Source organism: Salarias fasciatus, chromosome 8 (genome assembly GCF_902148845.1).
Source record: "Salarias fasciatus chromosome 8, fSalaFa1.1, whole genome shotgun sequence".
NCBI classification, from domain to species: domain Eukaryota; kingdom Metazoa; phylum Chordata; class Actinopteri; order Blenniiformes; family Blenniidae; genus Salarias; species Salarias fasciatus.
In genome coordinates, this window is record NC_043752.1 from 12,973,046 (window position 1) to 13,255,055 (window position 282,010).

General features: G+C 43.9%; 16 protein-coding genes across 25 annotated transcripts in view; 7 read left to right on the forward strand and 9 right to left on the reverse strand.

Moving 5' to 3' along the window:
* Positions 1-5,776, reverse strand: part of LOC115393832 (myosin light chain kinase, smooth muscle-like) — a 7,909-nt gene extending 2,133 nt beyond the window's left edge. Inside the window, exons 1-13 of one of the 2 annotated variants that reach the window (XM_030098939.1) lie at positions 5,557-5,775; positions 4,973-5,139; positions 3,945-4,091; positions 2,975-3,127; positions 2,751-2,885; positions 2,364-2,420; positions 2,104-2,234; positions 1,846-2,002; positions 1,420-1,731; positions 1,223-1,319; positions 894-1,097; positions 578-795; positions 61-184 (exon numbers count right to left, since the gene is read on the reverse strand). In XM_030098939.1, coding sequence (XP_029954799.1) covers positions 61-184; positions 578-795; positions 894-1,097; positions 1,223-1,319; positions 1,420-1,731; positions 1,846-2,002; positions 2,104-2,234; positions 2,364-2,420; positions 2,751-2,885; positions 2,975-3,127; positions 3,945-4,091; positions 4,973-5,139; positions 5,557-5,579 — 1,925 coding nt within the window. In that variant the 5' untranslated portion in view covers positions 5,580-5,775. Of the gene's footprint in view, positions 1-60; positions 185-577; positions 796-893; positions 1,098-1,222; positions 1,320-1,419; positions 1,732-1,845; positions 2,003-2,103; positions 2,235-2,363; positions 2,421-2,750; positions 2,886-2,974; positions 3,128-3,944; positions 4,092-4,972; positions 5,140-5,556 lie in introns of both variants that reach the window. The other variant, XM_030098940.1, reaches the window with a different exon arrangement.
* A 1,351-nt stretch (positions 5,777-7,127) lies between these two features.
* Positions 7,128-12,637, forward strand: pus3 (pseudouridylate synthase 3). Of its 2 annotated transcripts, XM_030098244.1 has the most exons (8): positions 7,128-7,199; positions 7,286-7,373; positions 10,273-10,696; positions 10,797-11,074; positions 11,148-11,331; positions 11,557-11,666; positions 11,832-12,004; positions 12,381-12,637. In XM_030098244.1, the coding sequence occupies exons 3-8, from the start codon at positions 10,277-10,279 to the stop codon at positions 12,635-12,637; spliced, it is 1,422 nt and encodes a 473-aa protein (XP_029954104.1). In that variant the 5' UTR covers positions 7,128-7,199; positions 7,286-7,373; positions 10,273-10,276. The 2 variants fall into 2 exon arrangements, with proteins under 2 accessions (XP_029954104.1, XP_029954103.1); XM_030098243.1 differs by lacking the exons at positions 7,128-7,199; positions 7,286-7,373 and adding an exon at positions 9,876-9,970.
* A 1,516-nt stretch (positions 12,638-14,153) lies between these two features.
* dcakd (dephospho-CoA kinase domain containing) lies at positions 14,154-17,582 on the forward strand. Its single transcript, XM_030098245.1, has 5 exons — positions 14,154-14,465; positions 15,692-15,803; positions 16,700-16,903; positions 17,115-17,202; positions 17,280-17,582. Exons 2-5 carry the CDS (start codon positions 15,692-15,694, stop codon positions 17,563-17,565), a joined length of 690 nt encoding a protein of 229 aa, XP_029954105.1. The 5' UTR covers positions 14,154-14,465; the 3' UTR covers positions 17,566-17,582.
* A 9,944-nt stretch (positions 17,583-27,526) lies between these two features.
* Positions 27,527-31,608, reverse strand: LOC115393317 (C1q-related factor-like). Its single transcript, XM_030098246.1, has 2 exons — positions 30,743-31,608; positions 27,527-27,817 (listed from the first exon to the last, which is right to left on the reverse strand). Exons 1-2 carry the CDS (start codon positions 31,388-31,390, stop codon positions 27,638-27,640), a joined length of 828 nt encoding a protein of 275 aa, XP_029954106.1. The 5' UTR covers positions 31,391-31,608; the 3' UTR covers positions 27,527-27,637.
* Positions 31,609-39,057: 7,449 nt separating this feature from the next.
* Positions 39,058-63,606, forward strand: LOC115393220 (vinculin). The gene is made up of 21 exons (XM_030098084.1): positions 39,058-39,225; positions 49,878-49,948; positions 51,959-52,109; positions 52,958-53,066; positions 53,634-53,756; positions 53,920-54,080; positions 56,851-56,941; positions 57,036-57,183; positions 57,748-57,901; positions 57,986-58,161; positions 58,634-58,824; positions 59,196-59,395; positions 59,687-59,815; positions 59,919-60,068; positions 60,213-60,321; positions 60,405-60,707; positions 60,797-60,921; positions 61,002-61,187; positions 61,550-61,753; positions 61,830-61,934; positions 62,017-63,606. The coding sequence occupies exons 1-21, from the start codon at positions 39,058-39,060 to the stop codon at positions 62,161-62,163; spliced, it is 3,201 nt and encodes a 1,066-aa protein (XP_029953944.1). The 3' UTR covers positions 62,164-63,606.
* Positions 63,607-64,550: 944 nt separating this feature from the next.
* On the forward strand, positions 64,551-174,712 carry adkb (adenosine kinase b). 2 transcript variants are annotated; one of them, XM_030097622.1, is made up of 11 exons: positions 64,551-64,592; positions 67,684-67,758; positions 67,868-67,921; positions 80,651-80,729; positions 111,367-111,539; positions 114,039-114,147; positions 143,303-143,473; positions 160,487-160,522; positions 164,913-165,027; positions 173,048-173,134; positions 173,436-174,712. In XM_030097622.1, exons 2-11 carry the CDS (start codon positions 67,691-67,693, stop codon positions 173,558-173,560), a joined length of 1,017 nt encoding a protein of 338 aa, XP_029953482.1. In that variant the 5' UTR covers positions 64,551-64,592; positions 67,684-67,690; the 3' UTR covers positions 173,561-174,712. The 2 variants fall into 2 exon arrangements, with proteins under 2 accessions (XP_029953482.1, XP_029953481.1); XM_030097621.1 differs by lacking the exon at positions 64,551-64,592 and adding an exon at positions 66,941-67,091.
* Positions 174,713-178,063: 3,351 nt separating this feature from the next.
* On the forward strand, positions 178,064-201,632 carry kat6b (K(lysine) acetyltransferase 6B). Of its 4 annotated transcripts, none has more exons than XM_030098953.1 (17): positions 178,064-178,363; positions 180,426-181,284; positions 185,025-185,133; positions 187,149-187,264; positions 187,484-187,565; positions 188,105-188,234; positions 189,475-190,439; positions 191,634-191,755; positions 192,563-192,675; positions 192,806-192,947; positions 193,086-193,247; positions 193,793-193,886; positions 195,489-195,720; positions 196,019-196,178; positions 196,604-196,900; positions 197,708-197,999; positions 198,107-201,632. In XM_030098953.1, the coding sequence occupies exons 2-17, from the start codon at positions 180,667-180,669 to the stop codon at positions 200,935-200,937; spliced, it is 6,465 nt and encodes a 2,154-aa protein (XP_029954813.1). In that variant the 5' UTR covers positions 178,064-178,363; positions 180,426-180,666; the 3' UTR covers positions 200,938-201,632. The 4 variants fall into 4 exon arrangements, with proteins under 4 accessions (XP_029954813.1, XP_029954817.1, XP_029954816.1 ...); XM_030098957.1 differs by having other exon boundaries at positions 189,475-189,530; XM_030098956.1 differs by lacking the exon at positions 178,064-178,363 and adding an exon at positions 179,585-179,733.
* Positions 201,633-202,140: 508 nt separating this feature from the next.
* On the reverse strand, positions 202,141-204,083 carry dusp29 (dual specificity phosphatase 29). Its single transcript, XM_030098958.1, has 4 exons — positions 203,999-204,083; positions 203,624-203,843; positions 203,312-203,535; positions 202,141-203,236 (listed from the first exon to the last, which is right to left on the reverse strand). The coding sequence occupies exons 2-4, from the start codon at positions 203,803-203,805 to the stop codon at positions 203,022-203,024; spliced, it is 621 nt and encodes a 206-aa protein (XP_029954818.1). The 5' UTR covers positions 203,806-203,843; positions 203,999-204,083; the 3' UTR covers positions 202,141-203,021.
* A 1,980-nt stretch (positions 204,084-206,063) lies between these two features.
* LOC115393786 (dual specificity phosphatase DUPD1-like) lies at positions 206,064-207,511 on the reverse strand. The gene is made up of 4 exons (XM_030098895.1): positions 207,453-207,511; positions 207,143-207,295; positions 206,696-206,913; positions 206,064-206,263 (listed from the first exon to the last, which is right to left on the reverse strand). Exons 2-4 carry the CDS (start codon positions 207,268-207,270, stop codon positions 206,064-206,066), a joined length of 546 nt encoding a protein of 181 aa, XP_029954755.1. The 5' UTR covers positions 207,271-207,295; positions 207,453-207,511.
* Positions 207,512-208,919: 1,408 nt separating this feature from the next.
* Positions 208,920-211,925, reverse strand: LOC115393147 (dual specificity phosphatase DUPD1-like). The gene is made up of 4 exons (XM_030097999.1): positions 211,886-211,925; positions 210,510-210,695; positions 210,113-210,333; positions 208,920-209,376 (listed from the first exon to the last, which is right to left on the reverse strand). Exons 2-4 carry the CDS (start codon positions 210,662-210,664, stop codon positions 209,150-209,152), a joined length of 603 nt encoding a protein of 200 aa, XP_029953859.1. The 5' UTR covers positions 210,665-210,695; positions 211,886-211,925; the 3' UTR covers positions 208,920-209,149.
* A 2,443-nt stretch (positions 211,926-214,368) lies between these two features.
* LOC115393148 (dual specificity protein phosphatase 13-like) lies at positions 214,369-216,171 on the reverse strand. Its single transcript, XM_030098000.1, has 3 exons — positions 216,044-216,171; positions 215,628-215,845; positions 214,369-215,120 (listed from the first exon to the last, which is right to left on the reverse strand). The coding sequence occupies exons 1-3, from the start codon at positions 216,169-216,171 to the stop codon at positions 214,909-214,911; spliced, it is 558 nt and encodes a 185-aa protein (XP_029953860.1). The 3' UTR covers positions 214,369-214,908.
* Positions 216,172-217,242: 1,071 nt separating this feature from the next.
* On the reverse strand, positions 217,243-218,577 carry LOC115393787 (dual specificity protein phosphatase 13-like). Its single transcript, XM_030098896.1, has 3 exons — positions 218,441-218,577; positions 218,146-218,363; positions 217,243-218,048 (listed from the first exon to the last, which is right to left on the reverse strand). The coding sequence occupies exons 1-3, from the start codon at positions 218,575-218,577 to the stop codon at positions 217,843-217,845; spliced, it is 561 nt and encodes a 186-aa protein (XP_029954756.1). The 3' UTR covers positions 217,243-217,842.
* Positions 218,578-218,957: 380 nt separating this feature from the next.
* Positions 218,958-225,548, forward strand: samd8 (sterile alpha motif domain containing 8). Of its 3 annotated transcripts, XM_030097850.1 has the most exons (7): positions 218,958-219,138; positions 220,855-220,932; positions 221,016-221,591; positions 222,836-222,931; positions 223,015-223,132; positions 223,215-223,365; positions 223,960-224,264. In XM_030097850.1, exons 3-7 carry the CDS (start codon positions 221,035-221,037, stop codon positions 224,262-224,264), a joined length of 1,227 nt encoding a protein of 408 aa, XP_029953710.1. In that variant the 5' UTR covers positions 218,958-219,138; positions 220,855-220,932; positions 221,016-221,034. The 3 variants fall into 3 exon arrangements, with proteins under 3 accessions (XP_029953710.1, XP_029953709.1, XP_029953711.1); XM_030097849.1 differs by lacking the exon at positions 220,855-220,932; XM_030097851.1 differs by lacking the exons at positions 218,958-219,138; positions 220,855-220,932 and having other exon boundaries at positions 221,035-221,591; positions 223,960-225,548.
* A 1,287-nt stretch (positions 225,549-226,835) lies between these two features.
* Positions 226,836-230,777, forward strand: LOC115393062 (voltage-dependent anion-selective channel protein 2-like). The gene is made up of 9 exons (XM_030097852.1): positions 226,836-226,993; positions 228,299-228,370; positions 228,498-228,547; positions 228,798-228,950; positions 229,040-229,092; positions 229,173-229,400; positions 229,492-229,642; positions 229,789-229,846; positions 229,937-230,777. Exons 2-9 carry the CDS (start codon positions 228,304-228,306, stop codon positions 230,026-230,028), a joined length of 852 nt encoding a protein of 283 aa, XP_029953712.1. The 5' UTR covers positions 226,836-226,993; positions 228,299-228,303; the 3' UTR covers positions 230,029-230,777.
* A 113-nt stretch (positions 230,778-230,890) lies between these two features.
* On the reverse strand, positions 230,891-234,129 carry LOC115393063 (catechol O-methyltransferase domain-containing protein 1). 2 transcript variants are annotated; one of them, XM_030097853.1, is made up of 7 exons: positions 233,988-234,129; positions 232,453-232,577; positions 232,270-232,375; positions 231,698-231,816; positions 231,563-231,617; positions 231,357-231,490; positions 230,891-231,281 (listed from the first exon to the last, which is right to left on the reverse strand). In XM_030097853.1, exons 1-7 carry the CDS (start codon positions 234,082-234,084, stop codon positions 231,129-231,131), a joined length of 789 nt encoding a protein of 262 aa, XP_029953713.1. In that variant the 5' UTR covers positions 234,085-234,129; the 3' UTR covers positions 230,891-231,128. The 2 variants fall into 2 exon arrangements, with proteins under 2 accessions (XP_029953713.1, XP_029953714.1); XM_030097854.1 differs by lacking the exon at positions 233,988-234,129 and adding an exon at positions 233,669-233,828.
* Positions 234,130-260,938: 26,809 nt separating this feature from the next.
* On the reverse strand, positions 260,939-263,774 carry LOC115393656 (zinc finger protein 503-like). Its single transcript, XM_030098756.1, has 2 exons — positions 263,161-263,774; positions 260,939-262,562 (listed from the first exon to the last, which is right to left on the reverse strand). The coding sequence occupies exons 1-2, from the start codon at positions 263,413-263,415 to the stop codon at positions 261,117-261,119; spliced, it is 1,701 nt and encodes a 566-aa protein (XP_029954616.1). The 5' UTR covers positions 263,416-263,774; the 3' UTR covers positions 260,939-261,116.
* Between the last annotated feature and the right edge of the window lie 18,236 nt (positions 263,775-282,010).

The following is a 282,010-nucleotide window of genomic DNA, read 5'->3' on the forward strand; positions in this document are numbered from 1 at the left end:
CCTCACATAGTTTAGAAAAATGACATTTAAGCTCAGTTTAGTTCACACAGCTCAACATACAGGATGAAGCAGATGACTCCGATGCTCCACATGTCGGTCTCCAGGCCCACCGGCTCATAGTTTATCACCTCGGGGGCCACAAACTCCGGCGTGCCATGCATCACCATCAGAGGCTCTCCCTCCTCTGGAAAAATAAATCAAGAATAAAAATAAAACGTCTGCATTGTTTGCATTAACCTGTTCACAGTCGTGTGGAAATAGAGGTCTGGAGCTGCTGCGTGCAGAGCGTCACATTTTCTGCATGAGCTCCCTTCGCTGCCTTTATGGAGTCCAGGTAGTAGTGAGGTAGCGCTCTATTTAAAGAGCTGCCGTGATGAAACGGGGTTCAGAGCGCTCGAGGAATTTCGACACTCCCTGATGTTATCTTTGGCACGCAGCGAAGTGGGCTCCCCTGTGTTGACCCCATCCCAAGGGAAAACCATTCTGCCAGCTTAGAAAAATTCTTCACATTTGGGGTTTCCATTATAGACAGAGGGAAAAAAAAAAAAAAAAGCATCCACAAATCCAGCAGACTCACCCAGTTCGCTCGCCAGGCCAAAGTCGATGATCTTGATCCTCGTCCCCGTCGTGTCCACGCACACGATGTTCTCCGGCTTGAGGTCCAGGTGGACGATGTTCTGCTTGTGGACGTACTGCATGCCCTCCAGGATCTGCTGCATGTAGCGGGCGCTGGTCGGCTCCGTGTGCTCGAAGTTGTCGTCCACGATGCGTTCGAAGAGCTCGCCGCCTGCAATGCTGGGCCACACAGATTCCCCATTTGGTTCCCGAGAAACCGGATCCTCCCAGATACTGGATCAAACCAGAGATCCGACCATTAATCCAAAAATACTTACTACTCCATGACCATGACCAGCTCTGGGCGGGTATCGTAAGCCGCCACGCACTGGACGATTTTGGGGTGGTGAAGTTTGTTCATCAGCTCGATCTCTTTGCAAGCGGCGGCCTTCTCCTTGGAGCTCCGGGCTCGGTAGAACTTCCCAGCGTACTCCTGGCCGGTCTCTTTGTGGGTCAGCCGGAAAACCTCACCGAATTTTCCACTGGAGAGTTTAAAAACAAAAAGGAAGAATCTGACAGCTGACATCTAGTGTGAAGAGTGCATCATGGAGGCAGACAGGAAAGAAAAAGGGGGCTTTTAGATCACCGACGGCGTTTTCATGCTTACAATCCCAGCTTCTCGTGCACATTGTAGTGGTCCTTGCATTTATTTTTAGTGTCAATGGTCACTGTGACGTACGACTCGGGCTCTTCTTTCTTATCCTCTGCAGACACAAATAGACAGATGACAAATAAGAGGTTTTCACGCAACAAAACAAACAGCACTTGCTGATATGAGGTTTAAATATGGACATTATCACTCACTCGCAGTCGCCATCTTGATAATTTCGGACTCCTGACTCGGTTCGCTGGTCCCTGCCGAGTTGTAAGCTCTGACGCGGAAGCGGTACTGACCCAGAGGCTCCAGACCCGATCGGACGTGGTGGGACGTGTTTCTGCAGCGGCTTATGATTTCGGTCCAGCTCCCGGGCTTATCTGGGCCCTCCTGGATGACCTCCACAATGTAACCCAACACAGCCGTGCCCCCGTCGTAGCTGGGTCCGGTCCAGGACAGGACGAGGGATTGAGTGGACAGCTGGGAGACAACGGGATGGGATGCTGGGGGGTCAGGCCGGTCTGGGGAGGAAATCACAAACACCTGAACATGCAGCAACAGGTGGAGCTAAAATCCAAACTCTGCAAAAGTGCTTTTTGTTTGAATCCGTCTGATGATTACTGTCCACGCCTCACCTATGACGCTGAGAGACGCAGTGTGCTGCGCAGAGCCAGCTCTGTTTCTCACGACCACGGTGTACGAGCCGGTGTCCTCTGGAGAAGCCTGAGAGATCTCCACGACGCTCTGCGACTCCGTGCTCCTCACGGACGTCCGCGGCCTTCCCACGACCGCCTGGAGGAGAAAAAAACAGTGCAGCAAGTGAAAGAGGCTTTCAGAAGGAAATGAAAAAAAGGAAGAAATGGAGCCATGTTCACAGCAGTTGAGAGTCCTACTTTGTCTTTGTTGAATATCCAGCAGCAGGCCACAGGCACCGAGCTGCTCCTGAAATCACAGCGTATCCGGGCCCGCTCCCCCACCCGAACCTCCACCTGCTCCGGCGGATTGAGGAACTCCACAGGAGGCCCTGAGAGGAAGCAGAGTCAGTCTGATTGCAGGAAGAAAAGAAATTCTAATGAAAGCACGATCCTCTGGAGGAGCTTTTGTCATCGCTCGAGTGGTTTTCTTTTTTTTTTGTTGTTGTTTTTCTGCTCACCTTTGCTGGCGGAGTCTGGTTTTGTGCGAGCGTGGAGATCTCTGATATCTGAGGAGACTGAGGAGGGAGGTGGACTTACAGGTGTGCTCTGCTATAGGGGCTTTCAAAACGCAGCTAGCCAATCACGTGGCAGCACTCAGGCCCGGCTGCAGGTGCAAACACTGCATGTCCAATGCACTGTGCTTTTGAGGAAGTGGAAGTCATTGGTGGACAATAGAAAGTGCTACAAGTAATTTTGGACCACAAAAATTTGCAATTAGCCTGTGACCTTTTACTGCATTTCATAATGACTGCGTTTACTGATAACCTACTTCATTCTGATTTGCTGTCACGCAAAAATGAAAGGTGAATTGTATGTTAGTAAAAATCAACAGAACTGCAGCCAACCTTTGTCATGTTCTTTCCTCTCTTGCCTTCCTGCTTTAGAAGAAGAGGCCGGCTCACAGTTTTCGCGGGACGCCTTGTTGATCCTGACCTCGCAGTGCCGGTCGTGGTTGCTTGCTCTCGGGACTTCCTTTGTTGCTGTATCAGTGTAAACAGAGTCAGGTTTGATGCAAACAGATCGGCTGAGCGTTGTGTTTACACTGTGCTTGGTACTCCGGGGTTTCGACCTGTAATACGTAGCGTAGCGATGCTCGACTGTTGTCCCGCAGCGTTCTCGGCTTTGCAGGTGTATTTCCCGGCATTTCCAAGTGAACACTGAGTCAGCGTCAGAGTTGCGACGCCATTTTTGAATGATGTATGTTTTGAATGCAGCTTCTCACCTGAATGATGAACAATAAAACAACTGATTTGCATGTTTTTCCCAAAGTCCAAGGACCCAAAGTGTAGATTAAAAAGTAAATCATTCTAGTAAAGGAATGCCATACGAATAGTAGTTTTCTGTCTCTACTTTTAAAATTATTATAAAGCTATTTTAAATGGTCCTGTTGCTGCATTAAGAAAAAAACACGGTGCAAAAAAACTACAGCGTCAGAACCTGGAAATCTTTTTGGACACAGTTCACTGTGAAATCCACAAGACAAAAGTCTATTATGCAAAGCAGAACTCTGCATTGTTCTGGGGTGACACACATTCTAATCCTGCAAACTAAAGAGGAGATGAATCGTCCATCCTGTTGTGAGTTCACGGCTGAAAAGCCAGCAAAGCCTCTCTGACGGTTCAGGTTTGCATTGGAGCTGATACTGTGGGCAGCGTATTCTGCCGTGAAGGAAATATCAGTGACACTGCTGAAGAGGATGTTGGTTTGTTGTTGCTGCGATATTTATTCAGATCCAGATGGCATCCTTCTACACATAACAGGTCTCGACTAAAGTTTGTATCCATCACAACAACAGAGCTTCACAGCAGAGCAAACAGTCTGAAGTCCCGACATTTTCACTAATAGAAAAAACACTTCTGCCACCACGAAATGAGAAATGAAGCAAAGAAACTGTTGAGCAACGACAGAATCCTCAACAACACATGGATGGAACAACAGCAGGTTCCTTCAAGCCCCACATGAACTGGAGACTATGCTCTCGGTTTGTTCCTGCTTACAGTAAGAGTCTAACTTTTCAGGTGTCATAATCCATCACTTACCATTGTGTAGCCAGGAAACGCTCACAGGTCGGCTTCCTGTGATAACACCTTGAAAGGTGGCATCACTTCCTTCACACACGGCGCAGTCCCTCAGCGGCTCTTTGAAACGAGGGGCTTCCAGGCGCTGGGCTTCTGTCCGCCTGGTCCCTTAGCAGAGGACAAGTTGGAGTTTTTCAGACTGTAAACTAATGATTTCTCACTGACACGTTCAAGTAGGCCACATTATTCCAAACTGAGGTCATTTCCCAATCTGCTTGAGCAATTGTGCGGCAAAACCGACAAACATGTCGTCATCCTTCATTTGTTTTTATTTTTTTACAGAAACCTTTGAAGGTAGAACAACAGGAGCTCATCTGTTATCTGTCGTCCCCAGAAATCTGTTACAGTGTAACCGGGGAGAGATATTTACAAAGATGTTGACCAGATTCTCCACCAGATGTGTGTTTGCACATGTGGTGGGGGTTTGTCAGTGTGCACACACGTTGGAGGCGCTGGAATGTCCAGGGCCGGGTGGGCAGTGGGCGGCCGCAGGAGAGCGGCGCAGTATATCGCCGGTCTGTGTTTGTGAGTGCGTTGTGTTTACATTACAGGGACAAATGGAGTGGGGGAGGGTTGCGAGTCACACCCATACATTTGGCGAAAGAGACCACTGAGCACCACACTACCGCGGGTCCGATCACACGATCGATCGGTTCTCTATTTATTCAATGGAAGGCAGACCCGGACAAGGTGCAAGTCTGATCACAGGATCACACAGTCACTCATACGGAATTCAGACTCATGGGCAAGTTAATGTCATGCACAGGAAGAACATGCAACCTCTGCACAGAAAGGGTGACTTGCGACTGCAAGCAGCAGGTTCAATTGCTCCCCCTGCTGAAGTAACACCTTCTCGCTCATTCATTTTATTACTCTTATATGTATTCTTACAGATTCCAGGTCTCTTGGCTTCCTCGATGAGTATTTGCAATACAGTCATGTTGAAACTTGCTCAGGAGTCTTTAAGTAAACTTTCCAGCTGTGTTTACCTGTCGCAGATGAGGCTCCCAGTTTGTTGTTTCCCATGAGCGCCCTGCTCCCGGCATCCAGTCCGTTCTCCTTCTGCCTCTCCACACACACCGCCTGGGCTTGGGGCTTGAGGTCAAGCCGAAAGGTCGACACAAAGGTCTTGGGCTTCCCAACATCTTTGTCCATCCTTCAATTGGAATGATTAAAAAAAAAAAAAAAAAAAAAAAAAAAAAAAAAATCTGAGCAGCTCAGTCTCAGACTGTCACTCATCTGCATTCACACATCCCAGACTGTGACACCAACAGGAGGAGCCTGAGCTTTCGGACTGCCTCTCTAATCGCTGCCCCCTCACCGCCTCCGCCGTACACAGGAAACAGACAGCTTTATCAGCAGGCCAATTAAAAACACACATGTCCATCCCCCTCCGTCCCGGGAACAGAGGCAGAGATAGAAACACATGTGGCAGAAAACAAAAGAGACAGCGAGAGAGAATGGGAAATGTGTAGGAGAGAGAAAACATTCAAGCTGGAGATAAACAGAACAAAAAGATCAGGGGAGATTGAGGAAAGCCATAAGCAAATAAATAGTAAAAAAGGATATTTACCTGGATGGAGGCTGTTTTTCCATCCATAAAACAGTTACAAATCCATGCTGTCAGCTCCTTTTTTCCATTATATTTGTGTGGAAGCGCTCAGCCAAGTGTTGGGTGAGCCAGGCTCTCAGTCACCGCAGGAATCAGGTGGAGCCTGTAGGGCAGCTTTCTGCCTGCATCCAGCCTGCGATGTGGCCCACGGTGTTTTCGTCAAACTCACTCTGAAACCTCCAGCTTCCGGTGTCGAGACTCTGTGAATGAAAGCGAGAAGAGTCGAGACCATGTGACCACAAACACCGAGTCCCATTTGAAAATCAAGCACCTTTTGTGTGATGAAGCATTCCTGGCTGGGTGTGTCTCCCCGGAGTGTTTTCACAAACAATATGTTGTGAGATTGATCAGAGAGAGACTCCCTCTCTTCAGGCTGCACACGTTTGAGAGTGTTAGGCTATTTTCAGAGCAATTACAGCATCTTTTCAGATCATCTTCACATCTAAATCATGTGTAAGTGTTGGTTTTATCTCTGCAAGAGGCGTCCAGCCACAAATATCCTTGTTGTTTCTCGAAAGTCATGCATTCGTGGCTGATTAGCAGGGAAGAAAAAACAGCAAATTTGTCACTTGAAGACAAGATGACAACAAAAGCGGGGCTGCGGTTTGATATCTGGCGAAAGCCGCCGTCAAACAAACAAGATGTGGTTTTTAACAGGACACGTTTCACTCAGCTTTGGTCAGCGCAAGAATCCACAGGGCCTCTTAAGTAATACCACATGGCAGAGAGCGACATAATTTACTTTAGAGTACAAACATAAACCCCTGCGCTAAAAGCTCGCTGATGGATGGAGGAGGATTAGCCGTTCGCCGGCCCGGACGGAGCGCATCGAAGTTTCATCATAAAAACTTTAGTTTCTGTCCATTTTTAGCCTGATTGTAAATCAATGCCGTGCGTGTAAACTCTAAAAAAATGCAGATTCAGCAGTTCTGTGGAAAAATCCAAAGATCAGAGCAGGCAGAGCAGCATTGTGTGCTTTCTTTGAATCTTTATGAAACTTTCCGTCTGTATTTGAAATGTTTTATCTGAGTCCTTTTATTTTTTTTTTTCTTCATTTGAAGTGTTGTGGGGAAACATAGAGAATACATGAAACGCTTGGCGTTGTGATAAAACAGTATACGCTCCCATGTTGAGACAGTCGGGCATCTTCAGGCTACCTCAGGGGAATAAACAAAGAAGTTTGATACCGAGCAGTCACTGACTCATCTTTCTTTCTTTCTTTCAAAAGAATAATGTTAAAAATATATTAAAAAAGCAGCTGGAAGGGAATTCTCCCACGAAAAATGTGAAGTACCTCTGAGTGTCGACGGGCTCAGCTGCTGCCCATTTCGAAAACACCCATATAAGGTAGCAAGAACAAAATCTGATTTCATGCAATCGCTGTCCGCATTTCTCAATACAGAATAATATTATTGTCAGATATATGTCTATTTAAATATCCCATGCAGCCCCGGCTCGCGGCTCCACCTTTTCCCTCAATTACCCCTCTTATCAGACGGAAATCATTCAAGGTTTCGACCACCAATTTTCTGGAATTCAAAACAGGAAAAGCAAAGAGTGGGGAGGACGACATTCCCTCTGTGTGAGTGACTTCGCCAACTATGGTAATGATTTCACATCCTGTTCCCAAGAAATCTTTCAAAGGGGCTCAGACTGCATGTTAATCATTTGGCATCCTGTTCCCACAAAGCCCCTTCAAAGAGGTGCGGACCCCGTCGCTCCGTCAGAGCAACTGCTCCAGAAACAAGCTCCGGGACGCTTCTCCATGCTTTCGTAAGGTTAGTGGGGTTTAAACAGAGAGCAAATGGGGCCCTCCTGTGGCTGCACACCTTACTCTGCAAAAAAAAAAAAATGTCTGTCGTGTTTCACCTAAAGAACACTGATGTTAAAAAACGTTGAAAAACACAGATTTTAACAAGTCAAGAGACATTTTTCACTTTGAAAACTATTTTCTATGAGGCCGATTGACTGTAGCAATCTGTATAAACAGTCCGGTGCATTAAAACTGAACAGATACCATCAATAGAGTCCATCCATCCATCTGGAAAAAGGCCAAATCCAGTCCAGAGTGCTGAGTCCAGCTTGTGGGAGGATATTGCAAAATATGAAGAAAAAAAATAGACATTGACAATAAAATGAACAGCAGTTTCTGCAGGTTTTTTTACTGTCTTGCAGTGATTGCAAGAACAGTGGTCATACCTGAGATATGATATAACTGTTATCTATGTTATTACTTTGAAATAACATCAACGTCACACTAGGCGTTAATGTTAACAAGCGCCAAGCAACTTTAGCTTTGAATTTCTTGAGGAAATTTCATGGTTTTTGTCATTTATATTGTACAAATATGAACATCTTCAGGCTGAGCTTTAATTTCAAAGTCACTGCGTCCGTGTGTGCATCCACCTCACACCTTCAGCAAAGCGACACCATAATCATTGTAATTCAAGAAAAAAAAAAACTATTGATAAATCACTTCCAGGCTTTTTTCCTCCATCATTCTCAGAGAAATGTGAAACTCGGTTTGCTTTCTCTGCTTCCTGCTTCCTCCTCCCTGGAAACAGCCAGTAGACCAGCAGCAGAACGAGGCTCATTGGTTTTTAATGTTGCTATATAAAGCGCTGCATTAATGCCACGTTGTTAAAGTTGTTTTCCAGGCATCCGGGGTCGCCCCCATCACTATAGAAGCGCTGCGGTACTCGACTTATTCGCAGATGGGCTCCTCTGCAGCTTGTCCAAACTTTCTAAGGCCTTGATTGCAGTGGGTGTCTCTGTAGTCATCAAAGCCCTTTTGTGCCGTGTTGGGGTATTAATTAATATTTCCTTTTACGGGCTTGTGTTAGGAGCAAATAGAGTCTCTTCATAGATGTTGTCTGGGGGATGTTTGGTGTCAGTATTTTGATTCTGGAGTTTTGTGGTTGGTTGCACAACTCAGGAGATAATTAAATAGAGACTAAATGAATAAAAATGTGTATATTTGCCTTGTGTTTTCATTATAACCATAATGTTCAACGCTAATGAAATATTCAAATTCAAATTCCAGCTGAAGTTTGCTGCTGTCTGAACTGAGCACGTCCTTTTCACCCCGCACTCTTGAAGCATCTCCTATAAAGCATCTCAAAGGTCACGGCACGGTCACATGCATTCTCCAAGTCCTCAAAACAAACTCCTGTTTCCCCTCAATAATCTGTGAGAAGCCGGTCCGTTGATCCACAGCCAGGGAGGAATCAGCTCTGTTCCTTCTCAAATTCAAAGTGCAGCCATCGGTCAGAGTCTCCTTCCCAGAATTACAGCACAGACTTCTCCAGTGAGGCTGATGTCACATTTACGTCAAAAGTTCAAATATATTTTGTGAATAAATTCCAACTACTTTTCATGTCAAAAACATTTTTTTTATATACGTAAAGACATGTGAAAAGTAAAGTGGATGCCATGAATGATAATGCAGCTTATCTCATCCCGTTCGCCTGAGGTGGCGAAAGCCAGAATTAATTAAAAGATTTTGTAGTACAGACAAGAACCTTTCCAACATGTCTTTGAGCTCATTTCGCTGCCAGTAACTTCTAACCTTTTGCTGCATTTTTTGGATTAGTACTCAGAGAGTGTGCATGTCTGGATAGAAAAAGAGGGAGCTGCACAAGCTGATGCGTCATTGCTGCATAAAAACAAAAACACATGCAGCAGATGATCTGCTTTTAGAGAGACAATGAAAACTTCAGTTTAACATTTAAATTGTGTAAGTATAATGAATGAAGGTGTGATGGCTGTTGTGCTGTGTGTCACTATATGCAAGTGTACATGTGAGTGTGTATGGTTTCTTATTTTTGCGTATTTAGTGCACAAACCTGATGGATGGCAGTGATTCCACTTGTTGTTTTTCTCAGCAGACAGACTGCCAAAATTATTATGCCCTATTTTCCCATTTTACTAGGCAAGTAAAGTCAGAAAGGACGTTTTCCATATCTTAGATATAGCTCAGATTCACCAGGTGTGTGTGTGTGTGTGTGTGTGTGTGTGTGTGTGTGCGGCATCACCATGATTCATAATGTCCTCTTCCTCACTTTGTTGAAAAGTATGATAGGTAACTTTTCAAAAAAAGAAATTCAAAAGTCACAAATCAAAACGCATTAATTTATGGGCTACTTTTGGGCATTTAAAATCTAAAAATCGTCGTTGTCAAATGAGCACAGGAGCGGTGAGAGGACATTAAACCACATTACCCAGAAGTCGTGTACAGGAAATGGGTCCGTTCTTTAAATCGGTCCGACTACATACACACGCGTTCCTGGACCAAAAGTAGCACGCGTGTGTCTTTACGCCAAAAAAAAAGGGACTAAAAAGCAAAACTATCGCAACGTTGAGACTGGAAATAAAGGTAATATCATAACAGTGGCTATAGTATCGAGTTTGTATACATGTTTTGTTTGTAACTTCTCAGACGAGTATTGTAGTAGCGCTTAGCTTCAACACAGTAAATTCATAACATCAGCGAACATGTGGAAACCTCCAATCATATTTTTAATTTACTGATATTAGATAGCACAGGTGTTTGTGCGTATCTTGATCTGATATTATAAAGGGGATGATTAGATATATGTGTGTTTAATCTGTGGCAACAGTCATGTCTGTATTGAAGTTGCTCTCTGAACATTCTGCAAATCTGTTCCTTTTCTGCAGCAACATGTCAGATGTACTAATCCAAAGAATACAGGAGCTGGAGTCAGAGTTGGAGAGGCTCAGGTCTCAGCTGAAGCAGAGCAGTGGAGCTGCAGATGAAATGGAAACGACGTCCAGTCCGGCTCCTGATGAAAGCTGGGACTGTAAGGCTGATGTGAACCCCAGCAGCAGCAAGAAGGAGAGGAAGAAAGGCGGCAGAGACCGTCCCTTTGACTTCTCCCTGCACCCCCGGCGTCATGTGGCTCTGCGGCTGGCTTATCTCGGGTGGGCCTACCAGGGCTTTGCAGTCCAGGAGAACACAGACAACACCGTGGAGGCCAGACTCTTTGACGCTTTGTTAAAGACCAGGCTGATTCAGGACCGGCAGAGCTCCAATTACCACCGCTGTGGTCGCACTGATAAAGGAGTCAGTGCTTTTTCCCAAGTGAGTCCACACACAACCTCGTGTCTTGTTAAATGGAACCTAGATCAAACATTTACATCTTGCTTTATCACTCCAAAAAAACTTTCTCTCCCTTCCACAGGTTATAACCATTGACTTGCGCTCCACGCAGTTTTGTGGAGGCCTCGGCGTCACCCTCCCTGAAAACGTGGACGTCAGTAGCAGGTCAAAGGCCGCGGCCTCCGAACTTCCGTACGTGAAGATGCTGAACCGAGTCCTGCCGCAGGACATCAGGGTTTTGGACTGGGCGCCTGCCACGGAGGGCTTCAGCGCACGCTTCGACTGTCAGTCCCGCACCTACCGCTACTACTTCCCCCGGGGGTCTCTGGACGTGGCGTTGATGGCAGAAGCTGCAAAAAGGTGGGTGAAATTTAACAAAAAAAAACTAATTCTGAAGTTCTAGTTTTGACTTGAGGATCTCTCTTCCCCACAGATACGAAGGAACTCACGACTTTCGTAACCTTTGTAAGATGGACGTGGGAAACGGAGTCCTGCAGTTCGAGAGGACCATTCTCTCAGCCGCAGTCGAGCCCGTTCAGCCTCAGAGTCTCTCCAGCTCAAACCAATACGACCTTTTTATCTTTCAAATCAAGGGATTGGCCTTCCTTTATCACCAGGTACCAAATTGCTCTTTCTTCCCCCCCCCTAAAAAAAAATCATAATTTGAAGCCATTGTGATCTTCTTTTTTTCTCTCTCAGTATTTCTGAAATACTTAAAATGCAGAGGTTGAATAATTATGAGGCTCGTTTAGACCTTTATAATCCAGCCTCTTGTGGAGTTAATTTCTTTTAAAGTTTGATTAATGACATTTGCAGCCTCTCCTCCTGTTGTTCTGCTGCAGGTACGCTGCATGATGGCAGTGCTCCTCTTGATCGGGCAAAAGCTGGAAGCCCCAGAGATAATTAATCAGCTCCTGGATGTTGAGAATAACCCCAGGAAGCCCCAGTACAGGTAAAAAAAAAAAAAAAAAGAAACGAAAAAAGAGAAAAAAGACAGCAGTTGAAGTGTGACTTTGCCTCTTTTGAAGGTTTTATTTTCATTTAAAAAAAAAAATTAAAAATGGCGAGCAAACTGCAGCTGCATGGGTCCGTGTTGAGCGCTCCGTCTGCTCCCCAGCATGGCGGTGGACTTCCCTCTGGTGCTGTACGACTGCCACTTTGAAGGTCTGAGCTGGAAGCAAGAGCCCGAAGACGCGAACCACGTCGTGTCGGCGCTGCGGCAGCACTGGACGCTGAGCACCGTCAGAGCGCACGTCCTGCAGGGGATGATCCAGGGGCTGGAGGCCAGAGGTGAGGAGATCAATCACACACTGATATCATTCAGAGTCTTGAGATCCATTCAGACTTATTGTTTTGTGGTTTTAAAGACCAGAAATGTTTTGATGCAGCATTTTTTAAATTGGGCTTTCTGTGTTATGATTCATTCACTTCCTGGTTGAGAGGTGGGATATTGAACTGTAATAACATGATAATAACATTAATAGTTTTTTGTGATTTTATTTTATTATTTACCATCTCAAATCCAATGATTTGTTGTTTTCTATGAAATAGATCATGTTGTTATAGTATAGCTTTGACTGAAGCTGCTCCCAGGATTCCTGCGTGATCGGCAGTGGTAAACGCCTCGTGGCTCCTACATAAACTGCGCCCTGCTCTCCGTCCGCAGGAGCCTCGTCCTCCGGCCACTGCCTGTTGGTCGAAGGCAGCAGGCAGAGGAACTACCGCCCACTGCTGGAGCGTCCGTGCTGCGAGAGCCTGGAGTCCAGGATTGACCATTTTGTCAAAAGAGGGCGGCTGGAGCGAGAGGAAGGGGAGAACGGAGGCGAGACGGTCCACAGAGGGAAAAGGTCGAAACACTCGCACAGCGCCTCCAGCCTGCCTGCTGCTTCAGAACAAAGTCCTGATCACAAAGCAGAAGATTAACGTTTTCACCAGAGAATGGTTGGACTTTTTTACATTATGTGAATTTTAATTTTTACTGGCCTATACTTTTATTTTTATTTATGACTTTTTTGACTATATTTTCTGCAGGTATCTTTCCACCTAACTTCAGCGAAAATGAATGTTTGTACTGTCTCAAAGCAAACATGCTGGAATAAAATACAAGATTTTTCAAATGCACTCACCTAATTTCAACCTGTTATTTTATTCTGTGCATCAACCATTGAATCATAATTCTAAATTGTTTTGGACTATATATGACAGCATAAGATATTTCGGGCTATTGTTGATATATTTAATTTTGAAGGTACTCCGTGTATTGCGTTGGCCATTGCCTGTCTACTCTTGCAGTCCCATTTTGTACCACAAGAGGGTGTCACGAGTCTCCAACAGTGAAACATCTTGTTCGCCTCCTGGTGGCTATTTGCAGTATTGTCTCTTTGTGAGCACATGGGATATTTTACCCATATCTACCGGTAACTGAACGAAAAAAAAAGTCATTTTTGCATTTTTAGATAAGATAACAGCAAAAAAAAAACAAAAAAAAGAAATCTATTAAATCTAACAAGGAATAGAATGGAGATTTAATTTGGTGAAATTTTTATTATGATGTAAGTAATAAAATAAGTAAAAGTAATGGAAAGCTTGAGCAAATAATGCCAGGCCCGATTTACAGTTTTTTCCACCCCATTTGGCTCATTTCTCGAAACCGAAATTATATTCTCAAAACAACGGACGAATCTCCAAACTACTCTTCAATTGCTCAAAACAATGTCTCATTCATTTCATCACATTGGAAATGTCTTAGTCATGTCTCAGTGTCTCAAAACATTTTTGCAAATGATTCAGCACAGTAAAGCTAGATTTAGCACAACTTCCAATCAAATAGATCATGTTGATCTATTCTGACTGATTTATTCTCAGTTTAATAGTTGTTCTCTCAGATCTTTTATATGCCATCAATGGTCTGACCACAACTTTCTCTACTGAAGAGCAGATCCCTCGGCGACTACTTTCTACTTCACTTTATTTATAAAATGTAGTGTAGTAGAAAGTACTGATTACAGCAGCAAAATGTAATGAAGTTAGAGTAAAAGTATGCTTGATGTTTTTTTACTGAAGTAAAAAAAATTGATGGCACTGTCTATATGGGAAAGAAATTTAGTTTTTGTATATGAGTGAGCAGTTTTGAGGGAGATATGAGTTTTTGCAAGTGAACTATGGTTTTGTTCTGAACTGTAAGACTGTTTTGTCAAACGATCTTAGAGTTTTGAAAGTGTAATTTCTGTGCCAAACCAATGGCCGTCCTCAGGAGTTCAGGAAAGTTGTTCCACAGGTGAGAAGAGCAGTTTCGCCTTGTTTCTTCTGACTCTGAGAACCTCTGCCTAAAAACCTCGGAGGTTTGGATATTTCATATCCTATGAGTGAATCTGAAGTGTTTTTAGGCCCGAGATCATTCAAAGACCATTCATTTATAGACAGACGGGATCTTCCGGAACTTTTGTTGTTGCGCAGTTGTCGAGTCGGGAGGTTTTCGCGGTGGCACTCACAGAAGCTAAGATGCTAAGCTGGTATCAGTGATATAACAGAGATTCCGAGTGAAATATAGCTTAATTTGTCACTCAGACTGTCTCTGTCGGTTTTTACTGTTCACGCGTTTTGACTTGACGCCGTGAGAATGTCAACGTGGACGTTTTTCGGCGTGTTTGCGTCCGTTTTGACTTGATGTGTACTTTATGCTAACATTAGCCTGTTAGCGGCTGCGGACACTCTGTACTTTACTTTCCATCCAGACAGGATCCTCTGCAAGGTAACTCAAACTCAGAGTCCCAAACTTCAACTGCATACAGTTACTCGATTTTTTTTTATTGTTATTATTATTATTATTTGTTTGTTTGTTTCGTGTGTTATTCATAAATTATTCCTCACATCCAATAGTTATATGGTCCCAGTTAGTCCAAATATGATGGAGAAGTCACACCTCAGGAAAACAAGCTGTAACACCGTTTTAAGCAAAATCCAGACTAAAGAACAGCTTCTGACATTTCCTGGTACACTTTGATCAAATGCAGCCTGAATGTTACTAATAGTAACTTAATCCATAAAAATTATAGAAGTGTAGTGTTTACTTTTTCTTGAGACTGAGAGATATATTGCTGTTACCACTTTTTATTGAAATAATAGATTGTAGTCACATAGGGTTTGAAAGAAGGCTTTTAATATGAGAATTCTACACATAAACAAAGGTGTGGGCAGAATTTGAGGGGCACAACCTCATAATTATACATATATTACACTATTATAATGATTTTATCATCTTTCTATAATAAAAAAACACCTTTTTAGATGATGACTGTTGCAAAACATTACCCAATATTACACAAGAGTACTCAGTGAAGTAGCTTGTGTGCATATACTCATATTTTAAAAATGTATAAACATCTGAAAAAGTTTTAATACATCATGAAGTGATAATACTATAAATAGTTCAAACATACAGTTTGATATAGAGAGAAAAACTTGTAAGATCAGTGAGCCCTCAGTAAGAGAGCTTGAATAATTTCAGCATCAATTGTAATCTTTGCGTATGAGGTACTTTTTAATACAAAGATACTATGAAGTAATGTCCAGCTAAGTCGATAAAACTGACTTTTACACTACTATATTATTATTACAATACTAAATTAAGGTAACTTGTTGCAAACCTAATGAAGTCAAAGTTTATTACAAGAAAAGCTTTTCTAACAGATGCAAATTGCCTGTTCTTTTTACATTAATAATTTTCATGAGTCCCCATTAACAATGAATGAGGAGTCCTGCATAGAAATTTCTCTGAGTCAAAAATTGGACTCACACCGGTGATCTGTATCACTATGAAGCTAGGGTTTGTAGTTTTATCTTACATGCAACACGTCTGTGTAAAACATGGGAGGTTTTTGTTTTTGTTTTTTATTGTGTTACAAGAAATCAAGCTAAAAACAAAAACCACTATCGTAGCGTTCTTGACACTGGCTCTCTCCTTCGTCCTGCTGTCAGATGTACCTGGTGGGACTGACAGGAGGTATCGCCTCGGGGAAAAGCACAGTGTCTTCCATGCTGCGGGAGCTCGGGTGCCCCATCATCGACGCCGACGTGGTGGCCAGGAAAGGTAACGTGTTTATCTCCCTCCCCCTGCAAACTGTGTGCATTTTCTACGGCGACATCCTGGTCGGGAGTGTCACGCAGGCGAGGTCCTCTTCAGGCGACAGTCTCTCAGATAAACTAGGTTCATTAAGACGAACGCTGGGAGAGGGAGCGTGAGTCATGAAGGATGTCTCCGCTGACTGCAGGGAGGATGTTTCAGTCCTGTGGTGAAGATAAAAAGGTCACAAAAGTAGGGGAACAGCGCTCAGCTGCGTCTGGGAAAGAAAATGTGAGGTATTAGGCAAATGCTTGATTTCCATTCAGGTGAAACATGCATCAAACCCACGGTGCAGACGGCTTTCTTACTGGAGTTCCTCTCAAATTTTAGTTTTTTTGAGACAGATTTTATCATTTACAATACAATTTTTGACATTTATTGCAGGGAATTAATTAAAGCTACAGCTGCAGCACTAAAATGAGATAATATCAATGAAACTCATTGAATATAACAGTTTTGTTTACCGTACTGTTGTTTTTTGGATCTTGGGATGGATTTCTATTTATGTTATAAGTAGTTATCGGTGTTCAAAAAATAGTGCAAAATCTGAAGATGCTGTACTTTTATCAACTACCTTGTGATATATACATTTTTTGTTATTAGATGAAAACATTTCTCAATGCTGTAGTACTATCTGGTGCATTGAGATTGCATTTAAATGACAGTTTATTCACAATGACTCAGGTGTTCATTGCAGGAAAAACCCGTAAGAATTCAGAGAAATACTGCAGAGTTTGGTTAAATGTTCATTCACTGACACAGTGGTGCTTTTTGTCAGTCTCACTTTCACCTTGTTTCTGTGATATAAATGTTTTGTTTGGTCTATTCATTAGCCTAAGACTTTTCTTCTGATTCCATCCCAGTCGTGGAGCCGCACACGCCCGCCTATTCCCGCATCGTGTACCACTTCGGGCCCGAGATCCTGCTGGAGAACGGAGAGATCGACCGACAGAAGCTGGGACAGATCATCTTCGCCAATGAGGAGAAGAGGAAGCTGTTGAACTCCATCACTCATCCGGAGATCCATAAAGCCATGCTGAAAGAAATCGTGCTCTTCTTCCTCAGAGGTGAGCGAGCAACACTCAGCTCTTCACAGTCAAACTTGAATTAGAGCAAATCGGTTTACGGTCGCTGCAGCCCTCAGTAAGTTTTATTCATTATCTCGAGTGTCAAAGAAAACCGGTACTTGAAAGGTAACGGGTTTGATTGTGTTGCCGGTATTGTGTTGGGGTGTAAACAACGCTGGCGCCGATTTGCCGTGTTTCTCACTTTCCTCAGGCTATCGCTACGTGGTGCTGGACGTGCCCCTTCTCTTCGAAACCAGACGGCTCACTCAGTTCCTCAACCACACCGTGGTGGTTTACTGGTAAGACCCTCACCTGGCCCACTTGCTGCGCTCCTGAAATAGCCAGAAATAACCTCCACTGTCCGCTCCTTTCCCAGCGACCCCGCCACTCAGCTCTCGCGCCTGATGCAGAGGGACGGCCTGACCCAGGAGCAGGCCGAGCAGCGCGTGGCGGCGCAGATGCCGCTCAACGAGAAGCGCGGCCTGGCCAACCACGTCATCGAGAACTCGGGCGGCAGGGAGGACACCCACCGGCAGGTCCTGCGGCTCCACACCAAGCTGGAGGACTCCATGGACTTCCTTTTAGTCAGGGTCATCGCCATCGCCGCCACCGCCGGCCTGGGCGGGATCCTGCTGTACGCCGCCAAGATGCTCTTGTCCTAACAGAGGGAGGGGAGGGGAGGGGGGGTGGTGGCGAGCGGGGAGGGAACGGTTTCAGACACGAGGAGGTGAGGAGGATCAGGCAGGTCGGAGGTGCCGATGCAATTTACTGTGAAATTAGATTCGCAGCACTTAACCGCGACAGCGCAGCAGCGAGGCGCGCTCCATCAGCAGCACACACACACACACACACTCTCAATACGCTGAGGAAACTTGCACTGACAAACGTGGTTTAGTAGTGTGAAGACTTTCTATGTGCAATTTCTCTTTCAGAGACACTAAAACACGAAGGCGACACAAACGAGACGAAAGGTGACGGGGATCCTCTCTGCGGCGTAGAAACACAGGTTGGATCGACATTTCAGTCACTGAACGAGTCCGAATCTGAGCTGATCACTGGACATAAAAGAGATTTTTATTTTGCTACCTGTTGTTGCACCCTGCTCCGTGATCTAATGAGGCCATCTGGTTGTAAATAAGAAAAAAAAAAACAAAAACCTCACAGATTAACGAGAGCAATTAAACTACAAGAGAACTTTTAAAAGAGTGGAAATCCATTAAAGAACGTTCTTTAACCCTGCAGTTTCACTCATACTGTTAAACATCCTCGTTTTCTAAACACCCTTTTTTTTTTTCTTCACAATTTTTAACTGGAAAATCAAAAATACGGAATCTCAACATACTGCAATATTTCTCCAGAGATATCACAGTTAAAAAAAACAAGCTTGGAGCATTTTAGGTCATGTGTTGAAGTGTGAAAAACACAGAAGTTTTTATGGAGCTGCACCTGATTTACAAACACGAGTTACACGACTGGTCTGAGTGTGCACTAACTTTTCATTTAAATCGCATATTTGAAGTTGGAACATTCACGTCTCACGGTTGTGTCAGTTAATGATCGAAATCTGTGGTTTTAGGGCTTTGTAACAGCGGTAGAAATGCAGAGGTTTTTATTTCCATTTCATTTACAGGCATATTTAGTCTCCCACTCATGTAGAAATGTTTGATCCAAATGAATAGATTTGATTAAAATAGCTGCAGTCCGTTGCATTTAAAAAGCTGTAATGATTGTATAATGAATATATAAGACAGAATGTTTGTGACAATCCATTTTTAATGGGACCTGTGTGGATTTCATATGTATCACTGTATTTTCTTACACTTGAAGCTGTCCTCTGTAAATACGGAGCCCGAGACGTTTTCTTTCTTTGCACACTTGTAACTTACAACACGTTTGTAACCGCCTAACTTAAAAATAAACAACCCAGCACCTCTGTTTTAAAAGTGCCCTGTGTCAGATGTCGTTAGTGCCTCGGTTTGTGACTTGCCGGGATGTCTTTGACCCCAGATGGCTTTCTGGAAGTTGCTCTAAACGACATTTGGTTTGATTGTTTTTCAATTGAAAGAACATGCAAACTACACAGTGAAGCACAGAATCAAGAAATGCGTTTCCATGTGCTTCAAATTTCTTTTTTTTCCCCCTGTTTTAATGATTAAAGGTTTGTTTATTTTATTTGTTTAAAGTGAACCAGAGAAATCCATATGCCGCTGAGTAACTCCAGCTGAACTCTGATCTTCTGCGCCTTCGTCCCCTGCAGTGAGGTGAATGTAAATCCCACCGGCGACGCCGGAAAACGGCCTCGGCCTCCCCCCCCCTCGAATGGTCCCACGATGAGAGCGCGGACGTCCTCGGTGTAATTAAATCCTTACAGGAGGGGTTAGTGTCGCTGTCGGGACTCCGGGAGAGAAAATAATGAAGTCCGCGGACAGTCGCGGCGTCCTTGCTCCGGTTGGCGCCGCAGCCCGGGCATGAAAATTCAGGCCCACGGGCAGGTGAGCTGACATCATCCTGGCACCGAGGTCCCACGAGCCTTCGCGGCTCGCTTGGCGCCGCGCGGAGGCCCCACCGCTCTGCTCCTTGTTTTCATCAGGCGGCTGAAGGATTAATGCGAAGTGACTGGGGCAGCGGTGGGCGGGAAGCGAGGCAACCGCTCGGCATTTTGAATGCATATGGAAAAACACGGGATCGCGCATGCAAATTGTCCACGTTGGGCGAGTGGACGGTCCATCAAGCAGAGCTCTATTCTCAGGATTTTGATAAAACTTGGCTCAACTCTGATCCAGGGGGTAGCATGCTTTACTGGGCAGCCAGCTGCTCGGCAGAGATTTCCAAGTGTGCCTTTTCTCCGTCTCCTTCCCCAGACGCAGAGGCCAGATGCAGAGCATGGAGGGAGGACTATATCTGTACACAGCGAGTGTGAACGCTCCAGGCAGGGATGGGTGGCGAAGTCTCGGTCTGAATATAAATTGGGTTTAATTCTGAAGGTGTCAAGCTACGAGGTGAAAGTCTTAAGCTGCTTTGTTACACTTTGTGAAAGTGCACGCACGCCGCCGCCGCCGCCGCAACCCGCTGCTTTTTATTGTGTGTTGTGGGCCCTTTCCAGGAGCAGAGCAAATAATTTCCCGTTGGCAGGGGGTAAAGACTTCTATAATCTCAGCATCATGTTCAGAGAGTTGGCCTATGGCACCATAGTGTGTCGACATTTTGGAATCTCCTGTCTGAGTGGTTTTTCATCAGTCCCCCCCCGCCTATACTGCCGCCAGAGAAGGTAAAACAGCTCCGGCAAAGGCAAGCAGAAATATGGAGCTTCGCTGCAAACTCTCAAGTGTGTAGAATTAAAAGTCTGGACCAATATTTTGTTGTGTTCTTTTTTCTTTTTTTTTGTGTCAATTGTTTACTCAAGGGGCTCATTTTTAATCACCACACTGCGAGCGTGCAGACTGTCCTCTGGGCTCGCAGGCTTTTAATATTCACCCAGCATTTCAAAACAATTCAGCTGGACCATTTTAGTGAATAATCAATTTATACAATGCATCCACGCTTATTGCTTCCTTAAGAGACGCTGCCCGGTGTTTTTGTTAGAGCGAGTGTGAGAAAACATGCTCAGGATGTGTGTCATTTCCCAAACTCTTCTGTTAGTTTTACACACCTGTTAGAAACATGACTTCCGCTTAATTTCCTTGTTAACATCGGCTATTATATGTCGTCTGTGTTGAATGATCATCCAAGTAATTTTTATCATATTTTGTCATACAACTCACACAATTACAATTACTTCAAACTCATTAAGACCCATTAAAGCGCAGTCAGATCGCTTCATGCAAGGATAAATAATTAAAGATAATAAATTATTAAAGTAAAAAGACTTCCTTCCTGTGAACAATTAGCAGGTTCAGCCAAGTGTGGCGCTCAGATTGAGGCGTTATAAAGTCTGATGTTCACACACAGGCGCGGCGATGTGTCACAAGTACAACGGTGAAAATAGATTTCAAAATTCATTGATAATGTTCTTTTTTTTAATGTATCTTTTCACCTCTTCTTAAGGAAGAAGCTCAAGATTGCACATGTGTCCATTAAAGATGGCCGACTGTGAGTAACGGCCCACTGTCCTGCAGCATGCCACAAATGCAGCGGCTCCACCGACCCCCAGCGACCGGCACAGCAGCGGCGGCGTCCGCCGTCACGCTGAGGCGGGCGCCACACGCCGAGCGTCCGCAGCCCGTTGTCAGGCCTCATCCACGAGGCCGCGGTGAGGTGAAGAGACAGGCAACACGCCAGCGGAGCGTCTCTGGCCACATGACTCAACCTGTCCCTGCGCGTTAGCCCGGCTCAGTCAGGGCCATGAGGGAACAAGGCCGTCGGTATTGAGTCACTGACACACTGGACAGTCCCCCAGATCAAGCGTGACGAGGAGGGGCGAAGTGTGTGTCTGTGTATGCGTGTGTGCATATTGTCATGTTCTCCCAAGGAGGAGCGTGTGCACATATATTATCATGCATTACAGTACTTGAAATTCTGTTATTTGTCCTGCTTTGTGTGCATTTAAATGAACAAGAATATTTCAGGTGAAATGACAATGGAAAAAAAAAAATTAAAAAATGAAAATAAACCTATTAACTTTATCAATTTATATGATGAAACCTCCCAGTTGCTAAATCGACTCCATGTATTGTGAGATCATGAAAACTCCTCAAAGAAAGCTTTCAAGCTGGGGATTGACACAGTTCTGAGTCCTGTTGACCTTTAGAGTGGAGGATGGATCAACAAGTTCAACAAGTCTGCAGCTGTCTGGACCTCAGGTAAAGGTAACAGACACGTCTAATATCCTCACTTCACTTTATTATACATGGATTTGTTGTTGTTATTTTTTATATATATATGTAGTTTCAGAATTTTGGTGTATTTAGCTGCTTTAGCTAGTTTAACGTGTTAGCCGCTTTAGCTATTTAAACCACGTTAGCCACTTTAGCTGTATGTTATTTCATTCGGTTCAGCCACTTGAAAGGTTTTAAAGTGCTTCATTCCTTTTTCCAATTTTAAGCTTTTTCTCATTCCTTTTTAGATATTATACCAGTTTTAGCCATTATAGCTCCTTTATCCATTTTAGCCCGTTTTCACTAAAGTTTGTCCTTTTCACCTCTGTGACTGGTTCGAGCTGCCGTATTTTAGACATTTTAGCAGCTTTTCTGTGAATAAGTAACAGCCAGAGGAATTATAATGAAACTACAAAGAAAATATTTATTTACATGGAATTTTTTTAATGCAATGTCATGTAATCAGCAATGCCTCGTCAAGTTTAATTTATTGTTTTGTTTGCATTTGCTGAAAAACTAAAAGTTGGAGTTTGTGTGCCTGTCATAACACAAAGCTCTTAAATCCAGCTCATCCCGATGAGGTTGATTTCCACCCACACTTTGAGCTAAACAACACCAGAGGTCATTAAAGGGTTGAAGAGGACTAGAGTCCATGTGGCTGGAAGCTTTATGATACAGCTGCATCTTTTGCTCGGAATATAAGGGTTTTTTGTAGATTGTATGAAATAACGTATAATATTTAAACTTAACATGACTGTTATTGAAGATCTCTTTTCATAAACGCTTGTATTTTCTCTGCGTCCTCTTCCACTCTAACTCTGAGAAAACTAAAAGCAGCAGAAAGTGGTGAGAATATCGTTGTTGATGCAATACGAGCAAAACCTGATGCCTCACATATGTCAGTCTCTGCCCCCTGCCTCCCTGTGATCACACCTTTTTTTTTTTTTTCTTTTAATATTCTCTCTGATCTTCCATCAGTGATCTGTGGTTTCCATGCTGGAGCCCGTCAAGCGCCTCCAGTCATGTCGTGACTGTTGACATGATGCCGCATGAAGGCAACACTTTCGCCCATACGACACAGCGATGCGTTAACATGTTCACTTTCTGTCATGCAAGTCCGCATCCACGAATACACACTGTGACATGTTTGGAAACTGGGCGTTATTTCTGAAAGTCTACTTTATTTCAGTTTGCTGGCCGGAAGGCTCAGTTTAGTGTAACACTTCCTGCTTATTTTTAGTCTCCGAGGTGATGCATGGCGGGATGGCACAGCAGCTGGTTGATGTCAGGAGCTATTGACAGCTCTGCCGTGTGGAGCAGACACCGATCTTCAGATTTGCGCTCAGCATTTTGCGGTGGATGGGTTGAATTCAACAATCTGAATTAGTGTTTAATTATGTCTTCTTTCATATTTAATTTTTCCATCTCTGTTAGTGCATTTTATCTCTAAAATGTTTGTCACTAAATGAATTAGTCAGTGGTTAAAGTGGCGTGCACAGTGCTGACCGGTCAGCTAATGCGTCCCGCCAACATCACAATATTACGACAGCATTAGGAGGCGTAATTACCTCTTATCTGCAGTCAAATCTCAGACTCCCATCAAATAAACAAATTGTTAAATTTCCCAATATTTCTTGTTTTTTTTTGTTTTTTTTTTGGACTTTAGTCATCCAAAGAGGATTGAAGTAAAGCTGTTTGATTTAGCAGATTTTTCAGCTCAGCCCACAAATGCACGCTTCCTAACAAATACAGCGTCAGTCAAAATGGACAAACAGGCTTTTCTCTGTGCCAAGAAGCACTTTTATCACAGAAAATGTACTCTGTCCTTACTTTTTTGTGTAGAGTTTAGTAAAGCACCTGATACCTGCTGTCATGATTGATTTTCAATACTTTGCACTGTGATCTTCCAGAGATCTGTCTGTTTTGATGTCACCGTCTTTAGCAATGTAAAAATTAAGAATTTTTACTGGTTTGCGTAAACTTTAATGTGTACCTTATAACCCATAACTTGTACAAGTTATAAAACCTGTCAGCGCTAAAAAAATTATTGCACATGATGAATGCTATATTGCTTTTATTTTGAAGGTGGGAGATTTACTTTATGCTTGCTCACTCCTAGATTACAAATTCAATCACCGTTATCAAGCAGAACACATAGAAATGGAACAACTTGTACCAACTTTGTGAAATTACTTTTAATATTAATATTGATTAGGACACACGGCTCAGGACTCTGCAGTGCATTTATTCAAATTAATAGTCGTCACACTGAGGAGAAGTGGTTCTGCCAACCGGCAGGAAAGCGTGATTACTTTTGATTTTAAATACAAAGCACGCTTGTTGGAACTGTCAGCTGGATCTATGAGGTCTGTCCAGTGATCAGGATCATTGTCGATAGTTTGTTATGAATCTGTTAATCACAATCTGTTAATATGGTAAATGTTAGTATCATCATGATGAACATTAACACATTTAGCATGTGGTCCAACCCAAGGCTCAAATAACCAATTGCGGTGATAAAAATGGATTAACGAGCCTCACTTGTTGAACCCTGTGATGTCTGCAGGAGCTGGTTGTGGCGCTCTCGTGTCAGAGAAACCGGACTGCTGGGACGTGCTGAGATGTACTTTCCCTTTAAAGCTGAAGTCTTAATTCATACATGCTGCAACACACAGATGGAAAACAGGTACTTTTGTGTCCTGTATGTTAATCTAACGGCCTTCTTGTGTACATGCATCTACAATTAAAGCATCGGCGCCTGTGAACGTGGGCAGGTGGTTGTACATTTTGTGGGAGGAAGCCTGCGTCGAGCACGAAGGGCAATTTAACTCGACACTTAAAGCATCTATCTCTAATTTGGATCTCCCCTGGTGGGTTAAGTGGGGATGCTCAAGATAACAACACCAAGGGCTCATTAACATCACTTCAGACATTTCAGATGTTCGGATGAGACACCCTCTTCCGAGCCCACACTCCTCCCGTCTCGCCGACTATAAAGGCACGTGCGTGGGACGCACGCACCTCCACACATGGTCCTCGGAAAACGGGCACGAGCGAGCGGCTCTGCAGTCGCCTGATAAGCCTCACGCCTCATCAACTGACCCCCGCTAATGTCAGCCCGACGCTGTCTCAGTCTACCGACGGGGAGCGTGTGTGGGAGTGAATGAATCAAAATTTCCTTCAGTTACGTTTGCACATACAGGAGATTACCTAAATTAAAAACAAGTGTGCAGTAGAGGTTTAATCTGTAAAATCCCTCTACTTATACATGATGAAAAGAGGTACAGTAAGAAAAATAAATATATAAATTTAGAAACGGGAAAATATCCCCAAAGCTTACGTCAACAAAAAGCGGCTTACAGCTCTCCTCAGAGGAACACTTATCTCCAAACCCTGGACTCGCTTAGATTCAAGGGGAGGACACGAGACGAAACTTGAGTGGAGGGGTTCAAGCGGTGCGAGCAGTCCAGATGCTGCTTCATCACGGATTTAAAAAACACCGACCCCTGATCGTCCTGCTGGTCTGAGCGTTCAGCTGGAGTCACCGTCAAAGCTGAGCGCCCCCGAGGAGAGGCTGGAGATGCTTGCACAAGCACAATAGCCCGAGCGAGGATCGCCCGGCTCCGCGGGACGAGGCGAAGGCCGAGCCTGCCAACAGAATCCAGACTTTCACAGATGATTTTAAGCTCCCAGCCGCCTGTCTGATCTCAATACGCGCCTTTAAAAAGCAGGAAACTCTCTTTTTTTTCTGTGCAACATGATGTAATAATTCCACTTACTTTCCACGGTGATACTCTGACACAAAGATGTGTATTTCTGGAGAACAAAAGCGCTTCGTCTTGCTCTCTTTGCTTACCTTTCAGAACGCTAAACGCTGTCAGACCTGTGATCTTCTGTTTGTGGTTTCTTGAGCGTAAAGAAGCTTTTTTTTTTTTTTTAAAAACTTGAGGAAAAAGTGCAGATGTTGGGCGACGCTGGGCTCCGATGGTTTCGGCAGTGAGAGCTGTTTCTCGCGGACCGGGGGCGTTCGTCTTTGACATTGTGACATGAAGTCTCTAATTTGACGATGCGCTCATACACCCTGCAAGGAGAAAACAGCCTGCGCGAGTGTTCGGCTGCCCCGTGGCTCGGGTGACCTCTGCGTATGCATGGGCCCTCAGTCTTAATTGTGTCTGGAGGATTTGTGCTGTCTTAAGACATGCTGAAGTTTCGACTAGTGGGGGGGCTCCTGGCCAGCGCCACATACATTAAACAGAAAATGCTACACACTGTATTATCTCCTCCTCTCTCTCTTTTTTTTATCATTTTAATCAGCTGCATGCTATACAACCCATCAAAAAAAAACAGGTTTCAAATGAGCTGAAAGTCTAACTCAGCTGACTTTGACTGGTTGGAGCTTCTTCACATTTCTTTATCTCCCACCCTTCACATCCTCAGAAGTTCCGTTCTCCAGCTCTAAACTTTTGTGTTTCAGAGTTTTGCAGCCCATGTCAAAGGTGAACTATGTTCAAAGAAGTTTGTATTATCAAAGTGGCTCTCAAGAAAACAAGAGGATGTATTGGTTTTTGCAGTTCAGGCCCCGGAGCTATTTTGTTGTCTGTGACATTTATGTCACAGTCGCAGCGGAGCCCTAATTCGCCCTGGATTACCATCCGACGCTGATCTAAGCTTTGTCATGATATGTTCTAACACCCGTCCCCTGACTTTCTCCTGCCACATCTCGGCGTCTTCACACCCATTAGAGGAAAAAAAAACACATCTCTCCTTTGATTGTGAAACACAATCATCTCCCGCTTCATTTGGCATTTAACACAGCTGTGATTTCCCCTCTTTTTTTCTCTCTCTCCTCAGTGATCATCCTGGCGTTGATTGCCTCTCGCTGCGCTGGTGTGGCTCTCTTGTGCGTAACATTTGGAGGAGTAAAGGCTGGCATCGCTGGAAAATGAGAGATCAGAACAGCTGATCAAGACACAGATGAGGTGCGGTGACATTAACCACTTATTAAGTGAGTAAATGCAAAAAACAAACTTTTAATGAAAAATCATGGGGATTAAAAGTAAAAGCACCACCAATAAATGTTCTCTAATTCCACAATTGGCTCTTTAAAGTCGGTTTTTAAACAATATGTACCATTTGTTGAAACACAGTTCACCATGTGCTGCATGCATAAATGAAATCGTCTTTGCAAATGAGCACAATAATACATCATAAACCCTACAACTATCTACCAACAGCTATATTATTGAAGTGGACACTTAACAGGATGTACAACATGTGCATTAGTGGCTGTGTTCAGACATCAAGGTTCAAGATCAAATTTACACTTTATACACTAACAATATGCCAAAGATAATGGGCTGATATGACATTATTTTGAGAATCATCACACCGAGACGATACGTACTGCCTGTCAGACATCCCCAGTCTCATTCTGGCGTCACTCGACGACCGAGCGACAAGATCTCTCGGTCACTGATGACATCTTATCAAACAAACACCATCAGAAAGAAACAAAATCTCCACAGAAATCTGAATGGCACATTTACAAAAAAAAAAAAAACACAGTTTTTTTTTTTTTTTTTCCAGACTTGAATTTGTTAACAACAGCTCAGAAATGACGGCGAGGCGTTTTGCAGTGTCAGAGCTGTTGCTCCGCCTCGGCAGTCACTGCCACGTCGCTCGCGTCCGTCACAATAGCAGCATAGGCACCCTGTATACAATGAGATGTATGGATGAGGAGGTAGGCGGTCACCGACGGCCACAGACCCGCAGCCTGCCGCTCCCAAACACCCGTGAGAGCAGCGCGACTGTGGATCTGTGGCCGTGGGAAACGGTAACCTCACTGCAAGAGCCAAGTGAAAGTCGGAGAGTTGAACGTCCGCCGGCTTCGACCTTTCTCCTTCGAGCGCGCGTCCCGCCTTCAGTCCGCGTAGAGGATGAACCCTGAGAAGGTGCTGTATTTGTTGCTGTTGCCCCCGTGGGCTTTGCCCCCGTCCAGCTTGATGAAGACCTCGTCGCCCGCGTCCAAATGAAGGATGACGCTGTTGCTGGCGTAGTCGTAACTCTGGTCCTGATCCTGGGCGATGGCGCTGGCTCTGACCTGGAGCGGGACACGCAGACCGGGCCGAGAAGTGAAGAGATAGATGTTAGTCAGTTAAAGCTGACAGATGATCTGTTTATTTTACTATTATTGACTGAATGTGTGAGTTGAGGTATGTGAGAGTGGACAGTACTGGTTTGCCAAGTTGATAAAATAACTTTTTGTGATTTATTTTCAAGTAGTTTTATACACTATAAGTTGAGAGAAATCCCTTCTGCCATGAAAATAATACACCAAAAGGAAGGATACCTACACTGGAGGCATCAAATCTTACCATTGAAGTGAGTTAAGTTGATATTAACACTGTGATATGAGCTATATATATGAATTATAATTATACATTTTTAACGGAGGATGAGGTTTTTGGACTAGATTGAAGAGTTTGACTTTGTGTAAGTGCGTTCCCTGTGGGGAATATCTTGTTTTTTTTATCTCATGACTCAACTGAAAAGGGTCAGATTTGAGTCAGTGTGCCTCTGAGGAAGGATGGCGCTTCGTGTTCCACTCCTACATTCACCTTTTTTTTTTTTTTTTTTTTTTTTTTCTGGGTGCAGCACTGAAAATGTCATGTTTTCCCGAATATAAGTGTCACGGCGTCGACACGGGGGTAATTACTGGGGGTGTTAGATATGGAGCATCACAACCAAATCTCCTCGCTTTGCCAGTGACACTGGGTACAGTTAGTCACTGAGGGATATATATCCCCGCTAAGCTTCGGCTAATGTGGACTGTTCTTGGGTGCCAGGTTGGCTGTTCCGCTCCAACTTCACCATAAAAGTGTAATCCATCCATTCTCCGGTTTGTAGGGGACAAATTCGAAGCTGTGTTTGTACAAATAATAAGTTTATCTGGTAATTAGTGCCAGAGGATGAAAAGTTGAGCAACAGATGATGGATTTCTGAGACAGCAGTGCTTTGCAGTGGAAACTCTCCCCGCTCTGCACGATACTCACCACTGCGGCACCAACACTGTCTTCATCATTTAATTAAGAGTAATATGGTACCCCTCCTCCTCCTTTATATGCGGTAAAGTGGCCCAACATCGCTTTATCCTCTGTGGCTGACGTGCCGTCTTGTACCGGATCAACAGAACATAATTATGTTGTAAATGCAGCAGATGCTGCTGTTATTCCTCTAATAATAATAATGAGAAGGCCCATCATGCTTTAGTTGGTTAATTCTCCGTCCCTCTCTCCTCGTCGCCACTTTTCGCTTGTGATTAAGAACAAATTGAGCTTGTTAGGGGAATAGTGAGACTTTTGTCCTTCACTGGTTGCAGGTTTGTTTGCAGGTGTGTTGCATTGAGCCGAGTTCCTCATCAAACACGGTGCATCATATACCTGTGTTAATGGAGATTAATTACTTCCTTTTTTCCACTTAAATTCGAAATCTCTTTTCATTGCACCATTTGAAATAATCCACAATTCAACCTCAGTAAAAATAGTGTGAGAAAAACTCTTATGTGGCACTAATATACTACAAAATCTGTGTTGAAAAACATTCATCTGACCAGAATCACACATATTTGATCATTACCTTTAAAAAAACCCCACAAGTATTACAAATCTGTCTTTTTTTATATTTCCTTATGGGTACTTATTAAATCATCTCTTGTAGCAGTTTTATGGGCTCAGTGCTTGACTTCAGTTTCTCTAAGGGTTCAACTTACTTTATTATAGTTTATTACAAAAGTTGTGGAAAAAACAGAAACAAATGAAGAAGCTAAAAAATATGCTGCTTCGCCCAATGCAGGTTTAAAACAGCAAACTGGGGGATAACTGGGTTTCTAGAAAAGTCCAAAACTTTCTTTTCAGTTTCAGTGACAAATCCTACTCCAGAGAGCAAACTTCCTCATGGTGTCAAATTATGATCAAAAGAAAGACCTTTAATTTAAGTGGACTCAAGCAGAAAGGTTAAATATCCTGCTACAATTTCTGTTGTAGTGCAAAGTCTTTAAAAACCATTCCATCCTTTGTCGGGGAGAGTGAAGTGAATTTCCATTGATTGGAAGACGAGTGGAACTTTTTTTTTTTTATTATTTTCACCTTTTTTGGAACTTAACGTGTGATTCTGCGAGGACTGCTTTCAAATTCTGTGATGTGCTGAAAGACACAAGAGCGTGACTCATTTTACAAATGAAACCCGCTGACACAAAACTATTCCAATAACTTGCAATGTTCCGAAAAGAAAAAAAAATCACATCTCCATTTGCTCCGTAAATTGCACATCTGCCGTAATGAATTGCATTGTTGCGTCCAGGTGTGTGTGTGTGTGTGTGTGTGTGTGTGTTATTGTGCGCCCGGTTGCAGTCTGGCTGAGGTGTTTGCAGGAAAAGTGCTGAGATTCAGATTTACATGGTGTTTGATCAGTGTCGTCACCCCGGGGCCATGAAGACATTACAAAATCACCCATGAATATAGCAAACATCACGAGCCCGATGCCGAAACGCTCTGGCCTGACAGGCAGCCTGATAACACAGACTGGTGCATCGCGGTTGCATGAAGTTTGTTGTATTTTCAAAGGGCACCAGCTTTGAACTGTCCACAGCCCCGGGCTGTGTTCTGATGTGTGCAGAGTCGAGATAGCGCTGCACTCCTTCCACTCACTCCAACTTGTACATCATCGAACGTCTAATATGCACAGATACACAATCTGGCAGCGTGCCACTGTGCATTGTCATTACACCGGACTGCAACACCAGACCGTCAGAGCTGAAATCACTGCACACATGAATGCTTGACTACTCAATTTAGACTGCTGGCACGCCACTTACACTACTCTCAGAGAATATTGACGTGGGTTTTGTCTTAGTGTATAATTAACAAATCCACAAATCTATCATTCATATCAACTTGTATTGTGAGAAACTGTAATTTTACCTTTTTTATTTATTGGGTTAAAATCTGTGTAAAGAGTGTTTACCCACCAGAGTGTTTTTGATCAGATCAGCCCACATGCTGGTGCCATCTCCTCCCCTCATCAGCACATTGTAGATGAAAAAGTAGGTGCCAGGGATCTTACAGGTGAACTTGCCTGTGGAGCCCTCATAGTTACCCCCGATGTTAGTCACCACATCGTCAAACCGCAGTATATCGTAACCTTCCTGGGGGTTTCGGAGTCCCGCGTAAAACGCCACCCGAGGAGTGGTGTTGTAGGTCGTGGTGCTAACCGCTCCTTTACCCCCGAGGCCAAGGATCCCCGTCCGTACGACGTCCACGCCGTCTCCCGGCGGTCCCTTAGGTCCCGGCGGACCGGGCTCCCCTGGTGGCCCGGGGGGTCCGGGCTTGCCCGGACGTCCCGGCTTGCCCTGCGGGCCGTGGGCGCTGTAAGTGGGCAGCGGCGGGCCGATGCTGTGATCGCTCAGGTCTCCCTCGTTGTCCACCTGCAGGCCGGAGGTCGCCGTGTCCGTGCCGGCGTGCGCGCCCGCGCCCGTGGCGCCCGTGCCGGGGAAGGGGTCGCACACCATGCGGCAGGTGCCCAGCATCTCGTAGTGGCTGGAGCCGTCGTCCATCCCGCCCGCGCCGACCGAGCTCACCAGCACGGGGATGAGCACCACCAGGACCAGGACCAGCATGACCCCCACAGCAGCTGCCACCAGGGTCTTCCGCCCGATGCTCAGCCGGGGAAGGGGCTGCGCTGCCAGCGTGGAGCTCTCCGGGGCGGAAATGGTGACTGTGGGGGTGTGCGTCCACCTGGCAAAACGCAGATATGCCGAGGATCTGTGGTAGTGGAGATGGTGCCCAGGGAGAGCCGGTACGAGTGTGTGAGTGAGTGACAGAGCTGTGGAAGAAGTAAGGGAGAGAGAGAGAGAGAGAGAGAGAGAGTGAGAGAGAGAGTAGAAGAGAAGGAGGAGGAGGAGGGACAGAATAAGACAGCGTGAGACAAGAAGGGAAAAAAAAAGGCAATGGGAGGAGAGAGTGAGCAACATGCACTCGCTTACCATCTGAGTCAGGGCTGAGGAGGGCACTTTCCTGCCAGCACATGTGTGAAGACAGGAAAAAGTGGAGGGATGAGCACGGCGCGCAGAACGAGAGAAACATTCAAGTAGTTGGGGTTAATGTGACGATGAAGGTACAGATGGAAAGAGACGCATGTGGGAGGTTTACTTGGACAAAACTGAATTAATGTTCCAGTAATGATGGTGACTGCATTGTGTGTGTGTGTAGCCGTAAAAAATTAACACTTCAGTTGAACAAAAATATGGATGTTGCTTGATGTTGTTAGCTGAGCATGATTTTATTTGGGTCAGGATATTTGTGTGTGTGTGTGTGTGTGGAGAGAGAGATCAGTGGGTGCCCTCGTATACTGGAATGACTCCAGACATCTGTGGTCAGTCAAGCCTTGACCTTCACCAAACCAGCAAATTTTCTGAGAGGATGAATTCCACAATTTGAAAAATAACTTTTGCATCGCTATTATGTCTTCAAATGATTCACTGCGGTGGGGGTCTCTCTTTGGGGAGTTTGCTTGTTCTCCCTGAGCGTGGGCGAGTTTTTTTTTTTTTCCACACTCCAAAAAGCATGCATGAGGGACTGCTTGATGTCTCTGAGTACGTGTGTGAACGTGAATGTGACGTTGTGTGATTGTCTGGATCCTGTCAGTCAGCTGGGATTGGCTCCGGCGTCCCACAGAGTTCAATGAAGCGACATGGAAGATGGATGGATCATTCACAGAGACCTGCAGGACCACTGCAACGTCACCAAACTGAGCTGATTCTGGAGGAGTTTGACGTGAATGACGGTTACTTTAGATTGTTCTGGTATAATTCCCCTATTCACCGGTTTTGACCGCAGCAAAAAAACTCCTGATACATTTAAAGGAAGTGATCATTTGTGTTGTTTTGTGTTGTGTTGTGGAAAGCAAAGGGCAACAGATATGATAATTTTATACTGTATATAATGTTCTTGTTTAGGTTATTCTTTCTCTGGTAAACACAAACTGAGCTGTTTTCTATATTCACGTCCAGCAAACATGAGGGGGTGTTCTCGCTCATTTGGAGTGGAGCTTTAGTCCGCACAACAAACACAGCCCAGTCTCCACTCTCCCTTCATCTCTGTTCACTCCATCAACTCTTGTGGGAAATACCTGCTGAAATGCTGCACATATGTCCACCAGCAAAACCGCCATCTTTGTCCGTTTGCCATTTGTCATTTGACCCAGTGTTGCTGTGAAAATAGCTCCGAGTGAGCCTGCACACACACACACACACACACACACACACACACTCACACACGAGCAGGGTCCTGGAACCAGCACACCCCAACAGAATGCAGCTGCTATAAATATCATTAATTACACTTTTCCCGCCACAGTGTCAAACTGTGAACAGCTCTTATTAAAAATATCACCTGCGACAACTTAGCTGCAGTAGCAGGTGGCTTAACAAAATATGTAAGGTCGCATTATGCATAAATAATATTTTCACTTCGGTTTGGCTTGATCAAGTTGCAAGTATTTTTAGTGTGGTAGAACTCTCTTGTGTGTTTACACTGTCTATTATCAGGCTTCAGCATGCTGTGAATTAACCCCAGGATGTTCATGGATAGGGAAACATTTTTATAGCCTTATGTTTGACAACATGAGTGTCGTCTGTCACGTTCGAGTCTGCATGAGAAGATGCAAAAGACAGGTAGAAACTCAACTTATTAAACTTTTCTTCATTGCAGTGCATCAGGAAAAGCTGTGAAATGAGAGAACAGCCAGGCAGAAATGTCTCTTCTTGTCACATCCTTTAAATTGTTGCAGGGACCAATAAATATGTATTATAATGTTGGTCAAAATATAAAATCTAATGTGAAATTCTGATGTTGTCTTTCAGATTTATGCTCTCTGATTTACCCAGATCACAGCCCATAAACGCCCCCATATTTCAAACGAAAAGATACCTCGTAAAAACAGCTTGACAGAATTTTTTATTTCTGCGCAACACAGAGACAATAATATATGGTCTCTGTAGTGGTAAAATTATGCCACATTCACCACAGCCTACTAAGAGAAGGATTTACAGTCTGTCTCCGCTTGTTTTACTGCGCCTCGTATTAAAGGTTACACAAAAACTGCTTCTTTTTTTTTAATACTGAGTTAGGTGATGGCATCTGAAGCAACATGAAGTTTCCCTCCACGAGCGCTGGCTTCAGCCTCACTGAAGCATGAAACATTAGGTTCGCGTTAATCTCCATTAGCTCCACGCTCTCACTGCACGGCTCATCCAGACAGATCACCGCTCTCCCGACAATTTAACCACGAAACAACCCAAGTCACATTGTCGAAAGCCCCGCACACGTGGCCACAATAGGTCTGAAAATAGAAGAGTCATCAAGGGGGTATTGTATTTTCATACAAGCGGCGAGTAGTTTGGAGTTCTGGTAATTTGGATGCAGCTGTTGTCACATGAGATGACAATGCTCGTGAGTCAGACTCCTCCAGCAATGCTTTTCTTGCTGAGTCCGTCTCGCTGGATGACACAATAATGTAAATCATAGAGATGACCACATCCTCTCCATGATGGAAAAGGCATTTAATCATCTGTTTCCAGCAAAATAATTGCATTTGAGGTACTGAAAAATCACATTTTGGAAAGACGTGTCAAATTTAAAGAAGGTGTGGTCAAAAACAAAACAGCGACTTTAAAAAAAAGGCCTTCACAAATGCTAATAATAGTGCAGAAATGACAACTTTTTTCTTCAAGTTCCCCACAGCAACCCTGAAAATATGAGAAAAAAACAAGTCTGAATAGTAATATGTCTGTTATCTAAACGTTTGGCTTCATCAAAACTGAAACATTTAATAAGCTTCATGAATTTGTGGCCTTTTTTTTCTGGGGTGCTTTATTATGGCTTATCTATTTATATACATCAGTGCCCCCATGTGGTTTTCAGTCATACAACATATTTCACTCAGAATATTTATTTGCTTGTAATTTAGTTTTTTATTCATGACCTGAAAAACTTCACCCAGTTTAAAAATAGCATTGGCAAAAATAAAAAAAGATGACCTCTTGTTGCATGATGATTTGCTCTGCTTGTCTTTCCCACATAATCAGCACAGTCATAAATTAAATTATTTACTCATTTCAACCTCTTTATTTGTTTTTGACTGAACCGAACAGTCAACTCACTCTGATCTTTACAAATAGTATCAAAGCGCCACTGTCTCGCCGTGGAAAGCTGATGTTTGGATTTTATGACAAAGCCGGTATAGCTGCTTCACTCTGCTTTCAGTCTTTCTCCTCAGAGACGCGAAAAACACGTCAACTCAAAGTCCATCTTTCATGCCCACACTTCAAGTGTCATCTCACTCAGAAAGAAATCAGATCACAGCTTGGTTTTAAAAGTTGACTATTTTTTTTTATTTTTTTAAGCCTTGTCTTGTCCAATCTGACCGTGTAATGTCACCACATTGCTGGAATCACTTTGATGGTTACTCTTTCTGCTAAATTGATGACAATCAATAAAAAGATAACAAGTTGAGGTTGTATAAATCCTATTCAACAACTTTGATTAATAGTTGTAACAGAATCAAATTTTATTTGTGATTGCTCATAATCAGTTGGGAAAAGAAACTGGCCAAATTATGCTTCTCAACATATTTTACAACAAATGCTTTGAAGTATTTACTGTTGTACAGTTGTGACTTTTTTATGTGGAATGCAACTGTGCCTGCTAAAGTAGGAGAATCACATGCTGGGAAAAAAGACTGCATTATTATGGAGATGGTCTTATAAAGAGTTTTGTGGTTCCAGTGTGGTACAATAAAAATGATGATAAAAAGATCGAAGCGCTGTCTGTGAAACAGGCCTTGAATGAAAAGTTATTGACGAGTGGATCTGAAACACGTTTGTTTGGTGTAATAAACTTGAATTTAAGCTGGAAATAGCACTGAGTTAATAAGAGCACAGGTTTTTACTCAGCTCAGTCAACTCTTTCCGCTGTTTACTCTGAAAGGAATACGTCTGATGTGACGCTACACTGATTGCTGGGCGTGTAATGCTCTTGAACTCAAACTAAAATGGTTTGTAAATCTCTGCTTCCGCTCTGAAGTTACCAAAATTGTCATTGATCTTCTGATGCCAGAATGTATAGATGATCTAAGAGCCTTTTTGACACTTTCTTCTTTGAGTATTTAGTGCATTGGATGTGTTTATCGGTTCCACTTTAACATTTAGACAAAACAGAGAACAAAGAGGACTTCAGTGACCTTTCTTGGGGCACTCTGAGGAGGTTTCATTGAAAAAATGTTTGAAACCATTTAAAATGAATGAAATCAATCCCCCGGTTATGTGATTTCCTATTGCCTCAGTGTGTTACAATCCAAGAAACCTTCAAACAAAATTAATGCCGAGGAACGAAATGAGTCGATCTTCATATCATGACTTTTTATTACTTTTTATTCCACTTGTTGTAATTACTTCTTAGAACCACAGGATGGCGCCCAATGTTTGTGGAGATGAAAAGTGAAAACACACACACACACACACACACACACACACACACACACACACACACACACACACAAAGCACACACACACAGCAATGAAAATACCAGTTAGCAGTTTATACTTACAATAAATCATAATAATAAATCCATCTGACCATTTTACTAAAACTAGTCCATCAATTAAACTTGAGTGTGCTTTCAAATTTACAAAGTATACACAAATGAGGGATGCTGCCACTGAAACCCCTCATCCCTCCACCATGCAGCATGGCAGATGTCTCGTCGGCTGAGGAGTGGGACAGTAGGAGAAGGTGTGGACCACCCATCTGGAGCAGCTCCTCACATTCCAGCCTGGACGCAGGGGATGGCCCTGTCAGTAACTGGAGAAGTGAGCAAACAGCGGGTCATCTTTGATGTCTATATCCAGGGTGGACTCAGCTACACACTTATCTGAACTTACCTTTTCACAAATGCAGGCTGGAAATAAAATGTGATAGACAGTGTGATGCATTGAGAAAAAAGAGCTGAGTTACTGAGCAGGAAGTATCTAGAACACAAATCCAAGATATGAGGTTGGAATTCTGAGCTCTGCATTGACGTTTGGCATAATAACCCCTTCACATAAAAGGAAAAAGCATATCAACCCCTTGTATGTTTACACAAGGGTTCAAACGGAGTAACTTCCTTGATTCTTTCTTTTTGGACTCTTCCTTTTTAGGCAATGAACCGCTGCCTTGGAGCCCCTCTTGGGATTCTGTGGGAATTCCTGAGCTGGTTTGCTTGGCAGTTGGTTTGCAGTCCCTAAATATTATTTTTTTTTCAGGTTGTGAGATTGAGACAGAGGAGGAATTGAAAAAAAACGCAGCATATATATAAACCACCGACACAGCTGGGTTTGTAAACACTTGTCAGCGCACATGCTGTGTAATGAGTGTGAGGAGCACTGAGCCAATTATTTTAGGTCGCTGCAGTGATTGATTTTTAGCATGTGCATTTTTTTAAATATATCTTTGGAACCAAAGTGAGACAAGACAGATTGTTCAATAATGACAGGATTATAAAAATAGCTCAGAGAATACTCCTTGTTAATCATCGGTGGATTATGAGATGAAGGGCTGTGTGAGCACACACTCATTAAAATCTTACCCATTTTCCTCGAGAGACAGAAAACATATTTTTTTGTCAATGTAATTGTTTATGTTGTCATTTAGTTGTAATATTTGTTTTGTCTCCGTTCATGATTAAATTAAGGCTCTGTATGATTGCCTTGAGTCTACTTGTGGTTATTTTCTTTTTCCTTTGTGGTCACGCAGTGACTCTGTGGTTTTGTGTCCTCTTTGTAACTATAGCTGCACATATCTATCTTTTTGAGGCAGTTTTGAATGTCTTTATGTTATTTTTGTCTGGGGCTTTTTTGTATCTGTTTTGGTTTGTCCTTGTTTTATGTGTCTTTTGATCATTTTATCATTGTGGTAGTTTGAATTTCAGTTTTTTAGTTTGTTTCTCTTTGCAATTTTTTTTGCCTCCTTGTGGTTATTTTGTGGTTATTGCTTTGAGTGATCAACAAGGCGGTCCTTCAACTTATTTTTTTTCTGTGTTCATTTAATCCCATTCAGTTGTCATATTTTACCCCTGCATTGCTTATGTGTCTCTCTATGTTGGCATTTTATAGCTTCTCATCTTGGTTTGTGTTGCTGTGTGTTCATTCTGTGATTTCTGTGTGCATGTATTTGAAGTAGTTTTAAGATTGTGTGTGATCTCTGCTCCATATCTGTGCCTTTGTGTCTTATTTTACATCATTTCGTGTTTTTTTTTTTTTGTCTTTCGGTTGGAACATCCTACTGTAATTTTGTGTGTCTGTGGCATTTTTTTTTTTACTTTTAAGTGGTCATTTTGACTTTCTTTATAAGTTTGAATCTTTCAGTGGTCATTTTACATTTCTCTATTGCAGTTCTGTGTTCATTTGTGCTTTTACTTTCACATTGTGATCATGTGAGTCTTTTCTATGATCCTGTATTTTTTCTTTTTATATGATTTAGCAACATTTTTTCTGTGTGTGCTCAATTTGAGTGTTTTTGTAGTTACATTTGGTCTTTTCATGGTTATTTTACATCCCTGAGCTGCTAGTTTGTATCTCCTTGAGGATATTTTGTATCTTCTTATCATGGTTTATGCTGCTTTGTGGTCCCTCTGTGTTATTGAAGGTCTTTGAGGCAGTATTGTGTCTGCATGTGATCTTTTTGAGTTATTTGTTTTGTCCTGTAGTTTTGTTCTTATTCATGGTGTAACTTACTCTTTTCAGTGATTATGTTTGAAGTGCTTATATGTATAAGAAATAAGATTCTAGTCCATTTGTCTCTCGAGAGGTGAGGTCTCTGTGCGGTAGGATTCCAGGGCTGAGCGTGTCTGCCTTGCTAATCTACAGACTGGAATCCCTCTCCTCACAAACAGTAGACACATATTTCCCTTTTTAGGACATGAGGGCCTATTACGTAATTTAGGGAGCTCTAGCAAACTCGCCTGGGTGGAAGTGGGCGGTGCTAAGGCAGAGCGGCACCACCGCCGACCAATCAAAGATCGGGAAAATGATCCTGCCGCGCGCTGATTGGCGAGAGGGCGGAAACTGTTGGTTGAGCGTGTCGCGTTGACGGCAGTAGTTGTAGTCTTCAAACCGGAGGGAGCAACTGTCCTGGAAAGAAAAGAGGGTTGTCGGGACTGTTTCAGGCAACTGTAGCGGGATTTGGGGGAGAAAACTGCCTTCAGGTGGGAGAAGATTTCCTCGGATAGTGAACCAAAGTTGCCACCATGCCGGTGTTTCACACGAAGACGATAGAAAGTATCCTGGAGCCAGTGGCTCAGCAGATATCCCATCTGGTGATAATGCACGAAGAAGGTGAAGTTGACGGGAAAGGTATCCCGGATCTGTCGGCGCCGGTCGCCGCCGTGCAGGCGGCGGTCAGCAACCTGGTCCGGGTGAGTAAAACTCTCCCTCCCTCAGGGAAACTGTGCTGAAACTCTGCGGGTGGTGCGGGCTACCTGTCGCTTTGTCCCACCTCGTTTTTCTTTTTCTCTCTTTAAAAGCTTCAACTCCTCGCCCAGGAAGGCATAAATGTCTCTTTTCCGTGTGTAGTAACAAGGAATCGGTGCACATGCTATCAAACTTTCTTGAAGGTAATTCATTCGGGGCCAAAGGGCAGTGACGCCCTTTTCCCCTTGAAATCGTGCCCTGCCTCCTGTCTAGAGCTCACTCCCACTGCCTGACTGCAATCCTGAGTGAACCAGGTCCTGGAGCAGGAAACTGGCACTGGCTTCAGGGTTTCATTACATCACACAGCTGCTCATGCACTGGTTATCCCAGAAAACTCATCTCTATCCGTCTGTGTAACAACCACTGAGAGAGATATTTGATGTTATCATTGTTGAAGATGTCACTGAAGTCTGAAACAGTCCTCTTGAGTGAAACTGCCTGGCTGATGTGATAAAACAAGATATGAAAGAACATTAGTATCAATGTTGTGGTGCCCCGTTGAGAGAAGAGAGCTCATTGTTAGAAGTTTAACTGGTTTGAATTCCAGGGCTGACATTTTACCGAAGTGGATCCCTGAACAAGGCCCTTGACCCCGGCTGCTCCACTGTGGCACTCCCAATATGTGAAGTTAAGGTTAACTATGAATAGTTCTTGTCAAGTGCCAAGAAGAAATTTACTTAACAGGTCAATTAAGTATCTTAATCTCTCAAAAGGTTTTGTCAGTGCCCCCTGAGTTTGAAAATGTTAGTAATTTGGATGAAACTGCTTTTTTTTTTTTTTTTTGTGAATTTGTTTTCTGTAATAGAATTTGAGCTCTACACCATAAAAGTACAGGGGGATTGAAATAAACCCCAAAGGTATCTAACCCCGATACAGATATATACTTAACTTGAATGGACACAATGTGAAAAATCAAATGTCAGAGGTATTATCTCGTCTCAGATCACAGTGTCAGTATATCAGTGGCATTAGTTAAACAAAAGCTCAGCAATAAAGGTAATGCAAGGCCAGTTTATTTATATAACACCATTCAGACACAGGGCAATCACAGTTCTTAACAAGGAGACAGGGAATAAATGTGAAAGGGAATCTGGTGTGATCGACTCTGGATTTAGTCACCTGATCAACAGTATCACTCTCATTATTCCAGCACTAACTGGGTTGACATGGAACTGTGATTTATTTCCATAGCTGTCAATATTCATTGGGACAGTGCAACGGTTTGAATCCTATGATATGATTCATTTAATCAAGCTTTAAGGAGAGATGAACTTCTATTTTAATCATGCCGTAGTGCTTAGAGAATTTTAAATGAAATTGTGTGCAAGTTTTTACAGACAGCCAGAAATATAGGTTAATTTTATTCCACATTTAAATCACTCAGATTTTAATTGCTCTTTTCCCAATAATTACGAAAATTACCGGGTCTATTCAGTACTACACAAGGCAATTAAAATGTCCTCATACCTGCTTGTTATGTATTTTCAAACAGTCGTCTTAAACCCTTTGATAACATGCACACCCATGTCCACTTTAAGAAACTGAAAAACTGATCTGGCCACAGTGGCGCTCCACAGAACCACATTATAGCTTTCTTGACAGCAAGGGAGGACATCACTGTGTCATTTCCTCAAACTTTATCCAACAACGGGAAATTGGGGAGATGCAGGGAGCCTGTTAGATATTGCGTCTTGGGAAGGGAGGAACTGATAGAGGTTATATTCATTCAGGCAGGGTTCCTGTGTGCCGCTCACTCTCCTGATGCCCCATGAAAGAATCTTTCATTTCGTGAGTTTGCCTAACATTGGCAGCATTGCCCCCAGTTGATTAATGAGGGAATTTGTTGCGTAATCGTTTTGAAGTTGACTTCTTTTGTTGCCCGTGTTTTCTCTCTGTGCCCGCCGTGGAGCCGCAGCTCTGCAGCCATTGTGCTCATTATTTACGTGTTTACACCCGCCAGACTTCCTTCCTGTGTGAAGCAATGGTGAGGTGTTTAGGTGACGTGTGTTCCGTGTGTATTTGTCATCAGGGTTTGACAGACGGCACTCTGTACCAAACAGCTGGATCACAGCTTTATGTGCTGTCACATAGACAATTTTGCAAACACCTAATAAAACCTAAAACCTCAAACTAGTGTGAAAATTCCCCAGCTAATTATATTCTGAGTTGGTAATCAAATATACTGTTAAAGAGATGTGGGGGTGGGGGTGGGGGGGAATGGAGCTGTAAAGGATACCACGTGCTTTTAAAACATTCAATCATGTGCAAATTATATATGTTATTTTTTACATTTGGGCATCACCTGAATTCAAATTATGCTCTTACAAAAAAAAATCTGCTTTAAAAGTGGAACTGTGTTGCTATTGTGGCGAAAGTGTAAGAAAATGATTGCAAAATAACACTGTTATTCAACATGACAGAATCAAACGTGTATATTTAAATTTTTTCACATCACTCCAAAAAAAACACCTTATTGGGTGTTGTTTTGGCTGCTTCAGACTCAGAATTTGTCGGTCAAAGCAAGTAAACTAGCAAATAACGCTTTTTTAAAGTATGCTTTTTTTTCCATGGACTTTAAGATATTTATGGTTACCGTGACTTTCATGCAAAAAAAAATTCCAGGTTAGAATCTTTACTGATTGATATTATTTATCTAATCTGCTTGCAAAACAGGTCTTTCAAAGCCCAACTTGAGAATGAAAAACAGCCTCTTTTAAAGTCGCCCTATTGCACAGGAACATTAGCAAGCCTGGTCTTCATCACTTCTTTTAACCCCGGATCTAAGCTGACAATAACTATGACAATAGCTGATCTATTCAAGTTTGAATGGAAATAATAACTTCTACCACAATAAAATACATATTCAGCTGTCCCGCACTTGTGTGATTCAGGCTTTTTGCACATCTCTGGACTGTGATCGGATGTTTCCATCAGTGACATAATTGAATACATGAGTAATCTGTAATTATTTCCAGTTGCTGTAGTGACGTTACAACACCAGCAGTGTTATGAGATCACACAAGTTAAAGCTGGGATCCTCGGTCCCATGAGTCATACATTGTAAAGCTTCAACGACAAAAGAAACATTCTGTGTGGCTTGTATATTTGACTTCCAATCAGAACGTTTCCCTGCTCCTTTACAATCTTGCTTGTTCATCAAGTTCAGTTTTTTTGCACTCAGAATTTTTCCACCTGTTTAAAATTAGGTAATGTATCTTGAATCTGTTCAAGCATCGATTACCTTGAGCGTGAATCATTGCGTTTGAGAAAGGGATGTTTCTCGCCGTGGTGTCTGGGTGGGGTCGTGAATCTGTTTACACTCATTGTCTGCTTGCAGAGAAAACACATTACAGACTTCCTGTTCTGAGTCCTGTCTGTGGATGCTGCCAAAAGCCTAAATACAGCTAACAAGGTGGATTAGCCTAAAATCATGACAAAAAGTGGATTACAAGCCATTATATCTTCCAACCTGCTTATTGTGATGGTTATGCTGGTTTTTCCAAGTGAAAAAGAACAAAGTCCTGAAAACCTTCCCTTTCGCACTGCTTTCCTCAGCATGAAGTCAACTGGTTTTTTTGGTCAGCTGTCTTAATTATGGTCTTCCTTGAAGGCAGAATTTTATGTTTTATTCAATGATGTACATATCAATAAGAAAATAAAGTAATTAGTTGACACTTTGGGGCATTGAGGGGCACATTTTACCTTCATGCTAAACTCGACAGTGCCTATGCTTATGCAGTTTGTTCTCAGCCTAATATAAACCCTTTGTGACTGGCTGTTGTGTAAATCATAATACTACAAAGTTTGCCTTAAAATTTCCCTTACTCATTGACTAAAAAGTGCAGTTATCCCAAACACTCATGTTTCTCAGAACCAAACTGTTTATATTTACACTCTAACGACTTGAAGAATCTAAAGCGCCAAAGCTTATGTTAAATTTCCAGATGACTTAGATAAACAGATCACTCCCGCAGCACTTTTTCCAGGCAAAAATGGGAGCAGAGCTCTCTGGAAGCTCTTGGGTGATTACATTTGTCTTAGAGATCTGCTGCAGATGTGTAGCCCTTCATATTGTTAATTAGACAAGTCCTAATCTTATTATTCCAGATGCATGGACATAAAAGTGGCTCCTGCTCGTGCACCGTGAGCGCAGCACAACCACAGATGATTGCAGGTCATATATGTGCGTTTAACCAAGACCCTTCAGTAATGGTGAACATCTGACTTGTTATTTCACAACGAGACAATGAGCTAGACCTCAATTAAAGATGAATGTGAGGAATGTGAAGCTGGAATGTATCCCGGCTCTCGGGGGGGTGGGGGGGCTGGGCCGATCCTTTTCAATGTGCAACTTTACTCCGATATTGAATCGAATCAGTGAACTATGTTTCCCAGGGAGAAGCTGGAGTTCACGTGACCCGGAGGAAGGGCCTGCATTGTATCTGTCTTTGACCCATAAAGCCTTAACCGGTCTCTGCTGTACCAAACAGTGTGTGTGGAGTAGTTGGAGCGCAGTTGTGGTCAATGTTTGGGCAAGAAGCAGGACTTGTTTATTGCAGGCGTTTGTTGCAACAATGTCATAAAGTTCAAACTACCTTGAAAGGGAAAGAAAACGACTACAAAACCAGTCAATTCCTTCTCTTCAGTGCTCGGCTATCGCATTACTGATCTTTCCTGGTTTTGTTTGACATGTGTTTGGCTTCAGTTTGGAAATAAGGTCACGTTGTTATAGATATGAAACTATCTGAGGAAAACAATTTGTCTGTTGTTCGTCTGTCAGTTCGATGATATTGGATCTTAGATGTTTGTCCTGCACAAGCCAGTTAGTGTGAGTGGTCAGCCTTTAGTGTTGACTTTACAGGTCTGTTGTACTTCATTATTTTTGCAGCTGCTTTTTATAGGCACAGGATAAAAAAAGAATGCCAGCGATGCAGAGTCCTGGAACGGATGAAGTTGTTGGATTTCTTTTTTTTTTCTCTCTCTTCCTGTTTGCGCCTCATCTGACTTCTAGAGATACTACTATGTTCCTCCTCACACTCGGTTATGTGGAAATATGAAAGAAGCTCCCAACGAATGCAACATTGCTGTGGTTGCACAAAATGCCGCTGTCCTTTGTGCAACACCGAAGAGGAGTTGTGGTTCCTCACAGTTGCTCTCAGCAGTGGTGTGAAAAACATGAGAGCACATCCTTTACTCATTCTGCAAAGAACATCCGTTTCACAGTGCATTCCTGAAGGTTTTTTCTTACAGGTGAGAGAAGTATAACAGATGCAACAAAGGAAGCATTTAAGGACTATTAGTTTAATCAGTGCTTTAAAGTTATTTCAGTCTCCTGTTTCAGTTATGTTTTTCAAATAGGAAACAATTACTTTTGTTTTGCTAAAGTGCTTTAAAGTCATACAGAACAAAGCACTTCCTACTGCGATGTGCTTAATCTTCCTTTAATCTATTGAGGCAGTGAAAAGCATGAAATAAAATGAAATGCTCTTCACAATTACAATCTGCCATATTGGCAGCATGTATATGCATTGTCCCCAGTGGGTTGCGCTCATGCAGCACCTGCAGCACCTTTTCAGTCTCATTAAAGTTTGTCGGGATAAGAGTCATGGAATAATGTTGAGTTGAAGAGGAAGTGCAGGAAGCCAAGTCAGGAAGACCCGGCAGCTGTCAGCTCCACTCAGAGCACGAGTCCGAGCCAGGCGAGGGAAGCCCCTCTCCCTTTGTCAGTGTGGTGTTTATAGCTACAGGCCAGCACGAAGACACAATGGATCAGAGCTCCCGATAAACAACACGTGACTTAATGCTAATAACTGATATGCAGATAAAATAAAGCCCCCCCTTTCGCCATGGTATTAGTTAATGATGCCGATCCCTTGCTGAAATGTCCAACTGCGCCCTCATAATTGTGAATAGCACAAAAAGTAATTTATTGTTATTCCCGCTCGATAGTAAGAAGGTGTAATGTGCCCCTTAAGGCTCCTCGCCTGGAAACGACTGCTCACTTGTGACCTGCTTTACTGACTCACTCCTCTTTTCTTTTTAAAGCCGAGGATTCACTCTGACGAGTGCCGCTCCCCACTAACCCCTCACAAGCTGCTGGAGTCCTGCAACATGAGAGACGCCGTTGTGGAATATGCTCTCCTGTTTCCCCGCAGCCACGCAGGACATTTGATTTGTGACTCTCATCACCTCTGATGCCCCATGAGCAGCTCCAGCCCGGACTAAATTAAAAAAACGACGCCTCTTCCTGACAGATGCATCATATTGACGCTGACCTTCAGTGCAACCGCTCTGCTTCCCCTCTGAGTCACTATTAGTCAAAAGCCACTTGATATCTAAGAATGCAGGACTGGCCGGTCCTCAGACTTATCGATCAAAGCTAATGGAGTGCTGCCGCCATTAAATTCTCATCAGATTACAGTGTAAAGTCACTCAGTAGACTCATCTTATAGGATGAGGACATTAAACTCTGTTGAGATTAAAATACATTTTATTTTAAAGAACCTAACCCCAAACGGGACAGCAGCAAGCCACTACCCTTAGGCCTGGTTCTGCAAAGTCTTTTTTCCTTTGAAAAAGGAGCTTTTCTTTTCCACAGTTACTTATTCTTGCTCATGTTGGGCTATTCTCTTTAAAAAAAGCCTTGAAATGACTGTGTTGTACCTGGCGCTCCCCAAAAAAAAAAAAAAAAAAAAAAAAAAAGCTGAATTGAATTGAAAATTTAAAGTATTCTCTGCCGTTAAGGGCAGCTCCTGCCAGGATTTCACTGGCGGGAGATATTTACGTTCACCATGACCAACTCAGCATTGTGCTAAAACTGCCCCACATATGAAAGACGTGCTGTGTCTTGGCAGCTTTGAGGCCTTCAGAGTGGCCTTTCTTCTCCCGGCAGAGCGATGGCCCACTGTCGACAAAGACGAGTCTGTTCTGAACGAGCAGCCACTTTATCAAGCTCCTTCACAAAACAGGGTTCCTGCACAGCGCTCTCGGATGGAGAGAGGAGCGCCAGTGTTTCCACTCCAGACACAAACGGTCAATGAGACTGAAGAGTTGTTACAGCAGCTTGGACCAAGGTGACACACACTTGGTGAACGGTTTTAAAAAGAAGGGAACAAGCTCTTCCAGGACACTAGCAAGGTGGTTTACAAGTGTTCATTATTCTACACAAATTTGTGACCAATCTCAATCCCATCTGATTATGGATGAAAGCACTTAAACCTAAATGGAAGATTTTTTTCTGATGCATTTACAGGGGTGTTTTACAGTGCCTGCTTTATCTCACTACAAAGCTAACATCTTTGCCGTATTGCTCATACAAGACTCGAAAGCGTTATTTTGAACTGTGGGAACTTTCGCTTCCTTTTTGAGTGTCGTTATGGAGGCTTTTCTGCAAAACCAAAGAGACACAGATGAATTACGGGAAAAATGAAGTCAGTGGTGACATTCGGAGAAATCTCTTTGAAACTCATGACAGCGTCTCAGAATAGGAGGGAAGGCCAGGCATCACACGCTGCTTGACAACACCCGTAATAAACTTTGGTCACGGTTCTATTTTTACAGCAAACTGTTGGGGTCGCTGCGGTAGGCTGGTTTTGAACTTCAGACGACAGACGAGAGGCTCAATAAGAGAAGTGGGCAATATAGAAAGACAGCAATGACCTGTTGAATAGAGAACTGAGTCATGTTGGTCTCAGTTGCTGCCGGGAGATTATGACTCAGGATTTGTTGAGTGGCCTCCACATTGTTCTCCGTGTTGGATCATACTGTCTGCGCTCCTGTGTTCTGCTCCAGTCGTGTTTAAACTTGACTCCATCACAAATAAATCTCAGTCACGTCCAAAAAGGTTTGTAAGGTTTACACAAACAAGTTTAGCAGGTTTTTCAATCATCGTGCTTCATAAATCTCAGTCACATTTAATTTCATGACATTTTGTGCCTTTATTTTATTTCCCTGTCTTTAAACACCTTTAACTACTGCAGTGCAAACTGACTTTAAGTAGTTAAAGTTTGACATATTTATATGTCGGTAGCTGATAATCTCTGGTTCCTACTTGCACATTGGGAGTTATCTTACAATGCTGCTACCGTTTCCCGTGCAGCTGTTTGAACTAAACTTTCAATAGCTTGATGTAGATTTTTAGGAGCTTGTTGATAATGAGTATATTACACATCTCAAAATGATGTAGCTGAAAGTGAAGATACGGTCTGGGTTCTGAGGAAGGAAGTTGGCACTTGAACAGCTTCCTGATGAAGAAAAAAAAAAAGAAGTCATTCTACTAAACAAAGTGAAACTGATTTGAAACCAAAACTGGAACACAACGGGGCGGTTCCAGTTGTTGTTGTTGGCTCCTGTTCAGTCCAGTTTATTGCCGAGCAGTCAGTTCACTGCTGCCACCTCGCTCAGAGATGGACGGCCTCCTGTGCTAAGCTGTACTTTTAGTCTGGCACAACCTTTGGCCCTAATTTATAACCCCGCTGTAATTCAGAGTCCCTCAGGTCCGGTGAAAAGAGACCGGGGAGATGGATGTCTGCTGTGCTTCATTACTGCCTCCACGTCAACCTCCTGGAATGGCCCTGCTCCGGCCTGCAGTCGGACACGTTTACAAACTCCCTGGAAACACACACTGCAGCATCATGAAGCCAGATAGACCAAATAAAAGATGGATTTTTTTTTTTTTTTTTTTTTTTTGGGAGGTCTGCTTTGCTGTATTTAATCAACCTCAACATCAGTTTTGTTTGACATGATCTCAAAAGTCAAAATATATTTCTCAAATCTGTTTGTTTAATGACGTTGATAGAAACGGTAATCATCCAGCTTGCAGGTATAAGAGCTAAGATATTTGGCACAGTTCCAAAAGTTGAAAATCTGAGCCATTTGCTAAATTATGTTTGACAGAGAGGCAATAACGGTGAATGACATTTTCACCATATAAGTTGTAGTTGTCAAAATAATCACGTCACAGCCAGGTTTGATACTCTGCCGTTAAATGGCGAAGCTGCGGCTTTAACCCGGTCATTGTGGCTGCTCCCTCACTGTGAGTCGCCTCCAGTCCAGGGCTGTTGTCACGGTGGGGGAGGTGAGTCATTTTGGCATTTGAAGGAAAGGAGAGGCGTTCAGCTGCTTTACACATCATAACTGTTCAGAGGTCTGGTGTCCTCTCCCCCCCCCAACAGCAGCTGTCTCTTTCAAATAATGTTTCATGAGATAAATAGCACAGTTTTGTCAAAAAACTCAGCGAGCAAAGCTCCGTTGAGGGGAAGTTGTGGCCAGATAGTGACAACTCATGCATTTGACATGCTATTGATGTGTTACACGAGCTCAAATTGCTTGAACACTTCGGAGAAGAGCATAAGTGGCTGGTCGAGTCTGTCACAGTCTTGTGAAACTTGGTAGTGGAGCAATAAATGCTGACTGAGGCAAATACAGATGAGTGATGAACCAGGGCTGGGCCGGCGGGCGTGGCCCCAGCCTGGCTCGGTCCTCAATGTAACAGCGAGCTGGTGTGTATTTAACAGAGGAATAACTTGTGAATATATTATCTAATTATCTCCGATTTTAAGTACATTGTGGAAATGTATTCTTAGCTGTAAACCTCTGTCAGCAACTGCATGAATGGATCAACACCTTCTGAAAAATTCCGTGGTTCACGCTAAGCATCGCTGCACAAAAAAGCTAAAGTTGAGTTTCCACTTATATTTGTGCATCATATATTAACATAGTCTTTATTTATTGAGTATCTCACAAAGTGCAAAATTGCATTTATCAGAAATGAGAAAAGAGAACTCAGGGTATAAATAAAGGCGAACATATTGAAAACTAAAATAGCTTATGAACTGGAGATGGAAAAGATAACTTTAACACACACGCAGTGGAACTTGAGATTGAAAGCAGCAGGCAGTATTAAAAGTTAAATCATAAAAGTGCTCTAAAAGCTAAATGATTGACATTTGAGGTCAACTCAGTAATAACTGGCTTATTTTTAAAATAAGACTGAAGTTGGCCTTCTGCCAAAAACTTATTTTTTAGCCCATATTGATAGAATTTTTCATCATCAGTAAGAAGCCTTGTCCGCAAATTATGCTTCCACGTCTAATACAGTTTAATATTCAGCCAACAGATGAACAAATGGGACATTATAAAGTAAGCTCATTGGATATTATGCTGTGATGATCATGTGAATTGTATATAGGACATCAGTGAAGCACTGGCTCGGTTTTTAATTATAGCTGTTGTTATTCTCGCTGTGTTCACCCTGGTTGGCTTTAATGGTTTCCTGCCTCAGTCCTCCTGTGATTCTGGATATTGTAATATGACTCTGATTGTGCAGCCTCTGTGTCGACCAAAGGATGTTCCAATGAGCTGTGTTTTGTTTCCAGTGTGCATCGGGACAGGCTCTGGCCCCACATGACCCCGATATTAATAACAGAATAACAAATGACAAGAGCTGAAAGTGTGTTGTGAACCACTGGATATGTGAAGTTAATTAGGAGGACCAAGTATGGCAAATGTTTTATAAGAGAGAGACACTGTTTTCTGATATTTCTTTTGCAATGTAACATCTGAACCATGTCTGATGGAAGTTTGCTCTTTCTTTTAGGTGGGAAAGGAGACCGTGCAAACCACCGAGGACCAGATCATGAAAAGGGACATGCCACCGGCTTTCATCAAGTAAGCGCTCAAGGATCTATGGAACACTTCAAATTCTTACAGTGACATTCTGCTGTATAATGTCCAGCTGGAATACTGTATGTGGGACCCACTGGCCTCTCCCTGGCTCTCTTTCTCTCTTTATCTGTTGCAGTCGTGGCTGGTTGGGCCCAGGCAAAGGTCAGACATGGCATGTTAAGTGCCTCAGAGTCTTGCCCTGGTGTAACATAAATACTTTGTGATCTGAGAGGAGTTCCACTACCTTGAAGGAGCGGGGCCACAAAATTTTTATAAGACCTCATTAAAGTCACTGGCTGCTGCTTTCTGTTTGTGGCTACATAGAATATGTGGAATTGTATAGTTTAGAAATGTCAATGTTTTTCCACTGAGAATCGGCTGAATCCTTCATTTGTGCTGAGCTGCTGTGTTGCAGTCCTTCATTGATTTGTAATAGATGACAGGTTACAGTCTCAGGAGGGGGGAGGAGGGTAGCGGGAGCCCCCAAGGTCAGGGATGAAACACATTGGCTGGGTGCAGGTCGTCGTGGCTCAACACATTTGGCGCCTCAAAGTCACATCGTCACCCTGTCGTCATCCATCAGCACATGTGCTGGAATGCGCCTCCTCCACTAAATATAGTGTCAGTGGTGGTCCGGTTAATGCATGGCCGTTTTTTTCCCGCAGTGCTCACTGAAGGACACCGCTGGCTCGCCCCGCAAAGAAACGCACGTCAACCTGGATCTCATGCATTTACATTGGCCTATATAATTGATCCTCCACATGGATTAGAACTGAGCTCCCTTTGTCTGACCCCCCGCATCGCATCTAAAATGTGGAAAATAGGAGAAATGTTCCCCAGTTACTGAGGCAACAATTGGCCTGGAGGCGAGAGTAGGAAGTCGGCGCACTGTGGGAACTGGAACATGTGTCGTTCCTTGGCTTGCTGCCTGTTTCTATGTGCAGAATGGCTGTGGGGATAGTATGCAGGTGGCATGTATGACGCTGGATCAGATGGCTGAGCCCGTGGCTTTCGCTGCTCTGGAGTTCAGTTTAGCACATTACGCCCAGGAGTCAGGCACGGAAGCTTCTGGGGAAGTAGGGGTTAAATTGGGCCAGAGCTGACCTCTTAAAGCCAGCAAGGCATCCGGTTCAAACAAGCCAACCTCTCTGTCAGGAGATGAATAGTATAAATAGATTTCCTTTAAGTGGCCCACCATCACATCTTCACCTCATTACATCATCTGCACAGTATATGACATTATAAAACTGTTACTGAAGCTCCTCAACTAAAAATAACTTGACTAGACGTCTTCTTGAGAGTTCAGTTGCATTTTATGAGCGCCTTTGAAATATTTTCATGGCCAGTAAGAACTTTGTAACTCTGGAGAACAACTTGATGCTTCATCCGATTCTTGAGGGACATAAATCCCCTTTCGAATAGCAAAGTGTGTTTTTAAACAGAAAAGCATCTTTATGCTTTATTCACACTGTAGGTTTCCACTCATGGCATTGTGATTCAGAGAGGAAGCTGCCTGTTAGTGTTATGATCACAATCACAGTTTTACTTCACCATCCTTTCAGCAGGAATGTGCCCACACTCGACATGTATTCCTCACTGTCGAACGCAACCTGAACCAGCTATACATTGCTGTCAAATCATGGCTCATCATGCAAATATAAGATTTAAATATCTCAAGTTGAAGTCATTTCGAAGCATTAGTTTCCCCCAATTTAACCCCTGCATGTGACATGGTGTGGAACCGTTTCTTCTGGGTATCACACCTTATCGAGGTCTTTGCATAAACTGTGATGACAAGCTTTCAGCACTGAGAAAACAGTCACATTACAGCAGTGACTGTATTGTTATGGCGAGCTGTATCTCGAAGCTTCCATTCGCCTCTGCTGCAGGCAGTTTGCCGTTTCCACCCGTGATTGTCGACATGGCTTCTGGAAGGCTTTATGTCATCGGCATGACTGTTTTGTGCGTTTTCAAAATCTTGCTTTCAGCTCAGTCGTTTTCTGCTTCTCTCAGAGTGGAGAATGCGTGCACGAAGCTGGTGCAGGCTGCCTCCATGCTCAAAGCCGACCCATACTCCGTTCCTGCTCGGGATTATCTCATCGATGGCTCTCGGGGCATCCTTTCTGGAACCTCTGACCTGCTGCTGACCTTTGATGAGGCTGAGGTATTCATTCATTCATTCATCCTTCATCTCTCATTTTTATTGGTGAGCAGACATCTGCTGGAATGAAAAATCATCACATGACTCTGCCAGATGTATGTTGAATTTATTCCAGTGCACAACATTTGCATGACGGCTTCCTGCACTATACAGGATGTGTTTATGTTCCAGATGTGAGCTGTATGATACCTTAGTGACCACTCATTCCTACTCCTGTGCTCCAGAGTTGAGCTGAGATATAAACAAAAATCAGTTTGAACGACTTGTAAATGGACGTTTGAGTCCGGCAGAATACCGCTGACACAGACTGTTTTGACATAAGAGCAGCATCTTTTCCTGGAATTCTTTTGGGTGCTATAATAGCTGCGAAGAAGACAGAGGAAGATAAATGAACTGTATATGTCTGTGAAACTCCACATTTCCTCTAAAAACACCTCCTATATCTTAGACGGGCTGCGAGAATCGTCCATCCAGCACATCCCTCTTGTCCTCTCAGGGCCGGAGAGTTAAATACCAAAAGTTGCTGCTCAGCATTCTGGAGGCGGACGACGGGCATCCCGGCACTGTCTGCCACAGTCTGCAGGAGTCATCAGTCAGCGGTGCCGTCATGTTTTCCCAATGCAGCTCAGGGATTACTGTGTGTAGAGCAGTGGTGACCCCAGCGGTCCACATAAAGCTGGAGTGAGGCAGACAAAGAGGCTGGAATGTCAGCAGGCAGCGATGTCAGAGTGTAATTAGAGAGAATCTGAAAGGGAGGCGGTTGCTGCGTTTGCATAATTACTCTCCGCTGGGACTGCATCAACTCCCTCTGAATGATCTCTGGATGTTTGTTTATTGCACCATGATCCCAGGTCCGCAAAATAATCCGCGTGTGCAAAGGCATCCTGGAGTATCTGACGGTGGCCGAAGTGGTGGAGACCATGGAGGACTTGATCACGTACACAAAGAACCTGGGACCAGGTGAGTCTGCTGACAGAAGCTCATCATATCAGTTTATCAGTTAGCATTTTGCTTCCGCTGAGTTAGCGTTTGTGCTTGTGTCAGCTGTGAGGGAAGCGTTCAAATTCGCTCAAGTGAATTTTGGGATGTTTTGCTGCAAACGTGCCTCACTATAAATAGACACCTTATTTATAACTCATACAGGATGCAGCTTCTCACTGAGTCCCACAGATAAGATCATATTGCCTTGCTTCAGAGCAGCCAGCCTGAGGAAATATGACTTGCAGAGTCAATAACTTGTTTAAACGACTGTTGACTTTCATTTATGCAATGTTGTCAATTTAGTGTCTTGATGAAGTTGGTTTTCTCTGCAAGCAGATGCTGCTTTTGTCACAATCTGAGCCGTCTAAACTTATATGCTCTGTCCATTCCTGTTAGATGTTTTTTTTTTTATGCGTTCATAGTTGGCTAGGCATATTTTTGTGAGGTAAATATAAATATGTATCACCACATATGATTTCCTTTAAGGTTTTTTTTCTTGACTTGAGTTGTTTTCTTTTCGCACTTGTTTTTGCTGCTTCTGCTCAGGCATGACAAAGATGGCCAAAATGATCGATGAACGACAGCAGGAGCTCACACACCAGGAGCATCGTGTGATGCTGGTCAACTCCATGAACACAGTCAAAGAGCTGCTGCCCATCCTCATCTCAGGTACTCACACACACTACCTGTGCAGAGAGGGAAATCTGACATAAAGATGTATGACTTTTCCAGGGGTTCATTTTTGTAAGACAAAAAAAAAAAAAAAGGGAGAGTCGATGAATTTAAATCGGCATGTTTAGATTTTTATTGTCGCGTCTCTTATGAATATCAGGTATCAAGATTTTCGTTACAACCAAGACGTCTGGCAGCCAGGGTGTGGAAGAGGCCCTAAAGAACCGTAACTTCACCTTTGAGAAGATGAGCGCTGAGATAAATGAGATCATTAGAGTGCTGCAGCTCACATCCTGGGACGAGGACGCGTGGGCCAACAAGGTGGGTTTGTTTTTCCCCTCACTTTGTTTACGGCCGTAAAACCTGCCTACACACGCTTTTATTCTGCAGTTATTAACCGTGAGGGAGCTGGGACTTTGTTGGTCTTTAAGCTACTGAAAGGGCTCAAACTTTATTTTCGTTGAACCTGTCGAAAACCCCAAAGGAGTCTCAACTAAAAAATGTTTTATGTGGAGTTATGAAATTAGATTCACTTATACTAATGCAAATGAAAGATACACATTTTTTTTATTCTATTAAACTGTTGAACAATTTATTGTGTTGTGTTGACTCCAGTCAATTCTCATTTGTTTTTCATTGTATGTATTTTATATCAGCTTAATTTATTTCATCTACTGGTTACCTTATTTGTGTTTTGATCAGTGTGAACAATACTTTTTGGAATATAATGAACTGAACTGAAGCGCTAAACCAGATATGGTTCAGCTGTGACAGTTTCAGTTTACCAGATATTTTGAATTAATGCTTGTTCCATACAGTTGTTTAGTCATTTCTTTCAATGTGACCACCATTAGGAAGTCTGGCTTTCAGCAGAAAATGACCACATGTGAGAATGGCAGCGTTGAGCGGGGTGCCATGTTTGGGGTTCAGACTCTGTGCGATGGTGCTGCTCATCCTCTTTGACTTTGAAAACAGCTGTTTCATGTTTTTCATCTCTGCACGCTATTCCTTTCCTGCCACTCCAGAAAATGTCCCCCTCCCTGTGCAGCGTCGGTCGTCTGTCACAGGATCTTTCTGTTGCCCCCAGCTGGCATGTCTCGATGAATGTTTGTATTTATGTCATTCTTCCTTTTTCTTTTCACCGTTTCTTTCTCCCTTCACCCCCTGTAGAAGGTAAGCCTCCCTCTGTCGCCCCGGCAGCATGCCTGACAGATGAGTGTGCCGTCTTGTGCTTTGTGGTGCAGTTGTGTGTTTCTCAGTAGAGGGGGCAGCTCAGAGGTTCAGGTAGAAGGAATGATCAGTCATAGAGTTGTTTCATTCTGCTGATGAAGTGATGTTTTTGCGGGTCGGACTGTTGACTTGTTGACTTTTTGGATCTCGTTCTGCTTCATAACATGGTATCGTACCAGTTTCTGTGTGTCCTCCTTCCCACAACGTCGTCTCAACCTTGGCACATCCTTCAGCTGGCTGACTTATTGATTGGCCTGACTCGTGCTGTATGGATTTTGTTGTCATCAAGGAGAATTCCCTGAGCGTTCCTCTCTTGCCATGAATGTCAGGTTTCTCCTGCCGGAGGAGCACACACAGAAAATGTGATATGACAGTTTTCGTTTTGTGTTACTCCAGTTGAAATGCACCTTCCTTTTCATGACCATTCAGGATGCACTCTCATTTTTATCATACTAATATCTCAAACTGTGCCGCGTCTTATTTCCAACCATTCCCATCCACTATGTAGGTTATAATCTGTAATAAACGTGACATTATTTGATATCGGAACACAACACACACACTCAGACACACACTCATCTACACACACGGTAACTCTATAGCAGCAGCTGCATGTTGAGCATGTTTGAACAGTAAACTAATACTTCCACGACATCACTTAACACCTTGGTACTTCCTGTAAACCCTCCCGCCCTCCACTCTGTTAGCTCGACACTCCCAGCTATGCAAACATGTTTCTTCACTCTCGATTCAACAAGGCCGTTGTTATGAGTTTCACGATGAGTATCTCCAAGAGAAGCGGCAACGGTTTGATTTCAATCCTTTACTGGTTTCAAGCCCCCGGTTCATGAGTTTGTTCATAAAAACTGCTAATATCACCACTCATCTGGCCGTCATCCATCTGATATGCTGTCCTGCTTTGCCGTGTCCTACAGGAATGCTTTGTTTTCTAAAACTGCTGCAATGAGAGGGCTCATTGTCGAGTCAGTCACTGTCGGACAGATTGTTGTATTTCCATCCACTCTGATTGAGATACAATGAAGAATCGTTTGGCTTTCATAGCGTGACACGCTCTTTATTGACAACGAGACAAATGGATGGAGACCGCATGCTCTACGTTGTTGTGGCTGACAGATTTTTTGCCACAATGCATATGGATTCTGCCGAGTGTTTCTTTGATATAACAAAATAATGGATTTCAATCATGGAAATGACCACAGCCTGGATATTTTCCTGACTGAGGTATTGATGCAGGAAAAAAACTGTGAATGAGAACTAAGAGGCTTCATTCTCAGTTCTAATTATGATAGCTTAATTTCTGGATACAATGTTAACCATATTTTATCTGTCAACATCATACAGCTCATAGTATCTACATTATCTTCTCCAGATTAAAATTAAATGTCTCTAAATTGTTTAAAATGTTAAGATTTTCTATTTAGTCCTCTATAGGGCTTGTTATTGGATGTATTTGGTAGCTTCTAATGTGAATAATTTGTTATATTTTTGTGTGTAAGTGACATAAGTAGTAGGACAGAGGTATTCAAAATATATAGAAATTCACCAGTCCATTGAGGAATTTTCCAATTCATGAATTTGTCTTGCAGAGGTTGAGATTTTTAGAATTTTAATGCTGTTCAAACAACTGTATGTTACATAAAAGGCATTGAAATTGAGATGTCCTTTAATTAGACTTTGGGGTTTATATTCCAAGGATCTCAGTGAGTGCCCTATTAAGGGTTGATACAGAGAAAATGTGTTCATAGAATGATTAAAAGAATTGATCTAACCTCTAGTTTTCTTTATTTGAATGGATTTCCGTTAAGATATTCAGTGTCTCTGTTTTTTTTGAAACCCAAAGGACACTGAGGCCATGAAGAGGGCTCTGGGGCTGATCGATTCCAAGATGGCTCAGGCAAAGAACTGGCTGAGGGATCCAAATGCCCAGCCAGGTAATAAAACTCCGTCTCCACTAACTTTACACCTTCTGTGCACGTAGACCAGCTGATGACCTGATCGAATTGACCCACATGTTGATGTTTCAAGGCGATCCGGGCGAGCAGGCCATCCGGCAGATCCTCGACGAGGCCGGGAAAGTGGGTGAACTCTGCGCTGGGAAGGAGCGCCGAGACATCCTGGGCACATCCAAGACTCTGGGCCAGATGACCGACCAGGTTTCTGAGATGAGGGCCAGGTATTTCATACACTTGCAGTAAACATCGCTTTGTGTTTCTGCGCAGCATTTTGCACAATCCACATTCTTCAGATAGTCATACGTGTTATAATTCTGAGTCTCTTTAGATTCTGTACAGGACTTTTTTTGATGTTATATGAAAAAAAGCACCTCTCATGCAGTCGTTTTCCCTCTCCTAAAGGATAGCCTGCGTAAGTCAGTAAGCACATTCGGGGGGATTATGGTGTGTAAGAATGGAAGTGATATCCCTCTCATATGAAATCTGATTGTCACCAGAGACCCAGAGTCCCGCTAGATTAAAAGCAGCTGTCTGGTATTAATCCATAATCTACTTAAACACCTGGTACTGTTACTCCTCTGAAAACTGAGAAATGCCTCTGAGCCTTGTCTGAAAATAGAGGCTTTAAGTTAGGAAGCGCTATTCTTAAACAGGAGGGGACCATAAGGCCGGAGCTTTGGTGGAAATAAACATGTTCATTACAGAACCGGCGTGTGTGGCCTTGAAAGGAATAGCCCTGCAGCAGTTAATGGCATCCATGTGTTTGCTTTGTCCACCGCCCCCAGAGGTCAAGGAGCGTCCCCAGCTGCCATGCAGAAGGCACAGCAGGTTTCTCAGGGCCTGGATGTGCTCACAGGCAAGGTGGGAAATGCTGCTCGTAAACTGGAGGCCATGACAAACTCCAAACAGGTCATCGCCAAAAGGATTGATGCTGCGCAGGTGAGTATGCGGATGACTGAATAAAACCTTCCAGAACCCTGTGAGGTGACGTGATGATGTGATGCGGTTGTTTTTTTTCCACAGAACTGGCTGGCAGACCCCAACGGCGGCCCAGAGGGAGAGGAGAACATCAAGGCCCTGCTCACCGAGGCCAAAAAGATCGCAGACATGTGCGAGGATCCTAAAGAGAGAGATGACATATTGCGCTCCATTGGCGAGATCGCTGCCATGACGGCCAAGCTGTCCGATCTCAGAAGACAGTAAGTAATCGCCTCCTGAAATATGAAGCCCATTTATGCGGAAATTGTTCCCTCACTTCAAGAATGAGGTGGACCGTCTCCTGAACCCAGCTGCTTTTAATTCAATACTTGAATTATTACTCCTCAGCCGTCATCTAAGCCCCTTCGGTTGAGCTCTGTAGATGGAAAACTGTCTTGATGTTTTCTTCTGCGTATGCAGGAGGAATTGGAACAGATGTGTGTTTTCATTTAAGCATCAGAGTTATTCTGTGACCTCATCCTTCCGTTCATTCATTCATTCATCCATACAGGCACTGTTCACTGATGCTCGTTCTCTGGACAGACAATCACACACATTTATTCGCCATGTTGGAGAACCGCTTCAGGCTTGGACCAAACTGAGTGTGAATGTGCACTTAGTGAAATTGACTTAACCTTCATCTTCTAAATGTCTCTGTTGGATGAAGTTTGTTTTTTTTAAAAATCCTTTCAGGGGTAAAGGCGACACGCCTGAGGCCAGAGCTTTGGCCAAACAGATCGCCACAGCTCTGCAGAACCTGCAGTCCAAGACCAACAAGGCGGTGGCCAACAGCAGGCCTGCGAAGGCAGCCGTCCACCTGGAAGGAAAGATCGAACAGGCCCAGCGCTGGATTGACAATCCCACCGTGGATGACAGCGGTGTGGGTGAGTCCGGCTCCCACCCTCTCTCCCCTGCTCTATTGTCTTTTTGTGTGTTTGTCCCACACTCCTTCACATTCCTTCCACTGCTCCTGTGGTGTAATTGCAGACGATGCACTTTGTGGAAACGCTCCTCAGCAATGCAGTCCAACAGCCTTGTTGTGTTGGTTGTATGTTTTTTTAACAATGCAGCTGGAGCTGACAGCTTTACTATCAGTTCCCTTTGTAGCAAGAGTGAAAATTAAAACGTGAATGACACTTTTCCTCTTCTATTACGAATCTTTTTTTTTTTTTACTAATAATCACCGTTCCCATATTGCATATGGAGAAAAAGATCAGTGAATTGATGAAATGTGTCATCGTTGTTTGTCTTTCAGGCCAGGCCGCCATCCGTGGCCTGGTGGCCGAGGGCCGCCGGCTCGCCAACGCTCTGCCAGGCCCGGGCAGGCAGGAGCTGCTGGGGAAGTGCGAGCGGGTGGAGCAGCTCATGGCCCAGCTGGCCGACCTGGCAGCCCGCGGCGAGGGGGACTCCCCTCAGGCACGCGCTGTGGCTCAGCAGCTCCAGGAGGCCCTGAAAGTAAGACTGCTCGATGGTCCTCATTCACACTCCGAGCTTCGAAGTGGATGGTCACGCATCAGATGTAGAGAAACACCCCCCTCTGCTGGTTAGCTGTGGTACAACACATCCACGCTGCCTCCTACACAAAGTGACCTAAGTTCTCAACACTGAAATGCTGAGTGTAGTAAACATTTAAAAATCCATTTCTGCAGCTGTGATCATATTCTGCTCTGTATGTGAATGGGCATCAGATTTCAGTCACCTCAGTGCGACCGGGCCGGTTGTGACCTCTCTCTGTCCTCCTCCCAGGAGCTGAAGGGAAAGATGCAAGAAGCGATGACTCAGGAAGTGTCCGACATCTTCAGCGACACCACCACCCCCATCAAGTTACTGGCAGTGGCGGCCACCGCCCCGCTCGACGCCCCCAACCGAGACGAGGTCGGTGCTTCGCCTCCTACGCCGAAGATTCATCAATCGGGCACGCTGCTGAGATGCTTCCAGCGAGCCTCTCCGGATAATTGTTTGATTTGATCATGTGCAGGTCTTCGAGGATAGAGCTGCCAACTTCGAGAACCACGCCAATAAGCTTGGCACCACAGCAGAGAAGGCTGCCGCTGTTGGCACCGCTAACAAGAGCACAGTGGAGGGAATCCAGGCTGCCGTCAAGTCAACGAGAGACTTAACACCGCAAGTATGTCATGGCTGAGTGTTTGCATTTGTATGTGCCCTCCACTCTGCATTGTGAGAATATTACTTGTTCTTGAGCCAGAAGTTTAGTAATTGTTGGGGAACTTAAATTGATTGCTGTGATTCTTTCTTTTTTTTGTTTTTTTAGGTGGTATCAGCAGCTCGCATTCTGTTAAGAAACCCTGGAAACCAAGCTGCGTATGAGCATTTCGAAACGATGAAGAATCAGTGGATTGATAATGTGGAGAAGATGACGGGTAAGAAGATGTTGGAAAAGTTGTGATTGCAGATAAACAGTGGTTACTGCTTTAATTCCTAATATTGGCTCTGGTGTTTTAAGGTCTGGTAGATGAGGCCATAGATACCAAATCTCTGCTGGACGCCTCAGAGGAGGCGATAAAGAAGGACCTGGATAAGTGTCGGGTGGCTATGGACAATTACCAGCCTCAGATGCTGGTAGCCGGCGCCACCAGCATCGCCCGCAGAGCCAACCGCATCCTGCTGGTGGCAAAACGAGAGGTGGAAAATTCCGAGGACCCTAAATTCAGAGAGATGGTGAAGGCGGCGTCGGATGAGCTGAGCCAGACGATCTCGCCGATGGTGATGGACGCCAAGGCTGTGGCTGGGAACATCCACGATCAAAGTAGGTTCGCTCTGCCGGCAGCTCAGGAGATTAGTTAAATGTGTGTGGAGCCCGCTGATGAGTGAGGGCGTATTTGTTTTGATTTCCAGGTCGCCATAAAGGCTTTCTGGATTCTGGCTATAAGATCCTCAGTGCAGTTGCAAAAGTCAGGGAGGCCTTCCAGCCTCAAGAGCCAGACTTCCCTCCACCTCCTCCTGACCTGGACCAGCTGAATGTGAGAAATATGACTCTCCACCATGGTAGCGTTCCCAGAATGAGCTGTCAAACCATAACTGCTGCATCCTCTGCTTCCAGCTGAACGACGAGGCAGCACCTCCCAAGCCTCCCCTCCCGGAGGGTGAGGTTCCTCCCCCCAGGCCTCCCCCGCCGGAGGAGAAGGATGAGGAGTTCCCCGAGCAGAAGGCTGGTGACATGGTCAACGAGCCCATGATGGTGGCCGCCCGGCAGCTTCACGACGAAGCCCGCAAATGGTCCAGCAAAGTAAGAGCTTCCCAGTTTTTTATAGGTTTCTTTCTGAAACTTAGTTTAATTCACTTTTGGTTTTCTTTGCGATCGTCGGCCGGAGCAGTAGTGACTCACACATCAGAGATGTGAGTTTGTAACCAGACGTTGGCTGCATTCTTCTCGCATTGCATCAGAAAAGGCGATCAGTGTAAAACTTGTTCTAACTCAAACGTGGATCACATGATCTGCTGGAGAAGCCGAAACAAATAGAATATCTGTCAGTAAGAAAACCTCTTGTTTTCGAGGTCTTGATGCCCTTTTGCTCTCAAATAAATTGAGTGTTTTCCTGATGTAACGCTTGATGTGTCAAGCCATGATTCTGTTCTGGAACCTCGCAGGGAAACGATATTATCGGTGCTGCCAAGCGAATGGCCCTGCTCATGGCTGAGATGTCCCGTCTGGTGCGTGGAGGCAGCGGAAACAAGCGCGCCCTCATCCAGTGCGCCAAGGACATCGCCAAGGCCTCTGATGAAGTGACGCGGCTGGCCAAGGAGGTGGCCAAGCAGTGCACCGACAAACGTATCCGGACCAACCTGCTCCAGGTCGGCCCTTTTTCACCGTCGGCCCACTGTCTGGTGCACTCCATTCGTCTCCTGACTCCCCTTTGCTTCCTCTCAGGTGTGCGAGCGCATTCCCACCATCAGCACTCAGTTGAAGATTCTGTCCACCGTCAAAGCCACCATGTTGGGTCGCACCAACATCAGCGAGGAAGAGTCGGAGCAGGTAAACCCAGTTTCTTAATGCGTCTGGTCCTTCCCGTCGTTTCCGTCTCCCTCATCGCTGTTTTGCTCTCCTCCGGTGACAGGCCACTGAGATGTTGGTCCACAACGCTCAGAACCTGATGCAGTCTGTGAAGGAGACGGTCCGAGAGGCCGAGGCAGCTTCCATTAAGATCCGGACAGACGCGGGTTTCACCCTCCACTGGGTCAGAAAGACCCCCTGGTACCAGTAAGAGAGGGGTTCAGACGGGCCCTCCGCCTCATGCTGGTCCTGTCCGGCCGTCCAGGAGGACATCCGGTGGACAGATGCTTTATCAGTGCCCCTCATCCTAATCCGGGCAGCGTCCCTCTATTAGTCCCGTGTCCTGTCTGTAACAGTTGCTGTTCTGGTAGAATGTAAACGATGGGACTATCAGTGCGGTTTATGGTCGAGAGTATGACTGGGAACCATTTTCTTTTTCTAAAGTGTGTAAAAAATGTGTTTGAAACCCCAGGATTATATATATATTGCCATCAGGTATGACTATTGATTACTTTTGGGTTTTCTTCTCGACACGGTTAAGTTTAAGTGAAACTCCCCCCTCCCCCAAGATTTTTCTATCTTTATACTGATAACTTTATGATTCACTTTCATTAAGATAAAAAGCACATGAACTTGAGAAGGTGTTACAAGTACAGTATAGGCCTAAAACCTGCACACGCAACATATATTCAATGCTATTATGTCTGTTTACACTATTCTGTATTATAAGGAGTGAACGAGAATCTCTGCTCTTTATTTGACGCTGTAATTCAGCCGTAGGAGTCTTCATGTTTGTCAGAGTTCTGCCAAAGACTTTTAACCATGATCCTTAAAGTGTCTCTCCTTCCAGCAAGTTTCAGTTAAAGGGCTAGTTTCTAGTTGTGTAATTAAAAACCTACTGAAAGTTCTGTCTAAAGCCAGCAAAAGCCTTTCAGTTTGCATTTCACTCACTAGTTATGTCGAACATGTTGCGTTGAGATTATACCACCAGGCTCGTTCTACACTGACCTTTACAAGCCCATCACTAATTTTTTTCCCCCCGTAAGCGTCTGCTTATGAGGAGGCTCGTCCTGCCTGCTGTTATTTCTTCTTGTTATGACTGTTTTTTTTTCCTGTAACTGTTAGTAATATATGAATTGCACGCGTCCTATAAGTAGTCAAGGGAATGACCAGGGCTGAGAGGTGGAGCACAGTGTGTACGGCTGGTGAGTCGCCTTCATAGCCCCCCCATTCGTCTCCACTTGTCTCGATACACTAAAAATAAACAGCCGCCGTCGCGTGGCAGCTGCAGAAGTGGCTTTGAAATATCTGAAGTCTCTCGTTGTGAATGTTTCCGGATGCCAACTGGTGTGCCTTGTGAACTAAATTTTATTTGTAATCGAAAAAAGTCTTCTTTCAGGATGTTTTGTATCATTTCAATAAGACGTTTGCGCTGTTGGACTTCTTGGTGTACATGGTTCTTCTTTCACGCTACACCCCAGTCATGCCTTTTCCTTGTAGTCACATTCTGCTCTGTGCAAACTATTAAAAAGGATTTTTTTTTTTTTTATTATCTGAAAATTATGCAATTCCGTTGGGCTAAAGATGGGCCTGAACATCATTTTGCTTGGGCATTGTTCACAATTTTGTAATAAAGCATTTTATAGCACTTGGAGGTATGTCTGCTGTGTGTTTTCTACTCTCATACTTAAGTGCAGATCACTCTTCTTTTAACTCAGTTTGTGTGTTTATGATTGTTTTTTTTTTTTGTCCTTGTTGCCTGAAAGATTACTATCCATCCTCTAACAGAGAGCCGAGCCCAGGTGATGAGAGGTGAAGTCAGGATACAACCATGACAAACACTTGAGCACATCAGTCATCAATAGCGACCTTTCAGCTTAATTTACTTCCATGAACTACTTTGAAAGCACAATCCTTAGAAGAAAAAAACATGTTGCACAATGCCTGTTTGTTTTGAAGATTTATAGCTAAACTTTGTCTCTTGGGTGCAGAAATGCAGACAATGTTTGACTTCTATTTTAATTGGTAGATGTATTCATTAACCTTCTTTGGTGATTGTATTTTATGTATTGTATTCAAAGTAGTGCTGTGTTCTCAAATCTGTTTTCTGGTAAAGAATTTCCCTATGGAGATCATGAAAATATTTTCTTTTCTGCTCAAACCAGACTGTTGTCTCAAGTTTAGAAGGTATTTATTGGAGGTTATATGAGTTCAGTTTATGAAACATGCTGTGGACAGATAAGATTTTTACAATGTGTTGATTGTTTCCGTTCGATCATAGCTAAGTCTCTGCATTGTGGTCTTATACTCATGACCTGCTTTTTGCTGGAGATGACTGGAATGTGAGGATGATAACGCCAGATAATTATCTCTGGGCTCTTTACATCAGCCTGGTGCACATTGACTGGGCCGGGACAAAGTACTCCAGTGGATTGCTCTCCATCCCTGAACATAAATCGCTCGTTTCTCTCTGGGTGTGAATGCTGAGGACGGATCCCTCCACCGTCCCGAGTCTGAGGGGAAGGAAGCTGCCGCCTCTCTCCCCTTGAGAACGCTTCCCTGGATCCAGTGTGCCATCGCGGGGACGATGTCGTCCGACCAGGAAGCGAACGCGTCCGCCGTGAGGGGAACGGCGTTAAGGTAACGGACCTGTCACGTCTTGTGTTTACCGGCGGGTGATGCACGGAGCTCGGAGGAGCTAGCAGGCTAGCCGCGGATTCAGTGAACTGTCAGCGGAAGGAAGAGCGGGAGGAGGTGCTGCCCGATGCAGCCGCCCGGACCTTTTACCAAAGCTGCTTTTTTCGCTCCGTTTATCGCACCGATCGCCCGGTCACAACAACACGAACCGCCGCCAGCTGCAGACTGAAGGTCCATCACATGACTGGGTTACGAACACCTCCGTTACATCGCTCCAATTAGACATGCGGGAAAACGTGTTTTGAGGCGTTTAAATAGCAGGAAATGGTTGTTATCAACCATGATTTTATGCAAATTAACATGGCATTGTAGTTAATTCATAAATTAAACGTGCGCGCAGATTGCAGTTTTTTCGGATTTAATTACAGGTGTCATAACGTGAAAGGTTTTTAGATTGGACAGAAGACGAGCCGTGAAAATGCACCACTCCAAATGCACCACAAAAAGCTGCTAAAATATCTCGAGGAACATTTTTTTTATTCTTGCATTTTGTGTCTTCATCCGGGGCAAATCAGTATCATTTGTGGTAAGATTTGCAGCGATGTGCCGAGTCAAATCTGGGACTCTTGTTTACATTAACAACACAGCTTGAAACAGTGAGGCGTTCAAGTGACTCAAGTAAAACGCAAGACACCTGTAATGAAATCTCATAGCAACCCTCTGATCGTTACAAAAATGTTATGTATGATTAAAATATTTGACATAACTGCAAACAACAACATTAAACATGAACATAGACATGGATTAAAGATGTGTATTTGCCATCATAAAGATAGAGCTGGAAAACTGAAACAACCCTGTCTACAAGAAAGTTGAATTCTACAGGAATAGTTTAATGATGCATGAAAATTGCAACTTGTTTAACTAACTGAGCGGCTGTAAATTAAGTATCTTAAATCAAAATTCACGATTTTAATAATTTCTACCTCAACAGGAATTTTGTTTAACAGTACATAAAGAATAACTGCAATTGATATTGAGTCCAGAATGGATTTATTGACCTTCTTGCTGTCATGGCTGTCATTGGAAACTTCCTGAAGTCACGTGAGGCTGTCAGTTACCATGTCTGCCTGAGATTGCTCAAGTATCTGTAATGTGGCAGCTGATAAGTTCAACTGCTGGTCCAGCAGAGGAATACAATCTGATAAAGAAGATTTTTCCTTTTCATTTTTGCAATTTTGTAGAAATACAGTGCAGTCGATCTCTGCAGCTTTACAGTCTAGAATAAAAATATAACAAACAGACAGGTTAATTATGAGAAGATCAACTAATAATTTTAATCACGACATATAGAGACAGCAAATGGCTTTCAGAGAAAATACTGCTAACATCAAGCTCAATGGGACTATTAAGAAACCCCTTTTTGCTGCTTTGTTGACCAACTTTTCCTTCTGCACAATGACTAAGCAACATCTTAAAACCCAAAATGAATGCATTAAAACACTTTCATTTTCTTTAAAAACTGAAACACAAATTACACACAAAAAATGCACGTAGATCAGTAAAGCAGAGACTGAAGTATCCCAGCAGCTATAGAGTAACCTATATTCCCAAACTGATTTGGATAATGATTATATTAATGTGCACACTGCCTTTAAATGTGGTTGAGCTGAAATGATAACTTTTGACCTGTTAAAGATCTAGACAGGATCAAAACAGAGTATCCGTGTAAAATAAATATTGTCGCTAAGTTGTTGTTAAGTCAAAGTGAGCTTTACTGTCAAGTCTGATTTCCATAGACACACAATTGACATTGAAATTTCATCTCGCTATGTAAACATTTAAAAAAATCTAAAATATGCAACATGCAGTACAATATAGCCTTTAAGCTATATTTGAATGTTGCACATTTGAGGTTTTGCTAGCTTCCATTAAAAAACACACAACCAATAGCCATAAAACAACACATTTACTATATAATTAGAAACAAGTGGCTGTCATTAATCTTAATTTAACTTCAGTATATGTGCACATCTAAAATAAAGAAACAGTTTTTGGAGGGTTTCTTACAATTGAAAACGAAGCTGAATCAATAAACTCGTTTAGTGTTCATTAATTCTGTGGTGCTTTTAACATTGTTAGATAATTTTCAGATAAAACCACACAGAACAAAAATATATATTGTTTCTAATTATAATGTGTGGAACATGTGATGAATACACGTGGCTTCAGATCAGCTGGTTTGTTCCTGCGGCATTATTCCGATTGGCCTCAAACGCACCATGAAGTCCTTTACTGTAACTGGAGTTCGCACAGCCAATCAAATCTCGCGAACACGCCAAGTCCCGCCCTTTTCCTGCTCAGCCGTGCCGGGGTTGGTCAAAGGGCAGCGACACTTCCTGTAGTGAGAAACCACGTTGCTTTGACAGAAGGGAGGAAACCGAGGAGCTTTAAACTTTCCGTCTGAGCTGCTGAGTTTTCTGACAACATGCCAACTCCGAGGTGAGGTCCGGATCAAATATCCCGCGGCGAAGAATTCCGCTGTTGACTTTGTACGGTGTGTCCTCACGTTACAGACGGAGGAACGCTAGAAAGCAGTGTGTTGATATGTGACACCAAGCTGCCTGCTGCCCATGAAGGAAGTCATTGCTTTACTGTTATGTATTTCATCTTATGAAAGTTATTTAACATGTGACGCATGTCTGCAATAGACTTTGATTTATGTAATCTCATGTAATATTAAGCGAAGTTTAATGTCTGAATCAGAGACAGTCAAGTTGAAGAACATTTCTCTGGCTTATTTTTAATGGCAGGAGCCACATAAATCTATATATATCATAAAAGCAATAATTATCTGGTCATTTGAACGCACAGATTTATTTTCTGCACTCCTGTGGAGATAGGCTAAGGTAACAAATCTGAGTGTGGGATGTGGGTTAACCCCTAAACATCTCCAAACCATTCACTTCAGCAAATGGGAAACAGATGATTTCTTGTGTGTCACAACAGGCTGTCTGTTTCCTCTGTGCGAGCGGAGCTGGTCAGTGGGAGTTTGTGGCTGACATCAATACAATATATTTTTGTCTCACCACAGTGAAAACATGCTGTTTGGGATGGGAAATCCCTTGCTGGACATTTCAGCTGTTGTGGACAAAGATTTCCTTGACAAGTAAGCCCAAATGTCTCATTTGTTTTCACTCACATCATCTCTTCTGTCTTTCTTATATGTCCAAACACATTATCTGTTTATGTGAATATGTTTTATTCTTCCTGAACAGGTTTGGACTGAAGCCCAATGACCAGATCCTGGCTGAGGACAAACACAAAGCCTTGTGAGTGAAAAACTCACTGGCAAATCACACTTCAGTTGTTCAACATAAAGTGTTCAGCTTACATCAGACCAAATAAGGAATGCACCGGCCATTCATGCCACACTACTACCATCTTGATGTTGTATGCCGGGCTAAAAATAGCCTGATTGTAAATCAGGGAGAGTAAGTGGGGGGCTGCAGGGTGAAATACAACCACACTCAATCCTGAATCAGGGCCAAACCACAGCATGACACATTCTGTATTTACTACTGGATTGTCTGAATTACGCTTTATCCAGATGTTTTGATACTCAACACAGAATTATTATCATCAGCTGAACAAGCGGCTCCTCCAGTAATACTGCAGCTTTCCTCAAACTGTCCCTGAATATAACCCAAGGCTTTTTAGATTGAATAGTTAATTGGAGTACAAGGTAAACACAATAAGCAAACAGCACTGTTAATTAGAAAAAAATATTTTTAATTGCTGACTAACAATTATTAAACCACTTAGACTGAGAGGCAGTTTTAACCCGAGAGTATTCATTGGGTAGTATCTTAGAGCATTTTATTTGTTTGCTTTTGAGGCTTTTAAAGACGCAGTAAAAAATAATTAAATTAATTAAAAAAAGATTAATCTATCACAGAAATTTCACAATTTATTACCAAGCATTTCCTGTCCATGAGATTAATTTCTCTCTTGGTTTAGGTAATTACTTTACAATCCAGTTACATCATCTCATGCATTATACAATCTTTATTGGCCTCCAGTGTATATGAGCCTGTTCACACACAACTGACTGGAAATATAAAGTGTTTTGCCAAAGCAAAGGAGCAAAACACAACTGCATTCACTCTTTTAATACTTTCCACTAATAACAAAAATCTAATTTTTTAATTTATTCATCTATTTTAATGTACAAGCACCAAAAAAGTGGTCTATGTTGGTTGCTTACATATGTTTTTTTTGAAAGAAATGTGTGTTTTGGTAAGATCAAGCTCCTTGAAATTGTTTTTCCAGCTTCATTGTAGTTTTATATATAATTATGGTAAAGTTTATATGTTCATTAGCCTGTAGTCACAAACTGCTGTTCTACTTCAGATCCACTGTTTTCAACAGTTTAAGCTTTGGCTGAACTGCGGTCGGTTGTTTGAGCTGATTCTCTCTCGCCGGGGGTTTCATTGCTTCACACTTGGACACATCGGCACCTCGAAGCCGCCCGCTCATATCTGCCAGAGGTGATAACCGCGCTCTTATCGGCCGGCCCGTGAGCAGCTCCCCTCTAACGGTTCGGTGTTAAAAAGGAGCATCGGGGAGTATTTATGTCCACAAACACAACCGTTAACTGCTAATCTACACAAGTCAGGCTTTGCCTTTAGTTACCAGTCATCCTGGCTTGTTACTTTTTGAATCCCCCACACTGAAGGTTTGTTTTTGTGAGGGATTGTCTTGTGTATAAATTTGAAGAAAACACATTTTAAAATGACTGCATTCAACAAAAAAAAAAGGCGTGGATAGTGCATGTACAGTAAAGAGACAGATCAGTGCATTGGATCGTCTGTACCTTTACAATAGCCTACCTTGTCAGGTCTTGTTTCCTGACAAAAGGACACACGTGACCTTGGGCGGCAGCGGCGGCACAAAGCAGCATCATCAGCAGTGTTGTTCTCCTTCAGCACAAAGGCAGCGGTGTTATCTTTAGCCCCACAGACACTGTTCCCTCCACATTCTGCACAAGGTCAGGGCAGGATTAGCATGCCGCTTTGTTGGTTAATTCTCGCCACAATGCATTTCAATGCATGTCCCCTTCAATGCCACACACACACACACGTGTTCACCATGGCGTGGGTCAGTTAGTGTCTTGACAAATGCGTGCGGTTTTCACGGCGGGTTGGTAGGGAAGCGGCGGCCGCGGACGCGGTGATGTGAGCCGCAGGCTGCCTCTAAATGCCGTTCGGTGAGTGAAACTCAACAAGACACGGTGTAATGTGCGACAAAAAAAAAAAAAGGTCATTCACAAAGTCGCCGGTCTATAGAAAAGGATGAACAACTTGGCTGAGGTGTTGTGACAAATAACTTCATTACTACAAAGGCCTCAATAGACTTGGGAGTTCAGTCAACTAACACCGTTGTGCTGCTGAATCTACAGAGTGGAACGCAATTCATTTTTTTTTTCCTCCATCGTCCTGGTGGGAGAGAGATCATTGGATGCAGTGCACTGTGGCCATGCCTGAATTCAATTATCTAGTCACAGCAGAGCCCATATAATCCTGTTGTGGCTGAGAAATTGCCTGCCGTACAGTAGAAACCATCTACATCCCTGTTAGTGCTCTCCGGAGACTCCAGGTTTGTTTCTCCACACGATGAGTCACAGACTCAGGGATTTCTCATGACTCTTTTTAAATGCAGTCTGGAGCCGAAATGATCATTTGAAAGCGGCTCGGTGGGTGTAGTGGTTTACTCTTGCCTCACAGCAAGAAAATCCCCAGTTTGAGTCCATGACTCCATCACTCTTTCATATGCTTTTCCTTCCTGTGTTAGTATCCCATGATTCAGCTGGAAGGTAGTCATCATGTAGCTGGAAGGCAAACAAGAACATCAATCAGTTCTGTGAAACACACACACTACAAGGAAAGCTGTGTTATCACACAGGCTGGGGAAACGTGCAGAACTGAATAAAAAGATGTTGGATTAAATCATGTTAAGTCCTGACATCTAAAAACAATCATTGCAATTATAAATCAGATCCTGTTATTTTCCCTTCATATCAGGAATTGTCAGAAGTCTTAGTAGATGTTTAAGACATGTTAAAGTGATCATTTCCTGGCTGTGTTTTGGTTTTTGCAGTCGACGCAGGGGTCTTGTACTGTAGCTGCTTTAGGTCACATGATATTTCCACTGCGGTTTGATGAGCTGCAGTTGAAATCCGCCGTCTCCAGCGGTCCGCCGCTTTCTCCGGTGGAAAGCCTCTGGTCTGTTTCAGAACATAAGAGGAAACCAGCAAACCAGAGCGCGCTCTGTGATTTCCCCTTTAAGACTTGGTGAACTCTGCACGCCTCTCTTCTGGTTGCTGCTGCTGCCATCGTGTGGTTGGAACTTTGATCGCCGCAAGTGAGGAATCTTTGATGATGGTCTTTTTCCTGATGTGCACAGACCTGAAGAACACTCTCTTTATCACAGATGAACCGATGAGCAAATTTACGGTGCTTGTGCTTTTTTCACTTTTATTTATTTTCCATTATCTGACTTGTACTCCTTTTCCTTCATCTTGTTTCCAGCTGAAGTATTCGGTTCTGTTTCACCCTTTTCTCATTGGTTTTGTGCAGATAAAGGGGGCAGACGCCTTTCATGTCCAGCAGGGGGCAACAATGGCCTGCTGTTTCTCCCCCAAGAAGCCTCAGTAGGAAACAACATGTCAACATAATGAAAACACGCCTCTTTCTGCAGGAGATTAGAATGTGGGCAAATAGACATTTTATTTCTGGATAACTAGGCATTACAAGTAGTTCGGCTTTTTTCATAATTCACCATCCACCCTCCTCGAATTGTTAACCATGTCATATTAGAGGCGGTAATTATTAGTCAGTGTTACAGTGCTTTGTCACCTCAGAGGTGGGTAAAATAACATCAGCTGGGTCCCGAATATTAGTGTCGTTCAAACATTTGTTTTATGGCTCCCACTGTCCAATGATAATTAATTGTTTACTTTCTCATCTCGGGATGATGGCGTGACTCTTTTCAGAGGTTGTTTGCTCACAGCAATTAAGTTCATCAGCGCTCATCCCCTCTCCTCCTCCCTCTCTGTTCTCTCCCCCCCCCCCCACCTCGTCTCCCTCCTTTTCTCTGTTTCTCTGTGCTAAATGCAGATTAGCAGCGTCACAATCGCATCCAGAATGAGAGTAAACTCCTCATTATGCCGTGTGACCCTCTGCTGCATGAATAATTCAGGGCTGCAGCATTAGTGGCTGGCTGTTATTAGCATTCGAGAGAGAGAGAGAGAGAGAGAGAGAGAGAGTGAGGGTGGGAGGCTCATATCACTGACAGGGCTGACTCAGGGGGATCAGCGCTGGATTGAGACACACATCACACACACATCATCGCACGACACAGGAGATCAGTGGAGGTGCCTCTCCACTCACACACCCCGCTGTCTGTGTACATCTTACACACCCCTGCTGCTGCCATGCAGCTCAATCTGCTTACTTGGAAGAAAAACAACAAAGGCCTCTCTCGCTGAGTACATGCTAAACACTCCAGCCCCTGGGTTTGTGTGTGTGTGATGGATCCTGCTCCGTAAACACACTTGACTCTCCTCATTTTTTTTTTTATTTTCTGTCTACATCTTTTATTTTTTTTTTTTAAATAATTTAATTTTATAATGAAGCAAATTGTGAGTGCTAGAAAGCCCCAGTGGAGCTATCAAAGTATGTCATGAAGAGAAACACTCCTCGTGTGTGTGTGTGTGTGTGTGTGTGTGTGTGTGTGTGTGTGTGTGTGTGTGTGTGTGTGTGTGTGTGTGTGTGTGTGTGTGTGTGTGTGTGTGTGTGTGTGTGTGTGTGTGTGTGTGTGTGTGTGTGTGTGTGTGTGTGTGTGTGTGTGTGTTCACATGCAAGCATGCGTGCCGAAGCTGCATGTGCCTGCCATGGTGCCACTTCACTGGATGTACTCATGCTTGACTGAGTGTGTAGACACATTACACCCTCCCTCCCCTCCTTCCCTTTTATTTCCCAGCTCCCTTGTCTGTTGCTAAGGCTGAGTGCTGTACTACAGTACTTAAACTCACCTTTGCGGGCCGCTAGAGGAGGGAGGAGAGGAGGAGGAGGAGGAGGTGGTGGAGGTGGAGAAGGGCAGGAGGGGGGGGTCAGCACGTCCGGCTCCCTCCTGCTGCTGAGGACAAAGGTCACGGGCCTGCATCCATCAGCTAACCTCCCAGCCAAAGAGAGAGAGCAGAGATTAATGGCACTCAACTGGTAATTGAGACATCAGAAACATGTTCAGCCGCCAGCCGCGCTGCTCTTGATGTTTTATTGATAAGCGTGAATCTGACGATTTGGGGCGCCGGCATAAATCCGGCGTCGCTCGCCAGAGCCGGTACTCAGCTGTAAGAAATGCGGATCTAGACCTTGTGAATTATAAAACAAGAAAACTTTTCAAATCGTCGAACAGACGGCATCCGATCCTCCTTGTTCTGCTGCCTGTCCTTTTGATGGAGGAGGTGAATGCGCCCGCGGCGCGGGGCCGGTCTCGCCGCGTTTTTTTTTTTTTTTTTTTTGAGGCGCACATGCTGCATCATGAGAGATGGCTGATGCAATCATAATTAAGGCTCGTCCTCTCCGGAGCTGCAAATGCCTCCCTCTTGATGATGGCAGCTGCCAGCAGGTGGTGCCAGAAGGAAACATCACAAGTCAAAGAGGGTGTAACAAACATAATCTCCATCTCTGTATCTCTGAGGATGTGTATGCACCCCCTCCCTCTCTTCCTCCCCTCCTCTCTCTCCCTCCGACTCCCCCTTTTAAAGAGCGTTTTATAATTAAAATGTGGGCGTCTCAGCCAGTACATACAGCATGTTCAGTTCAGAAAAGCATGCTCTGGGCTATTTTTAGTCATCTTTGATCCCCAGCAGCCACACAGGAAAAAGCCACTGATGGCAGCAGCCCTTCTACATGCAGGCTAGTTAGTGTACTATCTGAGCTGATCATTTTTCTTACACCTTGCCTGTGCGGGGGTAGAGATGGGAGGCCCGACTGGTGAGTAGCAATGCTCCCCGTGTGTTTAAAGTTCACACTGGGCCATATGGTCCCCACAGTAGGGGGTGTTGGTGGAATTATTCACACGGAGCGCGCTGAATCGCCAAGATCCTGGTATCAACCTCCAAGATAAGGGGAATGTCTCAAAGGCTTTGTGCTCGGGCTTCAAATCTCAATCCTCAAGAGAACACCAGAAGCCCCATCCTTGCTTACACACTCCCTCTTCCCACTCCTCTCTCTCTCTCTTATATCCTCACACACACTCTCACACTCCCTTTTCCCACATCCACACAGTACAGTGTGACAAACAACGCCACCCTCAGCAGCGTGAAGCCAAAAACCTGTGACATTTTAGAGGGAAATAATATGAACTCATCCTCCATGACCAGATTTTGCCCCCACCACCTAATCCTTGAGTGCAGCCTAATTAAGTACAAACAGCAGTCCTCAGCCGACGCCAGCAAATGGGCTGCTGCTCCTGCGGTGGCTTCTGGATCGGCCGATTATTAAAGGGATGCACATTTGTTGTTTCTGCATTCTAATGCAATTACTCACCCATTATGACCATGTAATCGTGCAGTCGTTAATTGCGCATACGGTCTATAATGCGAAAGCAAAATGGGGCGGGGGGGTGGAGGGGTGGCGGGGTGGGGGCGTGAAATCGTGGCATTTTTTCACACGGGCAGTATTTCTCGGCTGCGCGGGGATTTGCCCAAATGGATTGAGATACCTGAACAGCGGCGATATCGTAATGCTTTTGAGCGAATCAACATTCATCCCTCACTGTAGTCTATTAGAAGATGTCAGAGGACGAGAACAAGGCCTCGCTCGCTGTTTGAATCATGACTCATTTGCGTTCAGTACTTTTATGCGCCTCATTCTTCGCCATCTATTCCCATCCTGCCCTAATGTTCCACTGATAAGAATGTCCTATTCATTCTGCGTTCCTCACCGGTTGCTACACAGAGGCAAAGCGAGAGAGAGAGAAAGAGAGAGAGAGCGACTCTACAGGCATTGAATGAAAAGCACATCTATTTCTGAGAGGGAGAGCAAGCATGGTAGAAGATAATTATTGATTTGAAATAAGAAAAGATAAGGCTCAACCTTGAGCAGCCCGGTGATAGCACACAGAACAGAATAATTAATGGGCCTGTCTTGTGTCGGGACAAGCTTTCACACCGAGACGAGCGTATTGATTTTAAACAGATAAACTGCGTAACCCTTTGTGAAGGGTTTGACAAACAATTTAATTGGGGGGAAAAACAACAATATTCCTCACCCTTTCCATCTCCCTTTCATCACGTCCCCGAGCTGTTTTTCCTCCGCCTGACCTATGGAAACAATTACTGTGCATCAGGCCTTGTACTGCCTCCAGACTACCAAGGCAGGCCGGTGTAGGATGCACACACTGATTGGGGAATCCAATCAATGGTGGAACCTGTCTCCCTTCCAGATGCCCGTGTTGAAAGCGGGATTACCGGAGCCTTTTAGCGGCGTCGCCCCATTCTCTGCTTCTGTCACACAAGAGAGGAAAGATGGATCTGCCTGTTTAAATGTACCTGCCCGCTAGAGTCGAAGCAGAGATAATTTACTGTTCCTGTACAGCCCTCCTCCTTCCTAATCCCCGAGGAGAGCGGCAAAGAAGCCCCAGTCCCCGCACTCCTTTCCCTTGCCCTCCCCTGATTAGCGATAGGGGCCGTTTGATCATGTTTCCCTGCCTGTCCTTGTGATTTGTAAGCTGTTTAAACGTGAACGAGGCAATTAAATAAGGACGAACGGCGCGTAGGAGAGTGGGTGCCGCGGTGATCATTAACGATGAATTACCCCGGTGTGCACTCAAACACTCGGGAGGACTTTCAGGCGGACCACTCCCGAGGATCCAGATCCAATCTAGCCATTGATTAACAGAGACTTGTTCTTCCTGTGAAATCACTCGACGGGGATTTTAGGGCACTCATCCGGTCTTATCGAGATAGGCTAACATCAAAGGCGAATGAAGAGGGATTGGGTAAATGGGCTCGCCTTGCCCTCCGTCTAAGAGACTTAGAGGAGCAAATCTTGAATTATTGCCTCATGTAAATAATCTCCTCGGCATGTTTTTTTGGGGAGGTGAGAGGGGAACTCATGAGTCACTTGGTGTGGAGAACACTCAAAGTACTTTTGGAGCTCTCATATTTCCCTTGATGGGAAACAACGGTGGGGGCTCCATCCCCAGGAATGTAAACAACACGACGTTCCCGACTTGTTTGATCTGCCCCAAACAGTTTGAACGTGCGAAGCCGGGAAGACGCGGAGGTATTGGTTTTCACGAAGGACTCTCATATTCTCCAAATGCAAATATTGTGTTCAGTGGCCTAATTTCCCTAATTTGAATACGATTTTGATTTAAGTTGTATAAATAAGTGCTGCTATTAGTCGCAGAATGGAAGGTATGAAATTGAAAGATTGCACGGTGCCTTTTTAGTTAAGAGCGGTATTTAACCAGAGTGTCAGCGCCTGCCTCGTATAAAGCGTGTGTTATATAACGCAGGCTGACCATACATTTGTGGAATGCATTGCATAGTTGGAATTGCTCTTCCATTGAACAACACCAGCGGATTTTAAAAGCAGAGGTTACTGGCTGAGGACATTTTGTTCAAAACAATTTCTTTTTCTCTGCTCCCTCCCATCGCAGAGTGAGCTCGGGCTGCAGTAGATGGGAAGGGATTTTCTCTCCCTAAATGGCCAAGGGGGCCGTTTACGGTGTCACTACTATGGGATCACATGATGTTTGAGGGTGTAAAGGTCTCGAGGCAGCTGCTCCTTTTCGGATGGGATTTTCGAGGCGTCCAAGAGCAGGGCCCCATGCTGTCTGCACTGAAAGGTGGAGCAAATACTTCTAGCATTGGGGGCGGGGGGGGGGGGGGGGGGGGGGGGGGAGAGAGAAAAAAAAAAACCCTGCTTGAAATCCTCAGAAGCTGTGTGTCTATTTGAAATGGGTTCTGGAGTCCCTCGGCTGCCTTCATGTTATAAACACCCACAGTGCTCAAATTCTTCTTTTGTCAAGGAGTCATAACAGGTGTCTCAGGAAGGATTTTTTTTTTCCCCCGGTTAGCATATTTTCCACTTGCATGGAAAGTTTTTTCCCTTTATTAGGAACATTCTGCCCTGGGTAGACCCCTCGCCTTGAGACATGATATGCAGACTTTCTTTGAAGCAGTAAAGGTTACTTTCACACTCGCTCAAAATTCGGCCATGCCTAGTTAAGCCAGGTTGTGCTCAAGTATTGAACACCTCTGGGAGACATATGTTGGTAAGCCATGATGTGCTTTGCATGCAGATGGCTTCTGTCTGTGGCGACTGGGCTGAACAGCATGAGGGGAACAGGCGATGTGCGATAAATACTGCAATAATGACATGATAGTGAAAAGGAAAACACTTATGCGGATGATGTCAATGTTTTTTGCTCTAAATAGAAATAACAGTGTTGTTTCTCTTGCCTCTGAAGTTTTTTAAAATGCTTTTCATATAAAAGTTTCCGTCATTTTGTGCATGGAAGCAACTTCTCACAGTTCAGTGTTTCCCAATATGTTTGTTGTGCGTGTTGATATCGCTGTATTGAAGTATCTGTGATATACTGTGCATCCCTAGCGGCGACTGCATACAATAGAGATGTAATCTTTCTAGGCTGAACCCCAAAATTCAAACTAGTTCCCCCCATAAAACATGCAGCCTTTGACTTCCCCCGAGTATTCTTGTTTCCAGCCTTAAAAAGAATTAAATCTGCATACCAGAGTCTTTACATAACAACCGTCTCTTGGGATTACTCCCAAGCTTTTTCTTTCCTCAGCAATTCCTCGTACTCAGTTAATTTGAGGTGAAATTACTCACATTAGTCAAAGTGGTATGGCGCACCTTGAACTATTTAGCATGTCATTGGATTTTTTCCCCTCCCTGATGTAAATACACTTGCAAATGGACAGTTTTCAATGTACGGCTGAGAGGGGGAACAAGCCAAAGACCTCTTAATATAGCGTATCATCTTGACTGCAGTTAGGTCAATTACCTTAGCGGGGTGGACACGTTTATATAGTCAGCCTCTTGGGAGGCTGTTTGTGTGAGCGATGTGGAGAATACACATTATTCATGTTCTCAGCTACCCAGATAAAGGCTCTATCTCGCAGCGAGGCCCGGCTTTGCATCACGTTACGCCTCAGCATCGAAGCTATTGATGTTTTGAAATGGCAATATGATGGAAAATACAGCAAAAAAAAAAAAATGATAGAACTGCTTTCAGTATATCGCTGTAGACCCAAGGGTGTTCCCGTGGTTTATGTTTGAAAATGCGGCGATTGTTTACTCCCCGCTCCCCAATGTAATGTCTGTTTTCTTGACTCATTGTGTTTAGTCTGTTCGAGCCGTTTCTAAACTTCGCTGTGCGATTCAGACATCAAACATTTAATCAGATGTGGTCTCTCCCTCAACAAGTTATGTGCGAATCGGGTTTTATACGCGGGGAAAATTGTAGAACTTGTTTTTCTAATTGCTCTGAAAACATCACCTATGAGAAAACAAAATCCTTGCCTATCTCTGCCAAGCATAAGATGAATAGTTTCTTTCATTGCATGCATCTCTTTGAGGAAGGAGTTCAAGTTCCTCAGAAATAACTCTCACTGCTCATCTTGCTTTAATACTGCGGAGCTAACTACAACCATCTGCGAACAATGTTCCTCTTTTGCTTTTATCAAGCTGACATTTAGACCCCAACTGCGTCTTTTCAACTCCAGCAACATTTGTGGTCAAGTATCCTACTTAACAAAATCCAGCATTGGCTTGATGTGTGCTTTTTTTTTCTTCTTTTTTTTTCATCCTCTTTTTCTTTTATGGCAGTTCAAATAAACAACTTGCACCTGGAGTGTCACAGCTGAAGGAGGGTAAAGATGGATGCCACATTTAAGTCGATCATGTTTCTGTGATTACGCACTGTTGTCTCATTTACTGCTGGGAAAGACGGAAAGAAAGTACTTTGTTGACAGGCATCCTAGACAAGCAATCAAACAAAACCTGTGGAAAAAAAATAGAATGAAGAAATGTATTTGTTTTGTTATTTTACAATCGAAACTGTGGGAAATTAGTTGCCTGGAGAGCAGAGAGGATTGTGCAGTTTTGCTTGAAGTGATGTATAAATGTGCGAAACAGATTGAAATAAGTGATAAAAAATACAGGTAAAATGTATGGAATAAATGGTTGGAAATGTTTTTTTTGTTAAAAAAGAAACAAGCTCCTATTCCTTCAAACAAATGGTGTGTTCATGAGTAACTAGGAGGTGGGAAAGAGTGTGTGAACACGGTCAAACTGGAAGCTTCCGACTGGGAAAGTGAGTGCATCGCCCAGCATGCCTGCAGTTTTGGTGAAAGCTTAGAAAAAGACTGGTTTCCACACGTAAATCAATCACTTCCATCTTATTTTTGCCTGCGCTTAAAAGCATCAATTAGGACAAGACGACCTGAGTGAAGTTTAATGTTTGTTCCTATAAAACTTGATGGTGGATATCTTAACAGCAGAAAACAGTCTAGTCTGTGCGCATAAATGTAGGATGATAATAAATAGCACATTGTGAGCTTTATTCCCTCCCGCTCTCGTCTGATTTATGCGATTACAAGCCTGTTTTTCTCTTTTCTCACAGCGGCAATAAAGCGGCGCCGCTGGAGGCGGCCATGTTGTTTGTTGTCACGTTGACGCTGGAAACCTGAAGTGGGACGTTCCCAAATGGGAACCAGTCCAGTTATTGGCTGCATGAAAGCAGCTTTAGTACGAACTGTTTGACCAAAATGACCTAACCGTTTCTGAAAGTTCTGTTTAGAGAAGGTAAAAGTAAAACTAGCTTACAATTAGCGTGAGTTCAAATGTTAGAAAACATAAAGGCACATTTACTCAGTTTTTTCCAGTGAAACTGAACCTTCTGAACCCCACCAGTTCTAACTTTGCCATATTGAATATTGTAAATATCCTGTTTTCACTGTCCTGTAAGAGCTTCTTTTAATGCAGTATGCTAATTCAGGTTGGCGCAGTTCGAATTCAACAGCCTCTTTTCCTTTGACATTGTTTTTATTTTTATGAGCAACAAAGATAATTGTTTGTATTTTCAGCTGCGAAGTGCCCGTTTGAGTTCACTGGTTAGTTCCTATATTTGTCTGTGATTTTAGTGCCTGATAGTGTCAGTCTTCCATTTTGTTTTTTTGTTTTTTTCCACTGAAGCTGAGAAAAGCAAACATAATTGATCTATAGACTGAATCACTTCATGACCTTAAATCCAAACCAAATTCAACAGCAAATTTTGGCGATTTTTTTTTTTTTTTTTTTTTTTTAATGGCTGCAATCCACATACCGTACATGTTGGAGTTTGCTTCAATAACATTATAAACAATAATGACAATAATAATTATTTAAAGTGAGCTACCTCATGCTGGGATCATGCTGAGTGTATTAAACCTATTTAAAAAGAGTGGGAAGACCTCCAAACGTATTCAGACTATTCTACCATTGAGAACAAACATTTAAAAATTATAATGTGCTTTTTTTGTTCTATTTTAATCTGATAATCTTACATAGTGGTGGTGTAACTTGTATATATAAGCATACACGTCGTAGCCAGAATGTTGTGAGGATAATCCAGTTTCGGGTCACCTGTTCAGAATGTATTTTGTCCTTGCAGTGGATGAAAAGTTCATGTATATTCTGTAAATCAGATATTTCTGTTCTAAACCTAACCAATAAGCACTCCTAGGAAGGGTAATGGATTGTTTATGAAGTTTCCTCCAAGAAGAAGCTGTTGTCTTCATGGTGTCTGGTATAGATCCGGATGCAGCAGTTTGTTGTGTGTATGCAGTATGTGTTAAGTTTATAGAGTCTCCTGCTAACGTTAACCTTTCGTACTATGTTATTTCAGTGAAAGTTATTGTGGAATTTTTTGAATCTCATTTTTCATCAAGTTTTTTTTTTTTCCCCACTTGTTTGTTTCAGGTTTGATGAAATCGTCAAGAGGACCAAAGTCGAATACCACGCCGGTGGCTCGACCCAGAACTCGGTGAAAATCGCTCAGGTTAGTCCTCTCTGGCCCTCCGCCGCCTGTCTGAGTGTGTTTTGAATATACAGTGGTTTGCTTGTAGCCTTAGATTTGTCAGAGTGGCAGCTCTGGGAATACGGAGCCGAGCCGCGCGGCACGTTGACGCATTACAGTTTGAGCTGTTGTGAATTCATCAGACCTGCCGTGGAGGAAGAGAAAGGCGGGGAGGATTAATAATATTTGCAGTGTTATCTAGTTGGCCTAATTTCCTGAGACATATCAAACATCAATTAGAGAGAATTACAAGTAGATGCAATTAATATGTCACAACAAATTATATCAAACAAATGCTGATCTTCTTCCCGACTGTTAGACAGATTCGAACATCTGAAAAAGAAAAAAAAAAAAAAATATGGTGATTGTCCAAATCTGAAATGGCAATCTGAACTTTAGAAGATTATTCACTGTTTTTTTAAGTGAGCGCAGTAAGACTGTGAATTTGACATGCAGTGATTAGCTGCTGATAAGGCTTTGGTCTGCTCACAATAAACAAAGAAAAAGCATCCAGCTGAAAAATAATTCTCTTCCAAGGAGGAGAAATGAGTGCAGAAGCTAATTGAGAGGCTGATGTCTGTGAAAGCGTACAGTCTTTCTTGTGTGTGTGTGTGTGTGTGTGTGTGTGTGTGGGGGTTTTTTGTTTGTATGTGTCAGCGCAGTGTGTGGAGCGCGCGTGTTTCTGCGTGTGCGTTTTCTGTGTGTTTAGCACAAGATAGATACCGAGGCGAGGGAAAAAGAAAGCAGGCAGGCCCTCGGGCTGCCACCATCTCCATGCTTTGGAGACAGTAAACATCCTTTAAAGGGAGACGCCGAGCTGTGCACCTCCATACAAACACTCTTTAATTATCCAGATCAGAAGCGTTTGCATAAACCTCAGTCACTCACAGACATTAACTGTCAACTTCATTTTATTTTATTTTATTTCCTGGCCAACATCTCCCCTCTTCTTCTTCTTCTTTTTTTTTATCTCCTATCTTTGGTGCATTTAAATCTAAAATGGAAAAAACTTCACCTGAGCTCACCTCCTCTTCAGCTAAAAAGCCCCAGCTTGATTTCAGTCTGCCCCAGTTAAGATCCAGCCCTTGACAATGATTTTTCATGTTTTATTTAAAAAGACACTGAAGGAATTGCCCCCGAGCTGCACATCAGCTCTCTTGTGAAATCAGATGGAGAAGGTGATTTTCATTGCAGGCCGTTGCAGGAGAAAGAGCCGTCATGGCCCGCGTTGCCCTCTGAGAGGCGTTCAGTCGACTAAATTGCTCCCATAATGGCTCGGAAGACCCCAGTCAAATGTTATTCTCCTCTGTTTATTTGGATATTTACCCCCTTCAGAGGGAAGATGTCGAGCTGATTCTGAAATGCTCAAGATAACAAGAGTATTTTCGTCCCACACCCAGAAGTCTCAGAAACAGTTTCTGTCAATATATACCTTGAAGCGCTGACTTTTTCCACATTTCACTTTCAGGTGATGGTGTTCTTTTATGAAAAATGTATAATGCATAACCGGCTCCCAGATTATCACATTGTAGCACCTGCAATATGTGAAACTTCAAACCCGGCTGTATTGTGGAAGCTGAACCTTCAAACACGAATGATATGCACCGCAGCACTGAATCCACATCAAAGGGGCCCGGTGACTAAATGAGATGCTCGATCCAGGGCAGGTTTGCTCAGGAGCACCATCGCCGCTGGAGGAGAGAGAGAGGAGCGTTCAGAGGCTTTTGCGCGGGAATCGCTGCGCACGCTGGGAAAACCCAGGGTGTGGGAGGATCAATGCTTTCGCCAGTAGAACTCGTACTTCCCTCCAAAACCCCGGCCGCCTCATCGGAGTCTCTAATAGGTTAAACGCCGCCGCTTCACGATTTCTGCACTATCAAGGAAAACCTAAACCTCGGCTTTAAGAAGATGCAGAATCGATGTTAATTGGATTTAGTCAAATGAGAATTGACTGAGCCGAAGCTTAGATGGATAAGTATTGTTTTCCTCTAACTGCCATCCCTGCCCCACCGTTTGATTGAAATCTCCCTTTTTAGCTTTTAGCATCAATACCTCGGCTGCAACACTGACGCCCGACTTAATTTTTTTTTTTCTCCACGCATTATAACTTCTGCCTCCGCTTATCCATATTCAAATCACACGTTGTGACAAACTGCAAGTCCCACAGTTGATGTATCGTCATATTTGTACTTCCTTAGCTTTGCACCAGCGCTTCTCAATAAGCCTCAGATCTTGTCTGGATCTCGTCAGCGAGGTTACAAGCTTGTATGCAGAGCTTTCTGGCTCTGATACTTGAGGAGGGGAGAAAAAAAAAAGAAGAAGAAAAAAAAAAAAAGAAATGCAACGATAGAAGTGGGTTGGAGGTTGTTGCCTTTGCCCGGGCTCTAACAAACACCATGCCCTGAAGGGGCATCCAGCATAAAGGCTTACCGACTGGATGTTGCAGGGCTGTAAGGTAACAAAAAACCTGCCCAGTGTTGCCTGCTCACATTCAGCCTTCACACATCAAAGGGCTGCTGCTGCTCAGATCGGGCATGGCGGGAAACAACTGTCATATTTTTCAGTTATTTACAAAGTTGAAGAATTCTGGGAAAGGAGGGGAGGGGGTGGGGGGGTGTTATGACTTTTTTCTGAACATGCGATTCAGAATCGGGCGCCACTGAGCATGCTCGGCGTTTATCACAGGTGACAGAATTGGTTAGGTGGGGGGAGTCGGCTGACTGCAGGGCTGTATCAAGAAGCACAGTCAATTCATTTAGACAGAACATCAAAGTCCTCCAACAGCTCCTTAGGGCCCCGAGATTGAAGTCTGAGCAGAGACAGGCTCATAGGGAGTTATTGCTGCTGCCAGGGAAGTAGATCCCACTCTGAGTGCCTCGTGTAAACCGCGCATTCTCATTATGATCCTCACAAATCAACACCATTGACATATTGTGTTTCTTTGCAGTGTAAGCAGGCTTTGTGCGCGCTCACCAAAGGGACAAATTGCTTCGTCTAAGTGCCTGAGCAGTAAATGCATCGCAAAAAGTTACGACCGACTGTGTTCTCCCTCCTTTTTATTTAGATTTTTTTTTTTCCCGCAATTTCTGCACTCCGCATCATCAGTTTCACCCGAGATGTCTGAGCTATTGTTTAGAAAGTTAAGCCTTTTGAAAAATCTGCTGTTCCTGTCATGGTTGTGATGCCTGTTTAACATTTCCTCAGACTTGGTCAATCGTGGAGGGGTTGAATGGGGCCCAGCCTCGGTTTGTTGGCCCGGAGCTCCTAATTGAAAACGCATGTGCGCCACACTGCTGAGAAGTTGTATTTAAAAAACAGAAAAAAAAAAAAAAAAAAAACTCCCACAGCACTACTTGAGCTTGAAAAAGGTCCTCACCAGCTCATATTTTGCAGGAGAACACTTAAACCGGGCTTGATGTCTCATTGAAGGCTGTGACTTATTTCTCAGGGCAGAAATATTCCATGACCTAATGTTTGGCTTTTGCAGCTCGTTTTGTTAAATAAATAAAGAATAGCAACTCGCCTCCATTTGAAAGGGCTAAATGAAGAAATGCCTACGTCTGGTACCACTTAGAGGAAAGAGGACAGTTAAGGAGAAATAGTGGAGCTTTTGTGTTGAAACTATGGAACTGAACGTTCAGAAAGATGTGCCTGTGCACTAAAGAAAGCCTCCATTTCTTTACTTTTTTTTCCTTCACACTGAGTGATCAGCATTAAAGCAAATCTCCTTCATGTGTGAGAATATTCTCAGAGCTTCTGAGACTTGAAATCTTTGTTGGTTGTCAAGCTACTGAGATTTATGTATGTTTTTTTTTTTTTTCCTCTTTTTTTTTTAATTATTTTTTGCCTTTTGATCACGCCGAGTGAACCCGTAGCCACAGATCGCGGCGCAGCTGTGCCGAAACGAGCACGCTAATGACCGATTAAAACCCGAACCCTGGTGGGCCTTTGAGTTTCACGCCACAGAAATCAACCCTCTCAAGTATGCGCCTGTTGTTAAAAGCAAAAAGCCTCTTGTTTGTTTTAAGACAGGTTAATTGCAAAACCACTGTTAGCGCCCGCTCCGAGCGGTTTTACGGCGCCGGGGTCTTGTCGTTTCCTTCCCATTACGAAGCAGCGAAAGGTCACAGTCTGTTAAGCTTCTTGTGAGAGATGCATGAAACCGAGTGGAATTATTATTATTTTTTTAACCCCCTTCCTCTTTTTCCTTCCCATCTCCGCTCATTCTAGACATTCCAGGTGTGCAAGTGTGCACTTGAGGGTAGGGGGGGGGGGGGGCGCGCCACCGCCGCCACCGCCATTGTTTTCCTCAGCATAAGCAGTGGAAGCGGCGAACGCCTCATTCGCTTTGATGAGCGATGTGTTCATGCGTGGGCTTCAATGTCACCCGCCATGAGGCAGCTGTGAAGTCGCAGCTCATGTCGGCGGTGCCATTTACTCAATGATGAAGTGGGGAGAGCTCCGTCGGTTTTTCGCGTTTCACCTCCCCGCTCCGCGCTCCGCGTACGTACGCCCTCCGCCCGAGCATGTGTTCCTCCCACCTCCGCCGTATTGTGACTGTGTGCCACCGCTAATACCAGCATGCATTAACTCTCGGGCTCTGTGATCACAATCATAAGGGCTGACTGGGTGATTATGCACGGCTCTGCCATCACAGGGATTTAACAGCTGATGGCCCTTTTCGCGCGGCGCCTTGCTTCTTGTGTCCCCCCCTCAAATTTGACTTTCACAGCAAAATAATGTGTTTGATTTAATTTTCCCCTCTCGGATGTGCAGGCAGCTTGTTGCTCGGGCAAGAAATGGCACAGATTGCCATATAGGTGACATATTACCAACCCCATTGAAGTTAATTTGCCGTCAAATTTGCGACTTAATTTAAGCTGCCAAAGGGAAGAAGACATGGGGAGTAGATTGTAACTCATAAGTATGCATTGGAAAGAGTGTTGATTAACATTGAGGGCTCGGGAGACAGGCGCACTCAATGTGTATCATCTGGCCTCAGAGGCTGGCAGTGGAATTGAATGTGATATCTTGCATAACGTGTCCTTGCTTTAAGTCCTTGGTTCCAGGCTCAGGAAGAAAGGCAGCACCATTGGCTTGCTCGCGTTCCGCCTGGCTGTTGTACAGTTGCCCGGGCTCGAGGCGAGCTCTGAGTGAAATCTGAAAGGACTTGTGAAACAGACAGTCGTCTACATATCTGGCAGCATCCCTTATGTCAAATTACAGAATGATATTTTGCACAGGACACTTGGTACGCCTGCCACGTCGCTCTGCTCGGCAGTTAAAGGCAGGCATTTGTGTGTTCGGGGCACAGGCAGAAGAGGGAGAGGGAGACGAGAAAAAAAAAGAAAGTGGTGCTCACATGGCTGTGGAGCAGGCTGAGAGCTTTTCAGACTGTAAACAATGGTTCATTAAACAAACTATTGTTGGAGTCGTCTGCTGACACAGGTCAAGTAACTGGTGAATGAAAGAATGATTGTGCATTTTACACAACTGTTCTAGATTTTCATATGACTCTTGAGCGATGCCCCTCGCTCATATTTCCCCACAGAGTGTCTGTGGCAGGAGTTTTTATTTGGCACATTCTCAGCGTGCTCCCACTCTTGCGGTTGAAGTGTTGCATAGCAACTGAGAAAAACAGCTTTAAATATTTTGGTTAAAAAGGTTTTAAGAAAATAAAGAACAGCCTGCAATTACTGTTCATTTCTCCCGAGTTCATAAGTTTAAGGAGCTGCACTATTGTGCCAAGTAATAAATGAAATACCAAATTAGGCTTTGTGTTGGCTTGGAAAAACTGACAAGCGGCGTGTCTGGGATACTTTGTCCTCTCGTGCCAATTCCGCTCTTCATCTATAGCCGTTTTGTTTATCGAGTAAATGCCGGCAGCTGCCTGCACCTTCGCTAATTCACAACTGTTTTGAAACAAAGCTCTCGCGGTAGTTTTCAGAGCGCAGCCCGGCTTCGCTTTTTTTTTTTTTTTTTTTTTCTAGCCAGCCGAGTGTATCTCTGACAGGATGGAAAATGTGTAGGTGAGTGCAAATTTGAAGTGATGTGCCTCAGGAAAACGGATGGGGATGGAGCGACGGGGATGGGGGTTGGGGGGTGGGGGGGTGGGGGGGTGCATGTGGAGAGAGAGAAGGCTGGATGACGCACAGCAGGTGACAGACAGACACTAATAGTAATGGCTCTTATCAGTGCTTCGCTCGCTCCCTCTTTTCACATGGGCTCTGACATCCTCCTCCTACTCCACCCCCTCCATCTAGCAGGGGGTGTTGGGAGCTCGCTGGGTTGTGCAGCCCGCTCAGACGGAAAGAGCCTGCCAAACACCGGTCCCCTCACATATAAATTGCATCATTAACATCGCCTAGATTATTCCAAGCTCTCCCACCGGGTTTATGGCAGCACCGGCTCAACTTAACTGTTTGACTCGCTGAAGACGTTCAGGTTTCCTCGGTGAGCCGTGCTCAGATCTGCTGTGGAAGAAAAAAAAAAAAAAAAAAAAAAAAACGCCCGTCCTATTCTCTCTGAAGGTTTTAAACAAATCCAAAGGAAATCTGCCTGTTTCTTTTCAGTCACAGCAGCTTAATATATAGTCTCCCGTGTCTTACTTTCTGTCTCGACTTGTCAGAACTTGAGCCGTCTGTTGTCAGCGAAAGAAAGGTGGTGGCGGTTGTGGAAATTAGTATTGCTGCATTAATCGCAGTGCAATATGCTCCTAAATTATAACAAACCTAGTAAATGTTAATAAATAATCCAGTGTCGTTTCAGTCTACGAGAAGTTTTTTTTTCTTTTACTTCAGTTATTCTTAAAAAAAAGTCGTTAAAACTTTTGGTGTGTGTGTTATTTTTTTGACAGCAGTGTGAAACGTTGGCTGTACACGAGGGCTGCTCGGTGCTGTTGAGGCGAGTACTTTTACCTCGTAGAGAGAAGGTCACGAATTCAAGTCCGAGTTGGTTGTGTGCGAGTTTTCTCGGGGTACTTGAAGCTGGACGAAGCTCAATAAAAGTCAATACGGCTAACCTCCAGTGAATATCACTCCACCGCTCCATTCTGTATCACAGCACAGCTCTATGATTTTATTTCTTCCCCTCTAAATACGACACCGATCAAAAACTTAACTGATGTCCCATTAAAGGAAAGCCTCTCAGTTCTTATTATTGAATATTCAGTCAGCTTGTCCATCTACACACACTGAGGACGCTATCTTGGGATTGAAAGCCGTATAATCTGCCAGCAGCTGAAGCTTTTTTTTTCCATCTACCAAATGTGGCTTGAGCCTTTCCTGTTAATTGCCCCAAGTGATATAAGACAATCTGTGATCCGCCGCACCTCAGAAAGTGGCCTCTAAGCTCGGTTGACATCAGCAGCAAAGCTGGATGAAGCGTCGTCCTCAGATCAGTTGGCAATTAACTCTGTAATTACTATCCGGGGTCGAGGTTAAGCTCAGAGTTAAAGGTTGGGGCAGCAAACATTTTTATATGATCCTCTTACTCTATTATCCTTTCTCCCTGCTACAAGGTTTTACCTCATGGGGAGAATACATTACACAAAGCCCCTTGGCAATTACTCCTCAATGAATATCTTCATGGTGTATAGTCCATATGATTAATCTGGAATCCCCTCTGCCCTCCTGTCCGACTGCAGGCCTGGCTCTGCTTACCATGCAAGTTTCATTTTCACCTGAACAAATGGCTCCTTTAGACAAAAAGTGCCAACCTTTTACTTTTACTGGCTGCTTGGGAAGTGAGGGGGAAAAAAAAAAAAAACAAGAGAAAGGGGAGGGCACAACCTAATGCTGCAATAACAGATATCCCAACAAGGAGAAATAGGAGGGATGGGGTCACAGTGGTTTGTGGTGGGCGGGGGTGAGTTTTTTGGATTGGAGACGCTTAATAGTGTTGAATAAAGGAACATTTATTTTTGTGCTTCGGCCTGTAACAGCCTCAGGAAATAGCTCAGTCTCTTGATCGGGAGCAAATCCTATTAACTTACAGTGCTCTCACTCAGGGTAATGGGCTCCACCTTGAGACTTGGGAGAACACTTTTCCCTCTGACACACTGATACCGGTGTCTGGAGGGCTCCGCGTTGGGTAGTCTAACACTCGGGCAGAGACTAATCAAGTCAAACAATCTGCCGGGGCTGGAGCAACACAGAGTGAGGATGTTGATATCCAGCGGGCTCATTCAACAGGCCCCTTCACACGTTCCTAACCCAATACCAAAGGATCAGTGCACGGGATCAGTTCAAGATCAGGTTATTCGAGCCCCTGAGAATTGTAAAGTGATCCCGGAGCAGCTTTTGCTTTCTCAGGAGTGATCAGAGCTGTCGGTTCGGTTATAGACTGCTAGGGCCAGGGCCAAAGGGAACTCCTGGGGTCTCCATTTATTTCTGTCCGGCGAGGGAAGGACTGCAAATCTGTGAAAGTGTTTGTGCTGTGTGTGTGTGTGTGTGTTTGGGGGAGAAAGTGAGAAAGCAGAAACTCAATTTACAGTATGTGGGTAACCGCCGTCCCAAAAGCCAACTGGGAGAGAAACTGCAATATCTTTTAGTGAAAACATGGGGTCCCTCTGGTTTATTATTTTCTGTCAGGAATCTGATGTTTCAGAAATGACTGTAGTTAGTTTAAAGCTGCCACATACTGTAATTACCTTACAGCGAGAACCTCCGGAGAAATGGGAGCTCTCTATCAAAGCATAACTACTCCAATTAAAAGACTGCGCTGGATTGAAAATCACCTTTGTGGGTGGCAACAGACTTTTCCTCCCGCTGAAAAGCGTCGAATGGCTCATTTCCGAACACATTCCACATGTTACTTTTTGAGCATTTCCACCTTTAAAGTCTCATTTAAACATGTCCAAAACGTGGCCATGTCTGATGCCATGTGACTCCGCTGATGGATCGCCGGAGCCTGAGCCTTCTCATAAATCCATGTTCAATGGCATGTTCTTCTCCTGTCACCATTACCCCTTGTGCCTGCTGTCATCCAGCTGTCTAATGTCTGCAGAGTTACAGTGTGCACCTGTCACGTGCAATTTATGGCATGCGGTTTGTTGTGTACCCTGGGAGTTCCAGTTTCTTAAGAACTTTTTTTTCTTTTTCTTGTGTTTAATGCAATTTATCCTAAGAATGTATGATTTTATTTTATTTTTTTTAACATATTACCTGGTATTTTTAACTTAACCTCCATCTTTTGACAGATAGCTAATGATATACCTGACAAATTCATTGTATGTCTTTATATTTCATTAAGATGAAAAAATGATACCATACTTATCAGGATGTATCTAAAAACAGATGTGCAAGGTTTTTTTTTGCAAAAAGTACACTTCGGTGTGTTATAGATCTTTAGAAACTAAAAGATGTCAAAGCAAAAATATCAAAAGTTTCAAGAATGAATTAAAAAAAATAACATTATTGTATTATTTGCAACTTATCCTGTACAAGATATGTTGTTATATTATAAACTACCCAGTTCCTGGAGTATATTGACAGTTTGTCATGTCACTCTGCAGGCGGCCATGTTTGTTATTGTCCCTCTACATGTCCCTGAGGACTATTTACTTCAGCCTTGGTGTGTTTCAGAAAAGTTGCATTTTCCCCTGTTTTCAAGGATACGGAGTTGGAGCATTTTCAAAAAGTTCCCCCTTGGAAGCCATTTTCAAAAGGTTGTATTTTGCAGGGTCAGAGGAACATTTTCAGTCAACTTTGATGGTAACATCCAGATCTTTGATTTATGAAACGACACCAGAGCTCCCAGAGTCTCTCCGTCCACAGGGATCATACATACATCTGAATTTGCTGAAATCATTTCCTCCACCTATCAAATTCTAAGCAAGACGTCTCAATGTTGGAAACAAAGCGATTTTTCTTCGCTCCTCAAGCGCCGACAGATTGGACGCACTTGGTTTTCTCTTCTGGACAATGGCATCAGTTGGCTTGCGAAGCGCCGTCACTGGCTTTGTTTGATACGATAAAAGGAAATGAATGCACAGCAATTAGATATTTGTTCTGCGTTATTGTTGCACGACTGCGCCGCTGCTGCTTGCGCTCTCAGCTAGGATTATCGCCCCTAAGAGGGGGAAGCATTACAAAATGACAGCCTCTCATGTCGAACAAGTCAAGCTGATTCAGTGAATATTGAAGAGGTTCCCACCACATGTTCTCCTGCATGTTAAGGGAGCTGTGTTAACCTTGTTTTGATTTGCATCTCCTTAGCAATTAAGATAATATGTCGTAATTAGAATTTTAATGTACCGCTGTGAGATTTTTGATAATTATACAGAATTCTCTGCGGTGATTTTCTCTTTGCCTGCTTGTCTTCACAGATGAATTCATGGCTGATTAGATCAGTGCTCTAATCAGATTTGAGCTACAATGTAAAATATCTTCCCACATGTTTCCGCCAGCCCGAGTTACTCAGTGTAACTGTGAAACTGCTCAACGTGGCGACACATATGTTCGACGGGTTTACAATTTCGACGAGCGACGCGTCGCTCCGCAACTCGGGATGGAAAGCCGAGGTGGAACTTCATCCTGCCGCTGCCATGCAATTAGGCTAAAGACTGGTTAGTAGAGTACAGGGTTTGCAGGGTTGTCTGAAATCAGTGCCTCTTTCACTCCTGCAGTTCTTCGCATAATGAAACGAACATGTGAGATTTTAGACGTATGCCGTGTCATGACAGCTGTGTGTGACGGCTTCCTTTAGGGCGCCAAAAAATTCTTTGTTTCAGGCAAACAGTCATGACAGTAATGAAGTGATTTTGAGCGAATCATTGATCTTTCGTTGTGTCTGAGGAACACATTTTTTTTTTCATCGCGGCATGTCTTTGTTTGAGCCACAGACAGAAGACGCGGTGACCTTTCGGCGATGCAGCAGTATAGATTTGGGAATAGTAATGACCCTCTGCCAGACTGGCTGGTCTGAAGCATCGAACGGATTGACCGACAATGATTAAGGTTGGGGAGCTTTTCGCCGAGCGGCAGGACTTCAGCTCGTACAAGAAGGAATGACAGACGTCAATTTCAAATAGTTAGACGCTGAGTCATTCGTTTCTATATCTAGAAGTATATCTATAGCTTGAATTTGATCAATATGTATTCATCAAGAGTGCAGAAACTTCAATAATGAGCGAAACATGACAGCTATGTGTGAAGAAACAGTGAGATCAGCGTAGAGTAAAGCCGCATGTTTTGAAAACACGAGTGACAAATACCAACAGAATCAAAGTGCCTTAGTTCCTCTGAGCCAGCGAGCTTGCGTGACTCCCATGTTAATACTGCATACATTTCGGCGGCGGTGGTGGTGGCGCCAGTCTAAACCCAAAACAGTCGGCTCACCTGTGTGGGAGTTTGGACGCCACAGGACTGAAAATGCCAGCGTACTGAAGGTCGGAAATCTTCTGAACATGTCCGGGGATTTCGCCACAGTGCAGAAACTGAGTTTTTGAATTTTGGAATAGTCCAATTATACTTGGTTAAAACCTGTCGGACACAGATGAACAAATTGGAAACAGCCAGTTTCTGTTGCTATTAGGATCAGATCATTATTGTATTATTTTTCGCCAACTATTGTGAGAGTCAAAGTAAAAAACTCGGATTAAAAACATGATTTAAAATTTTAGATAAGTGTTATATTCAGTTGGATATAAAGAACTGAGAGTACTCGACATGTTTGTTGTATTTATGAGAGGTGAAGAGGAGCTGCACCCTTGTTAGGGTGAGTTTAAGTGTCTGTTCTAATTCGGCTGTGTGATCGTGGCGGCCTCCTCATATTAGCATGAAATGTGTCCCTTCTGTGAACTTTCCATGGCTAATTGGGTTTAAGCCTCAGATTCTGTTCAGGCTGGCCGTAAAGTCAAAGCTGCCCGAGTCTTCTCAGGTGGAACACAAGTGAAAGAAGCCACGCATACGGTAAATCAAATGTTTGAAAAGTTACAAAACATTGTGACTGCAGAATAGCAGATGTGTGAGTAGGTGACATTTATTAGATAAAATTGGCGGCAATATAAAAGTATATCCAGAAATGAACAAAATGCCACAAAAATTGAATTTAAAAAACGTTAAAACAGATTTCACTGTGCAGAGCGGTTTGGTTGAATTATGTGCTTTTCCTCTGTGTGTTTGGACTCCTTTTATAAAACTGATATGTAATCGTAAGCCCGCAGGTGGTGAAAGCTACACCACATTAATCCCGTAAGCATATTTAGCTTGGAACAGCTTTTATGAGGAAGTTACGAAACTTTTGTCACCTCAGATGCTTTGTAAAGATGGTAAGTATTGTGCATGTTGGCATGTTTGTGTTTGCAGTGCTGAAAAAGACGACGTAAACTGAAAGGAAACCGGACTTAAATGCTATCCTTTTCTCATTGTACTCACTTGGATGTGGAAGAAACTGCAGCACAGGTCTGTTTACATCTACAGTTATCCATTCAAGACACCTGGCATGCAGCTATTCTCATTGTTTAGCTCCCAAAATATTCTAACTGCGAAATAAACATTTACAAAAATGGCAAAATTGAACTGCATGATGTCAATTTAAATGTATTGAATCAATGAGATGCCATTTTTTCTGGTCTTTTTGTTGAAGAAACAGGGGTTTAACAATTGAAATGATGTTTTCCCACTCAGATTAGTCCCTTCACCCCACAATGCAACACGAGGCTCACTCCACATGATGCATATTTCATCAGTATAGCCAACCTCGGTGCATTATACAACTATGCTTGTTTGTTGTGTGTCTGCCCGTGTTTTCACATTGCTGTTTCCTAGCTGCTTGTTTTTTTATTCAGCATGAGACGGCGGCCAATATTCCCCTTGGCCTTTTCACTACAACAGTACAAACCAGTCAATATTGGCAGGAGAATATTTTCCTGCCCCAAGTCGCCACAGTATCAATACTAGAGGACGATAACAGGGGCCAGGGTAAACGAACAGAGATCTGCAAAGAAAAACTAAACCTGAGACCTCTTTGTGGTGCGAAATTGGCCACCACAAAGGAATTAATGACGGATCCTTCCAGCATAATTGTCTAATTATGCCGGGCAGATGGGGCACTGCTTTAACTAGGACACATTGTGCTACCTCTCCAGACTCTCCACAACAAAAGGCAAACCAGTGTGACAGCCTCTTCAGCAGTGAGTGGGAGGGAGAGTGAAAGAAAGAAAATGGAGAGAGTAGAGGAGAGGAGAGGAGGGAGGGGGAGAGAGAGAGAGAGAGGAAAAAAAAAAAAACTGGGTCTGTCACCAAGCCATTCCTCCACTCGATATGTTACCACAGAAACAAATGTATGGTGTAAACACTGCGTGGATCACAGCTCCTGGGAGGTGAATCACTGCAGTGTAATGAGGTTGGTTTACATGCTGCTTCTCAGCTTCCCACCCAGGCTAACTCAATACTTAAACCCTCTAATTAAAGAGAATCGTCCACTCGATAATTGATCACATCGGCTGCCTCGGCGCACGCCTTCGCCGTAAGGGCTTCACGCCACTGTTTATTAGAGCTGTCTGCCTGCTTTGTCTCCGGGGGGAAAGGAAGGGAGAAGGGAAGCGTTGCAGGGGAAGAGGAGGTGGGGACGGAGCAAAGGTAAACACGTAACGAAATCAAATCTCCGTACTGCAGAATATCACGGCACACTTTCTGTCTCCAGGGCGCATGTCAAGAGACTGTCTCTCAATCGCAGTTTTCCTCACAGACGAACTCCTCATAGCTTAAATACACAGACCGTTTCTTTTTTTTTTTCTGCAAACTTATATTGCCTTTCATTGTTATTCCAAAGTTACAGATTTATCGACGCCTGTTGCTGCCAGTATTATTTCCTTTTGTTCCACAGAAGCGCATTAATTGGATGTATACAAAGCGCAAATACAGCAAATGATGCAAATTTATACAATTGTACTTACTGTGTTTTATTAATATGCAATTTAAAGCTGGCACGGTAACGAGTGCAGCAGTTGGTAGCTTATAATTAAGAGTCATAATTAGTTGCCACAAAACAGCCTATGCTGTAAAGTGTATTATGAGAGCCCACTGAGGAGTTTTTAATGGTGTGACCGAGAATGGAATAAAACACATATGAAAATGGCTTCATTGAGAGTTTATCTTTACATGTAAAGTTATTTATATACGTAAGGATAAATGGCCGAACTGAGTTCCTTGAATATGTGCGTGCATTAGATTGCAGTGCAACGTCCATAAGAAAGGTGTATGCATATTTTGTATCTTTGCACTCAGCTGCTATTGTGCACCAGTGCCTCGTCAGATGGGCGTTATTGACCCGTGTTATCTTCACCGCTGCGGTTTATCGCTTTGTTTTGAAGTCAGTCAGACAGGAAGTGACAGGACTGACTATTGAGCATCTTCAGCACCCCTGACTTATAGATTTCCTCTGACTCCCTGTGCTGTGGGGTAATTGCTGAGTTTCAGAAATTGATTTATGGAAAGTAAATGTGTCATCAAGGCTCAGACCTGAACCGCGGGGGTCGGCGGATTGACAGCGTTGAAGGGTGAGGTGACAGAAGAAGAAATAGAGGCTGCTGGAGGACCGAAAACCACCGCTAGTGTGTGTTTGTGGTTAATGGGTCTGGAGTAAATATGTGAAGAGCCCCTGCAGAGCAGATAGAGCAGGTTATTATGGTTTATGTGCGTCCAGAGCGCGGCCCGCGAGCCACAGTCAAGATGACTGTTTGCACAAGGAGTAAAAATTTGAAAGAAAACATTCATTTTGAATTAAAAAAAAAAAAACCCACTTTATTCACTACAGATCCCGCTATTTCAATAAAAGTAATCTAATACAATGCAGAGATCAGCAGGGGCAACTTCTGATAAAAGCAGAGGTCGCTATAGTCAAAGCACTCAATTTATGACTTTAATTTTCAAAATGAATGTACTAATCAGAATGAAATAGTTGGATTCATTGCTTAACTCAATGCCAACGATGACGATATATATTTTTTTGAAATCTGTTGAGCTAAAATGTACTTCTTGATGTGAGAGTGGAGTGAGTGAAAAGGTGGCACCTCGGCTTCGCTCAGATGTTCAAATACATGGAGCCTTTTTGATGTGTGTGTGTGTCGACCGGACGGAGTGTGTAAAAGCCCCATCCCTCCCAGCGCACCGCATCGTGGAGATCAGTGATGTAGAATCAAAAGGTTACTTTATTACCGACGAAGCAGCATTAGCATTAGACATGCATCCTGAGTCCTGCAGATATTTTGTGCATTAAGGATCTTTAGATAACCATAAAGCGAAACAGTGCGGCAGAAATCATTTCAGATTTATAGAACCAATCTGAAGCACCAATTTGTTGCGTTTATGGATGGATTTTTGGGGATTTTTCCACTGTATTTTGCACATGAAGGTGATGTCAAAGTCTCATGATGTTAAATTTGAAATTTTTTGAAATTCAGCTTTTTATGAGAAACACTTAAAATATGCCGCTGTTAGTATTTAATGGCTAACTTGTCATCAGTTATTAGTGGAGTCCACTTCAGGTCAAATGGGGCTGCATGTATTCAAACGAGTTCAACATCTCCTTTTAATATGAAGCAGTTTGGTGAAGATGTTCTATTAAAGTTGCTCTATTGATTTAATTGTTTCTGAGAGGTTTCCAGTTTGTTTGTTCACTTTTCAATTTTCTTTACCTGTCTTCATCCAAGCACAACACTTCATATCTGTCTCGTCCCGCAAACCTGAGCTAAAATAAGTGATTTTTCTCTTTAAATGAGAAGAAATTAATTGTAATATTGTCAAATATTTTCAGTTCCTAATGTCATTATTAAACGATCAAATCTTCTACTAAGTGTTTAAAAGAGGAACAAATTGCTATAATTAAAACTTATTCATCCGATTGACTTTTCGAGGGGCTCCAGTCGCCATTATTACATTTGCTCTGTAGCGTTACATCTCATTTGTATTTATGAGCTTCACAGTGACCTACCCTCGACCTCGGGCAAATAATTACAGTTTTCCTTGGCTTGATGTTTTCGCACAAAATGATCGGATCACACTGTCATGTCTACGTTGGCGGCGGCCCATTTGGCACCTCACCAAAGAGAAACGTATTATTACAAAGTGGGTGTAACTTCCTCATGCCAATCACAAAGTGCTGGTTTGGCATTTCTGAATTCCTGCGGCTGGCAGCCACTCGCTATTTCTCTTGACAGCCTTTTAAAGTAGACTGCTGGGGTTTTCCCACTATTAACAAGTATTTAAAAATGACTGTACAAAAATCATTTGAAACCGTGATCGAGTCAAGTACAACAGAACTCCGCGGGTTTTATTTGGGATTTTTGTTGGCACCGTGTCTTTTGACTGCAGGCAGGCTAAATATCAGGAATAATAAAGTCCAACGCGGAGGCACACGATACGTCAAGAAACACTTGAAAGCTGGAAAGCAGTCAGATCAGGCGGTGTGTGTAATCCTCTAATCCACAGAAGCATCATTGTTCGATATGATTTGAGTAATACGTGGTGAAATGTGTCTCACGTTAATAATAGAAATCTGCATCTGCGGGATCAGGATCAAAATAGACAAGGCAGTCGTGGCGTATCCACTACGTGTTCGATTTAATTCCACTGCAGCGGTCCATGAGAAAATGTCATCTGGAGTTATTAAAGAGTGCGTGGAGATGCTCCCTGTTTTTCTCTCTGTCAACAAATCCCACATAAAGAGCAAAATTAACAACAAATTCATCTTGTTAGCGGGCGTTGTTTGACTGATCTTTCTGTGTTTTACCTTTCCTGCTCCGAGTCGCACTTGATTGCAAGAACAAGAATCAGAAATACGAAGAAGAAAAAAAATTATGTAGTGAGGGAAAATTCACTTGTGTAAAAGTTTCCAAGCAGGATCAATTAGGTTGTATTTTTAAAATCTAACCTGGTCATCTTCTGAGTCTCATCCAAATGAAATATAGAAAACCTCTGGAGCGAGGATACAGTGGAGAGGAAAATATTTAGCAGGAAGGGACCTTCAGGCTCAGATGTGGCAGCCATCTGCTTCGGCTGGTCGGAGTTTGGGGATAGAAAAGAAAGAACTGAAAATAAGAAAAGGGAAAGTCAACAACAAACAGCGAGACCCGTGACCTTGTTTTCACAGCAACAGTTTTCCTAAAAGAATTGCTGATTGTATTTTAATCTATTGATCTGCAGCTTAAAGGAAAAATGGAGATCTGAATGGGTCGGATTCATAATATGAAAAAGGTTCAACACTCCAAATCTAATAACATAAAACAATTTAAAAAAAACACACTGAGATATTATTGGATGTTTAATTACTCCCGTTCCTCATGTTCCTCCCATTGAGCTTCAGAGATTCAAAGAGCTTGATGGAAGAAGTAGAAGCTTTTCAGCCAACCAGCAGGAAACAATTACCTGTTCAAAAACAACTACTGAACGATTGATATTTCAACAAATCGTCCAAAAACAGTCATCCGTGGTTTTGCCGGTTTGTGTATTTTCTTATCGAGCTGCGCCGCATTAATTTATGTTTCTTTTGAGGAAGTATAGTTAACAATCAGAGCTTAATGCTGGTTTAGTGGTCAGCTCTCTGAGAACAGAGTTTGCATATTCTCCTTGTGCCTGAGGTTTCTTGTGGTTTTCCGACCTCCTCCCACAGTCCTGACATGCGCAGGTTATTGGAGAACCTCAAAGCGTTCCACCTGATGTTCGATGGGATCGGCTCCAGCTCCCCCCGAACCTGGAAAGACGATTTTTGTTTCCTTCCGTTTCCTAGAAAGACCTTCATGGGATTTCAATTAGGGTCACAATAATAACGTCATCGTGGAAATAACAACTCGAATTAGCTCATGTTATAGGATAAAACTCTTGGTTTACAGATATAAATACACACAATAATTGCATGTATTTGGTTTATAGCTAAGGGAATGATTCCATTAGAAGAAGCGAAGTTATCTTTTTACGTATTTACTCTTTCTGCGGAGGTCACAGATTCGAGTTAAATTTATTGAACTTAGCATCATTCTGCGCTCATTGGTTTTATTTCAAGGGTGCGAGAGAGAGACGGAGCGCCCCCGCCCGCCCCCCCCGGCTCCGAGCGGATCCTGTGCGCCGTGTTATTGTAGTAGTGACCTTGGTTCTTCTCTAAAAGCCTTCTGTCAGTGCAGATTCTTACAGGCACACAGCCCTGTAGTGTTGGCGGAAAACTCATTGAATCTGCTCCGCCAAAGCCAACAGGGCAGAAGGGTGCAGGTGTTGCACTGAAATTGGTTTGCTTTTTGCTTAAAAAAGTAAAGTGTGCTTCACCCAGAACGGCTCCCTCTCCAAACAGGCTCTGCAACCAGAATCTGCTCGCTGCGCTTCGCTTTGGGGTTATGGTTTCCCTGGAATTAAGAAGTTGTTTACACTGCGCGAAACAAATATGTGAATTGGATTTTGATACTAGACTGTATATATTTGGGTTATGAAAACTGCTCAGACTGTGATATGTGGCCATTCCAGTAAATATGTGCGTGGGAGGAAAGTTAGGTGAATCAGGCTTGGCCGATGCTCAGTTTTTAAAGATTATTATGCGACTGTGATTTCAAGGAGAAAATAGCCTGAATGAGATCGAATTCTGTTTTCTTGGCAGAAGGGAAGGCTTGTTGGCACACAAGACAATATCTAAATAGAAATCACATTTTTCACTCAAGTTAGATTTAGCTGGAGTACACTGTCCTCCTTTCTGGCTCGGAAACTTTGCCGTCTAAAAATGTTGAAGCCGTCGCTGCTCAGTTTCATTATTTTAAAGTTATCGGCGCACCGGCTGTTATATCTGGCGAGGAAAATCCATTTCTGAGAGCGTTTGGTAATACTGTGTACCCAAAGCCAATCTGCCCCAGACCTTAGTTTCTTCTCCTAACCTGCAAAGCATTAAGTAGGTCAGTAATATTTCCCCTCTTCTTCTCTCTTTTTTTTCTTTTTCTTTTCTGTGGGGTTTGTAAAAGCGTGCAGGATACAGAACCAAATCATTAGCATGGATGGAATCCAGAGCATTAATGGTAACCAGGCAGAGTCGAATGACATTGTTATTGCAGCCGTTCCCGGGGAAAGTGAGGGGAGCCGAAAATTTATATTTGATTTATAGCAGGGTTTGAATTTATGTTCCAACTCTCAATAGGAAAGTAAGTGATCTTCGCCCGGCTTCTCGCAGGAGAGAGGCCCACAGCATCTGCAGCTGGAAACATCTCCGTATCAAACAGAGTTTCTTCTACTTTCTCTTTGCGCTGCTTAACCACCAAGAATTTACACCTGTAGGGGATATAGTATTACTGTGTTTATTGGACGGGATTCAAGTCTGAGCCTTGAGAAATTATCAGACGAGTGAAATAAGCTGCTCTTTGTGGGGGGAAAAACGTTGTGCAACAGGTTTTCTCGACACACTTTAGTTTTTTTGTTGTTGTTGTGCTCAAACTGATTACCTGCTATTTGCCGCCATGCCATTCACGATTGTGGCGATGGAGCTAAGTCATTATTTACCTCGGTTTATTGTGTTTCTGAATTGTATTTGATAGCTTGAGTGTCTGCTCAGCATTGCGAGTGCTATAGCATGGATATAAAGATCTTTGATTTGTTCAGCTCAAGTGCGGTTATTTATTGAGAGATCTTCCTCCAGCAGCACAGAAATATACTGCTGGCTGTCACTGTCGGCGTGCTTTTGAATCCTCGAAACATCGTATCTTTGCATTATTATCTGCTTGAAATGATGATACAAATACCATTCTTTATGGTTTGGTAATAACTGCCTTATTTTTCATGGGGACGCAGAGCATTATTTATCACTGGCAGTGTTCATGGGGATTAATGATGCATAACTCTGTTGGAGTTGTCTGGCGTACAGCACCAGCCGAAGGAATCTGGAAGGTTATCAGAGCAATAAATCCCAAGTTTTTCCCTCCGTTGTTTGTCACGATGCACTGCAGCAGCCAGTAGTTATGATGGTTCCAGCTCTCCCCCTCTCCGTAAGCCGTCAGAAAAATAACACAGCTTGTTTAAGCTGCCAGTTGATAAGGTGGAATTTGATCGCACAACCTCAGAGTTCAAAGCGGGCAACAGTGTGTGTTTTTTTTTTTTTTTCCTCCCTCCTTTCTAAATCTCATCCCTATTACTTTGACTGTGTCTGCTTCCAACCGGATGATGGGGTGCAGATAAGGAGCGCCGCCGCACACTCTCCACCTCTGATGTTGGTTCTTGGCAACGAGAACACGAGCGCAGGCTGTTCAGCCTGTGCATTTTAACTGTTTTGTCAATTGCCGTCATCCAATTCTGTTATGTCTATAAAGTGAAAATTAAATTAGGTGTGCAGATTGTTACACAAGTTCAATCCATACCCTCCCAGCAGCGCCGCCGCCGCCGTTCCTTTCATCATGGCTTATTTTCTCTGTTTAATTTATTGAATAAATTGCCCCTTTAACTTGTCTAGCAGGAGGAAGCCATCCATGCATTGTCCATGATCCGGGCAGAGAGGAAGATTCAGTCTATTAGTGCAATGATAGAGCCTTTACTGCGGCGAGCTCGCTGATTGAATGGCATCCTTCTCAAGGTCAGGCCCGAGCTAAGAGCTATTTTCTGCTTACCTGTGCAGCCAGCCGGCCACAGAATCTGCACACAAACTGCCTGTACGCCGGCGAGCTTAGTAAGCGGAGAAGCTCATCACAGATATTTCCAGCTGGTAACATAAAGAGAAACCTCTGTGCCTGCAGAAAAGGACACAAAGGCATGAGTAATATGATAAGTGGGATCTTGCTACGGCGCGTAAAAGACATTTGGAATGTTGTTTTTCGATCTTCGCCAGGGGCCGAATCGTATCCTCCCATTGTGTCCCTGTCAGAGTAAACCGCTGTGTTAAATGTGAATCGTTTTGCTACAAACGTGCAGACTGGGTCAGAGGTCAGGATGAGAGCACAGCTGTTTCGTCTGCTTTTTTCTTTTTTCTTTTTTTTTTTTTTTTATGATGAATGTGAAGCGTCAGCTGTCCGCAGCCTGACTTCCTTGAAAACACAGGCGGATGTAATGTAGCACGACCACCATTAAGAGAATTTTCTCTTTCTTTTAAGCCGCTTACGTTCACAGACCTTCATCAAATATGTTTAAATTACTCTTAAACCGTACTGATGCATGATCTAACTGTGCATCGTTTTTCAGGGTTGGGAATAACAATCACGACAATATCAGCGATGTGCTGCTTCATGATCCCTGCTCATCTCTCTGCAAATGATAAACTGTGGCACAAAATGCGGTCGTAGCGCTCATTAGAGCCCGCTCCCTCCCAGCAGCCGTGTTTTGAAGTGAATTTTCTGCACTGCCACATTGCATTTAGCCGGGCCTGACCTGTGCTAAGCCTTCAACCGGGGCTGTCGTTTGGCGTATGTTTGCAGGAATAAAAAAAAAAAAAAAAAAAAATCATCTCTTCAGGAACATGGATCACCCACACTGTCACTGTATCCGAGGGGGGCGCTGCCACCTCCGCGAGATCAAAGCACCGTGCAAAATCCACCACGCCGCGTGCAAGGGAGCGGTGGAAGCGGAGGCCAGAACCGAGGTTCACCTGTGCAGGGGCCGCGGCGCACAGCCGCCACCCCCCCCCCCCAGCAGCTGGAGCCCACGGGCCACAGACAGGATTAGAGGCTTTAGCCGCAAAGGTCCCTCATCATCTCCCTGCCCCAACCTTGTATGGCAACAACCCCTGCAAACACAAATGCCATTTTATGATCGCTTAATAACAGCCTCATCCTCGCTTCATGCGCGCTCACACTCCGTAAATCAGCCCGTGTGCTTTTATAGCCGCTATTGTCTCTGCAGATAAAGAGGACAACCCAGCAGTCTGGGACTCCCAGCCCATGAATCTGGTGTAGAGGCATTTATTTTTTCTTTCTCTTGCCCCCTCCTCCTCCCGTCCCCATCCTCAGATTAGTATCACTGAACAGCCCGCCATTGTGAAGCTGCTCCCCGGCTCCTGTATCCCAGCTCAGCCCCTCATGCCTGCCAGGTAAACCCGTCTGCCTCTCTGTTGCTGCGATAGGGGAGTTTGGCTCCGACTGACTGAAACAACATCACCTTGTTTATCCTGTAAATAATTCACCCCTTCCGGGCAACAGAAACAAAATCAAGGTTGTGTGTTTAACAAGGGAGGCGAGGAATGAGAAGAGCCAGGGAAAAAAAAAAAAAAAAAAAAAAAAAATCAGGTGTTTCCTTTTTAGATAAACTTGGCGCCTGGAGACAGCGACACATCCCTGATTCCTATGCAGCGCGAAGATGCTGCAGTGAGATGTGTTAGGTGTGTGTGTGTGTGTGTGTGTGTGTGTGTGGAGGGGGTTTATTTTGTGTGCTCACTGAACTTGCCCTTTGATAGCTCTCTGAAGAGGGTGCAGAGATACTGTTGGGGGACATTCTTGTCGCGTTTAGCATCAGAACCTATGGAGTGTGTCGGCGCGTCATCCGGCTTGATGCTTATCATCAGGGGCTGGTTCCTGGGAGCCGTCACCTCTCCTCTCCCCGACCCACACACACACACACACCGTGTGTGTGCGTGGACACGCGAGATGCCTCCGTTTGTTTGGGTGTTGTGTGTTGTCTAACATCACTCCCCCCACCCTCCCGGGGTAGTGTACCAGTGTCTACAGAGACAGACTGTTTGTTCCCCCCTCCCCGTCGCCGCACAGCGACTCTTTTAATCCATTTGTTATAATTCACTTTGTGCATAAAAGAAAATTAGACAATCACACTAGAAATGCTAGAAAACACCAGAAAATCACTTGGCTGAAGCAGGAGCGGTCGCAATCAAATATTAGAGAGCGGCAGAGAGAGGGAAAAAAAAATGCAAATAAATTTCTTTTGAAAAGTGTAATGACGTTGTTGCAGCTGTCTCTACTGCCGCTTTTCTTGGCAGCAGTTTGAAAATTTCGCATTACGGTTAATGTGGTTAAAATGATCAGCGCGATCATGGCAAAGTCAACTGTAAATGTTCTGAAATTAGACTGAATATTAAACTTTACACCCAGGAAGTACAACAGAAGTCCATTTTTTTTTTCATAATTCAAGCAAATTATGTTTTATTCTGCTTAAAACTAGAGTGTATTATTAAAAAAATGTATCTCAAAATGTTATTGAAGTAATATAGATTTGGTTTTGCTATATTATATTAGCCCAAGGACGTCATAGTCTTAGAATTATTGTCATGAGAATAAAAAGAAAATGCTTTAAACTTTTTAAGTTGACTGATTCACATATTTTGCAACATTGTTCCATGTTCTTGTTGCTATATATCCGTCTTATATCTCTAAGGAGTTTCTGGAGTACAAATAATCAGGAAATAAAGATTGAGGAGGAAGTCACTCAAAGTATGGGTGTTTTCTTCGGAGTTGACTGCAGCAGCTGTGAACTCTGGGAGCAGAAGTGTTGCTTTTTCAAAGCAATTTCCTTCGAGCTTGTTCAGCAGACAAGTAACAATCAAAGCCATTGTCAGACTTTCAACCTGTTTAAAAAAAAAAAAAAGAAGTTGTTTTTCTTGAAATTTTTAGTTTGTGCTTCTAGTTCTAATGAATTTACAAAAGACCAATTGTTTTGTATATCAGGACTTATTCAATATTGAACAATTAAAAAAGGTTAACAGTGTGAAACACCAGTTGAGATTGGCTTACGGGATCACCATCACAGTTGGTTTTATTTTCCAAAGCTTCATGAAGTTTGTTGTAGAAAAAATGTCTCCAAACATTGTTTGTTCCCCCACAGATTTTTTTTTTCTTTCACTTGAGTTGGAGAGGTCGGGGGTCACTGAACTTGGAACACAGGTGTGTGGTACAAATCTTGTTGCGAACAGTTAAAACTTTTCAAAATACAGTAGATGTAGGTGATTATGAACGGAGAACACGCGTAAATTGTGCCAACATTACACTGCATTACATTTTCAATTTAATTGGTGATTGAATTTTCAGTTCAATCTTCATCATCTTCATCTTCATCATTCACAGTTCTTTGTCTTGTGCCCTAAAAATACCACACGTGGCGTCTTAGGTGGGAATCAGCCATGAAATGACTGTTTCTTGATTAATTATGCAATCCTGTTGTGGCCTCCAGTGCATTTGGGTAACGGCGGCTGATGCAAATTGATTTGCATTCGCACAATATTTTAAAGCAAAGCCTCTAATGAGGAAAATGTTTCGCCGTTATGCTTTAGTTCCCGTAAAAACCGGTCGTTGTTTCAGGACTTAGCAGATTTAAAGATCACAGTGTGAATGAATAGGGGGTCAATACTGAGTTTTATAAATCAGCAGTAGGATTATCGATGCTTAATGTCTGATTAGTTCAACTTTTTTGAAAAGCGATGCAATCATCACTCTGGACGATTTATAGAGATAAACATAACTAAAGTCTGATTTCCTGAGGTTTTTTTTAAAGGTTGAGACAGAGTTCTGTAACCCTCTGTTGTTGTTAAATAGTGTCAAAACAATAGAAAGTGATTCATTGTCCAAACACTCACAGATTGCAAAGCACATTTGAGCATCAGCAGAACATCAGTCAGCTTTATGTTGTCCTGCAGCCAGAGCCGAGAGCCGCGTGACAACTGTGAAACATCCATTACAAAGGCAGACTTGAGTAGTGATACACAAGCCTCCCACCATGCTGGTGTGTCAGCGAGGGACAAGCCAGGCTACGAACAAAGACAAGCAGGATCTGGGTATTTGAAGCTGATATTGGGCCGGTTTCCCGTCGGGCGACATGCTATGCCTCCCCCCTTTGAGTGTTGATTGCAGACAGGAGAATGTGGTTGACTGATCTGAAAGGAAATTACTGGAGAGAGAGCTTATCCATGCCTTTGACTGATAATCAGCTCATTATCGTGTTGATCATTTACAGCTCTCCCTCTCGCCCGCTCTCTATTCTTTCAGCTGTGTCACTGAAGCAGAGCACAGAGACTTTTAATGGCTTGGCATGGCGCCCGCTGTGTTGAGGCAGAGTTAAAACAGCCACGCTAGCCCTGGCTACTCTCCACTTTTACACAAGCACAGGTCCCCACCCCACTTATCAACTCTCCCAGGGAAGGAGGGAGGGGGGGGGGGGAATTAAAGAAAAACAACAACAGCGACAACAACATATGCAACCCCGCGATGCCAGCGCTGCCCTAGCACCCCAAACACGGCTAACTGTGCATGAAATTGAACTGATTGGAGTTATTGACCAGAAGGCTCCAGCCCCTCGGAGGACAGGGGGGAGGGTGGGGGGGGGGGCGGGCCGCGTGTTACCTGATTGAGTGAAAAATCCTCGGCCGGTTGCTTTGATGCCAGGCACTTTACAGGAAAGAGTGATTTAATGGAAGCTGCCAGACCTCATCAGTGTCAGCGCCGGCGGTGAGGACCCTCGGCTCCAGCGGCGCTTCGTATAAAATCGCTTACTATGACAGGTCCTGATGGACACATGTTTGCCAGTGGTTTTAACTACACAGTAAGAAGAAACACCGACATCCGCCTCCACCTCTGACTCTGAAATAAAGGAGCGAGGAGAGGCTGTTACCGGACACGCCAGCGTGCAGCACCCTCGCCCTCTCCCATTTTCGCCGTCTATAAATAGCCCTATTGAGTTTTCGCTGAGGTTGATAAGCCTATAATTAATGTGACCATCATTAGGCATGGCCGTGTTCTCCTCCGGAGGAGTCCAGGAGACTCCTCCTCCGGTCCTGTTTTGAGGGAGCGGCGTGAGAAGTTGAAAGCAAGTGACGGCCGGCCGACCGGCTTCCCCTCCGCCGACGCGCGACGAGGCGCCACTTTGTTGTCGACCAGCAGGATAACGCACAGGCGTCATCCATCAGCCCGCCGCGAAAAGGCCCGCTGTGCCACGTCTTCAGTGGATCTGAATTGCATTGGAATTGCATCATTAATAGAGCAGAAATGATTCCCAGCAAACTCCGGGAGAATACATTGACCCCTGAGGGAGACTAGAAACAAGACAATGTTTTTACAGGAGGAATATCTAACTAGAGGTCCCATTACCACTTCATCAATATACAGCAGCGAGTGAGGGAGAAGATGGGAGGAGGAACGAGGAGGTGAGGGGAAAGAGAGGGAAAAAAAAAAAATAGAAGAAGACGGGGGAATGTAATAGCTTATAGTGCTAATGGCAGTCTGAGCACTCAAGTCCCAAACATTCAGCCGCCTCATCTCATCTGGGCTGTGTAATTGCCCTCCTGGAAGCTGCCACGCGGAGCGGCTGCCTCCGTAGTGAAGAGTGGCAGCTGCTGGATGCCGAGGAGCAGGCCGAGGTCAGCTCCCCGAGTGGGGCTCCTTGCAACCATGAGATGTCATAATTAATAGCTACCCGGGCGCCCCGGGGCTCCGTTTTTTAGGTGGGTAAGGCTAGATGGGATTATTTGGCTAAATGGAAGCCAGAACGCTAGATTTATTCTGCACTTAACATAATGTATACTTATCATCACTTTGCCTGTAGCGGGTAAGTGTAGCTTCTTACCCCCCCCACCCCCCCCCCCCCCACCCTCCTGCTTTTCAGGGATGTTTTCCTCTTGTTTGTATTCCGTTTCTCTGCCTGCATCTAAACGTACCTAGAGATATGATGCCGGTGTATCATGGGAACCTATTAATCTTTGGGGACTTGCGTTCTCCCTAGTTAAGTAAATATACATGAGCTGCTGTGAGAGATACAAGCTCCCAGCACCTTCATGAAATCTGTTACTTCAGCTTCCCTCTCTCTCTCTCTCTCTCTCTCTCTCTCTCTCCCTCTCCCTCGCTCTTTCTCTCTCTAACATGCCGCCTGGGGGCAAATCTCACTCTGTCTCATCTGCTGCTTAATTTCACTGGAGCGGCCCTCAGTAATGAAGCGCCTTGATGTACATTTGCCAATTTCTGCCTCTGCCACTGCGATATAATTGGGATGTGACTAAGCATGAATACCCGGCACAGGGTTGGTTGACCTCTCGGCGACCCCGTGAATCGCGCTTTTGTCATAATGGAGGTATTATCTCACATAATCTGGGAATGGAGAGGGATTGTCTGCAGGGTGCCGGGGATGGAAATGAATTGATATAACTCCTTGCTCCTGTGCAACCGCAGCGGAGGGGGGATAAAAAGTGCAAGATACATTTTTTTACATGATCATAATGAAGACATTTTCTCCTTATCTATTGCCGCTTTGTGTTTATAGGAGTAGGAGAGCAGCTTCTGGCAAATGCAGGGGTGTTTTTTTTTTTTTTTTTTTTTTTTAGGGAAGGGAGGGAGGTTTGATGCTGTCGCAGGAGAGAGGATTTCTCTGCGTGTGTGTGTGTGTGTCAGCCTTTTCCCTGTGTGGGTGCACTGTGTGCTCACATGTTAGTGTGTATGTGTGTCTGTTAATGACCCTGTAAAATGACAAGCTGAGCTGGCAGTGAGAGTACAGCCGACGGTCAGAGAGGGAGAGGGAGAGAGGAGGTGGAGGAGGAAGGAGAGTTCAGATGGAGGTGTGGGGAAGGAGGGGAATAAAAAAAAGGGGGGGGTTATGGTTGTGAGGTGGGTGGTTGCTGTGATTCACCATGCTGTCATCAGAGGGACCGAGGCCCCTGAGTGGCCCTCTGTATTCCCACCTGAGAAGCCTGCAAATGGAGGGGCCGCGCTGTCATTATTTACAGCCCGCAGCTCCTAACCTTGGATTCGGAGCTCATCACAGCGCAGGGAAAATCAGATTGGACTTGACGTGTACCCGAGCCAGTGACCTTGATAAGTGCGAGGTGCCTGCAGCAAGAGGTTGGGGAAGAAGAGCTGGGATTTGTGCGTACGCGTGTTGTTTGTGTGTTTGTGCTTTTCAACCAGGTTGGGAGGTGGGGGTAGTGTGTGTCTGTGTGTTTGTGGCATCGCTGAATGGCTGAACTATGACTCAAGACGACACGTGGTCGGCCAGGATACAGCAGGCAATACGAACCATTAGGACTGTTCATTTTACAGAGAGCGATGCTGATTATAATGGTCGATTAATTAATTTACATTTCAGCAGAGAATCAGCTGCTATGATATATTTTGACTGGAAATCAGCTCAAGAGGTACCTGTTGTTATAAAAGTGAACTCAAGGTGAGTCTGGATCGAAGTAAGCTCACTGAAAAAAACAAAAAAGACAAAGTTAGTGATCCGTAACCGAGAGTTGAGGGCAGCCGGCTTCACTGGTTTAAGTCCTCCTGTCGATAGGTCACCGCCGTGGCCCGGGTTTTGGTCACGAAGGGCGTCTAGTGTAAAACTGGTGTCAAATCAAACGTGCGGATCACATGATGGGCTGCGGCGACCCTGGAAAGGAGAAGCTTCCCCCTCAAAAACAAGCACAGGCTGAACTAAAGTAAATGGCATCAACTCAGAGAGGATGTTGTTGCTAAAGAGGATCTTAGAGAGCAGGCAGTGGAACAGTGGTACAGCACTGTTATCTCACATTGGAAAAAAACCCTGGTCTGATTCTGGACTCAATACTGTCCAGATTTGTTCTCTCTTTATGTGAGATTTTTTTTTTTCCTGCTTTCTATCACAACTGATTCATGCTCCCGACCTGAAGTAAAGTTTAAAAACAAGTAAGAATTTTAAGATATCACCAACTAGAAAAAAGGAAAAAAAAACACATTCTTTGACATATATTCTGCAATAAAACCTCCCACCAATACTTTGTGCTGGGTTAAAAGTAATTTCTGTGGTATCGTTTTACCAGCTCAGAAATCATCAACAGCTTGTGAAATGTGTAATCTGCAGCAGAAATTCTTCCATTTATGCACATCAGTTATGATAAACTGCCAGAATAGAGTGATTCCAAAGCCTGTTGCAGAATGTGTTTGCTATGCTTACATCTGTTTGCTCTGTGCTCCACTCACACTTCATTTTTGGACTTCAATTAAACCGCCCCGGCATTATTTCGCAAAGCAGCACCTCTATTTACTTTCTGAACAGATTTGGTCCACTTGTTTGGTGCACATCAGGGTGCAGATGGCTGGATGCACACTTCCAATTCAATTTTATTTATATGACAACATAGTCGTCTCAAACCACTTCCAGCAGAGAAAAATCCAGCTATTCCACATGAGCAAGCACAGATGATGGCGGGGAGCAGAAACTCTTCACAGGAGGGAACCTGCAGAACCAGGCTCAGGGGAGGCGGCTTTCTGCTGTTCCAGTTGGAGTTAGGGCATAGGAAGAAAGAAAAAGGTAGGATAGAGACAGAGAGCAACAAATATCAAACAGATTGTCATAATAAGTCAAGATAATCCACTTGTTGCAGAATTGAACAACTGAAACTAGGAACTGGTTCGTCATGAGAGGAGCCTGGTATCCTAAAACATTCTTACAGACTAATAAATAAACTAAACTGCAGTGACGCGATCTCTCCTGCTCCTGTCGGTACACTCGCTTCATCATTTCGAATCAGTTATTCAGACGCGCTGATAACAGGAAATTACTTTGTCAGCATCACTCTGAGTCAACATGTTCCTGATTTTAGAGACGTGACGCAGGTGGAAAGAAACAGTCCTGCAGACCTGGGTTGACGTGGGAGTATGACTGATGCATTGTGGTCGAAAATGACAATGACAATCCTCATAGTGAAACTCTGATATTCTTCTGTATTTTAATAGAAAGAGGAAGCAGTAATGCAGCAAGTTTTTTTTTTTTAAAGTGAGGACTGAGCTGTCAGCTGAATCCAGCCCATCGTGACCCCGAGACAGATAAGGCAGGTTTAGAACATGGATTGATGAATGAATGATTACAGAGAAGAAATAACTATGAGATGCATTTTACCCCTTCAACTAAAAGGACTGAAAACATGTCAAACTCTGGGTCAAATAATTAATCTTCTCCTGGATCGTGCATGTTTATTTCCGTTCCCCATATGAAGGTGCTGCCTTTAGACCGAAAGGGGGGGAATTGGTGGCAGGAGGGATGCAAAATAAACGGGGGGGGGGGGGGGGGGGGGGGGGGGGGGGGGGGGGAAGCATCTCCAGACTGGTGATGAAAATGCGTTTTTCTTCCCCTACCGAGATGCTATTTGGCCGCGTGAAATGATTAATTTCACACATATACAGGTCATCCCCAAAAGCAGCAACATCTCATTCACCAGGGGCCCCCGTCAGCAACAAAACAGGAGGCTGCAATAAAATGAGCAAACAGCAGCACGTAGTGTGCGTCAATAAATCTTTGGAGGTTAAACCTGAGCTCTGTAGAATTTGAGCAGCTCCATCTGCCCCCCCCCCCCATCAGGTAAAAGTCACTGAGTACATCAAGACTTGTCGAGACCGAAAAAAATGGCCGAGGAGCCGTGCGTTCGGGGGGAGTGTCCTGTGGTAGCGGCTACACACACTCTGTCACACATGCACACACAGTCTGTGTTTGCATAAGAAGGATGAAGCCTTGAATTATGGGGTTTGTGTAAATAAGGAGATGAGACTGTTTTTAGCACACAGGGAGGAAGGAGTGCTTGGATGAGAATAGTGCCTCTGTGTGGAGTGGAATTGGTCCTGGGTTGTTTACGACAGCTCACAGCCCTCATATATCACAGGCAGTATGTTTGCTGTGAAGCTACAGTTTGTATGCCATCTGCCTCGGCTGAACTTGACCCTTCAAACAGACTTATATTTTGTAAACTGAGCTCACAGTAACCGCTTTTATTTTCTCTCCCTCAGTGGATGATCCAGGAACCCCACAAGGTGGCCACCTTCTTCGGGTGCATCGGCTCCGACCGTTTCGGGGAGATCCTGAAGACGAAGGCCGAGGAGGCCCACGTCGACGCCCACTACTACGAGCAAAACGAGGAGCCCACCGGCACGTGCGCAGCCTGCATCACCGGAGACAATAGGTTAGCGACCTTTCAGTCACCCGGCCCTGAAGCTCAGGTCTGAAGGAGTCATTTCGGTTCACGTTTGCTTCCTCGGGCAAGGCGGCTTGAATTCTCTGGGCTGGAAGTCATAACAGGGAATCGTAGCTCAGCTCCCACATCAAAAGGGGAAAAAAAAAAAGAACAGCTTGATCGTGTTTTTCCAGGCCCCCACTCCGTCTCTGCCGCCCCAGTGGGTTGTCATCCATCTATAGGCTGACAGTAGCAATGTGTTAGGGAAGCCTGGGCTATCCCGGTTCTCACCTGTCAGCCTTTTTCCACTGTTAAAAGGGGCTTTAGCATCTCTGGCGACTCTCTCGCTGGCGTTATCGTCAGCACGCCCGAGACAGCAGAGGTCAAAACCCGTGCAGAGACACACAAATATCGCTAACAGGAAGGACTCCAGTCCATGATAGACCAGGTGTGGATCGATAAGCTGCCTCTCTAAACACTCCCCTCCTCCGCAACTACTGGAGTTGTCAGTCAGTCAACGACTGGACCCTGACCGCCCCGGGAGCCGGCCCCGCTGAATGGTCTTAGTGGGCTTGTTTGATGTGGGCTCTGACACCTGAAAAGGTCAGGTGCCGTGCTCAGAGAGACGAGCTCTGTAATATTTCTTACAGGTGTTTAACAGACAGCTCAGGAGGCCAAAGGAAAGGTCGCCGGCAGGGCCAGATTGGAGGGGTGATGGCTTTGAAGGATTTGGAGCCAGTATGTCACAGCCCCCAGGCTTTGATTAGTGCAACTCTTCAAAGAAGGAGAAAAATCCACCTCCCTGGCTCTCATCTGACAGTTCCAGCTCCACTCTGCCAAGATCCTATAGATTGAATAATCATACACATTTTTTCTTTAAATGTATTCACTCCTCAGATGTGTAATCTTGGTGAAAGTCAATAATACGTGGCCCCCTGTGCTTATATTGATTTTTGCTCATGTTTAGACATTTCAAATTGTTTAGTTTGATCTGTAGCAATTTCCAAATCCACTCCGTTTTCAGTATTCGCTGTACAAGATGGTTTTCCCAACACTTGCTTTTCCCAAGTATGTAAGATAATCCTAGCACTTCCCACCATGACATTTAGCACCATTTACCACAGTCAACTGGCTCCATGCACCAAATAGTTTAGGTGTTGAGGCTTTTACACTGCGAGTGTGATAAATATGACACAAAAATCTCAAGTGGGTTCTCATCGTCGAAACGCTCCGTACCAGCTGTGATGTGAAACTGAGTAATGTTCCAAAACGTTTAAACCTCTTTGCACCTGGTCATTCCTTCCCAAAAAAAAAAACCAAAGCAAAACATAGAATTTATTACATTGAAGAGATTGTAAGTGCATCATTTTTCACAAGGACAAAAAAAAGTAGGCACAAAGAAATATCTTTATGCACATGTAAATACTTAAACACGTAGAGAAATGAAAATAAAACACTCCGCATGCATACACAAGTCCTCTTGGTATTATTATCTATTATTTCTGTCTGAGACACACTGCCTATTGAAGACAAGTTCTTAGTTATTTCTACAAATTAGAATTTGGTAAAACTGAGAATCATTCTTCGAAAGATAACAGGTTCTCTGAAATAATTTGCAGCTCTTAGATACCGCAGAACTCATGAGTGCTTTGCTTTGGACTTGCTTACTGTGGCATTGTGGCTTTACCTCCTGAATGTATGCCATCATTAGGCCTATCTGTTGTCTGATCGCGCACTGCCGGGCTCATGTCTGCTGGACTTCCTCGGTAATGACACTCATTTTGTCTGTCATACTCGCTCCAACCTCCGAGTCCATTACCGCAGCTCAGGTCAAACACAGTCCCAATCCTGCTGTCACATCGGAGCCTTCGTCACTGCGCTCTGATCAAGTTAGCACACTGTTACTCTTTCCTTTGACACTAACCATGGTGAGCAGCTTTTTCTCGCCATGTGAGAACAGACCCCCTTCCTGCAGCAACACCCTCCTGTCATATGGTCGCCTAACAGTTTTCCCCTAAGTAGCGATGATGGTTGCACTCATTTTGATGGCCCGCTCATAAAGAGACAGCACACGAGGACTGGCTAATGAGCTATGTTAAGATAATGCCACCTGCTTCACTTTCCAGCTCCCGCCACTCAGTACTCGACTCGAGGGTTCATTTAGTAATGCATTTCTGTTGTTTTGCCACCCTTGTTAACAGTGGACCACTTTCCCAGGTGATATGATAACAGGAATAATTTTGAGTTGGCTCTTTCTGGCCTTAAAATCCCCTCATCTCATTTCCAATCTGTCCTTTCTGGGCGTGTTTTGAGATAACTGAAATATATATATTTGAATTAAGATGGCTTTTTTATACTCTGGCTCAGACATTCGAAGAAACTATTATCGTCCTTTTATATCAGGCAACAACAGAAGAAACTCTGGGAGTGTTTTTTAAGGATGTTTTTGAGATGAAATTAAGATGGATGATAAGCGAGGCGGAAGATTTATGGGGTCTGTCTCGGCAGGTCCCTCGTCGCTAACCTGGCAGCGGCGAACTGCTACAAAAAGGAAAAACACCTGGACTTGGACAGCAACTGGGAGCTGGTGGAGAAAGCCAAGGTCTATTATATTGCGGTAAGTGAGACCCTCTACATTCAAAATGACTGTTCCCCAACTCCACTGCCAGAGGAGGACAAAATGTTAAGAGGCTTTATTCAGGAAATGCCTCTGCACGCCTCCTGCATTGTCAATATATCCATTCATCCTTTGTGGAGCGAAATGAGCTATGTTACCTATTGAGACAATACAGCTCCATTTTCTCTATTTTTCCCCCTGGTCTTTGTGCACCAAGCTGCGGCGCGGTGTGAAATTGTTCTACATGTAACGCATTCATTCACTTCTTTAAACGTGAAGACAAGCCAACAGGTGCTGCGCCAGTGTGAAAATTGATTATGCAAGTTCGCTCGGCTTTACCCCCCTCCTCCCACACTATCTCCCCCTCGCAGACAAAAAAAAAAAAAAAAAACGCGCGCGCAGATTGAGGAGGACAGATGTGCAACTTAGACATTCACACACACTTCCAGCCCGCACCGCTGAGGTAATGTCTTCACTCGGCGGCTCCTGGAGCGGGATGGCCCGCCGTGCTCGTGTTTCACTGTTTGGGATTACATTTAATTCCGGGCAGATCAACATTTTCTCTGATCCCGAGTCAAGATGATAGCCCTGAAATTGCTGGGCATTCCTCGTCTTTAAGCAGTTCATTATCGGCATAAATCACCGTTGCAGTCTTCGCCGTCGACGTCGCTCCCTTGGCGTATCCCCCCCCCCCCCCCCCCCCCGGTGAAATCCACAACGCTCCCCCTGATGCCCACAAGCCCTCCAAACACGAGTGTACTGTAGTGCAATAATGACGGAGGTTTCATAATTAGCCGCCCAGTCGCAGAAACAAACACAGGGAGGGAAGGGGGGAAAAAAAACAAAAACGGAAGAATAGAAGCCGTTAGTGCTTGTGCCAGAAAGCAGATCAGTCAGTCCATCCTCCAGAGTTTGTGTGGTCTCATTTTTAGCCTCTGCTTTGCATTAGCAAACATGGCACATCCTCTGCAAATTGGCAGTTGGGTTTTGCCCACATCCGACAGTCTTGCGCGCAGGGAAAAGCTTCCGTGGGATTTGAGGGGGGATAGAAGGGCCACAAATGGGTGTTTGTCAGTGCTTGGAATCTAAAACGTGGTGTTCGGCATCCCTCCTGGGCCTCTTTGTCAAAACAGGGGGATCATTCGCTTTATTAGAGTCCCATTCGCACTTCTAAAGTACTTAGCCAGATACACTGCCACAGCTATTCCCACTTAATACTGTGTGGCGTGTCTAGACCGGTGTTCACTAAGGCCTCCTCTCTCCATTAACCTTGTCGAGAGCACTCAGATGTATTTACCCAATTTACAGCCAGATTGTACATTTTCTCCCTCTCGCGCTCACTGTACTAACCTTTAGCTGTGCATTAATGTGCTTTGTTGATTTTCATTAAACACACTGCTGGGCGGCGCGCGCGGCCTTGTACACTCTAATCTGTAAATTTAATTACCGAAAAGTGCACATGTGTGTACGTTAGCATGTTATTTGCTCGCAAATGCGTCCGTGTTTGCCGGAGCATGTGTGTTAAAGAGGTGATTGATGATTCTTGGCAGAGGCTCTCAAGGTGCCTGCAACTATGCGGTGTGATTGGATGAAAACAGAATTATTAGAGGGCTCTCGCAGCCAGTCTGGCTCATCCAGCAACAGCGGCGGCCGTGGCGGCAGCAGCAGGGCTGGTGGCAGACGCAAAGCAGGGAGGCAGCACTGCCATTTCTCACAAAGAGAGAGTGTTGAACTCCTGCCAAATGTTTGGTGGCAGGCTGTTGCTAGGAAATCTGGGTCCTTAGGCAAATCGTTGCACAAAGACCAATAACAAAGGCGTGAGGGGGAAGAAGGAATGGCTAAACGCATTTCAGGCAGGGGATATCTCTTCTTCTCCTTTTTTTTTGTGGGGGGGGGTGTTTGAATGCCGTCACCGCTGCAGTGATATGGACAGTTATTTCTTTCCCCGATGATCGTAAACATCAGAGATGGAGGGTGATGTTTTGTGGGAAGGCAAGATGAGTGACTCTAATTGGTGGGGGTGATGTGTGCATGTTGGCCCAGTTAGCCCCCCCTGCCCCCCCCCCCCCCTCCTTTTTTTTTTTTTTTTTTTTTGCTCCCCCTTTCCTTCCATCCCCATCCCCCCGTTGTCCCTGTATGGACACACACAGCCCCCCTCTTTCCTCCTCCTTTTGCTGTCTTATTTGCCTCCCCCCTTCCTCTTTTTCTCTGGTCTCTCTCTGTCTCTCTCTCTCACACACACACACACACACACACATACATTTGCTGTTAAGCACACACAGCTTGCACGCACACATTCTGCAGCATACCACTGGCTTGTTTTTCTTACCACTGAGCGCTTTGCCCTGTAATTTGATCTTCCCTGCTTGATGCGTCCTCCATGATGCCACTTTGAATTAACCTATGTCTGCACGGCTCTCCTTAGCCCCGGCTAATAATATGGCCTCTTCCTAAGTTATGCCATTTACATTCAGTGGGGGGAAAAAAAAAAAAAAAAGAGAGAAGTAGTGCTTGGTCCATCTTGTGGTGGTCATGCACTGTGAGACTTAACAAAAAAATGGAGAAGAGGGGAGACGAGCAAGACAATTGACTGTGAAAAGGCCTGTTAATGACTGGGCACAGATGGTCAGAAATAACCCAAGGATAGGCGGAGGAGACGCCCGCCTCTGCCAACTGGCCCGACACACAAAACTCACCCAACGAGACACAAGCTGCATCGCTGTCAGGTCACAAACCCGATCACAGCTGGGGAACGCTGTTAGTTTGCGCCCTGTGCTAGGGGCACAATCTCCCGAGGCTGCGAGGGGTTAGCCACGCCCGAGGAAAACAGCGAGCCCACCTTTTTTTTGTCAAACGGCGCGGCGAGTCGAAGTCGAAAGCCTCACACTGTTAACGCTGGCACGCCGCATATAGCATTAATTGGCGGTTGCATTCTTGCCCTCACTGCAGGGGAAAGCTGAGTTCAGCTTCAGTCACTGTAGCATAATATGCAAGAAAAGGAGGAGAAGGGAAAAAGAAGGAAGGAAAGGGAGAAAAAAAAAAAGCGCAGTACTGGCACCACAAGCAGCACGTCAGCCTGCTTACACCCCAGAGTGACACACACACACACACATGCACGCACAGTTACTCTGCCCAACCAGCCCCCTTCAATTTTCTGCCAAAAAAGCAAAGGGAAAGGTTTTACACACACACACACACACACACACACACACACACACGTCTAACTGACACCTCATCAGCTAGCCGAAGGGCTGATTAGCACAGAGGTGACTGCGGCTGTGTCTCTGTCCAACTCGGAGGACCACGCTGTCCTCACGCTGACCTTGAGATTCCTCTCCCTCTCCCGTCCTCTCTTCCATCCTCCTCCCTCTCACCGCCGCTCTTTATCTCTCCCTCTGTCTCCATCTCCTCCCTCCTTCCTCTCCCTCTCCTTTTTTTTTTTTTTTTTTTTTTCCCTCTGTCTCTTCCTCTCGTTCCTCCCCGCTCTGTACTGCACCACTCCGCACTGCCCCTGTCCTTTCCACATAGCCGGGGAGGGATCACGAGGCAAAATGCAGGCAGCGGAGGAAAGGAGGGAGGGAGGGAGAAAGAGAAGTGTAGGGGGGGAGAAGAAGAAAAAAAAAAAAAACTGGCAGGCTCCCCCTTTGTCTGCAGGCGATTAGTTACAGTCTTGGTTGCCGATGAAATTTAATCCCCACCGCATTTACATGCCAAGTTTGACTTCTGGCAAGCCTTATTAAATAGATTTGTAAATCATTTCATCTTGATTAGAATCTGTTCTCAAGGGATCAACATTTTTTTTTTTTCTCTTTTTTTTCGCCCTGCTTGTGTTTTGTTATGTGTACAATCTGTGCCCACTGGTGTTAAAAATCTGAAAGTCAACCCCTCGGTGGTGTTATTTCTCGGGACCGGGGGACTATAAGCAGTAGATTTGGGGGCGGGGGGGACAAAGAGCGACGGGTGCCAAGTCCCGTCCGTCAGCGGCCAAGCCGCCGTGTCAGCATGTCTCTCATCTCTGGAGGTCATGTCGGCGGCCAAGCCGCTGCTATGATGTCCGCTCTCTTTATTAGGCTGACACCACAGCGTCTCTAGCATGGAACAATGTCATTTCCAATCGCGCCTAATCAGATGGCATTTTGTAATTGCCAGCAAAACATCTTATGAATATGAATTCATAATTGTTCAATTACAAGTCGACTGCATCATATTTATTGGCTTATTTATTTTTTTTCTCCCGCTGGCCTGGGCCAATTATAGGATTTCAATCTTGAGGCAATCAAGTGATAAGGGTGAGGCGTTTAGTGTTTGCTGTCACTATATAATTCTCTCCAATGTTAAACATGCATCTGGGAGGGCTGTATTTGTCAGAAGGCTGTGTGTGGAGGTGCACCTGCCTAATTGAGTGGTAATGAGCTGTCAGGAGTGCGGGCTTGGTGATTGGCTCCTGGCGGGGCGTCCTGTGCCAGTGGGACGTATGGGCTGGCCCGGCCCTGCTGGAGGATCAGCCAGCTCCGCAGCCCCGCAGGCCTGAGTGGGCGGAGCGTAGTAAATTAGGGTGGAGAGGCCAAAGACGCTGGCTGCGGAGACATCCTGTGGCTTTCACTCAACTGTGGGATTTATTTAGGTTGTTTACAATTATCCGTCTTCTTGATTTACTTTTACGGCTTCATGTCAGAGTTGGGAGGACAAATTTAGATGTTCAGTAAAAGTAGCATTACCGACTGCTCCACAGAAGTGAAAAAGTTCTGCTTTTTTTTTCTTTTTTTTTTTTTTCTTCCCTTCTTATGGACACCATATGAAAATGTGATCAACTCAGCTTTCCAGTAATTCAGATTCACAAAGTTTATGGTTCCAGAAAAAATGAGACAATCCTGACCTGGGACTGTATGGCACTTATATTTATTACCAGTGGTAAAGAATCACACATTGTGTTGTGCAACAAAACCTGCAAAGTTGAACCATTAAAGTCTGAGATAGAGATTTTTCCGCAGCTGTTGCTTTGTAACAAAAATGATTTCGTAAACCCCGATGCTGAATTGTTGTCAAAAGAACAAAGCGGCTGTGTGAAAAAGCAGCTGCGTGACGGTGATGAATGCTGTCAGGAGTGACCGAGTGATCAAAGTTACATCAATAAAAGCCCAAATGTTTTCAACAGTTCACGTACAAAAGTGCTTGTTTCAAATTAAGTGATTTAAAACAAAGTTTCACAACAAAACAATGTGTTTCCTCGGTAGATCAGTCAGGAGTTTGACCCATCTTGGGGTTTTTGATGATCCCAAGAAAAAAAAAAAAAGATCCAATCGAAATGTTTGTTATCTGAAACATGTGTTTTGTGGTTTAAAGTAACTTTTTTTCTCCAGCTTATCAGAATAAAACATGGAGCCCACATTTCATGCACAAATTAAAGGTTTCGTAACTCTTGTCACCTGTCAAAGATGATCCACATGATGATGAATCATCCCTCAGTCTAATTTATGATGAAGTCTGTTTTCAGACACAATTCATGTGGTTTTGGTTTTCTCTATATTTATGGCGCCATCAGTCCAACACAAGTCTGTAAATCTTACACATGAGAGGATAATTCTCAAGTATCAGGATTTATTATGTGGTTTTGCATCAGGTCAAGTTTTCACCTTGATTGAGAGGAACCCTGGTTGTAGCAAAAGGATGTGTAGTTTGAGATCTGGTCAAGTTCTCTGATGAAGAGCAGCAGCAGAATCAACACTTAATATGCTCAATGGATGTCTGAAATAGTTGCTTTTATGAAGACATTGTCTTGTTTTTCATGTTGTTATTGAGCTGTTAAATGTGTGAACTGCGTCGACTTTCCATCTGTATTTCAAAACCGTAGTTTATCGTACGTGACTATAAATCTCTTCAATCTCCAGGCGTTTTGTGAGGGGCTGAAGCCAATTCCAGCCATAATCCAATAACTGAAAACAGATCATCGTGATAATGGGATCTGACGTGTTTCCATACAGTTCTGAAATGTGATAATCAGAACTCTAGTTTATATGTTTCAGTCCTTTTTCCCATCATTGCACATCTGGCGTTCTTTGCATTAACTGTCTATATGTGTTACTTAATGAATTTCGATGGAATTTTATTTCATTCAATTCAAATTTGTCGTATTTTTTCTAAAACTGGATAATTTGGTCAATAGTTTAGTTCTTCTGTGTGATGAATGTGTTGTGTAAGTGGAGGGAAGGGTGCGTCCTGGACAGGTGGTCAGTCTCTTGGGTTGAGACACATTCACAGTGCATGTCAGGAAGAACATGCAAACATCAGAGTCAGTGTTAATCACTGAATCCACTTCATCACGTCCTCCTGTTGAGTGCTCCATTTATTTACTTAATAAAAACACTGTTAGCTTGATGGAAAAAAGTGTGAGAAGTTTACATGAGTGGACCTCATGTCGTCGTTTTCACACTGAATGGTGTCTATTCTGGTTCAGATTTTTTATCAGTTGTGTATGGAAGCACTTCAAGGGCTGAGCCAGATTTATTTTTAGAGTCTTTATTTTTAATTAATATTTCCAGCAGCAGCGGAAATAAAAAGTTTAATCCCGTGTATCTTCAATAATTGCCTCATTCGGGGGGGGGGGGGTTTGTGCTGTTTGGAGGGAGGACAGCACGTTTATTTTTTGGGACTCAGTCGTCCAGGCTGCAGTTCACATTACTCTACCAGCGTGCAATGGTTTTCTCTTTCTCCACCCACGTTACCTTGTAAAAACCGTTTTTCTTCTGCAGCAGGAAAAGCGCCGTGTCCTTTCACCCCCCAGATTACTGTGTACATCTGCTCCACCGGCAGCAGGTCTGTTTTCCTCTGGATGAAATAGTTGGGACTTAATGATATTTCTGCTCGCCGTCACCTTCTCCCCTCGTTCCCTCTGCATCAAAGCACCTGGCATGCGTGCGCCTTTTTATTCATGAGACCCAAGTAGTAAAAAAAAAAAAAAAAAACGTAGGATAATGTTTCAGTGCTACACTGGGATGTTGTGGCCGTTTGTGTGAGTTCCACGGCTTAATTGAATAGACTGAGTAATTATTTGTCAAGTAATGCTGAGCAGAAAATAAATAGCCACTTTGCGGCTGTGAATTGTGCCTGATGGCCATGTGTTGATACTCTCACCAGGGAGAGTAAAAACCTGCTCTACTGGCTAAGTATCTGATTAAGATTCACATGATGGAACCGCAGACGCTTTAGGATAGCGTGTCTCCTGGGCAAAGATAGTGAGTAGAGTTAAGTGTCAGGCGGTGTTACATTATCACGCTGGAGCATAAAGCCTCGACTGAATAAATATTGCTGGAGTATTCTCTCCACCAACAAACCGTCGGCGGCTCTCGGGTCAGCCTGACAGTTTCTCCAACGGGGGAAAAAAAAAAATCACCACAGATGTGCATCTCTGTCAGGGAGACGCTGGACTCTGTTCTCGGAGAATTGTTTCCTTCTGCAAGGTTTCATTTTTCCCTTTTATGTTGCTGTAATTTGTTTATGGTCTGTAATAAGCCAGCACATAGCTTCCTTCTGCCAGTTTGGCCTTGGTCCATTGGAAACTGCCAGTAATTTTCTTCTCTCCCTTTTTCAAAGAAGAGTAATGATTTTTGAGCATAAATTATCTTTTTTTTTCTATCTCGGTATTCATTAATTTAACTTTTGAACCTCATATTTTTAAAAAATATTTCACACTATTTCTCTTATGTTGATTAGAAGACTTTTTCACAAATATGCCATTTGTATATTCCGGTGTTATTGTGTTACATTGTCTCTCAATCAATCCAACCTTCACAACAAACAGAGAAGATGCAAACTCCATACAGAGTGATTATCACGCTCTCATTTCCACCATTACAAAAACAGTTATATCAAGTCTACACCAGCTTCGAGGCTTGTTTAAGAACTCCTCTTATGTTTTGGTCAGCGTTTCATTATTGTGAGTATACATTTCACAGTTTTCAATTGATCTGACTTGGCCACAGACATACAAGCTGCTGATAGTGAATTTGGCATTCCGCTTTCAACATAATGGAGTTTTGCATTTCACAACATGCTTTATTGTGAGCTCAGTGCCGGTTTATTGGCAGTTCTTGTCAATATTGTCCACAGCTTTGTTCATGATGTTTGAAGTGGGTTGGATTTTCCCTCTGAACATTAGTTATAAAACACAGTGCGAGCAACATTACCTCTGTGCGTTGAGCTGTATGAGGGACTGTTTTTTGGTTGGAAGCGACTTGAGTCCATGAAGGTCATTCCTCACGTGCTCTGTAATGACACTTCCCAAGAAATTTTGAGTTTTTCCTCTCTTTGCTCCAACTTGAATCGACACTTTCTTTACCTATCATGACATCTGTTACTTTAAACCTAATCAAAAACGAATGATTGAACTACATGATTTGTCTTCACATCATTTCCTTTCATTCCGTAATGACAATTCAATCCCGAGCTGTTTTCCGTCTGACTCTTAACACCCCGACTCCGCTTCAGAACTGAGCAAATCACCAAATCGTTCTTTTTAATTTCCAAAGCTGGAATCAGCAGAGGCTAAATTTATTTGTTTTGTCTGAAATTATTTTAATTTCCGTAATTAATTTGATTACGATTGTGTACACAGTCAATCAGTTCGCAGTCTCGGCAGCTCCGGCACAAAAGTGCCTGTTTCCAGGGTTTCACTTAGCGTGCCCGGGGTTAGCGCACGCTCCGGAAGAGTGTTTATTTTTCATACATGGTCCCACTCAGACATAGGCTAGTACTCTGACCTTATCTATTGTTTCTCAAGTGTATATTGTAAGCAGCTTTGGAGGCTTTATAGAGACTTAGCCGGCAGGGCTGCCGTTGCTCTGGTGGAACATTTGGACCTCTGGCAAGTGTCAGATTTTCAGCAGCACATTAAATCTCTTAACCCAGTTCTTTTTTTTTTTTTTCTTTCCCTCCCCTTCCTCTCTCTGTCCCTCTCTTTCTTCCTCTCTCGCTGCCATGCTAACAAGCTGGCTGTGATTTATTTTTCATGTGTGGCATTGCTAGCGTCCGCCATGTTTTTTTTTTTGTTTTTTTTGTGTGTTTGTTTCTTCGGTATCTAAATTCTTGTGCCAGTGGTTCGCCTGGTGCCCAGACCCTGAGGAAGAGCGAGGGGGGGGGCAAGAGTGAAAAAGCCGCCAGAGCAGCTGCACGTCACCCCAGCCGGGCAAACTCCTCCGGTCGCGCAGTCACGGGGAGGCCAGCGACGCTTTGATTAGCATGTCTGTCGTTACTGGCCAGCTTGAATGTCACGCACCGCGAGCCCAGTTGTCTAATGCTCTGGCCGGCCAATGGGCCCGCTCCCTGCAATTACTGATAGGGGCCCGCTCGCTCCAGCGCCGAGGGCCGGCCAGCGAGAGCGCGCAAAGTGCCAAACGATTGTCCTCGGTAAATAAAAAGCAGACATCTCCCTTTTTTTTTTTTTTTTTTTCGATGCTCTATATGTGCGTGCATTATTTTCAGATGCCGTGGCGCAATCACATTTGAAAGCGTTTTGCGCTCCCAACATAACAAGGGGGGACCAATCAAAACAATAACCGCGGCTCCTTTTGACAAAGCCCTTGGCTCACAGTTGTCAGAAGATGTAAGCTGACTCATCCACACAAGAAGGGCACGTATCCCTGGGAGCGAGGGGCAAAAACTATGATGAATCTTCCCCTCCGCGCTCTCCTCTCTCCACCGAGCCTGCATGGATTAATTACATGACTAGTAGCTAGTTTAGTCCCATTATTTATTTTTTCTAATGAATAATTTCACTCTCCCTTCTCTGCCGAGATTTTATTCTGCTCAGGACTTTTTTTTCCCTTTTTTTTTTTTTTTTCCGGCTTCACCCTGTGGAAATAAGAATGCATTGATTATTTTCCATCTAGCAAATATCCCACCAACTGAGGAATAACATGCCTTCCCCCTAATTGGTTTGTTTATCTTGAGCAACAGACTCTGGGTTTGTTTGGACTCTGGCTGGCATCCACACACTGCAGCGCTCCTCAGCATGATTACTCACCTTGGGAGGAGGCTGCTGGAGCAAGGTTGATGTTCCCCACACAGACATCAGGCTGTCATTCTCCCCGCTTATGTGACATCATTTGCCAAGACAGATTTGTTACAGGAAAAATAAATTCAGGCCTAAAAAGGGATTGATTTAAGGACAGGCTGCGAGTGGGAAAAAAAGGCGACAGGAGGGATGGGGGCTCCCAGACACATTTCACCACTCACAGGGCTCGGGCCGGATCCAAACAAGCTGCCAACAGAAGATGGATTCTGGCTTCATGTATAATTGATAAACTGTATGTTCTAGGTGTCAGCTTTAAAGAGGGAGCTAGGACTATATCAGGAAGCTATTTTTCCTCTCTGAGGCGAGCATCATTTTTATTTTGTCCTCCCCCGTTCGCTGGCTTATCTTCTCAGTTCAGAAAGCCCCGTTGAAAATTATCGTTTTCTTTGAAGACGACGTTCGGGAAGTGCAGCATTAAAAGCACATCCTGTTCCCGTGCCTATTAGGAGTGCTGGCGCGGGGCAGATAGCCATCTGCAAAGTTGACTGTACATCCTGAGTTATCAGGATTAGCCATCTCACTCTTGACACCCGGCACATTAATATTAGCTATGGGAGAGTCTATCCTGCTGAAAGCAGCATAAAAGGATTAATGCAGCGCTTATCCTTTTGGAAATAATGCCCTTTATTGAGCGGATCTGACACTGTAAAGGCTAATGATGACATTGAATGGATCCAGAATAAGTAATGGCGCATCATCCCATGTCATGCAGCCAGAATAGTCGCAATTTGCATTCCGGCGGCTCAAATGGTATTGATTGTGCTGAAGGCGTTGGGTTGTTTTTCCTCCGCTGCAGTAAGAAAGTGTTACTCAATCATCAGCGTCCCGCGGCTAATGGCAGTCCTCTCCCCGCAGGCCCAATGACATGCTTCGCTCATCGCCGTACTGTAATGCTGCGATTTCACCTCCGAGCACTTTGAGCCGCGGCAATTACTGTACATGAAACACAATATGCCAGCGTGTCACCCTTCCTGTCCGTCACACCCAGACTGTGGGATTAATGTGGCTTCGCCCGCTCACTTTAATAGTGATAAATTTGTGTCCTGCCAGTCAGCTTTGTGAGCTTTGGCGGTACAGTTTGTACCACAAAGGCTACGACTATTCCACTGGACCAGAGGAGGCTGGAATACCAACTTTGTAACCTGTCATTTCCCTACGGCACAATGTAATAGCTGTGAAAAGTAGTTTTCTATTGTGAGCGTGTTTTTTCTTTCTTTCTTTCTTTTTTTTTTTTTTTACACACGACCCGAAGTGCAGAAAGTGGCATGATTCGTGATTTTATTCTTTTAAAATCCCTCCTGTACACTTGAGCTCTAAATGACTTGAATGAGGCTGGATGTAAACAGGAAGTGTGCCAGCATGGGGGCAACAGGACCCAGCCACACGGCGAGAATTTTAAATCAAGCCAAAATGATTGTAATTCTGTGGGAGAGCGTCTCCTTGAACCCCTAACATGATTTGATTATCAAGAGGTTAAACAACTGTAATAATAAATCTGTCAATTTTTTTTAATATGATGTGCTGTTTTGTCCCGGGCATTATAACACCGAGGGGGAGACAAGTGGCCATCAGGGCCACCTGAGAACATTCGCTCCGTTCTTTCTAGTAAATTGCTGCTTCTCTTCAGCTTTTTTTTTTCTCCTCTCCTTTTTCCTTCCTTTTTGTTAGCTGACAAGATAGTACCCTTATCAATCAAAGCGGCTTCCCTCTCTCAACCAAGGACTCGTGTTGATATGTTCTAAGTGCTTTCTCCTTTGGCGGTTTTAATGGGAATATTGCATGCTCATTTCACCAATGCCTCCCTGTTTCTTAATGAGCTGATAAAGCCCCAATTATCCAGGCAAATCCTGATTTCTGATTTGCATTACTCGACTCGTGTTTCGCCACACACGGCGGAAATGTACATGATTGAGGTGCTGAGATGCTGGCCTGCCTTGCCAGAGCCTTACACGCCCTGTGCATGTGTGTGTGTATGTGTGTGTGTGTGTGTTGATGTGCATGTGAAGGGACACAGGGGATGGACAGATTAGATTAGATACAGTAGATGCTGCACGGCCCCGGCCGTTTGTGCGTAGAATGTGATTTAGTTGTGAGGCTTGAGCCCACTCCGGGCCGTGTGATGGGTGAGGGGGCAGACTGACAGTGACAGTGGGGTGGTAATGGCCCTGAATGAGGAGGAATGGCCCCTGGAAGGCTCCCGCCCTTCCCGGCGGCGAAGCACAGCAGCTCTGTCCAAACACACTGCAAAAATGAATTCTCCTCTACACCTGTGTTAGGTTTCTTTCACCCCCCCCCCCCCCCCCCCCCCCCCCCCCCCCCCCCCCGCCCACCACCACACACCCGCTCTCTTCACAGAACTTGAAATCGAAGCTATTTATAGCTTCACCAATCTGAGGAGAAATGGTGAGAGAAAATGGAAAACGTTATCCTTAAGAAAGAAGAAGAAGAAGAAAAACCCCCAGCTTCTGCTCTGATTAAGTATCAGCAGCTGTAGTAACGCCACAGCCCATCATATGTTGAGACATCAGTGGAAGTAAAAAGATGAGAGGAGGGAGGGGGGTTGTTTCACATTTACAGTTTTTTCTTTTTTTTTTTTCTTCTTCCTGATCTGATTGCCAAAGAGGTTGAAACAAGCCCAATCAAAGTCAACCTCTGGACGCGTGATCAAAGTGGCGGACTTATCGGCGCTACCGCGATCGCATATGAAATGGCAGGTTTGTTTTCACAGCCGCTCGTTTGGCTCCGCTGCCCTTCGTGCCCTCGTTTTTCGTCTCTCAAACTGAAACATCATGTCTGGAACTTTGGCTGGGGAGCTCTGCAGTTCATGAAAAATGCATTCGCCCGGCTCTTTTTCTAACTCTTTGCCTCTGATACTCTTGTCATATCATATCCATGTCATGTCAGTGTGTGTATTAATTATGTAGCAGGCGCAGTTGAGGAGACAATATTGATGTTTCTCAACGAGACATCCTATGTATATCACTCGTCATCGGGAAATATAAACAAGACCTTAATTAAGTATGAGAAAAGACTTTAATGTTTGGCCTTGTGCGTAAATAATTCTTCATCTGTGTTTACAGGAAGCCGTCTTTGTATCTGCTTCTCCCCCTCGGGCTCCATTTTACTCGGAGTCTCACTCTATTCAACCGTCCTGGTCACTTTTTCCGGTTCAGCTGAGGTGTTCGACCCCGGTCATACCGCCTGGGTTTTAGCCTCTTTTTTTTTTTCTTCTTCTTTCTTTTTCTTTTTTCTCTTTTTTTTTTTTTTTTCTTGTCTGCCAGCTCGCAATCTCTCAGCATATTGCAGACAAATGGCACCCAGTAGCACCTTTGGAGGTGTCCCAAATTGCAGAGGTAATTTATTTCTTTGCGAGCAGAATTATACATGAGTAAGAGGTCATATTGTAATACGAAATTGCTCAGCCGTTGCACACATGCCAGATCCTGTTCGGGTTTTTAGTGTTTCTGTTTACGAGTCCTCACTGTGCAGTAATCTTATGGAACTGTGATAGCACTTGAATATATTTCCTCCCCAAATGAACATCAGGAGGGATGGCTCCTCTTGAAATACAGCTGTGTCCCTCCGGTCCTCCTCTTTCCCTCTGTAACAAACGCTCTCTCAGGATTGAAACCACTACAAACACTTCAGAGATATTAATCTTCTTCCACGACCCCCATTCGAAAAGTTGCGTTTAACGGGAGAAATACTCGCGCGCATTACTTTTAATGTTAAAGTGGGTATTCGCCGTGCCTTTTGTCTGCTTTAGATGAAGTACATCACACGATAAAAGCGTGCTCTGAGTTTGCAACCTTGTCGCTGCCAGCATGTGACTCACCATTGATCTCGCGTGTTTTGTAATGCTAGAATTATTGTTTTACAGCATGCTGATTGCTGCGGTTTGGCAGGAATAATTGGAAGTTCAAAGCGTCGATCCGTGAGTGTAGCCTGGGGATAGGTTTCTGGAGAAGCTGACACTTCAGACGTATTATGAAGCCATCACATCTAATTTGCACAGGCCTCTTTTGTAATTTACCCTCAATTCAGAGGAACAGTCTCCTGCTCGGCGGCACAATGCACACTCCGCTTGCATTGTTCACGCTCATTGGAAGAGACACTGAGTGAATGAGTCTTGGAGCTCAAATAATGTGCAGCACTGTTCCTGTCATATTTGTTGCTGTGTAATGGTTCCTGATTTGCAGTTTCCTGCAGCGGCTTTCTCGGTTTGGTGCAGAGCAGCCGCCGCCGCCGCCGCCGCACTGTACACAGCAAACCGTTCTCTGTGCATCCAGTCCAAGCAACTTGTTTACAACTCGCTGTTGAAGCGACTGCCTGACAGATAAAGGACCTCGGAACGCCGTATCGCCTTTGAGAGGGGGAGGAAACCTCTTCAGAGTAAGGGCTGGGGCTTTCCACATGCCGCCCAGACATTCTCACACATATTGAGTTTGGCTGTTTGCATCTTTGAAGATGCAAATGTGTCAACCACATGTAACCAACCACCCAGCGAGAAGCCGAGATGCTCAACTGCCTTTCTCACGGCTCTTAAATGGCTGCCAGTGATCTTCAGCAGCTCTGCGTGTCTGTGAAGCCTGCAGTTCTTCTTCTTCTTCTTCTTTTTTTTTTTTTCTTTTTTAACGGACAGATTAGTTTTTGTGGGAAATTGAATAATCCGCGCACATTCATCACCGAGCAAAAACGTCCCGTTTAAGCACAGTGGAGGACGGAGGAGAGTTTGGCCGTTAAAATTTTACAAGCTCTCCCGTTACGATAAGATACGTCCATGTTAAGTGTTAAAAAATGATATGGAAGTGATTAATTGGCTGCTAATGTGAACCATAAGTTGAGGGAGTCAGTAAATAGCTTTATGAGTGCAGGTTTTTATTGCGATATTTCACAACAATACAAATAAAATCCCACATATTTCACACATGTAGGTGTAGGTAGGTTCCTTCATCAGAGGAATTTCACGCTCTAAACTTTGCAGCCAGCCTTGACGTCTGGCCGTTAGGTAAAAAGGCAGCACATCATAAGCGTGGCGTATCCCGACAGAGCAGACAGTCGTAAATTATTAATGTTTTCTCTTGCACTGTCACCTATCGTTGCGCTGTCTTTCTGCCGCCGCATTTTTTTAAAATGCAAGAGTGGTAGTCCTGCAGCGCGGCGAGTCATGTTTCAGGCTCTCATTTCAATATCTGAAGCGAAAGGTCGGGATGATATATTCCGTCCTGTCGCCGTGCCAGTGACTTACATGCTACCAGTGCAAGATGGTACACTTTTACGAGGCCCACCCAGCCTGTCGAGCAAACTGATAATGAATCAATCTGGGTGAAACATTTATGGCGCCGCCGCCCTCCCTCCCTCCCTCCCCGTGTGCGCGCGAGGCCAATTAGAGCATCCTCAGTGGCCCCCGCTGTCTGAGTCAGGGAAGCCCACTTTGCATTGTCATATCAATATTCCTCTGTTGATCTCCAGCTGAGTCGAGTCCGGCTGCTCTTTCCACACATGCTAATTTGCATTCGCCAGCATGTGTGGGAGACGGCGTGCTGGCTGCCTCTCCACCTTGTTCCCAAACCTACTGTTGCCTCCCTCGCTCTGTCTTTTTCTACTTTTTTTTTTTTTTTTTTTTTGAGAGGGAAAGGTTTCTTGATTCCTGGCATGCCAGAGAAGGGTCCTCTGAGGATTACATTGGCTAAGCCCTTATCACTCCAGGAAATTCACTGCCTGCTTAAAAAAGTGGTAGGAGTAGAAAATCAAGGGGAAGTGTTATTCTTTTTAAGTTTCTCCCTATTCCCATGGAAAGTTATTACGGGTTTGAAGAAAAGTCCTTTTTTTGGCACTCAAGTTTTCTCGTAACTACATTTCATATTTCACCCCTTCCCTTTTTTTTTTTTTTTTTTTTTTTTTTCCAGGCGGCTGGTGGAATTTCAGAAGTGGAAAATGTGAAGGCAGGTGCTCGAGAGCGAGCGGTGGGGGGGGGGGGGGGGGGGGGGGGGGGTTTAGGGAGGGCTGTGCTCACTGGGAAGCGATGTTAAACATCCAGGGGAAATGTTTGTTATTCTAATGGGATACCACCATGGTAACAGCTTTTAGAGACTCCCAAGGCTTTGTGCGGAGTATATGCACGCATTCATCAATCTCGCCTAATTTCTTTGGGGATTAGCAAATATAATCAGTCCTTTCTCCAAGTCGTCACCTGTTTATCGACATGAATATTATGGGGGAAATTAGCAGAACGCGGCCCCGTTGGATGTGGAGAAAGCAATACACGGGCCATTAATATAAATCACAAATTGAAGTGAGTCACTGAATGGATTCAGAAGTCATTAGTATTCTTTTCTTGCATAATGACATCCCAGACAGAATAGCTCACACCGTGCACATACCTACCTGCTTTCATTTTCCCTCGCAGTCAGAACCAAGGTGTGTTTTTTTTTTTTTTTTTTGCTCACATTACGTCTTCAACTTAAACATGTTTCCCACCGAAGTAATGAATTATGTTATTTTCAGACTTAATACTTTTAGAGGGGTTTAAAAGCAGTGGAGTGAACTCATTTGCACGACTCGGATAGGGAAAAAAAAAAAAAAAAAAGACAGAAAGAAAGGAGGAAACCCTGTCTGGTGACGAGCCTGCGTGTTTAAAAGGCTCCAGCGGCTCGTAAGCTCCTCTCACTTCTATACCTTTTTTCTCTCCCTCTGCAGATTTCCTTAAGTGGCTTATGTGAATTGCAATTGCCACATTGAAGCCGGGAGTATAGAATACATTTCTCCCCGGCCGTGACCGGCTAACAGCGCGTTGAACTTGTGCGCGCGGTGATGGAGAGGTTTCACACGCGGCGCCGCAGCGCCACGGGAGTGTAGCCTGACCTAAAGCTAAGCCTCCAGCCGGAACAGCCTTCCATCACACTCACAACGCTGCTCCCTTATCTACTGGCATTGCTGTCTGATACAAATAGCCAAGACGCGATATAGTTGGCTACATGTCATATCTGGCATTGTACTACGCTCTATCTGCCCCCCCCCCCCCCCCCCCCCCCCCCCCCCCCCTCTCTGTTTCCCCTCCTCCTGTGAAATATAATGCTTTTAACTCACCAGCTTTTTGCCTTGGCTATTTTTTCCATCTGTAGCTCAGACAGAGACCAGTGTGTTTGCTCGTCTTGGCCAAAGGCCAAAGGCTCTTTCTGATATAATCCCCACCATCGATCAGACTTTGTTTACTCTAACATGGTTTCTCTCCCCTCCAGCAATTAGAAGGCAACCTTCCACCTCCTGCTCCTCAGACTGGCTTTATACGTTTATTTTTCCCTTAAGTGGTAATTTTTCATGTTGCAGCTAAGCTCTGAGAAGTGGGTGTATATTAAGTAATGGATATTCTTCAAACCGGACTGACATGTTAGATACCAAATTTTCCTTAATGTTTTCTTTGTCTTTGAAGAGAGGAAATCTCCAGCCGCCAAACACTGGCAGGTACGCCGCAGCATCAGTACATTACTGCGAGGCGATTCACACGTTTCCTGTATAGCGCCGCACCGTCTCTCCTGTTTTATTTAGGCTGCTCCACTTACCAATCTCAAGCACTCTGAAATTTCAGGAAAATGGATGCGGTGGTAGAAGCCGAGGCTCCTGTCCGTCTGAGAGGCTCTCGTCATAATGAATCAGGCAGCAGAGCGACGGGGCTTTTCTAAAGAGCTTCATAATAACACACATTTTACTGTACTGCTAATATTGTGATCACACAGGAGTGATTGTCAACTCAACGAATGGGAATTTACTGAAGAAGTTTATAATCATATAAACATTTGACCTTGGTGTTATTGTGATTGCACATTGGAGTTGTCGGTTCAGTAGTTTTAGTTGTTGCTTCTTCTTTTTCACTCATTATTAGACCATTCCTTTCAATAATAGGTCTTATGCTAAGTTCTGCTGAAACTCCTTCCCCCCCTTTTGCAGCAGCGCTCGCAGTGCAAAAATGCAAACTTTAATAATGACTCCTCGCTCAAACAGACCGAAATATTGTGTATGCAAAAAAAAAAAAAACTTTGACTTTTCCAAGTAACTGATGTAACTTGTACCGAACTAATGAGTGAATCAGTCATGAGAGCGACCCACACAGTGCTGACAGCTCGGCTAATGTGTCACAGCAACACAACTGCTCGCTCACACACACACACACATCACCAAGAAAAGTCATGCCGCCATTGTTTCTCACTAACAAGCAAAGTGACTCCACTGCTTCTGGAGGAATAACTAGCAGCGATCAAAAACTAATTTACCAGCATTTAAGAGGCGCAGTAGAAGAGAATTAATATGATGTGATATTAAAAATAAATAAGTACTGTGAAACAAAAGAAGTTGCAAAAAAAATGTCAATTCCATCCTACTTTTAACAAAATTGCCAGTTAATGTGTATAAATTTTGCAGCAGAGTGAGTAACACTGTGATTACTCACACTACATTAATGTCCTCAACTAAAAATTGAAACAAGATGCTCATAAAATTTCAGTCATTATCTCACTTTTAAATCAACAAATTCTGAACTTTACATCATTTTAAGGTCATTGATTTGCATCAAATGCACATTTCTGGGCTTCTTGAGGGAAACTGAATCGTCTGAGAAAACCCACATAACCTTGGTAAGAACATGCAAACTCAACAGAGAATTTAAACCAGTGATTTTTTTCACGATGTGGCGAGAGTGCTAACCACTGCACCAGTGTGACGAGAAAAAATAAATCAGCAAGCATGTCGACTCCAGCGTGCTTTTGTTAAACTTCACCAGCGTGTTTTGCTTTTAGATAAAAGTGTAAAATCCTGTTGAATATCCGCCGACAGTGATGGACCAGGGAGAAGCTCAGTAATTGAAAAATATCCAGAGTGAGAAAGTTTTCCATTTTGCGTGGAAAAGTGGAAAAGTTGGTGTATTAATAAAAAGCTCAAAAAAAAAAAAGTGAGAAAGGAACATGGAAGGCGACTCGGGGAATAAATTATCACATGAAACATGAGCGTTAGCATCCGCTGAAGCTGCCGCTCAGGTTGGAGAAATGAGAAATCGTGGCAGGTGAAAATCATCACATTTGTAGAAAAACCCCCTCAACCAAATTCAAACCGGATTTCCAGAAAGAAAACGTGAATAGTCGAGCATATCTGTCCACTACTTTTGAGTTTCTGCTTATTAGCATATAAAACAAACAAAAAAAAATACCACACTTTCATGGTTTTTCGTGCTCATTGTTTGTGTTCATTTGATGGTTGACAGACCGTCTTTTCGACACCTGTGCTTTCTTCTGCAGCGATTTAACGACATCCGGCTGGAAACTTGGTGCCACTTTGAGACTCCATGACAATAATGCACAGACATGTGCTTTGTTTTTTGCCAATTTTTGAAAGATTTGCGTTAAAAATTCAAATTCAGTCACTGATTAGCCTCATAAATCTGTCAGTTTAGAACTTTAACCATAGTGTGTTGTTAAAGGATATTTCAGTAATGTCGTTATTTGAAATATGTATGAAAAAACGCACAACTTTACACTATTACCAGACAGTTCTATGCTCTCATCAAAGTGGCGTAACGCTGACCAAAATCAAACTTGCATGAGCATTTCTACATAAAATATTCTTTAAATTTTCAGATCACAGATGCATTATTGAGTGCTACTGTTCCAATGTGATGTATTATTGATGAAACACGAGGTTTACTTATCTCATTGGATGTATGTTTTTCAAATGATCTCCAGCAGTGCTACACTTCTCTTTTTTTCCACATTATTTTATTGGTAATTTGCTAAAATAAATTGACCAAGCGCCGCTTTTATGCTTTTATAAGAAATTCTACAAAAGAAGACACCAATCAGAATAATTAGCACTGCTGTGTTTTTCTATATTTTAGAGTTCCCCTTTAATTTAGCCTTGTTAGTGTGGAAGAAAACATAAATAATGTAGTAATTTCAATATTCAAATGGAGAAAAAGAGAGAAATTTAACATAAAAATGACTATTTTACACCATTCCCGCGGCATTGAAAACCATGGAAACACGTCTCATTGTCCTCACTGGCCTCAAGCTCAGGCAGCTACCTTTTAAACTTAAATCAGCGGGTCTGAGTTTACGTGGAACCGACTACAGACACATCCAAGGTTGAAATAGGACCGGTATAATACATCTTCATGAAAACAAGTCCCTGATCCTGCGGAGAGGTAATATTGCACACACACACACTGCAGCTAATAAGTCTTGCAGTCAGTATTATCAAAGGCGAGCAGCATGCGAATGCCTCTGGACAATTTTAATTTAACATCTAACACGTTTCCTCACCCCGTTACTGTTGGCAGACAACTCCGACGCCTACCAGCAGCATCTGAAATTTTGGGATTTTGTTTGAGGCTTAAGAAAGACTCATTTTTCCGTCCGTCATTATATCCATCTCAGCCTGAGATGATATTCTTATGTTTGGGGGGGGGGGGGGAGGATGCACTTAGTGCACCACTCTGCTAATATTTCAGCGCTCTAAGGGAGGAAAGTGTCTGCTTGGGTCAGTGGAAAGCAGCAACTTTCACAATAATCACGGAACACGGGAACGGCAGCCAACTTCTAATGGCATTATCATGCATTTACTTAAAAAAAAATATTGGAAAGCTCCTTCACTGTCTTTCCGTCTTTCTTTTTTGATTTTTTTTTCGGTTCCGCCGTCTGTGATTAGGCGCGCAGAGGTAGCGAAGTGCTCCCCTGTTCGGTTTCCAGCAGGCGCTGACCCAGTCTCTTAACAATCAAAACACCGCGGCAGCCAGACACTTTAAAGAACCTATTCTTGCATTTCCGAGCGCGGGTAAACTTTCTGCCCTGTTTCTTCTCTTCCTTCCCTGGATGTTGACATTACCGGCGAGCGCTCGATATTTCTGCCTCTCGGCCCGGATAAAAAACAATCGCGGTTGGCTCGCAGCGTCGTCACAGAACCTGGCAGGTAAAAGCATGTGGAATGAATAAACAAGCTCAGAAGTTTCTCAGCCTTGGCAGTATTTCTCAGCGCTTGTCGTTTTATATAGCTGTGTCATTTTTTGCATAATTCCATGGTGCATTGGCCGGGCTTGATTTGATTTAGGACCTCCACTTTCAAGGAAATTGGGCTCAGGGTATGAAAGTTCACACTTCTTGCCTCCAGGCAATTGATTTCTCCTGAGCTTGATTTTTGGTTCTGTAGCAGGACCTGTACCGAGTGTTAGCGCGGTGTTGTGTCACGGAGGTCTAAAGATGCCCGAAACCCTGATGTGAGGTGGGATGATTCAGTGCAGAGAAAATAAACGTGTGACCTGCACACTTTAAATCAGATCCATCGAAATTTCAATACTATGTCTTCATACTTGAATACATTTATTTATCTATTTATTTGATGTGCAATAGTGGAAAGTCCACCAAATACTTCAGGTGTTAAGAAAATTAGAGGAAATCAAAAGTTTTATTTCAAAATATTAGTCATAAATGATTAAAAGTTCCTTTCTCCGCCACGTGTTCGCCCATTTTGCGCACCCAGTCAGAAGTTATTATTAGCCCGGATTGAAGCGGCCCTGTGTCCTCAGCTCTGAGCAGTGGGCACCGAGCTCCTGCATTGAGTTTGACAGCCTTCACACAATATTGTGCAAGGGCGCTCCCTGAGCTTCTCATGCTGGTTAAATGTAATATGGCAGATGGATAGTATTTGCAGGGAGAGCGGGGGTCTCACCCTCCCTCCCGCTCGGGTTTTTTTTTTTTTTTCTCTCTCTCTCTCTCTCATCGTCTCTTGCCAGCACCTCAGACATTTGAAGGGGGAGAAATATGTATCAAATTAACTCTTAGCAACGGGGCCTCCGAGCTCCCTGCCCTTGTCTTTTCAGCAATCAGAGCTTTGTTATTTTAGTCTTTCAACCAAAACCCAAACTGGATCCAATGGCTTCAGCAATTACCTGTAATTTTCCAACCTGGTGCACCAGCTTTCACCGGAGCAAGCTCCGAACAGTGAAAGATTGTCTCCCCGGTCCCTCGTTTTCAGTGTTAAGCGCTATAATTCATTTACATCCATGGAGTGGCACGTTTGGAAACGTTCACTTTCCCAGCAGCAGGGAAGTCTGTGCAGATTTGGTTTCTGTCTGCGCACCAGCCTCCAAGTCCCTGAAACTGGAAACCCGCTCCGACGCTGAACCTCTGCTTTCTACATCTGACCCATATATTAATATGTTCTTTCAAAGACACGACTCCGAAAACCCCAACATCTGTTTTCACATGGAGGACTTTCATCCCGTTTTTCCATCGACCCCCACAAACTCCTCTTTTCCATTCCCCATCCTTTGCTTGAACCATGTACAAAACAACAGGAGCTCAACTTTAGAAGTGTGTGTGTGTGTGTGTGTGTTTGTATGAGCCAGAGTGATGTTTCCCCTTCAGAGGTACTGAAGGAGAGAGAACTGCTCGCACTAAAATGCTAATTAAGTGCAGTGTGGCAGACAAGGACACTTGAGAGCGTATGCATTAGTAAATTTTAACTCCCTGCAAACCAAACAGTTTGTTCTGGGCTAATCTCCCAATGATGGAGGCAAGAACCACTGTGGGAACCAGCGAGAGGAGAAATATAGACCCGCCTTAGAACTTGTAGCGAGCGATAAAGGGAGAGCGTGGTTTTCTTTTTCATTACCAAGATAACACAGTTTTAGGAGAAGAAAGCATCTCTTCTGGCTTGATTTTTTTTTTTTTTTTTTTGCTTTTTCTTCTTTCATTTCATCTCTTCACAGAGGTAACATATGGTATCTGTAAGGGAGAGTCAGTTGGTGCTGCGCAGTGAATTATTTTGCGGATTAGTATTGGCATTTAAATGCTCTTGGCTTTAAATCTTGTCTGTTTTAGATCTTAAGTACATTCCTTGGCATCTCCCGCTCTCCAGCTCGGGCTGGCCTCTTCCCCCGGCCAACACATTTTTTGAAACTGTAGAGCTTAACAAGGGCGCAAAAGGCAGCCATTTGAAAAGACCCTGAAGCTGATCTTGAATTACTTTTACTGAGGTACCACTCAAAAGAAAAAAAAAAGAAAAAAGAAATCCCAGTTCGTTCAGTGTTGTGATGCCAGCAAAATCTTACCCTCAAAGCGGGGTCAGAACCTTGTTTTCTCCTCCCTTTTTGAAGTGGCGTCCTCCTTTACTTTGCAGCGTGGAGGCGTCTGAAGTTAATGTAATTACGGTCTCCGATGGTGGTACAAATTGCAGGCTGGCAGTGTGACACACCCTCCCCTCCAGCGTCGCCGCAGCTCTTTCCAACGTCTTGTTTTATCCACGCTGATTAACTTCAGCCAGGTGTATTTGGGTTTCGCCGTGCTTCACACGCGCCACAGTTCACCTTTTACAACACGAGGGAACAATATTCTTGATAAAAAAAAAAAAAAAATCGGGTAGTTTTTAATCCAGGGAAAATGTTTTATGAATAAATACTGCAGCAGTAAGTCAGTGATGTCTCTGCCCAGTTGTTAAAACCAGTGTTCGTGGCACATTTATGTTGCCCCAGAGATTCCCGCCGACATGATAGCCCCCTTTTCCTCATCTCCGAGCGGCTTTTTAAAAGCACGGCCCTCCCTTCTGTTTCCAGTACGGCTGGAATCCTTCCAGCCGGCTCAGAAGAAGTGGATGAATTCCTAGATGTCTGATAAGCTCCACCAGAACATGATTCTTAATGGAAGAGAGAAGAAGAAGAGGCAGATGCTATCGGCGTGCTCGAATTGCCTCGCAGCCAGATCAAACATCCGAAAAAGTGCAGCGAATGCTGAATCATGTCGCGAGGTTGTAACACATTTATCTTCCGTGTTGGTTTAATTGAACTTGTTTCCAAACGGAACCAACTGGCCGTTTCAATGCAAACAAAGCATCATTAGCTTTGTGAAAATCCCAGTTGCTTTGCAGCTTTCCCCCCCGCCCCCCAACCAGTTTCCCTTTGAAATGAAAAGCCTTAAATGAGTTCTTTTCATCCTTGTAATTTTTTTCCCTCCACTCAAGGCACTTTGTGACACCATTAATCACTTACCTCTGTTTGTTTGTCTCTTTCTTTCTCCTGTTTATCGAGCCAGAGACTAACACAGGTCCCCCCCCTCGCCCCCCCCCCCCCCTCGCCCCCCCCCCCCCCCCCCCCCCCGTCATGGCGAAGGTCTTGTTTGTCCCCGTGTGTTTGTGTGTAAAACAGCAGGACCTTCAGGATCACAGAGTAAAATATACCTCGCAACAACCGGCGTAGCATGCCAGAGGTGTCTTGATGGAGATGGAGTCACACTGAGCTAATGAAGCTCCAAACCTCGGCTATCGATCCGCCTCGCAACGGTGCTTCACAGAGATAACTGAGGAGCGGAGCAGTGTGTGGCATCACGCGCGCTCTGATCTGTGTGACATCTAATTCTGTGTAATGAACCCTGTGCACCGGAGAGCATGATGGGGGGGCCGTCTATGGTAATGACAGGGATGGCATGGCCGGGGCGGCGTTTGGGGGGGGAAAAAAAAGCTCTGAAACACTGCCGGGCGGCTCGCAGGGCTTCCCCGACAAAAAAGAAAAAAAAAATACAAGTTCTCCACCAGAACAAATGCTAAAGCTGTAAAAATATTAAAATCCTGTGACTCGCTCTAATACAATGCACCTCTTTGTTGAATGCTGTGTGTTCTTGACTCTTTTTTTTTTCTTTTTCTTTTACTGCTCTGTAGCTTTTCCACTCGGTGCTGTTTTTGGCTGGAGTCTGTATTCCCACTTCTCTACATTGTAACTGTGCTATTGCTACTCTCGTCTGCTCCTTACAATTGGCAACTCTTCTCTGCCTCTTCGTCTTCATGAAGGAATCCTTTTGTCATCGCTCTACTTGACTTTTTTTTTCTTTCTTTCTTTTTGCACCTCGGTAGTCATTTTTGTGCAATTGAAGCTTTTCCCTTCACCTGAATCGACGACCTCAAGCTGCATTAGCCTTCCCTTCATCGAACCTCCATGAAAACAAATGCGCGCCGCCGCCGCCGCTCCGGTTCGGGTAATAGATGAATATTGAGCTGCGAGATCACAAACTGTGAGCAGTGAATCAGAGCGATGATGTGGTTTGTGGTCTGCTAGCGTGACATTGTGCTAAACAGGATGAAGGCACACAGCTAGAATAATGATTCCTGTTTTCAAACAGCGCACAAGTGCTTCTATTGGCCGGTGGGATCGTAATAGAAACCATATTGATAAGAGTTGACATGGCGAGCATGTTAGCAAAACAAGTGGCTGCGTGCGCTCAATGGTCACTTGATTCGCTGCAGCTGCACAATCTATTATGATTCAGCGCAACAGTAATGGCAATAAATTCTGCCTCCACAAAGGTAATAATGATAATCCATCTGGGAGTTTAAATTTAGCTCTGCGGCATGTATTATGTTGATCCAGCTCTCAGCATAATGCAGCCCAGCTTGACATGCCTGCACACCTGAAAATAAACACCGAGTTCAAGGGTGGACAACTTTGATTATTGCTTAAAATGCCGGCCTTACTAGAGTTGAAGCAGGAAAAATGGCCAAATGAAAGGATTTTAAGTTTGACGGAGGTCAAGATGACTTTGTCAGAGTATGTCAAAGCTGCAGTTTTTTTTGTGGGATGTTCATGGTCTGTAATGGTCAGGATCTATCAAAGTGGCCAGAGGAGTGAGAAAGGGTGAAGCGGTGACGGGGTCGTAAGCGGCCGCGGCTCATTGACGCATGTCGTCCCGCGGAGGTCCCGCTGCATCACCTGCACGACTCAAAAGATCTGCTGCTCACATCCACCAGATCACAGCAGATACCAGCGCACGCCTGCAGAGGGCTGATGGAGGCAAGGCCTCTCGGGGTCGGGGCAGTTTCAGCTGGAAGAGAAAGCATGATACAGCATAATGTGTGACCAGTGTGTGGTCTGGCTAATTTAAAAGCTTGAATTGCAAGAAATTGTGCAAGTGCATCGACTGAAGTGTACATCGGTTGCTCAAAGTTAGATTTTCTACAATAGTCACCTTCCCTTTGTTTTAATCCAGCAGCTCTCCAGGGAAATATGTGGCTCTTCGGCTGCTAATTGCTCCACTGTGATGAGCAGCGAGTCGCCCAGTCTGTTTGCTGTCAGGTGATTTTAACATCTGCCTGCATAAAACATAGATTAACGCTCAAATTTAACTGTTGAGATGAGATTAAAAACAAAAAATAAACCCCACTTTGGATCATGAAGGGAGCTCTCTGTGTGCCACGTCTTTAGCATAAAGTTTAGTCATTTCATCTGTTATTAATATCAAAAGCGTTGATAAACCCGCCGAGAGAAACCTGTGATTTGTAGTTGCATAAATAAACCAGGAGTAAAATCTAGGGATTTGATTAAATGTAGCGCAGTGGACATAATTACTCTTTTCACTAAGGTGGTGATGGTTTAAATTCCCTCCATCATTCCTGAGTAATAGGAAGTGTCAAATAAAACCTTCATGACACAGTGCTTTGAACACTCCCTCTTATCCCTGCTGAATTAAAATAGACCTGGGAGGGAGTGGAGGTGGGGGGGGAGGAGAGAAAGCTTTTCCTTTTCCATGACCACCTCTGCTGCCGGTGCAAATGAAAATGCCCTTCCCAAAATAGATCATTTTTACCCTTCAGATGTCCACTTTTATTTTAAGCGCGGTGACACCATGCCATCCATCACACCCAGCGTTTCAGATGTGAGCAGCCCCGGGGAAAACACTGATACAATGCAGGCGAAGTGTGATGGCGTGCCGCCGCCGCCGCCGCCGCCGCCGCGCAGTTCTGACTTCTCTGGTTAGATTACCACTAATTTCATCTCAGAGTAGCATTTAGACATTTTCTTTGTCTGAGTAAAGTGGAAGTCATTCCTCTTTTTTCAGGGTAAACATTGAAAATGGATGCCCTGCCTTTCCAACTCTTCCCTCAAATTACCACTTGACACAGCCAAAACATCGCTGCGCATTATTGTCTGCCAGGAAAAAAAGCATCTCTGAACGCTTTATTGAATGTTTTGGCTGGGTGGAAATTGTACGAAGTGTACCCAGCACTTTGATCGTCTTGACCTGGAAATGTGATAGTCCCCCCACTTCACAGCGCTCCCTGACACCTGGGAAACCGGAGCCGGCATTCTTGATACGTGATCTGCGCCACAGGACTAAAAGACTTAACTTCTCCTGTTTCGTAGTCAGCGGAGACCACTGACGCTAACTGGAATTTCACGTGGCTCAGACTTTTGGCTCTTTCTCTCCCACAAGCCACCGAAGTCACGGCTTTCCGAGCCTGGCTGGTGGAAAAGAGCGGCCCGTGTGATTTTTATGAACGGGATTCCTGCAGCATTACTGGGACTTTCAAACCCAGAAATGCACAACAAACTTTATAAGAATGGATTTTTTATTTTTTGTAGCTGATCGTTTTAGACAGACGTTGCCCTAAAAGAAATATATACACCGAAAAAAGCAATGTGCACGTTTTCCAGGAAGCAAATGAATGACAAAGATCATGGTTTAATATACCAGCTTGCCTTGTTTCACTTTGGTATTTTGAAACCATTCTCCCTAAAACGTGCCATCCTTTGGACTGGCTTACAGACACCTAAAAAGCGCTTAAAAGGAATTAAACCTGTAAGATTTGGTATTGCGGGGATATAATCCTTTTCGAAATCGGTTATGTGTTCAGAGCGATTTAGTGTGATGGCATTGGCAGTGGTACTGAGGTTAGAAGTAAATTACACAGAGCCAGCGTGTGATTAGAGAAGCTGTGGCACGGCTTTTAAAGTTCACCACCCCTCGGGATATTTGATCGAGCCACCAGCCTTTGATCAGCGTTAACATTACGGTAACCATGACAGTTTATTTTCAACAAGCAAAAAAGCCCATTTGTGTCAGAAAACAATCTTCCCTTCCTCCGACGCGTTGGCACGCCGCAAAAGAAAAATGTCAGGGTCAGTGATGGGCCATTAGCCCAGAGTGAGCTCCTTTTGTGCTCCCAGACCCATTGAAAACACCTTTTTAGGCTCGAACAGATGGCGCCGTGACACAGCAGCCGCAGGTCGACCCGGGGTTTAACTTAAAGACACTTCCAAAAAAGCCATAGGACGCACGAGCCCACCGGAGGAAGGAGAATGTCTGCCCAGAGAATGAATGACACCATAAATGTGTAATAAAGAATTCACCTGCTTGGCGCGGCCGTATTGTAATGCCTTGTACTTTTGATTGACTACACAGTCACCCTCTATTCATTGGTATTATACCCTTTTCTTTCTCATGGAGGTCGCTCCGCCGTTGCCGCAAATGTCATAGCGCTTTAATGAGGCCCGCACTGTAGTCCACAATGAAAGCTTTTCAGCCAGATTAAATGTATCACTGTGCTGAAACTTTCCTTTCCTTTCCTCCTCCCCTTTGCCCCTATTGTGACACAGTGGTTTTACAGAGCAGCTTGTTGCTGAAAAACAAGGTTAAGAAGATCAGTATCAAAGGAGGAGTGTTTTTGTGTGGCTTGCAGGAGAGTCTCGCTTCAGGTTTCCACCTGAAACACAAAGGTGTTTTCTTACCTGATTTGTATTCATTCACACAATGAGTGGGCCTGCCTCTCTTGTTTCCAAGTAAGGAGAGTCCAGACAAGACTTTTGTTCGCCCTATCATCGGATACGTGCATGTTGCTTCCTCCAGTACGAGCTCTGGAGCCTCGCCACAGGCTTTGTCCTGGATGGATTTTTTTTTTTTTTTCCCTGCCCTTTTTCCTCTTCTTTGTTGCTCCGTGTATGTTCTAAGGAATCGCTTCAGATAAACGTTTTGAGCGCTGCCATTGCTTTTCTTCCCCCCCCCCCAACCGCTCCTGGCTCCCCTGTTTTCTCAATAATATCAAGCCACGATTTCCCTAAAAGTGCTTTGGCAGAATTCAGAAACCCACAAATTAGCAGTTAAAGTGTTTCAGTTCATATGAGCCGGTTATACTTGAGTGTATTCTGGCCCTGCTTTTTTGCTGTCAAAACACAGATAATGCTGCCTGTTGCAGATGAAATGCGTTCGATTCAGTTCAAGTCAGTCACACAGCTGAAAACACAACCGCAGTAAATATGATTGTCTCCTGACTTTTTCGTTTCAGGGCTTTTTCCTGACTGTGTCCCCGGAGTCCATCCTGAAAGTGGCAAAGCACGCCTCAGATAAGAACAAGCTCTTCTGCTTGAACCTCTCGGCGCCGTTCATCAGCCAGTTCTTCAAAGAGCCTCTGATGAAGGTTATGCCTTACGTCGACATCTTGTTCGGCAATGAGACGGTAAGCGACGTTCAGATAACCTCAGTCTGAGGACACTGTTCAAATACAGATGTGTTTTCGTGTGTCTTCTCGTGTTTACCCACCCGTAACTATGTAACAGCCGTGATTACGGTGTGTTCTGTTGTTGATATGTGACGGTGCATCACTGAGGGAGTGTGTTTTCTCTCCAGCAGCGTCGAAGTGCTTCAAACAATTCACACACATTTAGCTTTTTTTTTTTTTTAGCATTTTGACTGATAAGATATATCAGAAACAGGTCGTATTTTATCATTATGATGGTCGTCTGAGGTAGAAACTTTTTAAATCTGAAATATTTCAGTACCTGTTCAACAGATTGACATAATTGTTTTTCATCCATGCTTCTCAGAAGGATGAATTTGTATTGATTCATGGGTTTTTAGGCGCCATCAAGAGGTTCACTCTCAGCAAATATTGGATGTGGTGCAATAGAATTTTTGAATGGATGTACAGCTTCAAAATTAAATACTTCTTTTTCATAAAAAAAAATTAAACAGAGTGCCTATACTTGGCAGAAGTATCAGCTCTTTAAGTGCTTTATACAGTCAGCTAACACTTAATTCTCTCACCTTGTTTCAGACTGAATCCTAATGCCCCGTCCGCTGTTTGATTCAGCTCTTTGTTCTGCTCAGTATTCATTAAACTTCTCACTTATCACTGCCTCATAAAGAGATGAATAAAAATTAGCCCGCTAATCATTCATCTCAGCCGTGTCCCCGCTTCACGCTGGTTGATCTATTGATTTTTCCCAGCTTTGTGGAAGTGAGTGGCTGGTTGGAGGTCAAGCTGTGGTCACAGACAGCGGCGCAGCTCGTCCTCCGGCGGGCCGGACGAGCCCGACGCCGAGGCAGCAGCCCGGACAAACGGCACCTTCGGAGGAGGAAGCGGTTCGCTGGACTTGAACTGGCCTCCCCGCTGCTAAAGCTACTAAACAGAGCCCTGTCTCCAGGTTAGAGATGGGGTCCGCAGAACTGGAAGAAACCGCTCGGCATCTGAGGATTTATTGCCGTTGCTGACTTCAGCTTTTCCCTTTTTTTTTCCTGTTCGTTTCCACTCCCGACACAAGACCTCCCTTTTACGCATGCACCTCTCGCTCTTGCTCCCTAATTGCTGTGAGGAATGATTCTGTCTCCTAAACCTTGGCGTACGTTTTGCCAGCGTTATGTATTTTCAGGTGGGTGGTACTGTAACTGTTTGCTTAAGAAGTTTGCTCGCACCTCCAGTCATTACAGTTTAATGACTCTGGATAATTGCAATGTATGTTTGTTGAAGGAGATTATCTTTTAGAGTCTCTGTCTGAGCTTGCTCTCAGGAACCGAACCAGGAATGCCAAACTGAGAGTTTGGGTAGAAGTAAAAAAAAAAAAAAACAAACCTAAACACAGAGCAGATATTCACTGCTCAGCTGCCTCAAGCAGTGAGGTCTTCAAAGGTCTATATAGAACTAATGTCTGTCCAGAGTGTGTTGACTCCTTTTGGCCTTCCTCTCTTGTCGGCTGCTGGGAGGGGCGGGGGGGAATGACTGCTCATACAGTCGGGCCCCAGACCTCCCATTGTGCACAAGCCAGACAAGGTTGGCGGTCATGCAGCGGTGCATGGTGAGTGACGGGCAACAGCGCTACCTCGCCCACGCTCGCCCCCGCCCCCGCCCTCCCCCGGCCGTCCTCTCACCTCCACATCCACCCCCCGACGTGATGGATAAGCCTCAGCCCCCGACGCTTTCATAACAAGTCAGTGACAGTGGGGATCATGTGGACTGACTCCTATAGCCTGGCAGAACGCGCCACGAGGGAAGGCTAATGTGTCTGCCTGTCTCTGGCTTCCTCTCCCACACTTACTGAGTCACGATACAGAGCTGCCCTCAGTTGGGGGGAAATATGTTTAAAGCAGCTGCGAGCTTTCATGGTTTCAAAGTGACTGGAGCTAAATTTGAGCAGTTTTTTTTTTTTTTTTTTTTGGAGAAGCAAGGCTTATATGACATGACTGGGAACTTATTTCCACCAGGTTACAGCTCGCTTTTGATGGCTTGAAATTCCGAAACAAGTCGTGCAACAACCAGAGACGTCAAGAAAAATGTCAATAGCCCCCGTTTCTTCTCCCGTACTCCAGCTCTTGTGATGTTGAAATGTGTCTGTGTTTCTGATGGAGTCTACCCTCGGTAATTCTGCTATAACTCGATCCTGCTGGTACTTGTTTGAAACCTGGCATCGGCAGGCCCTGCCTGGCCTACCGGCAGCCCCGTGCTTATATAATAGTCTCCCATCCATCCTGTAATTACTGCCTTTTTGGGGCATAGTGTAGTGTCTGTTCCTTGGCTGGGAGGTGGGTGGGGGTGTGTAGAGGAGTGCCGTTCCTGCGTTGCCAGGGCCTCGGAGACGGTGCCGACGGAGCCGCACAGACATCAGACGCTACTTCACTTAATTGGCAAACATGTCGTGTGATAACCTGGGAACAGCGCAGGCCTAATTGAGTCCTCCTGCGCTGTCCTCCTCTGACTACCTGACATGGAACCCAGGGCATTACATTTCCCTCCATTTAATGGCCGCAGTTAATTAGGCCCGAATGAGGGAATCATTACCGCTGGAAAAACCACATGCCAGTGGATTCGACGATAAAATTAGCCACAATTTGCTTTTGCTATTTGAGCATAAGAGATAAACCACACAATAGAGGAGGGGGTAGGATTGGATCATTACTGGTGGATTTGTATTGTGGAATTTTAGACATATCATAGACAAATGGAACGATTAATCAAGACTGGATTAATCACCCTGACTGATGATTTTCTTAAGCCAGGATTCACGGTTTTCTCAATTTAGATAATTTCCAGGGTTTGGGCTTCTTTCTTATCTTGGGAAAAACGCTTAAAAATCCACTTCCTTCCACCGCACTGCAGATGAGAGCTTGGTTTTTTGCCCCACAACCGATACCCAACAACCTCCACACTCCGTGGCCATTAACATTATATGCCGCCCCCATACAGGGGCTCCGCATGCTTTCCTTTGCTGTCCAATGCATTGTGCAGCTCCACACTCAGAGGGAGCTTATTTATATGGGTCCCAGCCCCGTCTTCCCAACCAGAGACAGCCATTGTAATTGAATACTCAATAGGTGAGCCATTTAACAAAAGTGGAAATGGCATTCGGCTATGTATTAATGTGCTTTGCCGAGGCGAAAGGAGCCATCATCATTTCAATGTTCAAGCTGTTTTAAAACAGCATTTAGTCTGCCATCTCTCCAGGCCATGAGAGCAAAGCGACACGGGTTCCGTCTTCCTCTGCGCTTTGTGCGAATGTTCCCCCCGTCTTATATTTTGTACGGTTATCTTGCTTATTCTCCCATCCATCCCTGGGCACCTCTCCGTGATCTAGGTGGAGGGATACAAGCAGCTCTACAGAAGGTTATTGTCATGAAAAGCCCCTCAGGCCTTTTGGCTCTCAGCCCTATTTTTCTCCCATCTGCATGCAGCGTATGTGTGCGCGTGTGTGTGTTGGGGGGGGTTGGTGGTGTTGGTGGGGGCTCTAATGATTTTTCCAGGACAGGCTGAAGTGGGTGTACAAGTGTATATATACGTGTGTGTGTGTGTGTGTGTCTGTGTAGATACGAGGGGGAGAAAAAAAAAAGAGAAAGGCAGGCAGAGGAGATACAATATGGCGTCATTTCTTAACATCTCACCAGATTCGTCATCTGGCTTTGTTTGTTTGATAGACTGCTTGGAAGCCTTATCTCTGTGGCGGGGCCCGTGGCTGTTTATCGCCTCAGTGACGTGTGCGGGACTGTGGAAATACGCGCTCTCTGCTGTCAGTATGTGTGGGTGATGGCAAGTTCACTAAAGACCCCTTAGGGTGAGAGGGGTGTTCTTGGGGAAGAATAAGAAAAAAAAAAGAATAGGAGTCAGAATTTCCCCTTGACAGCTCACCCACAGCGGACTGGAGATGTGCTTCTCAGCGGTAGCTTGGGGAAAATATCCCGTCTCACCGCCTAAAACAAAGAGATGCGAGAGCCAGATTAGCGTATTACTGAAACAGCTTTCCTTTTAGGCGCTTCTCTCTCCTCCTGTCAGAGCTGTCTGCTGAGAACAGGGGAGAACATGAGACATTAACCTCTGCGTGTTTATTCACGAGGCCCCACAGGCCAACTGGGAGGGCGAACACAGAACCGTCTCTAAAGCCGGCGAGGCGGAACAATCACAATGTGTCATTGGAGGAAAAGACATGAAGTATTAGCCGCCGCTCTCCTTTTGTGTCTCTCACAACTGAATTTTAATTGAACGTGCTATTTCTGTGATGAGTCACATGCCTGCAGTTCGGTGCCAGAGTACGCTGACCTTCAGTGTGACGTACAGCCACCGAGTTGTGTGATGAGTCACAGCGCGCGTTCGCTGTGATGATTTGCTGAGTGGAAAAGCCGCTTTCTTTTTATTCTCGTCCTTTTTTTCTTTCTTTGTTGAAAATGAGATGCACAGTTTTTGTTTTGTTTTTTTTTTCTTTTTCAAAATGTGATCAGAGCCCTACCAAAGACGAGTGACGAGCGATACTGAAAACGTCCTAATTGCTTTCTAATCACTTTTGTCATACAGCTAGTTCCAAGAAAATCTATTAAAGATTTTCAGCATTAACTGAAGACGAATCAATTAGCCGAATTTTCAAATTTTTGTTTTAATTATTTGCTTTAGTTGCACCAGTGATTCTCAGTTGGTCAAACATCAGGTTTTCTGAATGTATAAACTCAACCATGTCTGTCAGTTGAATAATGTTCCAGACCTCGCCAGTCTGTCAGTTATAATTTCACTAAATCCAAACTATTATGACAGAAGCATAGATAAGATTTGAACTTGTTAATATAAGAAACACTTTTTACTCTCACTGGAGTACAGTTTCCTGCATTGCTTTTTAATTCAATTCTTGCAGAAGTGACCCACAGCGTCTGGTCTGATTCATAATGGACGAGTGGTTCGCTTTTGGCGCATCAGTTCGGAGCCACTTCTATGTAATCATCATCGTGAAGCACTTGTTAGCAGAGCCAGTGGTAAATGGTAAATGGATTTCACTTATATAGTGCTTCCCCCACTGCTTCAGCACCTCCAAAGTGCTTTACATTGTTAATCACATCCAGCCATATACTCACACGTAGAACAGAGGCAGCTGCCACAAAAGGCAATCTGTCCATCGGGAGCAATTTGGAGTTCAGTGTCTTGCTCAAGAGTGCTTCAATGTATAGCCAGAGGGAGTTTGGGAGTTTGAACCTGCAACCTTATAAATGAGAGACAAGCCACTGTATACTACACTGTTTACTTAACTGGAATTTATATTGATGTAAAATACACGGGTGCATATATATATATACTGACAGCTCATTGGCTGCATCAGCAGTGCATGTTGGAGGAAAACAGAGTTCCACACACGCAAAGGAAGGACATGCAAACTGCACAGAAAAGGCCCTTCCAAGGACAGCACTGAGGACAGTTTATTTTTTCCTCTACACAACCGTGCATGTCACATGTAATCATAGTATTAGAGGTTGTGTAACCAGCGGTATCTGGAAAATCACCACAGCAACATCCTGTTGAATTCAGCCGTGAGTTGAGTTTTCAGACATCATTACATGAAGTTTGATGTATTTGCTCACATTGGCGTACTGCAGGCTGCTCGCGGTCCCTGTAGGTGAGGCTGAAGTGGAAAAAGTGTGTCAAACAGAGCACAAGTACATCTAACTTCCTTTATTTTCACCATAATGGAAGTAATGCATTTGGAGCCTTTGGTTTATGTGGTTTTTTAGCAGGATGAGAGTAAAAGAACTGGTCCAGTTTGGTTAAAACATGGTGGAACTCTAATGCCACAGTAGGGCTGTCAAACATATGGCTCATGGGCCAGAACCAGGCCTCGAGAGCTTATTCAGGCCCATCGAATGATTTTTCAAGGAAAACATTAATTTTCAGTTAAAAAAAAGTGTAAAAGTAACTTCCTAACTTGTTCATGGGGGTCATGTTATGCTAGTTTGAGTTAGTTTGAGACCCTGAACTGAACAGGAGATGGTAGCAATGCTTATAGTGAGAGATTAGTGAAAACTAGCTATGTAATCTATCGGGAAATAGCATTAACTTTCACATTATGTGGTTAGTTTGTGAAAACACGCATGCTGAAAGCTTGTGTTTTGAGAAGCAACATGCTTTTCAAAAAAAATTTAATCCGTCATCAGATGTAAAATTTGAGTTTACTCTTCAGGCTGTTTGTAATGCATTTTGTGAAAAGCACATTCAGTTTGACCATTTTATGTCTACTTTTACTAATCTGCACTGAAGCAGAGGGAAATATGCCATTGGTAATTATAGGTTATTGTTTTATTTTCCTGGTCTGACCCAGTCGTGACCCAGTCAGGCTGCGTTTAGCCCCTGAGGTGAAATGAGTTTGACAACTGATCCAACTCATGGGCTCTAATAAATACATTTCTTTTGGTTACATCAATATTGCAGCATAGGAAATCTATCCTACTAATTCCCATACACATCTGATAATCTCATTTCTTTGTAGTTTACATTTTCTGTGCTGCAAATATAGACGGTTGTAGCAGAATCCACTTTTTTGGACTACTTTCACTGGGTACGCAAAGATCTAAGTGAGACTCTTGACAGTTTTGGAAGGAAACTGGACATACTATACTGTATCGTGGTTGCAGCTGCAAATTAGCACATCATAGAAAAACCGTCTCTCAGTTCGCCAAGTGGTTTTCCAGTTGCTTATGAGTTTAGTTTGTCAGAGGAAGAGAGTGCAACTGTACTTCTTTCACAAAGACTCTCAGCCAAAAAGGTTGGGAACTACTTAACTTGATCACATCAAGCGTGGATACAATTAACCCATCAGTCTTTTGATATGTGTATACGGCCCGGCGGAGGATTCGGGGCAGGCGAGTGGTCTCTCTGACATTCCTCTGTTTTTCCTGGCTGTCTGTTTGCGAGTCATGGTACTTTGGGAGCCAGCATGGCTCCACCAGAGGAGTCCGACTAACCACTGTAATTGTGCCGCGCCGAAGCCGCCTTCCCCAACCCCGGGACTGAACCATGAAATATTCGAAAATGCCGGGGTTAAGAGGGGGGGGGGGGGGGGGGGGGGGGGGGGGGGGGGGGGGGGGGGGGGGGGGGGTCGTCGGCGGAGCGATGTGAAATGTGAGACCACAGAGCATCTTTAACAAGGAGGCAGATCGAGAGCGGGCCGGGCAGCCGGGGCACGCAGTGGAGTCCTCTGAAGGAGAATAATTATGGATGTAAGAGGAGATATTGCGCTGGGAGCAGATCAATAGTGCCCACGTTCAGCCGGTGCTGAGGCCAGTGTATTTCTATCACCGCAGGATATCAGCTTGTTGCTGCAGGGTCTCCAAGAAGTTTGAATACCAGCGGGTTTCCCAGATGCCCTCGCAGGCCTGATGAGCGTCCCCCTCCCAAGTCACTGCCGCGTTCCCCCCTTTCCTCAATCTTCTTATCCACAGAAAAGTTGGCGGGAGCGTCGGCCTTTGTCTTCTGGTGATTGTATTCCCACAGTGCAGCCTCCACAGTCATGTTTTCCAGCGTCACGTGAAGGACTTCCCCTCTGTCCTTTTGATTCGGAAAACCTCTTGATAAGAGGACGACAGAGACGAAATCAGCATTTATAATCTACCCAAACCTCATGAGCAGTTTGTGATTGTTCCATGCATCATGGAACCTGTGGGATTATTTTAGAAATGTCACGTAGTTCAAACTGCATGCTCCTCCTTCAACTAAAAAAAAAGAATTTTTTTTCCCTAATTTATTGTCGTCATAGTGCCAAGAAACCCCTTCCAATAGATCCTTGAGTTTGTGTTGCTCTCCCTGCGACATTAATCACGTTGTTCTGCGCGTACATGCGAAATGTCGTCGCCTCCTCGCCGAAAGGCGCCTTCCCTTCACGCAGGTTTTCGTCTGGCGCTCTGCCATCTCCGGCCACATCAACAGACGACACGCCGAACATCATCTCAGTTTTTGTTTGGCCAATTTATTCTGACAAAGCTCTCATGTCCTCTGCGCACGCAAATGGTTTGAATTATAAATTTTTTTTTTTTTTTTTTTTCCCCCTCCCTGGGTTTTCATTGTCTGAGGCATGCGAGTCCCTCAGAGCAGATCTTTGTTTCTCATTAGGAGGTAAATAGAGCAGGCCAAATGCTCACATGTTTATTATACACAGGAGGGTATGGTCACTGTTCTCAACAGTTCCCTACAAAGTAGAGGGGAAAAAAAAATCTGTTTGCTTTTTTGACCTTTGTCTGCAGTGCCTGCAACCAAATGCCTGTTGAATTTACTGGAAAATAAGCTACAAAAAAAACAAAAAAACAAAAAACAAAAACTGACAGACTTGGAGGAAGTTTGCATCAACCTCATCAGACGTTTTTAAGCACACATGAACAAAGGTTGATTTTAGCCAGACTGAAAAACTAAATGTTGGGATTTAATCACTGTTGAAGAGTTTATAGCTAAAAGAGAAGAATGTACAGAACAAAACAAAACTATTAAGAAAACAACTGGAGTAAAGTAAGAATAAACAAGCTGAATTACACAAACAAGCTGGCACATTTGCAACATGGCAGAGGCAGTCAATGGAGCTCAAAAGTAAAATGCAAAACACTGTAATTTAAGTTTTTGTTAACAAAATAATCGCATGAACCACAGTCTAGAAATGTGAACTTGAATTTAAAAACAAAGTATTGGAAAGATAATTTGTAGATTTAAGTGGACGACTAACAATAACTGTGGGAGCTTGGGTTTCGTTTTCGTTCACTCGCCGCATAAACAAACAGCCTGTCAGATTTGTACATTTCTACATTCTGATCGCTGCAAGGAAAAACACACACACATCACCTTTATGCACACTTCGAATTTGAGAGATGTGAAGCACATTAATCTCTCATTGAACCATCGGTATTGTTTCAGCTTTGTAAAACGTGTATTTATGTAGGATCTCATCGCTATGAAAATACGCTCTCAAGGCCTCCAGCTGCTGCTTTTTGCACTCGAAGGCTTGCAGGAAACTTCAGCTCAACAAATGCTAATCACTTCCACGCCGACTTGTTGCTTCCACAACAGTTTATTTTTGGGACTTAAACAGCAGGATAAATTCATGTAATGGCCTTGAAAATATGCCCCAAAGAGGTTGAATTAATATTATATTTGAGTTTCCTTTTAATATACATGAGCCCGGGTTGGCATTACACTAGCTGGAGACGCTCCGGATGCTGAAGAATTCAATCAATTAGACCTTAACCAAAGAAACTTCCAGATATTGATTGCAACTTGCTTAAGTGAAAGTAAAACTTCGTATCAAAAAAACCCCAAAAAAAACTGAATGTGTTCTGGGTTTATTAGGATGATCAAACTTTTTAAAAGTTATATTGGCAAGTGCAGGTTCAATTTGTTTGCTTGTTTTGCATAACTCAATATGACAGTTCTGGAGTTTTAGATGTTTTCTAATGTAAACCAGTGGTTGTCATTGGTTGACATGCTGCGAGGTAATTTTAAAAAAAGAACAGTGCCGAGATATTCAAGTTATTAATCATATTTTTTTGTATGCTTTTGAAGATTTTGACTCATTTCGACTGAAGTAACACTGGCAGGCGGGTTCACAACAACACAAAAAATGTAATGTGTTTAACAACTTTCTAGCTCCTTGTGCCTAACAGATGTTTTGTTCACGCAAACTCAACAATCAACCCTCAGCTTCCTGACAATTCACGAGGTACAAACAGAATTGTGTACACGACATGTTTTTCACACGTATCTAACATCTGCTGGAAATTTCAGCAAAAAGTGAGGAAAGTCGGTCGACCTCTGTGGGACAAGAGAACCGGTATATTAACTGTGGATACAGAACAACGGCTTTGTCACTGCGTCAACCGTTCTACCGCACAGCGAGTTCTGCAACTGCGGATACCACACACACAGGTAGAACATGCAAACTCCACAAAAAAAAGATCCCCAAGCCCAACCTGGACTTGAACCAGGTATGTTCTCAAGATGAGCCAACAGTACAGCCCTGTAGATGATCAGTGTAATAAAATTAGACAGGTTTTTTTTCATGTTTGAAAGAACAATCTGAGAAGATAATCGAGAATTTGTAAGTTTTGCCAAATAACTAAGACAACGCTCCACTACAAAGTCCCGCAAACAAAAGCTACAAAAAAACAAAACAAAACCAAAAAAAAAAAACACAGGAGGCAAAACTGGAGCTCATAAAGGCTTATGGCCAAAGTAATACTAATACTCAGAGGGAAAGAAAAACATGGGCTTGAACAGGCAGGGGGAAAGCCGGACAAAAGAGGCAGAGAATTACTGAGGGAAAAGATCCCGATCCAAAACATCTGGAATAAGTCTTCATGAAAGAGGGAGAAGTCACGGGATGGCCGACGGTCCAGCGCTAAAGAACCTTCAGAGTAAAAGAAGAATAAACGATCTGATAATCTGATCAGATTAGAGAAATGACAGCTATGAGAACTGTCCTAAATCTGCTCTATTAGTGGCGCTTGTCGAGTAAACCGGCTCATCCACTGTTCTCCCTTCATCCACTTCCTTGAGAGATAGCGGGTTAGCGCTGGTGTGACGCCGCGGGCTGACCCCTTGTTAGAGCCCAGAGGTGAGATGTGTGATAGAGCCCCCTCAGTGCTGATAAGGCCATCAGTCTGATAACTAACTCCCCCTCTGCCACCGCTTCCATTAGCCCCGGCGGACTGAGCGAGTGGCCGCCCGGTCCCTCCTGCTCTATCGGAGGTTACATCCTCTGTCCGGAGCCCCTTATGCAAAGCCCGCTTTCACACGCCGAGATTGCTATCAGCAAGGATATTTATGTACCGCGCATGTTTCCGATTGTTTAACCTCTGGACCTGCGCTGTAGGTGCCGCCGCCGTCCCCGCAGGCGTGCAGAGAGACCTCTCCGCCGCCCTTGCAGGCAGACGGAGACAGATATGAGAAGCTGTTACTCCAGGTGTGTAATGGACTGGCAGGCGAGGGCACTGCTGAAATTCGTCACATGAAAGCTCAGGTCAAACTCGCACTTCCCTCTGAACACGATTTTCTGTCGTAAAATTTTTATTTTTAGATGTTTTGCTAAAAAGCTATGCTGCTTTTTTTTTTTTTGCACGATGTCAGTCATTTTCTTACATTGCAATCGACAGCAGCAAAAGTCTCAAACAGTGAGGTCGACCGCATGATTAATTCATGTGGTCTCGGCTTCACACTACTGTGAATGGTGAGCGTACACACGCTCGCCACGGCGTCAAATTACAAGGACTTGATGCTTTGCCTCGGGTCTCTCAACCTGAGACTTCTGTGAGACAAGCACGTGTTGCACTCATCATATATACATACATTTATTACATTTAGACTTTTTTTTCCCCTGTTTTTGCTACTCGTCTTGATCAGAACTTGCTAACAAATTATGTTTTTCTTAAGCCGTCTTTTCGGTTTCAGTAAAAATTCACTGAAGAATGTTTTTTTTTTAAACTGAATCATAAAAACCAACCCAGTGGATCTGTTGAATGGAGAGAAAAAAGAACCTGTTTAAAGAAGGTTTACTGTAATGAGGATTTGTCCTTCTGCGACAAAATAAAGTCTCAAAAGGCAGCATCGGAATAACTGAAATTTAGTGGACACAAATATTTGCAATCAGCACAGCGCTATTTCTCAGCAGATGTGACATTTCAGTGAACGTAGCCGGAGGCGAGCAGGAGAGATTTGACAGTTGTTGCAAATTAATATCTTTTTATGTACTGCAGAAGGTGATGCAAATGTAAATGGATCGTCTCCCGGTAACAGCTCCGACATCTGCTGAACTGTGGACAGAGTTCTATTAAATAAATGGGAAAATAAGTTATTAACAGGAGTTTTTTTTTATTTTTATTCCACAAAAATTTCCTTCAAAGACATTGGACCAAAAAAAAACAGTTTGAGCTCAGTACATACCGGAGTTTGAGAAATGCTCCGGTATGTATTCTGATTGAAGTGGTGGATGTAAACCTGTCACCGCACAAAAAAAAAAAAAAAAAACCGACTACCTGTGAGATGCTATTGAAATGCAGGCGAAATAACTAGGTGGAAATGAAACATGCCTCTTAATGGCCCACTAAAACCCAAAGTGAAATACCATCAGCTGTTGTTGAGTAAATTCCCAGAGGCAGTAAAAGCGACTCCTGCCTCTCCGGAGTGTGTCGTTCCCGGCGTGTGTTTACCCCCGTGTTTGTGGCATGTCATGCTTCAGCGGGATTGCTGCATTCTCCAGGGAGTCTCAGGAGGGCTCAGTACAGGTGATTTATTCCTCCTAATCTGTCCCGCGCAGTAGCAGGCGGCCGCCTCCCTTCCACCCAGCGTGAGCGAGGCGCTATCAGCCCGCGAGATGATATTAATAATCACCCGCCGTCGTTATCGGCCCGCATATCTCTGAGCTTCCCGTTCGGCGGCACCTGGACTCACGCCGGGCCTGACACCCGGGAGGAGTCGTGACGGCGACCCCGAGGCCACGTCAAGGGCACCGGCGAGCCCGTCGGACGCTCCGGTGTTCATTAGCGAGTCGTTCTTCAGCCCCCACCCCCCCCCCTCCTCCTCCCATCACCACTGCCAGCCTGCAGTATGCGCCGTAACAACCTGAACGGAAACACTTGAGTTGAATGCCAGATGTTGTTTTTACTGGGCGTTTATGAAAACTGTCTGACTCGCTCCAGTGGAGTCTTATGCCTGCACGCAGAGAAGGAGGAAAACGTGTCACTATTTCATTTTTAAATATATATATATAATTTCCGCGATTCGTGATAATTGGCTGAATTATTTGATAAGCCGTGACCCCGTCACGCTCCATTTGCTTTAAAAGGTTTCTGCATTAAGTGATTTGTCATTTTCATTTGATTTGTCGAAATCGGAACATTCTTTTCTGCTCCGATTTCCCCAGTTTCCGTGGCGTACAGTAGCTTCTACAATAGCAGTTATCAGTCCCCCCCCTATAATGTCTTCATTGAAATACCCGGAAAGGAAGAAGTAAACATGGGTATTGTTGTGAATCAGGACTATACCCTCCTCAGTGTCGCTCCCTCTCCACATACAATGTCAAATACAATTCAATTTCTGCCTCTGCATCAGCACAGGCTAACACGGTCAAGCAAATGCTTATTTTCTGAATGGCCTGAGGGAGTTACGCTTTTCAGCTTATCAAGTTTTATTAACCTTAGCACTAAGGTTTGCTCTTTGATTTAGATTCTTTGGGAAACACTGAAATTGGATTTTTTTTCTCTCTCTCTGACTCTCTCCTGCTGTGACATATGCTCAACAACTTGTTACACAGAGGAGGAAAAAACTAAATGCTTGCTTTAGTTTGTTTCTGGGAATATGTTATCCTTCAAGCCAATAACGTCTCCAGTCTCCTTATTTCTTTTCTGTGATATCCAGCAAATGCATGAATCTATATGGACATGTATCAAGAGAAGGAAAAAGAACAGAGACGTTTGAAAAGCAAACATAAGCGTAAGATTTTCAGAAACTGGAACATACTATGTGATTACTTAAACCTCATTGTGTTTTTGTTATCTTAGACTAAACCGCTCATCGCTGCTCAGAGAACAGCCTGTCCTCTATTAAGCGCACCATGTGGCTCAGAACACCAACTAAACAGACTCCAAAGAAGGAATTAACATTTTTACTAGTTGCTTGGCTTCCATTGATGCTTGGAAAAGGAAGCTTTAGAGACGTCTTTTGATAATGAGAGAAAGCTGCCGCACCTGAAGGATAAGCCCGTGCAGGCCCGGGGACAACACGCAAAACCCACACAGGCGACGGTGCGAGCCACTTCACCAATGCATGCTGGAACATCTTACGCACCAGAAATGTCTCTCAGAGCGACGACAGTTTTTTTTGCTTTGTGGAACAGTTAATGCGTTTTGCATCTGCCCATCGAACTGTCACGTGACTGAACGCAAAATTGGGAACTCGGCTTAATTAAAAGGATAGGAAATGTTTCCACAGAAATAAAAGCCCAGAGAGCAATCAATATGCAGCCTCTGCAGACTCCCGTCACTTAACGGTGTCAAAGAAGACAAAGCGTGACGCTTTGAAAACTGGCCTTTGCATGAAGTGTGTATTTCCTCTTTCATTTTGCTTGGCAAGAAATTGTAGACTCCCACCCCCCCGACTGGGCTCTGGATTATTAGCTTAAGCTCTCTAAAAATATCCCTTTGACTGTTTAAGCCTCTGACAGCAGCAACATCTCACACATTCTGATAGCTTTATACTAACTATGGCTGCAGAGGGCTCATGCACTCAGCCCGCCTTGTTATCTTTTACCTTGTTTGCCCGAAGAGGAGGAGGAGGAGGAGAACTTAGAGGCCCCTGAAATCCGTCACAGTTCTCCCTCCTCTGGAATCCAGCTCCGGAGCAGATCATCAAAAGACGAGCATGCAATCACAGCAATCTCCCAACAAAATGAGATGCTTTTTTGAGCACAAGAGGATTTTTGCCCAGATGTCACTCGAAGCACTTGTCATTGTGGCAACAGCTGTAGGAGCACATGGGCCGCCGTTTGAAAAGCGGAATACCACAACATACCAAAACAGCACACGTCAAATGTGAAGCGCACGCAGCCCGAGACACAAGATTTTTGAATATTAACACTATAAGCCCCTTAAGGAATCGTGACTTTAATTGCAAACCGTTTCAGTTTTATTGGCTTGCATGTATAGGCTCAGTAATTGCATATTTACAGCCATACAATATTTATCCCAGCAATATATTAGGTTTAGCCGAGCTTATAGTACAAAATATTTTTGATGTCGGCATTCATAACAACTCAAAGAAATTAATAAATTCCGAGAAGGGATTACACTGTACACATGTGGCTCATAGACATTGCTTCAATTATCTTTTCTTCTAACACCCACTCTCTCTCGAAAGGCTTTTCTCACAAATATTATAGCTGCTAACTAGAAAGAGACGGAGGGTGAGGCAGAGCCGCGTGCCGCTCAGCAGCACCACCGTTATTCCAGCCTTCATTCATGTGTCTCTTTTAAATCCTTTGATATGAAATATTGCTGTTTTGACAAGACGTTTTTTTTTTTTTTCCCGAGCTGCTCTTGTCCCTGCGAGATGCCTCATTCTCATCGGTGATTGAGCGTTCCTGAGGAGAAAAGTCAATACGCGGTTGTAAATAAAGGGAAACAAATGTGAGACCTAAGCCCTCAATAGATTGAAAAGGCGAAGGGAGGTGAAAAGAGACAACTACTCTACCTTTACGGATTATAAAACTGCTTCTTGACTGCAACAGCTAATTATCTGGCCCGTTGCTGTGTGTGTGTGTGTGTGTGGGTGCGGCGGGCGTAGGGTGATGAATTGACATATTGCTGTTGCTGTGATGTTGATCCAACACAGAGAGCCATGAGGCGTCCCTCCAGGGACCAGTAACCTTATTGTTCCATGTCATCTCCTCCCCTCCTGTTTGAGGACCAGGTTGTCAAGCTCTCCCCAAGGTCAGGCAAACGCCAGCCCTCCTCCTGCACGTAATTGGATTATTTAGAATCAGAGCATCAACTTACGGCCCCGTCTGGGGTCAGAAGTGAATTTAGGTGCACAAGGTTGTCTTGGACAATTTGCCACATCGTTCTGGGCTGACAAGCAATAGCTTCTGTCATCGGCCGAAGGATCACATCATTGCCTATTTATTACACTTCACATATTGGACGTCGCAGCTGCCTACCTTCTGAATAATGAGCTTGTCATTTGGTTGCATTGTGAAAGTTTTTTTTCCCACACAGTATTCAACATTATTTCTGCAGCCCATTCCCCCAAAACATTGCCAATGTTGGTGCAAATGTAATTAGCATGAATAAATACATAAATGTATAGTATTTGTTTTGCTGCCGTACTCCGTGTTGGATGGATTCCACTCGTTTCCATTCATGTATGTACATTGCGAAAACTACAATAGTCAGAAGAGAAAGGTGCGGACACTCGCTGGCTTCCATTGAAATCAATTAGAAGTGTAAATCCTCTTATCCACAAATCACATTCATGATTCTGCTGCCAAATTTCACTTGCATCCTGGACAATTTTTAGATTTTTCAGATGGATTTTTTTTTTTATTATTATTATTATTTTAACACCTTCTCTGGCAGGAATAAGAATCAAGTGACAGACTCTTTTAAAAACTGAGTTGTTGCAACATCAAATTAGTGTGAATTGTTTTATTTTTTAAGCTCCACTATAGGATATGCTCATGTTTCAGAGTTGATGAACATATTTATTTTATACCATCTCTTGAGTTTCTTGAGGAGTGAGTGTTTGTAATTTGACACCAGCCTCACTGCCCTGCCTGCTGCTGTGCCTGAAACTGATGAATACATGAAGAAATTGACACTAAAATTCTAAATATTGTGATTTTTGAGCTAAATATGAATATATAATTGAAACAGCTAAAGAAAAATCTCCAATACTGTTGAAATTCACGTTAAACTCTTTGTCCTGCTGCCCTTTCATCAATCTAGTACTTGATAGATGTACAAAATCTAAAGATATGGCATATAAATGCCAGCATCATTGTGGAGTTCACATGATTAAAAAGCAACGGCTTGGTATGGGTGTATAGAGTGCACCTGTTATGAGATCATATCAGTGTATCGCAGGCTGTAAATGCCTGCAGTGTGGGGGATTCCCGCATACCAGCACATATTCACGGTTTCAGTGCTAGTTTCAAGGCTGGAGGCTGATGTGGTGTTATCTCATGCTGCTGTGGTAAGACGAGCCGATCGCGGCCAATAGTTTAAATGGGTGGGCTGCATGCCTATTAAATCAGGAGCTGGCAAAGCAACACTAACTCAGGTTACTTATTCTCAAGTGACACCGGCGCACATGCGAGGAGCGGAGGGAAAGCGAGATGTCTTTACTTCACGTCTGGAGTGTGACACTCTGCTCTTATTTGTGCCTCCGTAATTAACTGCTCATTTGTGTGTGCTTTATCTTTTCCAGGAGGCGGCCACGTTCGCTAAAGAGCTGGGCTTTGAGGTGAGTTGACCAGCAATTGCACAGTAAAAAGATCCTAAAGGTTTATTTTTGCTGATAATGAAGTTCTTTTTGGACAGTGATTGATGTGCTATTATACTCTCCAGGCCTTGCAGCAGTTGCTATGGAAACCTGGCAGTCGTCATGGTTTCTTTGTTCAGCCAGCTCTCTGTTATGACGCACTCTGCTAGGTCTGCACCCAACATCGCCTACAGATGTTATTTATTGAATTTTGAAAAGCCTCTTGGGAAGCTGAGAAGTTGGGCATGGTTTCAAGCCTTTCTCTGCAGGCTTGGGGCTCATCAGGTTGCCTGGTTAAAAAGCCTCCTCATTATCTTCTTTGCACTCGGGGATGATACTGTATGTCTTCCTCCTCGCTGCTATAGCATTACAGCACACTGTAGTCTTTTAATAACCAAATTACAGCCACCTGTGGTTTAAGATTATGGAAATGAAGATTACAGAGCTTGTTACCCCATAGATTTTACACTGTGTGTTTTAAAGTGGGACTGTAAGTATAAAATGAATGTTCCTTTAGTCTATTTTCTCTCCCCTGGTATTTTGCATATTTCTTGCATTGCTTTTTAAATGAAAAATACCAAATAAATAAATAAATAAAAAAACACACATACACACACAAATAGCCAGCCTGTGAGTTTTTTTTTGTTTTTTTTTTTCCACATGGGCTCAGGTATTTTAAGTGCCTTCTCTCTTTCAGAGGTAGAGCTGCCTTGAATATGGCTCTGCTCTGTGTGAATAATTGTCATCCAGAATCACTAACGGTGTGATCAACGTGACTGGAATAGAAATGCAATCCTGATGGCAGTGACAGGTTTAAGAGAGGAGAAGGGATGAAGGCAAGAGTGGCGGGGGAGGAGGTGGCGGCGGCGGCAGCGGCGGCGGCGCCGGAGCGGGAGGGGTGTGTGTGTGTGTGTGTGTGTGTGCGTGGGGGTGGAGGGGTGCTGGTGGTAATGGAGGGGCCTCGCATGAGGGGAAAAAAAAAAAAAAAAAAAAAAGAAGAAGAAGAAACACAAAGGGCAAAGTGAAGACTCTTCTAGTAGTTACAATTCTTTGACATTTTCCGTGTCAACCTGATTTGGCAGAACACTCTGCGAAATTGCATTGAATGAATGTGATTTCTCAGATAACATCAGTGGTGTGTACTGTACTCGCCGCATTTCTTGACGCTTGTAGTTCAAAGATGTTTTCTTCACAGTTGTCTTTTTATTTTTTTTTCACTCCCCCCCCCCCTTCTTGTCACTTTCTGATGGCAATTTTACTTTCCTTACACAAGCCGGCCCCCTTTACTGCGGTTATACACTGACAAGTCTTCAAAAAAAAAAAAAATCAATATGCACAGTATATTGTTGCCTCAGGAGATTTGATTACAGCAGGAAATGGCCGCTACGTCGTCACAGCGGCGTTACAGAGAGTTGGCCACTCATACTCAATGCATTTTGAATTCAATAACAATAATCACACTTTAATTTTATTTTGTAGCGCTGGTAAAATGTATAATAGAGAACCCATATAGTTTCAGAAGAGCATACACACAACGAGGAATGAATGAGCTGCATGATTGGTTCTTATTCTAATCCATCTTCTGGTTCTTATTAAAAAAAAAAAAAAAATCTTCTCAAAGAAATTATTTGATTTCTTTCAAATCAAATTTCCTCCTTTTCCTATGAAAAAAAAAAAACTTTGAAATCACTGGTGACTCATCGTTCACTCGAAGGCAATTCCTAATTCTGCATGTCGCAGACGCGCACATTCAGCTTCATGTGCGTCTCCTCTGCACCAACAGACCGTCTCCTGGACTCTGAAATGTTTTCCTAACAGAAATACATGGAAGACGTGCCTGAATACTTAAAGCTTCACTAAAGACTGAAACATATGTGGCGCGATTACTCTTTCCCTCATGCTTTATATATTGATCTTGGAAATGCTAGTTAGCATTTAACACCCCTATTCCCTCCTGAATTAAATGAATTTACACATGAATTACGCCTGGAACATAGACTCAGCATAAACGTTATGTGGTCGTGCAGCAATATGACGAGAATCCGATGCTTGAATTGGCAGTTCGACAAAACAGTTGGGGAATCTGTAATATCAGCACAACAAAGCTGATACAGTTGCATCCTTGTAAACATGGCATGGAAAACACAAACAAATGAAAACTAGAGTTTTTTTATGTTTCAATAAGATTTCAAGTGCTCATAACATTTTACACCTGTTGGATTGAGGTTATTTAATGTCAGTTTCTTGTGTCATTCACAGCCCCCTGCTTTGACAACTGTTGAAAACTCCTCACTCTTAGGGATTTTCCTTTCACCAAATTCATAAATAATTCATTCATCATTCATTAAATGCAATGATCTGTGTTCCGCTGGTATGCATTCCGTCAAGCAGAAGCAGATTTGGCAAGCGTTCAAATTCTTTTTGACAAAGTAATTCATATTCAGATATTAAGACAGTTTAATCATATCAAAATATTGACTCCATTGTTGTCTAATAAAGCCTAATTTTAGAAGTATTCTGACATGTTTAACTAAAAGTGTGATAAAACATCAAAAAGTACTAATTGCTCTGAGAAAATGTTGTACATAAGTGAATCTCCATATGCAGTTTGAGTCTTTTCAGGCCAGCGAGGTTAATTTAAGTTCAGCAACCGTCCACTTAATTGGCCCGCGTGGCTCTTTTGAGGGAAGCTGTAATTGCATATTGTCAGTATCTGACCCCAAAGCACTTTAAGAAGTACTTTTAATGTATTCCGAAACAGTGTTATCGTGGCATTACGGATGACTAACAAACCTGACAGCGGCGCTTCTTCAGTCTAAATACAAGATAAAAGACTCGTCCTCTCCAAAACAGCAATCAGTAGATCTGAACACAGTCGCCTGATTGTGATCTGTTTCCTTTAAATGCTCAAAGAACTGTCTGCATCGCGGCTTTAATTGAATCTCTCCCTTGCAGTGTTTGAAAGAGCAGCCTGCAGTGGAGACAATCAGCTTCTCACTGGCTGCAACACAGAAACACAATTTGCCGCCCTTGTAAAGCTTTCATATTTCACGCTTTGTTGATCTATGTCTGATCAATTGCCTCGCAATCATAAATATTGCCATTTGTCAGCAGTAAACCAAATTGGCCATATTATTTGTCAATTCATTTGTTTTGCACTCACGCTGAACGTTATTTTTCCGCATCCTTTTGCCCCAGGATTTTATCAGGTGAGTGTTCCTGCCAGGCGACGATGGCCAAGTTGTCTCAGTGTGTGATAAGCTGTGTGTGTGTGTGTTCAATAGCCATGATGCTTACCCTACCACCTCTGGCCCTTAGAACCTTTTAGCTCCTAAACCTGAGTAGCGCGGCTGTTTTTATGTGGACGGACATAAAACCTGGGGGTGACAATGTGCCGGAGCCTCGTGTGGTTTTTGCATTCAGTTTCTGGAGGAGTGCTTGTGGTTACATCCAGTCACAGTGACAAATTGCTCTTTTTTTCTCCATCGCCTGCTAACAGCCTCTGTATTAACCTCACCATTAGCACTTACTTAGAATGTTACACCCATTTTTTCCCCGGCCCTGGGTCTCCCCGGACCTCTCAGGGCTGATTAAAGGACGTTTGGGAAACATTTAGAGGTGTAAAAGCTCATTGGATGGAGCGAGCCGGCGCGGCTGCTGGTATTGGGCCGGAGCCTATCTCTCTGATTACTCCCATAATCACAGTATTTGCTCACCCCGAAGGTGCTCAAGTGTTAGCTTTGATGCAGATGCTGGAGGCATCCTCGATCCCTAATGCCGGCTCCTCAGCGCGCCGTATTACGGAAAAGCAGTCCACCCCACTGCGAGACGGCGATAAAGACATTCTACCTGCTCATAGTACATCATGATGAGTTAATAATAAAGTAGCACTGACAGGTGTGGGTTTTTTTATCCCTCTCATGATCAAAGGCAAGCACTCCGGAGAGTTCTGTCGTCTCCAGGCGAGAATATCCATTCTGTGCAGATGCTGAGGAGAGATGGCCTGTTTCGGGAAGAGAATGATACAGTACACGCACCACCTCTCCCTTCAGCAATGAGGAGTAGCTTTATCTGACAACAGCATATCTTCACACGCTTATTTTCATCTCACTTAGGGAATATGACATTCTAATATTTTCCAGCTCCCCTGTAACTGCATGGAAGCATCATTGAGCGCTCCTATTGATCTATTTCGAAACGGTTCCATACCCCATCTGGCTTCATTATCACTTGATCTGTCTGCCAGGATTGGAAAAATCTGACCCCACTCAGACACACTTGTGATCTCAGAAATTGCTCTTCATGATGCCTTTACTCTGCTTAACACTGTGGTGGGTTTTTTTTTTTCTTCTTCTTCTTTTTTTCCAAACAGACGGATGACATTGCAGAGATTGCGAAGAAGACCCAAAACCTCCCCAAGGTGAACACGAAGAGGCAGCGAGTGGTGGTCTTCACCCAGGGCAAGGACGACACCGTCGCCACCGTCGGTAGGCCCCTCCTTCAGCCCCCTCCTCCTGCTTATCTACACATATTTTCCAAGTCTCATCTTTGACCCCCCCGACCTTTTGGACATTTTTGCCCCTCATTTAAGCCTCGTATCTCAAAACCGCAGCGAGCGGCGCATTAAATAGATGCTTGATCGCTGACCGAAGAGAGCAGAATGCTATCAGTAATTTCTTTGAAGTTAAGCTCCAATATTGACACCAGATGTTCCAAAAAAAAGAAAAAAAAAAGAATGCTTGCACTACATTCTGTCATTTCAGAGCATAAAAGAAGTGTGGGGGCTGCAGAGAGCAGGCATTGATTTGTGAAGTACTTCTAACTTTGTCTTGGACAGACTCCAGGCCAGTCCTCAGCAATTTTTAATGCTTCAACTCTTTACATCCTGCCCCCCACCTCTTCTTTTTTTCTGTTCCTCTTTTGCAAAAAAGCTTGCCGTGTGACCTTGGGGAGAGGTTGGCAGAGCTGCCCCCCTCCCCGGAAATCAATCCGGTTCCCTTTGATTCGGGGCATATTTGTTAGTGGGACATTAAAAGGCGGCGGCGGCGGCGTCACCGCCGAGCAGGGGTTGCAGGTTGGGAGCAGAGACGATAGTTTCCGATTACTGCTGCGAGCCGCCGCCTTTTGTTTGGAGCCACGGGGCGTCTCTCCTCATTGCCCTTGCAGTTCAGCTCGGACGAGTCGCGCATGTGGAGAGACGGCCTCGGGTAAAGACTCCCAACGTATCGCTCATCACCAGGGACTGCAGAGAAGCGCCGCAGCAGCGGGACCGCGAACGCTGCAGGACACCGTCTCCACGTGTGTCCACTGTCCTCAACGTCACGCCACCGCCATGAGTACAAATGAGCCGATATTTTTTTTTTTATTGATTGTGTGTAAAGTGTGGGGCCATTTGGGCTGACACGCTCTCTTATTGCAATAAAGGTTAAAGATGCAGCAATCGATATTTTTATATTAACAGTAGATAAATTAACTATCTTTTATTAGAACAGGCTCGTTCATGGTGAAGACTTTAATGCCTCTTAACTCACTGTTACGATTGTATGATCTGCAACTTTATTGGTTTTTGGCTCAATAGTCCAAAGTCTTACCGAGCACGTGCGTCTGATTACCACGTATGTTCATCAAACCACGATAACTTCTTTCTTTGAAAGCTCAAAACTGTCTAATAACAAGATATTAACGTGAAATATGAGAAAGTGTTTTAGTGGAAACCTGCAGTGGCCATATTGTTGGCTGTATCATTCAGTAGCACCACACACACACACACACACACACACACACAGTGAAGAAGTCACAGTGTACTTGGTGGAATATGCAAAGCGAGAAGAAAGTCGGCGGTGTATGTTGATGCTCAAACACTCGTCAGCTGTCTGGAGGCCGCCGGCGCCGAGACTCAGAATGAAAACAATAGGTACAGGCGTGGACTTTAAATATGCTCCCGGTGTGTGAGGGCTTATAAATAAGTGATGAAAACTAACCAAACTTTTTCAGGAGCGATACCGGCTGAATGCTAATGGCGTCACAAGTCCGTGGTCATTTCCCAGAGTTCCTTGCTAGATGTGACTTGGCATTTCATTGCACGAATGGAGGAGAAACCGTCACTGCCTGCAGAACATCCGTCGAATAATTTATCAGTGTTTTTACCGCTTTATCCAGCGCGGTTTGCACGGGGACTGGTGTCAGTCCCAGTTTTATGAGGGGGAAACTAATTCTTCAAATAAAACAGAAGCCACATTTCTTTCAGTTGTCACTTTAATTGATGTATTTGAATGATTTTTATTTGAAGTCGGTCTTGATGCCGGCAGATTTCCCGTCACATTTTATGATCTCCTCAACGCCGTCTCCGTCTTTGCATCAGACAGACCCTTGAAGCTCCTAAAACAAAGACTTCAGTACTGACTTGACGTTATTAATTTGTTTTAATCACATAGCTTCTCGAATTAACAGCGCGATGTGACAATATTATCACAAATACGACTGCAATTCAAGGCAGCGAGAGATAATGCTGAGTTATTCCCTTTCCTTAATTAATAGCATATATTTAAATTGAAGCAGCTCATTTAAATTTCTGTTATTGAAGCAGAAAATTCCTGGAAGTGAGTTTCCCCTTTTATGAGAATTTGAAAAGAAATCCTTTTTTAAGGAGCAGCCCGACTGTTAAAAAAGAGGAAGTCGAATCCATCCATTGTGCCGGAGGTGATGGATAATTCCCGCCCGCTCCTCTCATTGCTCCGGCGCGAAGACACCGCCGCGCGCCGCTGTGAACTTTATATAAAATACATGATGAATGCCGGCTGGATGAAAGACAATGTGTTTCAGATGTCATCTACAAAGGCAAACATGATAAATGTCATTGACTGTGCTATCATTGCACTGGAGCAGTTACAGTAGTAGGTGCAGCAGAGCTGGTGTGTGTGTCTGTGTGTGTGAGAACATAGCTATTCATGCCAGCCAAATAAATGTCAATGTAAAAAGAGAATTAAAGATTTTCATTTCCCAGAGGCGGAGCTCTAATAAACTTGATCTCTCATTTTGTTTGCAATTTGTCCTCCTGTCAGGATTTGATCATTCGCCAGCCTCTGCATGTCACGTTAAACCATTTTATAGTGATTAAGGATGGGAGAATGCCTTCCCCCGTGGTATAATTCTCCAAAAAGAGATGTCAATTTGTTATTGTTCTTTTTTTTTTTTCTTTTTTCTTTTTCCCCTGCCCTTCATTCGGAGCCTTTCATCACAACCGCCGCTTCAATCGCGCCTTTTAAAAGCTGGGAGCACAGGGGAAATGGCCCTTTATTTAGCTGCCACTGACACTGCTGAACTACACTGGGCTTTTGCTTATACGCCCATTATAGCAGTAATTAAGATCATTGTGCCCTGAACCTTAACGGTGAGGAGATCTAATAAACGATCATTCAGCAGGGGCTGCCGCTCTAATCGCTGATAAGGACTTGATAAAGCCTGACTCGACTCCTCTGCGAGTTTTAGAGCTCTCTCGGGGGCAAAGCAGGCAGATTTCAAGTTGGGTGGGGGGGAAGAAAAAGAAGCTAATCTATACATGTTAATCACATGAAGTAGAGGAGGAAGGTAATCCAAGCTGCTGAGGGGGGAAAAGGGTCTTTTCATTTAGTTCATTTGGTTAAAGAGGGGTAATTTGTCATTGTCACCAACGTCTCCAAATAAAACTTCGAAAAATGATTTCAAGCTTTACTTGGATACGTCTCTGCACTGGGTTTGAGAAGCAGGATGTTTATGCCGCATGCTTCATAAGAGGAAAAATCAATTATGAGCAATGAGAAAGACCTCCATTTTTTATTTTTTTTTTGGCATCATGCATTCAAGTGTTTTCTTTCATGATTCCCTGAAAGGGTATTGGTTGGCGATGATCTTTTGCCTGCGGTTACAGTAATTACAGGCATATGTACTTTTTTTTTTTTTTTTTCTTTCTCATAACTCAATTGTGAGCGAAGATGCTGGTTTTGATAGGGAAACAGATTGAATGTCAACTCGCTCCTAACCTGTCACATTTGCCAAGAAAGCGGTAACGTTGTTTTCCTCTCCGAGGCTCGGATTTTGGCCGAAGCGCAGCAGGAATAGTTCCAGGAGAGAAGCGTTCTCTGGGAAGTTTCTCACTTAAAGATGCTGCACTTAAACTCCGCCGAGCGCTTCAGCTCATGAATTTCAGCTAAATATTCATGCTTAATCCCCCCGCCGGTCCCCCGGCAGCTCCAGATTTAAAATGATGTATTAATTGTTTCACGTGTGCAGATGATGAAGTGCGACAGGATCAGAGTTAATTTTTATGACCTGTCGACTAATTGATCTACCTGCTTTCCGTCAAAGGAGCAGCATTGAGCGCTGGAGCATTACCAAGCATAGCATGTAATAATTTCAGAGTCAAAACAACGCGCCATATGCTCGTTTTTCCCACTAAACCCAAGGTCGTCTTATTTGCATGTACAGTCAGTCACTTTCAAGCATTTCCTCAGTCACTGTTGTGCTGCGAGTTGTCATTGTTATTAAAAGAATAGCCAATAATAAAAGACTTAATTGATACTCATTTCAAAGAGATGTCTGTTGAAAGAATTCCTCAAGTTTAATCACCACCATTCAAGAGTTGTAATGAGGGAATTATGAGTGAATTAACAAAAGAGCACAATTATAGCATACTGAAATGAAGTATTTGAAATCCTTTGAGTTTTTTTTTTTCCTTTGGTTCGTTCTCTCTCTCTCTCTTTCTCTGTCTCTCGCTCTTTCTCCAGTGCAAGTTACCTGTTAAAGTACAGCTATACTGCACTCCCACGTATTCACCATCAAACTGCTGCTTCACTCATTTACTCAAAGCACACTCTGGGAAACAAGGATATGTTCACGTGTAAAAATAGGTCCTATCAGTTTTTATTGATTGAAAAATAAAAGTTCCCGATCTCATTACAGCAGAATGTGAAATGAGTTCAGCAAAGTGATGTGTTCAAATGTCCAACAAGCCAGAAACAACACCGTATTTTGGCAGGAGTCCTTTTTTTTTTTTTTCCCCTCCTTTTTCTATTCCTTTTATTGCCATTTCCATGACGGATTTCAGCCAATGAGATCTCTGTTACAGACGGCTGGGGAGTTCCTGGACTGTAACTTGAGTTAACATGTCAGTCAAATTTAATAATTTGCATCAATGGGGTGATGTGAACTTTCCCCCAGCAGCAGAATACAAACCCCGGCCATGAATAAAGAGGAATGTTGGATGTCTAATGTGCCATGTGTCTAGAAAGAGTGCTCAGAAAGACTTCTGGAAATGTCATCAGCGACGGCGCTCTGCCCTCACTGACCTGATCAGTCGGAGATGTGAACGGCTCCACTTCTAGGCGCTGAAATCGAAATCCACGTGTTCGCATTCATATGGTTTACTGTGCCTGAAGATTTCTGTTAACAGCGCCACTATTTGTTACATTAAAAAATGTTGGAATAAGAGAAAAACGGAATCACAAAACACAAATCCATGTTCCCTTTTATTATCTTAGTTTTCTTTCTTTGAGATTTTGCATTAGGATTTTAGATATAGCAGTTTCTTGAGATAAATTTGTGAATTCGAGATGCTTGTGAATGTACTAAATGTTACAACCATGTTTTTTGTGTGACTGTCAACTCCAAAGCTTTTTAAAAGTTGGTTTATTTTTTCTGACAACAGTCGTCCATGGTGAGAGCAGCAGTTTGTTTTGTTCTCTCTGTTTTGTGAGGGGAAAAAAAAGGAGCTTGGCAACTAGCGATCAGATATTGCGTGACGGCTTCAATTTGCTTTCACGTCTTGATTGCCTGATAAATAATTTCTGGAGGGTTAAGTTAAATAGGGGAAAGAAGCAACAACGTAAAAGGAGCTAATAGGACAATACAAATAAAACATCAGGCGAACGTATATGGCAGAGAGCCGTGGAAGACTAGAATCCAATTCCTCCAGTTTAATAAGAACCCAGAAGCTGAAGCTGTTAATTGCTACACGAGTCTGTTTAATGAATTCTGACACCTCTGGATGCAGCGTTATCACAAACATGAGCTTGACTTCACGGTGGGAGGTTCCCTGGTCCTGGATCCTCCCGTAATGCCCTCACCGCTTGTTTTAACGTCAGTCGACAGATTTACACACACTTGTTTCTGATCTCGTGAACACCGGCAGAACAAATGCAGCAGCTTCAGGTCTCCGAGCATCCACTTCCTAAACTATGGAGAAACTGGCAAACTGCAATTTATTATTAGCACTTTTTTTTTTATGTACAGTTAATCATTTCAAGAGGGAGGCGGATTCTCCAACTTCGTCTGTGGCATTAATTAAGCGGAGTCGTTATGCTCCTAATTGGCTGGTCCTGAAAGGATTCCTGTCTCATTGTGATTTATCTTCAATCAGCTGCTTTCTTCTGAGAAAAAAAAAATACTCCGCTGTTGTGAAAAGTCCTAATTTGACACATGTTTTGCTACCTGACCTGTAACGCAGCCCCGCTCTGCTCTTTAAAGATGTCGGCCCTAACCACAACCTGATGGAGCTTTTCTCGCACAGTCGGCGTGACGCTGGTGATTTCCTCGACATCAGGTGTGGAGCATATGCTCCGCTGCAGGTTGTGTGTCTTTTGCCCCGCAGCAAGAGGACAGAAATGTATTCAAAGATTGATAAGGTGGGGAGTCTTATCTGCAGTTCAGATATTCACAGAGCCCTTGTTGGATTAGCAGGGAGCCTCATTAAACAAGTTTTTGTAGTTTTTTTTTTTTTTTTTTCTCCCCCACCCCCCCACCCCCCTCGTGTTCTCCTTAAACTCCCAACCTTTTTTCCCCTCAATGAGAGGTCTGTCAGCCCCCTCGTGTTCCTTTTATCCACATGTCAGTCTTTTGTCTCCTGCACCTTTTTGAAGGTTCGCGTCGGCTCCAGAGCCCTCGGCCCCGTTTGAAGCTCGCGTGTGTGGTTTAGATTGTTCTGACATAAGTTGCTGATTTAATGTCACTCTACACCTCAAGACTTTGTCATCTGGCAGATTTTTGTTTCTTCCCTTCCCTCTCCTTTTAAACTGGAACGCTCTTTGAAGCACACATGCTACTGATAATTGAACCAATATAATCTGCTGAAGATAATAAAGAGGCCCTCATTTAAATGGATTCTTGTTTTTGAAGTCAAACCACTGACACTAACCATTCTTGCATTGTTTTTTTTTTTTCCTGGCACCCACCTGAAGTGTGCAGGGAATGTTTCATTGGGTTATTTTACCTCTGGGAGCGTTAATTCACAGCTACAGCAGATGATCGCTTCAGCGGAACATCTCAAACTGTATAATTATCTGTGATGCAGGTTTAGATTATTTAATATACTCATTGAAAAATGATAATTTTTTCATAATATTGTCATTTATCAAGCTAAAATGTTTTTTATAGGTTTTGAAAAATGAAATGTACATAAATACACCAGTTTGAAGTGATATCCTTGCGATGAGAAGCATCACTATTGTCATTAAGATTCATTGTATTATGATTGTTACTAATGTATTCAATGAGTCTGTGCAGCTACACTCAGAAAAAGCAAATAATGGCAGCGAAAACATGACACGAGACACTGTTTTAGTGTATTTCCTGGCTTTTTTTCAAACAAACAATACAGAAGTACATAATATGTAGTATAAGACGTTTAAAGCAATTAAGTAAAGGTAAATATTCAAAAAGAAATGTGGAGTAAATAAAACAACGCTGCACTGCCTTATGAGACAGTAATTGAAACATGCAGAGCGAAAGCACAAACATAAAAGGCGCGCAGTGTGTAAAGCAGTAACCGCCTGCCTGGGAGTGAGACAGCAACAGCCGACAACGGGAATAAAGCTGTGCTGCAGTAAAACCCATCCTGAGAGAGACGGGAATGTCTGGATCAGGTTTCCGTGCCACATTTTAAAGTCAATATTGTGATTTTTTTTTAGGAAGCATAAACTTGCAGGTGGTGCTACAAATAATGAAACGTCAGCATGATCAGTGCAATGTCCGGGGATGTGATTCGATATCATCTGATGCTGCTGTTTGAAACAGTACGGTATATTTTACTATGTAGTCTCAACTGGAAAAATCCCTCGTAGTGTTTCATAGTATAGATGAGATAAAAATGCACTCTTGAACCACTTTTAGCCTCAAGGCCAGGTGTTTAACAGCCCTGCCTAACGTGGTCCGGAAACTCTCAAACTTCAAGTGTCTTGTTAACCATAATTATATTAGGTAAAAGATTTCCTGCCTTATTACCGCAAAGCATTTCACTGTACATAATCTTATGTATACTAATAATTAGCCAAAAATCATCCATGCTCAAGTGCTAAATTCAAAGGGCCAATTATCTTCAATTAGGACAAAACCCTGTGGTGTGAAATGACCCTTGAATAATGTAATATCAAGTTGGAGTCAAAAGAAATAATAAGCTACAACTTGGAACACAAAGGGAGTAGCTGCAAACACTGCCGGTGAACTTTAATTAACGGCGGTCTTGTGTCCTGGCCGCAGGTGAGAGGGTGACCATGTTCCCCGTTGTGGACATCGACCAGAACGATATTGTGGACACGAACGGGGCGGGAGACGCCTTCGTCGGAGGTGAGGCCCATTACCGCGCCGCACAGCTTGCCTTCTGTGTACGTTCCCAATTAACCTTTGATACTGGAAAGCCAACGTAAGGCAGTAATGTCTCCAGATTATATGAGCGTGACATTTCGCCTGCTGTTTTTACTCCGTACGACCTGATCAGAGCAGCGCATAAAACAGTCATCGTTCGGACCCTGTTGAGGATGAAACCGCCTTTCCTGGAAGCAATTAGTACCCGCCTCATTTCCATGCCAGCTGCCCCCCAAACGTATTTGATGGAGGTTGACCTCTGGCCTTTTTCTTGCCTGCGCAGGATTCCTGTCCGCCCTGGTCCAGGAGCAAGCGTTGGAGGAGTGCATCCGGGCCGGCCACTACGCCGCCAACGTCATCATCCGGCGGGTCGGCTGCACCTTCCCAGACAAACCGGACTACCACTGATTGCAACCCAGCACCGAAGCACAACTGTCTTTTTTCCACAAGATACCTGTATATTGTCTTCTTCAGGATATTATGTACATTTTTTTTTCTATTCACAGTTCGACAGACTGCATGGGACTAATTGCTGCAGCTTGATTATTTCATCAAGCCTGTTTAAGCAACACAGATGGTTTATTACAGTTTACTACAAATAACTAATATTAAGTGAAAGAATCTGCTTTGTTTAAAAGAGTACTTCACTTCAGTCTTTCTTTTTAATATCACAAACTGGCTCCCCGATGCCCTGGAAAGATGGTGGAGAAGTCTCATCATGTGTCAACACATGTAAATACCCTTTCCGAATCTTAACTTCTCTCCAATTCATCCATATTTTCTCCCACGTGAAAACGATCACAGTCTCTCCGCTGAGCGCCGGAGTTTTGTGTCCCAGTTTCACCTCCTCGCTGCATCGCTGGAGGTCGTGCATTTAGTGATTTATTTGGAAAATACCACAGAAACTGATCAATGGTCGAGGAGTGCATTATCCTGCAGGACTGGTTTGAAAAGTTTCTCCGGATACATGTGGCTCTGAAAAGTTTGATTCATGGAAGAGCTGCAATCGATTCTGCTGTTGACCCAGAGTCCTCTCCAAATATATAAATATATATTTTTAAATGTTTGTAGAGTTCTCCGTAAGTTCTCAAACTGCTCCTGCTGCGTAGTCCACTTTCCTATTGTTGATTGCTGCGTACAAAACACTCCGTTCGGTGAATTACTTATTGCACTTCTTCTTGTGGAGCTTCTTATAGTTATGAGGACACAGTAACCGCTCAGAAGTTAAGTCTGCAGAACTTTAAGTGGAAGCTATGAGCTCCAGACCTTGTGCAGCCATCTTTCCAGCCTGCGGGGAGCGAGTGCTGTGATACAAGGCATCCTGAATGTGGTGTCATGAAAAATGGCCTTTTCCCTTTCTAAAAGTTTCTTTTTGTTTTTGGTACACGAATAAACAAATATCAAACCCATCTTATTATGATGCTGCTACGCAAACGCAACGCAAGTCGGAAATGACAATATGGTGAATTCATGCTACTCAGAACTCTGAAATTTACCAGTTGAGAAAGTTACATTTCCCAGTTGGGAATATTGCACCACGAGAAAAAATAAAATCTGGAGTTAAATATCAACAGAATGTCATGCATGTGGCGTCAATATGATTGGGAGCTTTTGCGGCTTTTTCTATGCAAGCTAGACTTCTGGAGTTTAGCTTTTTAAAACTAAGGGAATGTTTCGGGGTTTGTTTGCATTTTATTTTTTCCTCCACAAGTGCCTGAAAATATGATATTCCATTGTAGAAGCACAATGTTTAATGGTTCATTAACACCAAATTGCCATCTTAGAGCTTTCTAGAACTTCCCAATTCCCTTCCTGGTATTATGCTATTTTCTTTAGTTGTCTCAAGTTTTGGAATTCCGAACTTTTATTTGGAAAAACTTGGTTTTTAATGTTCCGTAAATCACAGCAGTGTAGAAGAAACGGTGTGAACGTGCTCACTCCTCACGAGGAGAATGTGCTCCACTGTAGCAGCGTTTACAGATTGACGTGCAGGTTTATATGCACCCGGGAATGTCATCTCAATCAGTGGATCAATCCCATAATGCTTTGCACTGTGGCCCTGGCAGTTTATGACACACACGATCCCACATCAAGCAACCAGGCTAATCAAAGTTGCTGCTTTCCTTTTGAAACGGTAACACCAAACGTTCTTGTTCAGAATATATCGACCAGTCGTGCTTTGATACTTTCTTTTTTTTTTTTTTTAACAGCCTATGAAGCATCACGTGGTGAATCATGACAAACATGTTTCGGCCGTGGGAAGCAATGTAATCAATCTAATCAGATGGCGGTGTTTACATGATGTGACATTAATTGGATCTGTGTTTATTTTGATCACTTAGGGTTCATGTATATTTATGCTGACAGAGCATACTGCGCAGCCATTTTTAAAACAAACAAACCGACGTACGGAAGACTGCTGTTAATTCAACAGGTGACGTTTGTTTGAGGTACATCCCAGAGGAGAGTAGGTGAACTTCCCCGTTATTGGATGAGCCCGAGGCGGCCGCGTTCTAATTAGCTTTGGACCGCTCAGCAACTATCCATGATGGGCCTGGTGTCCTGGCTCCACTTAGACACCCGCCCCCCCGCCCTCCACCACCCCACCCCCGGGTCTCTAACCGGACTCTCGGGGTGCGGAGCCGCGCCGCGGGGTTACAGGAGATCATTTTTCTCAGTTTAAGGGATTAGCGGTTGCTCTTCGCCGCCATCATTAGAAGGACTTGAAAATTAGGCTGATCCTTCGTACCCAGCTGTGCTGTCGCTGAGGGTTGGAGAGGAGGAGGAGGAGGAGGAGGGGGGTGTGGATCAGAAGAAAGCCCCTCCCACCCTCCCCCCCCCCACACCCACTGTGGACCAGCAGACATGTTGGACGGCGTCTCAAGTGTTTAGTGGAAAATAATACAACCCTCGTCTGTTCTTCAAGGAAGTGTGATTAAGAATAACATTTCCATTGTTCTCTTCTAACAACCTGTTACATCATATTGTCTTTTATTTTTCTTTGAGCTTATCAGTGGGAATCCAGTATTTACACTTCTCAACACAAGAGCTGCGTTTCCTCTAATGAGGCATAGTTTATGCATTTATGCTAATTGGGGCCATCTAGGTGAAAACATTCTCCAGCCAAAATGTTATTAACAACTTTGAGACACTTTTTTTTTTTTTTTTTTTTTTTCATCAGCATTTTTTAAGGTTTCACACAGATGCGCTTTGAAAAGGACCACATTTCTGATTGGGCAAGATCACACTCCATGGCAGCTGGTTCATTTGCTTCTCAAGATGACAGATGGCAAAACACAAACACAAAAAGAGGGAGCCATGATTAAGTAATGAGAAAGCCTGCCACAATAAGGAAACTACTAAACATACTTTTCTCACTTTTCCTCTGTAAACTTTTGCCTTGCTCAATGAATGCGAAAGGTGGAAAACAAACATAAAAGCTTTGCATTTAATTTACATTTTACAATACGACGTTGTCTGTTTTGTGAACGAGCGAGTCGTTTGCATTTTTAAAAAACTGTTTAATGCTGGTTTTTCACTGTGTGGCGGCAATCAGCAAAATGTCTTTTTCCTTTGCAGGTTTGAGCTAAACACACTGTAAACAACTTTGCAAGCAGCGAGAGGGAAAAACTTGACTTTGTGACGTTTTGCCTCTTAAAGTGGGTTCATGGATATAATCTTTTTTTTTTTTTTTTTTTTTTTTCATAAATCCAGCCAAAGGAGTAACTGGGGCCCTGGCCAGTGTTTTGCCCCGCAGATGGGCAGCAGTGTTTGTGAACACCAGTGTGGCAGTTGGCAGGGATTGGGGAGGGGGGATGGGCAGATTGCAATGGCACATGCTCCAATTCAAATTATCCCTGGACCCATGCAGCAGTGGAGGACCTGCTGGGGCCCAGGGTGGCATTCATTATAACCAGACACAGACAGGTTTTGGTCAGTGCCTTCATCCTGACACCGGCGCTAACAGCCACCCAGTCTCAGAGCTCTTTATTCACGTCTCACCTGCTTCAGCACATTTTTTCTTTCACCCGCACTTGAATAACATTTTACTTTCACATATTTAGCACTAATCATCAGTAAGTAGATTAGAATAAATAGCGAGGGCTGAAAAGGCAGGAAGATGTTGAATGATATTAATCGTACAAATGGGGCAAACGCATGCAGGTCAATAGAAAACATCAAGGTCATCAAGGTAATGAGAAGAGTGTTTGATGAAGAAGCGACATAATGGCAAAATGACAAGACTATTAACACGTGTATTAAATGAATCCAAATCAAATTACCCATTCAACGTGTCTTTTTATAAGGGTTAAATGTTTTCGTTTGAGATCTTTTAAAAGCCGGCTTGTACAGTACTGTATGTGTTTATAATCTGATGGGAAGTTACCAATTATCTCTCTAATTACATCCGTGTTACTGCATGAAAAATGAGCTTTCTGGCATTTCTAATGCTGCTAAAGAGTTGGTGAATGAGCGAGGGGAGTGCAAATCTAAAAACTGAAAATTTAATGATCTACATTATTGCTAACAACTATTGCTTTTCCTTGGGCTTGGGGAAGTTAATTAACAGATTAGGGTGTTAGTGTAGAATATCCCTTATGGCTGCCGGTAATATTGGCCAAAAGAGCTTATTTAAAAAAAAAAAAAAAATTATAATATAAAAGTGTGGATTTATGTGTCAGAATCAATCATATTTGAGGATGGCACTCCATATAAATGAAGTTTAAAATGCCCATAGGGTATTGATGTTAATAGGGTGTTACGACATAAAAATGTTATGTAGCCTGTCGAGGCTGATCCACTGGAAACATGAAGTGTAAAAAAAAAAAAAGAAAAAAGAGAGAGAAAAAAAGAAAAGAAAACTGTTCCTCCAGGCTCATCACTGGATGTGTTGATGGAGGGGGGAAAAGTGAAATTGACAATATCATTGTAGGAGCGCACTAAAGGGGCGACGGTCCGCTCCACTACACTGAAGTAGGATGTCTACAGTGGAAGAAGAAGAAGGGGGAGGGTACCACTTTGTCACAGGCTGCTATGTAGATTAACCTTTCAATTAGTTGTTATCAGGTCCTCTCCATGTCTCGGCGCGAGCTTTTCAGCCTTCGTTTAAAGAGATCAAATCCCACCAAATCGCTCGGATATGTCGCTTTATCCATCGACGTCTCCCCGCTAATGAAGAGGAGTATCCGAGGGGGGGGAAAACTTGAAGAGGTAAACTACCCAGCAAATATTTACGGTAGCCTGTGCCCCCTTTTTTTCTTCCCCTCTCCTGACTAGTTATATGTTCATCCTTGCATGAAACTTAATTTGTTGTGCCTCCTCGGCGGACGAGATCGGCGCGTTAACATCTGACTGAACGGTGCAAAGAGGTGATAAATACGGCTGTGTCGTTTCCTAATATAACGTGGAAAATGAGAGCGGAGCCGGAGAAAGCAGCGATACGTGATGAAGGGGGCTCCTCTCTCCCAGCTGCCGTGTTAACTTGTATTCCCCCCCGGACGTCTTTTAGTCCTCCAGGGCTCACTATTTGTCCTCATTGGAAATATTTGATAGTTAATGGTGATAAAAGAGGTCATGCCATCATTGCGCGGCGCAACACGGGACGTTCACTGTTTCTCTGTCGGACTCGAAGCAGGAGAGAGAGAAAAAAAAACACTTTTTATTTTTTTATTTATTCCTTGAGCATTTTAACGTAACGAGGGTTTATCGGTGTCTGTTTCACGGAGTTTGAATGTTGAATATCAGGAGGATTGCGGATCCTCTCTCGGGGAAAATAATGAAAAGGAGGCAGATAAAGAGGGAGAGGAAAAAGGCGACAGCTCTCTCTTTTCTTTTTTTTTTTTTTTTTTGCCTTGCAGGAGTCTTGAATATGCCACCTGGAATTATTAAAATAATATTTAAAAACGACAACATTAACGATAACGCTGCGTGTTCCACTTTAAAACGAACGAGCGAGCCTTTGCGGGTTTTATGCAAACAAATGATAGATTTAACAAACAGCCAATTAAAGTCTAAAATGATCCAAATCACTTTCAAGTGTAACCAACTGTTTCAAGGAGGAATGCGAGTAAAGGTGGGCCGGTGTTAAGCGCCTGCGAACGGGGTTAAATATTCACGTCGTTTTAATCGCCCCGCGGCCGTTTTCACGCGCGTTATCGTGTGTTTATACCCCGATAATGTCCCGTCGCCCGGTTTCGGGCTGTAAGCGGAGATATTAGGAGCGCTGGAGGTGAATGATATCGGCTGATCAGCGGAGGCACCTTAAGAGGCGGGTCAATGGAGGGAAGTGACAGATCACGCAGCCAGTGCCGTGCCGCTCACACTCCGCTCATACATAAAGATTGACATGTGCTTTATCAAACCAGAAATCGGATCTTGTCTTTACAGCCAATATTGAAGTTGCTGGGGAGGGCACATTAGTGTAGGTGAGGTTTAATGAGACTCCATTGGATTGTAATCAGCGTCATGTCGGATTCATGTAAACTACAACATTGTAACAAAATGGCGACTGTTTAGGTGACATCAGTAATGCTGGCAGCGCTGTCATTTATCCGCTCAACTCCGGCGGAGCGTCGCTCCAGGTTCGTCACGCGCTCCTCCACCGGCGCGCTCCTCCGGTTCTCGCGGCTCGGCGGCGGGCGAGGCGGGCGAGGCGGACGCGGCTCGGACGTCTTCGCGGCAGCTGTCAGGAAGTGAAGGTTCTGGACTGTACGTGTGACAACTAACGGTTAAAAACTTTACGTGCGGTTCTCTCCCCCCTCATTTCTGTCTCCTTCTCCCGGGTTAGATAACGAGACGCTTCACCGAGGTGTTCAGGAACACGGCGTGCCGCAGGGAATAAATGTCAACTTGTAATATAATCTTTTTTAAAATATATATTTATATTCTTTTAATGTCGAGAATGATTCCTGAGATTGCTTCCACTCTCCCCTCCAGAAGTTTCTAGCTACCTGTCATAGCCTGAAAACTCCCCAGTTTCTTCTGAAATGGACATCTGCTCTGCTGTGTGGATTATGGTGTCAGACTATGGATTAAGTCACTCTGATTTCTTTAGCAGCCATGACAGCGCCTGCATCTGTTTTGATCCATCTGTTTCTCATGTTTTAGCACATCTTAAAAGTCCTGCATTCCTCTGGCTCAGTCTTTTACATGCAATGTGCCCATGACATGTTTATATGATGTGAAAAAGATGAAATAGTTGCATGCAACTTTTGCAACGCCATATGATGTTGACCAATTTGTTGTTTTCCTTTTTTTTATGCTTCCTTTTTAGATTTGCTCTGGGATCTCAATAAATCCAGCTCAAGGTCAGCTGGTAAACACCATTGTGGAATTTACTAGTGCCAACTTTTCCTCAAGTTCACAGTCAGACTCCCAGGATTTGAGGAAATGTGTGGATGCTGTTGTGGAACATAACTTTTTGACCTTATTAAGGATGTGGATGTACCGATTTTTCAGCAACAGAAGAGGGGAATCTTTATGGATCACGTTTTTGTGAGGCTAATTGTTCAACCATGGTAAAACTTGCAAACCCTCTGTACACGGAGTGGATTCTTGAAGCAATACAGAAAATCAAAAGGCAGAAGCAGAGGCCCTCCGAGGAGAGAATTTGTCATGCGGTGGCCACGTCACATGGACTGGACAAGAAAACAGTCCTTGAGCAGTTGGAATTAAGTGTTCATGATGGCTCTATCCTCAAGGTTACTAATAAGGGGAGTGCTTCCTACAAGGACCCCGGACATCCCGGAAGAGTTGGATCAATCTTGCCTGCAAACACATCTGTGCCATCAAAGGAATCTATATGGAATTCAACTGATCTGCGCCATATTGATTGGAATAAAATACTTAGGAGGGCCATCGAAGGCCTGGATGATACCCATGGCTCCTCACTGAAGAACATCGAGAGGTACCTGAGGAACCAGAATGACCTCTCAAACATTATCGACAACCCCGCCTTCCGGCAGAGGTTGCGGCTGGCCGCCAAGCGGTCGGTCAACAACGGCAGGCTGTTAAAGAACGGCCCGCGCTACAAGCTCAGCCACGGCGGCGTGGAGGGAAGGAGCTCCAGGTGTCCAAACGCTTCCCACTTGGTCCTGTCATCGGTGACTCTCCTCCCTCATGAGCGAGACCAGGTATTCCCGACTTGGCCCTTACACTGTCGCACCTTCACCTCTACTCCATGCAGTCTGATTTTTCTGTCTGTTACCACCCAAAAAGTAACAACCCCATGACCCTTGCATCAGAAATATTGATGGTGCTGGTAATGTGTAATCCAATCTCCAACTCAGACCACAGTTTTGTTTTTGGTGAAGTTTGAGCCTCTTGGAACTTTAATGATAGCATTTATATGATCTCACCACGAAGCAGGAAGGGTGAAATTTTGGCCTCCATCGAGGGGAATTTGCTCAATAGAAATTTTACGATTGCGGTCTTAATCTTTGAGACTCGGGCTTGGCAGGTCAGAAACACCGCCATCTAGAGTGTGTCCCTTTGGGGGTTGTGTTTCTCTTGGTCTCCATAATAAGAGAGCTTGGATAATCAGAAAGTCATGCTGACAGTGTGTGGTAGGCAGTCTGCTGTAGGCTTCCCACAGGTTATGTAACCCTATCCTAATGACCTTAAAGGATGTGGCTGGCTGTCTTTTGAGTTTCAGAGCATTAGCGGAGAGAATTGTGATATTTTGTCGGTAATTTGCAAAGGGGGTTAAAGAAAATTGAACAGAATGGAGAAGAGAATGTGCCGCTGTTATGACCTTTGTGCCGAGTGGGAAGGTCCAGAGAGGAAATAAAGGCATATAAACAAACTTCCAGGTTGCATTGTTTCCACTGCTTTTTTGGCACCTTAGGGTGGTTTAGAGTTTGCGGAGATTGCATCTCTTTTACTGGTGCTTAGAACTAATGCATGCTGCAGACAAATGTCTGTAAAATGATGGCAATTTTGCACTTGCTTTGCAATTTTAAGACACTGCGAAGTGCAGTGGAGAGCCCGATGGAAAACAGCTCTCATTGTGTAGCCTAAAGTGCAGCACGTAGTCGTCTAAAGAGTTTGTTGTGAAGACTTCTTTGAATATGGCTTGCTGAGGCTCCCGCAGACAAAGTGCGGTCTGCACAAAATGTGCAGCTGAAGCGGCGAGCGGCGTCGGGCTACAGAGACGCCACCTCTCCCTCCTCGCCAGTTTCACAGTGAATAATCAGGAAGCGACACCTTGATACTGCAGCCACAACTGTGACTGTGTCTGTGGTCAGGCCAAAAGTGAAACCGAGAAGTGTTTAGAGACACGGTGTCCTGCGATGGTTCTCATCGCCGAGGAAGGCCTGCTGTTTTCCATTTGGAACATTTCAACCTATTGCTCCCGGCCTGATGACATCACCTCGCCAAGTCCAGGTTTACCGTTCACTTCAAAGGATGAGACGTCTCTGTCTGCTCGAGCGGGAGAGTGTGTGTGTGTGTGCGCACGCGCTTGTACGTGCGTGCGCGCCGAGAAAAAGAGATACTTTGAGGTAAAAAAGAGCAGTCTTGGTTTAGAGTTTATTAGATTCTGAAGAGACTCTGGCAGGAACAAAGGCAAGGAATGAGAGTTTTTTTTTTTTTTCCTGCTGTGTTATGCAACCACTTGAGCTCTCTCTCTCTCTTCTCTCTCTCTTTCCTTCTCTCTCTCTCTAGCAGCAGTGTTCTAATAGGACCCCACCCCCTCACTCAGGACAGCCTGCTCTTTTGAAGCAGCATAATTTCCTGTAATGTACTTAATTTAGAATCCCCAAGTAAATCATCAGCATCTCTTCAGCTGTGTTTGTTTCTCCATTTTCACATCTCTTTGTGCCGCGCAGATTGCAGATTGCTATTGGTTTTAATCACCAGGCCCAAGAATATTCCTAATGGAAATTAATCCATTTCCTGGATCAGACTTTACTGCTCAGTCAATAGAGAATGCATCATGGAGCCTTATTAAGACTTATACATCACGAAAAAAAGAGCATCGCTCTGCTCTGAGCATTTCATCAGGAGGATACACAAGCTGCACATTAACGCTGATGAACATTTTCAAGCTTTACATTAGCTTCACATGTATCTAAGGCGCTCGTCAAGAGATCTAACTTTTTTCTTTACCCATGAAAAAAAAGAAAGCCTTCTGCATTTCTGCATAAACAGGAAGTAATAACTGAAGTGTTCACAGCACTTGGGTGTTTTTGTCAGATGCCTCTTCTAGTAGTAAGAAAGTAGCGCAGCTTTTAATCAACAACTTTTTTCTAATATCAAAAGAGTTTACCTCTCTAACTTAGTGCAATCTGGGATAGAAAATAGTGAGTTTGCATATAGAACTGCTGCTGATAAAGATCAACATTTTCAGATCGGATTAAAACATTAAATTGTCACAGAATGTCTCAATATGCTCCTGTCATTGACGTCCACATATATTCAAGTCAAATTGCAAAAAACAGGCTGTAGACTTTATATAACTTACCTGTGAGCCAGTGTCAAATCCTACTTGTAGCCTCACTACTTACTAGCTTTTCGCATGTTTTTATGTCCATAATCACATCAGTGTCGGCTGCAGTCGGCTTCTAATGCCAGCGCCCACTTTCAAATATTGACCTGGCAGGTTGGAAAATAGAGTAATCATTGATGTGGCAGTAAACCGCCTCCCCTCACCGTAACGACTAATTGATACAGCCAGGAACAGCCAGAAACAAAGACCAAACCGCCGCTGAGTCCTTGCCGCTCTGATCCCTGGGGCTCAGTTTTGGATGGTGTGACGGGTTGAAAGGACGCTCCTGTCTGGTGCGGCTTGATGAATGGAAACCAAAGCAACAAGAAGCATCTCGTTAAATTCAGATACAGGTCAGGATGAGGTCAGAACTGGGGCAGATTTAGACGATGCAAATTTCAAGTCGAGGTTGTGATGCTGTTGTGTTTAACAGGAACCAGGAAGTAAATGTTTGCATCCCTGAGAGGCCTTTAAAGAAGGAGTCGATCAGCGAGGCTTTAGTGTGTAAACCCATGATGAGGTGGCTCATTTATTGTCAGCCTCTCAGTGTTTTTTTTTTCTTCAATAAGAACTGATGAAGCAGAAAAGGAAGCGATGTTCTTCTATTGACTTTTTGAATATGATCTCATATTTAAAGGGGACAACTTTATTAAAGCCATATTGCATCTGTCTTGAGTTTTGTCTGGCCTCGATTTCAGCCTCAGATTCTCCATCGCTTTTGACCGGCTGCTGCACATAAATGATGCCGCTGACTCCTCCTCTGCTCTGCCTGTGGAGTCGGCCTCTCTTCGTTCTGAGTGATCAATGTGGAAATCCTCTTAAACCTTGAGCTCATATTTTACTTCTTCTGAACTTAACCGTAAGCCTTTAAATGAGTGTTTGTTCTGAGACTTGCAACATTTACAGTGGATCATGGCAGTAACAATGAGAGGATGTTTTATTATTCTGGTAATTTGATTACATGCTGGTTAATCCTTTCAGACTGGAGTGCAAGCTTTAAGAATTGGATTAAGCCCTTAAACTACGATTACTAAGATCACTTACTCATTCAGATGTAATGGATAAAGGAGGTGGATCTCAAATGCAGCATATCTCTGAGGATGAGATTCATTTATTATTCATTTCTAGTCTGTGAGAACTCATTCTCCGAGCTTTTACTTCCAGCTGATATTTTTGTGGCTGTTTCATTAAATCCACACGCTAGTTTTTTTTTGTTTTTTTTTTTAAATGTCCTCGCCTCAACCAGCAGTGCAACTACAGTGATCTCAAGAAATCCCCACAAGATTAAATGACCAAAAACAAACAGGCTTCCAGGCAGTAACATACGCAGCCTGTGCCCATTTTCTGTTTCTTAAACAGTTTGTCTCTGTTTGTGTTCCCACCCAGCTCCGGGTCGACCCCATCCCAATATGCAGTTTCTGTCTTGGAACGAAAGAGTCAAATCGGGACAAACGGCCAGAAGAGCTTCTGTCCTGTGCAGACTGCGGGAGCAGTGGTAAGTTGCCGGACATTTTCACAGGCCGTAACATTCTGTAAACAAGACCGCACGGCCGGTTAGAATGTCACGCAAAAAGCTCAGAAACAACCAATGTACGTGGAGAATATTGGCTTTCTAAAATTATTATGGAAGCATTGTAAAAATTATATTTTTTCATGATTTGTCATCCATTTATCCATTTATCAGTTTGTCTTGAACTCAATTCCAACTCATCAGACAAATGCACAAAACATAATCACAATATTTTAAGATGTGGTTGTAATTTTTACAGTCGTACACACAACTCGTAGTTATTTTTGTGCCTTGTTTTTTTTTTTTTTTAAGTCACAGACTAGTCTGTCTTTTGTGCAGCAGAGATTACAATTTAAACTGCCAAAGCATAAAATGTAAATATTCAGCTGTATCTGTTTGGTGAGATTGTTGCTGCAGCAGTGAATTCATTCAGTTGTGTAAACAATAATATGCTTTAATCATTCTGAAGACACTGAACCTGAAGTGTTTGTGTAGTTTATCTCAAGCTAAATATTGCGACTTGTTGATTTACGCCTTCAGCCTGATTTGGTAACCTCTGTTTGGAGGAAAGTCTTGATTAAAACATGAACCGTGAGTCATTTTAAAGGTTAACCCTGTTTGTGGCTTCTACCTGATATACAACAACTGGTGCAGGGTCAGAAAGTTCTGGGTGGTACTCGTGCTCTAGAATTTCTGTACCAGGAGTGCAGGGATATAAATAGATTGTGCTCTCTGTTGCTGCTTAGATCAGGGTGGTGTGGGGGTGGTGTGGAGGGGTGGGGGGGCGTACTCTGATCAGAGGAAGCTTTGACATAAACAGTTTGTGCTGAAATCTCACGTCCGTCACATAGAAATTCAGATATTTAAGAATTTCCCATTAGATCAGAGGATAACATTACAAAACAGGAAAAAATAACTCAAGAAGATTAACAAGTAGCTGAACAGTCTTGAGCAGTATCTACCTTTTGGTTATTTGTCAAGATTACTAAAAAGCTGTTCTTCTGTTTCATTTCCTGGAATCGCATCGCAGGAAATGCTAATGCTATAGCAGAGTACAAGTTAAAGGAATGTTGGGAGAAAAAAAAGAAAAACCTTCCTTCTCACAATGTACCGCATATTATCAACTCCTCCAGCCTGGGAACCAGCAGCTCTCCACGTTGGTTAGGCAGATGTCACATCCTGCCTTTATATTTTCACTTCCCTTTTAGAGACCCATTTGAAGCACGAACGCTCAAATTGAGTGACTGAGGCGATACAAATTGCCGGACAACCTTCGGAGGTGCGGACGCGTCGAGTGACCATTAGAATCTGAAAGCAAGCCATTTCTGCTCTCCCCGGGTTCGGTTTATAGAGCACTCCACTTATAGCAGATCAGAGATCAACCCTTTCCCCGCCGCAGATTGTTGGCATTTCTTTTAGTGTTCTTTTGTTCCACAAGAAAACTGCGAACCCCCCATTAATAAAAAAAAAAAAAAAAAATCACCCCTGCCAAGGAGTCATTTATGTTTGAACAATTATTTTAAATGCCGTAAGGAATTGTTCTCCCGGTGACATTTTTATAGCGCAAATTTGACTAAGTAGCGTCGAGGTGGTTTTCATTAACCACTCGTAGTGTACACAAATTGTGCTCTCACTGTAAAACAGCTGTTTTACAACCATGAGAGGGTGCCGGGTGAGAGAGACGGCAAGCTTTTACATGACTTTCATGGATCGGCCTCCATTAGAATGAGTGCTGCTTCTGTTTCTGCCTCATTAAGATCAAATTATCTGTAATTAGCGGCTCAGATGTTTGATCATACTGTTTTTAGACATGACTTGTGGCGGCTGAGAGGGGAGTGTCGCGGACGTACAGGCCCGCCATTGTTTTTAATGATGTAATATGTTAATATTTAACTGGGCTGTCTCAGATAATGGTAAACCTTGTCTGTAGCTCAGTCAACAGATGGGGGAAAAAAAAAAGAAAAGATGGATGCTAATTTTTGTTTTTGATTATTTTGTAGGCCATCCATCGTGTCTGAAGTTTTCCCCCGAATTAACCTCAAATGTGAAGAGATTACGGTGGCAGTGTATTGAATGCAAAACCTGCAGCTCCTGTCGAATACAGGGGAAAAACGCTGTGAGTATAAAGCACACATCTTAACAACACACCATTTTGAGTGCCGGTTGGCTTGAAGGTAGATCCCATTTTGTACATCCCAGAGGATTAGTCGAGATTTGTTAAGCCTCTCCTGTGTACAATCGGGCTTATTTTTCTTAAAGACTTTCATTGATGGTTGGGGGGGTTACATGCATGCAGCTGGGACATCCCTCACACATGCCTGCTGTTCCCTTTCAGGATGAGATGCTATTCTGTGATTCATGTGATCGGGGTTTTCACATGGAATGCTGCGATCCGCCGCTTTCAAGAATGCCAAAAGGTGAGGTGTTTACACTGTCTGGCTCCTCTGTTTCCCCCCCCCCCACCACCCTCCGCTGTCAATTCAAAGCCTTTTCTTTCCGCAGACGGCCGTTTGGGGCTGTCACTCAGCACGCTGCGAAGCAGCGGTGGCTTATTAGGAGCTTTGCATGCATATCAAATTATTCCAGCATCCCCGGGGAGATCCGCTATCTCTGGATTACAGTACTGACCCTACAGCAAGGCTTGTAATGATGGTGCACGTACTGTAGGAGGATATTTGGCAGGCAATTCATACAAGTCACATAGCTTAGCTCAACAAGCTGACACCAAGTCTATTTCGCCGGACTGAGAATTGACCCAATGTTTTTCTTATGGATTTTCGCTTTGTGCTGAGTAATTGATTGTCATTGTGAGCTGGAGGGATTCTGGCCAGCTCTCCGTATTAAAGGAAATGTTTCAAATGAATGTACTGTATGTCCTCTGAATTGATGAACCCGCCCAAACGCCGCTCTCTCTCTCTCTCTCTCTCTCTCTCTCCATTTTTTGGACGCCCTCCAGGAACCTGGATCTGCCAAGTCTGCAGGCCAAAGGAGAACGGGAAGAAACTGCTGCACAAGAAAGCCGATCAGATCAAACGTCGATATGCAAAGCCAATCGGAAGGCCCAGAAATAAGCTCAAACAAAGAATGTAAGCGCGCTTTCATCTGCGCTGTCTCGTTTTTTTTTTATTAAAGTTTACTTGGTTTGCTGTAAAGACTCGACAACACAGGAGCAACGCTGACACGCTGTTTGCACTTTTATCCAAACAGTTAAAATGATGTTTGCAGCTTTGTTGGTCAATGCAAAATATCCATCACAGCAAACAGAGGCTGCTTGTCTTCCTCAACACTGACTTGCTGTTGTTTCAGACTCCATGCAGCACCTGAGCGTTAGTCCCATGATCTGCAGAAGAATGAGTCTTGAAAACATACAGTTCACTGGTATAGAGGACCTGCTTCTTTTTCCACTATTTATTTCACAAGAATACATCAGAACGTTTTGTAATTTTGTTGAAGACTTCCTGGAAAGTCACATGACCGGCCTCAGCCAACCGATACACAAATGGTTTCCTAACTTCACTTGCATTGTTCTTTTTTCCATAGTTTGAGCAGCTTCAAAGCATTTTACCTTGCCAAGTCTCTCTCTCACACACACACACACACACACACACACACGCACACACACACGGTACGGCTGCCATAGAAGGAGCTCAGCCTCCATTGAGAGCAATTTAGAGTTCAGTGTGTTGCTCAAGAACTTTACCATGTCTGCAGTGTGAGACCGGGGATCAAACCCCCAACGGAGCCACAGCCTCATGACCAACCAAACAATTGAAAGTGTGATTCATAGTCTGGAAAATCCAGCAGTTATAAAAGTAATGAATGCAGCCTTTACAGAAAAAAAAAAAATACAGTGAGCACAAACTGAATAAATGTAAGAAACTTATTTACGTTTTCATGATTTATACATTTTGCTCTTAAGCCTTACAGCGAGCCGAGCTAACACAATATATGCAGCTTTATTTACTTTTTTGTACATATTTTCCTGTGTTTTCAGTGTGTCTTGTGAATATATTTCTGAAATAATAAATACCGAGTGAATTCATGGCTGCAGGAGCGAGTCCTCAAACCCAAAAACAACTTTGCATTTTTGGACTTGTGGTTCTCTCATCCTGGAGTTTATGTGGTCATTTGAATTGTTTTCTGTTTTATTGTTATTATTAGATGCCTGAAGTAACACCTGTATTGATTTATTAAGGTCTCACTAAGAGGAAAACAATTGTTGAGAAGCAAAATAATCGAAATATAAAATTCCTGATCGTCTATTGTCGTCAGATTCGACGAAAGCTGACGTTTCTGCGCCTGACTCTGCTCTTCTCGCCCCGGCAGGTCTGTAACCAGTGGTGACGGCTCCATGGTAGCACTTGGAGGAAGGGGGTCACCTGGTAGGGGTCAAAAGATTACCGTCTGTTCCACACCTTCATCTGGTCATGCTGCATCTGTGAAGGACCCCAGAGACAGATTGGCCGTGGCGGGCCCGTGTCGCGCGGCCGACGCCACCCAATTCACCACTTCCACTCCCACCACCACTCCCCCCCTCACGCCCACCTCCACCCCAGCCACACTCACTGTTAACAAGAAAACCAAAGGGCTTATCGACGGGCTTTCCAAATTCTTTACTCCTTCCCCCGTGGGCCGCCGCTCGCGAGCTGTATCCGTCGAGTTGCCCGCCAAAGCGCTAAGCTCTAGGGACGAGGGTCCGCCCATAGTTTCCAAGCCACCAGAGCCGTTTGCCTCCGCTGCTGCTGACACTTCTGAAAAGATAACCCCCCCGCCCTCTGCACCGCCTCCCGCTCCCACCCTGCCGGGACTTAGCCCCCCCTCGCAGGTGTCCAGCAGCTCCACCTCTGCTAACTCGCCCCAGAGCTCTTCCAGCCAGTCGAGTGTCCCCTCCCTGGGTAGCCTCTGCAGTCGCAGCCAACTTAAGGGACTTTTTGACGGACTCTCCCACATTTTTACCACTCAGGGACAGTCGCGGAAAAAGAGACTACCTTGCTACGCCCCGCCTCAGCGTATGCCCCATAAGCAGGATTCTCCCCACGCGTCCAAATCGGGACCCCGGCGACTGGGAAAGAATGAGTTTCATAAAAATAGGTTACACTCCACATCTGCCGGGCCAGGCCGGCCCAGGGGACACCCGTTTAAGATGGTCAGTCATTTCAAACGCAACCCTTTCCTTAAAAAGCACAGGACACTAGGCAGGCTGAGGTATAAAGTGAGCCCTCAGAAGGGAGCCCCCTCACCAGGAAAGGGAGACTTGACAGACGGAAGAATTAAGCCTGAGAATAATCATGGTAAGCAAGGCTCGAAATTCCAGCCAAGACCTGCGTCTCCACACCTATAAGCTTCTTTTTCTTGTTCTTCTTCTTCTTCTTCTTTTTTTTTTTTCAAGCTTGACTTTCGCAAGTTCTGTTTTTCTCTCTTTTTTTTTTTATTTCCTCCAGACTACAGCTAATCTTTTCTTTGAGACGACAGCCTCAGCATTCTAACAGACTACTAATCTTCTTCCTTAATTTGAATCCTTTGAGTTGTGTTAACACAGTTTTCGTTGCGTTTTTTTTTTTTTTTTTTTTCGACCTGGCTGCGGAATTTCACGTGGCTTCCATCCTCTCTCGCTCTTGTCATAGTGCATGGCCCACTAACCCCCCCCACCCACCCACCCATGTCGCTCCCCTGCTCTGTCCTTGACCCTCTGCAGTCGTCGTACACGTTGTGATGGCTACACCTCGTTAGAAAACTGTAGTCGCATTGCACTCTTCCTCATCCCACCCTCACATCTCCAAACCACTGTCTCCACTCAGCCTCACTTCCAGCGGTCATTAGACACACACAAACCCAGTGATTCACCCACCCAAGTTGACTCAGAGCTGACATGATGATTATAGCCAGGAGTGCAGTAACCCTTACATTTCACTGTCTTTCAGGAGTGAAGTCAGTTTGAAAAAAAAAAAAAAAAAATCACATGTTGTACAAACAGAGGGATATATGTTTCAAGAAGTTCCAAACAATATCCTGCACAAACACCACGGCACATTCCCATAAATATGTTAATGACACATCACTTCCACTTGTAATGGGTTTTTGTTTTGGTGGTTAAAGTCGTGGTGTTGATGCCTTTCATGAAATTACTGCCTGCTTTCCAGCATCAGTCGCTTTTCATGTCGACACTCGCTCCCCTCACTGCATCTGCTTCTTAATTCATGGGAAACTGTCTTGGTGGATGACTAAGCACATGAAAGCGGTTACGCAATTAGAGTGATTTAGTTTCACTTCATTACATTAGGGATTTTCATATAAACATGCAAAGATGATACATTATGAAATTCCTCAGAGACACAGCCTCAAACAGGCTCAGCAGCAGTACTCACAGCATAAGCACATTTGCATAGAATGCATTTATGAGATTATTCAGCCGCGGCTGAGTGAAACAGGCCGGTGTTGATGGGCTTGTCTGATGTGTTGATGTTGTGTTATTGTGCTTGTAACAGACCACAGCGGCGCGCTGCGTGTGAAGCAGGAGGCCCACACCAACTTTGTGGCCATGTGTCGAGATCACGTCTCGGAGGAGGACGTTGAGACGTTCGCACGGGTTCAGGAAATCGCAGCCCAGGTGAAAACGACAGAGACAGACGCCGTTTCAGACAGCTTCGAGTCCAAACACCCTCAGTATCGAACTGCTCGACATGATAAAAAATTAAAGAACCAGTCCAGTAAATATGAAAAAGCCTGCTTTGTTTATACTAAATAAATCACAGGATCTCCAGTATTTATTTATTTTCCTGAGGACTTTATCATAAAATTTTAATCTCGGGAGCCTCGCATTATCATACTATGTCCTTCCTTCCAGCACAGCGCTGACCAGCAGGGCCACGAATTTGTTGTTTTAGTCTGACATTCCAAGATATTATTCTGGTTTCTCCTCATCGTCTGTTACCGTCACTTATCTCCAGGCCTGATTTGCCATCCACAAGTAGACATTGTAGTCATTTTTAGGTTTTTAAGACCGAATATTTTAAGAAAATATTGGTCCAGGAGAAGTCTTCCTCTTCTTGAAAATGTCTTCTGTTTTAATTTTTAGATTTTGTATTCCCCCACATGGGATTTCTTTTATCAAAATCCGAACTGACGTTGATCTCAGACTTTTTAAACAGTGCAGTCTTTTAAAACAGCTACAATACAAATCAATGCTTTCTCTCAGAGTTATAAAGTCACAGACTACTGAAAGCCAGACAGTTATCCTCGTCTCGGGAGAAACTCGGTTATGTTAATTATGTGATCTGTTTTGAGACATGTGAAGCTCGATTTTCTTATGAATTGTACAAATACAATTATTCAGGCTTGTGATGAGAGGCACAGTCACATTGAATTATCTGGGTCACTGTATTTATCAATTTGCCTTTGTTCAATCTTTACCCAGAGAACCGGATCTCTGAGGAACACAGACTCCGTTCGGTGCCCCGCTGTCATTGAATTTGGGAAGTATGAGATCCAGACCTGGTACTCGTCACCTTACCCGCCTGAATATTCAAGGTAACGCTGATTTATCCTGACTAGCAACACTGGCGTCTTTGTTAACGGCGCCGCATTTATTTCAGCGTCCCATTATGAAGCCTTTCATGCTGAAGCGCAAACGGCGGCTCTCCCCTTTTGTCTTCATCAGATTACAAAAGCTTTATCTGTGCGAGTTCTGTCTGAAGTACATGAGAAGCAAAAACATTCTCCAGAGACACACAAAGAAGTGTGGCTGGTTCCACCCGCCAGCCAATGAAATCTACAGAAAGGACAACCTTTCCGTATTTGAGGTCAGCTTCCCTTTACAGCAATAAAGCAATAACTCTCCGCTGCATGAGATCCCGCTGAATGGGCCCGGGTGGGAGGGGAGCGAGAAAAATGAGAACTGTTTGAACAGTGTCCTCTTGCTCTTTTTATTCCGTGTTTAGGTTGATGGAAATGTCAGCAAACTATTCTGCCAAAACCTCTGCCTGTTAGCCAAGCTTTTCCTGGATCACAAGACCCTGTATTATGATGTGGAGCCTTTCCTCTTCTACATACTTACAAAGAATGATGAGAAAGGCTGTCATCTTGTGGGCTATTTCTCCAAGGTAAGAATTACAGAGTGATTTTATGGGAAATGAAAGAATACCACAAATCATTTCTGAACGGTGATACCGATACAGAAAGTTCATGCCGTAATTTGTCCGTTTTCGTCGTCATGTATTAGCTTATTCGCGGTAGTCCTCAAATTCCGAGCTGATTACTCCGATTAGTTACAGAAATGCCAAACATTTGTTTGTTTCAGATTTTTAAATGTGGGGAAATTTTTTTTTTTTTTTTCCCTGCTCTGAACTGAGATCATCTCTGGGGTTTAGGAAACAGTTTTCAGACAAACTAAACAACAGCGGGAATTATCAGACGCAATAACGGAGAGATTAACTGGTAATGAAAGTAATCTGTAGTTGCGGCGTCGAATTCTCACAGTGATACTTTGCATTGTGAGTTATTACCCGGTGTGTGTGTGTGTGTGTGTGTGTGTGTGTGTGGCGTGCGTGTGCACGTGCACGCCTTTAGACAAGGACAATGGCAGGTGCAGTAAATTGCCAGCTTCAGCAGAGCTCTGACATACTTGATCTGTTTCTCCTTCCCTCAGGAAAAGCTTTGCCAGCAGAAGTACAATGTCTCCTGCATAATGATCATGCCTCAGTACCAAAGGCAAGGATTTGGAAGGTTCCTTATTGATTTCAGTAAGTTCCTTAATGCCTTTTCAGACCACCTAACTCTGTTTTTTTTTTTCTTCCTTTTTTTTTTTTTTTTTCCTTTTTGTCGGTCTTTACACACAATTTCAGATTAAAGGGTGAATTTGCTGCTCGTGGCAAGGTGCTGTTATTTTGTTAAGGCTTTGAAGGGGCCTAATCAAGAGCATTCATGTACAGTGCTTAGGCAATCACACAAGATTAGGAGCGAGAAACATAGCATTGTGGCTGCCTACATTATTAGATGGCCAGTGGTATTTTCACCCAGGCTCCGGCTTAAGGAGCTTTTTCCATGTGAAAATACCTCAATCCTCTCTTTTTGACTTGAGAGAAGCACTGATGCTACTTTCATGTTTTTTTTTTTTGTCTTGTAAATGCAACACATACAATATTTAAAGCCTTGTGGTCCACTTATGAAAACAGTTGCTGCCTAGAGTGGATTTCTGTGTTTAGGCAGGCAGTTTTTTTTTTTGTCATTATACGCATTTTTATTATTTCCAAGAGTTGTCTCTTTGCCGAGTCTGTGTGCGAGGAGGAGAAGGAGGAGAACCGAGTGCAGGGAGGCGGGCGGTAATGGAGCATTTGATTTCCTGTTCACTTTGGGAACCATTGAGACACAGAGATGCGAGAGGATCTGTGATATTGAGAGTGTGCTGATAACAAAGACGGGGATTAAGGGAGATTGAACACAGCTGAGTTGTGAGCTCTTTGAAGGCTTTATTGGAAAATGTAGCTTTGGAGCTGGAAGTTGTTTAGATTAAGATTTTCTGTTATATTGGATTGTATTAGAGGAACACTTTGTCTCAGGTAGCTCCGAGAGCACAGCGGTTTGCGTCTGTGTGTGAAGAATGTTCTCCTCCAGATCGCCGATTGTCGCTGCTCTGTTTTGTTCTATTAATGATGATGTACTTGTAAAGTGACACCGAGTGGAAAAATTACATTTCCAATTAATTTGTTTGAATTTTCATCCCTCAGTGTTTGTTATCACAGACCCCCTTTTCTTAGCTTTAGTAATGAATATTGTTGTGATTACTGGAATATTATGTGTTCACTGTTTGGTGATTAGATTTGCTTGTTTGGTTCTCGGTTGTGGGTGCACATTAAAAGACATTAATTAATTTCGTGCCGCTCATAATGGATGACCCTTGACAGGGCTGCTATAAAACTAATTACACACAGATACATATTAGTATTAATTTTTTTTTCTTTTTTTTTTGTGCGTTATCTCTGCTAAGTGCAGTCTCCTGTGAGCAATGACATCCAGCTGCTTCTCTGTTTCGCTCTGTCGCTTTGTTTCGTCTTTACTCCTCTTTCAACCCCCCTCTGTCGCCCTTGCCAGCGTGTATCATAGCTTCTGACAGAGGTTGAAGGAGTGGAAAGCTGATTGCCTTTTTTCCTCCCTTTATGCTATTTGAAGGTGAATCCCAGCCACGGTTCGGTGTCACATCCTTACATGAATATATAATCCATACGGGAGGGGATTGAATTGGAATCTAAAATAACCCACCAGCAGCCTCTGGCTTGACTGAAGTGTTTTGTTTTTTTTATATTTATTTATTTTTTTCCTGTTTTGTTTGAATTGTGTCTTTTTAGGTTACCTTCTCACCAGGCAAGAAGGACAAGCCGGCTCCCCGGAGAAGCCTCTGTCAGATCTGGGTCGCTTATCCTACCTGGCATATTGGAAAAGTGTCATACTGGAGCACCTTTATAAGCACCCAGATAAACACATCAGTGTTAAAGGAATAAGCAGGGCCACTGGGATGTGTCCGCACGACATCGCCGCTACTCTCCAGCAGCTCGGCATGATTGACAGACAGGATGGCAGGTCAGTCTCCGAGCCGCGGTCCCCTTCAGCCCGCGCCGCCGCTTCTCGTGTGCCGTCTGACTTATCCAGGCCAGCGGGTATTTTTAACAGCATATCCATTAATGCCGCTGAATATTGACAGAAGTAAGTCAGGTTAAGCACCCCCAAGGACATGGAGCACCTGCTGTCCCGAAGAGCTCGTCTTTGTGCTCATATTCAACCGCCCGTCACCTCCTGTCTGCACAGTGTACTGCTTCAAATCTCAAGTGGCGTGCTTTTTTTTAAAAAGATTTATTTTATTTTTTTCACTTTGACTCAGGATTGTGCTGATCAGAAGAGAGCGATTGATTCAGCGGCACATAGAGAGACTGAGGGCGAACCCCCGTCGGAACGAGGTGGACCCAGACGCGCTGCGCTGGACGCCGTCCACCACCCTGAACGCCGTCCTGTCCGAGGAGGAGAGAGAGGCAGAGATGGATGTGGGTTTCTTCCTTCAAGACACATGGGTTGTTTGTTTACACTCGCCTGCGATGCTGTTAGTGAATATCTGTTTGATTAGCCGGGGAGTTCAAATAGATGCCATTAATGGGAAACGCACTCTCACTGTCAGCAGGCATCTAATGTTGTGCAAAATTGCCCTAAATCAGTTCACTACATAATTGATAGTGCTGAATATTCCATGAAATGCAATCCTTCCACGGTCGCTTAACAGGAATGTTTTCTTCATGACAAGCAGACATCCAGTCAGGATGGTGCTTTTATTATCGGGAGAAACCTGCGGTGATTCATTTGTCATGATGTTAATTCCGATCTCTTGTTTTCCCATTAGCCTCATTGCTCAGATGCTGAATCCGAGCGCGCCGCCTTTCCCAGAGATAATGCGTCTTGTCTGTTTAATTACCAGGCTGAGCGGCTGAAGGAGCAGGCCAGTTGCTGGGAGAAGGAGGAGAGAGAGGGCTACATGATGACTCACGGCAGCCGGCAGCCCCTCACCAAGGTCCACTGCAAAGTTCCCTACAGGACCTACGAGCGCCGACACGCGCCTTCCTGGACCAGGCGCATCCAGCAGCTGGAGGAAGCCAGCGATGACGAAGCCGATGACGACGACGACGACGACGATGACTCCGACGCCTCTGACGCCTCCGATGGCTCTCCACCAATCCTGACGAAAGCCCACGCGATGCTCGCAGCCAAGAGAAAGGTGACTTTTAGTCTTGGATAATGTGAATCCTCTTCGCTTCCTCTGCGCGAGTCTCTGGTGTGGAGTTTTATTTTAGAACCGAGTGGAGTTGAGTCTATATCGAGATGTTTTCCTTCATTAAGGGCCGTGTTGTGTACATGGATGAGATGGAGAGGTTTGATAAATATGCATGAGTTCTGTTGTAGGTTTCTGTGGTTTGCTCCTGTCATCTGGAGCCTCCCCGTGCGCCTGCAGCTGGAGATAATAGATTGTGTTTTCTCTGTTGGTGTCGAGACAGTGCAGGCTAAACCTTGTACTATTGTCAGTGGTCATGGTTAATTTACTGCCCTCTCCGCGCCTCTCACATCTGTTCTGTCTATATGGCACTGCCCCCTTGTGCTGGAGATAATATTACAGCTGGCAACATCATGTCATGGAGACCTACTTCAATGAAAACAGGCTGGAAACCAGAAAAAAGAGTGACAGTGGCTGCTGGAGTTGATTCAGTGCATTAGTTGTAGTATTGATTTCACATTCTTCTGATGAAGGATTTTTGGAGAGGAGAGCGGCTCAGTCGCAGGCAGCCAGTGGGAAATGACTGGAGAATGTAAAATATAGACTGTGGTTTATGCTTACTCTGCTTTTCTCATTTGTGGTTTTCCACACTAGGCTGCATTGCTCAAACATTTAGTTTTCCAGTGTGGTTTAAGCATTTTTCGCTCCGAGCAGAAGCGTCACGGAGGTCATCCACCTAGTGGCCTAGTTTTTCACTTCGGACAAAACTACTCCACCCCAAAGGCATTAAGACCTGTTTCCATTGGCTTTCAGAGAAATATCGTTCTCAAGAAGAGAGGCCGCAAAAGAAAACGGATCAACAGCAGCGTGACAACGGAAACCATCTCCGAGACGACGGAGGTGCTGAACGAGCCGTTCGACAACTCGGAGGACGAGCGTCCAATGCCCCTACTCGAGCGCACCTGCAGAGTGGGTGAGCTGGAGGAAGAAGAAGAGGGGGAGGCACACAAGGACAAAACACCTACTCCACCGGTGAAGCGGCGGCGAGGTCGCCCAAGGCTGGAGAAAAATGCACAGAAAGGCACTCTTGAACGCTGGAATGAAGGTACTTCCGTCGTTGCCGGTGTCAATGCACTACACATCCTCTTTATACACATTATTCCTCACGAGATGACTTACCGCTGTTTTCTAAATCAATCTTTTGAATTGCAGGAGCGGACATTCTCTCAAAGAGACCCAGCAAACCTCGTCCAGTAAAACGGAAGAAAGGCTGGCCCAAGGGCGTGAAGCGTGGCCCTCCTAAGTGGAGGCTAAAGAACGAGCGGAAGATGGGCTTCAAGCTGAACCTCTACACGCCGCCCGAAACGCCCATGGAGGCAGAGCAGCATCACATCCAGACCGAGGAGGCTAAAGAGGAACCAGACGAGGACATCGTCAGCGCGGACGAGTGCGACAAGGCGGACAGGGGCTCGGCCAGTCCGGATACGCCGGTGCGGCTCCCCTCGGAGCCCCCGAGTCCCGCCGACCCCGGCTCGCAGAAATCAAGCTCCCCCGAAGCCTCGCCGGTGTGCTCACCCGCCGCCTCACCCGGCGTGGCATCCCCTCAGCCGGCGGACAGAGAGGACTCACCAGAACCGCCGGAGGACGACGCGCAGGAGAGCGAACGCGAAGAGGACTCCCCGGCCAAAGACGTGGAGCACAGCACCGAGGGGGCCGCATCGCTGGAGCACGATAATGAAGAGGAGGACGAGGACGAGCAGAGGGCACAGCTGGAGGATCAGGACGCAGATGATGAAGACGACAGTCACAACAAGCCGGTGTGTCCCGAAAGCAGCACGGAGGAGTTCGAGCAGGCCTGCAAAGACGCACCAAAAGCCCCGCCACCTTTTTTAGATCCGCAAGAAGACAATGACTCCGAGCTGAGTCAGCAGGTTTCTACAGCGTTGGGCCGTGAAGAAGAACCGGCTGCCGCAGAGGGCATCCAGGACGCCGTTCCAAAAACGACAGCGATCACGGCCCAACCCGAGGAGGCGGCCGTGGCCTCGATAGCAGCTGTAGATTCTGATAATCCCGCAGACTCCGACTCAGAAGAAGAAACCCCGAGCAGCCCGTGTCCAGATCAGCTGCCGCCTCCGCCTGCAGAGAGGCCGGCGCTCAGTCCCGTGCTGAGGGAGGATCCCCCAGTCTGCGCGGAGATTGACTCAGAGACGGCCCAAGCTGTTCAGTCGCTGACACAGGAGACGGAGCGAGAGAGTGTTTACCAGGACTGCGTGGAGAGCCAGGAGCCCTGCAGGAGCCTGCAGACCTTCGCCCACGTGGCCCAGAGTCCCCAGCTCACTTCGCTGGACGACTGCCCCCAGTCAGACCACAGCAGTCCCCTCTCCTCCGCGCAGTCCCACCCCAGCCAGTCGGTGCGGTCCGTCAGCAGCCCGGCGGTCTCCATCCTGGACAGCGGTTACACTCAGATCAGCCCCGACCACAGTGCCATCTCCGTGCCCTCGCTCCACAACATGGAGACCAGCCCCATGATGGACGTGCCGTCGGTGTCCGACCACTCCCAGCAGGTCGTGGACAGCGGCTTCAGCGACCTGGGCAGCATCGAGAGCACCACGGAGAACTACGAGAACCCAAGCAGCTACGACTCGACCATGGGGGGCAGCATCTGCGGGGCGGGCCCCTCCCAGAACAGCTGCTCCTACGGCAGCATCCCCTCCAGCGGTTTGCCCCAGAGCAGCTGCGCCGTCAGCCAGCAAATGGCCGCCGTGAACCCCGGCAGCTGCGGGATGATTCAGCAGAACAGCCTGAGCTCCCCGCCGCACTGCAACGTCAAGTCGCCGCAGGGCTGCGTGGTGGTGGAGCGGCCCCCCAGCAACAGCCAGCACAACCAGCACAGTCAACACAGCCAGCGCAGCCAGCACAGCCAACACAGCCAACACAGTCAACACGGCGCCCACAGCAGGCACGGCCCCCACAATCAGCACAGCCAACACAATCAGCACGGCCATCACAATCAGCTTACCCAGCACAGTCAACACAATCCCCACAACCAGCATAGTCACCATCACAATCACCACCTGCAGCACAATCAGCTCAGCCAGCACAATCAGCACGCCCAGCATAGCCTCCACAATCAACACGGTCAGCACGGCCAGCAGCAGCCCATGGCCCAGTGCGCCATCCCCACCAACTTCACCACCACCATGCAGCTGGCCGACATCCCCGAGTCGGGCAACCCCAACTTCGCCCTCTACGAGAGGATCAACCACCAGGGGGAGTACGGGAGCGGGCACTACTCCCAGTCGTCCGGCCTCAGCCTGGCCAAGCTGCAGCAGTTCACCAACACGTTCATCGACCACCCTCACTCGCTGCCTTTCAACCACTCGGCCTCTCACCCCATCACGTCATACGCAAACACCCCGTCGCTCTCGTCGCAGCACTCCGGCCTGGTGTCCCTGTCCCAGACTCCTCACCGGGTCCCCAACCCGCAGGTGCAGGCCACCATGACCCCGCCCCCGAATCTCAGCTCGCCGCCGCCCATGATGCTGCAGCGCAACATGGGCATCCCGCCGTCGCAGCGGATCCAGCCCCAAATGGCCTCCAAGAATCACATCTCGGCGCGCTCCAAGTCGGCCCCGCTGTCGCACCACCAGCAGCAGATGTACGCCCGGCCGCCGCAGACTGTCGCCATGCAGGCGCCGTCCAGGACGCTGGCCGCCATGCCGCGCATGAACATGAGCATGAACATCATGCCGGCGCCGGGCTACAACGTCAACTCCATGAACATGCCCTCCCTCAACGCCATGAACGGCTACAGCATGAGCCAGCCCATGATGAACAGCAGCTACCATGGCAACCATGCCTATATGAACCAGTCACCCCAGTACTCTATGCAGATGGGCATGATGGGAACACAGCCATACCCCCAGCAGCCCATGCAGGCTCCACCACATGGCAACATGGTGTACACTCCAGCTGGTCACCATGGTTACATGAACACAGGCATGTCCAAGCAGTCCCTGAAGGGGCCTTTTATCAGACGGTAACTCTCCGCAGGACTGAGCTGGTTCTTCTCATGTGCATTTTTGCTGTTTAAAGATGCACTGATCGGGCCTTGTCTTCTTTTCTTTTCTTTCTTTTTTTTTTTTTTTTTTTTTCTTATTGTTTATTACCTAAAAACCAGCAGCAGCACTTGGAAAGAATGCAAAAATTTTCATCAGTGAGTAAACTTTAAAGCTAATGTTTCAAAAAAAATAAAAAAATAAAAAAAAGAAGTATTTTTGTTCCTCCAGATGGGAAGCCTTACATCGTTATGATGAAAATCTATTTAATTAGTGTTAGTGTCTCTGATGTGTCTTTAGGCCAGGTGGGTTCAGAGCTCAGAGGTAGAGATTTCATCGGTGGTCTTGCAGTCGTGTAGCAGCCTCAAATGAAGCCATTTAATGTGCCTGCTACAAGTGGAAAATAGTGGCTGTTTGAACCTGTTCAGTGTACCTGTCTAACAGTGCTGACAATTAGTTTGTACTATACTCATGCCTTTGTATATTTAAATTATTGTACTTATTTTGTAAAGTGACAACTAGCATGCTTCAGTCTCTGTTAGTGACAGTGCATTGAGTAGTACTGTACAAGTGTTGTGCTTAATAGCAAGCCATTTTAAAAATATCTGGCCTTTATTAGGTTTCCCTTCCCAGGGAGAAAGATGAAACTATATTTTGTTAATTCTAATAATGTAAAAAAATGTAAACTTAGTCCTGTTTTCTGTTTGGTTTGAGAGGTTTTATTGCTATGTATGTATAATTCTGAAGTCTTTTGTAACAGATCTCCTTGAGGCAGCTTTCTGTTTAATAAAGCAGACTGATTTCTGTCAAAAATAACAAAGCATATCTCAGTGTTTGTACCCTGAAAAATTCTAAAACATTTCAGAATGTCCAGAAGTGTGGAAGAATTTAAAAAGAACTAAATGATTATAATGATAAATAACAATAAAGAAAATATAAATTTAGTCCAAAGTTGATATTTTACATAATGCCTTTAAAGCTACGTTTTCATTCCATCTGTAGATTTGTTTTCTATCTTTATAAAATGTTGGATTTATATTTTACCGAAGTGTAGAAGAATAGAGCCTGTGAATAGACCAAACTAAGCTAATGGATTGCATGTAAAACGCAACTTGTACTTGTGTTTTTGTTTATATTGCTCTTTTGTAGCCTTTGTACTTGTACAGAGTTGCTGGTAAGAACAGGGGGGGAAATACCTGGCTATGTGCACACAAATCGGACAGAATGACATTCTTGTATTTATGACTTTTCTCCTTTTGTCAGTCACTTAAAATGCTGTACATTTTAGCATAAGAATAAATTATGATTGACCATGTACTTGATTGTTCTCCTTTAATTTGAAACATTCGCTCGTCGAAGAACGCCGCGCTCGATTACGAAAGCTTGTGGTGAACTGTGTAGCTATTTTCTCTGCAGAAGGAAAGTATTTTTCAAATAAAAAAAAAACAATACACCAAAAGGAAACTTTACTTCTATTTGGTTGTTCTGAAACTACGCTGAGGTTTCACCCAACGAAAACTCGACTTGATCCAAAACCTCAAATCAAAGGAACAAACACGCTGTTAAAAACCCCAAAACAGCAAATCTTGAATTTGACATTGATGGATCGGCCTTTCATTGCCATGCATATTCAATAATTAGTCACATTGACGTGTTCAAATGTTGCTGGACACTTGTATCTTGACTTAAAAGCAATGTTTAATTCCCACATTATAATTGAATCGTGGTCTTCGGTGACGAGGGTGGAGTTCTCAGTCACACGTTCGCTGCTATGAGTCAAAGTGACCGCCTTGCATGGAAGCCTCCATCACTGAGTGTGTGCTTGAATGTGTGTCTGATCCTGTGAAGCACTTTGAGACTGTTGAGGCGGTGAAAATGTGCGGTATTGGAGAAGAACTCCATTCATCAGTCGCTGCTTTGGCAGACGGATAGCTTGACTCAACACCTGGTGCTGGGATAGACTCGTGTTCACTGACTCCAGGCTTGTTTTGCCTTTACTCCAATGAGTTGACTCATTCGGTTCTGAACAACTGGACACTTCGCTTAAGTGTTTCCTGAAAACAGTCCCATCAGCTCTCCGTGGCACCACCCTTCCTTTTCTCCTGGAGCTCCTGGTCCAGTTCTCTCAGCTGTTTGAGGAAGCCCCAGTTGGGGATGATCCGCCGGCGTGTCTTTACTTGCTCAATGGCCTCGACCACCGTCATGTCCTCGTAGATCATGAGGTATGCCAGGAAAAGTGTGGCCGATCTGCTCCTTCCCATCACGCAGTGCACCAGCAGTTTATCTGGAAGTATATTGAGAAAACTGATCAAGACTGAAGCAGAATGCCGTTAAACCTTATTTTTCTCGAGCGTCTTACTCTGAGGGTTGCTGAGCGTCTTCTGAATGAATTCACCGGCGGAGTAGAAATGCTGCCTGAGGTTAAAACTCGGAACGTCCTCTGCGACCACGCCGTGGTAGACGACGTCCATGTCGCTGTAGTAATCGGCTCCGGTGTCCACGTTGTTCCACGTCCCCTCTGCAGCGTTCAGGATGTGTGTGATCCCCATCCTCTGCAGGTTGTACCTGTCCTTTGCAGTGTCCCTGCAAGGAACCAGCGTGAATATCTTAATCCTCCCATTTTTTCACTCTGTTTAGTAATTTGATACTTTTTTTTTTTTTTTTTACTTACTCGTCCCCAATGTAGACATTAGGCCAGACCTCGTTGACGTGAGTGTAAGCCACACTCCCACGGTTGAGGATTTTCTCCAGCTCATAGCCCCCAGGTGTGACATAATCATCCACTGGACTGGATTCCTCTGCTGCCTTTGTAACATTTATCTTGTTGCCAGTCTTCGACTTGCGAGAAGCCATTTTCTCACCGTGGCTTCCTTTCACACATGATTTATTTGCTTAAGGAGAAAAAGAAAAACCACACTTGCCTTTTTTTTCCCCCCCTTTCTTCCATTTTTTTTCTCCCTCTGCAGTCATGAAAAGGTACTGTTTTTAGCTTTTTGGGTTTCTTTTTTCCTTCCTTTCCTTTACATGCATCTCCAGCAACACTCACCAAGAGATTGAAGTCCTTCGCTTTCCTACTCGAGAATTTGGTTTTTCATCGTCCTGGCAGCTTGTTGTGAAGCAGCACTTAAAGGCAGAACATGGTAAGGTTTAGTTCTGGCAGGCTGAAGTCGGGGCACAGATTGTATAACCGCTCTGTGACGGGCATCAAATGCGGAGGATATTTTTAGGGCTGTGATGTGGCGGGCCTCCTGACCTTAGCTGCCACGTTCTGCGCCTGTGGGGGAAAAACTTCCACCCAGCCAGTCCCTGCCATTCCACTTCTAAACGCACAACTTTAATCTCCGCTGCTGGCAGGAAGCTGTGCTTATCCAAACTTTGCACTTGCCAAAGGATACCCATATTCACTGGAGTGAACGGGGCACTCTGAGCTTTTTTGCTCAAGCCGTTCGAGCGACTCCTTGAAATTGTGTCAGTCTCTCTTAGCCTTTCTGCATATCTTCAGACGCCGGGAAGAAATCGTGTAAGCGCAGCCTCACAACACCCGTTAAGGATGTTCTGCATCTTCTGGAGCCTCCCGAGGCCAAAAGAGAGCTGAAATGTGTCAGACTGTTAGACAGATGAGGTTTTTCACAGGATGGCGCGTGTCTTTGATTCGCCATTATATGATATGCACGGTCCATTCAGCGATCTAAAAGCAAGGCCCCAAAGTGAGAGTGTGATGATGACTGTATTGCAGAATGGCTGGATGAAGCTGCTAACATGTCAGATGGAGTTTTCACACCATCAGCCTCCTTTATTTTTCCCTCATATCTTCATACTCTGCCATCATTCATTCTGACAGTGAAATCATTAAACCTGTGATATCCAATTCCTTTTATTTTGACAGCATCTCTCTCCCAGCGAGCTCTGGAGAGCATCTCTTATTAAGATGGCTTCAGTGTTTCATCTCTTTTCAAAGTCTGACCTGAATCTGTATACACTCTCAGAACCATGCTGGCATATTTTTGTCATCTTGTATCAAGCCTCTTTAGACACATCACAGTTTTAACCGTTCGCGTCTGGATTGCAGCAGTTAAGGCAGAGTATTTTGAGAAATGTGAATACGTAAGTGGAGCATTGTTTATTTATAGGCATACGAGTCTTTGTGTTGTTCAAGTACAGCAGGGGTCTTGGCAGTTGATACAGATTTGGATGTGTTATCTACATGAATTTAGAGGACGGCTGCAGTGTTGTGGGATGTTTTAGCTCTTTACATACATCGCACTCATATCTTTTTAGTTTTTGCTGACTGTTTTAAATTTTTTTGGGTGCATATCTTGTCAGGAAGAAAAGTCCAAATCAGGTCTGAAGATGTTTAATCCACAGGAGTAAAGACTCTTTTCAAGAAGGAGTACATGTTCAAGCTGTGTGGATGTTTTAACAGCCTCAGGTCTGTTTACCCTCTTCAGGTTTTCACTGGAGGAAAGAAAAAGAAACAAACTATGAATGTTCTTACATTGGGTGAATTTTTCATCTTAGGCTTTGTGTATTTGAATAATGCCAGGCTAAATTATTGGTAACCCCTGTTTTACAATCTAGGGCAATGAAAACCTGGATTTTGTCCCAAGCAGTGCAGTTTAGTTCTTGGATAGCTCTCTTAACTCATGCAAACAGTCACATTTACAGCCAATTTAGAGTTACTATTGGACCTTACTGGCGTGTTTTTACAATGCAGGTGAAGAGAACCAACACTGGCTCAGGGAGAACATGCAGACTACACATGGAAAAGTTCCCTTGGGCAACCCTTTCACCATTAGGCAACAGTACTGCTCATCGATTCATAATTATGTAAGATAAATACTTAATAGCACTGAAGATGAAAAATTAATGACAAGTGGTCTCGTAAAATAGGACAGAAGCAACAAAAGGAGGCAGGAGTCAAAGTGCAAGATTTACTGATGTGCTAACTCTGATTTTCACATAAATCTCTTATCAAGTGATAAGTGGCCTCACACTGCTGGTTCTGCTTCTGATCGAGACCTCTTTCTCTATATCCTGGACAAAAGCACACTAAGCTGACCTGTGGATGGAGGTGAGTTCCTGCCTCAGTACATAATAGTGTAATATGAGCATCATGTCCTCCTCTGCAGGGCTAAGTTTGAGTCCAGATGGCAGAGCTGTCTGAGGAATCCCGCGTTGGGAAGGATGTTTCTGTGCCTGCGAACCGCCTCCAGAGCCTCCACCAGGGTGAGTCCCTCTTTAATCATGAGGAAGGCCAGGACGAGCGTGGCTGAGCGGCTGATGCCTCGAGCACAGTGAACCAGAACCTTACCTGCAATAAGAAAAATGAATGGCAATAACTGTGAAATGTTTTGACGACGATGCAAAGTGGTCGAAGAAAAAAGGACAACACAGGAATATAAACACAGCTTTAATTTGCTTCAAATTACATTAAAAACTGAAAATGCTTAAATTAGAATATGAATTCACCTGAAGCCTCCAAACCCCAGCCGTCAGCAGAGGCCCTTGACAGTTTAGTTTTAGTGGATAATATTTCCTCTCTTTTGCACCTGCTATATGCAGACGGAGCAGAAACGCTCTCTTTTGGGGTGGTGATGTTATGATTTATTTGACTGTGCTTTCAATTTCCCTGCTTCTGCAGGCTTCAGGTTTCTGCTTCATGATGTTTTCGACAGAGACGCTGCTCCGCGCCTCGGCTCGTGATGTGTTTCTTTCATTATGCGCGCCCGTGATGGACTCGTACCTCTCTGGCTCAGAGCCGAAGCGATGAAGTCGGCTGTCTCGGTGAAGAACGGGCTCAAGTCAAAGTCTTTGCAGTCTGCTGCCTCGACTCCGTGGTACAGTATGTCAGTGTCTTTGTAGAAACATGGCCCAGTGTCAATATGCTGGGGGCCATCTGCAGCATTCACCACATGTGTTATTTCCAGACTCACTAACAGGGCTTTATCCCGGGCTGTAGCCCTGCAAATGACACGAGAGGAGATGACAAGGAGTGCGCTTTTCGGCGATTTCTCCCGCCTGCAGACCACTCCGGGAGGCATATGCTCGCCAGTGCATCAGCGGTGACTCAAATGTACAGATTTTTATATTCCCGTCAGTTGGCCAAATACACCACGACTTGTTTGCAGCAACAGTTTCACAATCAGATCACCATATTGCAGCGGGGCCCCAAAGTGAGAATGCCACTTACGCGTCTCCAACGTAGAGGTTGGGCCAAACCTCATTGACAGCTCCGGTGGGGTGTCTGTTCCTCAGCAGAAGGCCGAGCAGATCGCAGGTGGGCGGTGTCTGATACTTCGACTCCTCCTCTGAGCTCATATCTGCAGCTCTCACCTCACTGTTTCTGTATAATTAACACCATTTATATTCATCTCGGTACGTCACCAACAGCTAAGTTCCCCCAAACACTTGATACTGCACAAAAGGGGAAAAAATCAGAGCATCTATCTCTGCTGGTTTTCTTGCTGGCAGGCGTTTGGAAAAGGACAGTAGACCCTAACCTTTGCGGTGCGGCTCCCTCTGTTTTCCATCTGAGCTGGATACGAGTGTTGGTAGGAGGCCGAACCCCTCTGGAACGAGACAGCTGAACATACCAGAGACTGGGCAGAAGCAATGTGGACTATTTATTGCTCAGATGACTGTGATGGAAGCCAGGCTGCTTCTGTTGTGACAAACCCAAACGCGGAGTCACTGCAGTTTTAACAGTAGTAATAGAGCAAGAGGCAGAAAATATGGAGAGGCAGGGTGAGTTCAAGCAGGTCACTTTGTCCAGAATGGAGATTGGGGCAATTTCATTAGTTCGCTTCCAAAAAAAACAGATCATTTTAATCTCATTTCTTCATTTAAATTAGATAATGTACAACAATTCCCAAAATATAGAAAAGCAATGACTGATTACAACACTGTCAAATGTCTTGAAATGGAACCAGTGATCTTTTCTGCTGTGACAGAAAAACAAAGACAGATAATTTGTCAGATTATCGCTTTTACATAGTTTGCTTTGTGTAAGATTTTAAATGATGTTATTTAAATATGTTTAAATCATTATTCTGCCCTCACTTCTGCCCAAAAATATAAAATCAATCAACCAGAACGTGAAGACTTCCTCTCCTCACGTCCTTCCAGCTCTGAAAATTATAGCCAAAGCAATAATAACTGTGTGGCCGTGACTTATTATCTGATTCCTACGGTGTGTTAAACCATGGAGTGACTGATCACAAAGCCATGCCACTGATCATGAAGCCGTGCATTGCTTCCTGGTGGCCGGGATTGGTGGAGATGTTTTTCATCCTGTTGCCTTGGTAACTCGCGGCCACATTTTTTGTTCAACATGCAATCACATGTTAAAAAGTCACGGCCATGTATGAACACAATCATGCCCTCACAATAATGTTTTTTATCACACATGACTTTAAGGTTGAAACTGATAACAATGTTTCAGCAACAGTGTGGCCTCTTATGGTTTTCATAAAAAGCATCTTTTGATGGTATATTTTTAAAGAAATTGATGCTGTTTACTTCATGAATAACATTACCGAGCATTCGGAAAACCCACAAAAACAATTCCTGTTCTTGTCCTACTTTTCAGTTTCCATGCACAAACCAAATACAAGGAGTCCATTGTTTTCCTGTTGCATGATATCTGCAGTTTCCCTTAACAAACTCTTTAATCCAAAGCAAAACTGTGCAACGTGTGAATAAAGCGTGGTGAAGTATTTCGCTCAAGGACACAACTCAGAGAATCTCATAAACACAGTGAGAGTTGATCTCTGCTAGTGCAGTAAAAAGTTTATATTTTCGGCCAATGCTCATGTTCCTGTCAGATTAGCTTTTTTGTGGATGTTATGATGTTTCACGCAGTTTAATTAGATTTCCTAAAAGTCGTCACTGTACAATTCAGGCCAGAAAATGTCAACTTTACTGGTTAACCGAGGGAAACGAGTTTGGAGCAGCGGTTCTAGCTGAGGAGTAGTTTATGGAAAAACACTTCATTTAAAGTTAATATTTGTGTTTTAACTGCAGCTGGGGGGCAATTAGCTCTGCCTAAACACTGGGAGTACAGTGAAGTGAGCTGGCTCTGTCCAGCGGCAGTCATCGCTTCGGGCCAAGAAATAAGTCACATATTGGCCTTGCTCGCTTTAGGAAGTGACTCAAAGTCGCACTGAAATGAAAACATCTGTGCTGATGGATTTTATTTTCAGGTCCGTCCGTTGACGCCCCGGCTGGACGACGGTCCTTGGTAATGCAGCTTCTTGTCCAGCTCTCTGAGCTGCTCCAGGAAGCCGTTGTTTGGCGAAATGTTCCTGTTGGCGCTGACGGCTTTGATGGCCGCCGGCAGGGTCATGTTCTCGTGGATCATCAGGTAGGCCAGAACCAGGGTGGACGAGCGGCTGAGGCCCATCGCGCAGTGCACAAACACTTTACCTGCAGAGTCAAAGAGACACAGAAACTCCTGCCGTCTCCGCGTCTGAACTCACAGCCATGCAATCAGTGGATTATTGTGGTAAACTTGATTCCAAACGTCTAATTTGTTACCCCTCTGTGGATTAAAATCCATACACATCACAGAGGGCTGTTCTTCTTACTTCCCACTAAAAGTTTCCAACAATATTGCAACAAATGTTTCTACACACGGTAATCCCCGGTTCCTTATCGGGCCCGAGGATTAGGGCGCAGAGGAGCGCGTAATTGAACTGTCTTGGCTTCTGTGTATTTCTGCTGGGGATTACTGTAGGCCCCGCCACACACTGGAGCCCCCGATCAGCCAGCATGTGAAGAAGGAGGCCTCATCTTATTACTGTCATGTCAGATACCGACTTCACTTTGCATAACAGGCCAGGCAGGCACAGGCCACAAACATAATTGTGTAATTTCCATGTCCAATAAAAGTGTTGCTTACAAATTACCAGGGCAATCCATTTAAAACCAATTTTCCCGGCTGAGGTCTGAGCTTATGAGAAGATTACCGTAGGGAGAGATATTAGCTTGATATTATGTTTAGTGTTTGATTTGCATTTTAATGACTAATACAACTGGGGGCTGCTGTAATGGGAATTGACTGACAAATGTTCCTGTACCTCGCCTTGTCTTCCACACGTCAGCGTGTAAGAAAAAAAAAATAAGACGAGGGATACGGTGAGTAGAGGGAGTCGCGGCTCACCTGTGGGCGAGCTCAGAGCCGTCTTGATGAAATTGGCCGCCGAGTAAAAGAAGGGACTCAAGTTAAAGGATGGCATGTCGAACGCTTCCACGCCGTGATAAGTGATTTTGGTGTCCCGGTAGAAGGCGGGCCCCGTGTTGACGTTGAACTTGCCGTCAGCGGCGTTGAGCACATGCGTGATGAGGTGAGCCTGGAGCGTCCGCTTGTCTTTGGCTGCATACCTAAAGGAGCACAACATACAGTTGAGACGTCATTGCTCACTTAAACACTCAATATTTACAGTTTTACTCACGTTTCAAGTACCTGGATGAAATATACAGTTGAGTGTATTTAAATCATCCTCCATAATGTTCGTGCAGCTAACTTTATTATTAAAAAGAGAAAGTTCCGGCCTCACATGTCTCCAATGTAGATCCTGGGCTGAACTTCATCCAGATGGTTACTGCTCCCCGCCTTTGTCCACATCAGCCTCTGGAGCTCTGAGGCTGGAGGGGTCTCATACCTGCCGTCTGCCCCCTCGGGCGACGCCAAGCAGCTGAGGCCTCTGGGCATGTCTGGATTCTCCACTTCTGCTCGTCGCAACCTGTGGCCAAGATTAGCGTCGGTCATTGTGGAGAAAAAACTCTGGACCACAATGATTCTGAGAAGTTGCTCTAAGTCATTTACAGTTGAGGAGAGAACGTGTCGTTTCTGTCGCCATATGCTAAATAATGCAGCCGAAAACGGCTAATAAACATAATTGGTCTTTGGTAAAGCTGAGAGATAAATGCAGAGAGGGATTACAGGGAGGATCGCCAATTAGAACATCCAGTATACAGGCTCTAGCCTTTATATATAGACCATAATTATGCCAATAAATGCACTCCGCAGTGGTGAAGAGCCACAAGATCACATAATTGTAAGCTGACCTTTTGATGCTCTCATTATTTTATTTCCAGCTCTGTAGCGCTTGCCGGATGTATTTATCTCCAGAGATACACAAAATTGATATTCAAGGACTGTAAACAGCTATAAACAGCTTTTCATTTCCGGCAGGCAAGTCTAACCTGTGCATTTACAATTTACACACTGGGCTTTAGAGAGCTCCATTCTGTGCATTCTGTATACATTAGCATCCATTTAGGCAGGTGTGTGATTGTGCTGCAGGCGGAGGATGTTACGAGCGGCGTGTGTGTCGCTATGGCGAAGAAACCGACGGCAGCTCGGCGTCTTATTTGCATTCTCCGCGTTGCGGAGGCACAATGTGGCTCTCAGGGTTCGGAGACTGATTGTCGTGTCCGCGGGGATGACTCATTGAGACCAAATCTGTTTCAGTGACCTTTTGTTAAGCTGCCGCGGCATATGGAGGTGCACTCAAACATCATGACGGCTTTATCCGTCTCTGCATGGGCATTGTTAAACGCGCCCCACTCAGAGCATGTGGATCGCAACAAAAGGCTGTGCCTGAACCCGCTGTATGCTACATGACTGTATGCATCTTAAAGGCAGAGTAATGTGTGTCTATTTTGCAGCAGTACAACATGTGCCCGGAGTACCTGGAGGCTCTTCTTTCTCCTCATTGATCTATAAGTACAACCCTTCCCTCCCTCCCACAGTGAGGGGCAGAGAACTGATTTCCCTGGTGCACATGTTGAGCTGCAGCGCTGCTTTCATAGCCTTCCCCCCCTCAGGCTAACCTGTCCTTCCTGCTCCACTTCTGTGTAATTAAAGATGCTATGTATGGGAAAGTGCCCACGGTTAACATGGAGGGCAAATAAAAATGGCTTTTTTTACCTCCTCCGGGCCTCTTCTTGGTGGTTTTATGAATTACAGCCTCCCCTCTTTAGGTTTTCACATGCGGTTCATCTGGATTTGAGGGCAAATTAATAAAAGAAGAAAGCAACGTAATCAATCAGGCATTGCAGTATCATCACAAATATACACACTCAATTAAAAAAGTGCTTTGTAAACATGTTTACCTTGCACATAAAGTAATACGGCATAATAAATCCACACGCGCTAGATTATTTATACTGTGCAAACAATTAAATTTTCCCCAACATGGAAAATGTGTAATAAATTTGTCAGAACACAGTGTTAGTAGACACTTGCCTGGAAACGCTGCTTTTCATGGTCTCTCAGTGCAAGAGCTCACATGTAGGTCGACAGCACAACTGTCTGCGTTCTCCTTGGTAATCTACCCTGCAACCTTTTTTGCTATTTTAACATCTGAATCTCAGCCCAAAATAATTCTGGCATCGTCTCCTGCATTCCTTAAAGGTTACCCGAGCTGCCAGCACAGGAGGGAGGATAGCAGACAGCTTTTTCAGGAGCAAGAAAATTAGATCAGTGCTGCTGTAGTTGAGCTTGAATTTAACGCAGTCTTTCCTCAGATGGGTTTAAATCAACACCTTAGTTTGGATTATTCCTCAGTTTTATAAGAAAAGCCGCTTTCCCTAAAAGTAAACAATACATGCGACATTTTTTTTGCAAAAAGTACAAAATTTATTGTATTTTTGTCGCCGTTACATTCATGCATTTCGTCTTTCACACACTGCTGACTCATCATATTTCAGACATTTCCAGGCCTGTTGCTGGCCAGCTCTTGGCGTGTGTCCGACACTTCTGATTGTTTCTACGAATGAACTCTCTGACAGTGAAAAGACGTGAAACCCTGCGATGCACAGCAGTGATTGATTCCTTTGTTTGGACAAAAACACCAGAAGGAGTTTCTGGCTGTGATCTGTGATGTGTCATACTGATGGTGTAGATTGATTCCCATTTATTTCTGAGACATCTCAAGAGTTTAATGTAATGTGGCATTTTGGAAAAAAAAAAAAAAGAAGTTCCATTTGACATTTTTGGTCCGCTGTGAAGCAATAAAATGTGATAAACGGTAATAAAGTCATGATGAGTAGTTTTCATTGCTCAGCTCTTCTTTCACTTCACATTTCTTTCAGTGAGAATTTGTTCTGACTTGAAACAAAAACAAACAAAAAAAGAACAACTAAAATAGTCTAAATGGTTAAAGCAGCTAGAAGGACTGAAACAAATGAAGCAGTGTTCACAGCAACGGTGTTCAGGGCCACTGAAAATGCAGCTTTACAAAAACAAAAATGGCCGCCTCCATATGAGTGTTGACTGTAGTCCGTATTCTCCTGGGACCTGCTAGCTTTAAGTGAACATCCTTCTCAAAATGTTTCTGTGTAAATGCAAAACTTTTCTGAAACAAAAACATACAAACGATGCGTTTTCACCTGAATCATTGAGTTAAAGGTGCTGTAGGCAGGATTCCGCATCTCCGGCAACTTGCTTAGGGTTACCTAAGCAAGATGGCGATTTGACCCATCTAAGATGGCGATTTGAAACCCAGCACAGCCAATCCTGTCCTGTTTTCTCTGACATCACGCCCTTACACAAGTTAAGGCCCTCCCACAAGAACGTGTGATGAACGCCCCTCGACCAATCACGGTTAGAGCCTCATGGGCTCTTCTGATTGGTCAAAGATACCTGGAGCTGTCAAGATTCCTTTTCAGCTCAGAACAGAGACAGATGGAAACGCTGCGCCCTCGCGGTAGAGCAATTATGCTACACTCCTAAAGGATTATCAATGGATACTCTAACATTTAATCCAAAGAAAACACAGAAAAATTAGCATTGACTAGCAAAATCCTGCCTACAGCACCTTTAACAGGCATCATTGCTACAAACACTAGAATTGCTTAAAACCACAAAGAAGTGTGAGAAAACAGCTAAAATGGTTTAAAAAGCTGAAAGTGCTAAAACTCAGAGAAACACTAACAATTGTTTAACCCATGAGAAAAGATAAATAAGAAAACAAGAAATATAGCCAAACAACTTGAGTTAATAAAATGGCTAATAAAGGCTAAAAATACAGGTAAATGAATTACAGAAGCTAAAACAATGTCTAACATGCTCAAATCTAGCTATGAATCTTTAAAACAGCAATATAACAATACTGTCACTATATATTCAGTGTCAATAGCTGTGCTGTCCTCATTTTGAGGTTAAACAGGTTTTGCAGCTGCAGGTAAATGTTTGACCCAGTTTTTGTGATTGAAAGTGACAAAAATGACTCTTTTGGTCACATAAGTTGCAGACATCTGCCGTAATCCCCAACTGATAATCAGCTGAAAGCCAAAGTCTACTCAGACAAAGAAAGCAAGAAGCATCAGCCGGTCAGAGGGGCAGTACGTTACATTTCACGATGATAGAGTTTATGTCTTTCCAAAACCAGAAAATAGCAAGAAGCACCAGCTAATCACAAGTAAAGGAGGGCAAATCTGAGTATTGAAAACTTACTTGTGCCATGCATATGTAAAAGAGATGCCACATACCTTCAATAACTCAAACCAATAAAAAAAAAACAAAAAACTATCACCACCCCAACAATGAAGGCAGCGAGTGCCAGTCACAGCTTCACCATGGTGGAGTTCTACATCTGTGAAACCAACCATGAAAAGTCAAAAAGCACCATTAAATCAGAGGTAATGTTTGGCTGATCGCAGCATTTCTACATTTCAATCCTTGTTCATGTCTTCATTAGATAAACTGAAGCTTTAACACCTCACCTGTCATGGTTTGTCTAGGTTTTTGAATGATAATCTCACAGTAAGCATCTTTCAGACCTTAATAAAGCCAGTAACCTTATTCTAACCACCGGCTGATTGATACTGATCACAGCTTCAGTTTATACATTTATAAAACAACATGTACCTTGCTGCATAAACCACAATGTGCTTGCATTAAACGTTGATGAAAATTCATGAGCATCATCGTGAGTAATCCCGCCATGACTACAGGATCTGACATGTTTTCTTTTTCTTCATCAGCTGGAGGTCCAGATCCAGCAGCAGAGCCAGGAAGTTCCTGTTGGGATAGATTGCTCTCTTCTGGACCAGCTTCTGCAGAGCCTGTTTGAGCGGGAGGTGGCGGTGGATCATGAGGTACGCTAGCACCAAGGTCGATGACCGGCTCATTCCCATAATGCAGTGCACCAGAACTTTCCCTGAAGAAAAAAAAAAAAAAAAAAAAAAAGAGCAGATGAAGGTAAGAGAGGGAAGTGACGGCGGGATTAGTGAGAGGCCGCCGTCTTATTAATATCATACATGACTGCCTGTCTCACGCTGCGGCCTTTCTTTTTCCCTGCTGTGCGCTAAAAATAACCCCTACAATTCATTGTCTTTGTTCATTTAAGGTCCCTTTGCAGAGCGGGCCCCAACTGTCTCTTTAATCCCAACTGGTCCTCCGCTTGATCGCTTACTTTGAAAGGAGCCATGGCCACATTATAGACTCACATTCTGCAAGGTAAGACTCTTATAATTACTACCGGCTGCAAGTATACTTACATACCATTACAAGCTGTGCTACAACGTGGAGACAGGTGACATTGAAAGGGCGACATGATGGGAGAAGAGGAGCAGAGAGGTCTGATACCTCAAGGGCGTCACATGCAGAAATGTTAATTAAAAAAAAAAGGCATTTCATTTGTGTTCTAAACCTGGAAGCGTCTTACCATCAGGTGACTTCAGAGCCTTGTGGATGAAATCAGCCGCAGGCTTGAAGTAAACATCCAGATCAAAGTGTGTGGAGTCATCTGCTGGAATGCCACAATACACAAAGTCGTTGCCATAAAAGCTTTGGTTCCCTATGCTGCCCCGCTTGGAGTGGGCAGCATTTAATACATGAGTTATACCTAATTTCAGCAAGGCAGCTTTGTTTTGGGCTACTGCCCTAGCAAGACAAAGAGACAGAAAAAGGTTCAAGACTGATGTGAAGCCCGAGCATCAGAGGAAAAAGATGTAACATTAGAATGTGGCAGAAGTTATGAGAACAGATTGATCTCATGGGAAAACTACTTAAAGCATCTCATCTCTTTACAAACAACAGTCATCAGGTCTGCTTTAAGCTTGAATCGGAATGAATACTTACACATTGCCTATGAATATATTTGGCCACACTTCATCAATTTGGTTCAAGTGCAGTTTGCATGAGTCCAAAAGCTTCTGCAGATCCTTCACAGTCAGATACTCTTTTCTCTTGGCTTTCAGGGCTGACATTTTGAGTCCAAATCCCCCCTCGCCTTGGATCGATCGCCGCTCCGAATGTTTGTAGTATTAAAGCTGTTCCCCGTCTTCCTCCTGCTCAAGATGATCTGTACGAGCAGGTGTTTATCTGCTGTCACCGGACAGTTACCCAATTTAGTGCTTAACCTAGCGTGTAGTCTTACTGGAGCAGAGGGCAGAACAACAACAAACGGTGCAGCCCGGGCTCCGCTTTTCACACCGCTGCAGGACTCTAATTTAATAAGCCTCAAACAGTGATGAATCATTCCATAAAGCGGTGATAATTGGATGTAATTATGGACAAAATGTTTAAGTGCAGTGCTTACACTGGATGACAGAAAGTCCACTATAATTCAACATTTTATAGTCTAATAGCTTCGTGTGGCTGGTTGACCACTCTGACATGAATATCTTGTGAGAGGATATAAAAAAAAAAAAGTGGAAACATGAAGCTGCTGCTGTTGGCTGCACACGGCATTAAACAGGCCTCACACTGAGCAAATGTCTCTTTTAACTCTCCTATTATGTTGCGGGTCAATTTCACCCATTTTAGCCTTTAAATGGAAGAAAAAACCCAATTAACTTCTCTTTTACACCATGAAATGTAATGACTTCTCTTCATTCAGGGTCATGAATGTGTATGTAAAATGTGAGTGCAACGATGTGTTGTGAAGTGTGAGCACTGATGCTGCATACAAAACCGCTCAATATGTGTCTCCGGGTGGTTTTTGACCTGGAGACAGCTATTGATTGATTATTTAAAGTGCAGCTTCTGTTTATTGATGATTTTACTGCCTGTGTGTGTGTGTGTATGTGTGTGTGTGTGTGTGACAAAATCCCACCTGATGTGTTCATCATAAAAGTTTGAGTGCAGAACCGATAACTACTGCTCATGTTTACAGTATAAATGCAATCCATCTGCAATGAGAGCTCGATACTGTGAAGGAGAGGAGCAGCTATATGAGCAGCGATGTTTAAGCGCCAATAAAACGTCAACTGAAGTAAGGAGAATATTTATTGATACAAGTTTGATTTACCGAACATGAGAGACAGTAATAAGCCGATGAACATCAGGTTTGATTTTTAAAGTCCAGTGCTCACTGAAAACATCCAAACAGTTTATGATTTACTCTCTGTTAAATCCATCCATCTTCAGTGCCGCTTCGGATCACAGCTGATGATCAGGAAGAGCCGGATCACTCAGGACAGGTCACCCGTCCCTCACAGGACAAACCCAAATAGACATAACTTTGTCGTGCTGTTGCTATTTGACAGATTGGTATTTGAAGTCATTTTTTACAGTGTAGGTCTGGACCACACTAATGTGAACAGAGGGAGCTCATTATTCCTGAGACTGGGCGAGCAGCCTGACTGGCACATTAATTTAGCCCACAACATAATGAATGAGCTTCCTTCTTCGTCATAACACAAAGGTTTAAATAGGTAATTCTGTCTTGTATTCAGTCTCTAAAATTGATCCTGCCCGAGGCTGAGTTGACTACACTGATCGCTTATTAAGATGGGGATCGATATCGTGTAAACAGGCAGGATGACTCACATCAAACAGAGCGCTGGAGTCAAATACCATTTCTGAAGCAAACTGATTAAAGTCAAAGCACTGTGTGATGAAAATAGGTTTGTTACTCTCTAGATTACAATACCAAATCATTTGTGAGGTTGTGCCGTGTTGTGCAGTTTCATCTCCAAGGCACAAAGCTGTTTGAGGAATCCTCTGTTTGGAAAAATCCACCTGTGCTCTTTGACTTTATTGATGGCCTCCAGCAGGGTGTAATGATGGTGGATCATTAGGTAGGCCAGGACGAGGGTGGCTGACCTGCTCACTCCCACCGCACAGTGCACTAAAACACGGGCTGAGAAGAAAGAGATCACACTGGGTGTAAAAACACTCACTGGTAGATGAAATTGAGGGATATGCTGGGACATGAAAGCGCCATGATGTGCATTTACCAGCAGTTGAGTCGAGTGCCTTCTGAATGTACTCAGCGGAGGGAAAGAAATAGCAAGACAGGTCAAAAGACGGTGAGTCATCAGCAGGCACTCCATAATAATCCACTGTGGATCCATAGAAGTCATGACTCCCCTGACAGTACATCCTCCCATGAGCTGCATTCACAACATGAGTGATTCCCAGCTTCCACAGGCTGTAGCGATCATTTGCCACTGACCTGTGGACAAAAGGAACAGCCACTCTCAGGAGAAGGAAACAAAATGAGCTGATGATTTTACAGCTACTGAGACTTACATATCCCCAATGTACAGGTTAGGCCAAACTTCATCCACGTGATTACCAAACCGTTTCCCTCCATATAAAACCTTTATCAGCTCCTTTATAGAAGGAGGGAGTTGAGAGACAGCACTTTTTTCCTGCAAAATACTCATTGCGCATTTAATTTAACTGCAAAATCCTATTCTAAAAAGTAATCTAAAAGGCATTTCGACTCTCAGCATTTATTTTCAGTCTCTGTTGAGTATTCAGTCTCTGTATATACAGAGACAGGTGCTCCTGGTCTAAAATTAAAACGGTGACCCATATTTTAAAAGTCGGTCAGTTAAACACCTTTAACAGCTATCTCAAGTAAATTTTTATACCTGCGCTCAATTTGTGCCTATGTGGCCTTAAATTTGTGTCAACTAAAAATAAAGTTGTTTTTAGTCAAAACAATCCAAAAACAGCTATAAACATATTGCGGTACCCACCCTCCACCAGTGGGTGTCGCTGTTGGCTGAGGCCGCAGTAGGTGGCCCTTCTTTTCCTCGTGCGCTGCTTCTATGAGTGTTACCGCTCCGTGTTGTCAACAGTCATGCTAACCAACACGGAGCCTGCCTGCAAGCCTGCCTTATTAATGCAGATAACGCGCTTACGGTCCCTGCTCCTCCTTGCGATATGTCACTTCGTAAGTTAGCCGAATAAAGCGACCGTCCCGTTCCCTCTCGGCCCCGGTAAGTGAGCGCAGAGCACGCGCAGAGATGGAGCTAGCACATGCTAACAGGCTAACTAGAGTTCGGGACTGAATTAGCCTGCAGGGGTTTGTTGTGATAGAGGACAGAGGAGGCGTCTGTTTGATATCACATTTCACTGGGCAGGAGTGTGTCTGTGTGTTGATTTTAAACACAACTATCCCTGACTAACTATCCCATTGAACACCTGGGCTAATTGATTAGCTGACTCGTTGAATTAGCAGCTCGTGACCTCCCCGCGTTTGCTAGTCAGTACTGTATGACTTGCTGCAGGTACACGCTTTACTATAGATCTAAATCTTCTTTCAAGATATTGTCGTAGACATGTGAGGCAGATGAAATCAAGGTTTGTTGCTGAAAACATTTGTGGTGTAATGTAAACGAGAATTAAGTGTAAAACGAGCCATCTCCTTCAACTATAAATAAGAGATATCATGTGACATGTAACTAAGGAAGCATAGTTAACCCTATTTATTACAACAAAGTGTCTATGCGAAGCATTCCAGTGTGAGAATGCAATTTTAGTCATGCCAAATGTAGGTAAATGTTCGATCTGATATTATGAAGTCATTGTAATAAAACATCAGTAATGTAGAGCTTCAAGGGCTGAGTAGTTCATTTGAAAAAATATACATAATCATGTTTGAACACCAAAAAAAAAGAGATCACTATAAAGAAAACGGTATCACCAGACATTAAAACTTTCATTTATATCAAGTTAATATAAAGTTGACAGATTTTTGCTCCCTTATAGAAATCATATGGACATTTATTTCTGGTTTCAAAGTTTTCTTCATGGTTGAGAGAAAACAAACTGTGCAACCTAACTTGACAAGGCATCCTTTCATTCTGGGACAAAATAAGCTGTGTTGTCAATAGTGTTGAAGGATAAGGATTGGTATGCTCCAAAATATTCAACTGGCATTTAAAAGACACACATTAATGAAGAAAATTTGATATCTATTTGAGAATGCATTCTCATATTCTTCAAATGAAAGTGAGTTGTTGAAGTTGTCAAATAACAAAAACAACAAATGTAGACTAAACAGAAGGTTGATGATTTGTCAATACTCAATGTTACGAGAGAGCATTTCATCAGTTAGGGAGTAGTTTCATTAAAATTAGCTTATAAACCTCAGCAACAATCGTTTGCAATCCTGGAATGTTCAAATTACACCACAAATGAAGTTCAGTGTTATCACAATAGGTTTTGGCTTTGTCATTTAATGATGACCCCCCCCCCCCAGTTTGTTTTTTTTCCCCCGTCGTCCTGTCCATTATAACTATAACCAGGGCAAAAAAAAAAAAATAACTTTAGTAACTGGTATTTATACTTGAGCTATCATGAGACAACTACCTCATGTTTCCTGAAAATAAACAACCTGGGATATATTTGGTCTCATTAACTAGACACAAATGTTTTATTTAGTATTGCCTGAAATCAATTTTGGAACAACTATAAACAGATGTATTAAATAACTGAATTAAAGTCTGTTTTGTATAAAGTTGAATCTCTGCTCCTCTGCTCACAGATTGAGGGTGTGGTTAGTGTTCGTTGTGCAAACTTGACTTATCAAAATTCTTGCCTCATCCTGTTGCTCAACTTGTGAATGCTCAGCTTTCCCCATGTTGCTCAGACTTTGCCTCGATCACATATAACTTGCCACAAAGTGAGTTTCTTTTCCGACTGCGTTGCAGTCTTGCAAGGATCATTTGGAATTATTCTCGCTGACTCAGTAGAAATGAAGTAACCACTTCTCCTTAAGGTTACTGCTGGTAAGGAAGTCATTATGTTGTGAGAATGTTAGAGCCCACTTAATCTAAGTTGCACTTTGAAATGAATATTTTCCTCTCTTCAGCCTTCAGAGTGAGGACGAAATGACCCAGCTGAGTGTCCGCCGCTGGACGCCCAAACACGTTGCCAAGTGGCTGCGGGAAGAGGGCTTCTGCGACTATGTGGACCTGCTGTGCAACAAGCACCGACTGGACGGCACCAGCCTGCTCGCCCTCAGCGAGTACGACCTCCGCTCGCCGCCTCTGGAGCTCAAGGTGCTGGGGGACATCAAGCGGCTGATGGTGTCCATCCGCAAACTCCAGAAGCAGAACATCGACGTGCTGGAGGAGCTCGGCCTGCCGTTCGATGGCCACTCTCCCACCGGCTCCGGCGGCACGTTGGACTGGCTCTGTAACGGAGACCCGGACAGAGACTGTGACTCCACGGACACGGCCCCGGTGGGAGAGGAGTACCACCAGTACACCAACGGGAAGTACAAGCAGCAGATGAGGCGCCTCGATCCAGAGTACTGGAAAACGGTGCTGAGCTCTATCTACGTGGTGTTCGTGTTCGGGTTCACGTCCTTCGTGATGGTCATCGTGCACGAGAGGGTCCCTGACATGCGCACATACCCTCCACTGCCAGATATTTTTCTCGACAGGTAGGTGTGAGCACGGGTTGGACACTTGTTAGGTTTCATCCTAATAAGCAGTGAAATGCCTCAAAGCTAGTGAAACAAAGCCATATATTTTTATGGACTCTGTCAGACTAACACACCAGATGGACATTATAACTGCCCTACTTCCTCCTTACTTGTTTCTATTATTGTCCTCATGTACTCCTGATGGGCTCACAGTGGTTCAAAAAGATCCTAGAGAGGTTTTTCTTTTTCAGTGACCCACTTTGAAGTGAGACCGGTTTGTTTATGTGCAATGTTGAGCTGTTTTCTGGAATGTCTTGGCTTATTCGGAGAGCTGATTTCAGTGAAATGCCTCTGTGTGTTTGGAGAAGTGGGAAATGCTGAGCCAGGCTGTTTAGGCAAACCAGCAACCTTAGTCATTTATTCCCAATCTAGTGGTATTATGTTCAGCTCAGGTCAATCTCTTACCATATACAATAATTCAGGAAGTTTCTCTTGTTTGTGGTTGATAATGGAGAGATCCTGCTAACCTGATTGCTGCTGCAAGGATTGGTGAAATAAGGAGTGTTGAACTAATTTTAGTTTAGAGCTCCGTTTAATCAGGGATGGGCTGGACTTCTAAAATGTCAGTATAATAATCTTTAAATAGCCACAAATCCAAATGTAGGAAGGTTGACCTGAAAGTTTCAATTTACACTCAAACAGGACAATTTCAGCGTGATATTATCTTTAACAATGACCCCTGCTGCACAGTACAGAGAAATAAAAAAAAACAACAACAATGTTCTCAATTTTGCTGGACTTTTTTTTTTCTTCTGTTACTGGTTGAGTGTAAACTGACTCAGCTTATCCTCATTTTTGACTATTTATCCTGGAAAAACATCTGAAATCCTCTCTGCAACAGTGCCAGAGTTCAGTTTAACGTTGGTAAAAGGCCAGTTTTAGCCTGTGCACCCTATATTTCACACCCCTATGTTAAATCCTCAAGTGAGGCCAGCAGAATATCTCACATATGAGCATGAAAGCTTTAAGTTCAGCTATGATATTATGAATTTATAGTTTAAGTAGTTAATAATTGTGAACACATTTAAATTTGAATTTGACGTTCCAGTCAGGAGGTAAAGTTATAAATGCTCCATTAGAGAAGTTATAATCAGTGTGCCTTAAATTGCTATATGGGTGAAAACTTATTTAATAGTTTTATTGTTCTGTTGCTAAATGGATTGATTTCGTGTTTTATGCTCTGATGTGTTCCTGTTCCACAGCGTGCCTAGAATCCCGTGGGCCTTTGCCATGGCCGAGGCGTGTGGAGTGATCCTCTGTAACATGTGGCTGCTGGTTCTGCTGCTGCACAGACACAGGTAGACGCCCGGCTTCTCTTCTTTATCATGTCGATGTTATCCTTAAACTACACTTTAATCAACCGTCTCTCCTCGCGGTGCAGATCCATCCTTCTGCGGCGCATGTGCAGCCTCATGGGGACGGTGTTCATGCTGCGCTGCATCACCATGTTCGTCACGTCGCTGTCTGTGCCAGGACAGCACCTGCAGTGCTCAGGAAAGGTAGCGCGCGATGAGCCTTTTCCTCACGTCCGACTTTCACCGAAAGATCGTTTTTTTTTTTTAACCGATTCGCCTCTTGTAGATTTACGGCGACATGTGGGCCAAGCTGCAGCGGGCCGTGGCCATCTGGAGCGGCTTCGGGATGACCCTGACGGGAGTGCACACGTGTGGCGACTACATGTTCAGCGGTCACACCGTGGTCCTGACGATGCTCAACTTCTTCGTCACAGAGTGTGAGTTGCTCCTGCTCAAGCAGACGAGCTGCAAGGTCAACACAACTGAAGATTAACAGCTTTTGGAATCGCTTAAAACTAAAATATATTCACTTATTTGAGTTGACATATGCCAGGAAAAAAGAAGTGTGTACATAATTGGAAGATTTTAGTTTTTGGATCCTGTGCATACCTTTTTTTAAATTTATTATTTAGTGCAAATATTTACTGCCCTGTGCTTTACAGTATCTCTTGGTTGAATTATGTATTATGCTATTTTCTGGTCAACTTCAAGCTTTACACCACTAAATGGATACTAAAGATTAAATATGTGCCTTGTAAAGACTGGAATAACCTTTAAGATGTTGGAGTGGCTGCCAGATTTTGTCTGTGTTCACATCATGAAAAGAAATTATGAGCTGTTATTAAAAAGTATGACATCAGAGGGTAAAGCAGTAAATCAGAGGGGAGATGGAGGAGACATATTTTCAGACCTTGTCTCAATACTGCCATCCAGTGTCACTCACCGGTACTGCAAGAAAAGGTTTCTACAGTCTCTTGCTGGACGGAACACTGATTTATCCTTTTCTTCTTTTTTTCCCTCCTTTCCTTCAGACACTCCTCGAAGCTGGAACTTCATTCACACCTTGTCCTGGGTCCTGAACCTCTTCGGCATCTTTTTCATTCTGGCCGCGCACGAGCACTACTCCATCGACGTGTTCATAGCCTTCTACATCACCACCAGACTCTTCCTGTACTACCACACGCTGGCCAACACCCGCGCCTACCAGCAGAGCCGGCGGGCCCGCATCTGGTTCCCCATGTTCTCCTTCTTCGAGTGCAACGTCAAAGGGCCCGTCCCGAACGAGTACTGCTGGCCCTTCTTGAGACCCGCCGTGATGAGGAGGCTGATCGGCTAGCCTGTGCCGTGGCGTCCCGTTTCGTCAAGTTGCCAACTGAGGAGCTGTGTGACAACCCTCAACAAAGACATCTGATGTGATCCTGTCAGCATCAAGGCCTGATGGGAGACACAGAGCCATGCTCTCAAATAGTTTGGGACTCAGCCATTAATCTTTGTCCTCAGTCATCCTGTTAGGCTGATTAAGCAAAATCCACAAAACCATGTAGAGTTTGTTTAAGGTCCGATTATTGTCCCGTGAACACAGTCTGTGGTTGTTTATTTATTACTACGAGTAAAGAACATTATGCAGCAGTTTTTGTTTTTTTTTTTTACTTAGTACTTTTCAAGCTCAGTTCCAGTCATTATTGTGTATGTGGATTCCTCACAGTTTTAGAAAGCCTCTCAGGTGGTGCTACACCGAACTTTTTTAAGCAGTCTGCCAATTTCTGTGGAATTAAAATACCTGATCATTGTAGGGAGTTAGACTTGGATTCACTTCTGAAAATTTAGTCGGGCCTGCCATTTTGTAACTTTCTCAAATCACAGTCGTTAAGAGCAATATGTTAACGTCTACTTCACACTGTAGAGCAGATCTAACTTTCTCCAGAACGGATGTCATGAAAACCTGCATTCCTCAACTTCTATTTCTTAACACTAACAGAACATTTCAGAGCTTATTTGATTCAAGAAAATGTCACATCAGCCAAAAAAGACTTGTTCAGCTGTCTTAAATATAATTCCATTTGCCAATTACCTTGAGTGTTATAGGTTCATTTGTGTAGAAATGTTCCAAAGCATTCATGTTTGATGAGACTTTTCTTTTTTAATATAATACAGTGTAAATTGAAGACCAAGTACTATGACATTTCCCTGATAGGAACCCTTTGACATTATTCTGTAGTAACAGAGCCCTTTGTATGTATTTGTTTATATTAATTTATTTCATTTTATAAATGTCAACAGGTATTTTTATATTCTGTATACAAAGTTACAGCAACATGCACAGGAAGAAATATGTTTACAGTTGCTTTGAACTATGTATTTGTTTGAAACACAATGTGCTATTTAAGTGTAATGTTGATTTCAGATTGTCATCTCTGTTTCATTGACTGAAAGCTGCCACAGGAGGAAGGGATCGTTGACTGGGTCAATGCACCAAGTCAGAATCATGATTACTCTAAATAGTGTCAACTGCCTGACACGTTCTAAGGAGGAGGGACGGTTTGTACATGTGCTACTGCAAAGCCACAATAATTGTTTCTTGTTCTGCTGATCATTTATGTTAATAAAGAACTGAAATCGGTTTTATCTTCAGTCTACTTGCTTCACAACTGTCGAATATGCAATATATAAATATACAATTTATGTGATATGTTTGAGAACAAGTTATGTTATTAATGATTATCTTATTAGTGATCTCACCTAGAAAATAAATCATGGTTAATGTCACTGCACCATAGTTTAATATTTTCATATCTCTTGTAATATTATCTTGGCTTTCTCACATCCTTCTGCACGTACTCAAATACTCTTCATGCAAAAAAGATTTTCAAGAATGATCTCATTCTGAGTCAAGAGTCAACTGCACCTCTGTTTAGAAAGTTCAGTCTGTCATCTATTAATACGCTACAAAAAAAGGATATTTATGTACAAATTCATTAATAATCAACATGACCTTTTAGGCACAATTCGCAGCATTTTCCTTTTTCAGATATTCATGCCGATCCAATGAGGAAACTAAAAGACTTCATTCTCAGTACTGCTCTGCCGTACCTCCAACCATCAACTTTTCATCAAATGCATGGTAAGTAATTCTTGAACTCTATGGATAAATCATTTAAATTGCTTTAATCATTAACCCCTTTTAAGGATAAATCATTTAGTAGTCTCCTGTCAAAACAGGATCCTTCGTAATCTGAATCGTTTCGGTGTGTGGTTTAGGTGATTGTTTTCATTCTTTCCTTTATTAGTTTTCTTTGCTTGTTGTTCCATGAACTTCTTTATATTTTATATTTATATTTATATTCTTTATATTTTATTACTCTTTTTATTTTATTACTTATCATTTTCATTCTTTCCTCTTTTGCAATCAATTTTTTGGGAACTATTATTTTCTAATTTTATGTAAATAAAAGAAAAAGAAGATAGAAAGAAAGAGGAACTTCAGTTCGGTTTTACACACACTGAGGTGGACAAATATCTTGTTTAGTGTATAAAATTCAGTGAAATATTTTATAGAGTAGGCATTAAGAAAATTCTGTTTTTTCAATTGTTGAAAAAATAGTGGAACAAATAAAATGACAAATATTACAAAAAAGGAATTACACCACGAAAACGACAATAATCGTTAAGAAGTTTAGAACGCATGTACGTCACCATATTAGCTTATTGGTTTCCATGGTGATTTAGAGGTCTATACTATTGCCTGTATGGGAGAAAGAATAAAACTGACAAACGAAGATACGTTTTTAGCGAAATAAATTGATTTATATTGTAAAAACTGAATAAATCTGTTTGAATTGCGTGTTAGTATCTGAAATCTAAAAAGTCTGTGTTGGTTTTTAGTCAGGCAGAGGAGAGTGGGTCCTGCCGCGCTGAGGTCAGGAGGGTGTTGTTTGCGGTGTCTCTCTCTCCTCCAGATCTCCTCCTCGTCCTACACCGGCTCTGCTCCTTGTTCTGCAGCTTTATTCTGCTACTTTTCAGGCCTCACAAGTTCACTACAGTGTAAACCAAGAACATTAACTGTCGGTGAGTGTGCGGCTGTATAAAAAGCTAGCTTACTCAAGCGGTTTTTTTGTTAGCATTTCAGCGTTTTGTCATTTGCTAGGTGATAGACGCCCCCTAACCACGCTTGTGTGCGCCAACTCTTTCACAACACACTGCGATAAATACTCTCCTGGGTGAATGTTTTAAAATGTGTTTTCATCAGGTGTTTCTTAGCCTTAACACGAAGAAGAATGCAGACGCTGAAACCTTTCAGCCTCCGGTTTAACCTTGACAATGAGAAGGCGTGACTACTGTGCACGCTCAGTGGACCACATGACCCTGGGACAGATAGAGAGGATATGGACTTAAAAATGCCTTTGTAATAAAACCTTCCATCCTCGATGCACGATATCCGATGAGATGATATGTTTAATCTATTTAACTTTGTTCCTCGTGTAGTCTGATTTATTCAGGACAATAACTGCCTTTGCATTTGGTGAAAATTTTCACCACTACATTATCATCATTTATAACACATAAATCAACATGAGTTGTTGAAAAAATACTATTTAGATATAAAGCAGTTTCACCATATTGCCCTGTGTATTATTTTAATAGTTTTAAACAAGACACATTGTGCTTTTTAAATATTTTCTGAACACCAACTTCATCTGTCCTCCAAAATTGAGCATTCCAAGTATTAATCTTAAAATTTAAATTGTCATATCAAGATAACCTGGTGAAGAAAACAACATGAGATCTGACATTGTTGATGTTGAGTCATTATTGTGTTGATTCACTGGGATAAGTACAGTTTTGTAGAAACTAGAAAAGAATCGAAAGAAACTAGTTAATACCAATGAATCTTCTTACAACTATAGGGAAACAAGGTGCTGCATTCTAAATAAAGGGCACTTTAAAAACCCAATAAGACAAAGAGAGTCATGAAATGAAAAACTTTATCGTAAAGTCGCGTGTTTAAAGATGGCTGTTATATGAAATCAACATTTGCATATTCAGCTTCACCCCCTCCACTCTCTTTTGTATTGAGAACATACCAAAGATGATTCATTCTGTTGAAATACACATAATTTTATGCTTATTTGTTAATAATTGAATTTTTATCGCTTCATTCATTCACCTCATTACCTTTACTCTTTAATTGGTCAAGTAGTTTGAAGCAGTGCAAAACATCAGAAGTGCTTTGATGCTTTTTGTTTGTGACTGAAGTCTTCCTGCTCGTGTGCCTTTAAAGCCTTTAATTAGCTGTCATTTAATGCTGCGCTTTCTATATCCTGCTAATTACAGTGACACAATGTAAACCGACTTCTTCATGTTTCCTGACAGAAACGATGGCCGTCCCTCCAGCATATGCAGACCTGGGCAAATCAGCGAAGGACATCTTCAATAAGGGATATGGTAACTGGAAGCAAGATAAAAGGCCTTTTTATAAGTGTGTACTTGATGACCTGCAGAGGAAAGATCTGCAGCTGGAAATGTATTCTTAAACCCATTAAGCTGTTTTTCACCGTCTCTGTCCTTGCAGGCTTTGGGCTGGTGAAACTTGATGTGAAGACTAAATCTTCCACTGGAGTGGTGAGTTTTGTGTACACACTGTACCTGAATGCCACAACATTACAAATAAGTGGTGTACAGAAAAGTATGTTTACGTTTATCAAATATAAAACTTCCTCATCTGTTTGTCACATTAAAAGTAAACCTGCTTCCTTGGTGATTTGTTTAAAAAGGCTTCCGTTACTGTATGCTCTGGAAAGTCATAGCGGTCATACTTGTACAGTGATACACACTATCAAAAGTTTGGTAACTGTTGCTCTATTCCCATCAGGAATTTAAAACATCCGGGTCCTCCAACGTAGACACGAGCAAAGTCACCGGCACTCTGGAAACCAAGTACAAGTGGGCAGAGTATGGGCTGACCTTCACAGAGAAGTGGACCACAGAAAACACGCTGGGCACTGAAGTTTGCATCGAGGATCAGGTATGTTTCCAGGAAAACCTTTCTATGCTCTCCAGGATTCTTTGAATGAAACTGCTTGGTCTGACTGATGGAGGGATTTTGTTTTTTAGATCACCAAAGGACTGAAACTTACCTTTGACACCACGTTTTCGCCAAACACTGGGTACGTACCTCCTACTGCCAAAATGTCAACATTTTTCTCATTAACTTCTCATTTTTAATATTTTTTTTCTAATTTCGCAGCAAAAAGAGCGGAAAGGTGAAGACAGCCTACAAGAGGGAGTACGTTAACGTGGGCGTTGATGTGGATTTAGATTTTGCTGGCCCGACTATCCATGGTGCTGCAGTGGCCGGCTACGAGGGGTGGCTGGCCGGCTACCAGATGACCTTTGACTCGGCAAAGTCCAGAATGAGCCAGAGCAACTTTTCAGTCGGTTACAAGACCGGAGACTTCCAGCTCCACACCAACGTGTACGTATTCAACACTGCAAACATTTCAAATGAACAGGATGGGAAAACTCAATCTGTGGGTCACATGGTTCATTCTTTGATCCCCCCCCAGAAACGACGGCTCGGAGTTCGGTGGATCCATTTATCAGAAAGTGAACGATCAACTGGAGACGGCTGTGAATCTGGCCTGGTCTGCAGGAAACAACGGCACTCGCTTCGGAATCGCTGCCAAATACCAGTTGGACTCCAGTGCTTCCATATCGGTGAGTACATGAAGAAAAACAGGTTGGTAAGAGGAAACAACTATGGAAGGACTGCCACAAGACGTCCACATGTTCCTTTTAGCGAAACGGATGTGAAATGAAGCAGCTTGACTGGAGGGCTTACTCTTTATTGCTTTTTCCTGCAGGCTAAGGTGAATAATTCAAGCTTGGTAGGAATTGGATACACGCAGACTCTGCGGCCTGGTAAGATCAATCTCTACAGTCCTGAACATAAATGTAAGACGAGGTTAAAACACCTCAAAACGTAATGCATGGACTCTGACTTGATTTCAGGAATGAAACTCATCCTCTCGGCATTAGTGGATGGGAAGAATATCAACGCCGGCGGTCATAAACTGGGTCTAGGCCTGGAGCTGGAGGCGTGAGCTTCTCCCCTCGGATGTTTAGGAAAACAGGAGGAATACGGGCAGAATGTGGCATTCCTCTGTGTTCAACCGCAGATATTTCAGTGACGAAGCCAAACCGAGGTAGAACCCTAGCTGACAGGCACCAACGAGACGGACACCCTCGCACCAAGCTCCTTTCATCGTGGTTACGATACCTAGTCGTGTTATAATCGCACTTATTCCTCCTTTTGCCAATTTCTCCTCAGCAACGATAGAAGAAAAGCTCCCGCTCGGTGTTGACAGCGGGCTTCTTTAGTTTGACACATCAGGAGGTTCCCAAAGGAAGACGATATTTTTGCTGAAGTGTGATGATGTAGAATGTACACCTGAGCTTGTTTTGCACAGTAGAAAACCTTTATTTAAATTCCTTCACCTTTTGTTTGATTTGCACATTTACTCTTTAATTTAGTGTCGGAGGGAGTTCCACTAGCAAAGATATATTAAGATTAAAAGCCAGTCAATTGGCTGCTCTTCACTTACTTTTTTTTCTTCCCTAGAGGCTTAATTGTGCTGTGTGATGAGTTTTAGAGCACTGTGACATTGAGTACCTGCTTCTGAACGGCAAGACGACGCGAAATGCATTTATATTTTCCTCAACGTGACTCGAGTGAACGACCGAATGACTCATCCACCTTTCTTCCCTATTGAGGACTGTGACACTTATCAGGGAGCAGTTTGTGTGTTGGCGTGTGTCTACCTTTACAATAAAGTCCTGGAATGAAAATCCACCTATTATCTTGATCATAATTTGACTGGGCGACTGTAGATTTCAAGTTTGGGTATTTTCAGAGCTAAAAAACCCTTTACTAAATGGACAGTGTGAATTGACTAAAAATACAAGTGACAGGTTTAGTTTATTTTATTCCAATATCAGTGAATGCATAGCCACCGTAAAATAAACGTCGTCAATCCCGCTGTGTGTGAGGGTAGAAAACTGGCACCAGAAGTACAAAACAAGCTCCATTACACATCGATACATTATGTGTACAGATAGATAACATGTACTAGTTTATGTAACAGCTATTCTGCTTTGGGCTTCAACTGACTGGAAACGACAACACGGTCTTGGAAAGCGGCTCTCATAGCTTGATGGCCAGGGTCAGGCCGTCTCCCACGGTGATCATGCTCAGGTTGATCCTCACGTCTCGGTGTAGCTTCTTGTTCAGCTTGTCGATGGCCACGGTGTCCGCGTCGTCAGGCGAGGGGTCCAGCACCCTCCCGCCCCACAGCACCTGCAGCAGCAGCACCGACGGGTTTAAAGGATTCAAACAGCTCCAGTGTGGAATCTGCGCTTCGGTGGTCCTTACGTTGTCGATAGCGATGATGCCTCCTTTCCTCAGCAGCTGCAGAGACTTTTCGTAGTAACTGTCGTAGCTGACTTTGTCCGCGTCGATGAACACGAAGTCAAACGTTTCAGCTTGGCCCGACGACAGCAGGTCGTCTGAAATTCAAGTAAAAAAGCAATTAACCGTCGACTAAGGCAGAGCAGCGAGTTCCAGATGTGTTGCTCTACCTAGAGTTTGCAGGGCTGGTTGAATGCGGAGATCGATTTTACTCTCCACTCCAGCCTGTGAACAACAGTGAAACGAGCAGTTCAGGGTGAGCCTTGCCTTCACACACAGAGTTACACACACACTGTGAGCTGTACCTCCTTCCAGAACGGCATGCCAATTTTGGGGTACTCTTCCCGAATATCGCACGCCACGACCTTGCCGTCCTCAGGTAAAGCCAGAGCGATGCTCAGTGTGTTGTAACCCGTGTAGACTCCTGTTAAAAGAGGTTATAAATATCAGTCTAGTTCTGCAGTTTGTCATTATGGAAACACAGTATTCTCTTTTGGAACACATGAATTGCATCAGAGCGCACAGTGAACTCGGTGGGATTATGCTGCTTTGAACCAGTCTGTGATGATAACCACATGACTTCACTACAATCATGAGCTGCATGCCGAGTGCATATGAAGCTTAAACACATCAATGCGCGACTGTTCATTTATCAGCACTGACCATCTTTTTGCAACATGTTCTCTTCTGTAGGGAAAATAATTTGAGAGGAAGACTATATAAGCTATTTGATCCTGTGCTTGAGCATTTGTTCAGCATTGTACACACACACTCCTAAATGACCTCGATTATTTTCTATGAGGAAATTTGCATGATGTTTGATCAAGAAAAAGACGGATTCCAACAGCTGGATTAATGTTAAACGTGCCACTCTTACCGATCTCTATGGCCTTCTTGGCTTGGATCAGTTTAGCCAGATTGGCCATTAACTGCGACTGTTCCTGCGCGACCATCATCCCGGCCCAGGAGTCCTCCATGGTCCTCTGAAGGCGACAAGTGAAGCCAGAGACGTTACTTTACAGATCCACAGAAACACACGGCGTGATTCCAGACGCCTCACCAGTCGGAGTTTTGTCAGCGCCGGGTGTTCCCTCATGGAGTGGCTGAGGACGTACTGGATCAGGGGGTTGTCCTTCCCCCTGCAGTGACTTTTGGAGATGCTCATTCTGGAGGCTTTCTTTTTTCCTGAAAACATGAACACAATATTAAGAGCAGAAAGTCACTGGGCCTGCCGACCAGCGTGCGCATGTTTCAGGAAAAAAGGAGTTATTGGATTTAGATCACATCAAACTTAAACAATCTCAGCGGGGTAATGGAATTATAGATCCAGCAGCTGCAGATGAAGACATGAAGACAGGAAATTGTAGGGCAGTAAGGCTTGACAGCTCAAGATAAAAGCCACTTTGTACTTTAATTGATTATCAGTATATGTTATACCCCAATATTAATGTATATTTTGTTCTTAAATCAATAATTCCACAACACAGACCTATTCTTTGCAAGTCAAACCTGCCGTGAACTTGTCCCTGGGTTAGGTTGTCGCAATGATCGCATTAATGTGGAGCCATATGAGGTGAACCTCACAGAGATAAGATTTCTCTGATCTGCAGTAACGCCACTTGATTTGTCCATTATTAGCCATTCCATGTGCACATACCCTGAGTAAATAGGCTTGAACGAACTTTGCCCTGGTAAACAGACCAAATGAAGGACTCACACACAAAACATGCTCACAAAAGAAGCTTTAAAAACAATCGTTTGTTCTGATATTTTGTGCTTTCTTTCTCTTGAAGTCTAAGACATTTAAACTCACTGTTCCATGACAGTTCAGATGCTGGGAGGAGTTACCTTTTCATAAAACCTTATCTGAGTCACTCATTCATTCAGAGCCATCCATGCAGAAATAATATTTTACAAGGAAATTTCCGAACCTAGCAAGAACGTTGTAAAATAACACAGCGGAGAATATTCTTTTTTATGATTTATATTCATAGCAAACAGCATTAAAATCCAAAATCCAAGTTTTTTTTATTTCCTGTTTAGGTCACATGAGCCACAGTCAGGAAAGTCAAACCATACTAACACTTTATTTAAAAACAAGCTATTTTTATTCTACTCAAGTCACAAGCTTTTCTTTTTTTTAATTTTTTGGGCAGATACAAATCGAATTGAAAAAATAAAATAACTGGATATTAAGGCAGATGAAATAAGCTTCGCCCTGCCCTCACAGGCAGCCCAGTCCCACCATCACAAACATTAAACATCTTCGATCTTACCCAAAAAGTATCCAACGACAAAAACGACCCCGACAGTGACAGTGCCCACCAGTAATTCCCTGGAGACGTGGCGATAAGACATGGGTTTGTGGAGTAATCAGACTACATACATAGGATTAAATTGAGGGCATTTGTAGCGCTTCCGCATGGAGCGGCGTTTAACCGTAAAACAGCGAAAAGTGGCGCAAAAACATTCTCCTTTCCATCTCCGCCGCCGACAGACATGTGACTCCCGGCAAGTCCAGGGCTAAATCACATGATCATTGGGGGAGAAAGAAGATGATCTGATCCGACCACCTGCAGGAGAACACGGACTCACCGCCGAGGAGCGTCCCGGGAATCGGTGCTCTGCAGGCCCGCAGGAGGAAAACGACCGAGTGCTGCGAGAACCGGCCGCAAAAGATCTGCGCAGTCATGAAGACATAATAACGGTCATCTGACCAGCTGGCCCCTCACGATAGGACTGGATAACAGACGCCCACAGCCCTCTGACACACAAAGGGGATTTATTGAAGCGTGAACAATAATCCAGCCATGCTGCAGGGCAGTACTGTACAAGCGCCACTTAGTATATGATCCAGTGGAAAAAAAAAAGTCCTGCAAAGTTTAAAAGTTTTGCTCTTGTCACTGTCAGAAAAAAACATTTTAGCATTTAATTTGAAATTCCTCTCTTGCAAAATGATCTGGGTCAGTTTGAATGGATTTATTGTGTGTTTTATATAATAAGAAATAATCTTACATCTCAGGGAAGATCTGATGGACATGCAGGCCATCGGCCCAAGACCGAGGTTCGCTCTTTGGAAACCTAACCATGACCCCACTAGGATGTCGATATGAAGGTCAACATTCAGACATTGGACGTCATTTTCTTAATGTCATGTGGACAAAAGTGCAGAAAATTGACATGTAATTAAAAAAAAAAAGAATAATTATGTATGACATATTGTTTTTTCTGAGATTAGTTAATATGAGTAAAAAAAAAAAAAGAAGCGAGTTCAGTTCAGGTGAGTAAAATTGGTTGTGACTTCTAACTTAGGTCATTATGAAAGTTATGAAAGATAGAGGAACATGTTTATAAGGGAGGCAGTGTTTTCCTCTGGACTGCAATGCAAAAACTGCGTAGCTATACAAGGTCAGATACTGCATTAGATGGCAAGACCAAGCAGTACGTTATGTTTCAGAAGTGAGAGTGAGATTTCTATTCTGCTGAATTTGATGTCACAATAAGTGAACATCCTTTAAAATAGTGATGGGGCCGATCCGATCCAGTATCGGTATTGGCTCCAATATCAATGTGCGACATTATGAAAAATGGACCTTTTTGAACTTCTAACATTGTTAGTTTGTGATTACCTTATACAACTTCATTGCCCACAATTTATATTTTTGTTTATTACCCATTCCACAAAATGGACATTTCAGCAGAGTTATTTGTACCTTCATGCTATGATTTGCTGATATTCATCACTGCCTTTTTAAACCAAATACACTGTATCAATTGACTGTACCTGGCCGGAATGCACCAGAACAACGATTCAAGCGAGAACAGGCTATTGTGAAAAGGAAACTTTCTTATAAAGTGTCCTCGTGCCAGAGGACCTTGTTGCACAGTGTGAGAGGCCAGTTTGCCAGTTTGTAATACAGAGTGGTGATGGAAGGAGGACATTTCCATTGCCTTGGGCAGGGATTGATGTATTCACTCTGAGACAACAGGACACAGCAAGAGAACGAGAGAGAGAGACACCTTTAACCGTTTATATATTAATTTAGATTGGTTGTAGATTTATAAATGAATGATTCTTTTTGCATTTAACATCTGTGGCATAACTGGATGTCAATACCAGACGTTTGGCAGACATAGGAAAAAGACGCCGCCTACACTATTTGCATTTTCTTAATTTATACTCGTTGCTTTAAAAATGTGGAACCATACAATGAGAATATCTCCATTTGAAGTCCGGCCTTGAAAAAGTCCTGTGTGTGGTTTGCAGTGTTGAGCAAAGTGAATGTAATGGTGTTGTAACGTTTTTAAAAGTAAATAGTTATTGACACATTTAACCTTGTGCAGTCTGTTTCTGGAGCAACGCACCGGTATGGACATATGCTGGATTTAGTGCTATCCCACGGCATCTCAGTGTGTCATGTTGAAGTCTGTGACCCTGTGTTTTCAGACCATTGTCCAGTTGTATTTGATGTTCCCGGTCCACGTAACATGGTTGTGTTCTTGCACAACGCTGTCGCGTCATTAACTCTGCCACTGCTGCTCAGTTTTCTGTTTCCTTTGAAAATTCAGTGTTGGCTACTGATATTTCTTTCTTTGATGTTGATATTGAAACGTTTTTCCAACGTTTTGAATCAACCTGCCAGTCAGTGTTAGACAGTGTGGTTCCTCTTAAACTGAGACGACCAAAACCTAAAACTGAGCCTTGGCTAAATGAGTCCACTCCTGCCATCAGACGTGAGTGTAGGAGAGCTGAGCGCAGGTGGAAAAAGGATAGGCTGCAAGTGTCTCTTGAAATTTTACAGAAATGTCTGCGAAGGTATCAGAAATGTGTAAAAGCAGCTAAAGCTAAATATTTTGCTGATACTGTGACAGACGATAAGGCAAAATCCACGAGTTCTTTTTAATGTGGTGAACAACACAGCTCTGAATGTTTCTCAGTCAGATGGCCTGGAAGCCTCACCTGAGGTCTGTAAGAATTTCCTGAACTTTTTTGTGAATAACATTGTGTCTGCTAGGGCCCTTATCAGCTCTCCAGCTGTCAGTTCACCTGTTTCTGCCTCTTGCTCAGCTTTGTTCCATAAGTTTGAGTCAGTAACAATCTCTTGTTTGGAAAAAGCGGTTAGTGAAATGAAGCCTGCTGGTTCTCCTAACGATCCTACTCCTCCACGTCTGTTCAAAGTGTGTTTCCTTCTATTGCAACTTTTGTTTTACATTATGTTAATGGAAGCTTGGCAAATGGAGTGGTCAACAAAAGTTTGAAACATGCTGTTGTTCAGTCATTGTTAAAAAAAAGTCTGGCCTTGATCCAAAAGATCCTGCAAACTCGCGTCCGATTTCCAAACTCCCATTTCTGTCTGAAATCTTGGAAAAATGTGTTTTTAATCAGTTGAAAGCTTTTTTAGATGAGCAGCAGATCCCAGAGGGTTTTCAGTCAGGTTTTAAAAATCTCCACAGTACTGAGACAGCTCTGTTGAGGGTTTTTAATGACATTTTGTGTCCTCCTCAGCCCCTCTGTCATGCGGCGTACCACACGGGTCAACCCTTGGGCCACTTCTTTTTTCTTTATATCTGCTTCCTCTGGGATCTGTTCCATGGAGGTTTCGTGTGTCCTTCCATCTTTACGCCGATGACTGTCAAATCTACGTACCTCTGAAGTGTGAAGATTCATTCAGTGCTGCTCAACTTTTGGTGTGCATTAACGCGACTAAGGACTGGATGTCAGAAAAATTTTTGTGTCTCAGTGACAGCAAAACAGGTTCTTCTGGTTGGTCCTAGTAAAGCCAGCAGTAAACCAGTTATCTTGGGGCCTTTGACTCAGTTTGTTAAGCCCACTGTTACCAACCGTGGTGTTAAAATGTACCATGAACTCAACGTTGATAAGCAAATTAGTGCTGTTGTGAAATCAAGTTTTTTCCATCGGAGACAACTTGCTAAGATAAAATCTTTCCTCTCAAGACACAATTTTGAAATATTGATTCATGCTTTTGTTTCAACTCGGCTGGACTATTGTAACACTCTTTATGCTCGTATTGAGGAGAGTTTACTCAAGCGTCTGCAGCTCGTCCAAAATGCCGCAGCACGCCTTTTAACTGGCACACGGAAATACGACCACATATCGCCAGGTTGTCGTCTCTTCATTGGCTACCTGTCCGCTACCGGATTGATTTTAATACTCTTTTATTTGTTTTCAAATCTTTAAATGGTCTTTCCCCACCATATTTGTCTGAACTGTTGGTGCCTGATGTGCCGGGACGTTGCCTTAGATCAGCAAACAAGGCTCTACTCATGGTTCCTGACACAAATGTCAAACGTAGGGGTTACAGAGCGTTTTTTACCGCTGGTCCGAAACTGTGGAATGATTTACCTCTGCACGTAAAGCAATCGGATTCTCTTCCTGTTTTTGAGTCCCGTCTTAAGACTCACTCGTTTTCTTTGGCTTTTAACCAGTGTGAGACTGTATTTTACTGAAAAGTTCTCAGTGTTGTCTTATTAATATTTTCATGTCTATTTCTACTGTTTTTACTTTGTGTTTGCACAGCACTTTGGTCAACACTGTTGTTTTTAGTAGTGCTTCATAAATGAACTGGATTGGACTGGACTGGACTGGAGTGGATCACTGGTCTTGACGACAAAGCTCAATTTGTCTTACATAAGCAAACAAGGAGCTACAGTATGCAAATTGGCTGATGACGTCATTTAGAACGTTCCTGGCTGCAGAGTTGGCAACAATGTATCAGTTTTGAATGATGTCATCAATTTGACCTAGATATGCAAATGAGTGGCTATGCAAATTAGATGAGGATGTCATTTTGATTATGGTGAGGGTGTGGCTCTGTTTTTATTTCTATTTTATACTGATTTTTGTTTTTATTTGTGTTGTTTTTTTAATATGAGAAGTGTGTTATGGATAAAGTATTCATTAGATGATAAAGACTGACTGATTGATTAATTGATTGATTGATTTATAACTTTTCTGACTGAGGTGTGGGTAAAGCAACATTTTTTTATTTTTTACAATACACAACAAAGTGCATCATATTTGTTTTGATTATTAAACAGTTAATGTAAATATTATCATTATTTCATATGAAGCACTTTCATTTAAATTATTATGAAATTGTGATATGTATAAGACATCTCACCATTCAATTCAATTAAGCTTTATTTATATAATGCCAAGTACAACACAGTAATTTCTGGGAACTATAAATAGATAAAAACCCAACAGTTCCACATGGGCAAGCAGAAGCAACTGTGGATAGGAAAAATAATTTTAAAAGACCTTTGACTTTAAAAAAGCCTCCATAATATTGCAATTTTCAGAAGTTTGCTGGACATTTCACTGTATTTTGCACCAGGATGTGTCTTTAAAATTTGTTTCATGTTGAGACTCTTGCCATTTTTGGTAGTACTTATTATAGCTTTGTGAAAATATAGACATTTTCATCATGTATGCTTTGTTCCACAACAAAAAAAAAAAACTTCAAAGTTTAAATTTAAAGGTTCTTATGATAATATTTCGCTGGTCTGGTCCATTGAAGATGAATGTGGCTCCTGAGGGGTGAGAACAGGGGTGTCGAACACACTATAAGTCCATGACACCACTGCTCTATATGCACAGTCCAAAACATGCAATTGTGGTTAATTAGTTACTAAATCACCAATTAGTAATCAATTATAAACCAAATGGTATCCATGTAAATAGCAGGGTCATGTGATACCACAAAAAAGTATCCAAACCAGTGACTTTGAGCACACAGTCTCCCCATCTGACCCTGTATGTGGGTGTGTGTGTGTGTGTGTGCGTGTTCCTGGCATCTATCTTGAGCTGAACTTACAGTGTATCTGGTGTGAGAGTGTCTATCTTGAATCACTGTGTGCATTTCCTGTCCACAATCAGTTTTGGGACGTTATCTCTGCCTTTGGTCTTGAGTTACCGGCACCGCACCGGCGCCGGCTTGTTCTGACTCCGTGTGTTCGTCTTTTGTGCCTCGTGAAGGGACTAATGCGTCCTTCACTCCAGATTGGCCAACAGGCCTCACAACTGAATTATAGAATGCTGAAGATATATTCTGATAATGTGTTTCAAAAACCAAGAAATGAAAACTACAAGTGATGCTAATGATGAAAACCTTTCTATGAGTGCGATTTCAGAGCCATACCCATAGGAGAGGTTGATTATGAGTCTGGAGATTAAAACTTTATTTATTGTTGTTCCAACACATCTAAATAAAAGAGTACAAACAAAGAAATGTGATTAACATATCTGACTAACAATTTATATCATCCATAATGAAAAAAAAAAAAAAATTAAACAAAATAAAAGCCAGAGGGTTCCTACTTCCTGCTGACAGGTGGGATCTACTTCCTGCATGATTTCCTGCAACCTCCACACAGGTAAGTGATTATTGATCACCTTGTTCTCTTAACAGCATGAGGATCCACTTAGATAATGACTAAATGCTAAATCTAGTTGACAGCAGCAGGCCGTTTTCATGAAGATGAGCAGACATATAACCACAGGGGGTGTAGATCCAGACTGAAGTGAAAGTCAGACATCTGTCTCGGTGGGAGTTGGTTCAGGATTACAGTAAGTGTGAATGTGTGTTCTCTGCCTTCAACTCCAACACCCTGTGATCCAACCCGAGGTGGATAAAGATGGATGGATCTGGTTTGGCAAACAAGTGAACTGCTGACCAGTCAGGAAACGCATGGAGGGAAGAACAAACATGAAGACAGACAGGATGGGAAGGTGAGTAGAGAGCAGTCAACTCTCAAAGGACACTTAAAGGAGTGTGAAACAGTTTTTTTCTTGCCTATTCAAGCATTTCTTTAAGGTTAAAACTGCTCTTTCAAATAAAACGATAGCCATACCTTTCAGTATTGGTGAATGGAAGGTTTCTCATAAAACTATTGAAAGTATCTGTATTAATGACTTTTTTTAATTAAATCGGGAAGTTCATACAAGAAAAGGATAAAATAACTCACTATTATGTAGCTTTTTTTTGGTTGTAGTTTAATCTCGACATTGTTTATCTTCCTGGCCGGAGCAGAAAGGAGAAAACATGTAATACAGGCCATCCGCCACAAAGGGGCAGTGTTCTCTTGACAGTGAAATCTACTCAGCTGTTAAAGTTTTCATATTTCAAGTGTTTTTAAATGTTTGTATTTGAGTGATGATGATTTATTGACCCGTCCTGGAAATATCAGTTCATCACAGGGCCCAGAGAGAAACACGGACACACACTGACACACCTCAGATGTATGCAAAGAAGGATAACCAAGCTAGACTCAAATCATTGATGTTCTGAGAAATGAAATCAGAAATCAAAAGGAAGAAATTAAGGCATGTGAAGATTTGACCTGCTGTCTTCCTCAGAGAGAACATTGAAGAGAAGGCATACAATAATTATTTCTGTCTCTATTAGAATGACCTAGAAACCAATTTGAAATTTAATTCTGAAAAGTGATTGTTCAGATTCTTGTGTAAGCAAACATTTATTAGTAGTATTATATTAAGTTATTTCAGCTGAAGGGAACATAAATATGACACAGAAATGACAAGCATAATTATTTGCTGATTTCATGTGTTTAAGATAAGAACTTTTATTTTGATAAGCTTGTTTTATTGGTTTAATTTAATTCCCACAACTATGCAATAGTTGACATGATTAGATGTCCACTCCAAAAAACAAATCAAAATCCTTCATTTTAGGGCCATGATAGTCTAGTTGAACTCTTTCCTGTTTTCTGCAGTGTGTTGATGTTTTACAGTACACATATTTATGGGGATGTTTACATTATTTTGTGAAAAAAAAAAGGAAACAGCAGATCGAAATGCGTCCACTAGAGGGGTTCTGTGTCTTCGAAGTGATGATTTCCGGTCGTCCTTCCAGCCGGGCCGCTGAGGTGAGGATCTCACCCGGGGTCAGGCCCCTTGTGTGAGTAAACACCATAACAGCCGGGCAGGACGACACGCTTCCCGGGTCGGGGGATTTTCCGCCGCGCCAGAACAATGAGCGACACTGTTGGGATGATTGAATTTTATCGGCCGGCCCGACTCAAGTCTGCCTGCGAGGAGAAGTGTTTTTATGGTGTCACATGCCGGGATGAATGATGCTCTCTGAAATATGTGGGCCTTCTTTGTCACTGTGATGAGGCAATACTCTGTTTTTATCACCGATTACTGGGGAACTTTACGAGTCAATTATCTTTTCTCTACATAGCATTTCATGGCTCCTCGAGATTTAAATGACATCCTGTACCAACCGTCCACCCCGTTACTCGCCGCCGCACTCCATCACCCCGGCAAACACGGCTCGCAAATTCGAAACCAGAGAGCTGAACTCTGCTCCCCGGGTTCCTCCCCCCCTCCCAGACAATGAAATGTCGTGTAAGTCCACTCGTCTCGAGTCCCGAATTTGACTTTGGCAGCAGTCTTTCTGTGTGACTGACAGATGAGCGAGCAATACGGCTCCGTCAGAAAGTGCCGCCTGACAGTCTGATTTGACAGCCCTCTTCAGACCAAATATACTCCTTGTTCCTGGCACTACATCAACTTGACAAGATGAAGAGTGGCTAAAAAGAAAAAGGGGGGGGAAAAAAAAGATTGAGCTATCTATACTCTGTTATACATTTCACAGTAAAAAGGCTGGAAAAACATGAATATCATGTTCCCATTAAGCTCCTGTCCTTTAGAGGCTGTTACACAATACATGGAGCAGTGAGACAAGTGATTATTTAAATATAGAAGAAGAAGAAGAAAAAAAAAGGACAGTCAGAATGAAATGCCATTTTAGCTGGGCTTCATCCGTACAGCCGGATATCGTGTCTGGGTTGTGTGGGAGAGGAGGTCGGCCTGTTCTGCCCCGACCAATCAATAACTAGTCCTGTATCAGTTCTCCCGGCGTCATTCTCAGTCAACACAGGAGCGGCGAGAGTGATCCCGCAGGACCCGTTAGCTTAATGCAATCTCACGCGAGAGGATGTCAGCAACTGCTGTCAATCCATTAAACTGCATGGATTCATCAGTTTTATTAAGTTTGCAGTATGGTGATGATCGCAGCGCCCATTCTGACTCGGAAACATGAAGACTGCCTTCTTATTTGTAATAATCCTTGTAGGTTGAATGTTTTTAGGGCAGGAATAATAGAAACGTTGTATTTCCCAATAATCTATAAAACTAAATTGGTACTTGACATATTCTTCCTCACAACTCGCAGTGCTACATTCACCTGCACTTTAACCCCATAGAATAAATGATGTGAGTGATTCTGCTCAGACGATGCATAATGTAGCCGCTGGAATCCTAATGTACACACAAACTTTTAAAGCGAAAGACCTATGGGTAAACATGACCCTTTAATAGCCATTAAATGACATTTTTCAGTCAATAATTCATCAATGTGAAATGTTTTCTCCCATTAGCAGGGGTCCTACACGAAGTTGTGATCTCGTCACTATAAATATTCCTGTACTTGCGCTGTCACCACTCGAGTGTGTAAATCCTCATTATTGTGATATGCCTACATTCTGCTCTCCCATTTAGCTAATAAAATGCATGGACCTAAATGATTCATGGCAACCATTTACATAATTTATAATTAAATCACGACCTGATGGCTCGGAATTTATTAGCAGTGAAAGTGCATGTGCCGCGATCGCGATATACTAATTAATATCTTTAGTTATCATTGACACATTGCTCATTCGGCTGGGCTCTGGTTACGGGGCAGGAATAATGCACTGCAACAACAAATTATCTGTGCGTTTAAGTGCAAATGTCCCGGAGTGATGGCCACAATATGCATTTGCCTTAAGAACTTAAAGGGAAATCAGTTTGATCAGAGTTGTCACATGTTCTGGCAAATCATTTCCAACACTGTAAAGATCGGAGCGAATGCTCTTCATCCTCCGGCTCGCTCCGCGGTACGGCTGCAGGGCGCCTTTAACCATGCTGGGTGGACATTTTTCCCACAGTACACTGCTACTTACTGTACATCACGCACGCTCTCTGTCATATACTTCATACTGTAAACAAATGTCAACCAGCAGAAAAAAAATGACAATTTTAAATTCTGAGTTAGAATACATCACATCAGCTTGAACTTTGACTGTGCAAAGCATGATGGGATTAATGAGTGACGTTTTTTAAGCTGCAGTATTCAGAGGGGAATGTGTGCAATATATAGAAAAATACACAAAGTGTTGAATGTTTCCTTAATAATGACGTCTGACCTTTGACCCCACACAAGGAGAAGACCTTCAATATTTCATTCAAACTTTGATAATTTCACTTTCTTAATGTTTCATATATTGTCTTCACCTTTAGAGTTTCGATGACCTTTTCTTACAGGACAAGTGTAAAAAAAAAAATCACCAGGTCTGCAGGATTCTAGCTCTATAATAACATCAGCACACCTTATTGAATGCAGTTTTATTTCGGGTTGTCTGATTATTGAAAAATGGCTTCAGCGGTAATGTCTCACTCGAGAGTCTCCATCCTGGTTCCGCTTCATCATCTGTTGACTTGTTCTCACAGCAGTCTCCTCTGTAAATGATCCATATAACACACAGCTAATTCTTTTTTTTTTTTTTTTTGTATCTTGGGACTTTTAAGTGGAGTAACTGGAAGTTTGTTCTTGGAAACTGTTGTTGATCAAACTAAATGTCAATCTCCAAATCAGGAGGGGGGAAGAAATCTTCAAAGCCGGGTAAATAATCCTTTTTGATGAGGTTTTATTGGGTGAATAAAATTAGAACTGAGATTAATTGATTAACGGTTGCAGCTCAGAACAGTTGAGCTGCCAGTTGGGCGTTTCTTCCATTTCCGCTCCGAAGGGGAGATTCTGCATGACCGGACAGTGACTCCTTCTTATTTAAGAAAAACACTTCGGTTAGGCAAGTAAACTTGTGTCACTGCGCACTTTCTTCCTCTCGGATCATAAGCTTGGCGTGTTCGCCTTTCCGAGGAGCGTGCACGCGCCAGCTCTCTCGCCGGAGCTGAACAAACAAAGGGGGTCCTCTTCACTAATGGTCCCCGGGGCTTCGCCACTATCTATTGATCTACTGTCACCCAATTTCTCCGTGACTTATGCCCTGCTTAATTCCCATTACTGTGCACACTGAGGCCTTATCAGGGAGAACAATAGGCTTGTTGTCACTGAGGGCAAAAATATGAGCGCGCCTGTGACAGTGTGAGTGCAAACTCATGACTCCGGCTCCTCGAGCCCTCCCGGTGACCCCCGCCGCTCGTGTGAGGCCGGTCGCGGCGGGCCCGGCATCAGAATGCCAAGCTTAATTTTGGCCCCCCCGTTTCGGATGAATCAGAAAATTGGATCTTGTTGGTTTCATAAAAACGAGCCCCAAAAAACAAGAGGGGGGCGGGGCTGGCTCCCCCGGCCGTAAAAGTGTCGCTGTGATGTGTCTGTAGCGGCGATGCTCCTCACTTCCTCCTCTCTGCCTCTTCCACTCGCTCGCCGCTATCTCTTCGTTTCAATTATATGTTTCTCTGCTCTTTTAGACAAAGAGTAATAAAGCTATAAATCGTGCATCCGGCAGAAGGTATGGACATTCTGTCTCTGAACTGCTGTTGAAACTGCCATAAACCACCCACAAAGTCAAAGATAAGGATTTACAGTTATTTAACATCATCCTTGTCCCCTAAATCACGCCGATAAGAGAATTAAGTGATGGCTATAGGTTCTTTGTCCTCTAGCTATTGATTTTTTTTTAACCGAGAGGGCCGGCGCAATGTTTTTATTGAGCATCCTATTTGCTTTTAGCTTAGGAGTGGAAATGGAGCTATTTGCTTTGTTTTATTGAACTACAGGATCTGCACTGAATTAATTTATCTAATAACGGAGCCTTTCCCGTCCCCGTTCGCAAACGCACAGATTCGCAAAACACGGCCGTGCGGTGATCAGTGACCTCCTTGGAAGGCCATTGAAGCAATTGTCATGTATCGTGAGGGACGGTTTGCTTCTCATGCCAATTGTTTTTGTGTTTTGGGAAGCTATGGTAAGCAAATGATGTCTTTTTCTCTGCCCCAGACAAAAGCACATGGTCCGACTTACAGGAAGACGTCCGTCTTCAACAGTAATTGGTATTAATATCAAAATGCAGCAAAATAATCTGCTTGTTAAAGCCGCCCATTGTTTCCCCTAAACCCTGGAATATACGTCCCTCTTAGCGCATAATGTCCCAGTTTGGACAGAGACGTGTTTAGCTTAGCGGAAGTTAGTCACTCATTTCAGCATGAAAACACTTCTGTCAGTGCCTCGGAGACGGCGCGGCTGCAGCCGCTCACATTTAATGATTCAGTTGCTGTTTAGCTCCAAGTTCACGACCCCGCAGCTATGATAAATGTCAAGCGCAACAATATCCCGCTAACTAGACGTGCCACTGCCAACCAATCATCTCGTTATTGACTGGACAAGCTGTAATGTGACTCTAAATGCTGCGTCGCGGTGTGTTTATCTGCGTAACCATGTGGGCCAGTCGCTCGGCGCGATTCAGCCGGGTTCATTTCGCCCGCAGCGTTTCTACTCCAGATCACACAACAGGCACTCGAGGCATTTATCTGACTGTGTGTCAATACTGTTATTAATCATACAAATGTCACTGTGTAGGAACAGCTCAATTAGGTTGTGGAGCTCAGCCGATAGATGGCATTTTCAGCCTTCCTGTGTCTCATTTTATCCAACTTGTATGTTCCTATATGTTACACGAGAAGCTTAACATTATTGGCTGAGATTATCTTCTGTTCTTTGGGGCCTTTTTGGTTTGGAGTTTGCATGTTCTCTCTGTGTTTGTGAAGGTTTTATTCCCATATTTCCATTTACAGCCTCAAAATGTGCCTTTGGAGTAATTGGTGACCCCAAATAGTTCCCGGATGTTGAATGTGTGTGTGTGTGTGTGTGTGTGTGTGTGTGTGTGTGTGTGTGTGTGTGTGACTGTGCGTCTCTCTGTGAACTCTGTCTGAACCGTGATGGACCGGCCACCTCTCCAGGGTGTACGTTTTGCTCATCGTCGGATGGGATGGGCTCCAGCCTCACCACGACCCCGAACCGTATGAAGCATTATAATAGATGAGCAGATGGGCTCTACATTATTATTATACACTCATCTGCCACTTAATTACGGCTTCTTGTACAGTTTAATGTGATCCAGTGCATCAGTGTAGACTTCATGGAAGCTGCTCAGCTTTGCCTTCGATACCCTGACAGGTTTTTATTGAAATACACTGAGCTAATAAAGTCCTTAAGAATACATGTGATGAGACGTATTTTCATTTAACATTAGAAATGAGCATAATTTTATCAAAAAACAACTTTTATTCAGTTTTTTTGTTTAAAAAGTTTATTAAGCACTAATGCAGTTCATATCCATATAGAAGGCAAAAACAATGAAGTGAATTGATGGTCAAAATTCTAAAAGAATTGGATTATATAAGACAGGAAATAGACATTTTAAAAAAGCATGAATAGATTAATATTTATCTAATTTGACTAATTTTACTCGGGTGTGAAATAAGGATTGCTAGAAAAAACTGAACTCCATTGGACAGTTTGTGGAAGGGAAAAAAATTCTAATAAAATGTCTGCGTTTCATTTGCAGACATTTTTTGTTTCAAACCTTTGCAGTCTTTTGTGCATTTGCACATCTTGTTTGCAATAATTTACATTCTTGAAATGCAGAGGGACCGACTTTTCAGTGGATATGCTCCAGATCATTTTCCTTGGGGTTAATCGAGGAATCTAAATCGACCTATAAGTGTGTTTTAGTGTGTGCCACTCTGTGCATGCATGTGATACACTGTTCAGGATGTAAAGTGGTTCATCAGATGGATGCATGTTCTGAAGTTTGAGTATTTTCCTAGTAATATAATGTCTGTAATCCTTTTAAGCCAAGTATTTGATATGCAGTGTAAGTTAATAAAAAAAAAAGTTTCCATTTCCATGTTGAGTCAAGATGTTCGAATATTAATTTAAAATCTCTGGGTTTAAAAATGACAGCATGCAGTCCCACACTGACCTGCCCAGTTCTGCGATGGGAGTTATTCCTGGTAGTTTATAGCAGCTGGGTGTCACACTGCTGCCATTTATCACCTCCAGACCAAACTGAAGGCCCACTCCCCTATGTTTAGCCTGGTGAAGTTTTATTTCGGTGATTTTGTCCACAGACCTCCCAGTTTGTCCGTCCGATATAGCATCCAGAGTCATTAACAGGTGCCGACATGGCAGCAACACTCAGGGCAAACTTCACGCTGTCATCTTGTCATCTTTAAAACAGTTAAACTGAGTTTAAACCACAGTACGACGTTTTTTTTTTTTTTCAACAACAGTAAACACTTATTATACTAACCTTCACAATGCTCCATGTCTGCTGAAGGTTCAGATCCAATAACAGCTATTTAACAGTCTGATGAGTAGTTTCATATATAAATTCTGAGAGGAATTAAATGAGTTTGACACCCGTGGATTAAAGCGCACGAATTAAAAAATATCCTTAAACACCATTCACTATGTTTAAGGTATATTTTTCTTGACCTGACCACTTGCTTTACCTGAAAGCTGAATTATATCTTTAACACCACTGAAACAATTATGGAATGGCTTTATACATTATTTTCACACAATCATAGCCAACCAATCCAAGTATGAAGGCTGCTGCACTGAATTCAAATTCTTTTACTTGCCCGTGGACCATAAATCAAATGACATGCATAATATTATACATGTAAGCGTATCGTAAAAGACTGCTCCAGCTTGAGACGACGATGCTCTCACTTATTCGTGAACCGTGAAAACAAAGAGATCTCAAAAGCTGCAAAAATATCAGCAGGCAGGAATTCAGCTCAAATTTAAAACTCCCAAACAAATGAGATTGGGAGAGTCTCCGGGGTGTCTTCTAAACTTTGCAGCTCTCATCAATCACGGATATTACCATGCGAGTCCATGCAGGACTTGGACAAACTGCTTCTTTAAGCATTTCTCCGGGAGGCATAAAAGTGTATTTATGGTCACCACGGGCAGGTATAAAGGAAGATTGGCAAACATGAAAATCAAGTCCTCTCCCGGGTGCCATCTCGCCGTGCTCAGCTGTGTTAAATCATAGATGGAAAGAACAACAGTCTGGTGGCACAGCGGTCCGGCCTGACAAAGCACCGCCCTGGGCCTGCGTTTTACATTCTCTTCAAAGCCCGTTATTGGAGTCAGTGTTTTGTCTTCATACCTGTTTTCGGCTCTGTAATGAACTTCATTCGTCTTGTCCCGCACGTCAATGGAACGCGCCGCTTTTAAAGTCGCACTTTAGTGCGTGTTGCACAATGCCGAGATTTAAGGCCGCCGAAGATCCGGTTTGTGCACTTAGCTGATGCGGGATTGATTTCTTTTATGAATATATGAATCACTGAAGGTCATTACCGAGCCGGACTCTTTCATTAAATTGAGCTATGCCCCCTGCTTAGACGCAGGGGTTTGTAAGAGCAGTGCGCTCAGGATATACTGTACCTCCACGGGCTTTGAAAACAGCAAAATGTAAAGTATAGCTTCATTTATCCCACCAGTGCAGGCCATTGATCCTCAGTGGAGAACGTCGGCGACAACATTCTCAAGGAGCCTTTTAATAATTCACATGCATGCAAAGTGTTGTAAATATACTTATAAGTGAACGAGCGCAATCTTTGTTATTTGAACGAGTATATCAAGACCGGTAGAAAATTGTAAGTGTAACGACGCACCTGTGCACACACATAAATGCCAGCGTGCCTTTTAATGCTCTCAGAAATCCTTTTAATTGGGAGGCTTATAGAGAATCGGTGCGAGTCGCCGGCGCTAAGATATTCCTCACACACACATGGGCAGTATTGACTTTTCAAATAAAAAGACATTAATGTAGATAACAGCCGTTCTGAATCCTCATTAGTCACCGGTAATCTGGAAACATGGGCGATATATTAAGAGTGGTGTTCGCGGCTAGTCATTAAAGGAGAAATAAAAGACAAAATAAATCCAATCTTGGAACGCCTGCGATTAATCATGTTGGCCACCGCTGGCTGGCTGCTTAACAGTTTTATTGAGTCATTTATGCTGGTTTCCCCGATAATCCATTTATTCTGAATAATGCCTCCCTTCATGCTCAAAGTGCTGCGTTCAGGTGATACCGCTATAAACGGCATTCACAATCTTTTTTAGTCTTTCCCCCCTCCAGACAAACATATATCACACAATTATACGTGATGGCTGACAGAAGAACAGTAACAATTGCATATTGTTCATGAAAGCCTTTAATGAAAGTGTTAATTAAGTATATTTTCAATTATTTCTTAAGGGGATCATAAAACAAGATATTACCATGAATAATTTACTGCAGTGTCTAATTAGTGACTTTTTTTTTTAATGTAATGTTTACAGCGTGGAGCAGAGAGTTTGTGAACTAGAGGTCTCCTGGTGTCCCTGGAACAGTTCGCAGGCCTGAGCATGAAGCCATGCGACGCAGGATAACGAAGCGATAAGCAACGATTAAGATGTTCCAGTGTCGAACACGAGGGAGGATCACATGTGGAACATAATCCCCCCCCCCCCCCCCCCCCGTCCTCCGTCCAGACTCCTCGAGCGGCTCTGTCAGCCGTGCACCTGCACCTAAAGAGACTCTCGAGATACGATCGGAAACGCCGGGGACCCGGAGTGGCCCCCCCCCCGACCCCCCGACCCCACCTGACCCCACTGCCCCTCCGCCCCGGGACGCTCCTGGTCAGTGTCCACACGCGCCGAGGTGCAGCGTCCCGGTATCTGACCGGGGGCCCGACTGGAACACTGAGCAGAGGAGCTGCTGACAGACACACATGAACTTCTCCGTGGATATGAACGCTTTGTTTTTCTGGCCGTCGGCTTTCACAAGCGTTTGGTTTACACGCTGGCTGTGGTTTTCACCGGTTTATTACTCTTTCAGTCACTCGGACACATTATCACATTTGAAAGAAGCTAAATTTATTATATATTTTGGTTAACAAGAAGATTCTGTGGGTGTTGTGATCCCTTTATTCAGATGGGATCTTGAAGAGAAGTTGGGCGAACACACTGGAGCTGCAGCCACTCTGATATTTTCAACAGATTTTAATGAAATCTGTTGCGCAGTTGTTGAAATATCTTGTTAGATAACAAAGTTAGAGTCTTGAGGATTACGCCGCAGCTGTTACTTTGCAGGCCGAAGGCGTGCAGCCTGCAGCCGCTCAACGTGAGCCGACGCTACAGTTCTGTATATTTAGCGGTGCTGATTTTGAGTGTTCTCAGTAGCGTCCCTGGAGACCCTCTCACAAGGTCTTTACTGAAAGCCCGGAGCCGATCGGGTATCTCAGGCAGCACCGGTCCCGGCACCTGACGACATGGTTCTGCGGGGAGTTACCGCTGTCACAATAAATCAGACGCAGACAGGATACAGTATAATCACGCCGGTGTCCCGTTTCACTCAGGCGCTCTCGAGCACTTCGGCGGAGTCATACGGCGCACGTTGCACCGCAGCTATGCACATGGCCGCAGTGTTTGATGGTTGACTGGAGAGGAATAATCCATGGGAGATAACATACAAAGAGCTGTTGATGGTTTACGTTGCGAGTCTTTGTGATGCACCGCGCCGCCGGTAGCTCCCTTTATTCACGAGACGGAGTAAAAGCACGTCTTTGAGGGGGGGGGAAATAAGCCTGGAAGGTCTGTTTTATATCCGAACACGCGGCTCATACCTTACAAGCGGGGCGTTAAAGACGTGACGACGTCTGAGAACAAAGTGCGGCGCTCTGTAACCGTAAGAAGCCCGCACTTCAAAACCAGAGTAAACCGAGACGCCTGAACTATCAGAGCGAGGCCCCCATGTTGTGCCTCTCTATCCGAGCCTCCTTCTCTTCATAAAGATGAATCATAATGTCTAATTCGCGCAAATTACCCAAACATTATGTAGTTCTCTCATTTTCAACACTGTTTAATCTGTGTCTGGAGTATTCGCTGTCACTTCATGTTGCAAACACTCCTTTCACTCTGGCAGTTCATTGTCTTTTGATGGGCCATAAAAGGCTGGGTTTGATGGATGATAACTCGGGGCGTCTCTCTTTGTTGTGGGATGTGACGACTTGAGTGCGTGTGAGATGTGAGCCGAAGATGCGGCGTGAATGGGAGATGTCACTGATGTCTCGGGCTGACGCCGGGGCCCTGAGCGCGGGCTTTGATCTTAGTGAATGATCGTAAAGCAAACACAAATAGAAGATTCCAGCGCGTTTCGGTTTCCACTGAGAAACTTCTACTGCTTCTTCGAATATTTTCCAAGGGGTTTCTCGCCGATCGTCAAGACCCCGTCGAGCCTCCGTAGCAATTTAAAGTCTGACAAATTGGGAATGGTGTTTCTGGGAAGCCGGAGAGGTGCTGTGGCTTCTACCTGTACGCAGAGCGTGATTTATCAAGAGGAATGACGGCTCATGTCATTGCCTTCTGATCCAGTCCAATAAATACTGAGCGGCCTGCGTGCCCCGGACTCCCCGCTGACCTCCCCACATCTGCTCAGGCACTTACCACTTAATATATTAGCTGTTAGAGCGGGGCAGGTGTTTTCAGCCAGAGAACATGGAAACCAGATTGTGCCTCCGGTTCACGCGGTTGAATTAAAATGAGTCACAACCGGCTCCTCTCATAAAGTAAAAAAAAAAAAAAACAAAAAAAACACAAATAATGTTGTGGCATGAAGGGCAGGTGGGAATATTTCACGGGGCCTGCTGGATGGTGGCGAGAAAAGCGGGGGAAATATAACCGACTGCAGCTGGCATAAGGAATCCATTATGGAGCCAAGATCCCTGTGATGAATGTATAAATCACCGTTATTAAAAACAAAAGGCTTATTTTACACTACCAATTGCTCCGCTGTATATTGCAGCCATTTGCTCCTGCTGTGCAGCTTTCGGCGTCCGCACGAGGCTCTCCGCGCCGCCGCCTTGATGTTTAGTTAACCATCCGAGCGTAATGGGCTGCATGGCCTTTCCATTACCGATTTACAAACAGCACGCCGCACAGGTCTGATCCTGCTGCTGCTCGCCGTTTAGCAGCAAAAATATTTAGAGCTTTAAGGTGCACCCATTATAAATTCAAAGGCATTAAAAATTTATTCAAAGACTACCCAAGGAGGGAACTTTAACCGAGGTGATTACTAAACATGCGATGAATAAGTGCTGCGATGTTGAGAAGCTGTCTGCCGATTACCGTTTTAAACACTCAGCCGGGGGCCGTGGAGGAATCCTGAGAGAAAATAGTTTGATCATTATACCAGTATCAGCCTTTTATTATTGAATATAATGTGTGCTTCTTATCAGCCACATTGCATCATCTACTTCATGCTGTATACAGCCTGTAGTTGCAATTGGTATTTTTGCTATTTGGGCCCTGGAAGTGGGGGTATTTCTTATATTTTTAAGGGTGTTTCCTGTGCAGCGCCGGCCTGTAATGGATCATTCTTTGCTGACATTTCTTAGATTGCCATCGATGCCCTCAAACTTTTAACAAACCCATTTACAAGGGAACGTTCCTTCGTTACGCTGAACATGCATTGCAATTTGAGTCATTCCAAAACCTCAAAAGTTCCTGAACTCTCATAACTCAGGTTAAAAAATACTTTCCAAAGGCACTGTGTTCACTTCTTCAAGTTGCATTTGTTGTATTTACATAAAGAGCTTTTTTGGGTTTGATAATGATTTCCACAGACAGGCTGTCTTTGAATGAGTAACTTAATGTTAGTTTTGGACTTTTCCAAATATTTATGGCCAATAATAAGACTGTCACCAGCTACATGCTTCAGGGTTTTTTTTTTTTTTTTTTTTTAATAAAATGGCGATTACTCCTCAAAAGTGAAAGAACACGCCATTGATTGAAGCCAAATTCATGTCAACTTTGGTCACGATTCAGTCATAATGACTGTAAGGCAAACATGGCCGTGCACGACACCCTGAGCCAGTTTAGCAGGAAATCCACAAGCAGCTGCTTTCAGAGGCTCTTTTTAACAACATTTCGACAAGATATAATCTGCAAATACTTACTGCTGTACGGCGTTGCACATTCACAAAGGTATTTAATTCAGAGATATAAAGGTGGTTCTTTGTATTAAATCGTTTGCTGTAAAACTCAAATCCCCGTGCTTTAAGTGCTCAGTCGCATTTTGGCCCTCGGGTAGTCGAGGTTAGTTTTCACACTCGTAGTTGAGGTATATTTATGAAAATCTCTCTCAACATTTTTAATATTCCAAAAACTTTCCCCCGAGCTACTGCACACGCTTGAAACATAAATCCAGCACATGTATCTCATTATTACTGATCACAGGGATCTTACCAGTCAAAATCCCCATTATTTTTCATTGAATTATTATTAGTTCTTTGGATCCTCTGCAAAGAGAGCGTGCGCTCTCGCTAAGTACTGTCAAGCTCGCAGTCGGGGTTAAGAAATCATAAACATGGCTGAGAACGACCGTGGAGTCTGCACTGGGGCTCACCTGTGTGGGTGGAACACAGACTGAAACCACATTTCAATCCTCCTGTCAGTGGAAAATGAGTAATGTGCTGCAGATCACAGCCTCGGGATAAAGTCGTATCTCAAGCACGGTTTGAAGGATATCAAAAAAACCCAGGACACCTCGGATTGACCCCTGTCATTTCCTCAACAATGTATATGCTTAGGTTTTTTTTTTAGTTTTTTTGTGTCTTTTGCTCTCATACTGTATGAGTTCAGCTTTATGTTATACACAGCAATCCTCCGCCATCTGGTTTTCATTTCCTGTGAGGTTCAAGATGGTAGGATATTTAAAAAAAAGAAAAAGAAAGGAGCCTCGTTTGAACTGGGGGCTAATGTAGTCAGGATGGAATCTGTCACTCAGTCTATTGCATGCTGATGACTAAGGGCAGTTTCAGCTGTAAGCACTCCCATGATTTATGGACACCGGGTGAACTCTTGTAAGCAAAACGCCGGCTCGGAGTTCAGAGCGGCAACTGGGCCCGTTTTGGCTGCGGCTCGCCCTGCGTTTTTTTCTTTCCGTCCATGCCAAAGTATTTCGCACGGCAATTAGCTCCGTCCTCATTTGGGCCTGCAGTCCCACAGGGTTAGCCGAGCCATTTATCATCCTCGGGGCCCTGGAACTCCGCAGCGCCGTCTCAGGTAGTTTGTTTTTTTTTGTTTTTGTAAACACTCGTCGGTCCCGGCTCTTTGCATTTCAGCGAACGGGGAGGCCGTGCAGTCGGTTCTGAGGTTCTCTGTCGCAAGGCGCCGCTTTTTCCTCTGCAGGTGTGAAGTGCAGAAGGGAAACGTCATCTCACGCGGCTCATTCGTCAAGCGGTAACTGCAGAGCTGCGGCGAACGGGGCGATGACAACACGCGCCCCCTGCTTCTTTCAGAGGGTCAACTGCTCCACATTCACAGTGTCGACTGCAGTCTGAAGACGGAAGAAAATGACTAATGAGGGGATGTGCTCTGAAGCAAAAATGGCAGACTGTCTTATTTTAGAACGTTAATGATATTAAGTCTTTTGCTGAACCTTTTTTTAAGAGCAGACTTGACATTTGGCATGTGTTTACACAGAAAGAGATGTAGGATATGTAACCTCGTTAGACACACTCTGAAGAACTTCTTATGTCGCTGATCCGTGCCTTCAGATATATTGAAACATAAGTGCTGGCTCTGTTCTGGTGTTTGCATTGCTTCCAAATGCCTGCAGGGCGTCATTAAAACACATATTTGAGCAGGCGGGGCCATAAACATATGCTGGATACATTTTTTTTTTTTTTTTTTTTTGCGGTTCCTAGCCGAAACGTCTTCGGAGGCAGCCAGGAAAATAATTGAACTACAGTATGTGCATTTTTCTGTTCTCACATCCATCCTGGGAGAGTCGTTACTTCACAAAGACGCTTGCCAACTGATTCCGAATCCATCATTTGCCGAAGCGCTATATTGCGCTCTCTGTCACGGCCGCGTCTTTATCAATCAGAATTAAAGAATTAGACGGAGCCCTTTGGTTTTCCTCCTTTCTTAAGTGGAGTCGCACGCTGCCGTTGCAGGCCCAGGGGTTACAGGCAGTATCAGAGGGGACTAATTGTCAAGGTTATGACTCAGTGGATGATTGATGTGGGGCCAGGCTGTTTTTGTCAGTCTGTCAGGTGGCTGGAATGTTTAATGTTCTCATTATTGGTTGCTCTGTTGTGTATATTTCTCTGTCAGCGCCGCTGAGCCATCTGAACTGCCAGAGCACTTCAAAGGCCTGCAGGTCATCCGTCTTCCTCCTGACGCCCCGAATGTTCAGCCTCAGCTGAGTGCTGGTGATTTGTTTATGCTTGAGAGCCCAGCTGACAGACAGGTCCTACTATAAAAAAAACATGCACCCATTTCCCTTTTGTCGTGCAGTGAAAGCATCACTGCTTCTGTAATGGAGGTGTGTGTGTGTGTGTGTGTTGGTGGTTGTGGGGGGGGGGGGGGGGGGGGGGGGGGTGATTGCCACGGAGGCTTGCACCTGACAGTTGTGTTTCATTCGCGTAATTTGCCGACCGGATTGACACAAAGTATTTTGTCTTGAGTGTGGGTTTTTGGTCGCCGTGCCGCACACCCTTACAGGGTAACCATCTGCTGTGGGACGCCACGGGGGGGGGGCAACGCCGAGCGCCGACCACTATATTAAGGCACTTTTTTCATATTCATCGTTAGTCCAGTGTGCGCCGTGTGATGGCGCCCGGACAGAGAGCATCATGGGAGGAACGCTGATGGCCGCAAAGCCAGTCATGCAAGGGGAAGTGAGAGGTGAGACTCTGAAAGACAAGATGAGGGGGAAAAAAAAAAATAAACACAATCCAAATCTCGATTCTTCTCCCCAGAACCCTTTACAAGATTGATTGTTTTCTGCTGATCTAATTTTGGATCATAGGAAAACAAGCCATTCGTCTTAAAGAAAAATGATGTGCCACATGGTGCAGATGGAAATTTTTTTGAAAGCTGAAAAAAAGATTAAAGAGAAACTCTGCTCCTCAGCCCTAATTACGAGCTGTAGATTACTCTGTCGATTTAACCAGATGGCAGGCTGGATTCTGCAGGCCCTCCTGTATATTAATGAACAGCAGTCTGTTATATTTGACTTAGGTAAGTGAAATGTCCATCACCTGTAATGGTCTGCCAGCTGGCATTATACATTTTGCGCCACTTTGGGTCCACTTGGCATTTTTCATTTCCAGCGTTATTGAAGGAGCATTTTTGTTCCTCCAGTTTCCATCATTGTCACCGCTGTGGTAAATATTTCTTTTATTTTTTTTTTTTTCTTTTCTTTTCACCGGGACCAAAAAGTCTCGTAAGTTGTGTCCACAGCTAATTTCCTCTCATAGGTCAAGGCAATAATTCTGGCACTAAAACTGTCAGGCTGGCGCGAAGCGCACCAGTTCGATAGTAACTTGATTAAGTTAGCCTGTCGACATGACTGCAAACACGGCAATACAGTATGTTAACAAACCTAATAATAGGGGGGGGGGGAGGCGGGGGGCCGGGGACGGCCTCTCGTGTGTCTGATATGGCGAGCTGTTGGAGCTTCTGCGGTGTCAAAGAACAGCGTCCCTCTTTTCTGCATCAAATCTCTTCCTGATCAGTCTCTTCAGACCTGAAACTGATTGTCTTTGTCTCAGGACGTCAGCGTGAGGGCGACTGCCGAAAACCTAAAGGGGCAACAAACATATGTTTGCCAGAAAACGCCTTCCACGAATCCACCAGGCCTAATTTTAAACCAACAGTTGGGGGGAATTTGGCTGCTTTTCCCAGCCAGAGAGCACGAACGGCGGAGGAAGCACAATGCCAGTGTGTCATACGTTTAAACACAGTGAAATTAAAGGCTGTTTACTGTTCGCCGGGGCCATTCATCTTACTCAACGTGACTCGGCTCCTTGCAGATTTGTCAGTAAGAGCTTCCACATGCCAAGATGAGGAGGGGAGGAAAAAAAAAAAAAAAGAAAAAAAGTTGGGGTTATCAGAGCCGGTTTTTATAGCGTGTCTCTTCAGTCAGCCTGTAGTTAATTAGCCACCTCCACACAATGAGGCCATAAGTCATTAATCACCCGGACCCGAGCAGAAGCCGACTTGCTGTGAGCAAGACGTTTGGAGACAAAAACTTTTCTGCGTATGACAGACTTCAAAATGGCCCCTGTCAGTGGTGTGTAAATTATAGGGCATGTTGAGTGCTGAGAGACAAGGGCCCACTGTTTAACTCACTGTTGCTCTTTCCTTTGCTTTGTGTGTTGACAGGCTCTCTTCAAGAGAAAAATTCCCCTTTTCCCCGCCACCCATCAGCCTGCTCATGACTCAAAAAATTCATACGAGCGCGCACCAAGTGATCCACGTAAAGATAATCGCAGTACCAAGCTTATTTCCTTCGTTCTATGACGCCACGCCGGGGTTAATAGAAGAAGACAAGCTCCAAAGGTCAGCGGCTCGGTGAAAACCCTACGCTAACTTTGTATTCCTACTGTTTACTTTGCTTGTCAAAGGGAGGAAATGATGGAGTGATGATAAATATGGAGCTTGTTTGAAGAAGCCAGTGCCTTTCTCCTGCAACAATAAACCGCCGTGTTTCTTCGGATGATGGAAGACACGCTCCTCAGCTGATTGAACATGCAAGAGGTCGTCGGCTTTTCCTTTTTGCGTCTGTAAACACAGATCCACTTGGCCCCTGCCCGAACACATAAGCGCCGAGGAAGGTTTATTCAGAGCAGCAAATGTTTATGGAACGGCGAGGAAATCCCTTGATTGGAGCATCAACGTGGCGCTAAATTCATTACAAGACTGCAACAAGTGTTTGAAAGCCGCTTGATGTATGTATCTAACGCATGAGCTAATTCTGGAAAAGTCCGTTTTCATGTGCGAGCGTTGGGCATTCCTTCAGGAAAAACATCACCTCGGCGTGGCGGCGGTGACGTCCGCGGCCTTCAGCCAGAACAGACCGTGAACAGCGCGGCACATGGCGCGCAGCTGCGCGCTTCTCAGCGTCAACACGTGTCCGAGATGTGGCGCTCGGTTCAAAGCAGGGCGAAGCGGGACGGCGACCTCGTGATTCGCAAACCTGCAGCGTCTCATCTCACGACAGCGGTTCGCATTCAGACATGTGGGAAAGAGATCCAGAAGACGGATCGGCTGTATGGCGGTCAGACAGATATATGTGGAACCCACTGAGACAGCTGATGTAATAAACAGAGATGCATGAGTTCCCTTCGTCCATACGATGCAGCTTCTGCCCTCCGCGACCTCAACAGCCCCTCTGAGTTAAAGCTTCCTGAACTGAAGCTACAAGGGAAAAAACAATGTAGGATGGAAATTGAAACTCTTGAGGAAAACTTTAATTTATTTGACCGCCTTGAATCCTGGTTTAACCGGAGATTTGGCTGCAGAAACTACGATGAACAACCTGATGAGAAACTTACATTTTTCTGCTTTCTATTGGTGAACTTTGGTCTCTGGAGGCCATTTGTGTTCGTTTTTAGGCATTAAGGACTTTCTGCTAAACTGACGAAAACATCAATAAAACTTTAATTTTTAAAGTTAATTTCAGATTAAGTCATCTAATGAAGTCCAAGAACTTTTGAAAAACTAATTTCTAATCCTACTGAATGAGATAGTGGAAAATTAGCATATCTTTACCTCCTAAACAACTTGTTTAACTCCTCATTCAGCCTGTTGATTTTTTTTAAACTTCTATATAGTTACTGCATTTAAAGAACTTTTATGTAAAAGTTGCAGGATTCATCCAGAATTACTAAGGACATATTTTCACTGCACTGTTATCTAGAAAAATATTTATCAACATTTTCATCTTTGCAGGAGTTACAGTTGTCTTCAAAAAAGTTTATTCCTAAATATGCTCAATATTAAATTAAGTTTTTTAACAGTCAGAGTAAAAAGTTCTAAAAGTTTCACAGAAGTTAAAGTTCAGTATTGATATCCATATTTTCAAAACATTCATAGACACACACACATACACACTGATTTACCTTTAAAATAGCCTATTAACTGATTCATAAAAAAGAAAAAGGGTAATTAATTGTGTGTTTTATCTGCCCTTACATGTGGGGATGTGAGGATTTATGCTGCTGTGTCCCACACATCAGTTCAGCGCTGAGAAGCACGTCCACAGATGTTATTCCCATTCGTCCTCTTCCTATTAATGTGCTGTTTGTAAATGAAAAGAGATGCTTCACATATGATCCATGCCGGCTTCACGGACGACTGGCTTGCCGTGCTGAATTGTGGGTTCGCAGCTTTATTACCATCTATCACTGAGCTATGTTTAGGACTCATCTACATGAAGGATGGCTGGATTTGATGGATATGACATTTGACCATTAATGATGGTGATTTTATTGCTGGAGAACAGCCTGATTTACTGAGGACGGATAATGACACTGTTGGCTTGATTTAGCTGATTTGTTTTAAGGGGCTGATTAACTAGTTAGGCCTCGCTTTATTTCATGCTCTCTGCTTCGTGGCTTCATTACAGCGATCACAAAGGCCGTGGAAACGTCTCACATCTGGTGTCATCGTAAATCTTTGTTTAGCGAGCCCCTCGCCGATATCAGCGGCTCGTTTGTCTTCGTTAATGAAACAATAATCCCTGACCTCTTGATCGAGGAGACGCAGCGTGTTTTCTGATGACATGCAGACACACACTGCACGGTACTGTAGGTACAAGACCAAAGCTTACATCCTCCAGTCGCCATGGCTCAATAAAAACAAAAGCATGCACATTACAGAAGCCTCGGTGAAAAGGTTACAGGCATCAGCTCTCCATCCGCAGGCCTTTCTAATCCCACTGGCACAGTCATAACGCCAACAAAACACACAACTACTGCTGTGAAATGTAAAGGACTAAAGCTGCAATTCATCATAGCCACTCAAAGTCATGAAATATAATACTATTTCAATTTATGCTTGCCAGAAAAATATTAATATAAATTATTTTCTATTGAAAATGTATGACAAACTATTTAAATCCCATTTTTTAGTATCCAGACAAATATAAAGTAAAACAATAAAATAAAAGCAAAACCTGCAAATGAGAACTTACACTTATCATAAATTTTAAGTGAATTAACAGAATTATTTATGTAGCTCAGCTTAGTAAACATCTACTTCTGAATCATTTTCCACTGCTCCACTGCCTAAAGCTTTAAAAACACCACGCAGGTACAAACATCAAACTCCTACTGAAAAAAATAAATCACTGCCAATTCTGAAGAAATCGCTCTGATTGATTTTCCACCTCCATCACTGTCAAAACACTCTCAACACAAGGCCCTCTCATCCCTCCGAGCAGGCAGAATTAAAACAAGGTTTCCTTTACAGTCAAAAAAAAAAAAAAAAAACAAAAAACAACCCAGAATTGATTCAGCATCAAAAACATAAAATCCACTTGAGTTTTAGAAAAGTCCCATCTCTTTTTTGTTTTTCATGTAGCCTGTAAAAAAACACCCAAATTTCATCTCCTGTGTAAAAAAACAAAACAAAACAAAATAATGCACATTGAGGCTGTTTGGCATTTTATATTATAATTATTTTTTATTTCAGTCACGCTTGAAGCTATCGCAAATAAATACACTGATCCCCACCTGGATCCAGTCCCTGCATGAAGTACATTATAAAACTCGTTGGGCCTAAATATCCTTTATAAATGTATAATTCTCTGTCTCTACTGGTATCCTAAGGCTGAGGCTGTCGTCAGTCTCTGTCCATACAAGGCGTACGGGGAGTAATAGGGCCCGGTGGCCGCGGGGACCGGCACCGGCGCCCCGGGGGTGGGCAGCGGGCTCTTTGAATAGGGGTGGTAGCGGCTGCTGAGTCCGAGCGGGTGGTGCGCGCCCCGGAGGGCCAGCGCGCCGCCGCCGCCGCCGCCGGGGCTGCCGTTGGGGGGCATGTGCATGTGACAGGCCATGGCGGCGGCCGCGGCGGCGTTGGCGAGGGACGTGGAGCCCGGGTACCCGGATATCAACTTCTCCGTGCTGGCGAAGGCCGTGTGAGTCCGCAGGTGGCTCAGCAGCTCCTCGGAGGACGAGAAGCGCTTGTCGCACGGTCCGTTCGCCGACACCCAGTTGCACACGTGCGGCAGCGGGTCGTTCGGGAGCATGAACCCGTACGGGTACAGCGGGTGTCCGCTGAACGACGGGGCCGTGGAGTGCACGCCGTGCAGCGGGTGCGTCGGGTACATGAGCGGGTATCCAGACTTGAGCGCGGACGCGGCCGCGGCCGCCGCCGCGGAGTCGTGCGCGCAGTTGGCGGCGGACGCGCCGGACAGATGGCTCGTGCAGTGGTAGCTCAGGCAGTACGGGTCTCGACACAGGCTGGCGGACATGAGAGTCGGCGGGGACGCGCCGGCCAGGGGGCTGGTCCCCGCTTTACTGCAGCCCAGCGAGCTGGCGGCCGCGAACTGCGCGCTCAGGAGCTGGCTGCTGGATTTGGTGGGGTCAAGGGTCATTCCAGGGGGGAGGAAGGGCTGCGGGTAACCTGCGTACGCACCCGCTAAACTTCCAGGGTAGGAAATACCTGCGGGTGGCAAAGGAAAAACTGTATGGCCGGGCTTATAGGGAGACACGGGGGCCACGAGTCCAGAGCCGAGCACGGAGGAGGAGGACGAGGTTACAGATGTTGAGTCTGATGTCGCAGTCTTGGATCCAGATGTGTTGTCTTGGTGCTGGCTGCCCTCAGAGGTAATTCCACTTATCCTATGGCTGCCGGTGCTCTCCGTCGTGCTGCTTTTATTGCTGTCGGACTCCTTCTTCTCCTCCTTGTCCCCCGCTTTGCCATCAGACGGCAGCGGAGACACGGAGGTGCAGGAGCTGGGGCTGCCTGTCCTGGGCGTGAACGGCTGGCAGGTGGCGCTAGGCACTCGGAAACTGTTTTTATCTCCACTGAGGCTGCTGCTCGAGTCCTTCTTCTCAGACGATTTGGAGTAAGGTTTGAAGCTGGATTTGTCGTCGGCTCCGATGTCGCTCATCTTCAGCGGGCCGGACTTGGCCTCCTTGTCACTAGATCCATTGGAGGTGACGGAGGACAGCTTGGAGGAGGACGGCGGGTCCGGCTTCCCGATCTGAGAACATGTTTGGGCTAAAAGGGCCAGTGGACTCTTTTTGGCATCCAGCTGAGAAATTAAAAAAGCAAAAACACACAAAGTTAATTAGATTGTAAAAATACGCTAAAATGAACCTTGTGCGTATTTTACGCACTGCGCATAAACTTGTCTTGGGATGAAACTCAAAACTACTCAGCTGAATACGGCTTTAAAAGAGTCAACACGCACACACACACCTGATTTACAAAAGAGAAAAGACGACAGGACTGCAGCGCTATAAGACAGACCATAAAACATCGCCATCGATTTGCTGAGAAAAGGTCTGATTTTTGAACCGACTCCAGTTCCAATATCAGTTTACTCCGTTGAAAAGATGAAAAAAACTATCTGTAACCAACTCATTAATAAGGACTGAAATGGCACCAGGAGAGCATTCACTGCTGTCCTGCGCTCTGCTGAATATTTATCTAAATATATCAATAAAATCCGGACCATAATTTGTCCTTAATAGTCAAACAGCGATGTCAGATGTGAAGCTTTGGTGTCCGCGTATTTCAGAGACAAACACTTGGTAGTGACAGATCCAGTCCGAGTGCGCGAACGGGCTGGATCTGTTAATTCAAAGCCCGTGGCCGTGTGCGCAAACATTATTCCTACACCGACTCACCTCGATCGGACTGACTGGGGTGGACGGCAGAGGTTGAAGGTACTCCGGGTGTAAAATGTGTCCTGCCCGTGCCGTAAGCATTTTCAAAATCTTTATGGGGAGACGACTGGCTTGGCGAGAAGGGTCTGCGGGCGAGACAGAGTTGTGGACGGATAGTTGGCTGATCTTCGCTGCTCCCTTCTCCCCCGATGAGCCGCTCTCCCACGCTGGATTCGTGCTATTTCTCAGGACAGAGCCCGTGGGCGATGTGATCATGACCCAATTCTCGTATAAATGGTCGGAAAATACATGTGGAAGGTAAACAAAGCCAACAGCCGCAACAACAAATGACGACCGGAGCCAGAAACGAAAGCAAAACAGTGTTAAATCCTCAAAGACGCGCAGTGTGAGAGCAAAATCCGTGCGTTTGGCAGCCGCGTTGCTTCATCCCCGGCGTCGCTGTGACAGTGTGGCTCTAGGTCCGAGAGCGCACTCGGTTTACGTGGATGGCGGGCAGGAGGGATCACTCCGCCTCCTCTCCGGCAGCATCTCAACTAGTCCGCAGATCGCTGCCTTTGCAGCCTCCCAATCAAAAAGAGGACTTGATATGATCGGGGGGTCCGGGGAATGTGACGTTTCCCTCTCCCGGGGTGTCTTATATCATATTTTACGCACTTCGAACGCTTTTAATATCAATGTTTTTCTACAGTGCGCCTTTCCATAATGTGCGCTTTGACGCATGCGCTGCGTTTGGATCCTGTTCTTTTCAATAGTATGACCACAATATCTCACTGAAAAGTAGTACATTTCATTAGTAGGACTTATTAATAACTGTTTTTCTTGAACTGTTGCGAGAGTGGGTCAAATTGCACACATTGGCAAAATAATGTGTTTTGCGTTCATTTTCCTTCAAGATTATATATATAAAAAGCTGAAGTCTGAAAATAAGTGTTGATTTTGACAAAAGGAGAGGAAACCATGTGACGGGATTCAGTGGTCACATTCCCTCCAGTGTGCTTGGATATCTGTTGCCATGTTTCACATTTTTCTTCAACTTTCTCCCCTCAGTGGCGCAGCCTGTCATCTGTCAGTTCTCCGTCCTGCACGCCAGCTATCTGTCAGCTGTCTGCACTTTTTTTTTTTTTTTGCCTCTTCTCAGTCAGATTCAGGTCAGCTGTACTGTAAAGTGAATCCACGAGGACTGAGGGAGAAAAAGGGGGATATTTCTGTCGCTTTAGTCTTCCATCACACTTCAGGCCTTTTTCCCCCCTCCCTCTTGATGGTCTGGTTAAAAACTCTAAACAAGCCTTTTGCTTTGATAAGCTTTTATGTATTTTTGTACTGAGCTTCAGACAAAGATTTAGTACCAGGCAATTTTTTTTTCCAGCGTCCTTTTTTTATTTTTAAATTAAAAATATACCTCCACATCTCCGTCACATTCATGCCAAAGCTTCTTTTTTTATTCCAAGAGCGCTTAAAAAAAAAAAATAAAAAACTCTTTTGGCTGCCATTAATCATTAAAGCTTCCACATTTCTTCCCATCGAAATAGACCCACTTATCTTATTACTCAATAGCCTATAAATGTCTTGCTGATCAGGCGAAAGTTAAACATATGCAAGTGTTTTTTGATTGATAACAGGGGTGCTGTTTTCGGCAACGGCTGTCAGGCTCTGACACAGCGCTTTGAGTTATTAGGGCAGAGAAGGGCGACCATAAATTTCGACCGTCAGGCAAAAACTCCTTTATTGTGGACGTGATGGATGGCTCGCAGCGGCAGACACCAAATTCTCGGCTTTATCCTTAAATGGCTGCACACTTTTTTTTTCTTCTTCTTCCTCTCCCCCCCCCCCCCCCCCCCCCCCCCCCCCCCCCCCCCTTCCGTCGCCGCAATTCATTACTTTTAAACAGTGAGCTTGAGATCTCCCGCTCGTGTTTCACACAAGGACACGTTCATGGATCACCCACGTCCATGCAAATACGCGCGCTCAGAGGCAGGACCCGCCCTGCGCCGCATAAAGGGAGAGAATAAAAAAAAGAAACACATCTATCTGCGCATTTCGATCAAATATTAAAGATTTATGAGTGTCTTTAACAGCCCCCTCCCTCCACAGCTGACTTTTTTACTCATGAATTCCCTCCAACTTTGTCAAATAATGTTTTAAATGTTTGCAGCTTCTGAGATTTCTTTATTAGAAGGATTATCAACACCTTCTATTGCAAAACTATAATCTATTCATGTTCTGTTGCCAGAGAGGTAATTAAAAAACCTCAAAACAAAAACAAAAGTTTCTCATTAAATGATCCTTAAAAACTTTATTTGCTGAGAGTTTTACTTTTTTGCCTTCATATGTCCTTATCTCTACCTTTGTCCTTGGCCGAGGGAAATACAAAGTGATAAATAAGACCCTGGGCAAACAGTGGACTCCATGTAGGCGAGCAAAAAACTATAAATCATTTCCAGAATTTTAATTTAGTTCTTGAAAGGACAAAGTCATATTTCCTCGCTTTCACAAGTTTTCTTTGATTTAAAGCAAAAATTAGGAGAGGAGTTGGTGAGATTTTCCTCTGGCTTCCTTTACCTTCTGCGTGGAGGCTGCTGTGTCTTCAGGGTGTTTTAGAGACGACCTCACAAAGTATCATTGGTTTAGATTAAATATTGAAATAAATGGCAATTAAAGTCACAGTGAAGGGAGATTCTATTATGACTGTGCTGTATAATGCATAACTATAATGTGCATTGTATAATTCAGCTCTTCAGGGCGGTGGTTAGTGTGCACTTCAGGGTTGATTAGATAGATATATGCATATAATATTATATCTCAATGTGTCTCTGTATTAAATGCACCACGCATTTGTTGTATGGAATGATAACTTGAATCGCGATAAAGTGTGTTTCAGTAAAACGTGCTTTTTTTTGTCCACTCTTCCAGATGCATTCGATATGCGGTACAAGTCATATAGCAGCGAGGTAAGTGCCTCCTCCGGCCTTATTATTCTCCTCCGGTTATACCTGACAATGTACACTGAAGTCATCACAAAGGCACCTGTAAGTTAAATTATTAGAAAAATGACAAAAAAAAGTCAGTCACAAAAGCTCTTGACATATAGCTTTTAGAAAAAAAAAAAAAAAAGAAAAAAAAGTATGGTTGATAAATGCAGCATTATAATGTCGAGCAAATGGAATAAGAAATTCCCCTCAACGTGACATGAAAATTCACCTTGTGGCAGCCGGCGCGGGGCGCGCCGCGTCAGCAGCCAGACAGGCCGACTGGATCTGACAGGTAAAAAGGGGAGATGATGGTTAGAAGGTGCTATTGTTTCACGCCGCTTTCTTGACCTGTCAGGTCCCGACGCAGAGGCCTGGATCCAGGACCTCCTTGTCACATGAAAACAGTCTTAAAAGGCCGTTATCCAGACTATGGTGATTGCTCCTGTTTAATTGATTTGCTTTGCGCTGAGGCCTGTCACATTAATAATGGTTAAGTACGGGCCCGGTGTGTCACCCAGAGTGGTGCGTCTATCGGGAAATTAACAGCCTTAACTAACTGATGTCTATGAAGCAGGAACTACAGGATCATACGAGATGCAGCAGTTTTCATACTTGGACTGAAACTGTGGTATTTTTTAATATAGGAGCCTTTTCTTTATGTACATTGCGTTTCTTTTTTTTTTTTTGTTTCCTCCTATACATTTCGGAAGCCTGTCACAGTTTGACCCCTTCATTTAGGTAGCAGTACATAAATATAGGACTATATTATAACCCCATCTCATTATGAGCTACCATCCGGAGTGAAACAGAGAGCTGCACTGACAAGTAAATGGCGCTGAGTGAATAAAACTCAGATTATGCTCTGCAGCACTTCACAGGAGCCTTTGACAGGTCGCGCTAGACATTAAGTCTGTCTGATATTTCCATGACTGACTGACAGTTCAAAATTGCTCCCATCACCTTGATAGCATGGTAATGCACCTTGCATGTGGACTGTCTTTAAAGTGCAGGAAATTAGACTCCAAGTCGAGAGTCCCCTTTCAACCAAGTATGACAAGAAAATAGACTGCTTTTCTTCTGCGCCCAGACAGGGAAAAAAGGCCCCACAGAAGCTGGCACAGAATAAGAGGTTATAGGCGAATGTGTCAGGAAGTATTACGGATATTATGTGTTTAAGACAGGACATTTCAGATACTTAGAAGTCATACCCATTCCCCTTGACTACACCCAAGATATTTTCCTCCCCCCCCCCCCACATCTGTGTCAAATACTGTAGCGTTGACTTCATTTTGCAGGAGCTCAAGTCGGAGCTGACACCGAGAACTTACACTATCTCGCCGGAAGTCAGGAGACGGGAGCGCGGCGTGACGGAGGGAGTTAGGAAAGTTGAGGTGCAGCCAAGATCGCGAGCGGTGAAGGGTCTTTTTCACTTTGTCTCCTCAATTAGTTAAAGCTGGTCAGGAGCAGAAAGTAAAGCCCATGGAGATTATGCGCTGTCGTCCACTCGCCGTCAGGCAGGTGAGGATCCTGGCGGGTTGTAGTCATGCTGTAGAGAGGAGTTAACTTCACCTAACCTCCCTGTTAGCGCTGGAACCAGTCGCCCGATTCGAGCTGACAGCTGCCATATTAACCGGCGCGCAACTTAGTGAGAACTTGAAGACGCTGCGGCGGCGTCGCGCCCGTCTTACGAGCTCGAGGAAAAAGAAGGGAGGGAATTAAGTTTGTGACTTGATTTCGCTCGTTTCAATTACCATCAGGGTCGCAAACTGCAATTATGTTGATGAATCTGTTGACTATTCCTGCAATCAATTGATTAGTTGCCATCAAATGGTGAAAACTGTCCAACAATTGCTTCATCACTTTAAAAACCAGATCTCAAGATATTCATATCAAAACAGGAAATACAAAAAAAAAAAACACCTCTCATCTCACTTTTCCTGCTCTGTGCGTTTGTTTGTGAAGCAGTCGATGTAAAAAAAAAAAAAAAAAAAAATCGCCATTCTCCACGCGCGGCGCCGAAAACCTCGCATTTATTCATCTAGATTTAATTTATGGAGCCTAAGTCGGGCGAAGACGTACAGGTAGCGTGTTATGACGCTGGAAGCACTGTGCAGGTGGGGATGAATGTCTGTGATGGGCAGATTATTCAGACTAAAGTAGGCCTAAAGAATGATCTTGTCACATTTCGCGGGCAGGATTAGGGATACGCGGGAGGAGCGCTTCAGTCAGGAATTAGCGTCATGTGGTCGGCTGGAGACAAGCATGCAAGGTATTCGCAGAGACAGGCTTGGACACTTACTGCTCCATTTGTCTACTTAGTGATCAAATACTGCAGCTGATGGTTATTTCTCTGTCGTTTGCGGTTTATGTTGATATGTGCTCGTCTGTATGTGTCGTGAATGTGGGGGATCGGGACACCCTGTGGGCATCCTCAAACCACCTTCATTTTGCTTCTTTTTTACATGCCATTATACCTTTGAATTCACAGTATATCAGATGCTACAAATACCATCTCGACGTGCCGCCCGTGGCGGCGCCTACTATTTTAACGTCTGCATCTTTAAAACGGGAGAGAGTGCGAGTGTCTCCGGGCGATCAGAAAGAGCTATTACCGCGATGATTGAAAAGTGAGGGAGCCGAGCGGGCTGAAAGACAAAGTAGAGGAGGCCTGACAAATGAAATCAAACTTCATAAGACCTGCCAGTGGTGTCAGTTGTTATCCATATCTCAGGCGCATTATGGCACTGCGACGCAGCATACTGCCTTCTCATCTGTCGGCTCGGATTCATCACGTCCTCGACTGTTTCTTTTAAGTCACAAGTGTCAGTGTGAAGAGGAGTCTTAATTGACAACTGAGTGGCACGGACGTGGACCGCAGCCTTTATTTTGGTGCCAAGAAGGGCTGTGTTGTTTTGATGAGCTATTATTGGCAGAAGCCAGTAGCAGATAGCAGTCGGCCTGGAAATGGGAAGTGGCATCAGACAGAGAGGAGCTTGTCATTGTCCTCAGGCGAGTTCAATCTCTCTGGAAGTTCGGAACAGCCTGTTGAAATGTCACTCAGCGCCACTTTCTTATCTTCCCAGAGAGGAATTTGGGCTGATTTGGTGAAATTATTTAGACGTCTGGCATCTGGTTTGTGAATACCAAAAGCAGGGCTGGCACCTTTTCAAGAATATCCTCGCTGGTAAATTAGATTTGTTGAGTGGAACATAGAAAGCTATCAGGAGCCTCCAGCGTTCATGTGCGGCGCATTAAAGATCTGTAGCCCCAAATTTGCTGCGTTGCTTATTTAACATTGTATTTATCTGAAAATTCACTGACAGATGATTATAGCAGTAGGTAGGAATAGGTGCTGTAAAAAAAACACGTAGCCCATGGACCCATTCAGGTAGTTCTGCTTGTAAGAAGGAAGGTTTAACAAAGTGTTTATGGCATTTAAACACTCAACGAATGCAAGAAAATAAAGAAAAACTATATGATTATCATAGTTTACCCACAAAAACCAAAGTTTGTATGGGAACCTTAGCTGAAATTGGTGTTGCACCACTGTCCAAGCTGACATTTAAAGAAACCTCTTCCATCTGTACATGCAGATTATTTATTTATGTAGATCGGACTGGACACACATCATCCATGCAGTGGAAGTGCTGATCTGCAGAGGACCGTCAAAGCTTAGCTTTTGTTTACGAGTTTTCCGAGTTGAAATCTATTCAATCTGGAATAAAAAAAAAGTCATTGTTGACGATGCTGGACTGAAAGAAGCGAGGTTCATGTGTGTGTTGAACGACGTGTTGTTATGACGGAATGCAATACTGCACAAACTGATGAAATTTAGTGCAGTTAAAATCTATTCTAATGTTTTAAAACAAATAAAGATTTGTGTCAATGGAGCTCCACACCAGTTCGTCCATGGCGAAGGCTGTAATAACATTCACACTGGGAACAGCGCTGGTACATCTACAAGAGGAAGATTATTCATTTCTGATGCACTCCGTAATAAAGCATCTTCATCGCGGCTGAAATGGAAATAGCCAGATTTCATTTGCAGAGGATAGTTTTCTATCCTCGCCGGTTTGTCCGTATGTGTAGAAGCAGTGCGGCGTTTACCAGTACATCTTTTATCAAACGTTTTATGATTTCACGCAGCTGACATTCTGACTGTTGCTTGTTGCATCTAACTGGAAATTGGACTTTTAAAACTGGGATTATTTCCAGTTACCAGCCGCATAAATAAGATGGTAAGATAGACTTTGACATGTATGTTAAGTTTTCTGCACTTGCAGGATCACCTTTGACCTTTTCGTTGCTATGAACCTTAGATTTCTCTAATTTCAGTTTTCACTCATATCCACAGAGGTAGAAAACCGTGATCTTCAAACCCGATTTGATGGAGTATCTTCCTTCATGCTGTTGGAGATAAGCGAGTATTTGTCTGTAATTTAAGGACCAGATTGCACGTGTCCTAACAGCCAGCGTAAACAATTGTTCTCGATGCTCTAACCAGCACTCTGAGCGCATCTGGCATTTATAACCGGCTCGTGGTAAATCAATGAGGCGTCTGCAACGCCGGGGCTCGATAGAACCACTTCATAATCGCAATGTTCTCCGCTAATATTCACTCAGCTGGAGTGTAGTGTAAATAAATAGCTCTGGGCGCAGTGCGTCGTATACTGTACATTGATCACGAGCACGAGACCCCAGGCAACAATGCACAAAAGAAAAATGGCTTCCTCACTTCCACTCGTCTGAGGCTCTGTGCAGCCTCTAATAGACAGAATCAGAATGTCTGCCGCGGCGTTGCAGGCTTTATGAGACCATTACCGCTTTTTATTGTGTATCCCTGGACTAATGGCTTTCTATAGTTGCTCTGATTTACAGCCTGTCAGCTTCGCGGCTGTCCATTAAGAGCGGGAGGTTGACATCCAGCCAGTGGTTGGAGTGCCCACTGTTAAAAAAAAAAAATAAGGAAGTGGCGTCTCACGCGCCGACGGCAGCCTCCTAAAGACCTCCAGAACACTTTTCACAGCTTCTTATTTTCCAACCTGCTTTTCGCTTTGTCGTCGGGCCCCCCCCCCCCCTCCACCCTCCTGCTTCACAGATGCTTTTATTAAGTCATTAAGTCACATAAGTGACACACGTCTGCGGCAGCAAAAATAAAAGTCTGTCGAATCCATTAACATGCATTAACACTTAATGTGTGAAATCAGCTGCATTAAACTGTTTTTATGGATTTTTTATAATAGCACATAAACTTGTTGTCCTAGTACTTAAACACACCATTAAATATTAGTTTGCTGTTTGGATTTACCTCTCAGCTTTGATTTCCCCGCTGTGTTTATGGATCGGGTGGTATCCTTTTATTCAAGTATTGTATGAGTCACTCATTTACTGTTGCTGGCGCTTCTGGATCTGGCGAGCGCGATTATACTTCTGGTTTGTTTGAAGTTTTATAGTTTTTGGCCAATGTTTGAATCATGCATAATAAAAATGTCTTTCAAAGGAGTATATCTGATTTCAAGTTTTGTTAGTCGTGGAGCTGAAAAGCGGCTCAAGGAGGACGGAGACGTGGATGATTTTCAGCGACGCTGGCCTGCGGCCGCTCGCTGACGGACATAAGAAATGACGTGGTCAGCGTGACCGCAGGACCACCGGAACGGTTCCTCGTCACATTCAGACAAATTCAGCGATTAGCCAAGCTTTCCTGCAAGAGAAAACAAAGCGAGATAGTTTATTTATGCACTGAAGGGTTTTGACATTCTGCTTTGTTCAGTGGACAACACTGCAGGCCTCCTTTACCCAGTTGATTCTGAATTCTGCAGCAGTTTGCAAAGACCTGTTGACTTGTTGACTTGTTGACATGACTTCCTGCTGCCTTTAAAGCGGAATAAGGCCGTTACTGATACCCTTTTGTGCAAATTATATTAGCTCAATTTGTGCTTTTCCTTTTAAGAGAAGTACAGCAAATTCAATAATCGGCCGGGAGTTTTTATGCGACCACACTGCTGATCGATGAAGACAAATTATAGATCTTTCCAAAAGTTAAAAAAAAGAAGAAAACACCAAGTTAGAAGATAAATATAAGAGAAGTGTACTTGATTCGTGCTGCGGCTGCCTGGCAGGATGGCCGCATGCAGACAAACAGGAAGGAATGTTTAATTTAAAGGGGATCGTAAACAGATCAGCGTACGAGAAAGCCACCTCAGACTTTTATCTCCGTTGGCTCTTCTGTGACCTTTTATACTGTATTTTTTATTTACCGCCAGACTTACCTTAAAGCCGCGCTGAGTCGCAGGACAGCGTTCTTACCTCGCCTGATCTGTCCCGAATCTTCCGTAAACCTCTCTTTATTAGCTCATACGCGCGGATCATCCGTGTGGAATTACAGTAAAAAGAAATTAAGCGTGACAATTTAACTTCCTTCAGATGTTCCGGACAGGAAATGGCGTCACACGAAAACGCCGCCGTACGCGATACCCTACCTGATTGGTGGCGTTCGATGCGTTTCCAGCATCCGCCTGTGATTTTTTTTTTTTCTTTTTCCAGTAATTGTCAGCGTTCTGTAGGAGGCGCGGTCGGGGGGCGAGGCAGGTGATCCCCGGTGGGGGTGGAGCTGGTCCTGCTTCACACAAAATCAATTCTGGCCTTTGGTGTTGGCAAGCCGGCGGGGTTGGGTGGAGGGGGGTGGGGGGACGGGGGGGGGCGAGGCGGGGGAACACATGTCTGACACCTTCTGACTTTTTCATGAGGAACTGTTTGAAGTTTTAAACCCCCACAGAGGATTCTCGCGGCGATGAATATAAAAAGGGGTGTGCGGCTTAAAGCTCAGGCATATTATCATCAGTGAAGTCCGTTACGCACTTTGATGAGGAAAAAAAAAAAAAAAAAAAAAAGTCAAATAACTTAACGTTTCAAAACCTGGAAGAGCTACAAACAATATTACACGCTCGGAAAGCTGATTTATTTGGACATCACTTTAACGGGCCTTCAGATATCGACGCGTCTTTTCTTCCGCGATGGACATCCTTTCATTTATAAGCCGCTCTTGAGTCGTCCTCGTCTCGAGTGGGGCCGTCGGCGGGCACAAAGGAGAGGAGCGTGACCTCAAAGCATCTTTTGTCGGCGAGGCGGTGGAGGGTGGTGACTGGGATTCATGTGATGGGGCGGGGAGGAGGAGGGACGACAGCGACGGGCCCGACTTCTTCAGTCCTGGTGGTCCTGTCTCTCAGCCGGTCCTCCAATAACTCGACATCGCAGCAGCGTTCATCCTGGGTCCAGGGAGCAGTTTCCACGTGTGTTTTTTTTTTAAGGAAGGGATCGTCTTGGAGATCTGCTTCTGAGCTGTGGCGTGTTCGACGTGTCTTTTGCTTCGCTCCTTGTTTTACCTCTCCGTTTCCAGACTCCAGCTCTTCCCGGTTCCTTTGTGGTTCTGCAGCAGAGCGTTGACAGCACTGCTAATTTTAGTTTGGCCTTCTAATTTGAACTGTCCGAGTCGTCTGGACAGGATTGTGGGACGTGAATAAAACACACATTGTGCTGCAAGAGTTAGGAAAATTCTATTTAGCTCCAAAAATGAGCTTCAAGTATTGGTTTAGTGTATTTTGTGGTGAATTGCTACCCAGATTGTTTTGCCCCGCTGCGATTTTGTACCAAAATGGTCAGTATGTATTTGAATTAAACTTATACCAAAGCTAAGCTAAGATGAATGAGAATCAATCAAATCATGTGATATAAAGAGCATCTTTTCTATTTAGACTTTACACACAGAAAAATTCAAGGAATAAATGCATAAAACTATAAATTGGGAGGGGTGGAGGTAAAGAAAAAGACCACATTAAAGTACCAACTGATACAAAACAGAAGCCTTCATTAAGAACAAGATAAGTTGTAGATAAATAAATCTCATCATCAGGGTGGAGAAACTTAAGGCAACTGGACAAAACACATCAAATAAGTTAATTTAGAGTCAAGCAGAGCTGCCATCTCTCAAAAAACTCACACAACAAACTCAAACTCAGTCCACAAACGGTGCATCTTGGATGAATGCCGCACGTTTCATGTTTTCAGTGGCTCTGTGGTGTAAACACACACTCAAAACGCTACAAAAGTTTAATGTTTTCACTTCAAAAGCTGGAATTTAGCCTCCTTCTATTTTCAGCCCGGCTGCTCCTCACCTGGTCTGGTTGTCCGTCCTCTCCTCTTTCTCCTCTTTCTCATTAGTTTGATATTGAACTCATTGGTTAGGACTTCAATATTTTGCATGAGTGTTTTTCCATTTGGAAAAGAAAAGTTTAGAAGTAGAAACTCCCATTTATTTTTCCTCAATCAACTAGCTGTTTCTTAAAAAGATATAAAACAGCTACATAAAATAAAAGTTTCAAAGGTTTCATGCACCTGACCTCGACATTTAGTTTGAAGTAAACATGAAGCAACCTGCGTGGAACACTTTGTGCTGTTTTTAATGCTCTCAGTAAATCCCCTGAAAGGAGAAAACCAACAATGGGCTGTATTATTAAGATAAAATGTATTGTCTGTAATCAAAGACTCGGTTGGAATCTGAAGGTTCATGTGGACTTTGTTGACGCTGATGAATAATGCCAGATTTAATTATTCTGAATCTGTATATTTAAATGTGAGAAGCCGAAACCTTTAATATTTCCATTCTATTTAATGTTTTTTTTAATGCTAACATTAAGCAACCTTTATCAATTTATCAATTTTGCTTCATTTCTTTTGCACAAGTTTTTATCATTTATTTATTTATTTAGTTAATGGGACAGTAACAGAGGTTTGCAACACTGAACAGACCTCCAGACCAAACCGAAGTGTCATCCGCTGACTTCCTCTAACAGATGCTGGCGCTCGTCTCGGGGAAGCGCCGTGTCCTGGATCTGGTGGCGCTGCCATATAACTGCTGTATAAATAGATTCCTATGACAGAGCCATTCATCTCCGGCATGAACACATCAACATTAAAAGACAGCTCGCCGAGACCTCTGCGCTTGTTAGGGGCAAGATCAGCAGTCCAGATGCCCAAGATGTAAACTCGTGAAGGGAAGATTAATTTGTCTGTCATCCCCGCCTCTGACAGTAGTTATAAATCTGATTTAGCCGTCGAGCAGGGGCCGTGAAGGAGGGCGGTCGGACATTAAGATTTCAAAGGAGCGATATCAAGAGGGCTAACTTGTGACTCACAGCGCGCCGCAAACGGGTCAAGAGTTCGCGACGTTACAGCGTGGCGTGCCGCGGCTCGTCCCGCTCTTTGTGTTATTTTCAAAATGGCGGCGATCATGTGAGGCGCCTCGGACGGGAAACACGCGTGCGGGGTGGGGGGATGTCAAAGGAGCTATTTAGTGGCGGATGGATGGGAACAGGCGATAGGAGGCGGTCACATCCTGTGACCATCTGCACCCGAGTCATGCTAGTTATTCCGATCGCACGCAGACGCCCGGGCAGAACATGACACCCTGTGCAGATATTTGGATGCGTGACAAAGTGTTTAGCGCCACAGTTCATGGGACGTCAGCCTGATTACGACATGCCGGCGTTTTCCTCGGGTTTGTTTGATTTCTTCACTAAAGACTCCTTCTCTTTTTGTGAAATTCACTTCATCCTCTTTACAACTTGAAATTTGTCAGCGCGCTCTAGCGGGGTTTCTGTCTTAGTTAAATTAACTCCGTCCTCTGCAGACTTCCTGATTTTAAGCCATCTGCAGCTATAGGTTCTGGCAGTGTCAACATTTCCCCGTGATGAGGACATTTACGCCTCTTTTTTTTTTTTCTTTCTAAACCTATCAGAGGGTTAAGGAAACTCAGGCATTTGCTGATGCTCAAATTACTCCATGCATAACACACTGCCTTAAGATGCTTAAGGTGGGGATAAAGTGTCATACCACATTAAACAGCTAAATGACCTGATCACAGCGATGTGTAGGTGGAGTGTGGGAGGGAGGGGCGACGCACCGTGATGAATCTCTCCCTTTGAAGCCCTTTTCTTCCCAACGTGTCTGTGTTGCTCTCACTGGGATGAAACCGCGCTCTTTGTGTCGTAAACAAGACAGTTTTACAGTTTTGTGACGGGAACAAAGAGTCGGCAGCGGTTTCTTAGGGAGCCTATTGTTAGAGTACATAATATACACAGCAGTCTTATACACTCACACAGTTGTGTAATCTGTTTTACTGTAGAAATAACAGCAACAGCATATATTTAAATAGTCCTCTTTAGCAATCTCATATTGTAATTCTTTGTACTTGTACTGTGGCTTCACATCCAACTCAGGAGTTAAGTTACTTTCATACGGCTTTGAAGTTTCTTTCTTTGTAGGTTGAGTCTGTGAACACCTAATTTACAAATTTCATTCAACAAATACATTTCAGAATAAAAGATTCTTCCACAATCAGATAAATTGTGTCTAAATTATTAACTCTGAATTAATACTCTTAGTATTTTGATTGAAGTAAACCTTTAGATCCGTTAACTTCACTGGTATTAGATTGTTTCTACTCTGGCTTTATTACTGTTACCTGTTATGGATTGACTGGGAGTTGTTGTAACGTCCAGTCTCCCTTCAGTCCAACTCTTGCTGCTTCTTCTTCTCTTGTTGAAATAGAACAGAATGTCAATACGTCAACTTGTGGTAGAAAGTCGTATTGCAACACAACGACTTGGTGTTTGTCGATCATTTTCTCTGAGGTAACTTATGATCTCACGTTTTGTTGATCAGTTCAGCGTGTTTTTTTTTTTTTTTTCCATCCTCACGTCTGGTAACTTACCGTTAATAAAGAACTCTTCGTCGGCCTCCTCTGTCTTCCTTTACAGTACGAGGTAAGTCACAGCATCCCGCTTGACTTAAGTGAACCTAATTACATTAATGAATCGGCTGCTCTGCCGGTGTGCTTTGGCTTTTGCCGCTGCATATTTTCCCGGCGATGTGGCGCAGAGGACAGTGGGAATTTTGATGTGTCAGAGTTGTGCGGGGCCAGGAGCAGGATTAATGGCTCGCCTGCATACGTCCAAGGTCCTTCAGCAGTAATTGCAAGCAGAATCTGACTATGATCTCAGCAGCGGTATGCAACATGCCAAAACAGCCTTCCTTTGACAGATTGCCTTCCTGGAGTAATAACTTAAGCACGTTCGTTCTCTCAAATTAGGCATCGCATGCCTCCCACGCCACGGAACAGGAGCAATGACTTCTTTCCACCTCCTCTGGTTCTGCATCGTATTATATGCTTTCTCGCTTTGACAGATCGGAGTTGAAATCAGTTTTTGATTCATAAAATCTGCTTTTGTTGGCTCCTTCGCCTCGATCGTGTTTGACAAGTGCTTGGGAGAAGAAATGCTTTGAATCCAACGTGTGATATTAATCTCCTTTAGCTTTAGCCCTAATGAAATGCTTTCTGGGAATCACGCCCCGCGTCTCTTCGGGGTGTGTTTTTGCTGTTGTTGCCGCGCCGCTGTGTTCGCCTGCAGGCCCCTGTGCAGGAATAAATCTCACTGCGGTTCCCTCCTTCTCTCTCTCTCTCTCTTATTCTCTCAGTTGATAGTCTATGTCCAGCCTCAGGACAGAGGGACTCCTGTGCGCGGCTCAGTGGTGGGCTGTGTTCTCTGGAGCAGTTGAAAGCCTGGCAGCTCCGCCCCATGACTGTCCAAACACAGTCGACTCTCGGCGTCCACATCAAACACGGCTCTCTGCGAAGCCCATTGGAAAGTCGACCACGGGGTGCTGAGCTTATTTATTTATTTTCCACACATAAAAATGTGTCTGGCTTCGGATTCTCTTCCATTTTTATTTTATTTTTTTTTACTTTTTTAGGAGGCAAAATTCACTCGTTAGTGTTTGTAATTGACGGGACAAAGCTGTACTTGAAGAGCGGTTTTGACGCGGCACCCGTTCTTGTTTTTTTGCTCGGCCCTGCTGGATCGAGTCGAAAGCGAGAGCTCAGAGCGAGTAACGAGAAAAGACAAGTTAATGAAAGATTCTTTCAGTCTGGTCCTCAGCGCCGCTCGCAGCGGACATGTCAAAAGCCCAAATGAACTTTCCCCGCAATGTGTGTGCTTTCCGGCGCGCGCGCGGCCGCGTCTTCCACGCCGACGTTGGAGGGGGAGACGCTACGTGAAAATGTAAATAAACTCCAGAGGAGCTTTGGGTCAGTGTGGGATGAAATTTATAGTTTTGGCATTTGCTCCGCGGTCGTCATTCATCCCCCTGTCAGGAGCAGAGGCCTTGATCAGCGGAGCCTCCAGTGGCCCGGGGATGACCCGCCGCCCGGCCGACCAGCTGCGGTTCAGATGCCTCCGTCTCAGATGTTCACGTTTCTGTAACAACTGAGAGCGTTAACCCCGTCGGTGCAGGGAGGGATCCAGCTCGGTGTGACTGTCTCACTTCAGGAAATGCCTCTCGGATTCAGATCACGACTTCTGTAGCTCATGTTCCTGTTTCTAGTTGGGTCGAATCAGATCATCAAGATCAGATGCTTTCAAAGGGGAGATGAGTCTCCTTCTCACAGAGCGCCCACCCCCAGAATAATCCTTCATGTCACACATGCTTTGTCTTAGTTCATGTGTGTGTGGGGTATTTAGATGACTTGTTACCCAGATTTCATGCTGCTTTTCCAGATCTTAAGCTAAAATAAACCTGATTTCTCTTGCATCTTTGCAGTATCTGACACCAAAGTTATATTGAACACTCCTATGAAACTTGTTGAGCTGAATGCTGCTGCACAGTCACAAATTAGAATATAAAATAATGTTGAAATTTTGAGAGTAAAGTGAAAAGAAAACAATGCGAAATGAAACATTGTTCTAAATAATTAGGTTTGATATTTATAATTAACCGAAAACAAGCCGCCGCCCCCACATTGGAACGGCGTATCATTCCAGACGAGTGACAAGGTGTCGTATATTTGGGATTTTAGGTGAACATGCCCTTTAAAGAGCAGGATTAACAGCTCTGAACTCCACATGGTGTTTGCTCAAAGTCACAGAACATACAGCCCTGTGAAAGAAACCCAACTCAACGTCTCATACCTGGAAGGTGGCCTTCCAGCAAAGTGCCAATTATCTTAAATTGCTCCATTAAAAGCTCCAATCACAACTGTCAGCGTTCGCGTCGCGGTTTTCTCACTTCATTTGGGTGTAAATGCGATGTAGCAAACACACGCGGGACTTTCGTAAATTCCTGAAACAAGTGATTTTTGTTTACTGACTGCCTGCCATAACAGGCATCAGACTGACAACAGGACGGCTCGGCGCTTTCTCACTCCGGCAGGGAGAACAAAGCCCCTCGCTGTTTTTCCTGCTTTTAACAGGTGAGCGCTCCAGCTATTAATTTGTGTAGGGCCACCTACTTTAATTGGTCTTAATCTGGAGTGAGTGGCTTTGATCTCCCTGACAGTTTGACTGCATTAGCACGAGTGTGGAGGCTAATCCTCTGCGTAGCTTGTTCTTTTGGCGCAGCCAGAGGCCTGTCCAACGATAATATGTCAGCTGAGGGATAAGCCCTCATCAAACAACCAGGTCTAAGCTTCTGGAAAATGGGGGTTGAAGGGCCACCATCACGCTGTGCTTCAAACAAAGATAGAGATGTAAACCAAACTCCGGCTCGCAGTTTGTAATCGTTCCAGCCCCATGAGGGACGCTCTCGCTGTTTTCTTTCATGCAAACTTGGTGTTTGGGAGTTCAGCGTCTTCTGTCCTGTGACCGCTGACCACCTCTGACCCCCCCAGCCAGTACAGGATGTCACAATGAATCCTTTATTTTCCATTAGCCCTAAAAAGATGCATGATCCACTGTTTCATCTGCGTCGTGTCATCTTATTAAGAGCTAACAAGCATATGAAGTGTTTGTCCTGAACTCGCGCTGAACTCTCATGAATTATGATAACCATCGCACCGTCAACAATATCTGCTTTCAGGGACGGAATAGAGAGATAGTGTTTGAAATGAAGAAAACAGCAGCACTTGTGCTTACCCAGTGATTATATCACACATCACGGTGATTTACTTATCACGACTGGCATGTCTCGACCTCACTGGGTCTTTTGTTTTCCTGTTTTGTGATGGAAAAACGTTAACTGAGCTTTCAGTTTATTTTAGTTTTTTTTTTTTTTTTTTTTTTTTCCTTGAGGTTGCATGCGAGAAGGCCAAATATATCAGTTTAAACAGATTTCAAAGAGGACCATTAGAAAGCAAACAGTCTCACAAAGGATGTTATGATCATGGATCAGTGTTAAAATCATTGTTTTTTTCCTGCTTGTGCTGCTTGTAGGCTGAGTTGTTTTGGAGTGTTTTGCTGAGCATTGACATTTATTGGTCTGTTCCTCGTTTCTTCCCACAGTACAGCAAACAAAGATTGAGAATTTTAATTCAAAACTTCTTCTCCCAGTTCTTTCGGATTCTGTGGAGACTTTCAAGCAGCTGAGTGGAGTCGAACGTGTCCTCTTTGAACAAACACTGAGCTATAAGCTGTAGCTACAGGATACGGGCCGTGTGCAGCCGAGTCTGTCTTACTTTACCAAATGCTTCTGGCGAGTAACATAAACACAGCGACAATCTGGCTTTATGCTGCGGTTTGCACGTAGGAAACAAAGGAAATGCGACATGTCAATAATTCTGAGTGTTTCAGGTTGTGTTTTCCTTATTATCACAGCATTCCACACGTTTTTGATCATGACGTTTAAATTAAAATCAGTTTTCGAGGTCAAACAAATAGAGAAAAGATCCAAAAAATGACGTGTTTGATTAGTGTTTCTAGCTGATACTGATGATATATAGCAAACAGCATGTGCTGCAAGTTTTGTAGAGTCAATTTTTTTGCTGTTTGCTGCAACTCTTTGGCCATATTGGTGAAGTCAATGAAGGCTCATTGAGTTAACATTTAAAAAAGTTACTTTTGCAAAAGTATTTAACTTCCTATATGCAGGAACTCCAAATCAAAATTCACACTGCAAAAACTGCAAAAATTCAAAATCTTACTAAGTTCAAAAGTCTTGTTATCAGTCAAAATGTCTCATCTCACTTGATTTAAGATAAATTTCAGATACAGAGACTTATTTCTTGGTTCAATATTCTTATATCAAGATCTTGTTTTAAGTAAAATTCACTTGCTGCATGGACAGATAATTTCACTAGTTTTAAGAGTATTTTTCTTTAATTTAGTGTTGATATCTTGTATTTAGGTTATCCTTTTTTGCAGTGCATTTGAAACATGTTTTTAGTCACTAAATACGAATTTCAGTAACTTACACAACACTCCTGTTTAAGCAAGGCACCACTTCCTCGTCTGAACATTGAATGCTATACTTGAGGCTGCAGTGAGGTCAAATTGGCAAATTAAATAATAATCATATAATTATTGTTTACAATACAGAACAGATTAGCAATATAATATACAGTGTTGTATCTTTGCCTTATTTCTCATCTACTTTTAGAATTATTAGCAGAAAAATTCAACCACAAAACGTAATTCAGTTACGACAAGATGGCAAATAACAATATTCTCATAGTTTTAAAAGCCAGAATGATGTAGTGCAACTTTTCCGGTGTGTATTCGTTCCCATTGTAGTCGTGACTATTTGTCTAATCTGTCTCGCATCAGAAAAGAGCAAAAAAAAAAAAAAAGATATTCGGCACAGCAGGGACACTTTTGGAAGGTGACTCGCCGCTCGCGAGCACAAGCTAAAGATTAATCAAATGTTATGTGTGGTATCACCAGCTGGCAGCAGCAGCCTCTAAGCCTCCGAGTGAGTAAGTCCACAGAGGAGCCCGTGGCACAGCTGAGTTTGTCTTGTAAAAGTGCAGCTGTCCAAGACATGACAGCTACAGCATTAGCAGGGCCATTAAGAGGTGTAGAACATTTCCAGGGAAACCATTTGAAAAATGACAACCC

Excerpts from the sequence above, each read along its gene's own strand:
- LOC115393787 (XM_030098896.1), bottom strand. The coding sequence starts at position 218,577 with ATGAGTATTTTGCAGGAAAAAAGTGCTGTCTCTCAACTCCCTCCTTCT. Across the intron at positions 218,364-218,440 it reads AACCTGTACATTGGGGATAT|GTCAGTGGCAAATGATCGCT; the intron begins GTAAGTCTCAGT and ends TTTTGTCCACAG. Across the intron at positions 218,049-218,145 it reads GGCACTCGACTCAACTGCTG|CCCGTGTTTTAGTGCACTGT; the intron begins GTAAATGCACAT and ends CTTTCTTCTCAG.
- LOC115393786 (XM_030098895.1), bottom strand. The coding sequence starts at position 207,270 with ATGAGCTCAGAGGAGGAGTCGAAGTATCAGACACCGCCCACCTGCGAT. Across the intron at positions 206,914-207,142 it reads AACCTCTACGTTGGAGACGC|GGCTACAGCCCGGGATAAAG; the intron begins GTAAGTGGCATT and ends TGTCATTTGCAG. Across the intron at positions 206,264-206,695 it reads TTCGGCTCTGAGCCAGAGAG|GTAAGGTTCTGGTTCACTGT; the intron begins GTACGAGTCCAT and ends TTCTTATTGCAG.
- kat6b (XM_030098953.1), top strand. The coding sequence starts at position 180,667 with ATGGTAAAACTTGCAAACCCTCTGTACACGGAGTGGATTCTTGAAGCA. Across the intron at positions 188,235-189,474 it reads AATAAGCTCAAACAAAGAAT|GTCTGTAACCAGTGGTGACG; the intron begins GTAAGCGCGCTT and ends TCGCCCCGGCAG. Across the intron at positions 195,721-196,018 it reads ATTGACAGACAGGATGGCAG|GATTGTGCTGATCAGAAGAG; the intron begins GTCAGTCTCCGA and ends ACTTTGACTCAG.
- dcakd (XM_030098245.1), top strand. The coding sequence starts at position 15,692 with ATGTACCTGGTGGGACTGACAGGAGGTATCGCCTCGGGGAAAAGCACA. Across the intron at positions 16,904-17,114 it reads CGTGCTCTTCTTCCTCAGAG|GCTATCGCTACGTGGTGCTG; the intron begins GTGAGCGAGCAA and ends CACTTTCCTCAG. Across the intron at positions 17,203-17,279 it reads CACACCGTGGTGGTTTACTG|CGACCCCGCCACTCAGCTCT; the intron begins GTAAGACCCTCA and ends CTCCTTTCCCAG.
- adkb (XM_030097621.1), top strand. Across the intron at positions 114,148-143,302 it reads CCAAGGTCTATTATATTGCG|GGCTTTTTCCTGACTGTGTC; the intron begins GTAAGTGAGACC and ends TTTTCGTTTCAG. Across the intron at positions 160,523-164,912 it reads CTAAAGAGCTGGGCTTTGAG|ACGGATGACATTGCAGAGAT; the intron begins GTGAGTTGACCA and ends TTTTCCAAACAG.
- LOC115393656 (XM_030098756.1), bottom strand. The coding sequence starts at position 263,415 with ATGATCACATCGCCCACGGGCTCTGTCCTGAGAAATAGCACGAATCCA. Across the intron at positions 262,563-263,160 it reads CCCCAGTCAGTCCGATCGAG|CTGGATGCCAAAAAGAGTCC; the intron begins GTGAGTCGGTGT and ends TTAATTTCTCAG.
- LOC115393063 (XM_030097853.1), bottom strand. The coding sequence starts at position 234,084 with ATGACTGCGCAGATCTTTTGCGGCCGGTTCTCGCAGCACTCGGTCGTT. Across the intron at positions 231,817-232,269 it reads CAAGAAGGCCATAGAGATCG|GAGTCTACACGGGTTACAAC; the intron begins GTAAGAGTGGCA and ends CTCTTTTAACAG. Across the intron at positions 231,282-231,356 it reads GCATCATCGCTATCGACAAC|GTGCTGTGGGGCGGGAGGGT; the intron begins GTAAGGACCACC and ends CTGCTGCTGCAG.
- pus3 (XM_030098244.1), top strand. The coding sequence starts at position 10,277 with ATGTCAGATGTACTAATCCAAAGAATACAGGAGCTGGAGTCAGAGTTG. Across the intron at positions 11,332-11,556 it reads TGGCCTTCCTTTATCACCAG|GTACGCTGCATGATGGCAGT; the intron begins GTACCAAATTGC and ends GTTCTGCTGCAG. Across the intron at positions 12,005-12,380 it reads CCAGGGGCTGGAGGCCAGAG|GAGCCTCGTCCTCCGGCCAC; the intron begins GTGAGGAGATCA and ends CTCCGTCCGCAG.
- LOC115393317 (XM_030098246.1), bottom strand. The coding sequence starts at position 31,390 with ATGCTGGTCCTGGTCCTGGTGGTGCTCATCCCCGTGCTGGTGAGCTCG. Across the intron at positions 27,818-30,742 it reads ATCTGATCAAAAACACTCTG|GTCAGAGCCAGCGCCATCGC; the intron begins GTGGGTAAACAC and ends GTCCCGCTCCAG.
- LOC115393220 (XM_030098084.1), top strand. The coding sequence starts at position 39,058 with ATGCCGGTGTTTCACACGAAGACGATAGAAAGTATCCTGGAGCCAGTG. Across the intron at positions 57,902-57,985 it reads AAAGGATTGATGCTGCGCAG|AACTGGCTGGCAGACCCCAA; the intron begins GTGAGTATGCGG and ends TTTTTTCCACAG. Across the intron at positions 59,816-59,918 it reads ACGCCCCCAACCGAGACGAG|GTCTTCGAGGATAGAGCTGC; the intron begins GTCGGTGCTTCG and ends GATCATGTGCAG.
- LOC115393062 (XM_030097852.1), top strand. The coding sequence starts at position 228,304 with ATGGCCGTCCCTCCAGCATATGCAGACCTGGGCAAATCAGCGAAGGAC. Across the intron at positions 229,401-229,491 it reads TTCCAGCTCCACACCAACGT|AAACGACGGCTCGGAGTTCG; the intron begins GTACGTATTCAA and ends ATCCCCCCCCAG. Across the intron at positions 229,643-229,788 it reads ACTCCAGTGCTTCCATATCG|GCTAAGGTGAATAATTCAAG; the intron begins GTGAGTACATGA and ends TTTTTCCTGCAG.
- samd8 (XM_030097850.1), top strand. The coding sequence starts at position 221,035 with ATGACCCAGCTGAGTGTCCGCCGCTGGACGCCCAAACACGTTGCCAAG. Across the intron at positions 222,932-223,014 it reads CTGCTGCTGCACAGACACAG|ATCCATCCTTCTGCGGCGCA; the intron begins GTAGACGCCCGG and ends CTCGCGGTGCAG. Across the intron at positions 223,366-223,959 it reads CAACTTCTTCGTCACAGAGT|ACACTCCTCGAAGCTGGAAC; the intron begins GTGAGTTGCTCC and ends CCTTTCCTTCAG.
- LOC115393147 (XM_030097999.1), bottom strand. The coding sequence starts at position 210,664 with ATGCCCAGAGGCCTCAGCTGCTTGGCGTCGCCCGAGGGGGCAGACGGC. Across the intron at positions 210,334-210,509 it reads AGGATCTACATTGGAGACAT|GTATGCAGCCAAAGACAAGC; the intron begins GTGAGGCCGGAA and ends GTGCTCCTTTAG. Across the intron at positions 209,377-210,112 it reads GGCTCTGAGCTCGCCCACAG|GTAAAGTGTTTGTGCACTGC; the intron begins GTGAGCCGCGAC and ends TTGACTCTGCAG.
- dusp29 (XM_030098958.1), bottom strand. The coding sequence starts at position 203,805 with ATGGCTTCTCGCAAGTCGAAGACTGGCAACAAGATAAATGTTACAAAG. Across the intron at positions 203,536-203,623 it reads AATGTCTACATTGGGGACGA|GGACACTGCAAAGGACAGGT; the intron begins GTAAGTAAAAAA and ends GGTTCCTTGCAG. Across the intron at positions 203,237-203,311 it reads GACGCTCAGCAACCCTCAGA|ATAAACTGCTGGTGCACTGC; the intron begins GTAAGACGCTCG and ends ATATACTTCCAG.
- LOC115393148 (XM_030098000.1), bottom strand. The coding sequence starts at position 216,171 with ATGTCAGCCCTGAAAGCCAAGAGAAAAGAGTATCTGACTGTGAAGGAT. Across the intron at positions 215,846-216,043 it reads AATATATTCATAGGCAATGT|GGCAGTAGCCCAAAACAAAG; the intron begins GTAAGTATTCAT and ends TTGTCTTGCTAG. Across the intron at positions 215,121-215,627 it reads GGCTCTGAAGTCACCTGATG|GGAAAGTTCTGGTGCACTGC; the intron begins GTAAGACGCTTC and ends TTTTTTCTTCAG.